General features: G+C 42.1%; 4 protein-coding genes and 2 long non-coding RNA genes across 10 annotated transcripts; 3 read left to right on the forward strand and 3 right to left on the reverse strand.

Moving 5' to 3' along the window:
- The first annotated feature begins 5302 nt into the window (after window positions 1-5302).
- Window positions 5303-17597, forward strand: LOC307122186 (E3 ubiquitin-protein ligase RNF19B-like). Its single transcript, XM_079810147.1, has 4 exons — window positions 5303-5490; window positions 12352-12455; window positions 12814-12963; window positions 15667-17597. Exons 1-4 carry the CDS (start codon window positions 5412-5414, stop codon window positions 16141-16143), a joined length of 810 nt encoding a protein of 269 aa, XP_079666273.1. The 5' UTR covers window positions 5303-5411; the 3' UTR covers window positions 16144-17597.
- Window positions 17598-30604: 13007 nt separating this feature from the next.
- Window positions 30605-227200, reverse strand: LOC307122289 (uncharacterized protein). 5 transcript variants are annotated; one of them, XM_079810335.1, is made up of 34 exons: window positions 227045-227200; window positions 225507-225577; window positions 225035-225127; window positions 224223-224319; window positions 224006-224124; window positions 206649-206716; window positions 206445-206564; window positions 206146-206241; window positions 201771-201899; window positions 200548-200697; window positions 186556-186590; window positions 186301-186335; window positions 181830-181872; window positions 179897-179942; window positions 176109-176160; window positions 174178-175799; window positions 173981-174015; window positions 159725-159773; window positions 159564-159615; window positions 157642-159254; window positions 142576-142610; window positions 141815-141849; window positions 141367-141451; window positions 89626-89677; window positions 87721-87754; window positions 84073-85699; window positions 83443-83604; window positions 83169-83342; window positions 82890-83063; window positions 82538-82711; window positions 37907-38080; window positions 34569-34742; window positions 33443-33598; window positions 30605-32827 (listed from the first exon to the last, which is right to left on the reverse strand). In XM_079810335.1, exons 2-34 carry the CDS (start codon window positions 225532-225534, stop codon window positions 32710-32712), a joined length of 7656 nt encoding a protein of 2551 aa, XP_079666461.1. In that variant the 5' UTR covers window positions 225535-225577; window positions 227045-227200; the 3' UTR covers window positions 30605-32709. The 5 variants fall into 5 exon arrangements, with proteins under 5 accessions (XP_079666461.1, XP_079666463.1, XP_079666460.1 ...); XM_079810337.1 differs by lacking the exon at window positions 225507-225577 and having other exon boundaries at window positions 83169-83321; window positions 141367-141445; XM_079810334.1 differs by lacking the exon at window positions 225507-225577 and having other exon boundaries at window positions 141367-141445.
- A 130-nt stretch (window positions 227201-227330) lies between these two features.
- LOC307121604 lies at window positions 227331-228429 on the forward strand. The gene is made up of 3 exons (XR_013815967.1): window positions 227331-227501; window positions 227652-227771; window positions 227857-228429. It is a non-coding gene; the product is annotated as an uncharacterized lncRNA (long non-coding RNA).
- An 11461-nt stretch (window positions 228430-239890) lies between these two features.
- LOC307121893 (uncharacterized protein) lies at window positions 239891-254082 on the reverse strand. Its single transcript, XM_079809674.1, has 14 exons — window positions 253792-254082; window positions 253462-253608; window positions 252729-253322; window positions 251625-251721; window positions 251410-251537; window positions 251227-251297; window positions 246809-246934; window positions 246250-246345; window positions 245849-245977; window positions 245098-245241; window positions 244882-244904; window positions 244620-244663; window positions 241412-241852; window positions 239891-241078 (listed from the first exon to the last, which is right to left on the reverse strand). Exons 1-14 carry the CDS (start codon window positions 253907-253909, stop codon window positions 240597-240599), a joined length of 2640 nt encoding a protein of 879 aa, XP_079665800.1. The 5' UTR covers window positions 253910-254082; the 3' UTR covers window positions 239891-240596.
- A 33-nt stretch (window positions 254083-254115) lies between these two features.
- Window positions 254116-268716, reverse strand: LOC307121894. The gene is made up of 5 exons (XR_013815992.1): window positions 268577-268716; window positions 267921-268042; window positions 267768-267817; window positions 254400-254663; window positions 254116-254237 (listed from the first exon to the last, which is right to left on the reverse strand). It is a non-coding gene; the product is annotated as an uncharacterized lncRNA (long non-coding RNA).
- Window positions 268717-268773: 57 nt separating this feature from the next.
- LOC307121895 (E3 ubiquitin-protein ligase RNF19B-like) lies at window positions 268774-277162 on the forward strand. Its single transcript, XM_079809675.1, has 4 exons — window positions 268774-268934; window positions 275627-275730; window positions 275922-276071; window positions 276151-277162. The coding sequence occupies exons 1-4, from the start codon at window positions 268862-268864 to the stop codon at window positions 276604-276606; spliced, it is 783 nt and encodes a 260-aa protein (XP_079665801.1). The 5' UTR covers window positions 268774-268861; the 3' UTR covers window positions 276607-277162.
- The last annotated feature ends 11196 nt before the right edge of the window (window positions 277163-288358 follow it).

Here is a 288358-nt window from a genome sequence, read left to right on the forward strand (position 1 = left end):
TGCCCCGGCGGTCAGCTGCTGCCTCCACCCCACCGCCCGCGCAGGTGCCTCAGCCTGCTCGCCGCCGAGGACGTCCTCCCGCGGCTTCCTCCGCCTCTGCGCCACCCAAGCAGCAGCCTCCACCCGGGCCGCGCAGAGGCAGCCGCAGGAAGGCGTCCCAGTCCGCTCCAGCCCCGCAGCCCGCGAAGAAACGCCAGGCTAAGCGGCGCTCCTGATGCGGACGGCTCAGGGATGGGCAGTTCTTTCCAGGAGACGGCGGCAGGGCCGCTCCTTCCCCCGGTGGAGGGCCGGGGGAGAATCTTTTGTTCAGCTGCTGGCCCCCGGGTCAGCAGCACCCTAATGTGGTTAAAGAAAGAACTGACAAACCCATCCCTGAGCCCCCAGAGATCGGTGACGGCAGTGCGCGCCACCCTCGGGTCACGCCACTCTCGTCCCTCTCTGTCGCCAGCCCCCTGGCAGAGCAGACCCCCGTGGAACGCGAGTCCTTCCCTGGTCTCCTCTGTCAGGGCGCAGCCGTTAACCGTGCTCCGACCCGGGGACGCCCAACAGCCTCCCCTGTCCGCGCCGGTAACGCTGCCTCGCTGCCCCACCCGGGGTACGCCTACTGTCCGTATGACCCCGTTGGTGCAGTCTCTGGAAGCCTGGCTTCAGCTTCCGGGGCTGTCCCGCTGGGTTGCCCGGACCGTCAGGCTCGGCTACGCGATTCAGTTCGCGCAGGCTCCTCCCCGTTACAGGGGAGTCCGCTATACCGTGACCGGGGCCCATGCCCCCGTCATGCGTGCGGAGATTGCCACTCTACTGGCGAAGGGTGCGATCGAGCCTGTCCCTCCAGCCGAAATGAGGTCGGGGTTCTACAGCCCCTACTTCATTGTACCCAAGAAAACCGGTGGGTTACGGCCAATCCTGGACCTTCGCATCTTGAACCGATCCCTTCACCGGCTTCCGTTCAAGATGTTGACTGCGAAACGCCTTTTCGAATGCGTTCGTCCGGACGATTGGTTTGCAGCGATCGACCTGAAGGACGCCTACTTCCATGTCTCCATCCTTCCTCGACACAGACCGTTCCTACGGTTTGCTTTCGAGGGGCGGGCATACCAGTACGCAGTTCTCCCATTCGGGTTATCTCTGTCCCCTCGCGTCTTCACGAAGATTGCCGAGGCAGCCCTTGCGCCCCTTTGGCAGCACGGGGTCCGCATCCTGAACTACCTCGACGACTGGCTCATACTAGGCCACTCTCGAGAGCAGGTTTGCGGACACAGAGATCTGGTTCTCCACCACTTAACCCGTCTGGGCCTTCGGGTCAACTGGGAGAAGAGCAAACTCTGCCCAGTGCAGAGGATCTCTTTTCTCGGTATGGAGATCGACTCGGTCGCCATGTACGCGCAGCTTTCGAGCGAGCGCGCGCAGTCTCTGCTGACTTGCCTCCGACAAATCGAGAGCAAGAATGCGGTTCCACTGAAACTTTTTCAGAGGCTCCTGGGGCATATGGCATCTGCAGCCGCGGTAACGCCGCTCGGATTGCTTCATATGAGACCGCTTCAGCACTGGCTTCGCGATCGAGTCCCGAGATGGGCATGGCAGTCTGGCACGCTCCGGATCCAAGTGACTCGGGCCTGCTTACAGACGCTCACCCCGTGGTCGAACCTCAGCTTTCTACGGGCCGGTGTGCCCTTAGAACGAGTTTCCAGGCATGTTGTCGTATCGACGGATGCCTCTGCCACGGGCTGGGGTGCCATGTGCAATGGACAAGCAGCCGCGGGCTCCTGGACAGGACCCCAGCGCCTCCTGCATGTCAATTGCCTCGAGTTGCTGGCAGTACGGTTCGCCCTGCACCGCTTCCGAGCGTTGCTGAAGGGTCAACATGTGCTCGTCCGGACAGACAACACGGCCGTAGTAGCGTACATCAACCACCAGGGCGGTCTACGCTCCCGCCGCATGTCTCAACTCGCCCGCCATCTCGTCTTATGGAGTCAGAAGCGCCTGAGGTCCCTTCGTGCTGTCCATATTCCGGGAGTCCTGAACCACGCAGCCGACGAGCTCTCGCGGTTTCAGCCTCTCCCGGGAGAATGGAGACTCCATCCCCGGACGGTTCAGCTGATTTGGGAACAGTTCGGCGACGCACAGGTAGACCTGTTTGCCTCCCACGACTCTTCCCACTGCAGCCTGTATTATTCCCTGACCGAGGGCACGCTCGGCACGGATGCACTGGCGCACAGCTGGCCGCGGGGCCTACGCAAATATGCGTTTCCCCCAGTGAGCCTACTCGCACAGCTTCTGTGCAAGATCAGGGAGGACAAGGAGCAGGTCCTTTTGGTCGCCCCGTACTGGCATGGCCGGACCTGGTTCCCCGAACTCATTCTCCTTGCGACAGCCCCTCCCTGGCCTATTCCTCTGAGACCGGACCTCCTTACTCAGAGACGGGGCACCCATTGGCACCCGCGTCCCGACCTTTGGAACCTCCACGTGTGGCTCCTAGACGGGACCCGGCAGGTTTGAGTGGCCTACCACCTACGGTGGTCGCCACCATCACTTCCGCTAGGGCAGAGTCCACTCGGCATGCCTATGCGTTGAAGTGGAACCTCTTCGTCACCTGGTGCTCTTCCCGCCAAGAAGACCCCTGGAAATGTCCGATCGGGTCCGTGCTTGAGTTTCTCCAAGAGGGGCTGGAGCGAAGGCTGTCTCCCTCCACCCTCAAGGTATATGTGGCCGCAATATCTGCCCACCACGATCTCTTGGAGAACAAAAAGGTAAGTCAGCACGACCTGGTCATCAGGTTCCTGAGGGGAGCTAGGAGACTGAATCCTCCTCGCTCTCCTCTCGTACCCTCTTGGGACCTCGCAGTAGTACTAACTGCTCTGCAGAGACCTCCCTTTGAGCCTTTGCGGTCGGTCGATATTAAGTTTCTGTCTATGAAGACGGCTCTGCTGACCGCATTGGCCTCAGTCAAGAGGGTCGGGGACCTGCAGGCATTTTCGGTTGACGAAGCGTGCCTGGAGTTCGGGCCGGCTAACTCTCACGTGATCCCGAGACCCCGGCCTGGATATGTGCCCAAGGTTCCCACCACTCCGTTCAAGGACCAGGTGGTGAACCTGCAAGCGCTGCCTTTGGAGGAGGCAGACCCAGCCTTGGCATTGCTCTGTCCAGTACGCGCTCTCCGCGCCTACGTAGACATGACGCAGTGTTTCAGGACCTCAGACCAGCTCTTTGTCTGTTATGGTGGAGAGCGGAAGGGAAGTGCTCTCTCAAAGCAAAGGCTGTCTCACTGGATAGTGGACACCATTGCTTTGGCTTACCAGCAGCAAGGCCGACCATGTCCCCTTGGTGTGAGGGCACACTCCACCCGGAGTGTGGCTTCCTCTTGGGCTCTAGCGCATGGCGCCTCGCTAGCAGACATCTGCAGAGCTGCAGGCTGGGCGACACCCAACACATTCGCCAGATTCTACAATCTCCGAGTGGAGCCAGTGTCCGACTATGTACTCGCCCCCCCGAGGGGCCGGTGATGGGCCAGGCTCAGGTGTCTTCGCTTGCTCGCCACTCCACTCCACGGACTGGATACGTGCGATATTCCTCAGGTGAGCTCCCCGAGAGCCCTGAGCTCCTCCAGCACTGTCGACGCCGACATCAGTTCAGTCTGCCCTCTCGAGCCCAGACCCTCATGTCCGGCCAGGTGCCCCATGTGCATGGTTCCCTCCGGCGACCCCCACATGTGTATTTCACCGTAAGTCTCCGCAGTGAGCGGGTTTCTTCCCTTGGCGTGTCCCCGCCACCCCTAGGGTTAAAAATCCACCTTCGGCTGGTACCCTAGAGATCTTCCATATGCAGCCCTCTCAGGGTCATATGTGTCTCTTAAGTCCTCCCCACGGGTAGGCATCTTGGCATTCCCTCACTGGGATATGCTTCCCAGTGTACCTTGGTAATCCTGTGTTAAGTGGGAGTCCTTCGTCCGTACTAGTCTTACGACAGGGAACTCACACTTACGCAGGGCGCTGGAAGACGGCTGAGTGGCGGGATTATATTGGGACCCCCATTCGTTAGTCACTAACGTTACGTCGTAGTGACTGAACGAAAGGGAACGTCTCGGTTACGGATGTAACCCTCGTTCCCTGAGGAGGGAACGGAGACGTAACGTCCCCTTGCCACATCAGCTGTGTTGCCTGGAACGCAGGAGTTCAGTCTTGGCTCCTCAAGCAGGTAACATAATGCGATATTGCCTCGTACTTCCTTATATACTCACGCAGTGAGGCGGAGCTACGTATGCAAATTCCGCATGCCCCATGGCATTGGCACGCCATTGGGCGTTTTCTCAAAACTCGAAGTTGATAGGCTTCTAAGCGAAACCCCCATTCGTTAGTCACTAACGTTACGTCTCCGTTCCCTCCTCAGGGAACGAGGGTTACATCCGTAACCGAGACGTTCGTCTATAGACTGACACCGAGGGGTATGGCCGTGCCTGTGGCGTCTTCAATACGACGCCGGGGTGCGGAGGGAAACGCAGATCGCTTTTGGGTCTTTTCTTCACACAAATCAATCGTTTGGCCTCGGAACAGTTGGAATACTTGACATTTTTCAATAAAGTGTGCATGTTGTCTGTTATATTCTGTGTTTTATATCATATAACGCAAATGGGTAGGTTAAGGGGCGGGGTTTGGGCTACTTTCAAACGTGTCTGAATAGCGTAAATACAAATCAATAAATGTAAATAAAATAATGCTGGCTGATTAAATTGAGAATCATACTCCAACATGTCATAATGGAAACATTATAACCCAATAAATAGTTACATCATGATAACATTCACATGCCCAACACGTCTGTGTATGACGCCAAAGGTGTCTCATTGGAATCACTGCAGTACCCTTAACGTCGAAAAATGCCTTTCAAGGGGTACCCTGTACGTAAAAAAGTGACGACGAGGGGTCCTGACCAAGCGTCAATATGTGACGAGTGGGAGTGAGACTGTGTTGCTTAATGAGACAATAAAAGCCGTCCATACCCTAACCCTACCCAATAAAGGCTTTTATTATTATTAAACATTTCCTTAGGGACTTTATTTCCCCTTTTATAACATTTTCTTAATTTGTATTAAAAGTAAATGCCTTTCCGATGTAAAGTGTGATGGGAAAAGGGAGAACATTCCACAAGATTTGTGCACTGCTCACTACACCACTGCACACGTTGATACATGTGCGTCCTTTTTAATCTTGTGTGGCCCAACCAGACATTGTTGGGTGGAGTTAAAGCAAATGAAGCTTGCCATCAAGGTCTGTAAACTCATATGGAAGTTAAACACGCCCAAGTCTATATCAGTCATGTGATTTCTGGTAAGAGTAAACCGAAAGTATCTTCTGAGTGAGTGAAACAGAAGCGTGAAGAAAACCATTCTAGTTCTATAATAGATTTTCTTAATCAAAATGGCATCTGATGAGAAACGATATGATATATCTGACAGTTACCTCGGCATTAAGCTCGTGAGAAAAAGCAACGATATCGGTGAGTTTGTTCATGATATTTAATGGCAATTAAGTATTTTCTCTCAATTTACCACTACCAGACACATAATGTTAAGCCCTGTATAACGATAAATTATGTAACATATTTGTGCTCAAATTTTTGTTCTTACCTACGCGTTTCAGTACTATATTCACGTTTTATTATTCTAACGACTGACACAACAGTCCAGATAGATTCTGCTTAATATTTCACAAAAGTCTTCCCGTATAGGGACTATATAGGCTATATTTATTTTGTTAAGGAAGTTGTTAATATTTCTTCTTGTTGCTTGAATAAATTGCTACGTCAGTTGTAAAAAGGTTTGACGGTCACATAATGAAACTGAATCAAAATTTGAGACGGAATATTGTTTTAACAAATACAGCTGATTTGACTGCAGTTGTTCTAGATTAAACGCGTTTCCTGCGAACACGGATGTAATAATTCGCTGTTTACGACAGTCTATAGCCTGGAAGTACCCATTTTATGTAGGCTTTATGGAATTTGAGTAATTTTGAGTAATGCTGTCTGTCTTCCTTCCTTCTTTCTTTCGTTTTTAGTTTCTGTTCGTTCTGTTTCTGTTTTGAAATGTTTGGAATTGTTAAATGTTTCAGTTAACTTGTTATTCTTTCTATTCTGCTAATTAAGTTTAAGTTTATTATTTATTTGACAAGGACCATGTGCAAGTACATTAATCTTACAAAAGAAAAGATGCTTTACACCAGATTTAGCTACAGCTAATTTCCATCCGCAGTCCCTGGGCAGATAAAACAATAAAATATATAAAATATCTAAACATCAATATATATAACTCACTATCTATTTACAACCTCATTTACATTTACACTTCAGCCTAAGCTAACCCGGTACATACTGTTTACAATCAACCTTTTAAAATTGCTGCAGTCAATTCTTACTAAACGTTAACATAATCAGTAATTGTGTACACTTTCAGTCTCAGAAAAAAAGGTACAGTGAGAAGAACAATTTTGTTCCTTAACTGTACCTTTACAGTTACACAACTGGTCTTTAGGGTACAACTATACCATTGTTCCCTTTCAAAAGCTACACTCAATGCTGCATAAGCTTATGCAAATGGGAAATGTCTTTGACATAACCAGCTGTGAAAATAGTGTGAAAACACGTCAATGAAATTGACCCGGAGGTATTTATAGCCTCGGCCGGTGACGTCATAGGCGCACCTGCTGCACGAGGCTATAAATAGATGAGCTTCCGCTGGAGCAAACCAGGTCTTTTTGTTTTCAGACCAACTCTGTGTTATGGTGTGTTACAAAGTCTCTGAAAAAAAAAAAAAAAAAAATTCTCTCTCTCTTTCAAGACTCAACTCGAGATCTTTGTTAGGAGTTAGTTTTCAACATGGCAGTGTGCAGATTTCTCTCTCTTTCTCATCTCTGTTACAAAGAAACATAAGTGGAAAGAGTTCTAGTTAAATCTGATCGGTTGGAAACGAGTCAGCAGAGTAAAACGCTGTATATCCATGTTCTCTTTCAAAAAACAGAACTGGATGCACACGTGTATTGCTGTGTGTGTTTGGGGAAGAGCATGCGGTCGCTGCATTGAGTCAGACGAGTGCGAGCATTGCAAGCCTTTACAGTTAGAATGCTTTATGCTCGTCTGGGCTACTTTCAGTCCGCACCAGTTTTCGGAGCTCTCGAATGGGTTTGCTGACGAGCAAGAGACGGGTCCGTCCCTTTCGCTTGCTCGCTCAACAAATGCATGTTTCCCCGCGTGATCCCGAAGCGCAGCGTTTCTTCGGCTCGCGCGGGGAATGATGATGAATCTCTGGGTCCGCGGACCTCGAGCAGCCACCTGCGATCGTTCCTCACATGATGGTGAATCCATACGAGGAATTTATCGAGGTGGTTGTTCGCGCGGTGGCCAGGGCAGTTTGTCTGGTACCGTGAATGAGAGATCCCCGAACGCAGTGAGCTTGAGGTTTCTGTCTAGAAAAAAAAAAAAACATTTACTTCACGTGTTTTTGTACCCTTGACGTCGACATTTTCGACTATCATGGGTGCGAAATCGCGTGGATATGTGAGAATACCCCAGGTGGGAGACGCTCACGAGCTATCTCTCGCCTGGGTCTGCATTTTCATTAAAGAGACATACCTCCCCATAAAGCCATGTATAAAATAAACATCGGCTGTCATGGGCAAAGCTTATATATATGAATTATATATTGTATATTATTTTATATGGAATATATATATATATAATATATTATTTTATATCAATATATATTGTATATGATTTATATAAGAATAATAAATATAAAGGGACAGGCTGGTGCTGCGCTGCACACTATGGCTGTCTTGCAAGCATATCAGGCTGACCTTCTGAAGGATTTGAGTGGTTCATTTGGTGACTCAGTTAACTCTGTAGTGGCCAGATTTAAAGGAGTGGAAGAAACATGAAGTGTTCACTCAGTTTCTTCCTCAATGCACTCAAGGGGAGGGGCTATCAGCCACACAACCTCTCTTCAGTCCTTCAAGATTTAGGGGGGTAATAAGCAGAGTGTGGCGAGTCGCGCTCTCCCTCGTAAAGACTGGAGACCGGCTCGTCATCCTCAACAACCTCCCAGGGCAGACCTCGGGACTGTCATCAATATAAGAAGTCCGGTGGTCTGGTGCCCAGTCTGCCCCCACGGGACAGGGCGTGTCAAACATTTGCTCGCCCCACCCCGTTATCCTCAAAACTACTCCATCCCCGCCGCCTCTGGTGATTCGGGGGGGGCAGTGGTTTCCAGTGAAATGTTAGACGTTCAGTGTTTAAATCCTGCTATCATCCAGGACATAGAACGTCTAACATCCCCTCAACAGGAAGTGTTAAAATTGTCACTCTCAGAGTCTCAGGCAGCGTGTTAACTTCTGCCAGGCGTTTCTGCATTGGTGTTAAGCACAGTAAAAATTAGTAAACTAATTTATTTGTCATCCTCCTTGTTTGAACGGCGTGGTCTCCACTTCCGTGAAGGCGGAGTTGGCGTTCGTACTGTCACAAGTGACAGCAGTTACTTCCTGGTCCCCAGTAGGGTGGGGGGGGGGGTGTCTAATCTCAGATCTTCGAGTCTTAAACCGTGAAGCAGTTAAAGTACTCAAGGTCAAGATGTTACAGTGAAGGCGGTCGTGTCGCATATTCAACATTGTGATTGGATTCGGCACGATTGATCCGAAGGACGCATGTATTCGCATATAAAGTCTGCCACAACACAGGAAGTTCCTGAGGTTCGCTCTTGGGGGCAAAAGCTTACCAATTTCGGGTCTTCCATTTGGCTAGCCTTGTAACCGCACATAAACAAAATGTATGGATGTATTACTGGCTCCATTGGGATTCCGGGACATTCAAATTTTGAATTACAAAGGCGATTGCTAAAATTAGCACAATCACATGAGATGGTGCTTCAACACAGTGTGTTGGCTCATCTAGTTTCTCTAGGGTTGAGACTCAACACCAAGAAAAGTGTTCTTTCTCCTGCCCAGAGAACGACTTATCTAGGGTTTGTTCGGTTTTTGGTCACAAGGTGGGCACAATGGTTTCCCGCTTGAATCAAGACCATTCAGTATTCCCTGAGCAAAGTCAGGCTAGACCAAGATCTTACTGATCATCAGCACCAGAGTGTTAGGTCTAATGGCATCAGCATCCACGGGTTTCCCTTTGGGGTTGTTGCACATAAGACCGTTTCAGTTGTGGCTCAAAGCCAGAGGACTTAGGGCCAATCCTCAGGCAAATAAAGTGGCGCGCCATGTGGCTTCGTACACTAACTATGTGGTTCAGACCCCGGTTTTTGCCTTGGGTCCCACTCTAGGCGTACCTTGTCGTCGCAAGTTGCTAACGACGGACGCTTCCCTGACGGGCTGGGGTGCGGCCTTAAGTGGTCGTCCAGCCCAACGGGAATGGGAGGGTCATCAACTCAGTTGGCACATCAACTGCCTCGAGTTGACGGCTGTATTTCTGGCCCTGAAATACTTTCTCCCCCAATTGAGGGGCTGTCATGTCCTAGTGCGGGTGGACAGTACAGCTAAATATCTTGTATATAATCACCAGGGGGGTCTGTGCTCACGCTATCAGAATAGCGAGACAGATTTTTCTCTGGGCTCAGAACAAGTTCCTGTCACTCGAGCAGTGTACATTCAAGGGCAGGAGCAGATTTACTGTCCAGATAGAGTTACAGATGGGGGGGTGGAAACTCCACCCAGAAGTAGTCAAGCAGATCTGGATCAGATTTTACAGAGCTGACCACAGGGAGTGGACCTCTTCGCCTCTTCTCAGACAGCGCAATGTCCCTGCTTCTCTCTGTCACCCAGCCCCGCTGGGTCTGGGTGTGATGGTTCATACATGGCCCAAAATGTGTCTGTATGCCCTCCTTCCAGTCGCTCTGCTCCTGGGAGTTCTAGCCGGGGTTCGCCAACAAGGGTCTTGCTTCTTATCAATAGCGCTGCGTTGGTCGAACAGGGTTTGGTTCTCGGAGATAGTGTCTCTCCTCAACGGCTCGCCTTGGGCGATTCCGGCGAGGAGGGACCTTCTGTCTCAGGCAGAGAGCACGATATTCCATTCCAGGCCCGACCTGTGGAACCTTCATGTTTGGCCCCTGAAGGGCACCAACTGAGGGACACGGGGCTTTCGCCTGCAGTTATTGAGACCATTCTAAGTGCTAGAGCTTCCTCCACTCGGAAGTTTATGCTAATAAATGGGGTGTCTTTGAAAGGTGGTGTACGACACAATGTAGATTCAGTCAACTGCCAGGTAACTTCAGTTCTGGATTTTCTGCAAGAAAAGTTGTCATCAGGCACCTGCCCCTCCACTCTCAGGGTTCATGTGGCCGCTCTTTCGGCTTGCCACACCTTGGTGGATGGGGTGCCGCTCGGGAGACATCCTCTACTCGCTCGCTTCATTCGTGGGGTAGGCGGTTGAGGCCACCTGTTAGAACCAAGATCCCTTCATGGGACTTAGCTTTAGTCTTCGAGGGTCTGGTTGAGACCCCCTTTGAAACATTAGCTTGCCCCTCCACTCTCAGGGTTCATGTGGTCGCTCTTTTGGCTTGCCACGCCCTGGTGGATGGGGTGCCGCTTGGGAGGCATCTTCTGCCTGCTCACTTTGTTGTGCCAGGCAGTTGTGGCCTCCATTAAGAGCCAAGATCCCTTCATGGGACTTAGTTTTAGCCCTCGAGGGTCTGGTTGAGACCCCCTTTGAACCTCTAGAATCAGCGTATGACGAACTTCTGACTCTAAAGATGGTTTTTCTTATGGCTATAACTTCTCTGAAAAGAATTGGGGACATGCAGGCTCTGTCAATATCGCCATCCTGCTTAGACTTTGCCCCAGGTTTGGTGAAAGTGATTTTGCATCCCCACCCTGACTACCTGCCTAAGGTTCCTTTGTCGACTGTACATCCTGTCACTCTTGAAACCTTCTGCCCTCTGCCGTTCACAACGCCGGATCAGGAGAAACTTCATAGACTGTGTCCAGTCCATGCTCTTCAGGCCTACGTCCACCGCACTAGCCAGTGGCGTAAGTCAGAGCAACTGTTTGTTTGCCATGGGGGCCGTAACAGAGGTTCTGCCACCATCAAACAATGTCACATTGGGTCAGGGATGCTACTGCTCTTGCCTATGAGGTGCGCGGTCATAGGATTAAGGGCTCACTCCACCAGGGGAGTCGCCTCTTCTACTGCGTTAGCAAGGGGTGCTCCCTTACAAAGTGTTTGTGATGCGGCAGGTTGGTCCTCTCCGCACACATTCTTAAGACTTTATAGCTTGGATGCTCATGCCACTCTGGGCTCTCATGTCCTTGAGTCGACATCACAGGCTAATGCCTGAGGCTTCTTGCGTTCTTGTGCACACCTACACAACCGTAAGGGGTCCAGGCACCATCAAGCACGGCGGCGTGGGTATTCTCGTTCCCATTTGCATAAGCTTATGCAGCATTGAGTGTAGCTTTTGAAAGGGAACACTTGGGGTTACTTGACTGTAACCCTGTTCCCTGATAAAGCGGAACGAGATGCTGCATTGCTAGGCCGTGCTGATGATGCTTCAGGACTGGTCTTCAAACAAAGAAGATCTGGTTTGCTCCAGCGGAAGCTCATCTATTTATAGCCTCGTGCAGCAGGTGCGCCTATGACGTCACCGGCCGAGGCTATAAATACCTCCGGGTCAATTTCATTGACGTGTTTTCACACTATTTTCACAGCTGGTTATGTCAAAGACATTTCCCATTTGCATAAGCTTATGCAGCATCTCGTTCCGCTTTATCAGGGAACAGGGTTACAGTCAAGTAACCCCAAGTGTTTTCCTCTACTTAGAGGTACAAAAATGTACCCTTAATGGAACCACCCCAGTTACAGCCACTTGAACATACATTTTTTTTTGTTCTTTTTTTCTTTTTTCTTTTGAGAGTGAGAGTGTAAATGCAAGTGCAGCTTCCTTTATTTTGCTATAACAGAGTTTTTTTTAATAATCTTTACCCTGGCTACTCATTCATTTGTATATAAATCATTAAATAATTTAGCTCCCAGCTACCTGTGTAACTTCATACAAGTCTAAGATATGAGGAGGAAAAACTAAAGAGTAGAGGGGACAGAGCTTTTGCAGTGTCTGGTCTATTTAAAGTAGGCAAAGACCTTCTTTATCTGTTTTCAAATTGAGTCTTAAACCATATTTGCTTGCTACATATTGTACATTGAAATCTGTATTAAAGCATTTAAAAAAATAAAAATAAACAGGTTGTTCTGGAAACCTAAAATGATTAATGGGCACATGCTTCACCATGGTAGTAGCTGAAAAGCAAAAACTGAATGAAGAAGAAAAAAGAACTTTCTGTAATATAATATATATAATTTCCCCTTCAGATCCATGTGATGATGATCCAGGTGTTTTAAGAGCTGAATTATCCTGCGGTCACATCACTAATCCACAGACACTGACTGACTACTGCAGAATACAGCTGACTGATGTAAGTTTAGTTTACTTTTTTAATACAGTATTCATTTTCAAATATTTAAAAAAAAAGAGGATGTTATGGTATTTTTTTGAATGTTTTCGTATTCTCCTGTGTATTTTGTAAAATAAAGTTTACACAAACAAAATTTAACATACACAGAACACATCACATTGTAAGTCGAGTTGACCAAATGTGAAGCACTTTAAAGAAAATTTGAGCAAATGCCTAAATTATCATATCTCTTTTATACTTTTAATGTTATTTTATTACGTCTTTATGAACTTTTTGTATAATTTCAACAACAAGATGGTGTGTAGCTAAATTATGACAGAATAACATTTTTTTTGGTGAACTATCATTTTAATTGCAGGGTAAAGCCGAGCTGAGATGCCCCGAGTGTAAAGATCAATGGTCTTACACTGAAGTGCGTACATTAGCCAAACTCACAACTGAAGAACAGCAATATTTTGAAGAAACTCTTGCCAAGAATGCAACCAGAAAGATCGTAGATATCAAGAATGTGAGTATTTGTTTTTATTTTTTTATTTTTTTTTACTTTATTTAGTTTACTAATACAACATTTGTTTTTACTGAACAAAGGTCCAAAAAGGAAACAATAGCATGATCTACTGAATGCATAAAAATAAAGCAACTCAGAAAAATTTCAACATTTACTAATGCATTATTAAAATCTAGTTAACATTAGTAAATGCACTGTGAACTAACATTAACAAACCATGGACAGCTGTATGTTTAATAACTAATGTTAACAAAGATTAACTAATGCAGAACCTAGCATTTGTTCATAGTTAGTTCATGTTAACTAATGCATTTACTAATGTTAACTAATACAAGCTTATTGTAAATTGTTACCAAATAACTGAGAAAATCCTTGCAAATAGATTGAAGAAGCATATTTGAAATATTATACATACGGATCAGACAGGCTTTATGCCATGTAAACATGTTTTTTGAATTCCTTTTTCAATTTATAGAGGGACAAGACAAGGCTGTCCACTGTCCCCATTTCTTTTTGCAGTCGTGAAAGAGCCCTTGGTTGCATACATTCAGCAACAGGCAGATATCCAACCTATTAGGATAAGTGGCCTCCCACAACATATATCCCTCTATGCAAACGATATACTGTTGTTTATTAAAAAAAAAAACTCCTCACTTCAATTACAAGATTCTGTAATATATCGGGTTTTACCGTTAATTAGGACAATCTGATGATCTGATGACTATTACGCCCAACACTAAATCTTTTGTAAAATTTGATGCTAAACCCATCAGTTCCAGGGGCTTTGTTGTTGAGGGACTCTTTAATTGCATTTTTCACCTTTTCAATGCTTATTTCTGCATTCAGCGCCTTTAAAGCCTCTTCGCTTAATTTTGGCAATTGTAGTCTTTTAAAAAAAGTATCAATATTTTTGTGGTCAGACTTGCCTCTGGAGGAATAGATTCAACATAAAACTTTGAACAATATAGATTTATTGGTAACACTTTACTTACATTTACATTTACATTTATGCATTTGGCAGACGCTTTTATACAAAGCAATATTTTGTATAAAAGCGTCTTCATACTTGAAGGGGTGTGCATAAGACTGACATGACACATGTCATGAATATGAAGGAGTTTGTATGCATGTTTATGACAACTGTCATTAAGTGTCATTCGCTCAATTATGTCATTTTTAATGCAAAGATGACATCATTTGAGATGTCTTTGTTATGACAACTTGACATAAACCAATACATCATAACCTGTCAGTGTCTTTGTCTTGACAACTTGACATTACCAAGACAACATAAATAAATCAAACATAACAAACAAACATAACAAACATAAATCTTTTTTTCAGTGGTACAAGTTGAATTTGTCATTAAAATGTCATTAAGTGTTAATACTCTGTCAAATTATTTTATAACAGTGTCATGAATATTTTTCAGTTCATAATGTTTTTTTAAAAAACTTATCTAAACAGTTTAGTTAGTTAAACATTTATATTTTCCTGATATGCTTTTTTACATCATGGATAAGTCTAGCTAAGACACCATCATAATGGCGTACACCTAACCAGTGGTGCCACTCTATCATTCTGAGCTGAGTTTTCACTGTTATACAATAATTTGACAGAGTATTGACACTTAATGACACTTTAATGGCAAATTCAACTTGTACCACTGTAGTTTAGGTCAAGAAAAATAGTCATGACACTGTTATAAAATAATTTGACAGAGTACAACTTCATTTGGATAATATTTAATACTTGAATACTTAAGTTTGATAATTAATCTGCTATGCCATGTTTATGACAGATTATTTTACCATGGTAATGACAAGTTGTCATGACAAAGACACTGTCAGGTAATGATGTATTGGTTTATGTCAAGTTGTCATAACTAAGACATCTCAAATAATTTCATTTTTGCATTAAAAATGACATAATTGAGCAAATGACACTTAATGACAGTTGTCATGAACATGCATAAAAACTCCTTCATATTCATGACATGTGGCATGTCAGTCTTATGCACACCCCTTAAACTAGTGTGTTACTGATTTATTTCATTTAGATCAGTTATTTTTTCCCTTCTTTGTTCTTAATTTGATATATGGCACTAGAAGCTTGATTTTGTCTTAGTTGCCACGCGAGACGATTATGGGGTTTATCACCCAACTCATGGTATCTTTGTTTAAACTTACATAAGAATTTTAGTACACTGCCAGATAATAAAGAATTGTATTCATATATACTTTAATACAATAATATATTTCAATAACACAGCATTTGGGCTATTTGGATGAGTTTTCTAATCTGAAAAAAGAATGTCTATTTCAGTAATTCTCATCCTAACTTTCTTCCTTTGAGCTACGTCAAATGCTCTTATTTCCCCTCTTACTACAGGCTTCAATGTCTCCCATAAATTTGAATCATGCACATCCACATTACAGTTGATTTCTATGAATTGTACAATATTTTTTCCCCCTGATCTTTATTAAATACTTAATCCTTTAAAAGTGTGTTTCAGTATTTAGCTTCCATCTAAAATTATCTTCTTAAATTATATATTCTAAAGTCAACTGACTCGGGTGCATAATCTGATATTATAATATTGTGACTTCCATACATTTGGTATTACATTTAAATCCAGCTGAAAAAAATCTGTATATTTACATCTTTTAATTTCCATTCATGTGCTCTTTCTGTCTCTTCCAGTGTCCTGGTTGTGACTGGTTGATTGAGAGATCAGATTTGTCTAATCTCAGCGTGCAATGCACCATTTGCTGTACAAAGAATAAAAGAACCTTTGAGTTCTGCTGGCAGTGTTTGAGAGAGTGGAAAGGGCATCAGCCTCGATCTGATCGATGTGACAATGAAGGCTGTACCAATAATGATCTGGATCTGCTGAGAGATTGTGCAAATATTATTTTACCAGATGCTGCAAATATTGAATGTCCAGCTGTTCGTGCTTGTATAACATGTGGCATGCTGATCAACCACAACACAGCAAGATGTAAATCTGTTACATGCCCTAGATGTTATACAGTGTTTTGTTTTGTCTGTCTCAAGCTCAAATCTGTTTGTTGGATCACGACAAAGGATCACTTTAAACCCTGTTCAGATGGTGTGGCTCAACGACAGACTGCAATTCCATTTTGGAGAGATAAACAATCAATTACAAATATGTTTTGAGATCAAGCAGATAATAACTTGTATCATTAGATAATAGATAATTGAATTCACTATATATTAGAAAGTAAAAATGTGTTTCTGATCGTAAATGGGGGGTTTGTGGACACAAATGTAAAGAAACAAAAATGTGAAACGAGGTCACTAAGACCAAATCAGTAAACAATCATAATGATTCATCCATCATCCATAGCAACAAGGTCAACCCCGCCCTTAATCTTAGCTTAAGTCTTCTCTCTATTCCTTAGTACAAGTTGCTCTCAGCAGCTTTGTGAATAGGTTTTAGGAGAACTCTTAACTAAGAACTTTTATTGCCATTAAGGAGAACTCTTAGTGGTAAGATAAATTGTTTTGTGAATACAGCCCCAGATCTCGATTTTAGTTTTTGTCTGTCATTCAATTACATTTCATCAAAAATAAATATATTTTAAATAAATGTATTGCATATTAAATAATAAAACTGTCTTGAGGGTGCATTAGTAACATGCATGTGCTTTCTTGTACGATTGGAGTGATGGTGTAACAAAAACAGACATCTGATTGACAATTAAAATGTGTAAAATCTGGTCATTTATAAGTATTTAAGCAAATTACTTTGTTCAAATTACAAATCTCCTCCCCAAATTTCAAAGGGGTTTTTTTTAAAAAGAAAAAAAAAGAAAAAAAAAGAAGGAGAAACATATACTCTTGTTTTACTCCGTTTTTGAAGGTTTGTGTGATGCCTAATTACTTAAACACATATTCAGCAATCTTGATGACTGGGTCCTGTAAATTATAAAAAAATGTATACCTACTGTTAGGATGTACCAGCAGTCAGAGGTGTAAAATACATGACAGGGGGCAAAAAATGCACAGTCCAGTGTGTTTTTAATTCCCAAAGGTGAAAAATTATAAATATATACAGTAGCAATAATGGGGAAAAAAAAAAATATATATATATATAATACAAGGGAAAATAAATTTGCAATAAACGAATGCAAGCTGGCTATGCCAATGTACAGGCCCAAAATACAAACGCAATTCAATTCCTCCTCACTACCTCCATTTCCCTAAAATGGCTGCCTCTTTTATAGGCTTTGGCTCCTCCTATTTTTGGACCATACCACTTTAGGGGAAAACCTATAAGTTAACAAACAGGTGATGAGCAATAAGCAAACAAAACTTTATGATATAACTCTACAACAACATATATTATTTACAACTGTTAACACATACAGAGCTCAAAACAATAAAGACAAAACATATAAGGAAACACTGACATCCAAGGTTCTTTCCCTCCCCCATGAGGTCAGGACCAGATGCAGTAATCTTTGAACAAATGTAGTTTAAATATGGCCACTTTCCATGTTTACTGGTTTGGCAAGTGAGAGGTGCACCAGAAGGTATGTGTAGCTGTTTGAATGCATTGAATTAAACTGATAACTGAATGTAATGAAATAAACTTCCATGGTGTAAAGTATTTTTGGTGTTCCTTTCTGTGTAATGATATTAGAAAGCATGCATCAGTGAACATTAAACATTTAAACAAATTTCAGCCTTAAACAAACAAAACAATCGAAAAACAATGAAACTAACAACTTGAGACGATTAATGGGATGTTACAACACCAACATCAGGGCTACAAACACACAACTACACAAGGATGGTATATTTGCCGGCATTCAGGTTGTGTATGTGTAATGGTGGAAACAGTTTGTTGTGTGCACATACCCATGTTCAGTCCCTTCAAAATAAAAGTCCAGGGTCACAGTCAGTCTGTGACATTTCCCCCTCCTTCTCCAGACACCTCTTGAGGTGTTCTTGAGAGGAAGTCCGCAGTGCAATTTTGAGTCCCAGCTCTGTAAAGCACTTCAAAATCAAAAGGTTGAATGGCCAGAAACCACCTAGTGATTCGGGCATTGGTGTCTCTCATCTGGCCTAACCAGGCCAGAGCTCGATGATCAGTCTCTAGCCGGAACTTACGTCCAAGTAAGTAATAGCGCAGAGAGTCCAAAGCCCACTTAACAGCAAGACACTCCTTCTCCACTGTGGAGTACTTTGTTTCCCGTGGAAGGAGCTTCCGACTGATATAGGCTACAGGCTTAAGTTGTCCTTGTGCATCTTGCAATAGTACAGCACCAATGCCCTGTTCCGAAGCATCAGTCTGTACCGTAAAAGGTTGTTCAAAGTCAGGACTCTGGAGCACTGGCCCTTTGCATAAAGAGTCCCTCAAGTCTTGGAAGGCTCTTTCGCAGTCTGTTGTCCAATCCACTTTGTTAGGTCGGCTCTTTTTAGTCAAATCAGTCAGGGCAACTGCCCGGGCTGAGAAGTTCGGTATGAAGCGTCGATACCAGCCTATTAGCCCCAGGAAAGACCGGACTTGTTTTTTCGTCTTAGGTCTCTCAGCATTTATAATCGCCTCGACCTTTCCGACTTGCGGCCTGACCACCCCGTGTCCCAGCACAAACCCCAGGTACTGAGTTTCCATCCTGCCCAGGGCACATTTGTCAGGGCGAATTGTCAGTCCAGCAGCCTTAATCCGCTTTAACACCTCCTTAAGATGTCCCAGGTGTTCCTCCCAACTCTGACTGAAGATGATGATATCATCAAGATAAGCTGCAGCAAACGTCTCTGTCCCACCGAGAATCTGGTTCATCATTCTTTGGAATGTGGCTGGAGCCCCATGAAGTCCAAAAGGAAGAACCTGGAACTGATAATGCCCAAAAGGAGTCTTAAAAGCTGTAAGCTCCTTGCATTCTGGTTTAAGAGGAACTTGCCAATACCCCTTGCAGAGGTCTAATGTGCTGAGATACTTAGCTCTTCCCAATCGTTCCACCAGCTCATCCACCCTTGGCATGGGGTACGGATCGAACTTACTGACACTGTTCAGTTTTCGGAAGTCCAGACAAAATCGGAGGGAGCCATCCTTTTTGGGAACCAGCACAATGGGACTACTCCACTCGCTAGTGGATGGCTCTATCACCCCCAGTTCTTGCATGGTGTCTAGCTCCTGCTTCATTACTGACAGTAGCCGTTCTGGTACCCGGTAGACTGGCTGGCGGATGGGTTTAGGGTCTTTTAGGACGATGGAGTGAGAGACCAGGTCTGTCCTACCAGGTGTCTCCATGAAAAGCTGATCAGGTAAGCACTCTGTTAGTTGCCGTCTTTGCTCCTCACTCAGATGTTCTAGGCTCAGTTCACTCTCGCTTTGCCGACCAGGAATGTACTGCTCTTCAACCTCCTCCTCCTCCTCCACTGCTTTCACAAACAGGGCACTGTAAGCCACTGAGTCTGTTGCCTCTCTGCCTGCATTTCAGCTGGTTCTGAGGTCTCCATTAACTTTTCTACCCACTCTCTACGTTGCTGCAGCCTGACTTCCTCAGTAGGTCTAGAGTCTTCTAGCACCTCCTCTGAGCAAAAAGGCATCATCTGCAGAGCTTTAACGGTTTCTGATTGTGGGATAGAGTGTACCGTCTGCTTAGCCTGAGCCCTCGTCACTACACCACACCATGCTGTTTCCTGCACCAACTCGGCCAACACTGGCAAATCTGTGCCTAACAGAACAGGATATGGCAGATTCTGGGCTACTCCAACTTTCATCAGGTAGGGCTGGTTATGCACCTCAATATAGACTTCAGCTGTAGGTAATTCAGTGTTATCACCATGCACACAACAAACCGTCACAGTTTCTTCTTCACTCCAGCTATCTCTGGGTACATATCTGGCTTGTATCAGAGTTCGAGCACATCCTGTGTCAACCAAAGCCGAAAGTGGCTTGCCATTCAATAAAACTGTGATAACTGGCTCTGTGTCATGTGGGGGAAATGATGACTGCACTGGCCTTGGAACATAACAAAGACTAGTTGTCTTAGACTTTTTCAATGGACATTCTGGCCTAGTATGTCCTGGCTCTCCACAATTAAAACACACAACTTGTTGATGAACAGTGGCTTGTGATGTGGCAACAGGTGATGTGGGTTTAGGGTGTGCAGGCTTCAAGATCTTAACATGGCTTTGAGAGCTTGAACTCACCCCAGACCCCTCAGACTTACCCTTCGAAGATGGTAATATGCCATCTAATATGCCTGCGTAACGGAAGTTTCCAGGGCCCCTCCTTGCCGCAATATAGGCCTCTACTAGGTTAGCAGCTTCGGCAGCAGTAGTTGGATTGTGCTCCTTGACCCAAGTCCTAACTTCTGGATACAACACCCTCAGATATTCTTCAAGCACGATAATCTCCATCAGGTGATCTTTACTATTTTGGCCGAACTGGACCCACTTGCAGAACAAGTCCTTAAGCCGTGTATAGAGCTCTCGTGGTGACTCATCTGTTGGGGTGCTCAGATTACGGAACCTTGTCCGGTACGTCTCAGGACTGATCTCATACTTCCTCAGTATGGCTTCCTTAAGCTGGTCATAGTCCTGGGCCTGAGAAGGGTTCATGGCCACAAAAGCACTTCTGGCCTTGCCTGTAAGTAATGGTATGAGCCGAACTGCCCAGTCTCCCCTTGGCCACTGGTAAACAGCTGCCAGTCTTTCAAAAGTGGTTAAGAAATGTTCAATGTCATCAGTGTCCTCAAGCCTAGCCAGACGTGGCTCCTGGTCCCATACCCTTGGCAGTGAACCATCTGAAGCTGGAGTTTTAACTCTGCTACGCTCCATATCCATCTGTAGTTGGGTGACCTGGTGGCTGAGTACCTTATAGTGCTATTCTCGCCGTGCTATCTCTCTTTCCTGACGCTCATCTCGGCAGCATCCCCTTCAGCAGGTGCCACACTCTCTCCAAGGGCCCCTCCTACAGCCCCGGGTCCTCTTCCTGCTCCGTGCCTTCCTCTGGCTGACTCCTTGTTTTAGGTGGCATGTCAGCAAAAAGGGAAGAAAGAAAAAAAAAAACAAAAAAAAAAAAAACAATCCCCACTTGTCACTTGACTGGTACTGGATCCCACTTCTGACACCACTTGTTAGGATGTACCAGCAGTCAGAGGTGTAAAATACATGACAGGGGGCAAAAAATGCACAGTCCAGTGTGTTTTTAATTCCCAAAGGTGAAAAATTATAAATATATACAGTAGCAATAATGGGGGGAAAAATATATATATATATATATATATAATACAAGGGAAAATAAATTTGCAATAAACGAATGCAAGCTGGCTATGCCAATGTACAGGCCCAAAATACAAATGCAATTCAATTCCTCCTCACTACCTCCATTTCCCTAAAATGGCTGCCTCTTTTATAGGCTTTGGCTCCTCCTATTTTTGGACCATACCACTTTAGGGGAAAACCTATAAGTTAACAAACAGGTGATGAGCAATAAGCAAACAAAACTTCATGATATAACTCTACAACAACATATATTATTTACAACTGTTAACACATACAGAGCTCAAAACAATAAAGACAAAACATATAAGGAAACACTGACATCCCAGGTTCTTTCCCTCCCCCATGAGGTCAGGACCAGATGCAGTAATCTTTGAACAAATGTAGTTTAAATATGGCCACTTTCCATGTGTACTGGTTTGGCAAGTGAGAGGTGCACCAGAATGTATGTGTAGCTGTTTGAATGCATTGAATTAAACTGATAACTGAATGTAATTCTGTAATTCTGATCCAAGATGGCGGCGCGAGTAGTTCGCGAGGCTCTGGGTCTCTCCAGATTCTGCAATTTTGCGGTATTTTTCCTGCTCATCTCGGGTCTGTTCGTTCAGAATAGCTGTGCCTTAACATCGTACACCCGTGGTGAGATTTTGGATATTGGTTTGCGAATTTCCGACAGTTTTATGGACAATCTTCGACTCCTTCCTGAGATCGCTAGGACACCCGAGGCTATGCACTCTACCCGGCCGGGCGGAAGTGCTCGCAGGCGGCGCCGAGATCGTAAACAAAGGCGGGGGTTACGTGGAGGACTGAAAGCTAAGCTAAGGCTAAAGCTAAGGCTAACCCCACATCGGCTCTCTTTACCCAGTATTTTCCTTGCCAATGTACGGTCGCTAGTGAACAAAATGGAGGAGATTCGACTCAGCATCACACACAGCAAGAAACTTTTGAACTGTAACATCCTAATCTTCACGGAAACCTGGCTAAACGGCGGAATACCGGACACCGCTATTGAGCTAGCGGGATGCCACACGCTCCGGGCGGATAGAACATTAGATGGCTCCGGTAAGACCAGAGGTGGTGGATTGTGCATTTACATTAACAAAGCTTGGTGCACAAACTCTGCTATTGTTGGGAGTCATTGTTCAGCTAACCTCGAGTTTCTCATGATTAAATGTAGACCGTTTTATCTACCGCGGGAGTTCACTTCCACCATTATAACTGCAGCCTATATTCCCCCGGATGCTGATGCCAAGCTTGCTATGAAAGAACTTCATGCGGCCATCAGTAAACAACAGACTGATCACCCGGAAGCTGCTTTTATTGTTGCAGGTGACTTTAATCACTCAAACTTAAAGTCAGTGCTACCCAAGTTTCACCAGCATGTTTCCTGCCACACCAGAGGAAACAAAACCTTAGACCATGTTTACACAAACATGGCTGGTGCTTACGTTGCGACTCCCCTCCCCCACCTGGGACAGTCAGATCACCTTTCTTTGTTCCTCATCCCCAAATATGCACCCCTCATCAACCGTGTGAAGCCATCAGTGAAGACCATCAAGGTGTGGCCTGTGGGGGTTGATTCCACACTCCAGGAAAGGTTTCTACACACAGACTGGAGTGCGTTTGCTTCTCAAGCCACCAGTGGTGCTCACACGGACATTGACTCCTACACCTCCTCTGTATTGGATCATATCAACACCACCATTGACAGTGTTACAACCCAGAAACAGATCACCACATACCCAAATCAGAAGCCATGGATGAACAGGGAAGTGCGACTCCTGCTGAAGTCACGCAATACTGCCTTCAGATCAGGAGATGCACAAGCCTACAGTACGTCCAGGGCAAACCTGAAGAGGGGCATCAAAAAGGCCAAGCACTGCTACAAGCTAAAGATAGAGGGTCACTTTTCCAACTCTGACCCTCGACGCATGTGGCAGGGCATCCAGGCCATCAGTGACTACAAACCCACCCACTCCACCCCCGCAGCCACTGATGTCAACTTCCTGAACGAGCTAAACCACTTTTATGCTCGCTTTGAAAGAGACAACAAAGAAACTGCCACCAAGCTCAAACCCTCAGCTGACCCACCAATCACACTCTCCACCACAGATGTCTGCAAGGTACTGAGCCGGATCAGCGCGCACAAGGCTGCTGGACCAGACAACATCCCTGGTCATGTTCTCAGGGCATGTGCGGAGCAGCTCGCTGGGGTTTTTACAGACATTTTCAACCTGTCTCTTGCCCAAGCAGCTGTACCTTCATGCTTTAAACGCACTTCCATTGTGCCAGTGCCAAAACACTCTAGCCCGAGGTGCCCTAATGACTACCGCCCTGTAGCACTCACACCCATCGTTATGAAGTGCTTTGAGCGGCTGGTCCTGGAACACCTAAAAGACTCTATACCATCCACATTGGACTCATACCAGTTTGCCTACCGCAGCAATAGGAGCACAGAGGATGCCGTTTCCATGGCACTGCACTCTGTGCTCACTCACCTGGACCATAAGAACACTTACGCACGCATGCTGTTTGTTGACTTCAGCTCAGCATTCAACACTGTAATCCCAACCAAGTTAATAGCCAAACTTGGAGACCTGGGCATCAATACCTCAATGTGCAACTGGATTTTGGACTTCCTAACTGACAGACCCCAGAATGTTCGTTCAGGATTCACCTGCTCCACATCCATCACTCTTAACACTGGTGTACCACAGGGCTGTGTGCTAAGCCCGTTTCTCTACTCCCTCTTCACCGCCGACTGCAAGCCTGTGTATGAATCTAATTCTATCGTCAAGTTTGCGGACGACACAACGGTGATTGGTCTCATCAGCAACAACGATGAGACTGCCTATAGGGAGGAGATCCAGCACCTGGCCACATGGTGCACCGAAAATAACCTGCTCCTCAACACCACCAAAACGAAGGAGCTCATCGTGGACTTCAGGAAGGAGTCAAGAGGCACACACGACACCATCCACATCAATGGAATGGCTGTTGAACGTGTCTCCAGTTTCAAGTTCCTGGGGATCCACATCTCGGCGGACATGTCGTGGACGACCAACACCTCCAGCCTGGTCAAGAAGGCTCACCAGCGCCTCTTCTTTCTGAGGACACTGAGGAAGAATCAGCTCTCCTCGGCTATCCTGGTGAACTTCTACCGCTGCGCAATAGAAAGCATCCTGACCAACTGTGTGGCAGTATGGTATGGGAGCTGCTCTGTTGCGGAGCGCAAGGCACTGCAGCGGGTGGTGAAAATTGCCCAGCGCATCACAGGGACTCCACTACCTGCCATCGAGCACATCCAGAGGAAACGCTGTCTGCATCGAGCTCGCAGCATCCTCAAGGACTCCTCTCACCCAGCCCACAGACTGTTTTCTCTCCTACCCTCCGGCAGGCGTTTCAGGATCCACCGGACCAGGACCAGCAGACTAAAAACAGTTTTTTCCCCAGAGCTGTCTCTTTATTGAACTCAAACCCCCGTTGATCCACTCCCCTCATATACTGATAACTCTCCTACCTCACATCCGCCTTCACTTTGTTATTTGCACTACCGACTGTTTATTAGAGTCACAACTGTTTATTTATGCATTTTGCACTACCATACCATAACTGGATTATGCTCATTTGCACTGCCGACTGTTATTTACAGTACCAACTGTTTACATTTGTATTTTGCACCGTACTTCTAACTGTAATATGCAATCACTTTCCACTGCACTTTTACACTTTTTTTCGGATAGCTTCTGTCCATAATTTATTGCACTACCTTAATCCACTGCCATATTCCTCATTTTAGCCTAACATATCATTGTATACCTCTATCTGTAAAATTCTGTTTATAGTAATAGCCATCTGTATGTTATATTATATTCATAGTACATATCCACCTGTAAATTCTGTTTATAGTATTAACCATCTGTATATTATTCACTGTACATATTCACCTGTAAATTCTGTTTATAGTAATAACCATCTCTCTATTTATAGATATATTTATATATACTCAGTACATATCCATGTCCTGCACTTATGCAAACGTTGTATATCCTGCACTTAATGCTATTGCACTTCTGGTTAGACCTAAACTGCATTTCGTTGCCTTGTACTTGTACTTGTGTAATGACAATAAAGTTGAATCTAATCTAATCTAATCTAATCTAATGAAATAAACTTCCATGGTGTAAAGTATTTCTGGTGTTCCTTTCTGTGTAATGATATTAGAAAGCATGCATCAGTGAACATTAAACATTTAAACAAATTTCAGCCTTAAACAAACAAAACAATGGAAAAACAATGAAACTAACAACTTGAGACGATTAATGGGATGTTACAACACCAACATCAGGGCTACAAACACACAACTACACAAGGATGGTATATTTGCCGGCATTCAGGTTGTGTATGTGTAATGGTGGAAACAGTTTGTTGTGTGCACATACCCATGTTCAGTCCCTTCAAAATAAAAGTCCAGGGTCACAGTCAGTCTGTGACACTCTTCATTCACCAATTGTAATCTTTCAGAAACGGGTTGATTCAACCCCTATAATGCTTAACAAAAGAAAATTATCTTTCCCATTGGATTATTTTTGTGGCAGTAGATAGCTTTTATGCAGAATTGTCATTGTTTAATTGTGAAGAAGGAACACAATTTGTTAACAATTCTTAACCTGTACCAAAGTTATTTGTATGCATATTTTTAGAGTGATTAATAACTTCTTCTAAAAAGTTATGGATTTGAGATCAGTGAATAACGGTGACTTCAGAGATATCACTCTATAAATTCATTAAGCAGTGCTGTTGACACATTGACTGTATATTTCTCAGACATCATGTGCCTCATAAAATAACCAGCTGAATGGCCTCAGATCTCTGCCTTGTAAATGCCACCTAATTAATGTCATTAAGATATAAAAGAGCACCAGTCAACGTTCAAATGCTTTACTTGAAAATGGAGAAGAATTACTTAGATTTCCAAATATCTGCAGTTCTCTGACTCTCTGCCACAAGGAAACATGCGTACGTCTGCGTAGACCCTGATGTAGCGCTACAAGAACTTTTCCACGTTAAAGATTTTACCATATGTTCAAATTGTCTGTATGCACGTTTTATAAATGAGGCCCCATCTTTTTGGAAAACACTGATATGGGCAGTGGCGCCAGGATTTTTTGATAGGGATGGCCAGGCAGGGGCCATCAACCAGTCTGGGATGGCACAGAAAGTATTTCAACACAGAAATGAGTTAAACTGTTGTGAAATAAATTTGTATTAAAATGTTATGCTTTATTTTATAATATGCTTATGGCATATTGTGTTATGATTGCATTATGTGTATTACTTCAATTTGCTTAGAGAGGCAGTAACTGGGAAAAACAGGATGTAGTTTGCCTGAAAAAAAAATCAATATTCACATGATACATGTTGTCACATGCTTCTCTGTTTAACAGAACAGCTCTGTTATATTTGGTTTAATACAGAACAGCTATTAATCTTGAACATGCATGTGAAGGAAAAGAGTTCACTTAAGGTATAGAAAGTGGTAAACATGTTCCAAATTTGGTAAGGAAAACTACAATTGGATTTACAATTGGAAGGTTTGGGCTCTATATGTTAGATAAATAAATGTGGGAGGGAGCCCTCCCTTGTCACTACTCTGTAGGGCAACACTGTGTGTCTGTATGACGGTTGACATTTTCTTGAAATAAACCTCATCAAAAATAATTGGTATATTTCTCTCTTATTCAGAATGTTTTATCGTGTATTTGCCACAACACTGTAAAGTACTGGACTGTTTTAGTGTCTACAACACAACTGAATACAATGCATTTGTACTTAATTGTAATTTAGTAGTTTTTACTCAGAAGTCTATAGTTTCAAATATAATCTTGTAATTATAAATGATGGTTATGTAACACTTTCTAGTGTAAGCGATAAATCCCGTTTGGAATTTGTCCTGGCTATACCGGCCATCATGGCACCATACAGACTTTATAAAAGAATTTGCTGATTTTCTATCAGAGTTAGGCTAGTACTGGCTGCAGACAAAGTCCTAATTGTGGATGATTTTAATATCCATGTTGGGATTGGCATTTGGGATTGGCTTTTGTTGGCATTTGCTAAATTAACGAGAAACAAAGCTTCAACTAATAAATCAACAACATGTAAGCTACTAAAAGAGATGCTGCCAGAGTTTGTAGATCTTGAAAACTTTTAAGTAGGCTATTATTAAACCACTTAGTAAAAAATTGCAACTTGACCCAACAGAATTAGTCAATTACAGGCCAATCTCAAATCTACCATTTCTGCCAAAGATAGTGGAAAAGTACTTCAACAAGCTCTTAACACATTATACTCCATCACGTCTACTGCGCTCTCTAAACTCTGGCCAGTTGATCATACCAAGAATATCCAAATCAACTGCAGGCGCTCGATCCTTTTTCTATTTAGCTCCTAAACTCAGGCAAGGCAAGGCAAGGCAAGGCAAGTTTATTTGTATAGCACATTTCATACACAGTGGTAATTCAAAGTGCTTTACACAGAAATGAAATAAAAATATTTGTAAGTGAATTAAAACAGTTATAATAGGAATGAAAATAAATAAAAAATGTCTTCCACCCCAATCTGGAGAGTCAGTGTTACTTTAAAAATATTTGTCAGGTAGCTGTGCGTTTAGACAGTAAACTTACAAATCTTCTTGGCCTAATTTGAGGGTGTTTTACCCGTCAGAGCAGATCTAAACGGGTCTTCCTCGCACCGGAGGGAGTACTCAACTTTGGGACTTCCCCATATTGGCTGTCTGCTTCTGTGGTTTTTCCCCTCTAGCATCATAAATTCACACTGATTTGTCACAGAGTCAGAATTCCCCTATGGTTTATCCTCCAAAAATTCAGCTGATTTGCTTTGGGACTTCCCCATATTGGCAGTCTATCTCTGTGACTCTTCGTGCGCGCGCTAATAATCTGTCGGACGTCTCCGTTCATATCTGATCAACTTACCCAAGGCCAGCCGTGCGGACGCTCGCAATAGCGCCCTGTAATTACCCTTGCTATGCAACCAAAGGCCTCTGGAAGAGTCTTCCTAGCATTGTTCGGGAAGCAGACACACTCTGTCCGTTTAAATCTAGACTAAAAACACATCTCTTTACTATGGGATACACATAGAACATTATCAATTTATATTATTTAAATTAGTTTAGATTCTCTGCCCAAGACCGAGCCCGAACTTGACCCGCGGGCCATTTGTGTTTTTTAATCATTATTTTATTAGCCTAATTGGGTGGGCAGAAAGCTATGATATATATATATATATATATATATATATATATATATATATATATATATATATATATATATATATATATATATATATATATATATATATATATATATTTATATATATATATATTTATATATATATATATATATATATATATATATATATATATATATATATATATATATATATATATATCAAACTAATACTACAACTAAGAAACAAATGTGTACAAAGTTGCAGGATTAGTCTAGATTAGTCTAAAAATGCATGTTAAACTCAGAGCACATGCAGTGATGAAGCAGCATCTGAACAGAAACGCTCTGAGACGCCAGTCATGAGCTGCTCAGGTGAACACTGCACATTGCTTAACTAGCCTATTTCTTATAGTTTCGAATTGTTTAGTTTAAAAGTGGACATTTCAAGCTTTCTATACACATATTTATCATGTCTGTGAGGCAAGTATCCTGCTGAGTTTCGGTTTATTTATGAGAGGCGCTCCAGTTCATGTGCAATGAAAGTGATCGCTCCCGCACCTTCATGTCACGATTATAGTCTGCTATATAGTCTATTTGCTTCTTATTTATTAAATCCAGGCAATTGGCTGACGAAACCTTGATTAAAATTAAGATACAATTTATACAAACTGAAAGAATGGCATCTACGCTAATGTTAGTCTCTCTGTTTATCCCGAGGTTTACTGCAGTCAGCCGGATCCAGGCCGTATCCAGATCAGATGGTGGACCTGCGCCCAGAGAAGACCAACACATGACCAACACATGACCAACACATGACCAACACATGACTAACACATGACCAACACATGACCCCGAAGTGTCTGCAGAGAGTGTGTCAATTAGACTCCCCACTGTAAATGCCTCCTTCACTTCACTTTCCCTCTGTACAGATGAAAACGTTATTGAAATTATCGGAAACGACTAAAAACACTTTATTATGCAATGCCAGACAAGTAATTTGGCAGTAATTTTGTAAAGAAAACAACACGCCTGCGCACATACTCAAACTCTCTTACCTATAGACTAAACACGTAAAGCTTACATGTGTACCATCACCGCTCTCACAGATTTGCGTTTTCTTGAAGTTTACACAAAGATGATAACGGTTTAGTTTCAAAAGAGTAACCCCTGACGCGATGTACAGGAGCATCTCAAGCTTTGACGCCTCTCACGGATCGGGCTGGGCAACAAACTCAAGCCCATCTTCTCTTATATCGAAATCCTCTGCCATTTCTCTTTAAAAATTCTTGTTTTAGACTTTAATTCATGACCAGTGTTTTGTTTTGCTCTATCCTCTGCGCTTCTGCATTCATCAATACACATGCATCAAAGGTTCAAGGGTCAAGGGTTACTCTTTCACCTTAAGTCGACTTATGTACCACTGACCGCCGGAAGCTAGTTATTTTCGTCTATAAAGTTTTAAATATGGATATTTTTCTTACACAAATGCGCCACTTCACTTCAGGAGGCCTTTATTTACCCCCCGAAGCCATGTGGAGAAGTTATATGATGGATGGATGCTCTTTTATAGACTTCAAAAATGACACAACAATTCACTGCCATTATAAAGCTTGGAAGAGCCAGGACATTTATTAATATAACTCCGATAGTATTCATCTCAAAGAAGAATGTCATACACACCTGACTTGAGGGTGAGTAAATTATGGGGTCATTTTCATTTTTGAGTGAACTATCCCTTTAAACACTCATGTAATTTTTCTGTTTCATTCGAGAGTGAGAGACTCACATAGAATATTTTAATAGTATAATTAAAAATATTGAATAGAAGTATAATATAATGACATATAATATAAAGTGGGTCCGCGATACTGATTCAAAACACGAGTGCCGTGATTGCATGTCAAAGCGCAGTTTGAATGCCAGGCCCCCAGCTAAACTGGAAGTTTTCATTGGTTTGGCACGCGAGTCAGACCTGTCTGTGATTGGCCGAAGCAAGTCAGACCTGTCTGTGATTGGCTGAAGCACAAGGTGAAAGTACCTGTCAAATGCCAGCTCGCCCTGTTTCTCCATCAGCACATTTGTCAAAGTACCTTGTACTTTGTTAAAAAAACAAAAATGGAAAAAATTTAGCAAAGTTAAGTACTTTATTTTTATTCAACTCAAGCAAGACTAAAAGTACCACAATATATTTATACTCAAGAAAGTAGAAAAAAAAAAATTAACTCAAGTACTGTAATGAAAGTATTTGTAATTAGTTACTTTTTACCTCTGCCTAAATCTGGAATGACTCCAATTGGTGGAGATTGGTGGCCAGATTACTGACTGGCACTAGAAAACATGAGCACCTTACTCCTTTTGGTTACATTGTCCTTTTGGTTTTCTTGAATATGTATGTTTTAAGTTTCATATTGGTTGCACAGCACTTTGGTTTCAACAACTGTTGTTTTTAAAAGTACTTTATAAATAAATAAACCAAACTTATCTATTCTGAAAGGTTGCATTATGATTAATAATTATTATTATTTATTTTTTATCATTAATTAACTATACCAATAACACAATTATCGAATTAAGCCCAGGTAAACTATCCATAGCATTGTAGGGATGAGTTTTGGTCAAGTGAGGATTACTCACATCTGTAAACAGAAAATGTAAAAATCTAGTTTGATGTATTGCTTTAATTTTTATTTTTATTATTTTAAAACACGGTGTCCAGGTTCATATTCTAATGAATAATTTAGAAGTGGCTGCCGTGGGTGAGATACATCATCTTTATATACAAGGCAGCTGATTAGATGAGCTGAGGTTTAAATTACACTTAATATTCAGGAATATAATTGATTTAACTGCACTGATTCTATCAGATGATTTAAGATCAAAACTTGAAATGAATTGATCTGAATAATGACAATATTGTCTTCTGTAGAGCTGCTTTATAGCTGAACCAAATTAATTCATAATTGACCAATTTTTACATTTGCATTTGGCAGACGCTTTTATCCAAAGCGACTTACAGTGGCCTTATTACAGGGACAATCCCCCTGGAGCAACATGGAGTAAAGTGCCTTGCTCAAGGACACACTGGTGGAGACCACTGGGATTGAACCAGCAACTTTCTGCATATCAGTTCCATGGTTTAACCCTCTAGACCGCCATACTTAAATTTTTTAACATTTACATTAATTTAAGAGATTACTTACATACATTTTAAATTACAATACACCCACAAACCTTTCCATTCATATGAACATGCGCCAATGTGCCATATAGAACTGTGTGTGGTTCTCATCAATACCATTGAATATTTGAATAAACATAAACTACAATGAGCATGGAAAAAAGCCACCATGAATGAGATACATAAAGTATGATTGAATGCAAATGTAAAATGTGAATGTCTCATAGTTGTAGGCCCCAGTGTAACTATAAGAACTTTTACTGGTATTCATTTCACAGCTTGCATATATGAAGAGTTCAGATGCAAAAGCTGCCACCTCCATCCAAAATTAATAATGATATTGAGCAAATGCTTTCTGCACATAGTATACATTAATCAAATACTTTCTCACCAAATCCCAGCATCAGCCCATTCAGAAATACTGGTTAGTTGGCAGAAACTGCTAAATGCCACTTCCCTTTTCCATTAAAATCCTCCACAGAAACCAATCAGAAGACGCAGATCTTCATCGCAAGATGAAGGATGATGTGCATATGATCTGGCTTTCAATTGCCGAGCTGCAAGTTTTGTCCATTGTTACAGGGGCAATGACAGGATTTAGCAAGAAGCAAGTAAACACGATAATCTTCCTTGTGCTGCTGTATAACTGTGACATAAACAGATGTGGAAGTCACTTAGCACCCCTCACTGTGTGGATCAGTTTCTTCATTGCTACATTTTGAATTCTGCTTTTATCATTTGTAATGTTTCCAGTTGCATCTTTAGTAATTTTGCAACTGTTTACTGTCTTGTTGTCAAAAGAAATGCATGTCTTTTTTGCATGGACTTGCATGGACTTTTTTAGACAGTTACATTTGTTAAATACCAATGAATTGACTAAAGTGACATTTTTGTAAATAAGGCCTTTCAATAACTGACTAATAACAATTTCAATGACATTAAAATGAAATTACTAAACCTAAACATATAGAAGCTTGATAAAAAAATGCTAATTTAAAGGAAAACATGTCAGACGTTTTTCGCATCTGAACTCTTCATATATTTGCTTTATTATTATTATATTTTAATTTTGTTTAATCTGGTCTCCAGTTCATCGGTGTCACACACACTCTGATTTTCTGTTGTATTGTGTGACTTTGGGCAGTCAAAGTGACCATTGTTGACATTTTCCAGCCTGTGAGAGTGAGAAAAAAACAAACAAATTACTACATCATTGATCATCAAAATAATGAACGGACTATCTCATGAATGGCACACAAGCACTGCTGGTAAAAATGAGCAAAATGTACTATTTAAATCACAAATTAAGAAATATATCATCATACAGAGAGAAATAGAGATGGACCACACTTGATATAGAAGCTGGACCTTCTTCTGTTTATGGACATGACAACAAAAAATTATATTAACCTGGAATTTCCATATAGTGAATTGGGCTAAAGCAAGAACAGATTTTTATGATTTCACTCAGTAATGGAATTTCATAAATTTTTCAACCAAATGAGGTTCTGTACTGATTTAAAGCACAATTTTGATGATGATTTTAGATAATTTTACTATTGTAAGATAAACTGTTGGTCAGAGATAAAAAAAAATAAAAAATTATACTTTATTATATAAAAAAATTCTGTAAAATGCTAGTAAAAGAGAGGTTTTAATCCCAGAGCTGATCTAATCACAAACAAGATATACAAATATTCTTAGTCCAAATCTTTATAGTCTATAATATTTTAGTGCGTCTATTGCTAGTTTAACAATAAATGATACACAAAACAATGTAGAAACAAACCCCAGTATATCCAGTTTACACTGCAGATTCAGGAGATCTACTGGAACATCGTCAATGTAATTCCCACTCAGGTCCAGTTCTCTCAGAGACAGGTTTTTTCTCAGAGCTGAATTCAGATCAGCATAACCTCCATCACTGATACGACAAGATCTCAACCTGTGAGTATGAGAGAGAAATAGATGTTAATGTCCTGAGAAAGCTGAAAAATTCACTATTGGAAGAAGTAACTCTAATCTACAGTAATGACAGTCATACACGTTGGTTTATGTTAACCAGAAACTGTTAATCAGTTTTATACCTACAACCTGAATTCCAGAAATGTTGGGACGTTTTTTAAATTTGAATAAAATGAAAACAAAAAGACTTTCAAATCACATGAGCCAATTTTATTCACAATAGAACATAAATAACATAATCAACTCGTAATTGTATATTGTAATAACTCATCGGCGAGTCTCTCTGATTGCGTCTTTGATAATTAACACTGCGTGATTGTCACTCACGTGCACGAGCACCGATTTGCCTATGATTTCGGGCATTTGTCGGCGATTTCGCAAAACCTGTCGGCGAGTCAAAATCAGGGCTAAAATCAGGCAGTCTGAACTAGGCATAAGACATCCCTTTTATAGCTAATCATGTTACAGACCTGATACCAATTAACTTAATTAGTTGCTAGATGTTCTCCCAGCTGAATCTTTTCAAAATGTCTTGCTTTTTTCAGCCATTTATTGCCTCTGTGCCAACTTTTTTGAGACCTGTAGCAGGCATCAAGTTTGAAATGAGCTCATTAAGTGGATAAAAGTGTACAATTTCTCATTATAAACATTTGTTATGCTATCTATGTTCTATTGTGAATAAAATATTGACTCATGTGATTTGAAAGTCTTTTAGTTTTCATTTTATTCAAATTTAAAAAACGTCCCAACATTTCCAGAATTCGAGTTGTAATTCTATTTGGTCTCTGTTGTCATTTTGTTAGGATCTCTTCAACACCATACATAATAATAAATCTGACTAATTCAAGAAAAGGTTTGTCTAAATTCAAATATAAATAAATAAAATTGTTGATTCCATCTAGATCTGACAGGCTAATACGTCCTCATGATTTAACTATTAACACAATCACCTCAGTTTCTCCAGTTTACACTGAGGATGTTTCAGTAGATCTGAAAGCTCCTTCACTGCTGAATCTGTAATGTATTTCCCACTCAAGTCCAGCTCTATCAGATGATATGGGTTTGATCTCAGAGCTGAACTCAGATCAGCATAACCTTCATCACTGATATAACAAGATCTCAACCTGTGAGTATGAGAGAGAAATAGATGTTAATGTCCTGAGAAAGCTGAAAAATTCACTATTGGAAAAAGTAACTCTACTCTACAGTAATGAAAGTCATACACGTTGGTTTATGAATTTAGACTCTCAGCCGAAATGTCTTTTATGGTTATTGTGCTGTATAGACCACCTACAGCAAAATCCATTTTTTTTAACCATTTCACTGAGATACTGAAAAAATGTGACAAAAAAGAAACCATTTTGTTAGGTGATTTTAATATAAATTGGTTGGACAAGAGGAACCGGAAAAATGTAAAACAAATTAGTAATAAGTTTCAGATGGCACAAATTATAAAAAATCCAACACGCATAACAAAATCGTCCCAAACCCTAATAGATTTAATTTTTACTAATCAAGCAGAACGAATTACCAAAACTTATAATTTGATAACAGGCTTGTCCGACCATAACCTCACTTTAATGGTTAGGAAATTATCAAAAATGAGATATAAAAAATTTCATTCAGTTGACCTTAATTCAGTGGCCTCTTATATTCCCAAAAAAGCTATGGAACTGTTTCATAATGAAATACAAAAAATTAAATGGAATCAATTAACATCTGGTAAAAATTGTCAGTCAGCATGTAATGATTTTTTAAAAACATTCCATGAACTCTTATCCAAATACTCTAAACAAACCCATTTAAAGAATAAAACCAAAAAATCTCTGCCTTGGATAAATGAGTCCATATGGAATCTCAAGTCAAGAGATGCAGCACTTAAAAAGTCCTTGAAAACAGGCCACATGACTGATCGACTTTTATATAAGGAGCTTAGAAATAAGGTTATAATGTTGTTGAGAAGGACTAAAGCAAATTTTTATATTAATTTAATTGAACAAGCAAAAGGTAATACTAAAAAACTTTGGCAAGCCATTGATAAAGTCACTGGACGAAAACATTCTAAACGCCAGAAAATGGAAATTAATATAAACGAAAATCTTGAACACGATCCACAAATAGTTGCAAATTATTTTAATAATTATTTTATAGAATCAGTTAAGGAACTTTGCAAACATTCAAATTGCACCAATCAAACATCTGACCCTATTTTTGAGAATAATCCAAGTTTTATGAAGTTCGAAACGACCAATGAATTTAAAATAAACAAAATTTTGGAATCAATGATGAACTCTAAAAGTAAAGACATTTGGGGATTTAATAGTACAATTCTAAAAAGACATAAAGATATTTTTATGACTCCTATTACTCACATGACAAATAAATCAATCGAAGAAAATGTGTTCCCTGCTGCTTTTAAAAAATTCAGCTATCACACCAGTTTTTAAAACCGGCAACAGACATGAAGTATGCAATTATAGACCCATCAGCATACTTCCTGTTGTCTCAAAGGTCATTGAAAAAGTGATTGCAGAACAGTTATTAGAACACCTTAATAAAAATAATCTACTGCATCCCATGCAATTTGGATATAGGAAAAACCACTCCACTGAAACTGCATGCTGCCATTTTATAGAAGGGGTAAAAGCTAAATTGGACAAGGGAGGGGTCTTGGGCACTGTGTTTTTAGACCTACGCAAAGCATTTGACACGGTCAACCACTCAGTGCTGCTGAAGAAATTGACAAACTACAAACTGTCTCACAGTGCACTGCAGTGGATAAAATCATATCTTAGTGACCGTGTACAGTGTGTGCGAGTCAATAATATGCTGTCTACATCAAAGGCTTGTGACACAGGTGTCCCCCAGGGCTCTGTTCTTGGGCCACTGCTGTTTACACTCTATATTAATGATCTCCCTTCAGTGTGTGGTGAGGTGGATGTTCAAATGTATGCGGATGATACAATTATTTATGCACATGGAAATGATGCCACTAGTGTGGCTAATAAATTAACTGAGGTCATGAATAACATTGCAGATTGGCTCACTTCTGCTTCTCTTACACTTAACGTAAATAAAACGGTGTCAATGTATTTCACTAAAATTAGAAAACCAATGACTTTTCCATGTGTTTTTGTAAAAGGAAAAAAGATTAAAGTAGTAGATGAATTCAAATACTTAGGGGTCATTTTAGAACCAACATTCACTTTTAAAAAACATATTAAAAAATTGTCTAATATTTTAAAATACAATATCTCAGTTTTTAAACATATTCGAAATATGCTCACTTATGATGCAGCAAAAATATATCTGGATGCAATGATTATTTCTCATGTTAACTATTGTATCTCCTGTTGGTCTCAAACAAGTCAAATAACATTAAAACCATTAAAATCACTTTATAATCAGGCTGTAAAAGTATTAGATAAAAAAACATTAAGAAATCACCATTGCCAAATTTGTAGGCGGTTAAATATATTAAATTTTGAAAATCTAATTATATACTCAAATGTTAGGTCAATTTTTAAGATTCTTAATAATAATGCACCTCCACCACTGTGGCGATTTGTACAGCTCTGCTCAGAACACACTACCAGGACATCTAGGTCCACAAGTCGAAATGACTGTAGATTACCTTAAAGATGCTCTGCCTTTGCACAGACAGCCTTCTCATTCAAAGCTGTTAAAGAATGGAACAAGCTTCCAGATAGTCTAAAATTAACCTCTGACCTGAGGGACTTCTCTCAAAATGTTAAAAAGGTATTATTAGAAAACCAACTATGTCAGCACTGATTATGTTAATGTTTAGTAATAATTGACTATAGCAATTTTAAAAGGTTGATTGTAAACAGTATGTACAGGGTTAGCTTAGGCTGAAGTGTAAATGTAAATGAGGTTGTAAATAGATAGTGAGTTATTGATGTTTAGATGTATATATTTTATTGTTTTATCTGCCCAGGGACTGCGGATGGAAATTAGCTGTGGCTAAATCTGGTGTAAAGCATATTTTCTTTTGTAAGATTAATGTACTTGCACATGGTCCCTGTCAAATAAATAATAAACTTAAACTTAAACTTATGTTAACCAGAAACTGTTAATCAGTTTTATACCTAATTCGATGTGGTCTTTGTTGTCTTTTTATTGGGATCTCTTCAACACCATACATATTAATAAATCTGACTGTAATTCAAGATAAGGTTTGTCTAAATTCAAATAGAAAATAAAATTGTTGATTCCATCTAGATCTGACAGGCTCATATGTCCTCATGATTTAACTATTAACACTCACCCCAGTTTCTCCAGTTTACACTGACGATGTTCCAGTAGAGTTGAAAGCTGCTTCACTCCTGAATCTCCAATGTAATTCCCACTCAGGTCCAGCTCTCTCAGATGATATGGGTTTGATCTCAGAGCTGAATTCAGATCAGCAGAACCTTTTTCACTGATATTACAATAGCTCAACCTGTGAGAGAAAGACATGTTATCTGTTTGCAGTCACAATGCTGTGAGAATCAGACAGATCATCTATTCACAAAGAGACATGCAGATACAGTGATTGTTGTGGTCTTAGCAACACTAATGACAGATCAGATGAAGAGTGTTCTAACAAATCTGATTTCAATAGCTATATTTGCATTCAAAGTTGTGAATTTTGAACTTGTGCTCAAAATGGGAATATTACATAAAAAATTTGCTATTAAACCAGTGTTTCCATATAATTACTTCCTGATACACTGGCACTAAATACCACTAGGGAAAATAGCAGTCACTTTATATAAAAATTTGCGTATATATTAAATTACTTGCGCCTCAAAGCGCAGATGAAAATGACGAAATGCAATAAACGCAGATGGCTGCTGTTTGGGAAAGCAGCCATGCAAGACAGTTCTGGGAGATCATTAAACTGAACCACTTTGCCGACAAACTTTGTTAAAGGATAGGTTCACTTTTAAATAAACTTTTGCTGATAGTTTACTAACCGCCATGTCATCCAAGATGTCCATGTCTTTCTTTCTCCAGTCGAAAAGAAATTAAGGTTTTGGATGTAAACATTCCAGGGGTTTCCTCCATATAATGCACTTCAATGGGCCCCAAACGGTTCAAGGTCCAAATTACAGTTTCAGTACAGTACAGTTTCGTATTTGACCTCACTTGGTGGAAGTTATGGCTGAGTTCAGAGATGATCACGTTCGTCTGAAAAGAGGTAAAATAATAGCATAAATACTGCTCGGTTTCTCGCAGAAACTGATCGTTTGGCTAGATAAGACCCTTATTCATCGTCTGGTATCGTTTAAAGCCCTTTGAAGCTGCACTGAAACTGTCATTTGGACCTTGAACCGTTTGGAGCCCATTGAAGTGCATTGTATGGAGGACACCCCTGGAATGTTTTCATCCAAAACCTTAATTTCTTTTCGAAATTACAGAAAGAAAGACATGGAGATCTTGGATGACATGGGGGTGAGTAAATTATCAGCAAAAGTTTATTTAAAAGTGAACTAATCCTTTAAGATATTTCAGAATGACCAAAACAGCATTGCAGATGCTGTGCAAAAGGATTGGTTCGCTGGTTAGTCCAGTTATGCCGTCCCATCACAAAGTCACATGATTTTTTTGATGCGCATCAAGGAATATATATGGTAAATGTGTTTCCATCATAATTTATGCACATTTTCTTATCAGATACAAATTGGAATGATGATGCGGGCCATCCTTTCACTCACTCGTATTGCTGCTATCCTCACAGTTTTAAAAGAGATACAGCTAGGCCAGTCAGTCACTGTGAAACAGTTTCAGAGACTGTTAGGTCTGATGGCAGCAGTGTCCAACATGACACATATGGCCTACTGTACATAAGACCCTTGCAGTGGTGGCTCAGCACAAAAGGTTTTTCCCTGAGGGTGGTAATGGAAGGCCGCTCAGCTCTGGGTCTGTGGAGTAGTCATAATCTTTTATTGCACATAAACTGCCTGGAGATGATGGTGGTCTTCATGGCTTTGAAGCCCTTCCTCCCTAAGAGGCACAGACAATTCATCAGTGCTCTCTTACATAAATCATCAGGCAGTCTGCATTCACATCACTTGAGGCTAAGGCCTGCAACTCCCAGACTGGGGCCTGGCTATCGTGCTGGAAGGTTTATCTGTGCTAAACAAAAATACCCAAACACCATGCCTGCAAATGCCTGTCTGTGTGAAAATGAAGCACTACTATAGCCGCGTTTCCACCACAGAAACTTTCCCCAGGAACTAGGAACTTTGGGGTGGTACTCGTAGTGTTTCGACCGCAGGAAACAGCATCTAAATGAAGTCCCGGGTAAATATTTCCCCCTCCAAATGGCCCTGCTCCAGAGGTAGTACTTTTTCAAAGTTCCGGAACTTTCGGGGATGGGACTTGGGCGCTGAACATGCTGATTGGTTGAGCTCACGCAGCATTATATTTTAACCAGCATTTTTAAGAGTCTTTTGCGAGGTTCGTTCTGCATTCAGTAAACAGTCTTGCTCTTTCGGTCTGATGGCGCGCGTTCATTTCAGCCATCTCACAGTCAATGTCCGTAATAGCTGATAATAACATACGTTGTCTTATTTTAAATCTAGCTTTACGAGCTTTCAGAATACGCTTTAGTATCAGTGCTCGTCTCTTTTCCGCCGTTTTGTTAATGACCTCTTTAGTAAACCAAAACATAACCAGCAAAAGCAGCACAGCTTGAATCTCCTCCACTTCAGATTAGATTAGATTAGATTCAACTTTATTGTCATTACACAAGTACAAGTACAAGGCAACGAAATGCAGTTTAGGTCTAACCAGAAGTGCAATAGCAGCAAGTGCAGGATATACAATGGTTGCATAAGTGCAGGACATGGATATGTACTGAATATATATAAATATATCTATAAATAGAGAGATGGTTATTACTATACACAGAACTGAATTTACAGGTGAATATGTACAGTGAATAAATATACAGATGGCTATTACTATAAACAGAATTTACAGGTGAATATGTACTATGAATATAATATACAGATGGCTATTACTATAAACAGAATTTTACAGATAGAGGTATACAATGATATGTTAGGCTAAGATGAGGAATATAGCATTGGATTAAGGTAGTGCAATAAATAATAGACAGAAGCTATCCGAAAAAAGTGTAAAAGTGCAGTGGAAAGTGGTTGCATATTACAGTTAACCCTTTAGGCGCCAGAGGTTTTTTCCTAAAACGTTAGATTTTTACATCTTAATTTCAAAAGGCTATATCTTAAAAGTGATGAAAGATAGAGACTTTCTGTGAATTAGAGAAATATTAAGGATGACCCAAAGTTTATGTAGGGATTACATTTTCCCATCTAATTTGCATATTATGACGTCATATGGTGGTGGTCACCTTGGATTATGGAATTTTCATGAAAAGTCACATATTTAAATGATAAAATGCAGCACTTCTTTCCCCCCAAAATGTCCCTCACCTTCTGTATGTGATATTGCACAATACTGAATGCTCAGGTAAATTGTAAATAGTAAACAAACTGTGTAAATCGTTACTAATAAATGGTAGAAACAAACCGAATGCATGTAACGGTTGGCCTTTAGCTGTAGAGACTTTCCATTTATACAGTAGGCACTCTGATTCCAGGTATGGAATCCACATGTATATTATTCATATGAAACACAAACACAAGTAGACAAGACCTGTTTAGTTCAAAAGATCACTCACCATGGCAAGGCAGAGATCATGAGTGAGATGACGAGACAAGATGAGAGACAGACGCGCGCGTGCCCCCCGAGTGTGCATAGTTCGGACTACTGTCATTGCGACTCCCCAGCCTGCCTCCACATTGCCCCTAACTGTATTTGCAATACACGATTCGTGGTTCAGCTGCGCGAGACAAACCCTGCCAGTGTGAATGCACAACGCGCGGCTCCCGCTCTCCATACATACGCACCACTCCGGTGTGAAGCCGGCGTAACACGCCTTCTAACTTCGCGATGAACAATAATACTAAACAGTCGGTAGTGCAAATAAAAAAGTGAAGGCAGATGTGAGGTAGGAGAGTTATCAGTATATGAGGGGAGTGGATCAACGGGGGTTTGAGTTCAGTAAAGAGACAGCTCTGGGGAAAAAACTGTTCTTTAGTCTGCTGGTCCTGGTCCGGAGGATCCTGAAACGCCTGCCGGAGGGCAGGAGAGAAAACAGTCTGTGGGCTGGGTGAGAGGAGTCCTTGAGGATGCTGCGAGCTCGATGCAGACAGCGTTTCCTCTGGATGTGCTCGATGGCAGGCAGTGGAGTCCCTGTGATGCGCTGGGCAGTTTTCACCACCCGCTGCAGTGCCTTGCGCTCCGCAACAGAGCAGCTCCCATACCATACTGCCACACATAGAAGTTCACCAGGATAGCCGAGGAGAGCTGATTCTTCCTCAGTGTCCTCAGGAAGAAGAGGCGCTGGTGAGCCTTCTTGACGAGGCTGGAGGTGTTGGTTGTCCACGACATGTCCGCCGAGATGTGGATCCCCAGGAACTTGAAACTGGAGACACGTTCAACAGCCATTCCATTGATGTGGATGGTGTCGTGTGTGCCTCTTGACTCCTTCCTGAAGTCCACGATTAGCTCCTTCGTTTTGGTGGTGTTGAGGAGCAGGTTATTTTCAGTGCACCATGTGGCCAGGTGCTGGATCTCCTCCCTATAGGCAGTCTCATCGTTGTTGCTGATGAGACCAATCACCGTAGTGTCGTCCGCAAACTTCACGATGGAATTAGATCCATACACAGGCTTGCAGTCGGCGGTGAAGAGGGAGTAGAGAAACGGGCTTAGCACACAGCCCTGTGGTACACCAGTGTTGAGTGTGATGGACGTGGAGCAGGTGAGTCCTGATCGAACATTTAGGGGTCTGTCAGTTAGCAAGTCCAAAATCCAGTTACACATTGAAGTGTTGATGCCCAGGTCTTCAAGTTTGGCTATTAACTTGGTTGGGATGACAGTGTTGAATGCTGAGCTGAAGTCAACAAACAGCATGCGTGCATAAGTGTTCTTATTGTCCAGGTGAGTGAGCACAGAGTGCAGTGCCATGGAAACGGCATCCTCTGTGCTCCTATTGCTGCGGTAGGCAAACTGGTGTGAGTCCAATGTGGATGGTAGAGAGTCTTTTAGGTGTTCCAGGACCAGCTGCTCAAAGCACTTCATAACGATGGGTGTGAGTGCTACAGGGCGGTAGTCATTAGGGCACCTCGGGCTAGAGTGTTTTGGCACTGGCACAATGGAAGTGCGTTTAAAGCATGATGGTACAGCTGCTTGGGCAAGAGACAGGTTGAAAATGTCTGTAAAAACCCCAGCGAGCTGCTCCGCACATGCCCTGAGAACATGACCAGGGATGTTGTCTGGTCCAGCAGCCTTGTGTGTGCTGATCTGGCTCAGTGCCTTGCAGACATCTGTGGTGGAGAGTGTGATTGGTGGGTGGTCATCTGAGGGTTTGAGCTTTCAAAGCGAGCATAAAAGTAATTTAGCTCGTTCAGGAAGTTGACATCAGTGGCTGCGGGGGTGGAGTGGGGGGGGTTTGTAGTCACTGATGGCCTGAATGTCCTGCCACATGCGTCGAGGGTCAGAGTTGGAAAAGTGACCCTCTATCTTTAGCTTGTAGCAGTGCTTGGCCTGTTTGATCCCCCTCTTCAGGTTTGCTCTGGATGTGCTGTAGGCCTGTGCATCTCCTGATCTGAAGGCAGTATTGCGTGACTTCAGCAGGAGTCGCACTTCCCTGTTCATCCATGGCTTCTGATTTGGGAATGTGGTGATCTGTTTATGGGTTGTAACACGGTCAATGGTGGTATTGATATGATCCAATACAGAGGAGGTGTAGGAGTCAATGTCTGTGTGAGCGCCACTGGTGGCTTGAGAAGCAAACACACTCCAGTCTGTGTGTAGAAACCTTTCCTGGAGTGTGGAATCTGCCCCCGCAGGCCACACCTTGATGGTCTTCACTGATGGCTTCACACGGTTGATGAGGGGTGCATATTTGGGGGTGAGGAACAAAGACAGGTGATCTGACTGTCCCAGGTGGGGGAGGGGTGTCGCAATGTAAACGCCTCTGGTGTGGCAGGAAACATGCTGGTGAAACTTGGGTAGCACTGACTTTAAGTTTGAATGATTAAAGTCACCTGCAACAATAAAAGCAGCTTCCGGGTGATCAGTCTGTTGTTTACTGATGGCTGCGTGAAGTTCTTTCATAGCAAGCTTGGCATCAGCATCCGGGGGAATATAGGCTGCAGTTATAATGGTGGAAGTGAACTCCCGCGGTAGATAAAACGGTCTACATTTAACCATGAGAAACTCAAGGTTAGCTGAACAATGACTCCCAACAATAGCAGAGTTTGTACACCAAGCTTTGTTAATGTAAATGCACAGTCCACCACCTCTGGTCTTACCGGAGCCATCTAATGTTCTATCCGCCCGGAGCGTGTGGCATCCCGCTAGCTCAATAGCGGTGTCCGGTATTCCGCTGTTTAACCAGGTTTCCGTGAAGATTAGGACGTTACAGTTCAAAAGTTTCTTGCTGTGTGTGATGCTGAGTCGAATCTCCTCCATTTTGTTCACTAGCGACCGTTATTAGTAGCGACCACACTTGTTATTGTTGCAGACAGTATCGCACAAAAATTATTCCTGGCCGTCTCTGACTAGGAGGAGCAGCCCCGCGCAGTTCTACATCACCGGACTCATCAGCCTAATCTTCACGGTACTTTAGACCGCAGGGGAAACGCAGACAGTAGCAGGTCTGGGGGGAAAAAAGTTCCTGTAAAAAAAGTTCCTGGTACAAATTGTTCCTGGTAATTTCGGTGGAAACAGGGCTTATGGCATAAGCACCTGAAAACCTGAGGGCAGCATCTAGGTCACGCCCCCACATATTAAGCGCTGTTATTTACTCGAGTGCTGCAAATGCATGGGATTGGGAACAAGCATCAAAAGCCAGGTGAAGAAACGGCATTACCTGATTAAACCGCGAGCGCATCCAACAGACTAGAAGCGCGAGAGCAGCTGGATCGTCTCACGCCCAGCGCTCTATTGAAGTGATAACGAGTTATGAGCACCAGGCAGTCGCTTTATCCATTTGAATTTGATACAAGCGCAACATATTGTGTACAGTGTACAGTAAAGGCTCTGTGGAGAAACTAGCTGAACAAGACTGAATAGCTCCGACCATGTAAACTGAAGTGTTGAGGTAAACTATAGGCTGCCTACACGATGGCCGTAGCCAGATATGAGGTCTGGACCTCTGTATTTTTACGAGGTGTACATAATACATAAGTCATTTAGTAGACACTTTTATCCAAAGCGACTTACAAATGAGAGCAATAGAAGCAACTAGAACAGTCAAGGGCAACAAAGTGTTAATATGTAATAAATGTAATAAATGTTGCGAAATAATTGCCTAATAGAGTATTAACACTACTTTAGTGCTGCAAGGATATCTTCTTGGCTGAGCTGCCCTGCCTGTGGTCGGTCACCGTCACCGCTCATCAATGTCAAAATATTTGAGATGACCAATGAAATTAAAGTATGCAGGCTTTATACGCAGAAGCTGCTGTGCGAGTAACACGCTTCAGTAAACGGTGCGAGATACAAGTAGCCAAACTAAACATTTCATATTTGACAGCTGTTTTAATATATAAAATGTTAAACAATGAAAAGACTATCAACCAGAGCTCGGCTTTAGGAGGGGAAGAGACATGGCAACAGAGACAGGGTTTGGGTGTCACTGTCTACATAAACCAAAACTGTAGCTACAACCTGTCCACATACAAAACATGAACAGCAGTTACAACAAACCTTAGACACTTTATTTCGACTTTTCAAATATTTTCCTCATTTTTATTGAAAATAAACGCCTTTACGATCTAAAATGTGAGCGAGTTCGGCAAAAGGCGGATTCGAACCGCAGGTTGAATTGCGTCAAAACATTGTGCCATGCACTTTACCCCTACACTATCACAACTGACAGTCACTTAAGGCGTGTTCCTAGGTTTACAGAATGAACCTGTGCTTGGAATTGAAAAATCTTACCGTTACTTGTGGTCTGATGGATGGGTTCTCTCCCGTGTTTAATGCAAGTTTTTTGCATGGCTGCTGTTTATCTATCACACAACTGCAAATTATAGGCTAAGTGAATAGGTAAACACACTTCATGAACTCACAGGCGCGAGTCGCGACATGCATGAGACAGCCTGACACCTAATTGCCTAACACAGCTGTCAATCAAACTCATCAAGCATTATGCAAAAACCATAGACTGTAAAAAAACACATTTTATTTATTTCAGTATTTGAGATATAATAATTTTGTAATTACGTTAAAATAATTTAAACAACTGCTATTTAACAAATATTATTATATTTGTATAATAAACTGGGGGGGCCTAGTCATCATAGTGACACACGACGCTGGCTACGCCCCTGCCGCTGATAATGCTAGAGGAAATCCTACTGGCTGTAAGTGAAATGCACCAGCAAGTCTTTCTTATGGTATAGAAAATGATACTGAATAAAGATATTTTTTAAATTCCAGTATCATGACCACAAATTCATGTACTTCGTCAATAAGATAAACATCTGTTTCATTGAAAGTAGCTATTTTCTACATAGATCTATGATTTAATTGAATATATATTGGTAATTCATTAAATATCGCCGGCTAAAACGTAACTCTGAGTAGTTTTTGAGAAGAGCACTTTGTACTTTTACCTAAGTACTTTTTTGACGGCAGTACTTTTACTTGTAATTGAGTATTATTTCAGCAATGTAACAGTACTTGTACATGAGAACAACTTTTCAGTACTCTTTCCACCTCTGTTAGGTCGGTTTGGTCATTTTTCAGGATACACATTAAATTTCCGAAAAAAAGTAAATGCTTCCCTATTAATAATTTGGCCTTATTGGATTTTTCTCCAAATGGCTTTAAATATCTTGGCATTCATATGCGCTCCTTTTCTTCTTAGTTTGAAGCCAATTATAAAGCTCAGTTAAAAGGAGTAAAGGCAGTTGGAAAAGTGGCATAGTCTTCCCCTTACTTTAGCTGGAAGAATAAAGTCAGTGAAAATGACAATTTGTTTCAGTCCCTACCGTATATTCTGTTCAATCAATCAATCAATCAATCAATCAATCAATCAATCAATCAATCAATCAAGCAATCAAGCAATCAAGCAATCAATCAATCAATCAAGCAATCAAGCAATCAATAAATCAATAAATCAACCAAGCAAGCAATCAACCAATTAATCTCGATTCACATCCAACCCTGTGGTACTTTCTACTCTCCAGATCTTTAATCAGTTTCTTTTTCACAATAAATTCTTTAAAAACATTAAAACATCTCACTGTTCTCAAAATTTGACTGGTAGTGTGTGTATGTGAGTGTGTGTGTGTGTGTATATATTCAATTATTATTTTTATAAGGAATAAAATAAATTGGCTTACATAAAATATGCTTCACTTAACCACTTAAATAATTAACACATTAACAAAACGAAAGAAAAAACAGTGTAGGCTACACTGACTGAAGTTAAAGGAAATGTTTTACAAATTAAAGCACAATATTTTGTTTTTATTATGAGTGTTCACAAAGAAAAGTAAACCAGCAGTTTTGGGGGTTTTATCACAGTTTTGACTGATATTTAGCGTACCTTAACCATGCAGAAAATGTTTTAAAATTATCCTGAAAAATAACTACAAATTAATCAATTACAAGAATACCCTAGGCTACTTGTTCAAAATAAAACATGTAGCCTGCGTGGTTTTTCAAAATCCTGAATTATTTAGCATTATTTAGCGGGGTCCTGATTCTTTTTTTTGCTGCTCGCCATTCTCAAGTAAAAATGTGGATGTTGAATGGTGCTCTTTCATATGCTAATGATATTAATTAGGGGGCGTTTACAAGGTGGAGATCTGAAACCATTCAGCTGCGCACAATTTCAAGATCATTTGCGATTTATATATTTCACATGCGAAAGAGAGACGTACGCACGTTTTTTTGTGCGTAAGATCGTTTTCCGGAATCACGCATACAGACATTTCAGAAATGATCTTAGATCAAACATAGGACAGTTTCTATGCAACATTCTATAAATGAGGCCCTTGGAGTTAAGCTTTTCTTTGAGGAAAGAACAAAGAACGGAACTGAAGTCATTCTTAAGAAATGAAGATGTGTTCGGAGTTTTGTTTAATCCATCAACTAACGTTAGCTCCGCTTCACCTTCTTCTTTGCTCTGGTTGGTTGTAGTGCTATCCTATTACGTGCAGAGGGAATTTGAAAAATCCCCTCGGATTGAGCCCTGCCAATGGTGAGTTCCCTGCCAAATGTGGGTCTGGCTTGTCAGGCTACTGTAATAGAGGAAGAAGTCTTCTGACACCTTATGTGACGTGTGACCCAAATATCAATATTAATATTATACTAAATATTAATATTTAAGACCTTAAATCACTACAGTACAATTTAACTATTTACTTAGCGATCGATTTGTTGGACAGATCAGCATACAAGCTTGATGACACAAAACTATCAGTTCGGTTGTTGGTGGGGTTCTTTGTGTGGCTGTGAATAACAGATGGGCAACAAACTTTACGTTGATTGCTCAAAACATCTTGAAATCATAGTGGTCTCTTTCCGACCACATTATCTCCCCCGTCAACCAAATAACAGTGATACTGGTGTATGTCCCGAGTTTGTTTTTGAGTTAGCTCTTGAACGCATTGTTGACACTTTTAACAATATTGTAAACAGAGTTGGAGATCAGCCGGTGTTTCTGCTTGGAGATTTTAATCACTGTGATGTTACTACACTTCTGCCAAATTTGGAGCAATATGTCATGTCTGTCACTAGGTTGGACAAAACATTTTACTTGTGCTATGGAAACATACCAAAAGCCTACATCTCCAAAGTACGCCCTCCTCTTGATCGATCTGATCATAATGATGATGTTCTGGAAATTAAAGTTAAAAACTGAGAAAGTGCAAACTAGGACTATCCAGGTATGGGACTTTGATTCCACTGAAAAACGAAAAGGTTTTGAAGTTACAGATTGGAATGTAGTTTTTAAGGACTGTGAAAATTATGTAGACATGCTCAATGCTTCCATATCTGGGTATGTTGATTTTTGTGTAGAATGTGTCATTACTGTAAAACGTGTGAGGTGTTATCCTAACAATGAGCCCAGTGTAATAATTTTACTTCCCTTTCGTTCAGTCACTACGACGTACGTTAGTGACTAACGAATGGGGGTTTCGCTTAGAAGCCAATCATCTTCATCGTATTCAACAGCGCCCAATGGCAGTGCCAATGCCATGGGCATGCGGAATTTGCATGCGTAACTCCGCCCCACCTCGTGGGTATATAAGGAAGTACGCTGCCAACATCGCATTATGTTTCTGCTTTGGAGCCAAGAGGATCTCTTCACTCCTACAAGCCTGATCTGAGTCATCGACAGCTTTCGAGACGAGCAGCTTTCCAGAGGCGTTGGTGTTACGGCGCGTTCCAGTGATCATCATACTTCCTGCTTGCTGATCTGTGCAGTGGTCTGCTGACAGCTGGTGTGTGGTCCCTGGGTGCTTCGGCGTTCTCTGCGAGGCTTTCCTCTCATAAAAGAGCTTACACGTGACGCGTCCTTTTCAGGATGTCTCGTCCGTGTACTTCTGGGTGTGGTCGGTTGCTTTCCTCCTCTGATGGGCACGAGCACTGTCTGGTATGTTTGGGCTTTCAGCATGCTCAGACAGCGTTCGTGGATGCGTCATGTTCTCACTGCGGGAACATGACCATCGCAGTGTTGCGGTCAAGACTCCATGACCTTCGTACTGAAGTGAGAGTCCCCTCTACCACACCCCGATCTACTGAGTCCCAGAGGCCCAGTACTTCGGCTGGTGGTCAGGGTGACTTGACGGTTACGGTGTGGAACAAAGCCCCGACGCTCATGCCTCGGGCCACACCCCCGTCTTGCACATTGCAACCCGCGAGCGTTCAGACGCAGATCGCGGGGCTGGCTCCGGCCCCCCCGCGCATCTCGTTTGGCGCTCCGGAGGAGGATGCGATGTCGATCACCACATCACAAGGTGGGCTCGAGTCCTCTGGAGATGATGACTCGGCTGTGCTGCCGCCCTCGGGCGTGCCAGCATTGCCCGAGTCAGATCCAGAGCTGACAGCCATGTTGTCTCAGGCAGCCGCGAGTTTAGGGATCGAGTGGAACCCTCCACCCTGTCCCGAACGCTCAAGGCTCGACGATTGGTTTTTGGGGGCTCGCGCTGACACCCGTCAGTCCTTGCCCTCAATACCTTTCTTTCCCGAGCTGCATGAGGAACTCACGCGGTCCTGGAAGTCCCCGTTGTCTTCCCGTGACCGTTCACTGACTTCCTCCGCCTTCTCCGTCCTTGATGGGGCGGCAGCTAAAGGGTACACTGGGGTCCCTCCAGTTGAACGTTCTGTTGCGATGCAACTGTGTCCTCAGAGCGCTTCAACCTGGCGTGGTGATCCTAAGCACCCCTCCAAAGCCTGTCGATTCACATCAACCTTGGTGTCGAAATCGCACAGAGCCGCGGGGCAGGCTGCCGCTTCGCTGCATGCCATGGCGATCCTCCAGGTCTACCAGGCCAGGATCCTCAAGGACATGCACGAGGGTGGAGTTGATCCGGGGCTCTTAAATGAGCTGCGTGCCGCCACCGACCTCGCTCTCCGGGCGACGAAGGTGACCGCACGCTCCCTGGGTCAAGTGATGTCCACAAATGTGGTCCAGGAGCGTCACTTATGGCTGAACCTGGCCGATATGCGGGACACCGAGCGAACCCGGTTCCTCGATGCCCCCATATCCCAGGCCGGCCTCTTCGGCGGGGCGGTTGAGGACTTTGCCCAACAGTTCTCAATCGCCCAGAAGCAGACTGAGGCTATCAAACATGTACTGCCCCGGCGGCCAGCTGCTGCCTCCACCCAGCCGCCGGCACAGTCGCCTCAGTCTGCTCCACGCCGAGGACGCCCTCCTAAGGCTCCCGCCCCTCCCACCCGGTCCAAGCAGCAGCCTTCACCCTGGCCGGGTCGCGGAGGAAGCCGTAGGAAGGCGTCCAAGTCCCCTCAGGCCGCCCCGCGCCCCGCTAAACGCCAGGCCAAGCGGCGCTCCTGAGACGGACGGCTCAGGGATGGGAAATTCTTTCAAGGAGATGGTAGCAGGACCACTCCTTCCCCCGGTGGAGGGCCGGGGGAGAATCCTTTGTTCAGCTGCTGGCCCCCGGGTCAGCAGCACCCTATGTTGGTCAAAGAAAGAATTAACACTCCCATCCCTGAGCCCACAGAGTCCGGTGATGACGGTGCGCGCCACCCACGGGTCCCGCCACTCGCATCCCACTCTGTCGCCAGCCTCCTGGCAGAGCAGACCCCAGTGGAACGTGCGTCCTTCCCTGGTCTCCTCTGTCAGGACGCAGCTGTCAACCGTGCCCCCGCACCGGGACGCCCCACAGCCTCCCATGTCCGGGCCGGTGACGCTGCAGCGCTGCAAGCCCACACCGGGTACGTCTGTACACCGTATGACCCCGCTGGTGCAGTTTCTGGATGTCTGGCTTCAGCTTCCAGGGCTGTCCCGCTGGGTCGAGCGGACCGTCAGGCGCGGCTACGCGATTCAGTTCGCGCAGGTTCCTCCCTGCTTCCGGGGAGTCCGTTCCACCATGATCGGGGCCAACGCCCCCGTCATGCGAGCGGAGATTGCCACCCTACTGGCGAAGGGTGCGATCGAACCTGTCCCTCCAGCCGAGATGAATTACGGGTTCTACAGCCCGTACTTCATTGTACCCAAAAAGACCGGTGGGCTACGGCCAATCCTGGACCTGCGCGTCTTGAACCGTTACCTTCACCGGTTTCCGTTCAAGATGTTGACAGCGAAACGCCTTTTCGAATGCGTTCGTCCAGACGATTGGTTTGCAGCGATCGACCTGAAGGACGCCTACTTCCATGTCTCCATTTTGCCTCGATACAGACCGTTCCTACGGTTTGCTTTCGAGGGGCGGGCATATCAGTACGCAGTTCTACCATTCGGGCTATCTCTGTCCCCTCGCGTCTTTACGAAGATTGCCGAGGCAGCCCTTGCGCCCCTTCGGCAGCACGGGGTCCGCATCCTGAACTACCTCGACGACTGGCTCATACTGGGTCCCTCTCGAGAGCAGGTTTGCGGACACAGAGATCTGGTGCTCCATCACCTAGCCCGTCTGGGCCTTCGGGTCAACTGGGAGAAGAGCAAACTTTGCCCCGCGCAGAGGATCTCTTTTCTCGGTATGGATATCGACTCGGTCGCCATGTGCGCGCAGCTTTCGAGCGAGCGCGCGCAGTCTCTGCTGACTTCCCTTCGACAACTCGAGGGCAAGAGTGCGGTTCCACTGAAATGGTTTCAGAGGCTCCTGGGGCATATGGCATCTGCAGCCGCGGTAACGCCGCTCGGATTGCTTCATATGAGACCGCTTCAGCACTGGCTACGCGATCGAGTCCCGAGATGGGCATGGCGGTCTGGCACGCTCCGGGTCCCAGTGACCCGGGCCTGCTTACAGACACTCACCCCGTGGTCGAACCTCAGTTTTCTACGGACCGGAGTTTCCTTAGAACGAGCTTCCCGGCATGTTGTTGTGACAACAGATGCATCATCCACGGGCTGGGGTGCCATGTGCAATGGACAAGCAGCCGCGGGCTCCTGGACAGGACCCCAGCGCCTTCTGCATGTCAATTGCCTCGAGTTACTGGCTGTACGGTTCGCCCTGCACCGCTTCCGAGCGTTGCTGAAGGGTCAACATGTGCTAGTCAGGACAGACAACACGGCCGTAGTAGCGTACATCAACCACCAGGGCGGTCTACGCTCCCACCGTATGTCTCAACTCGCCCGCCATCTCGTTTTGTGGAGTCAGAAGCGCCTGAGGTCCCTTCGTGCTGTCCACATCCCCGGAGACCTGAACTGTGCAGCCGACGAGCTCTCACGGTTTCAGCCTCTCCCCGTAGAGTGGAGACACCCCCAGACGATCCAGCTGATATGGGAACGGTTCGGCGACGCACAGGTAGATCTGTTTGCCTCCCAGGACTCTTCCCATTGCTCCCTGTATTATTCCCTGACCGAGGGCACCCTCGGCACGGATGCACTGGCGCACAGCTGGCCGTCCGGGCTACGCAAGTATGCGTTTCCCCCAGTGAGCCTTCTTGCACGGGTACTGTGCAAGATCAGGGAGGACAAGGAGCAGGTCACTTTGGTCGCCCCGCTTTGGCACGGCCAGACCTGGTTCCCAGAACTCTTACTCCTTGCGACAGCCCCTCCCTGGCCTATTCCTCTGAGACCGGACCTCCTTACTCAGAGACGGGGCACCTTTTGGCACCCGCGTCCAGCGTTCTGGAAGCTCCACGTGTGGCTTCTGGACGGGACACGGTAGGTTTGAGTAGCCTTCCACCTGCGGTGGTCGCTACCATCACTTCCGCTAGAGCTGAGTCTACACGACGTCTCTATGCGTTGAAGTGGAACCTCTTCGTCACATGGTGCTCTTCCCGCCAAGAAGACCCCTGGAAATGCCCGATCGGGTCCGTGCTATCGTTTCTCCAGGAGGGGGTGGAGCGAAGGCTGTCTCCCTCCACCCTTAAAGTATATGTGGCCGCAATATCTGCCTACCACGATCTCCTGGGAGACAAAAAGGTAAGTCAGCACGACCTGATCATCAGGTTCCTGAGGGGGGCGAGGAGACTGAATCCTCCTCGCTCTCCTCTCGTTCTCTCTTGGGACCTCTCAGTAGTCTTAAGTGCTCTGCAGAGGCCTCCCTTTGAGCCTTTGCGGTCGGCCGAGATTAAGTTCTTGTCTATGAAGACGGCTCTGCTGACCGCATTGGCCTCGCTTAAGAGGGTCGGGGACCTGCAAGCATTTTCGGTTGACGAAGCGTGCCTTGAGTTGAGTGCCCGGATATGTGCCCAAGGTTCCTACCACTCCGTTCCGAGATCAGGTGGTGAACCTGCAAGCGCTGCCTTTGGAGGAGGCAGACCCAGCCTTGGCATTGCTCTGTCCAGTACGCGCTCTCCGCGCCTACGTAGACATGACGCAGTGTTTCAGGACCTCAGACCAGCTCTTTGTCTGTTATGGTGGAGAGCGGAAGGGAAGTGCTCTCTCAAAGCAGAGGTTGTCTCACTGGATAGTGGACACCATTGTTTTGGCTTACCAGCAGCAAGGCCGACCATGTCCCCTTGGTGTGAGGGCACACTCCACCCGGAGTGTGGCCTCCTCTTGGGCTCTAGCGCATGGCGCCTCGCTAACAGACATCTGCAGAGCTGCAGGCTGGGCGACACCCAACACATTCGCCAGATTCTACAATCTCCGAGTGGAGCCAGTGTCCGACTATGTACTCGCCCCTACGGGTGGCCGGTAATGGGCCAGGCTCAGGTGTCTTCGCTTGCTCGCCATTCCACTCCCAGGACTGGATACGTGCGATATTTTCCTCAGGTGAGCTCCCCGAGAGCCCTGAGCTCCTCCAGCACTGCTTACGCCGACATCAGTTCAGTCTGCCCTTTCGAGCCCAGATCCTCATGTCCGGCCAGGTGCTCCGCGTGCATGGTTCCCCTCCGGCGACCCCCACACGAGTATTCCCACCGTAAGCCTCCTCAGCGAGCAGGTGTCTTTCCCTTGGCAAGTCCCTGCCACCCCTAGGGTTAAAAATCCACCTTCGGCTGGTACCCTAGTGATCTTCCATATGCAGCCCTCAGCGGGTCATATGTGTATTCTCTAAGTCCTCCCTACGGTAGGCATCTTGGCATTCCCTCACTGGGATATGCTTCCCAGTGTACCTTGGTAATCCTGTGTTAAGTGGGAGTCCTAGGGCCTTAAGTGGCGGGATCTCACACTTACGCAGGGCACTGGATGACAGCTGAGTGGCGTTGTTGTATAGGATCCCCCATTCGTTAGTCACTAACGTACGTCGTAGTGACTGAACGAAAGGGAACGTCTCGGTTACGTATGTAACCCTCGTTCCCTGAGGAGGGAACGGAGACGTACGTTTCCTTAGCCACGTCAGCTGTGCTGCCTGGAACGCGGAGTTCAGTCTTGGCTCCTGCAGCAGTAACATAATGCGATGTTGGCAGCGTACTTCCTTATATACCCACGAGGTGGGGCGGAGTTACGCATGCAAATTCCGCATGCCCATGGCATTGGCACTGCCATTGGGCGCTGTTGAATACGATGAAGATGATTGGCTTCTAAGCGAAACCCCCATTCGTTAGTCACTAACGTACATCTCCGTTCCCTCCTCAGGGAACGAGGGTTACATACGTAACCGAGACGTTTTGGGCCCACCCAGGGATGCCAATTATGTAATAATTTCACTTTTGTGCCCACCCAGGGACGCCAATTATGTAATAATTTCACTTTTGGGCCCAAACAAGGGCCCAAATCACTTTTACCAAGCCTGGGGCAAAGTCTACGCAGGATAGCGATATTGACAGAGCCTGCATGTCCCCAGTTGTTTTTAAATAAGTTATAGCCATGAGAAAAAACATATTTAGGGTCAGAAGTTTATCAGACGCTGACTCTAGAGGTTCAAAGGGGGTCTTGACCAGGCCCTCGAGGACTATAACTAAGTCCCATGAAGGGATCATAAAAAAATAAACAAAATTTGATTTGATATTAACTAGCATCAGTTAAATTACCTCTAATGTAAATTAGAAACTCATATACTGATAATATACAACAATGCCAAGGTTTCTAGAAAGAGGTTTGGTTAAGTGATATTTACGTTCCACTTGGTTGAGTAAGCAGTCCGATGGAGGTGACTTCTTCCACTGGTTGTGCTGGGTGACAATGCAGTGGGAAAGGAGCTGGAATCCGTTTCAACAGTCTTGAACACGAAGATCTGTGGGATGCTGATCTCCTGGAGCACCAAAGGGTCCTAAAATCTGGAACACGCAGATGAGGCCCTGAAGTAGGTGCAGAAGGTCCTTAATCTGGAACACGCGGACGAAAGAACCTCAAAGTGAAGGTTTGCTCTCCTGAGCTTAACCTTGTTGCAAATGTCTCTTTGTGTCTTCTGACTCTGTGGGTCAGACACTCAGGACTTGGTCAATTCTCTTTGGTCTCTCTGGCATGGAGACTCGGGACGTGCTGTAGTCTCGCCGGACTAAAACTCTGAACATAGTGGTTGTTAATGTCTCTTTCCTCACAGGCTGGAGGCTCAGAACGTGGTCATATCTGTTGCTGCCTCACAAGCTGTAGATTCAGATCCTCAGATCTTTTGTTGTTTCTCTGGATGAACCAGATGCTCAGAACTTGGTTGCTCTGTCACAGTCTCATCCTCGCCGGACAGACTCAGAACTTGTTGAACTGTCACAGTCTCATCCTTGCTGGGGAGACTCAGAACGAGGTGTGTCTGTTGAAAGGGTACCTTTATCCTTTTCCGAATAGGAGGAGATTGCAATTTGGCGCTTCTCCATTCCAGTGTTGCGATTGGCTGCTGGCATCAGAGGGGGCCCACAGTGAGACTCACCCTCCTTTCTCATGTGGAACTCATTTGCATACTGTACACAGTTAGAAGTCTTTAAAGTGTCTTTAAAGTTTACCAATGCATTTCTCACTTTCCAAACCACCATCAGAATACCCTTGGCAATATTCTAAACAAATAGAAACCAAACATGATGGGAAAAGATTGAACTGTTCATTCATTTGTTCATTAACAGCTGATTCTGTGTAAGATGCTGCATTACAAATAGCTGTCACTGAGAATACTTATTTCTCTTAATAAGTATTAAATGGATGCGAGTAGTTTACATCAGTTGTAAGGTTTCCAAACATAGTTATGAATGGATTTAGATTAATCATTGTGGTCTTTGTTTCACCCACTGCTGCTAAGGTCCTGTGGAATTTGTATGGCAGTCATAGACCAGGACACTAGGAATTTGGGTGAAGGGCAGAAACTGCATGTGGACCAATGAGATGTCTTGTCCTTCCTGGGCTTGGTACAAGAGTTCTTCTTATTGCCCTCTAAAAGGTGTCTGGCTGTTGTCCAGCCCCCCCCCGAACCCCCCCAATTTTTAAAAAAAAAAATGGTAATGAATAAAGGAATGAACTTTTACATAAAGATTTTAAGCAAAAAATCAAGGAGGCCAAACAGCAATATAATCGTAAGGTCGAAGAAAAATTTACAATGGGTAATGCGCGGATGGCCTGATAGGGCTTAAAAACTATGATGGGAAGAAATCAGAAGCAACACAAATCCAGTGACCAATTTTAATGCTCGTTTAAATAATAGCTTTTCAGGTGAGCACTGGACTCTTACAGAGCATTATGACTTCCCCCCCTATTTGAGGAACAGACAGTGGAAAATATCTTAATGCAAGTCAAACCCCAAACAAACACCGGGGCCTGATGGAATAAAGTGCTTAATGAAACTTAATGGTGTGTTGACACAACTTTTCCAGCTGTCTCTTGATTTTAACATTGTACCACAGGCCTGGAAGGAAAGTACCATCATTCCATTACTAAAAAGGCACATGCTAAGCAGCTTGTGTTTTACAGAGCAGTGGCTTTGACATCTGTGGTCTGCAAGTGAACGGAGAGAGTTGTTTGTCAGCAAATCTCCCAGGCAATGGCTGGTAAACTCTGCTGGACAGGGCTGCAAAGCATTCTTGTGTTAGGATTTTATTCATGGACTTTTCCTCTGCTTTTAATACTGTGAATATAAATACACTTTTGAGGCGGCTAGAACAGCTATAGGTGCACAACATTTTATGGATTAATAATCATGGTTAATTAATTATGGTTTTATGGATTAATAATCATTTACAGGACTGGCCACAACATGTGCTGACAAATGGCAAAAAGTCAGAAAATTTGATTTTAAAAACTGGCCTCCCACAGGATGTGTTTTATCCCCAATTATTTTTTCTATTTACACAAATGAGATAACTTGTAATAATGAGAATTTGATGCTTGTAAAGTATGCAGATGAAATGGCACTGGTGGGATGTGTGAAGGATATCCAATCACTGGACATTTATTTCAATTTTGCTCATTTTCTCACAGTCTGGACAGTAGAGAGTTCTTTGCAGCTTAATATAAACAAAACCAAAGAAATGTGTTGTGGGGCTAAAAATGCACACCATTTTTAAGCCCTTGTTACTTAATGGAGAGAAAGTTGAGCAGGTGGGGTCTTTTAAATACCTGGGTACAGATATTGAACAATAGCATCCCTGACCCAATGTGACATAGTCTGTTTGGTGGAGGCAGAACCTCTGTTACGGCCCCATGAGAAACAAACAGTTGCTCTGACTTACACCACTGGCTAATGCTGTGGCCTGAAGAGCACAAACTGGACACAGTCTATGAAGTTTCTCCTGATCCAGCGTAATTGTTGTTTCAAGAGTGACATGATGTACAGACGAGAAAGGAACCTTAGGCAGGTAGTCAGGATGAGGATGCAAAATCACTTTCACCAAGCCTGGGGCAAAGTCTAGGCAGGATAGTGATATTGAAAGAGCCTGCATGTCCCCAGTTGTTTTTAAATAAGTTATAGCCATGAGAAAAAACATATTTAGGGTCAGAAGTTTATCAGACGCTGACTCTAGAGGTTCAAAGGGGGTCTTGACCAGGCCCTCGAGGACTATAACTAAGTCCCATGAAGGGATCTTGGTTCTTACAGGGGGCCTCAGTTGTCTGGCCCCATGAATGAAGCGAGCGAGCAGACACACATTAACCCTGAGAGTGGTGGGGCAAGTGCCTGCTGACAATTTGTCCTGCAGAAAATCCAGAAATGAAGAAACCTGGCAATTGACTCAGTCTGCATTATGTGTCGTACACCACCTTTCAAAGACATGCCATTTATTGGCATACATTTTCCTGGTGGATGGAGCACTTAGAATAATCTCAATAACATCAGGCGAAAGCCCAGTGTCCCTCAGTTGATGCCCATCAGGGGCCAAACATGAAGGTTACACAGGTTGGGCCAGGGATTAAATATCGTACCCCCCGCCTGAGATAGAAGGTCCCTCCTCTCTGGAATCACCCACGGCGAGCCATTGAGGAGAAACATTATCTCCGAGAACCACACTCTGTTCGGCCAACGCAGTGCTATCAGTAAGAGACAAGACCCTTGTTGGCGAACCCTGGCTAGAACTCCCGGGAGCAGGGAAACTGGAGGAAACGCATACAGGCGCATTTTGGGCCATATATGTGCCATCGCATCCAGACCCAGCGGGAGACTGAGAGAGAAATAGAGGGGGCATTGCACTGTCTGATACGAGGCGAAGAGGTCCACTTCTGCTCTGTAAAATCTGGTCCAGATCTGCTTGACTACTTCTGGGTGGAGTTTCCATTCCCCCATCTGTAATTTATGTCTGGACCGTAAATCTGACAAGGCTAGGTGAATGGAAGAACCCAAAATTTGTAAGCTTTGCCTCCTGAAATCGAACCTCAGGAACTTTCTGTGTTGTGGCATGTGAAAATGTGCGTCCTTCAGATCGATCGTGACGAACCAATCGCAATGTTGAATTTGTGACACAACCATCTTTACGGTTAACCCTTATGTATCCCTGGGGATGTTTTAATCCACTATGGGGTGTTTTTGAGTCTTAATTTGGCCATAACTTTCTGTGTTTCAGCAAATGGAATGAATTTTGGCAACAAATCTTGTATTTTTACACATATTTTGGGGAAATGCTTTGAAAATTTTCGCAAACTCTACGATATACTGTGGGCAAATTCACTAGCCTTGTTTTACCCTCGTGGATGAAAACAGCCACTAAATTAAACTGCTGTAAAGATTTATCATATATATATATATATATATATATATATATATATATATATATATATATATATATATATATATATATATATATATTTTTTTTTTTTTTTTTTTTTTATTGCCTAAATCTATTAATCAACCTCACTCCTGATCAACAAGTTCAACAATATCAACAAGACTCAAAATGACTTATTTTCAATATAAAATGTGATTATTCACTGGAATTTTTTTTTAACCTTTTATCACAGTCTTGGACATGTCAAAGATCAGAAACAACATTGGCTTTGATGTATTGTTGTAATGTTTTGTCCTGTTTTGTTCCTTGATTTTACCACTAGATGGTGTTATTTTTACCCAGATTATTTATCCTTGATTAAATGATTGTAATGCTCTCACCTGTGTTGAATCACACCTAATGATAAACCCTATTTAAAGCCTCACTGCCTTTTTTCTTGTTCAGTCCTGATGTTTGCCAAGCGAGTTTTTACATTTACACATTTACATTTATGCATTTAGCAGATGCTTTTATCCAAAGCGACTTACAACTTGGGAGTACAGGAAGCGATTGTTCATGAAGAGTCGAGTAAGCGCAACAAGTGCCTGAAATACTGAGACCGCGTACATTGCTCAGTGTAGCACAGGCTAGAGTAGGGAGGGAAAAAAGGGATTTTTTATTTATTTATGAGGTAAAGTGGTCACAGAAGAGCTGAGTTTTTAGTTGACTTTTGAATGTTGTCAATGATTCTGTGTTTCGAATGGCGTTGGGAAGATCGTTCCACTAGCTGGGAATGTTGAATGAAAATGTTCTGGAAAGGGATTTTTTTGCCTCTCTGTGATGGTACCAGAAGCCGTCGCTCCTTAGCTGAGCGAAGGCTTCTGGTGGGGGTGTGGATTTGTAGAATGGAGTCAAAGTCTGCAGGAGCTGAGCTCGTGGTGGCTCTGTAGGCAAGCGTCAGCGCCTTAAACTTGATGCGAGCAGCGAGTGGTAGCCAGTGCAGAGAGATGAAGAGTGGTGTGACGTGGGTCCTTTTGGGCTCGTTGAAGACCAGACGTGCCGCTGCATTCTGGATCATTCGAAGTGTTTGGATCACACAAGAGGGGAGTCCAGCCAGAAGCGCATTGCAGTAGGCAAGTCTGGAAATAACTAGGACCTGGACAAGAAGCTGTGTTGCGTGTTCTGTTAGGAACAGTCTGATCTTCCTGATGTTGTAGAGCGCAAACCTGCAAGAGCGAGCTGTCTTAGCAATGTGATCTCTGAAGGACAACTGGTCATCAAATGTAACTCCAAGATTTCTGACTGATTTTGAAGGGGAGATCAGGGATGTACCTAACTGGATGGTGAAGTCATGTTGTATAGTGGGACTGGCGGGGAAGATGAGAAACTCAGTCTTTGCCAGGTTGAGCTGCAGGTGATGTTTTGTCATCCATGCAGAGATGTCAGTCAGACAGCTGGAGATTCGTGCAGCTACTGTGGGGTCGTCTGGTTGAAATGAAAGGTAGAGCTGAGTGTCATCAGCATAGCAGTGGTATGAGAAGCCATGTGCCTGTATGATGGGTCCCAGTGAAGTAGTTTAGATGGAGAAGAGGAGAGGTCCAAGCACTGAGCCCTGTGGTCAGTTGATGTGCTTAGGATTCCTCTCCTCTCCTAGGCAACCTTGAAAGACCTACCTGTGAGATAAGACTCAAACCAATGGAGTGGAGTCCCTGTGATGCCCAGTGATGAGAGGCTGGACAGAAGAATCTGATGATTGACCGTGTCAAAGGCCGCAGATAGATCAAGGAGGACGAGGACTGATGATTTGGACTCAGCTTTAGCTATCCGCAGGGCTTCAGTGACCGACAGTAGTGCAGTCTCTGTGGAGTGGCCCCTTTTGAAACCGGATTGGTTAACGTCCAGCTGATTATTCTGTGAGAGGAAAGATGAAACCTGGTTGAAAACAACTCGTTCAAGAGTTTTCACTATGAATGGTATGAGAGAAACAGGTCTGTAGTTATCTAAGAGGGATGAGAAGAATTGGGCAAAGGTTTTTGGGTTTGAGATTTTTCCCTGCCTTCTGTTTTTGTTTTTGGATTGTTTTTGTTACCATTTTGTGGATTTGTGGATTTATCTTTCTGGACTAATATTTAAGAAAACCCTTTTTTGTATTACCTCTCAAGGAGAGTTGTTTGAGTTTGCCTGTAGCACATTCACCATTCAACCTCCTCCAGTGGTGGAGTGGTTAGCATCAAAGACACACACACTGGAGACCCGACTTCGATCCACAGCTGGATCATAACACATTGTTAGTTTTTGTGCAGCATCAGATTCCCCCCCCCCCCTCATTTACTCCTTGTGGCTGTTTTTGCCCCATTGACTTCCATTATAACCACATTTTTTTATTGCAAAGCCATGACACCATATACTCATGCATTTTTGATTGTTGATGGTTTTCCCTGTTTAAATCATCTGTGCTCACTTTCAATTTCGTATCCTGGTTCAACTCTCTGTCTGTTAAAAACAAAAACAGACTATTGGGGATTATAAATATGGCTGGTAAAATTATTGGTGAGAATCAAGTACCTCTGTCTGATCTCTAAGCTCGGCAGCAAAAAGGAAAGCTTCTGTTATTGTGGCAGATTCTTCCCATTCCCTATATACTTCATTTCAGGTACTTGTAGACGATACAAAGTACCTTTGGTGAAAAAAGACCAGTATAAGAACCTTTATTCCAGCTGCAATTGATATTTTAAACAGGTTTTTTTTTTTTTATTGTTGTTGTTGTGTGGTTAATATTTGTATCGTTTCTCGGGCCTTCTGTCAATTTTCTACCCCTGTGGGGATAAACTAATAAAGATTTTGAATTGAATTGAATTGAACTATTGTACCGATTGGAATCCGATGTGTGATCTTGTTGGCTGATGAGTTGATTAGGGAGTGATGAGGGAGAGTATCGGCCAAAGGCCTGTATTGGTGTGGAAGCAGTGCTGTCTCACAGCTTTGCTAGGATGGCAGGGGAGATGTGGATGGTATGGATTATAGCGAACAAGAGGGGAATGGCAGTGATGAGAGGAGGGAGAGTGATTGGGAAGATATGGGGAGTGGGTGTAGAGCTAAAGGCCTGGATATACTTCATTTTCTGCATTCCACGTGCACACGTCCGCATCTAGTGGATTTTGTTTTCAAGTGACTTGAATATGCGCTGTAACCGTTCCCCACGGTCACAAAAATTGGGCTGCACATGGACGGCATGTGTGGACGTTTATGGACCCTCCTGATGACGAAAAGGATGTCACATGGAGGGCCGAAGTATACTGTTGGCTTAAGTATTCGTAAGAGAAAGACAAAAATGGAGCTAGATCAACTGGAATGGAAAGTGATGGAAGAGAAGATGAAGGGGAAGATCCTAAAGCAAGATCGTTTAATGTTGTGGTATTATTTGAGGGAGAGGAAGGAGTTAAAATAATTGATCTGCTAAAATTAATCAAAATAATTAGAGGACAAGTATGAGAAGTGAAATAGGCATGAATTTTGGGAGAAGGAAATTTACTTATAGGCTGTAGTAATGAAGTGCAGATAAAAAAAAGTAAAAGAAGACAAGTTAAAGTCACTAAGTTAATGGTGAACTAATCATTTACAAAACATGACTATATGGTCATCAGTGGTTAAAGTGGGCCGGAACAGTCCGGAAACTGCATTCCGGCACCTCAGATAAAGGAATAAATCCATCGATCCAGCAGTCGCAGCACGCGAGTAGCCGGATCGTCTCACGCACAGCGCTGACAAACTCATTCGGCGCTTTCGCCGCTCTATTGAAGTGATAACGACGAGCGCCAGGCAGTCGCTTCATCCGTTTGAATACAAGTGCAACATCATGTGTACAGTAAAGGTTCTGTGGCGAAACTAGCTGAACCAGACTGAATAGTCTAAAAAAAGTTAAGTAAATGTAAAGTGAAGTGTTGAGGTAAACTATAGGCTGCCTACATGACTGTAATCATGGCCGTAGCCCAGCTATAAGGTAACCATATACTGTGAAAAAATATGGACGTAGTGTCTGTGACATCACCCATCGGATTCTGATGAGCAGTTTTGAAGAGTAAAGTATGGTCGAGCTGGTCGTTGCCATCTTGGCAGCGTGTCATCGTGCGTCACTCCCGGATAATCGAAAATGGGCAAAGAGGCGGGACGTGGGCGGAGCTGAAGTTACGCGATGACTAACAGACAGCAGATAAATGGCTATCCACCTCAAGATTCAAGATTCAAGAGTTTTATTTGTCACATACACAGTTATATACACAATATACAACTGGCAGTGAAATGTAAACAGGTCCGCTCCATGGACAGTGCAAATAACAGTTACAAGAAATTAAATAGAAATAGAATAAAGTTAGAATAAAAAGTATTAACATAAGTAGAATTATAAATAAATCAAGTAAAAGATAAAAATAGGAAATAAGATAAAAATAAAAATATAAAAAATATGTGGATGATAAGTGAGATAAACTGTAGACTTAAAAATAAGTGGTTAACATAAAATATATAATATGTATATATAAAGAAGTATAATGTGCAAGGTTTATTACAGGTTGTTACGCAGTAACAATAGGAAAGTAAAGTGCAGTGCAATTGCAGTATGTGGATGTTAATGTTGAAAGACCGTATGTTTATGCGTGTGCGGGGGTGAAGTGAGTCACGTGACTGAGTTCAGGAGTCTGATGGCCTGGGGGAAGAAACTCCTCCTGAGTCTTTCAGTCTTTGCCATCAGGCTACGGAAGCGCTTACCAGATGGCAGCAGGGTGAAGTGAGAGTTTGCAGGGTGATTAATGTCTCTGATGATTTTAGTAGCTCTACCTCTGCAGCGTTTGGTGTAGATGTCCTGCAGAGACGGGAGAGCTGAGCCTGAGATGCGCTCGGATAAGCGCACCACTCTTTGCAGGGCTTTGCAGTCGTGACTGGTGCTGTTCCCGTACCACGCTGTGATGCACTGAGTCAGGACACTTTCTATCGCCCCTCGATAGAAAGTTTTCAGGATGGCTGGTGAAACCCTGAATTTCCTCAGCTGGCGCAGGTGGTACAGTCTTTGCCTGGCTTTTTTCACCTGTGTCTGGATGTGTGTAGTCCAGGTCAGATCCTCGGAGATGTTCACACCCAGGTATTTGAAGCTGCTCACTCTCTCTACCGGTGTCCCGCTGATCATGAGAGGGGAGTATGACCGATGCTGTCTCTTCCTGAAGTCCACAATCAGTTCTTTGGTCTTGTTAACATTCAGAGAGAGACAGTTGTCCTGGCACCATGATGTCAGTTGCTCCACTTCGTCCAAGTATGCCGTCTCATTGTTGTTGGAGATGAGACCCAGGACAACAGTATCATCAGCAAACTTGATGATCGAGGTGGAGCTGTGTGTGGACAAACAGTCATGGGTGTAGAGAGAGTAGAGCAGGGGACTCAGCACACAGCCCTGTGGAGCTCCAACACTCAGGGTGATGGAGGTGGAGGTGAACTGGCCTACTCTCACCGCCTGGGGTCTGCCAGTGAGGAAATCTTCAATCCAGAGGCAGAGAGAAGAATTCAGGCCTAGATCCAGGAGTTTGTGTGTTAGCTTAATGGGAACTATGGTGTTAAAGGCTGAGCTATAGTCAATAAATAGCAGCCTGACATAGTTCCCACTTTTGCTGTCGATGTGAGTGAGGCAGGAGTGAAGGACGTGAGAAATGGCATCTTCAGTCGATCTATTGGGACGATAGGCAAACTGAAGAGGGTCCAAAGTGTCAGGAATGGAGGAGCAAATGTTGTTTTTAATGAGTCTCTCAAAGACCTTCATGACTAAAGATGTGAGAGCCACTGGACGATAGTCATTTAGGCAAGAGGGTTTACTGATCTTAGGTACAGGGATGATGGAGGATCGTTTGAAGGAGGTGGGGACAACAGATGTAGCAAGGGACTCGTTGAATATGGATGTAAAGAGCCCTGCGAGCTGATCAGCACAGGACCGCAGAACACGACCTGAAATACCATCCGGCCCAGCAGTTTTCCTGACATCCACACGTTTGAGTGCCCTCCGAACCTCGTCCTCCGAGACAGAGATCACGTGACCGTTGCTGCTCTGAGGGACTCTCTCTGACGCATCACTCGCCGGAGTCGCGCTGCCGCGATTACCATCAAAGCGAGCGTAGAAAGAGTTTAACTCGTTCACCAGTAACGGATCAGCTCTCACCTCTGCAGAGGATTTAGTTCCAAAAGCACAGATGGTTCTCAGTCCCTGCCACATCCGCCGGGAGTCGTTGAGTTGGAAATGAGATTCCACTCGGTCTTTATAGCGGAGTTTTGCGGCTTTAACGGCGCGCCGGAGAGCGTAACATGAAGCTTTGTACTCCCTCATATCCCCCGTTAGGAGACCGGCATTGTAAGCGGTGGTGCGCGAGTTTACTGCAGTGCGAATTGAACTGTCCACCCACGGTTTCTGATTAGGGAAGGACGTTATAGTTAATGTTTGTGTGGCTTGCTCTGTCAGTGTGTTAATAAAGCAGAGCGCCACTTCTGTGAACTCACTGACGTCTTCAGAACTCGCGCGGAACATGTCCCAGTCGACGTCATCAAGAGCTGCCTGTAGCGTGATCTCTGAATGGGATGACCAGCGTTTGACTTCCCTCCTCACCGGGGGCTCTTGAACGAGCCTTTGTTTATATTCCGGTGTGAGGAAAATGGCGGCATGGTCCGATTTGCCAAAAGCTGGCTGTGAACGAGCTTTGTAGGCGTTCTTAAACGGAGAGTAGCAATGATCCAGTGTGTTTGCTCCTCGTGTGGGACAGGAGACATGCTGGTGAAAGTTTGGCAATACTTTCTTTAGGTTTGCTTTGTTAAAATCACCCGCGACGATGAAAGCAGCGTCGGGGTGTTTGTTTATGAAGCCGCTGGTCACATCATGGAGGGCAGATAAAGCCAGCCCCGTGTCTGCTTGTGGTGGAATATAAACGGCAGTGGTGATGACCGAGGAAAACTCCCTCGGCAGGTAGAAAGGCCGGCACATGAGAGTTAAATGTTCCAAGTGAGGCGAGCAGGATCGCGAAAGAATGGAGATGTTCCTAGGATCGCACCATTTCTTGTTTATCATGAAACACACTCCACCGCCTTTAGATTTCCCGGCCTCGGCTGTTCTGTCCATCCGAAAAACAGAGAAGTTCTCGGACGGCGTCACGGCTGTATCCGGGACCGCTGGCGTGAGCCATGTTTCGGACAGACAATAGATGTTGCAGTCTCTCATGTCCCGTTGAAAACTTATCCTGGCTCTAAGATCGTCCATCTTATTCTCCAAGGATTGGACATTTGCGAGCAAAATGCTCGGGAGAGGAGGACTGAATGCTCTTTTTCTCAGTCTGTTGCGGATCCCAGCGCGTTTCCCGCGGTGTTTTTTGAATCTTCGCCGTCGACTCGAGTGGCCATTGTTCAACTCGGCGTCCCGGCGAATCTCAGATGGAAGATTGGAGAAAGTGTCCTGAAACAGGTCAGTGTAGCGGTAACCAATTTCCAGAAGTGTTTTGCTGTCGTAACAGATCAAAGCAGATGATCCGTTGGAAAAAATAGAGAGTAAAAGAGAGTAGAATAATAAATAAAAGCAAAGTCTTAGCGGAGCGACCTGAACGGCGACCGAGCACGGCGGCGCCATCTTTGGAGTGATGGACCTGTCACTCAAAGTGGCCACGCCCTTAATTATGCAGAACTTTAATGCTTTATATAATGCAAACAAATGAGTTATAAAATAATTCACCCCCTCACAGTCGTCATGAAGGGCAAAATTAGCCATATAGAACAAAACCACAATTTGTACCATGTTTTATTCTGCTGTAAAGTTGGGCATTTTAACATGAGCTCAATGAGATTCTGCTCCTTCTGGAGCCTGTCCCTAGCGGCCAGTCGATGAATTGCAGTTTATGCCACTTCCGTATTGGGTTCATGAGAAATTGCGGGAGGTTGCCGCTTGGAGGTAACCGAGGTCCAGACCTCAGTATTTTGACGAGGTGTATAGCTATAATAAATGTAAAATAAAAATAAAATAATGAATGTGTGAGTGTGTGTGTGTGTGTGTGTGTGTGTGTGTGTGTGTAAATATTGTGAATTAATTTATTAAACGTATTTATAGCATTCATATCCTTCAGTGAATTAACTTCTAAGAAAATGCTTAATAAATTATAGGCTAAATATCAGTTAACCCTGTGTTTACTTTCTTCACTGACACAGACGAAAATGAGAAGAGTATCAGCCAGATCTTAGCTTTATGCTGCGTTCACACCAAACACGAATAGAGCGCCAAAATCGTGTCTACCGCGTCTAGTTTGACGCATGAACATTTTTTTTTATTTGGCCCATCGAGTGTCAGCTTTAATTGATTCTGGGGCAGAGGGTGATTTTATGGATATTGAACTGGCTGAGCACTTGGGCATTTCGCGCTCTCTTTTGGCCGAGCCGATTTCAGCCAGAACACTTTGTGGCACATCCCTCACAAGAATCACTCACTCCACAAGACTGTTAGCCTCACCATCTCTGGGAATCATTCTGAAGAAATTCAATTCCTATTGATTCCTTCTCCTTCTGCTCCAGTGGTTTTGGGGCACACTTAGTTGACTAAGCACAACCCTCACATTGACTGGGCTCAAGATTCTGTATTATCGTGGAGCCAATTCTGTTTGTCTCAGTGTTTGGCGTCTGCTTCTTCCCCATTACTGTCCGTTTCTGTGTTACAGGAGCCTGGCGGGTGTACCAGAGGCTTACCATGATTTGAGAGCGGTGTTCAGTAAGTCCTGAGCTTCATCTCTTCCTCCTCACCGCCCGTACGACTATGCGATAGAATTATTACCTGGCACTTCTCCACCAAAGGGGCGCCTTTATTCGCTCTCCGGTCCTCAGAGGGAGGCCATGGAGAGATACATCAACGATTCTCTATTAGCCGGTAAAATACGTCCTTCTTCCTCTCCGGCCGGGACGGGGTTCTTCTTTGTGGGGAAGAAAGATGCTTCTTTGCATCCCTGCATACAACCCCAAATCAGAAAAAGTTGGGACAGTATGTAAAACGCAAAAAAAAAAGAAGTGATTTCTAAATTTACTTTGACTTGTATTTCATTGCAGACAATATGAACACAAACTATTTCATGTTTTGTCTGGTCAACTTCATGTCATTTGTAAATATGCATCCTTTCCTGTCATTCAGACCTGCAACACATTTCAAAAAAAGTTGGGACAGTAAAGCTGTTACGGTTTGTGTCTGGTGTTTTCTTCTCCTTGTAATGACATCATGACTCTGTGTGTTTTTCTGTGTCTGAGTTCATTATTAGGTCCGCACCTGTGTGTCATTATACACCTGCACCTCATTGGAGTCGTTTTGGATCCACTTTAATAAAGACACTGAAGCGGAGCATGGCAGGAGAGAGGAGAACCAGCAAACAAGCTTTTCGTTTTCTTTTGATTTAGTTAAATTACTTTGCTGTTCATCACCAGCAAACAAGCTTTTCGTTTTCTTTTGATTTAGTTAAATTACTTTGCTGTTCATCTTGTTAATATTTGTTACCTTCATATTATTTGAAGTGAAGTATGTTTCTGTGTCTGTGATACGTGTTTCGTGAGTTTCTATATGTTCGTGAGTATAATAAATGTTAATGCAGTGTACTCATGTTTCACATGTCCTTCTTTATGTTGTGAAACCCTTACGTAGCCACTTTTAACAAAAGGGTTCGTAACATAAATTGGGGGCTTGTCCGGGATGTCAGATTACGGTAATTGTGTTTGATGAGCAGATAAAGTTAGTGGGGTTGGGCGATCTCCGGGTAGTTAGAGTAAACCAGGGGGGCCGTGCTTAGCGCCGGTTCTCACTACGGTTTGCTATTTATTGTTTTCTTTATTGTTTTAGTTTGTTGTTTTTGGAGGTATTCCGGGGGAGAGGCTTGCCTCTTAACTGGTACCCTCTGAAGACTAGAGAGGTCTTAGTTAGGTCTCGGTTAGGTAGGTTTAGGTCCGGAGTCGTTCGTAGCCTACTGATTTATTATGTTTGTTTTTTGCTCATTAATTTATTTTGGCGACGTTTGATTTAAATGAGTTTGTAAATCAACCTAGTATTGCAGTGTTGGAAACATGTAGAAAGGACGATTTGTTCCTTATTGCTCGACACTTTGAAATACCTGTTTCTAAAACATTGCTTAAGAAAGACTTGAAAGCTTGTTTGTTAACTGGGTTAATTAATGTTGGGGTGTTGTCTTTAGTGGAGGATGTTCCTGAATCAGCAGAAGCAGTTGCAGCTGTTCTGGATGAGGAGCAACTCCCACTGCATTCTTCTACCTCACTGCGTTCTCTCGTTGGCAATCCAGTTACGCTGGGTCCCGGTGAGGGGGCGAAGGTAGGACTACCACCTCTTTCTTTGCCTAAATTTGAGCCTTTATCCCTCTCTACTGATGAATCGCCTGTACATCAGGGAGATTTGCGTTTAAAAGTACGATTAGCTCGTTTACAGCTTGAGGCGCAAGACCGAGCTCAAGCACGGAAGGTTGAGTTGCAGCATCAGCTTGAAATGCACCGTATTGATGCGGAGATGAAAATTAAAGGTCCCGTTTTTCGTGTTTTTTTGAAGCTTTGATTGTGTTTCAAGAGTTTTATTTGTCACATACACAGTTATATACACAATATACAACTGGCAGTGAAATGTAAACAGGTCCGCTCCATGGACAGTGCAAATAACAGTTACAAGAAATTAAAATAGAAATAGAATAAAATTAGAATAAAAAGTATTAACATAAGTAGAATTATAAATAAATCAAGTAAAAGATAAAAATAGGAAATAAGATAAAAATAAAAATATAAAAATTAAAATATAAAAAATATAAAAAAATAAGTGGATATGATAAGTGAGATAAACTGTAGACTTAGAAATAAGTGGTTAACATAAATATATATATGTATATATAAAGAAGTATAATGTGCAAGGTTTATTACAGGTTGTTACACAGTAACAATAGGAACGTAAAGTGCAGTGCAGTGGCAGTATGTGGATGTTAATGTATAAACTGGATGTTTATGTGTGTGCGGGGGTGAAGTGAAGTCACGTGACTGAGTTCAGGAGTCTGATGGCCTGGGGGAAGAAACTCCTCCTGAGTCTTTCAGTCTTTGCCATCAGGCTACGGAAGCGCTTACCAGATGGCAGCAGGGTGAAGTGAGAGTTTGCAGGGTGATTAATGTCTCTGATGATTTTAGTAGCTCTACCTCTGCAGCGTTTGGTGTAGATGTCCTGCAGAGACGGGAGAGCTGAGCCTGAGATGCGCTCGGATAAGCGCACCACTCTTTGCAGGGCTTTGGAATCGTGACTGGTGCTGTTCCCGTACCACGCTGTGATGCACTGAGTCAGGACACTTTCTATCGCCCCTCGATAGAAAGTTTTCAGGATGGCTGGTGAAACCCTGAATTTCCTCAGCTGGCGCAGGTGGTACAGTCTTTGCCTGGCTTTTTTCACCTGTGTCTGGATGTGTGTAGTCCAGGTCAGATCCTCGGAGATGTTCACACCCAGGTATTTGAAGCTGCTCACTCTCTCTACCGGTGTCCCGCTGATCATGAGAGGGGAGTATGACCGATGCTGTCTCTTCCTGAAGTCCACAATCAGTTCTTTGGTCTTGTTAACATTCAGAGAGAGACAGTTGTCCTGGCACCATGATGTCAGTTGCTCCACTTCGTCCAAGTATGCCGTCTCATTGTTGTTGGAGATGAGACCCAGGACAACAGTATCATCAGCAAACTTGATGATCGAGGTGGAGCTGTGTGTGGACAAACAGTCATGGGTGTAGAGAGAGTAGAGCAGGGGACTCAGCACACAGCCCTGTGTTTACAGTGTGCAATATAACATGTGTTCATGTTTCATGTGTAAAAAAACAGTATTTTTCACACAATTTACTTATCTGTATACTGCTGTTTTCACTGTCCTCAAAACGGCCTGAGAATTTCCTCGTTCTATGAAGTCCCTCCTTCAGAAATACGTAACGAGTTCTGATTGTGCCAGCGGTTCCCGTGTTGTGATTCGACAGCAGCTTAGGGCACGCTGCCCGGGAAGGTCACGACTCTTACCATAACGGGGAGATGAACGCGCTCAAACTACAGCCCCTGAAGGCCAAACAAAGGTGATTTGACTCCGGGATGAAAATAACAGCGTCTGAACGACATGGCGACAAACGCAACCGAACCGAACCGAACCGAACCGAACGCAACACTTCCTCTTCTCCACAAGGGAGCAACGAGACCACGCCCCCTTTTTCGCATATTCTTGTGGGCGGAGGTTAGTCAACAAACTGTTCTACTGACGTAATTAAAGCAGGATGTACATGGATGTAGTCCAAACCGGCCGTTCGCTGTAGGCTTTGAAAGGGAACTTCTGTCAAATAAAATATCTCGCTTGGCATTGAACTTTGAGCTTTATAATTTTACAGGTATTATTTATGCTCTAACAGCAACATTACACACTAACTTAAGTTTGAAAAATGGGATCACGAAGAACAGGACCTTTAAAATGCGCCAGTTAGAGTTAGAGTCTGGTCGAGATGATGCAGAAAGATCTAAAAAAATTGCTTGCGAAGATAGACCTAGTTCTGAGGTTGAAGCTGCTGCATTAGTGCCAAATATTCCTGCAATACCTATAGTTAGCTCTTTACCTGTGTTAACGGATTCTTTTGATCATTCGACTTCGTTTAATGTAGCGAAAAATATTGTAATTGTTCCACCTTTTCGGGAGAAAGAGGTTGAAGCTTATTTTCAGGCATTTGAAAGAATAGCATCTGCTTTGAAATGGCCAACAGAGGTCTGGTCATTAATGTTACAATGTAAGTTAACAGGGAAAGCGCAAGAAGTTTGTGCCTCTCTTCCGTTGGAGGAAAGTGTTCAATATGAGACCGTAAAAAATGCGATTCTCTGTGCATATGAGTTAGTACCTGAACATTACCGACAACGTTTTTGCTCAACGAAAAAATCCGCTTCTCAGACGTATGCCGAATTTGCCCGTGAGAAGGGTATACTTTTTGATCGATGGATAAAGTCGCGGATTATCAATCTTTGTGTGAACTTTTGCTCATTGAAGAGTTTAAGAATTGCGTTCCATAGCGTACTGCTTTATATGTAAACGAACAAAAGGTTACTACTGTGCAGCAAGCAGCTGTCTTAGCAGACGAGTATGCACTCATTCATAAACCTGTGTTTGTAAAGCGTGCGAGTGATTTAGGATACACTTCACAAAGAGAGAATGAAGTTAATTCTTCTAACTTTAAAGACAGGCCTAGTCCATCTAGCCCGAATATGCGTAAAGAGTGTGGCTATTGTCACAAGGTCGGACATATTATTGCTGAGTGTCGAATTTTAAAACGAAAGCATGAACGTCAGGATTTTTCAGCTCAACCTCGCGGTTCAGTTTTAGTAAAAAGTGTGTCTCCACAGACCATGATGTCAATAGTTCCTGATGAGTGTTTTCAGCCTTTCGTGTTTGACGGTTATGTATCATTGACTGGTTGTGTTAAGGATCAGAAAGCTGTGAAGATCTTGCGTGATACGGGAGGATCTCAGTCTTTTATATTGTCTGACACTTTGCCTTTTTGTGCAAGCTCCGAATGTGATACTAGCACTATTGTGCAGGGTATAGAAATGGGCTTCATCACTGTCCCTCTTCATCGCGTCTGGGTGACGTCTGAATTAGTTTCTGGATGTTTTAATGTAGCAGCCCGTTCTTCCCTACCTGTGAAAGGTATCAATTTTATTATGGGAAATTATCTTGCTGGAGGAAAAGTGATGCCAGTTGTGCATGTTACCAAAATCCCAGTTACTGATCAACAATCAGATGCGCTCGCACAACCTTTCCCAAATGTTTTTGCTTTTAGTGTAGTTACGACACGCGCTCAGGCGAAAAATCTCGGTTAAGAGAATGAAGTGAATTTAGGTGAGTCTATCTTTGCAGAGATTTTTGAGAAAAATGCTGTGGCAGAGCATGTGGATGTTAATTCGATCCAAAAATCTGTTCGTCCCGATCCTGACGTATTTTTGCCTGTTTCGTGCGATGTTCTTACTGCAGCACAGAAAAGTGATCATACGTTAGAGAAATGTCGTTTAAGTGCTGACACAAAGTCACCTGCATTTAATCATCAGTTCTATTGGAACAACACTGTGTTAATGCGTAGCTGGAATGCTCGAGTATCGAATGATGAGAATTCGGATGATTGGAACGTGGTCCATCAGATTGTGGTACCCTCGAAATTTCGACAGCATATTTTAAGCTTGGCACATGATCATCCTTGGTCTGGACACCTTGGTATAAATAAGACTTACCATCGGGTGCTCCAGCATTTCTTTTGGCCTGAGACTGAGAAACCTAATGTGCTTGATTTCGTTTCTCGTACCCGTGAACGATTGCAAAATGCTTGTGCTGTCGCGAAAGAAGCTCTTGCTCTTTCGCAGAAGAAAATGAAGTGTCATTTTGACAAGATCGCGGTTGTGCGTAATTTCACACCTGGAGAACAAGTACTAGTGTTGCTTCCTTTAACTGGTTCTGCTTTGGCTGCGCGATTTGCAGGTCCTTATGTAATTAAGAGTAAGCTGAGTGACACTTATTATATAGTCCTCACCACAGAACGACGACGGAAGACACGTTTGTGTCATGTAAATATGCTGAAACGATATGTAGCTCGAACTGGGAAGACTGATGAGGGGACTGATTTGTCCCAGAGTCAGGTACAGCCGGTGTTAAATGTGGAACGTTGTGGAACGCAAAGTATCTTTGCTGTCCAGTACCAGGGGTGCTGAAGATGTAGATGATGGGTTGAAAATGTCAACGGAGATGTTCAGTGGTGGTCCTCTAAATAATTCAGAGATTTTAAAAGTTTTATCATCTCATTTGTCTTATTTATCTAGCGACCAGCGTCAGGATGTGATTGACTTAATAGAAGATTATCCTAACTTGTTCGGTGATGTTCCGACTGGTACCTCTGTCATCGAACATGATATTGAGGTAGGTAACGCACTCCCCATAAAACAGCATGCGTATCGTTCTCCAGTAGGTAAACGGGAGATCATGAAATGTGAAGTGAACTATCTGGTTACAAAAGGTTTCGCCAAGAAGAGTAATAGCCCGTGGAGTTCACCGTGCATTTTAGTACCCAAAGCTGACGGTTCATTCCGTTTCTGTACTGATTTTCGCAAGGTGAATTCTGTCACTCTGCCGGATGCATTTCCGTTGCCTCAAATAGAGGATTGTATTGACAATCTTGGCACTGCCCGGTACATTACGAAATTAGATCTTTTGAAAGGCTATTGGCAGGTGCCATTAACTGAACGTGCTTCTAAGATCTCCGCATTTGTGACTCCCGATTCTTTCTTTCAGTATACGCGTATGGCGTTCAGGCTTCGAAACGCGCCCGCTACCTTTCAAAGGTTGATGTCTACAGTTTTGGGTGATGTTCCAAACTGTAATATTTATCTTGATGATGTCGTTATTTATTCTTCTACGTGGACTGAGCACATCTCTACCTTGCACAATGTTTTTGGCCGATTAACAGCCGCCTCTTTAACTTTAAATTTGACTAAATGCGATTTTGCGAAAGCCTCCGTTACCTACTTGGGGAAACAGGTTGGAAACGGTCAAGTACGTCCGGTCGACGCAAAAGTGACCACTATTCTTGCATATCCTGTGCCCACTACGAGGAGAGAGTTGCGACGATTTTTAGGTATGGCTGGCTATTACAGGTGTTTTTGTAGAAATTTTTCTACTGTAGTCGCTCCCTTAACGAAGATGTGCAGCTCTAAAATAGTTTTTAATTGGACTAATGAATGTCAAAGTGCCTTTGAGTGTGCGAAGTCTCTCATTTGCAGTGCTCCGGTGTTGTCTGCTCCTGACCTAGCTTGTCCGTTCAAGCTTGAGGTAAATGCCAGCGCGACCGGAGTCGGAGCCGTTCTCCTTCAGAGAGGTGCTGATGGAATCCCCCATCCTTATTTTTCAGCTAAATTCAACCATCACCAGTTGAACTATTCTACTATCGAAAAAGAGACTCTAGCTATGTTGCTTGCTTTGCAGCATTTCGAGGTATACGTTGGATACAGCTCTACTCCTGTCATCGTCTACATGGACCATAATCCGTTGGTTTTTTTAAATAAAATGTACAATCATAACCAACGTTTGATGCGCTGGGCGCTAATGGCTCAATGTTATAATCTGGAGATCCACCACAAGAAGGGAACTGATAACATCATGGCAGATGCCCTTTCTCGGGGCTAGGGTAAATGTATAATTTTATACGTAGGTGTGTAAGTTTGTATTATTGTAACTATGTTCTTGGTTGCTTTTACTGTTCGCTCCATCCAGAACCTGTCTAAAAAAGAGGACTGGTTCTTTCTTTAAGTGGGGGAGTGTTACGGTTTGTGTCTCGTGTTTTCTTCTCCTTGTAATGACGTCATGACTCTGTGTGTTTTTCTCTGTGTCTGAGTTCATTATTAGGTCCGCACCTGTGTGTCATTATACACCTGCACCTCGTTGGAGTCGTTTTGGATCCACTATAATAAAGACACTGAAGCGGAGCATGGCAGGAGAGAGGAGAACCAGCAAACAAGCTTTTCGTTTTCTTTTGATTTAGTTAAATTACTTTGCTGTTCATCACCAGCAAACAAGCTTTTCGTTTTCTTTTGATTTAGTTAAAATACTTTGCTGTTCGTCTTGTTAATATTTGTTACCTTCATATTATTTGAAGTGAAGTATGTTTCTGTGTCTGTGATACGTGTTTCGTGAGTTTCTATATGTTTGTGAGTATAATAAATGTTAATGCAGTGTACTCATGTTTCACGTGTCCTTCTTTATGTTGTGAAACCCTTACGTAGCCACTTTTAACAAAAGGGTTCGTAACAAAAGCATTTACCACTTTGTAATGTTGCCATTCCTTTTCACAACACTTAAAAGACGTTAAGGGACTGAAGACACCAAGTGATGAAGTGTTTCAGGTGTAATTTTGTCCCATTCTTCCTGCAAACAAGTCTTAAGGTGGGCAACAGTACGGGGTCGTCGTTGTCACATTTTGCGCTTCAAAATGCGCCACACATTCTCTATTGGAGACAGGTCGGGACTGCAGGCAGGCCAGTCAAGTACCCGTACCCTCTTCCTCCGCAGCCAGGACTTTGTAATGTGTGCAGAATGTGGTTTTGCATTGTCTTGTTGAAATATGCATGGACGTCCCTGGAAAAGATGTCTCCTTGAAGGCAGCATATTATGCTCCAAAATCTCTATGTACTTTTCAGCATTAATGGTGCCTTCACAGAAGTGCAAGTTACCTTTGCCAAGGGCACTGACACAACCCCATACCATGACAGACCCTGGCTTTTGGACTTGTTGCTGGTAACAGTCTGGATGATCCTTTTCTTCTTTAGTCCGGAGCACACGGCGTCCATTCCTCCCAAAAAATACCTCAAATACTGATTCATCTGACCCCAGTACACGTTTCCATTGTGTGATGGTCCATCCCAGATGCCTCCGAGCCCAGAGAAGTCGACGACGCTTCTGGACACTGTTAACATAGGGCTTCCTTTTGGCACAGTACAGTTTTAACTGGCATTTGTGGATGTAACTACGTATTGTGGTACTTGACAAAGGTTTGCCAAAGTAGTCCTGAGCCCATGTGGTGATATGGCTTCTAGATGATGACGATTCTTGATGCAGTGCTGCCTGAGGGATCGGAGATCACAGTTGTTCAGCTTAGGCTTGCGCCCTTGTCCTTTACGCACTGAAATTCCTCCAGATTCCTTGAATCTTTTAATTATGTTATGCACTGTTGAATGTGAAATATCCAAATCTCTTCCTATCTTTCTTTGAGGAACATTGTTTTTAAACATTTCAATAATTTTCCCACGTATTTGTTGGCAAACTGGCAATCCTCTGCCCATCTTTGCTCCTAAAGGATTAGACCTTTCTTGGATGCTGCTTTTGTACCAAATCATAATTACAATCACCTGTTGACATCACCTGTCACCATTTTACCTCATTACTAGCCCTAAATTGCTCCTGTCCCAACTTTTTTTGAAATGTGTTGCAGGTCTGAATGACAGGAAAGGATGCATATTTACAAATGACATGAAGTTGACCAGACAAAACATGAAATATTTTGTGTTCATATTGTCTGCAATGAAATACAAGTCAAAGTAAATTTAGAAATCACTTCTTTTTTTATTTATTTGCGTTTTCCATACTGTCCCAACTTTTTCTGATTTGGGGTTGTAGATTATTGAGGGCTGAATGACATCATGGAAAAGAATAGCCACTCTTTGCCGTTGATGTCCTCAGTGTTCGAACTCTTGCAGGGAGTAACCATATTTACGAAGTTGGACCTGCGCAATGCTTACCACCTGGTTCGGACTAGGCAGGGGGACGAGTGGAAGACCGCTTTTAATGCCATGACAGGTCACTTTGAATATTTGGTCATGCCCTTTGGACTCTCAAACTCCCCAGCGGTTTTCCAGGCACTCGTTAACGATGTGCTCAGAGACATGGTTGACCGGTTTGTATTTGTTTATCTCGATGACATCCTGATCTTCTCCCAGAACGAGCACGACCATGTTCAGCACGTCAGACGAGTGTTAAAGCGGCTACTCGAGAATCGTTTATTCGCTAAAGTGGTGAAGTGCGAGTTTCATGCACGGTCGGTTCCGTTCCTGGGTCTCATTTTGTCGCCTGAAGGCATCCGAGTGGATCCGGGGAAGGTAAAGGCAGTTGCTGATTGGCCCACTCCAGAGAATCGCAAGGTGGTCCAGCGATTTTTGGGGTTTGCCAATTTTTACTGATGATTCATTCGGAACTTTAGCCAGGTCGCCCTACCACTGACGAGTCTGAGCTCCACACAAATTCGGTTCTGTTGGTCAACGCAGGCTCAGGACGACATCGGGAATAGAGAGTTACTGGCTGTTAAGTTGGCATTGGAGGAGTGGCGTCACTGGTTAGAGGGCGCGGGGGCTCCATTCTTATTTTGGACCGACCACAAGAACTCAGAATATATTCGGTCCGCAAAGAGACTAAATTCTCGGCAGGCTCGCTGGGCATTATTTTTCGGCCGGTTTGTGTTTGAGATTTCCTATCGCCCCGGTAGTAAGAATGGTAAGCCTGATGCGCTCTCACAGATTTTTGAGGCTGAGGCAAGTCCCACTCCCCCTGCAACCATCGTGGCCCCCAGCCCAGGGTCCATGGTCTGTGAAGCGTTACGCAGCGTCACTATCCCCGCGGGGTGCCCAGTGTGTCCGAACTGACGTTCTTCATTGGGGTCACTCATCCGGTATGCCACCTGGGAGCGGCTCGAACGTGTGCGTTGATCAGGCAACGGTTCTGGTGGCCTTCGCTGGTGCAGGATACTCTGGAGTTCATGTCAGCCTGTCCAGCGTGTGCGGTGGGTAAGGGCTCTAATCGACCCTCGGCAGGGCTACTCCGACAGCTGTCAATCCATTCGAGACCCTCATCACACATAGCCATGGACTTTGTCACGGGCCTATCCCCGTCTAGTGGCAATACCGTGGTTCTTACTGTGGTGGACAGGTTCTCGAAGGCGGTTCATTTTATCCCCCTCCCCAAACTACCTTCAGCGAGGGAGACAGCGGTCATTGTCTTAAACATTGACATTCATGGCCTCCCGGTGGACGTGGTTTCTGACAGGGGTCCCCAGTTCGTGTCTAGATTTTGGACAGAATTTTGACGACGGCGAGCCTATCCTCCGGTTATCACCCACAGACAAACGGTCAGGCTGAGCGAGCCAACCAAGACTTAGAGAGAGTCCTGCGCTGTGTGGCGTCGGCAGAGCTGTCGACTTGGATTTCCAGGTTAACCATGGTCGAGTACGCACATAACTCACTCCCAGTCTTGTCTACGGGGTTATCACCCTTCCAGTGCTGTTTAGGCTTCCAGCCCCCATTATTTCCCTCCCAAGAATCCGACGCCATTGTTCCATCTGCGCACTCATTTATTCAGAGATGCCTTCATACGTGGAGGCTCGCCAGAGAAGCCCTTTCCCGGACTGGCGAAAGGAACAAGGAGTCGGCGGACTGTCACCATTCTAAGCCCCCACTTTAAGTGTGTGGTCAAAAGGTTTGGTTGTCAGCCCAGGACATTCCCCTCAAACTTCCCGCAGATAAACTGGGACCCAAATTCATTGGACCGTATATTATTACTAAGGCGCTTAATCCGGTGACGGTTCGTCTCAAATTACCCCCACATTTTAAAAGAATTCATCTGGTGTTTCATGTTTCCAAGATCAAGCCCATTATTTGCACCCCACTTCAGCCCCAGACCTCTGCCCCGTCGCCCCACCAGACTCATCGAGGGGTTGCCTGCATACACGGTACAGTGACTTCTGGATGTTCTGCCACAGGTTCAGGGTGTGACACCGGCTCTTCCTGTTGTTTGTCCTGTCCTGTCCTGTCATTTTTCTACAGCTCGTGATTGGAGTATTAGCTTGATCACAAGCTGATCTCCCGCACCTGTCACCCGTTCCCTCTACCCTTTATATACCCAGCTGTGTCTATCTCTTGTTGTCAGTGGATCACTTCATGTCACGTGGTTGTTTTGTGTCTGCTCTGTTGTCTTACCTGTTTTTGACTTTGCACTCAGGACCCTTAGACGAGGAGTTTAAGCGATAATTATTCCCTTGCTGGACTCGGGCTCGTCAACTGCTGGGTCATACCTGCTTCCTGTGTTTCTCGGTGGTCACTCCAGCCTGTGTGTCTGCTGTTGTATGCGCAGACTGCTCTCCAGTCCTTGTTTTGTTTTCATTTTTGATGCCTCAGGTAGATCCTGAATAAAATAGTTTCTTTTCCCGCAACTTGAGTCCTCCCTTCTTCCACCTCACGACAAAATTGGCTACATGGGGGCCCTTGGGTTTGTTATAGCCCCAGGGCCCTATCCGTGTTCTTAATTTGGGTTTTAATAATTTCCCATTTTTATGTTTGAATTTACATTGTGAAAAACAAGGTTGTGTCGCACATTATTTTAACATAGTATCATCATCATATCAGTGTAGATGTAGATGGACTAAAATAAAACCATTAAAATGTCAAGTAAATAAGTATTGTGATACTTGGTGCCACAGTGACACTCTTGTCCCAAAAAGTATTGCTATACCACGATACTCAATATGTTGTCCCACGGTGAGTCATTTTTCCCTGTTGCACCTACACAAAATTTGAGGGTTCCCCCACCTGCCAAATTCCACTTTAACCACTGATGGTCATATATTAATAAGTGGTATGCTAACAATTTATTAATGTGTTGTAAGTTATCTTAAACCATAAATCAAACAGGTCATTAGTAGATGGTTAATAAGTAATTAGTTGATACATTATTTATAATTCATAAATCATTGACATATTCAATATCAAAATAGTTTTAATATAATTATCTCAATAAACTATGCCTAAACTATGTAATAAACTCAATAAACTATGCATATTACTAGGATATAGTCTGATTATTAGTACTTATAGTTATAAACCACATATTGATGCCTTATTCTGCATCACCATGTTCTGCATCCTATAATCCACCCAATTCCTAAATTTAAAAATTAACAACTACCTTACTAACTATTAATAAGCAGTCATTAGGAGTTTATTGAGTTAATAGTTAATTAATAGTGAGAATTGGACCCTAAACTAAAGTGTGACTGGAAAGTGAGAGAGTACAAAAGTTTGTTTATATATTGTATTGGAAACTGATAGGCCTAGTTTCATGCAGTGTAAATAATTGTCTGACTCGGCGCCCCACTGACAAAATATTTTAAAAACAAAAAGTGCATAAAACTTCAAGTGTATTCAAAACTTCAAACTCTATCCTTTAAATACAATGGTATTTTTCAATACAATTTCCCCCTGAAATTGCATCGTCAACACGGCATCCTCAATAAACCCGTCTCCGGCGTGATGACTCCGATTGTTTGAATATTACAATTTAATAATACTTAAATCAATATGTCATCCTCAATAAACCCGTCTCCGGCGTGTTGCCTCCAATCCTTCGAATATTCCGATCTATTATGACCTCTGACCTGTAAAGTTTCCAGAATAATAATCATACGCTGTTTGTTAATTGGCCAGAGGAGAACTGCCCCCCCGACTGAGCCTGGTTTCTCCAAGGTTTATTTTTCTCCATTAGGTCACCTGATGGGGTTTTGGTTTCCTTGCCACTGTTGCCTCTGGCTTGGCGTGCTCAGTTGGGGACACTAAATTTGTCTACATTTTTCAACTAAATATCAAAATAAATCTAATTATTAAACTAAATAAACCATATAAACTAAATTACTGATCTAATTACTGATCTAAAGCCCACACTGTCACTGTATAATAATTGAAATGAACTGATGACATCACCGTTTTCTCCAGAATGGCTAGACGGCTGAATAAAATTATGCTGCATTATTTTCCTGTTTAACACTGTAAAGCTGCTTTGAAACAATCTGCATTGTTAAAAGTGCTATATAAATAAAGTTGACTTGACTTGACTATTTTTCATTATATTGGGAAGACCATGTAAATGGTTATCATTAGGCTACCATCTGTCTGTGCACAACACCAACAGCACACCTGTGCGCAGCAGAGTTTTTACAGTGGCATTGGACTTATTCAACTGGCCAATGGACTGGTCGATCACAGTCTTTCTGTGTCTGTCATTATACCATTATGTTGCTCTGCTTAGACTGAGTCAAATGCGCATCATTGATCATTATTCGCATGAAAATGTTTTCTCAGAACATGAATTCTGTTATTTAGAACACAATTTAAAGCAGAATTATCATGCGCCAAGCAATCTAGTTAAAACACAGCATGCCACAGGAAAAGTGTTCAAAAGCAGCACATCCACTACAAATATTTCTTCTTAAGCTAATATAAAAAGATTTGTAACTGTTATAATTTTTTCATGAAGTTTCAGTGCTGAACTTCATTAATGAGAATGCTGTATTTAATCTAAATTTGCATATCAGATGTAAAACAGAGTATCCGTACAGTGCGCACATATTTACACCTAGTTTATTTTTTATTATAGATCCCAATATATCCGTGGTAAATGCGTACGCACATTTCAAAGCCTTTTTGTGGATACGCAATGTTTATACATCAGGCCCCTGTAATGCATGCCTTTGGATTGTGGTGGAAACAGGAGAACAATAAAAACACCACTCACCTCAGTTTCACCAGTTTACACTGAGAATGTTTCAGTAGATCTGAAAGCTGCTTTATTCCCAATTGTCCAATGTCATTCTCACTCAGGTCCAGCTCTCTCAGATGATACGGGTTTGATCTCAGAGCTGAACTCAGAGCAGCACAACCTCCATCACTCATCCAACAATATCTCAACCTGTGAATGATTATTTAAAATGCATAATATATAATCTGATTCATGTTTATATATGGGAAAAATCTTTTAAAGTCACAAGAGGGAAAAACATAACTACATATAACAATAAAAATAACTATAAAAGGTACTTTCAGTTTTTACTCAAACAAATATATGAAACAAAGCGAAAGACACTCACCCCATTTTCTCCAGTTTACACTGAGGATCTTCCAGTAGAGCTGAAAGCTCCTTCACTCCTAAATCTGTAATGTTATTCCCACTCAGGTCCAGCTCTCTCAGATGAGACGGGTTGGATCTCAGAGCTGAGCTCAGATCAGCATAACCTCTGTTACTGATATAACAAGATCTCAACCTGTGAGTGTGAAGAAAACACATTAAATACTGATGTCTAGAAAAGTTAAAAAAAAACTTTAACTTAACTAAAACAAATATATGAAACAAAGCCAGAGACACTCACTCCAGTTTCTCCAGTTTACACGGAGGATGTTTCAGTAGATCTGAAAGCTCCTTCACTCCTGAATCTGTAATGTTATTCTCACTCAGGTCCAGCTCTCTCAGATGAGACGGGTTTGATCTCAGAGCTGAGCTCAGATCAGCATAACCTCTGTTACTGATATAACAAGATCTCAAACTGTGAGTGTGAAGAAAAAAATATTAAATACTGATGTCTAGAAAAGTACAGGGAAACAAACTTTAACTTAAATAAAACAAATAAAGTCAGTGACACACACCCCAGTTTCTCCAGTTTACACTTAGGATGTTCCAGTAGATCTGAAAGTATCTTCACTCCTGAATATCCAATGTTATTCCCACTCAGGTCCAGATCTCTCAGATGATATGGGTTTGATCTCAGTTCAGCACATCTTGTGACTCCAATTCCACTCTGAGACACCCTACATTTAATTATAAGAATTTTTTCCCACTCCAAATCAGAAAATATTGTTCATAACATAAAATACAAGTATGTACATACATGTTGCTCACATATTATGGTATCCCAGTTTGTGCTGAATACAGTGTAATTACACTTTTGCCATTAATGTGTTTATAAGCAACTGAAAAAAACACAAATGTAAGAGCATGTCAAAACTTCTAAAGGGCCCCAAAACAGCTCAGACTCCTAGGGGTTAAGGTGTCCGTGTCACAGTGTAATTATACATTTAAGTACTGAGTAATAATAACTACCTACATGCACTTACTATAGGGTTAGGATTAGGGTGTTAGGGTTTAGCTTAGTTGCATATAATTATGCACAATTTATAGCAATCACTATAGTAACTACATGTAACACGTGTAACAAAGACACTGCAAAATAAAATGTTACCTTTATTTTCATGCATAACACAGATTTAATTACTCACTCATGTTCTCCAGATGATTTGACCACTGGTCGAAGCTTCAGTTCTTCTGATTGAGGAGATTTGATCTGATCCAGCTGCTGTTCTGGGTTCAGAAGCATAAACACCAGAGCTGAAAACTCAGCAGGAGAGAGTCTAGGTCCAGATTTCAGATGTGTTTTTATCTGATGGATTAGATAACGGTCATCCAGCTCTCTCAAAGCATCAAACAGGAGACTGATTTCGACTGCATTTTCTGAACAGGAATTCATGATCAGGGTTTTGATGTGTTGAACTGCATCTTGACTGGATGAAGATCTGCTTCTTCTCTTTGTCTGGAGGTCTTTTAAAGCTCTCTGACTGGACTCCAGTGTCAAACCCAGTAAGAAGCAGAAGAAGAGATCCATCGGTTTCTGTAGAGCGATGTTCAGCACTTTCTGGAGCGAGTTGTAGTCTGTGAAGCTCTGCTCTCCAAATTCAAGATTCAAGCTGGAGAGATCTCTGAGATGGACTATATTTCCTCCATTAATGATCTCAGTCACATATAAAGCTGCCAGAAACTCATGTGTTCTGTGATTCATGAAACAGAAGGACTTGCTTTGTTCATCCATCACTTTTATGATCAATGAGTTTGTCAGATCACTTTCGTCTCTAAATCCACATGTCTTCAAATCTTCATCACTGAAGAGAGAGCTGCCGTTTTCCAGCAGGTCAAACGCTATTTTCCCCAGAGCTATGATGGTCTCTCTTCTCTCTCGATTCGGTTCGGTCTGAGCTAACAGAAATCTGCTGTACATCTGAGTGAGAGTCTTGGGGAAATGTGCACGGCCTGTTCTGATCATTTCCTCTGGAAACGCTGCGATGATTCTACAGTAATCTGGTGAATAACACATGCTGTTGATGCGTGATGATGATATCTGGATGTGACTGAGGACTTCTCTACACATTCTCTGATCATTGATGTTCTTTCCGAAATATTCCTTCTTCTGTTCATCATTAAAGCCCTGGATCTCTGTCACACGATCAATATATTCAGCAGGAATCTGATTGGCTGCTGCTGGTCTGCTGGTGATCCAGATCTTAGCATTTGGAAGCAGATTTCCCATGATGAGGTTTGTCAGTAGATCAGAGACTGAGGCTTGTCTGTTTATATCAGTAATCTTCTTTGTGTTTTCCAGAGGGAGTTTAAACTCATGTAGTCCATCAAAGATCAGCATGATCCTGTCAGAGTCAGTGGGCTTCAGATGTTCAGTGTTTTTAAAGCATCGCTGCAGAAGCTCCATGAAGGTACACTCCTTCACCATCTCTCTGATAATGTTCAGCTTCTGGAAAGGGATCAGTAATACATATTCAATCTCAGGGTTTGACTTCTCTTCAGCCCAGTCCAGGATGAACTTCTGCACAGTCAAAGTTTTTCCAATGCCAGCTTCACCCTTCATCAAAACTCTCCTGATATTCTGGCCTTCAAAGATGTCTTTACACTTGATCTGTGTTTTATCCCTGATTTGAGAATCCTGTTCCTCTGTGATGTGGGGCTCAATGAAGACATCGTTCAGTAGTCGTCTTCTCTCTCCAGGTGATTTTTCTTCCTTCAGATACTGAAACTCCTCCTTCAGTCTCAGTTTGAACATCTTTGATAAGGACTCTGATACTACACAGACACAAACACAGTTCAGATACTTTCACATCACATGCTTCTCCTTTATACTGTAAGCCCAGTCATCCCAACGACAGCTTCCGATAAGCGGGAGAAGGTTTCCTGCGTGTTCGGTCTCTTCAACATAGCACATTTTTTTTAGCTCCATTTAAACTTTTATCTGACTACATTTTATCATGACCTTGAATTTAGGTTAGAATGCCAAAAGTAATCGTAACTAATGCCAATGTGTCAGTCGGAGCTCCCCTCCGCTTCAATCTGAGTTCTTGTCCATTACTAACCTAAGCATAGTTTTGTGGTGTTATGGACTTAGTTCAAATACAATTTACTATGACAGTATAAATTATAAATAAGTGCAAAATCCAAATTAATCCTACAACCCCAAATCAGAAAAAGTTGGGACAGTATGGAAAACACAAAAAAAAAAAAAAAGAAGTGATTTCTAAATTTACTTTCATTGCAGACAACATGAACACAAAATATTTCATGTTTTGTCTGGTCAACTTCATGTCATTTGTAAATATGCATCCTTTCCTGTCATTCAGACCTGCAACACATTTCAAAAAAAGTTGGGACAGGAGCAATTTAGGGCTAGTAATGAGGTAAAATGGTTAAATAATGATGTGATTTGAAACAGGTGATGTCAACAGGTGATTGTAATTATGATTTGATACAAAAGCAGCATCCAAGAAAGGTCTAATCCTTTAGGAGCAAAGATGGGCCGAGGATCGCCAGTTTGCCAACAAATATGTGAGAAAATTATTGAAATGTTTAAAAACAATGTTCCTCAAAGAAAGATAGGAAGAGATTTGGATATTTCACATTCAACAGTGCATAACATAATTAAAAGATTCAAGGAATCTGGAGGAATTTCAGTGCGTAAAGGACAAGAGCGCAAGCCTAAGCTGAACAACCGTGATCTCCGATCCCTCAGGCGGCACTGCATCAAGAATCGTCATCATCTAGAAGCCATATCACCACATGGGCTCAGGACTACTTTGGAAAACCTTTGTGAAGTACCACAATACGTAGTTACATCCACAAATGCCAGTTAAAACTGTACTGTGCCAAATGGAAGCCCTATGTTAACAGTGTCCAGAAGCGCCGTCGACTTCTCTGGGCTCGGAGGCATCTGGGATGGACCATCACACAGTGGAAACGTGTACTGTGGTCAGATCAATCAGTATTTGAGGTATTTTTGGGGAGGAATGGACGCCGTGTGCTCCGGACCAAAGAAGAAAAGGATCATCCAGACTGTTACCAGCAACAAGTCCAAAAGCCAGGGTCTGTCATGGTATGGGGTTGTGTCAGTGCCCTTGGCAAAGGTAACTTGCACTTCTGTGAAGCCACCATTAATGCTGAAAAGTACATAGAGATTTTGGAGCATAATATGCTGCCTTCAAGAAGACATCTTTTCCAGGGACGTCCATTCATATTTCAACAAGACAATGCAAAACCACATTCTGCACACATTCTGCAGTCCTGGCTGCGGAGGAAGAGGGTACGGGTACTTGATTGGCCTGCCTGCAGTCCCGACCTGTCTCCAATAGAGAATGTGTGGCGCATTTTGAAGCGTAAAATGCGACAACGAAGACCCCGTACTGTTGCCCACCTTAAGACTTGTTTGCAGGAAGAATGGGACAAAATTACACCTGAAACACTTCATCACTTGGTGTCTTCAGTCCCTAAACGTCTTTTAAGTGTTGTGAAAAGGAATGGCAACATTACAAAGTGGTAAATGCTTTACTGTCCCAACTTTTTTTTTAAATGTGTTGCAGGTCTGAATGACAGGAAAGGATGCATATTTACAAATGACATGAAGTTGACCAGACAAAACATGAAATATTTTTTGTTCATATTGTCTGCAATGAAATACAAGTCAAAGTAAATTTAGAAATCACTTCTTTTTTTTTTTTTTGCGTTTTCCATACTGTCCCAACTTTTTCTGATTTGAGGTTGTATTACTAGCAAGTAATACTCAAAAAACAGAACTGAGTATTCCCAAAAACACTTACGCGCTCCCGCTGTTTCACTGTCCAGGTGCTTCTCCTATAATATAACAGAAAGGGACATGGCACAGGTTAGGGTTTTCACTGAAGGTGCAATTCACTGAAAAAATGTAACATAGATTTAGGTGGAAGAGAATCACGAGCACTGGAGATGTACCAGAAACTTTAAAGGGAAAGTTCACTTTAAAATGAAAATGATCCAATGATTTACTCCCCCTCAAGTCATCCTAGGTGTATATGACATTCTTCTTTCAGACAAACACAATCAGAGTTATATTAAAAGTTTTATAATTACAGTGAATAGCTGTTTCTGTTTAGAAGTCCATATAAGTGCATCTATGCATCATAAAAGTGAATCTATCCATAATAAAAGTGCATCTATCATCATAAAAGTGCCTCTATCCATCATAAAAGTGCATCCATCCATCATAAAAGTGCATCTATCCATCATAAAAGTGCATCAATCCATCATAAAAGTGCATCTATCCATCATAAAAGTGCATCATTAAAGTGCATCTATGCATCATAAAAGTCATAAAATTGCATCATAAAATTGCATGCATCATAAAAGTGCATCAATCCATCATAAAAGTGCATCAATCCATCATAAAAGTGCCTCTATCCATCATAAAAGTGCATCCATCCATCATAAAAGTGCATCCGTCCATCATAAAAGTGCATCCATCCATCATAAAAGTGCATCTATCCATCATAAAAGTGCATCCATCCATCATAAAAGTGCATCCATCCATCATAAAAGTGCATCCGTCCATCATAAAAGTGCATCCATCCATCATAAAAGTGCATCTATCCATCATAAAAGTGCATCCGTCCATCATAAAAGTGCATCCATCCATCATAAAAGTGCATCCGTCCATCATAAAAGTGCATCCATCCATCATAAAAGTGCATCCATCCATCATAAAAGTGCATCCGTCCATCATAAAAGTGCATCCATCCATCATAAAAGTGCATCCATCCATCATAAAAGTGCATCCATGCATCTTAAAAGTGCATCCATACGGCTCCAGTGGGGTTAATAAAGGCCTTCTGAAGCAAAGCGATGTGTTTGTGTAAGAAAAATATCCATATTTAAAACTTTACAAACTAAAATAACTAGCTTCTGCAAACTGTCGTACATGTGTTCACAAGAGACTGGTGTAGGACGCAGGCATAGCATAATTCCGGTGACCAACGCGGAAGTGCAGAGGATCGAGCGAAACAAAACATGGTTCTCGCAAGAACTAGCATATTCTCACCAGAGCATCTACGTCATATGCTGGAACGCGCGTACGACAGTTAGCGGAAGTTAAAGATTACAGTTTGTAAAGTTTTAAATATGGATATTTTTATTACACAAATGCCTTGCTTCGCTTCAGAAGGCCTTTATTAACCCCCCAGAGCCATGTGGAGCACTTTTATGACATAATTATGGGCTAATTTTCATTTTTGGGTGAACTATCCCTTTAAGAAATAAATATTCAAAGGTTAAAGTCACATGAAAGCCAATAGTCTTGATTGGAATGCTGCTGCGGTAAACAGCAGCCGAGCCACCACCCCTAGATGTCAAACGAGGTTTGGCCAGGTAGCTGAGTGAGGAGATGTAGGTGGAGATTAGGAGCTTGCCATGTTTCAGTGAGTAGCAGGGAGTCAAGGTTTTTTCTCAGTTAGTAAGGCGCAAAGCACAAAGCAATTGCAAGATGAAACGCGTAGTCATTGCGCATATGTAGATTAGTCAGAGACGGATGACAGGAAACAGCAATTAATGAAGTCAGATTTTGTCCACAGTGAGTAGACAGCAGCATAGAATAGAATATTCAATGTGATATCCAAGCAATTAGACTAGATAGATGGAATGGCTGAGGATAACATGCAGCACGGTTTGAGCTCATATTCATGAACATACAATACCTTGTTGCTGGTAACATCTCGATCTGGATTCCCTGGTTGTAGATTGCTCCTTCTACAGGAAAAAAAATATATATATTTTTTCACTTTTCAGAAAATGAATGTCTCATTATGAAAGTCAACTTGTGCTGTGACTATTTAACTTAAACGCTAGAAATAAAGGGTATAACATTTAGTAGGTGTAGTGTCAAACACACCAGGAGACCGTTTTAATAAGGAGGTTCAATCAACTCTGATTTAAAATTTGAACTCTGAGTTGACTCAGAACAGCTGAATTAAGTTAGTTCAATCTAGTAGACTGACTCTGAGACTATAAAAAGCCATTGTAGGATTTGCGGGCTCACCAGACACATATTAATCTTCCATATGATTTTTTCAAACATAATTCCACACAAAACTCAACTCAACAAATCAACAATCTATGGCTGTAAAAGAAGTGGTCTCCGTTCAGTCTGTGTCAAGCTACCAAAACCCCTGGCTAAGTACTTTATGGCCTTGCAAACTTTGGGCCACACCAAGATAACGGCAGAGTTTGTTTGATCCCCAAGACAAAGAGCCAAAAGAGATCCCCTTCTTCTCAAAAACCTTTAAATGAACTCTGAGTGACACGGTTAAAATCCACAGGAACATCCATAGCGATGTCACATATAAAAGGCTGCATTCAAACAGCCTTCTACTGCATAATTCTACATCATGTCTATAGCCAATACACGTGACCATTATGCATATATATATTACTTACAATCAGTGGTTAAATTGGCTTTTGTAGGGAGGGGGAGCCCTTATTTACGGTGAATGGTCATTCAAAATCGCGCCGGAAAAAGACTTAATGTGTTTTTACACCAAAGGAGCTCTTTTTCCAGTATTACTGTGTAAGGTTGGGTTGAGTAGTTATTCAAAAAAAGAGAAATACTTTACAGTTCACTTAGGGCCATAGGCAGGGTTTTTAAAATCAGTGAGGTCCCAAATTTGAGGTAGTAAGGGGGGTTCGGGGAAATGCTCCCCCGAGAAAATTTTTATTTCTCTGATCTACATATGTGCATTTTTAATAAGTTTGAAGGCCAAAAAATGTATAATAAATAGCTTTCAAAACCATGTCAGTGGGCAGTAGATTATTTGACAATACCCCCCTAAAGCTGAGCTTTGACTGTAGTCTTTAATTTCCGTCTGTGTCCCTGAAAAGTGTTGGGAACTTTTGACCAAAGAGCCATTTTTTTCATTTTTGGTAAATGCATTTTTCCAAAAGAGCCACAGTAAAAAAAAAAAAAAAAAAAATATTAAAAAGCATTTTTTTTTTCAATAAAATGTCAACAGTAGTAATTATTAGGTCCATAACTAAAAACAAACAATTATGCAGCAAACAATAAATAAATAAGTTGCAATATGGAATTAATTGTGCAGGGCTTTCACTGTGAGGTTGACCAACTGATGAGTGTAAATCCTCTTAGTGTGTGTGAACGCCCACAGTGCTTACATCTACTGTGTTTATGTGAATACTCGACTGGGCATTTTGATATATTTCTGTGTTTATTTGGCCGTTTAGGCGCGCAACCGAAGACAAAGGCTAGTATGCTTGTCCGTTTGTCCGTGTTGCGAGCGCGTGCACAGCTTCCTGTCACGCCGCATTCACACGGGGCGTCTGCGTCAATGCTTCTCGTTTACTTTGAATGGGTGACGTCATGCGTTGCCGAACTGAATTGTGGGTTCCGTCACGTCGCTTCACTCGCGTTGCAAGCGGCAAAAGTTGAAGATTTCTCAACTTTTCAAGCGCCAACGCAGGCGTCATCCAATAAGATCCCCCTATGCAAATATACTAGAGCAGACGCTAGCCAATTGTGTTTGTTTAAAACACCGGTGAATGAAGAGTGAAGAACGATCTAAAATGGAGGAAAAGCTAAATTGCGGCGTCAGTAATTCAGTCGTCTTTCGTGACTTATCATGCTTTTATTATTTATTTTATCGTGACACTCACGCACAGCACTGAACACACAACTTGAATATTATTATCATAAACTTGTCATTAACCTCGGTAGGCTGTACAACAAGGGAATTGTAATTGGCTGCTTTTTTCTGCAGAGAACGGATCTCTGTTGATGTGTGTCTAATCTTTTTATCGATCATGTTAGTAAATGTTAGATATGTTGGTAAAGTGTGAGAGAGGTTCCCGACCGCTGCTCTAGCCGTTCGCGGATCTCCATGGTAACTCACTGTTAGAATTGTGACGGTTTTACCTTGATGGCTGTGGCCGCGGTGCTGAACCAGAGAACGCAGCGATTAATGCATTATGATGTCTGATAATTCCATGTAGCCTGTTTTTGCCAGGAGACGATCAATAATTAAAGTCTAATAACAATATTTCGTGCTGAAGGAGATGGAGCTGAGCTCCAGCAGGGTGTGTTGTGGACCTGAGGAGGCGGAGCTGCGCTCCGGTGCGCTCCGGCCCAATTTAACCTCTGCTCACAATTCATGTAATTGTTATAACTATGGAATGGTTGATTCAAAGTGTGCCTTGCTTGGTATCAGTGTAATTGTATGCTCATAATTCAGAAGATGGCTTGATTGAAATCTGTGTAAAATGTATCATGTTCTTATAATAAGAAATCATGTCTAAATCCACTCTCTGCTTAGAGCGGGAAGTTAGGAGACAACAGATAACAGGTAATTAATGGTGAGGGGCGGGGAAGTAGTCACCTCTGAACCAAAGATGATGCCTAATAACGAGCTACAAACCCAAGTAATACCTCCAGATTCTAAACTGAACTGGTGCAGTGATATCAAATTTATTAACGGCACCTAAGAAACGATAGGAGGGTTAAATGAATGATTGATGGTTCGTTCAGGTCATTTGGGATTTCATAATTTCTCTCTCTTAACCCCCTCGAGTCGGCCGTCACGCCAGCGCGACCGACTCTCTTTTTTTCTTATCAGTGCCAAAGAGGCTCAAATAACTCAAGTATTATACATCATTATAATCTGTTAAGTTTCTATTTTTATTTGTGTACAGTCGCAATAAAAACGAAATGTTGTACTTTTTGCAAAATAAAGAAAACAAACATGATGCGCGATCTGCAGCCTCTCTCTCAAAGACGTTCATTCAGATAGTCTTCAGAAAATGGCCTGTAGTTTAGAGAATATTTAGCACACAAACATAAGACATATGTCTAAAGAAACATTAAAATGTCAGGTTTTAAATAATATAAACCAAATCAAAAACAAATATTCTGTGTTTATGTAATCTGTTTGAAAAGAGAGAGATGTCAGTCGTTCCAGAACCTCTTCATTATCCGCTAATGCGGCCACTCCCACGCCCACGGAGCACGTGCTCTTTTGAGATTCAAATACTGATGATCCAGAGTCGACGCCCACATCAACTCAAACAAACACATCAAGTGAATCGCTATATTTCAGCTACATCGTTTTGAGACGCGTTGAGGAATAATTCTGAAATAATTCTCCTCATGGAAAGCTGTTCATGTTCTGTTCAGACATGGTGGAGGGTTCCACACGAGCCCAACTCTCTCGGAGGCCATCATTTCCGGATCAGTATCGGGCACAGCGGGTCTTCCCAAAGGAGCCCCCTGTGGCGACACGTCATCTCCAGAGAAATCTGACCCTCCCTCCGATGCAGCAATGGACATCTGGTCCTCGAGAGGAGCCCCGAAGGATACGGGCGGCTCACTGTAACCCTCAAATCGCCCGAGCTACTGCCTGAAGTAACCCTCTGTGGAGGGTTAGATCGAGGCAGAGGCACGGGGACTCCACCCCTTGCGAGATGGAGTCTCGACCGCAAGTCCGAGATGGTCATGTTCCTGCAGTGAGAACAAGTCATCCACCAGGTGACCATCCCTTGGTGTAATCAATAAAGTTTCATTTGTGCTTACGAATTTAATGTCTTAAACTGCTGATCTAAGTTACCTGGTTCTTAAATAGTGTTTCACTATTTTGTGGCTATTAATATCTGCTGCAGAGTTGATAGTTATGGCCCGTTCAAAGGTACATGCGGATGAGTCATTTGCTTGGTTGTAAAATAAGTGATTCTTTCAAATTCCCTATGAATGAATTAATAGTTTAATTTGAGCTAAATAGACCTGTTTCCCTTTTACACATCTTACATCATGATCAATGGAGCTCCGAAATTATGATTCACCATGGCAACAGCACCCGGACAAAAAAAAAAAGTCAATTTGTAAGGTTAATTCTTAATCACTGTAATAATATCAGAGGTGAAAACTGGCAGAATGGTGAGTTAGTGAACTAATATTCATTTTCATGGTACCTCACGGGCAAAAAAAAGAAAAGAAAAAATAACGTGAAAAGCAATTAAAAATTAACTATGAAAACATTCAATCAGGTAAAGGTAAAGGTTCATAGGTGTAGGTTTCATGAATTTACTAACATTTGACATATTAAAGGTGCAGTGTGTAGTATTTATGAAGATCTATTGGCATAACTATGTTTTCAGTGAAGTATAAAGACCTTACATTATGTTTTTATTACCTTAGAATGAGCCATTTCTTTCTCCATACACCACGGGTCCCCTTACAGTGAAATCGCCATTTTGCGCCACCATGTTTCTACAGTAGCCCTAAAGGGACAAACTTTTCTACAGAGCGCTAGTTACTCTCTGCTGTCTTAGACGACAACATTTTTGTCCTGTGTCAGCCACCGTATCTTCTCTATGTGCTTCAGAAGGGGTGAGCGTTAGGGGATGCAATTCACAACCTCACGACTAGATGCCGCTACAATTTACACACTGCACATTTAAATAAATATCATTCAGTGTCTATTTCAATGTGCAGCAGCTTTTTCCACATAGTCTAATGCTCTTTTCACATAATTAAATGTTTTCTAATCCAATCTGTTACATGTCTTAATTAGGGTAATGACATTAACATTTGACTTCTATTCAGGCAACAGCAAGAAGGCAGAGGCTCACAAAATGATGGGAGGACCTGCACCAGCACCACTGACAGAAGAAGAGGAGATGGAGGAAGAATATTAAAATCCAAAACGAAAAATAATTACTGTTGCTTTTGTATTTGTAGAAAATAAAGATGACCAAATAAATTGTGAATAATTTGTTTATTTAACAGCTGTGGTGGTGGTTATGGCATATAATATCCCAGACTACCCTTCCATTCCATACAGTAATCTGTTTAATTTTTAGAAGGTGTGATGATGGGAATATGTGTGTCATCAAGGCATCCAACCACATTAGAAATCCTAAAGGAAATTCAAATTATTAGGTTACTTGCAGAGGTCGCAGCAAGATGTTATCAAGTGAACGTCATTTAGCAGATTAGCCTCATTTAAACCGATTTCTACACCACAAACCTGCAATATTTGTATTTAAAGATTACTTGCGCTTTAAAAAGCGGGAGGAGACCGGAAGAAAATTTACTGAAGAAAACCAGCTCTCGACTGGGTTAGATTCACATTTACCATGGTAAATGACTCTGAATATAAGTTACCTCGCTTTCAGAAACAGGTTTGACTTACCCTGCTTTCTCAGGTTTGACATATCACCCAGTCATTTCAGTGTTAACAAACTCTCTTTTCACTTAACCTCCTTTCTGAAACAGGCCCTAGGTGCACACTTTTATAATAGAGCATCCACGTTTATTACACTAATCCGTATACATTCATATCAGCCTCCCTGTTCTCTAGCTCCCACTAATTGTCACTATCCTAGAATAGGGATTCTAGAGACATGTCCCTATCAATATCCAGCAACCACTAAATATTCCCTAGCAATAAATCCATAACATTTCAAATATATTTATATGTAACCACTGTTGTAATCACATTTACAAGAGCTACACAGATATTGAGGTATTTTGACTATATCTTTCCTGCATTAAAGTTGCACAGACCATATTTTGTTAACATTCCTTTAAATTGTTTTACATAAACAATGAGGCTGTCACAATCCTCAGTCACCACATAACTACACTTCCCAGCATCCCTTCTGGTCCCCACCTGCATTCAGTCAGCCATCATCACACCTGCCACGGATAATCACTCATCACCACCTGCACTCAATCACAGTTACTATAGATAACATCACACCTCAATTCACTTTTGTTCGTTCAACACTGAACTACTACCTGACCACTTTCCTTCAGATTACCTACCTGAGAATCCCAGTTTCAAACTGTCTTGTCCTCAGTCTTCAGTGTGTCATCATCTGCCCTTCTTCAGTCACCAAGTCACCTCTCATCTCAGCTCTCAACAAGATAAGACCTGTCACTTTCAAGCCATAATGATCTGCTATCCAGAGACTCATCTGCTAACATCCTGTGTGTTGTTCAATAAACTCTATTGAGACTTTTCCTGTGTTTGCATTCTTCTGGGGGGGGGGGGGGGTACTCCAGAAAGCAGGTTATGTGACATACCTGGGTATGTTTAAGAGTAAGTAAGCGGATAACCTCAACTTTCGGTTCCAAAAACTGAAGTAATTTTCATGGTATGTAAGTACATTTACATATTTGGCAGACGCTTTTATCCAAATTAAGCGACTTACAGTGGCTTTATTACAGGGACAATCCCCCTGGAGCAACATGGAGTAAAGTGCCTTGCTCAAGGACACACTGGTGGTGACCGCTGGGATCGAACCAGCAACCTTCTGTGTATCAGTTCCATGGTTTAACCCACTGGACCACCAACTCCACGTAGCCATAGCAACTCACTTTCTGAACATAACCTGTTCCGGACCAGGGGCCCCTTTCAGAAAGGAGGTTAAGTGGAAACTCTGAGTATGTTAACCCTGAAATGAGGGGAACTCTGAGTTTTCTGTTTCAGAATGGGAGGTATGTTAAACCAGAGAAAGCAGGGTAAGTCGAGCCAGTTTCTGAAAGAGAGGTAACTTATGCTCATTTACCAGGGTGACTTACTCTGTGAACCTAAACTGGTCTGAAGCAGGTTTTCTTCGGTAAACCCAGAGTTTATTTTGGTCTCCTCCCCCTTTTTAAAGCGCCAGTGGTGTTTAAATCATTCCTTCATTCATGCTGCACAAATTCTTTTCATACTGAGTATTTGTTCTTACCCTATTGGCAGATAATTTGCAAAATAAGAAAAAATCATTTAAATTAGCTTTTTTTTTGTCCCCCAGGAAACAAGACTAATTACTTGTGTAATTTTTCTTATGTAGAAAATGCACATTGATTTAAGAATCTTTAGATATTTTGACTGGAATTAACAAGACAAAAGAAAAGCATATTTTGCAGTGCAGGTACATTCATTCACTGCAAATATTTTCATCAAGAGGACACAGTCAAAATGACAAAAATAGCATCCTGTAGATGAGGAGGCTGCAGTCATTTGTAGGGAGTTACAATCATTTCAGGAGAGGATTGTTTTGCTTGCTATATCCACATTCATATTTATTAGAGCAGTACCATGTTTTAATGATAGTTTTCTAAATAATATCAGGGATGCAGAATGCATAGAGGTAAGGAAAGGACACTCTTTCTGAATATGTTTGTGTTGTTTCCTGGGCACAAACCCATGAGAGCATCAGACGAGTTTCACAGGATTGCAGGTCAGTGGTGTAGAAATCAGGTTAAAGGGATAGTTCACCCAAAAATGAAAATTTGACATTTATCTGCTTACCCCCAGGCCATCCAAGGTGTAGGTGTCTTTGTTTCTTCAGTAGAACACAAATGGAGATTTTTAACTTCAACCGTTGCTGTGTGTCACCAGAAGTGCTCTCGCGCTCGTATACGTCACTCATTGTTTACTGTATACGAGCGCGAGAGCACTTCTGGCGTTTGCGTAAACTACGCCACATCATGTAAACTTTCCAGAAGTGCTGCGCTCTCGGGGCTGTTGGACATGGTGTTGTATTTGAGGTAAAAAAATTATATAAATAATGTTCGGTTTATCGCACAAACCGATCGTTTCGTGTCTTAAGACATTAATGTGTCGTCGAGAGCCGCATGGTTTAATTTGAAGTTGTCTGTGCATGTTTTTTTTACCCTAATAGATTTAATCACCATTGACAAGCATTTTATGAGTGACACACAGCAACGGTTGAAGTTAAAAATCTCCATTTGTGTTCTACTGAAGAAACAAAGACACCTACACCTTGGATGGCCTGGGGGTAAGCAGATAAATGTCAAATTGTCATTTTTGGGTGAACTATCCCTTTAAATGATGTTCACTTGATATCGTGTTGCAACCTCTGCAAGTAACCTAATAATTTGAATTTCCTTTATCATTTCAAGTGTGGTTGGATGCATTGATGACACACATATTCCCATCATCGCACCTTCTAAAAATGAAACGGATTACTATATAGAAGGGAAGAATACCAGATGGAAGGGTAGTCTGAAATATATGCCATACACCACATGTGTTAAATAAACACAAATGATTCACAATTTATTTGGTCATCTTTATTTCCTAAATACGAAAGCAACATTTCTTTTTTTTCTTGTTGGATTTTTTTCCTCCATCTCCTCTTCTTCTGTCAGTGGTGCTGGTGCAGGTCCTCCCATCATTTTGTGAGCCTCTGCCTTCTTGCTGTTGCCTGAGCAGAAGTAAAATGTTAATTTCATTACCCTAATTCAGAAATGTAACAGATTGGACTGTCAAATGTTTGTAAAGTCATGAAACCTAAACCCATGAACCTTTATGTCTTCACACAAGCGCGATTCATCCACACAGTGTGTGAAACCGCATATAAACACTCCGCAAAATAAGCCTCAAAAGTTATCAAAGGTATGCAACAGCGTTCATATATATATTTTCGATGCAGAGAACAAATTGCGAATGGCTGTGCATTTAATTGTCCGTTGAATTATAGGCGTCACATATATGTAGCCTATTTGTGTAATAGTGAGCTTACAAAACCATGTGTATATTGTGTTGCGTGTTACTTAATGGTAATTTGCAGCATGCATTTGTGGGAAGCTTTGATGCTTTTAATGAGAGCGAAATAAAATTGTCTGAATCAGAAACCATTGATGTGCTGTCAGTCTCCCCTCGTCCCCCTCCAATCCGCCGCTAAACCACGCCCACTTTTATAGCATTTTTCAAAACTGTGGTGAGACTGCTGCTGAAACAGGGGATATATTATATTTTTATACTTCATTTTTAGCTGCTACCACATTCTTTTTTCTTATTTTTTCGCCCATAGGATACCATGAAAAAGAATATTAGTTCAATAACTTGCTCTTCCGTCCGTTTTCACCTCTGATATTATAACAATGATTAAGAATTAAACTTACATTTGACCCGGAAGTATGCGTCTTTTTGTTGGGTGCTGTTGCCATGGTGAATCAAAATTTCTGAGCTCCATTGACCGTGGATTTTCATAGTTGGGGTGCACAAGCTTAACTCAGAGTCAGTCTACTCAGAGTTGATTGAACTAGCTCAATTCAGCTGTTCTGAAACCCAAAACTCAGAGTTTCCCATCTCAGGGTAAGTCAACTCAGAGTTGGTTGAACCTCCTTATTGAAACAGGCCCCAGGTTATGTTCCAGGGTTAATTTGATTAAGAGGTATTCAGATGCGTGTCATATAATTAATATAGTTATATTAATATAACCACATTTGTTATATAGTTACAGTTATATTATATATAATATTACATATTAATTCTAAAGCACTATTATAACAAGGTAATGTTTAAATGTTAATGCAATTCAAATATATTTATTATTTATTTTGTCATCTCACACATGGATCTGCATTCAATTAATTAGCATCAAACAAACAATATAATCATTATTCTCAGTGAATAAAGAATACTTATTAAACGAAAAGTTTGAAAAAATGATTGCATAACACCCAGATAGGTGGCGATGTGCACTAAGTAGGTTATGTAACTCGCCATTAAACAAAAGAAGAACAGGAAGTAGAACGGCGCGCTCTTTCTTAGCATCTGTTTCCATGGTGAATCATTGTTTCGCCGCTCTGTTGAGAATGTCTTGTGTGTTAACCAGGAACATACTAGGAGTTGTCTGAACTTACTCACAGACTTGTTTTTGGAACCAGCATACCTCGAGTAAGCAAGGTTTGGGTAAACCAACTGAGAGTACAAGGTATATGTGACGGTAAATTAACCTTGCTTTCTGGAATACCCCCCTGTTCTATGACAGATGTATACAAAAGTTGGCTGATGTATACTCCAGTTATGAGAGACAGACTTCTGATTCTTGGGGATTTTAATATTCATGTTTCTCTGGCAAAAGACTTTTTAAATCTTATTGACTCATTTAATCTCGTTTAGTCAGTAACAGGTCCAACATATGAAAATGTCACACCCTGGATCTATCCCATGTTTTGCTGCAATGTTTTTTCTGATCACAAGTCTGTTGTGTTTGAAATTTCTCTCCCTTGTCTTGCCATGTGTGCCTGCCTGCAGTCTTCATACAGTGAATTCTGCAACTATTAATGACTTTTGTACGGCCTATAATAATATTGTTTTTCCCCTTACTTTAGATCATGTAGACTGTTCTAAAGAGGTACTCTTGGTTTAACTCTACGTGTACCTGTATTCTAGATTCTGTTGCTCCTTTAAAGCTTAAGCGTACTGAACCTAAATCTGAACCATGGTTAAATGAATCCACTCGTGCCCTGCGACAGGTTTGTAGATGAGTGGAGCGCAAGTGAAAGAAGGACAAGCTTCAAGTTTCTTAAGAGATCTTTAGGGATTGTTTGTCTAATTATCAGAAAATGCTCAAAGTTATTTTTCTGATGTTATTGAAAAAGATTGCTACAAACCTAGAGTCTTATTTAATACGTCAAATTCTGTTATTAATCCTCCTGTTTCTGACTGTCTTGATGCGTCTTTGAAAACATGTGAACATTTTCCTAGACATTTTATTGAGAAGATCTATAATACTCGATCTTAGGGTGCTTTCACACCTGCCTCATTTAGTTTGGTTGAATCGTACTAGAGTTCGTTTTCCCCTTTGGTGCCGTTCGTTTGGTCAGGTGTGAAAGCAGCAATCGCACTCGGGTGCACACCAAAAGCGGACCAAACAAGTGTCCCGAGAGCTCCTTGAAGAGGTGGTCTCGGTACACTTTCAACCAAACTCTGGAGAGGCTCGTTTGTGGTGAGAATGTGATCCGACCTTGAACAGAGGCAACTGCAAAAAGTACTGATCATTTTTGGACTAAACCAGCTACCGTAGTCAGCTGCGCTGTGCATTATGGGATGAGGAAGTGTTTGTTGACAGTCTGCTTCATTATAGAAATGTATTGTTTGTATATTGTGGTGTATACAAACAATGTAATCGATTATGGCCAGGGACTAAACCAGCCCGCGCAGTCGTCTCTCCATAGTTGTGTTGTCTCCCTGTTGTTTGCAGGCTTTTCCTCTTCTGTTGGAATTTCCCCGAATGTAAGTTCTGACCAATCGAAAAGCAGTTTAGGAAATACGCCATGGCCAGTGAGTGATGTGGATGTTGTCATGTGACTGCATTTTGGTTTGTTTCAACTGGTTCGACCAAAGCAATCAGTGTGGTGTGAAAAGAAACCAAAAAAGCTGAAAAATGCTACAACATATAATTGTTTGCCCTTGGTTCGGACCAAATGAACCGAACTAGAGATGTGAAAGCACCCTTAATCAACCACCTGATTATGATCCATCAGTCCCATCTACATGCTCTGCTATCTTTAATCAGTTTGAGCCTGTTTCTTTTATGGTGCGTTCACACCGGACGCGAATGACGCGATTTGCGCAAGTGATTTACATGTTAAGTCAATGCAGAGACGCGAATAGGCATTCTGCAGCGCGATTCGCGCTAATTCGCGTTAACCAATCAGGAGCTTGCTCTAGTAGTGACAACAATGAGGAGAAAATCTGTATATTACTATCTGGTTCAGACAATATGATTATCACTGTGATAACATTAAAGGTCCTGTTCTTCGTGATCCCATTTTTCAAACTTTAGTTAGTGTGTAATGTTGCTATTAGAGCATAAATAATACCTGTAAAATTATAAAGCTCAAAGTTCAATGCCAAGCGAGATATTTTATTTAACAGATATTCCCTTTCAAAGCCTACAGCGAACGGCCGGTTTGGACTACATCCCTCTACTTCCTGCTTTAATGACGTCAGTAGAACAGTTTGTTGACTAACCTCCGCCCACAAGAATATGCAAAAAAGGGGGCGTGGTCTTGTTGCTCCCACGTGAAGAAGAGGAAGTGTTGCGTTTGTATAGTGTGTTTGTCGCCATGTCGTCGAGACGCTGTTATTTTCATCCCGGAGTCAAATCACCTTTGTTTGGCTTTCCCAGGGACGCTGTACTTAGAGATCATTGAGCGCATGCATCTCCGTTATGGTAAGAGTCGTGACCTTTCCGGGCAACGTGCGCTAAGCTGCTGTCGAATCACAACACGGGAACCGCTGGCACAATCAGAACTCGTTACGTATTTCTGAAGGAGGGACTTCATAGAATGAGGAAATTCTCAGGCCGTTTTGAGGACAGTGAAAACAGCGGTATACAGATGAGTAAATTGTGTGAAAAATACTGAGTTTTTTTACACGCGAAACATGAACACGTTATATTGCACACTGTAAACACAATCAAAGCTTCAAAAAACCCCACAAAAAACGGGACCTTTAAATGACATGAAACACAACCCAGTCTCTTTTTGTTAAAAGCAAGTTTATGTTTGATTAATAATACAAAAGTATAAGTAAAAGGTATAATAAGCTATACATGAAATAAAGCAAACAATTCAGTCAAACATTCAAAGTCAGTGTTAGTAGGCTACAACTGTAACTTAAAGTTATCGCCTAAAAATAAACAAGTAATGAAACTTCACTTTGCCCTCAGCCTAAACGATTTGCCAGGGAACAAATTATAGATCCATGAGACCAAAGACCAGCCGTTACATCTACACAAGACGAATTATAGCTCGAGACGCCACAGAGACATCAGAGCCAGTGACAGACGGCAGAAGGAGTGGCCGAGGAAAGGCTGCTCTCACCGGGGTTTATGAGCGCTGAGAGCCGCTTATCCACTGGAGCTCACAACTCCGAAAACGCCAGATAAAATGTTCAAATAGGCACTCTTTATATAAATAAACCACAGATTTGAGCTTTAACTACATTATCGCCTGAAAAAGTCTTAAAACTATATTTTGTCACACATTAACAGTAGATTTTAACCAAAAAGACGTGTAAACTCAGCCATTTCTCAACGAGACAAGCCGCTGGCAGAAGCTCCGCCCATGACGCGAATTTGCGTCTGTTGTGAAGTGAATGTCACGGGCGAATGAAGTGAATTTCACGAGTGAATGAAGCGAGTAAACTCAAAATGTTCAAGCAATTATTTGCGTCATTCGCGTCTGGTGTGAATGCCATATTACAACTCTGGCGGAGATTATTGAACATTTGAAGCCTACAGCCTGAAGATATTATTCCTACTGGCATTTTTAAACAGGCTTTTAATGTTATTGGTTAAATTTTAAAGTAAAGAAGAGCAGACCCAAAACAACGACAACAAAAACAACGAACCTGCTAATCTCCATTTTCCAAAATGCTCTTCCATTTGCGTATAATATTACGTATAATAATTTCTTGAAGCTTTCCAACTTGGTTCCGTGGAATTATGGTACCATGAAGATCATGTTTTGGAGCAGATTAGACGACCATCTTTATCACTAGATACCAGCATCAGCTACCACTTGTTCCCTTGAGAGCTATATTGATTATGTGCTGTGGCTAAGTGGTCCTTCCCTCACTGTTGGCGAGGTTGAAGAAGACTTAAGAGTCAAGAGTCCCTTCCTGCAAAGACGTCCGCTTAAAGGTTCCCTTTACGAAGTCTAGGAAAGCTGTTTCTAACTATGCGGACCTGATGGCAAATCTAGCAGACCCACCTATCATAGCCGTTAAGACAGCTCTTAAGAAGATTTCCCATCTTCGGGCCTCATGTCCAGAATCTATTCCAGTGAGAAACTCCCCAGTCTGTCTCAGTGAGATAAATTCCTGAGTCTGTTCTCATGAGTGAAATTCCTTAGTTTGTTCAAGTGAGAGAATTTCCAGAGCCTGTTCAAGCCCCAGAGTCCAGTCACAAGACCATTCCAACCTCTGAGTTCAATCTCGAACCTGCTCCAGCTCTGGCGTTCAGTTATAAATCCATTCCAGCTTCAGAATCTGCTCCAACCTATGAACCAGCTCCAGAGTCTGAGCCAAGTCCAAGGACTACTAAAGCCTCATTTAACCTGAAGAGAAGCAATCAAACTTCAGGGAGAACAACTAGTCTGTGAGTACTGTTTTAATTTTCTCATTTGATCTGTAGTTCAGCTGTTATTTAGAACGTTGTCTGTGTGGTGTAGTTGGCTGTTTGTTGGTAGTCTCGTTAGTTAATCACGCTGATCACGTGACCTCGCGCGAGCTCAAGTGTTTCACTGTGCGTGGCCGTAAGCCAGCGTGATATAAGAGCGTTCATTGTTTACATTTGAGTTAGAGAGAAGCAATCGAACTTCAGGGAGAACAACTAGTCTGTGAGTACTGTTTCCATTTTCTCATTTGATCTGTAGTTCAGCTGTTATTTAGAACGTTGTCTGTCTGGTGTAGTTGGCTGTTTGTTTGTTGGTAGTCTCGTTTGTTAATCACGTGACCTCGCGTGAGCCCAAGCGTTTCACTGGGAGTAGCCAGCTGTATTCAATAACAACACTTAACGAGAGTATAAATTGAGTGGTACTCCGCGGCAGCGGAAGCGGCAGCCCTTGTGTGAAGCCCTCCTCGTGTGAAGCCCGAAGAGTGTAAAGACCATTCGACTCTACTCTGTGCGACTCCACTCGAGCAAGGACACCGACAAGGCACTTGAGTATAGCTTTCCTTCTACTTTGTCCACTTCTGTGTTTTGCTTGTTTTTATCTGTTTATTTCTCTGACCCGTATTCAATATGTGCTTCCAAATCGCTACTATTACCACATACACCCATAAATCACGCTCATTATATTCTAGACGCCGTAATCCTAATAATCTGCGTAGTGTACCTATTTCCTCTGCTACACTAATGTCCATTCCAATTGGTCTCTGGAACTGCCAGTCTGCTGTACACAAAGCAGACTTTATTTCATCTATTTCCACTCATTCACATCTCAGTCTCATGGCTCTAACTGAAACCTGGATCAAACCAGAAGACACTGCCACTCCTCTCTCAAATAATTTCTCTTTTTCACACACCCCTCGCCCGATTGGGAGGGGTGGAGGTACTGGTTTGCTCATCTCAAATGATTGGAAATTCGAGCCCATTCCATCTCTATCTGGCAACCACTCATTTGAATCACACTAAATCACTATCACTCATCCTGCTAAAATCCATGTTGTAGTTATTTGCTATGACAATTGCCATCACAATCAAAATCCAAGATGGCGGCGCCGGTGTTTTCTCGTCTGTCTATGTAGTTTATCTGTGTCTGTATCTGTGTTTTATAAGCGTAACGGGTTACCTGAATCGGAATAAACTTTCATCCTGTGTCTCAGAACTGTACAAGCAACTTGGTAAACAGTAAATAACAACCCGATAACAACAAAACGAGCTGGTCTGGCTGCATTGATAACATGAGGCTACCGGTTTACCTGCTGCTCGCTTATGTGCTGAGCTCACCAACTGTGGACGCTCTCGGATCTGGATCATTTGCATCTTCCCGGATTATTCTCCCAAATTCTGTGACTATGCTGTTTTCTGATGCCGGATTTACATCAATCCACATGGCTTCATCTGACTTTTCTGACTGTTCTACTAAGACCTTGCACAAGTACGGACTTCTCAGTTGGACAGAAATTCGGCAGTTCCAGTCCATCTCCTGCAAGCGTGACTATGGAATCATCAACGCACGCCCGACAAGATCAACAGGTTTTTGGATTATTCTACTCCTGTTCCTATCAGGTAACATCCATCCTAACCCAGGCCCAGATTTGATTGAGCTTTTGAGTCCTAACGATTTGAAAGATAGCAGTGGCTTGCGTTTTATTCACGTCAACGTGCGCAGCCTGATTAATAAAATCAATGCTATTCGACTGTGGGCTAAACTGACAGAAAGTGACATAATCGTCTTGTCAGAGACGTGGCTCAAACCATCAATTACAAACAATATGATTCATATCGAAGGGTATAATCTCTTTAGGACGGATCGTGTGGGTAAAGGAGGGGGAGTAGCCATATATGCTAAGGCTTCGTTGGAATGTTGTTCCATTGAAACAATAACAAAGCCAAAATTCTTCGAACTATGTGCCATCAAATTAAATCTCCCCAATGGCGCTTCTCTGACTGTGGTAGGATGCTACCGCCCACCTTCGGCTGCAGCTGGTGCAACTGCCCTGCTGTCTGACTTTTTGCATAAACTGCCTAACGAGTACATTGTCCTAGGAGACCTGAATTGGGACTGGCTATCGACTCCATCAGCGTTAAGAGACTTATGTGATGCGTTACATTTGACCCAATTAGTACAGTCACCTACACGCTTAAATCCAAAACGAATGGACAAATCTACATTAATTGACGTCATTCTGACCAATGCTCCACATAAGTACTCAGCTACTGGAGTTTTTTGTAATGATGTCAGTGATCATTGTATGGTTGTCTGTGTTAGAAATTGCAAACTGACTAAAACCAAGCCACGGTTTATTTTTAAACGAAATTATAAACGTTTTAATGAACAAGCTTTCCTTCATGAAATCTATCAGAGTGATTTAAACTTAGTTTGTGATATGGATGATGTTGAGCTGGCCTGGAATTATTTTAAAAATACCTTTTTAGCCATAGTTGACAAACATGCTCCTATTAGAAGATATAGAGTGAGGGGTAGAGATAATCCTTGGTTTAATGACTCTATTGCAACAGCTATTAGAGAACGGAATGAAGCATGGATCAAAGCAAAAAGAAATAATAATGATAAATGTTGGTTAAATTATAGGGTATTAAGAAATAAATGCACAAGACTAATAAAAAGTACAAAAAGTGAACATTATCTGAATTTAATAAATGAAAACCTAAATGACCCCAAACATTTTTGGAAAGCAATTAAATCTTCTTCGGGTGACGTGCCACCCCCCACTATCCCTGAAGTTATAATGGCAAGCCATGGTGAAGTAAGGGGTAAACAAAATATAGTAGATACTTTTAACAAGCACGTTATTAATGCAGGAATAGCTACTCAGTCGGCACTCCAAACCAACTCTACAGATAGTGTAACCTCTATCACAGACTTGTCTAGTGTAGGTTTAAATAATTTTAACTTTACTCCTATATCTGTCTCTGAGGTACGAGAGGCACTGTCAGGCTTGGACTGTAAAAAGTCGGCTGGCCCAGACCAGATTGAGCCATATTTCCTCAAAACTGCTGCAAACTTGATTGCTGATCCTATTTCCTCCCTTTTTAATCTTAGTTTATACAGTGGTTCTATCCCCAAGTCATGGAAATCTGCATTTGTCCTCCCACTATTAAAAAGTGGAGACCCGTCAGCCTTAGACAATTATCGGCCAATCTCCAGGCTATCTGTCTTGGCTAAATTGTTTGAGTCTCTTATAAATGAGCAACTAAAACATTTTTTAGCTGACAACTGTATTTTAAGTCCCACTCAGTCTGGTTTCCGGCAAGGACACAGTACAATTACGGCTGTAACCTCTGTTATCAATGATATTGTTAATGCTTTAGATGATAAAAATTCTTGTGCTGCTTTATTTATTGATTTGTCTAAAGCATTCGACACTGTTGACCATCATCTTCTTCTGCAAAGATTGCAAAACATAGGTTTTAGTAACACTGTGCTAAATTGGTTTTCGAATTATCTGAGTGGTAGAACTCAGTGTGTGGCATTAGATAATTGTACTTCATCCTTGCTAGAAGTAAAAATGGGTGTCCCCCAAGGATCAATTTTGGGTCCTATTTTATTTTCTATTTATATAAATAATTTAGGTTTGAATCTGAATCAAGCAAAGGCTCACTTGTACGCAGATGATACTATTTTGTATACCTCGGCTATGTCATTGAAGGAAGCAATTCATAACTTACAGTCTGCCTTTAGTCAGGTACAAAAATCACTGGTAGGATTAAAGTTGGTATTAAATGCTAAAAAAATTAAAAAATTAATGGTTTTTACACGTTCACATTCACTTATCGATTTCCCAATTTTAACACAAAGTGGTACTCCAATAGAGAGAGTGACTTCCTACAAATACCTAGGTATTTGTTTGGATGATAAATTGTCTTTTGGGGTCCATATTGAGAGCCTTTTAAAAAAACTCAGACCCAAGTTAGGTTTTTATTTTAGATTAAAGAAGTGCTTTCCATATTCAGCAAGGAAAAGGTTGGTGCAGAGCACATTCTTATCAGTTTTGGACTATGGTGACCTAATTTATATGCACTCTTCTTCATTTTTATTAAAAAAACTAGATGTACTATACCACTCAGCTTTGCGTTTCATTACAGGTGCAGCAGCTAGGACTCACCACTGCACTCTGTATGAAACTGTACAATGGTCCTCCCTCTCCCTCAGAAGGAAATTCCATTTATTGATTTTTATTGCGAAAGCACTAATGGGTAAATTACCCATCTATATTTCAAATTTGCTTATTTACCAAAATAGTGTTTATAGGACAAGGTCGTCAAAGAAAATACTACTAATTATTCCATCAACAAGAACAGCCCTTGGTAAAAAAGCGTTCTCATCATATGCACCAAATGTCTGGAATGAACTCCAAAACACCTTAAATCTAGTGTCACTTCCATCTATCAATACTTTTAAAAACCTTCTAAAGTCAACTCTGACTGAACTGTGCAGCTGTTTTTAACTAGGTGCCTTTTACAATTGTATGTTTGTATCTGCTAATGTCAAGTATAATGATTTGTTTGTTTTCTAGTATGTATAGTGTATGTATAGAGATTTGTGGTGTATTATGTAATTTATGTTCTGTCTTTTATGTATTGAAACTTTTGGCTGCCAGTCTTGGCCAGGACTCCCTGGGAGAAGAGTTACTGTAACTCAATGGGACTTTTCCTGGTTAAATAAAGGTTAAATAAAAAAAATAAAAAAAATATTTATCGCCCTCCAGGTCAACTGGGTAACTTCTTGGAGGTATTGGATATTTTACTTTCTCACTTCCCTGAGGATGGCACTCCTCTGGTACTGCTTGGTGACTTCAACATCCACCTTGATAAACCCCAGGCTGCTGACTTCACCACTCTTCTGACCTCATTTGACCTAAAGCGAGTATCTACTACAGCTACTCACAAATCAGGTAACCATCTGGACCTTATCTACACACGCTACTGCTCCACAGACAACACTTTAATTACTCCACTGCACACCTCAGATCACTTTCTCATCACTCTTAACCTCATACTGACTCCAGACACAACACGCACTCCTCCGCAGATCACCTTTCGGCGTAATCTACGCTCGCTCTCTCCCTCTCGTCTATCCACTATGGTTTCATCCTCATTCCCTCCACCTCCACTGCTCAGTTCTCAGCACTAGACACTAACAGGGCTACTGACACTCTTTGCTCCACTCTAACATCTTGCTTAGACAACTTCTGTCCCGTTTCATCCAGGCCAGCCCGCACCACCCCCTCTGCCCCCTGGCTGTCTGATGTTCTCCGCGAACATCGCTCTGGACTCCGGGCGGCAGAGAGGAAGTGGCGCAAAACAAAAAACGCTACTGACCTAACCCTGTATCAGTCTCTTCTAGCTTCTTTCTCTACTAATGTCTCCACTGCTAAAACTACATACTACCACAACAAAATCAACAACTGCTCTGACTCCCGTGCACTTTTCAAAACATTCTCTTCGCTCCTTTGCCCCCCCCCCCCCTCCTTCATCAACTCTTACTGCTGATGACTTTGCATCATTTTTCACAAACAAAACCTCCTCCATCAGCAGCCAATTCTCCACACCACAAACCGACACGCACATCTCAACAACCATCACACACGCTCCCCTCCTTCTCTCTGCTCTCCGAAGCAGATGTCTCCAAACTCATTCTTTCCAGTCATCCCACTACCTGTCCACTTGATCCTATCCCCACCCACCTCCTTCAGGCCATTTCGTCTTCTGTTACTCCTGCACTCACTCACATTGTCAACACCTCTCTTCACACCGGGACCTTCCCCACAGCATTTAAGCAGGCTCGGGTAACCCCACTGCTTAAGAAACCCTCTCTGAACCCAGCACTTTTAGAAAACTACAGACCGGTATCCCTTCTGCCTTTCATTGCAAAGACACTTGAGCGAGTGGTGTTTAACCAGCTCTCTACGTTTCTTGAACAGAACAACCTCCTGGACATCAACCAATCCAGCTTCAGAAGCGGCCACTCAACTGAGACTGCCCTGCTCTCGGTTACGGAGGCACTGAGCCACAGTACTTATCTTACTGGATTTGTCTGCTGCTTTTGACACAGTTAACCACTAGATCCTCCTGTCAACTCATGAACTGCTCTCCAGTGGTTCAAGTCTTACCTCTCAGGTAGGTCCTTCAGGGTGTCATGGAGAGGTGAAGTGTCTAAGTCACATCATCTAGCCACTGGAGTTCCCCAGGGCTCAGTGCTTGGACCACTTCTCTTCTCCATCTACATGTCATCACTGGGATCTGTCATTCAGAAACATGGCTTTTGCTATCACTGCTATGCCGACGACACTCAACTCTACTTCTCATTTCAACCAGATGATCCATCGGTTGGTGTGCGTATCGCTGCCTGCCTAACAGACATTTCTGCCTGGATGAAGGAACATCACCTGCAACTCAACCTTGCAAAGAAATAACTGCTTGTGGTCTCAGCCAACCCAGCACAATCTCTCCATTCAGCTAGGTTCATCAACCATAACTCTGTCCAGGACAGCCAGGAACCTTGGAGTTGTGATTGATGATCAGCTAAAATTCACTGACCACATCACTGCAACAACCCGGTCCTGCAGATTTGCATTATACAACATAAAGAAGATTAGACCCTTCCTATCAGAGCAGGCCACACAAATCCTGGTCCAAGCTCTTGTTCTCTCCAGACTACTGTAATGCTCTTCTAGTGGGCCTTCCGGCATGCACTATCAAACCCTTGCAACTGATCCAGAATGCAGCGGCGAGGGTGGTCTTTAATGAGCCGAAGAGAGCACACGTCACGCCTCTCTTCATCAGTCTGCACTGGCTGCCAATAGCTGCTCGCATCAAATTCAAGGCCCTGGTGCTCGCCTTCAAAGCAACCACTGGCTCTGCACCAATATACCTAAACTCGCTCGTTCAGACACACCCACCAGGAGCTTAAGTTCTGCCAGTGAACGACGCCTTGTGGTGCCATACCAAAGAGGCATGAAATCGCTCTCACAGACCTTTTCCTGGACCATTCCCACCTGGTGGAATGACCTGCCTATCTCAATTCGTGCGGCCGAGTCTGTAGCCATTTTCAAAAAACACCTAAAGACACATCTCTTCCAGCAGCACCTGACCAATCAAGAATAGCACTTATCATTCTATTCATTTTCTGTCTGTCTAATTTATTTATTAAAAAAATAATAATAATTATGTCCTGTCTGTTCTGTGCTAGATTAACTGAGACTTGTTACACCACTTGCATACTGTTGCCCTTGACTGTTCTAGTTGCTTCTATTGCTCTCATTTGTAAGTCGCTTTGGATAAAAGCGTCTGCTAAATGACTAAATGTAAATGTAACCTCAACTCAAAGGAGAAGTCAGAGGAAGAAGAAATGGCCCTCTGCCAGTCCAGCCCCTGACCACTGCCCAGTGTTGGCTCCAGCCCCTGAGCACCACACAGAGATGGCTCCAGTCCGAGTTCAGCCTCATCCCAGATTTCAGTCCCGAGTCCACTCCAGCCCCAAAATTCTAATTCCCAAACTAGTACGCTCCAGCTCCAGAATTGAGTGATGATTCTGCTCCAGTCTCAGAGTTCTGTATCGAGCCCATTCCAACCACATAATCTACAATGGAGTCCACTCTAACCCCTGAATCAGCATCAGAGCCCACTCGTACCTCTAAATTTACCTCCAGTCCTTGAGTCTGTATGAGAATTCCCAGACCAAGAGTACAGTCCAGTGAAGGCTCCAGGCCCTGACCAGTGTTCAGTGAAGGCTCCAGCCCCTGACCAAAGTGAAGTGCCTGCTCTTGTCCCAGAGCTCAGCCCCATGCCCACTCTCATTCCAAAGCTCAGCCCTGTGTCCGCTCTCATCCCAAAGCTCAGCCCTGTGCCCGCTCTCATCACACAGCTCAGCCCTGTGCCTGCTGTACTATCAAAATCCACAGCCAACATGGCCATCATGCCAGAACCCAGCCAGATACTTCTAAACCCAGAGGATTCAAAGACCCCTCTACCAATGATTGTTCTCCCTGTTAAGGCAGTGGCCATAATGTGTGTTTGGGCCACACACTGCCCTCCCACTCATATCGAAGTGGAGGTTATTCGTCCCAGAATTTCTTGTTTGCCCAGAGATGACCAGGGAGGTTGTTTCCCACTCTTCTGTCTGTCTAGATACGACCATAGAGGTAGTTCCCGAGTTCCCAGATATGACCAAGAGGGTCGTCCCCGACTTTTCTGTCGGTCATAATGCGACTAAGATGGTCATTCTCGAAATTCCTGTTTGCCCTCGTGTCAAGACCATGGAGGCCAATCCTTCATGGCTCACTGAGCTACCTGCACAACCATGGTCCCCTGAGCTAGAGATTCTCGCTCTTGCGAAAATATACATTACCTTCTCCTGCCCCTGTCCGCAAAAGCCTTCATAAAAGTATAAATAGACTTTTTTCTGTACGTCCATGAAACTTTCAAGTAATTTAACATAAAAGCAAGCGCATGCATGGTTTGACGTGACAGAATGCACACAAAGGGCGCTCCCTTAATAATACCTAAAAGGTATCATCTCAGTTCATCACAATCTCACAAAGCTCCGTTATCAATGAAGCTGACAGCACAATGAATCGTCCATAATGTCTACACAGTTTGTTATATCTGAGGTTTGCCAGCATGCAGAATTCAGCACTGAACAAAAACTCAGTTCAGACATTTTTAGTCGTGAGTGGATTCTATCTTAAATGCATCTGATTGGCCATTGCATTCCAGAAATCCACACATATGTCTGTGATTGGGGGGGGGGGGGGGGGGTCACCAGTCTATCACATCAGCACAATCTTACGTCACCCCAGAACTACACTTCCCAGCATCCCTTCTGGTCCCCACCTGCATTCAGTTAGCCATCAATTTACCTTCAAATTACTTACCTGAGAATCCCAGTCTCGAACTGTCTTGTCCTCAGTCTTCTGTGTGTCATCATCTGCCCGTCTTCAGTCACCAAGTCACCTCTCATCTCAGCTCTCAACAAGATAAGACCTGTCACTTTCAAGCCATAATGATCTGCTATCCAGAGACTCATCTGCTAACATCCTGTGTTTTGTTCAATAAACTCTATTCAGACTTTTCCTGTGTTAGCATTCTTCTGTTCCCTCAAAGTCACGGTCTGTATGTTTAGTTTCTTTTCATGGGCTTTTAGTTGGTTTGTCTTCAGTCACATGTTTCCTTTGTTCTAGTTTCCTGCCATTAATCTGTTGCCATTGACTGATTTAATGATCACACCTGCTTGACATTTAGTTTATCTTGTGTAAAAATGCTCTGTTTTCAGTTCCTCATTGTCTGGTATTTTTGTCTTGCTACACGTGGCATGTTACCTGCTTCTCATATTGGATTATTTGAGTTTGTTTTGAAAATAAATAATTTGTATTGGAACCTTTTTCATCCTTCTCGTCATCATCTGAACCTACATGTGACGGAGGCCATTTCCCAACTGCAGAACACCAATTTCCTCCACCATTTAAAGCCACCAAAAAGAGTGAAGCACCCTATATTTATTTTTTTTTAGCAGAAAAGTAAAATCACCCTCCTTTCATTATCCTTCACCCGTGTCAACATGTCATGAACAGTCCTTTGTCTAGTGTCAGACCTGTGAATTATTGTCACATTGTCAGACGATTAAAACATGAACACAAAGCTCTCGGGGTTACTTGACAGTAACCCCCGATAAAGCAGAACGAGATGCTGCACGAAGTGCATATGGGAAAGTGTCTTATCACGACCCGCTGTGAAAAAGTTTAAACACGTCAATGAGATTGACCTGGAGGTATTATAGCCTCGGTCAGTCATGTCATCAGTGCACCTGCTACACAAGGCTATAAATAGATGAGCTCCAGCTGTAAGCCTTCAGGTCTTTTTTGTTTAAAGACCAGTCCTGGGACATCATCAGCGCGGCACTTTGTGCAGCATTTTGTTCCGCTTTATCAGGAATAGGGTTACAGTCAAGTAACCCTGATAGTTCCCTTTAAAAAGCTACACTCAATGCTGCACGAAGTGCATATGTGAACGAGAGTACCCACACCGCCGTGCTTGATAGTGTATGGACCCCTTACAGTTGTGTAGGTGTGCTCTAGGGCTGTCACGATATTAGAATTTTCACACCACGGATATTGTGGCCAAAAAAATTCACGATAACGATATATCGCGATATCTATAGAAACCTTGGGGGAGAAAGTTATCAAATGAATTGGTAACACTTTACAATAAGGTTGTATTAGTTAACATTAGTAGTTAATGCATTAGTTAACAAACTAACCATGAACAATACCTCTGTTCAGCATTAGTTAATCTTCTTTGTTAATGTTAGTTAATATAGAGCTGTTCATGGTTTGTTCATGTTAGTTCACAGTGCATTTTTAGCAAGATTTTAATAATGCATTAGTAAATGTTGAAATTAACATTAACAAAGATTAATAAGTGCAGTTAATTATTAGTTCATGTTAACTAATGTAACTAATGTTAATTAAGGAACCTTATTGTAAAGTGTTACCAATAAATTTTTACTTAGTTTATTTAGTTTTATTTTTTACCCAACAAACATAATTGGATAATGATAAACACAGGGTAATACTCTGTTACTGATTAATTGTCTTTGAAGCTCCCTATGAAATAACAAGAGAGAAAATACTGTCAAGTTCAACAGTATGATGATCAATAAATATTAACATAAATGTTATTGGCCATGACTAGATTGCAAATACAAATACACAAATAGACATTATTTATTCATTAAAAGAAACTATTAGACCGTGACCGTCGACTGGCTCTGATTGGTGACTCTGACCGGCGCGTTCCTTCAGCGCAGCTGCAAGAGTTATGGCCTTTTTACACCTGCTCACTTAATTCGTTTTCTCTGATCATATATCTATCATATTGTGAAGAGATCAGGAGTAAATGTCTTCCGAAATTCTTTCGAGGCAGATTTAAATCCGATCACTCAGATGATCCACCGCTCCCACAACGCGCTGTGCGCGAGTGCTGAGGGGCCACTGCAAGATGCAAGAAAAGACGCAAACGGCCGCCAGTGAAACTGAAAGTAGCCCAAGGCTCAGAATCAGATGTTCAAAAGCACAATCATCTTCATTAAAACGAATGAGACTAAATGCTCTTCCAGTTCTTAGGTCGTTCGTTCTCCTATTACGGCCTTTGAACTTGAAATAAGCCGATAAATAATATAGGCTACAACTCATATCTGTTGCTTTCGTTGTCGTGAACTGAATTTGCATAGCCTATAGAGTGGAAATTGAAGATTGGATTTATATTCATTTTGCGGAGAGGTATAAGGTAAGACAATGCATGTTTTTATTTTTATAGTTTAGATTGTGTTGCCCGTTTCGTTTGCCTGCCTCAGCTTGTCAAAAATGCGTTTTTACTGTGGTGATGATAGTAAACATATAAACTTACATTGTGATATGCATGAAGTGTTTTGTATAAATGGATTTTATTATAGGCAGGACAAGTCAAGTGTTGCTTTGAGAGGATAAATTGTTCAAACATGCGGTTAACTCATGCGGTTAACCGCTGGCCGCTTGGTCATTATGAAAAAACAAAAACTTTAATTTAACCAACAGAAATTGCCCCAAAGATTTTTTCTAAATTAACTTAATAAAGAAACGAAACAAAATATTACAAATTTGACATTACAAAGAAAGCTGAACCATTTTTATGGCTGCAACACTGTGTAATAGAGAGGGAGGAAAAAACACGGCTACAGTCAGACTCAGGACACCGGAGTATTTACGCATCATGTTATCATACCAGTCCTGTTCATTTTAAATATTGTGGTTATCGCCAATAACGGTATATTGCCACACCCTAAATTAACACAATGTCGATATTTCGTGCTTTGAATATCACGGTTATCGTCAATACCGGTATATTGCGACACCCCTATTGTGCACAAGGACACAAGAAGCCTCAGAAATTAGCTTGCGATGTTCACTCAAAGACATGAGAGCTCAGAGTGGCATGAGCATCCAAGCTATAAAATCGTATGAATGTGTGCGGAGAGGACCAACCTGCCGCATCACAAACACTTTGTAAGGGAGCACCCCCTGCTAACGGAGTAGAAGAGGCGACTCCCCTGGTGGAGTGAGCCCTTAATCCTATAGGCGAAGCTTGACTGCGCACCTCATATGCAAGAGCAATAGCATCCCTGACCCAATGTGACATTGTTTGTTTGGTGGCGGCAGAACCTCTGTTACAGCCCCCATGGCAACAAACAATTGCTCCGACTTATGCCACTGGCTAGTGCGGTGGACGTTGGCCTGACGAGCACGGACTGGACACAGTCTATGAAGTCTCTCTTGATCCGGCGTTGTGAACGGCGGAGGGCAGAAGGTTTCAAGAGGGATGTAGTTAAGTGATGTACAGCCGAGAAAGGAACCTTAGGCAGGTAGTCAGGATGAGGATGCAAAATCACTTTCACCATTCCTGGGGCAAAGTCTAAGCAGGATGGTGATATTGACAGAGCCTGCATGTCCCCAGTTCTTTTCAGAGAAGTTATAACCATAAGAAAAACCGTCTTTAGAGTCAGACGTTAGTCAGAAGCTGACTCTAGAGGTTCAAAGGGGGTCTCAACCAGCTAAGTCCCATGAAGGGATCTTGGTTCTTACAAGAGGCCTCAACCGCCTGGCTCCAAGAATGAAGCTAGCGAGCAGAGGATGCCTCCCAAGTGGCACCCCATCCGCCAGGGCGTGGCAAGCCGATAGAGCGGCCACATAAACCCTGAGAGAGGTGGGGCAAGTGACTGTTGACAATTTTTCTTGCAGAAAGTCCAGAACTGAAGCAACCTGGCAGTTAACTGGATCTGCATTATGTGTTGTACACCACCTTTCAAAGACACCCCATTTATTAGCATAAACTCTCAGAGTGGAGGAAGCCCTAGCACTTAGAATAGTCTCAATAACTGCAGGCGAAAGCCCAGTGTCCCTCAGTTGGTGCCCTTCAGGGGCCAAACATGAAGGTTCCACAGGTGGGGCCTGAGATGAAACCGTACCCCCCGCCTGAGACAGAAGGTCCCTCCTCGCCGGAATCCCCCACGGCGAGCCATTGAGGAGAGACATTATCTCTGAGAACCAAACTCTGTTCGACCAACACAGCGCTATCGATAACAGGCAAGACCCTTGTTGGCGAACCCTGGCTAGAACTCCTGGGAGCAGAGCGACTGGAGGGAAGGCATACAGGCACATTTTGGGCCATGTATGAGCCATCGCATCCAGACCCAGCGGGGCTGGTTGACAGAGAGAAGTATAGGGGACATTGCGCTGTCTGAAAAAAGGCGAGACTCTGAAAAGAGGTCCACTTTTGCTCTGTAAAATCTGGTCCAGATCTGTTTGACTCCTTCTGGTTGGAGTTTCCATTCCACCGTCTGTATTCTGTCTGGACAGTAAATCTGCTCCCACATTCAACCGCCCCTGAATGTACACTGCTCTGAGTGACAGGAACTTGTCCTGGGCCCAGAGAATAATCTGTCTCGCTATTCTGTTCTGTTTTATTTGCCTTAAGGATTAGCCCTAAAATCCTCTAGCTTCAAGCCACAACTGAAACGGTCTTCTGTGCAACAACCCCAAAGGGAAACCCGAGGACGCTGATGCCATGCGACCTAACACTCTTAGGTGCTGATGATCAGTAAGATCTTGGTCTAGCCAGGAAGTAACTGCTGTAATAGCCCAACTCACTCACATGTTCTATGGCCTCTTTATTGAGTATAGTTTGTAGCTCTTGTGACAGTACGAGCGCCAACTCTGGCTTCACGGAAGTGAAGATCATGCCGTTAAAACTAAAACTAGGATGATAGCAGGATTTAAACAAAGAACGTCTAACATTTCACTGGAAATATATATAATCCTTCAGGAGCTTAGCCTGCAAGACAGCCATAGCTGACCTCTTTTTATTGATTTATTTTTACATGCTGCACATGAAATGCTGCACTGCAGTGCCGCACTGATGATGTCCCAGGACTGGTCTTCAAACAAACAAGACTTGAAGGCTTACAGCTGCAGCTCATCTATTTATAGCCTCGTGTAGCAAGTGCGCTAATTACGTCACCTACCAAGGCTATAATACCTCTAGGTCAATCTCAATGACGTGTTTAAACACACTTTTCACAGCGGGTGGTGATAAGACACTTTCCCATATCCACTTCGCGCAGCATTGAGTGTAGCTTTTGAAAGGGAACTGTTTCTCTTTATGCTCTCAATACTTGTTCTTCTTCTTATCGTAAATGATTCATGGATAGTATTTTTTCTAAAGCAGGGGTTTCCAGTACTGTTCCTGGAGGGTCATTGACTTGCATTGTTTAGCTCCAACCCAAATTAAAATCACCAGCTAATCAAGCTCTTCAGACTCACTAAAAACTTGTGTTGGAGCAAGTTGGGGACAATGGCCCTCCAAGAACTGAACTGAACACCCCTGTTCTAAAGAGATAAAATGTTTGCCTTTGTAATCTTTCATCATAATACTCTTTTTTTTTTATTAAAGAAAAACTTTTGACCACCCAATCAATACCTTGTGCAGTAAATCAAGTATTTTTTAGTCTTTTAAACAGCATAAATTCCTGTTTAATCGTAATATTCCAAACAAAGCTTGACTCCAATGATAAAATTAGAAACTCTGGTGACTGCTTTAATAAACAAAAAGCGGAATATTTCAACCGACTAGCATCCCACTGCCTTCAGCTTACATTCCGGAGAAGGAAAAACACAGCTACCTACATTCAAAAGGATAATAAAATGCCTCTTGTAGAATCTACTTGCTGCACAAACTGCCACAGACTTTTACAAAGGATTGCAGTTCTTGAAACAAAGTTATTTGCGGAACCATCCAACCAGACGAATCACACAGCAGAGCTTCATCATGAATGCCGTCTGCACACTGCCGGTGAGTCCCATAAATGTAGTGCTACGCAACATGAAGAGAAACAAGTAACTGATCAACACACTAATCGATGGCACAAACAGGGAGCAAGACCAAAAGGCACTCGAGACATCAGATTGTCACGAGCATCACATATTGCCGCAGTAGCATGCTCTACCCCAGACACAAGGATTGCAAACACTAGTTTCCTACCACCAAATATACATCTTGAAAACAGATTTGAAGTATTAATGAATGTGGGTGAGGAATCCCCAAACGTGATGAATGTGACCGAACACAGATTGAATCAGCCCGCAGCTAACACTAATGCTAACAGGCGCTCAAGGTCGAGCAGACAGCGGCCCTCAGCTCAGAGCGCAGCCGAGCCCAGGACTCTGATAGTGGGTGACTCAACAATCAGAAACATTAGCAGCAGGGATACAACTACATGCTGCCTTCCACAAGCAACAGTTTCTGATGTAAACAGGGAACTTAAGAACATGCTGATGAAACATAAGACTGCAAATCGACTTATCATTCATGTGGGAAAGAACGATATTCAGAGAGAGGAGTCAGAACTCCTTAAGAGGGATTTCAATGAACTTTTTGAAACACTTAGAAAACTGAAAGTTCAGCCGTTCATCAGTGGACCACTTCCAGCAAGTGGAACAAATAGGTTCTCACGGCTACTTGGGCTTAATACATGGCTGCAAAAAACCTGCAACATGAAGGGAGTGAACTTTATCGACAATTTTAATCTCTTCTGGAGTCAGAGACAACTGTTTACATCAAATGGCCTCCACTCAAACAAACTCGGTGCAAGAGTGCTAAAGGACAATATTTATTTTTCCCTTCATCATCCTTCAGCTGTGTGTGCCAACCCACTCAACCTGGATGGCACACACACACCAGTACAGAGTATGGACGATCACAGGACTTCATTTCAGCATCTGAATGGACATGCGGTTGATACACCCAACAAGGACAATGATAACACCACGCAGCCACAACAACCACTTCTCATGGACACACTCCCAGCTGAGCCCCGCCCTCAGAGCTCACCACAGACACACTGTGACGGATTACAGGGTTTTTCCTGGGTCAAAAATGGTCTTCGGTGGTGGCTGACAGACATGGTCATCCATACACACACACACACACGCACGCACAGTAAAAAAGTACCCTACCCACGTGATCTGCAAGCACAATACTGACAATACATTTGAAATAAAATCAAAGAAAGTTTGTAACTTTTGCTTATCTTATTACAATACCTTGATGTTTGTTTTTGTTCCTAATTTTTACACTATTTACTGATAATTGTTTTGGAATAATCATATCAATATTAAAAAGTAGTATTAAAAAAATGAACAAATAGCCTAATTTTCTGCCATATACAATTTCATAAAATGATCAGCTAGCTAACAACAACTTTGTTCTGGGTTCACCTCACTCCAGTCTAAACTAAATGATTTTAGGCTATTTATTTTACTACACATTGTCCACATAAATAAGCTGAAAGACTGTGAATGATTAAAGCTAATTCTTACTATCCACTCTTGCTAAAGTGGGTAAGCACACTTGTGTTCTCATTTAAGGTGTTCTGAGTAAATTATTAAACTGATTGGTGAGTTCAGTGTTGGACAGATCAGTTGTTCTAACCAGTCGTTAAAATGATTCGGTTCAAAGGAGTCATTAGGTGGCGAATCCGACATTAGCAGACGCGTTGTGTGTGAATCCCGTCTGTTAGAACATTGCGAAAGATTTGTCAACATACAGAAAACACTTCATAACCGGATAGAATTTGTTTCCCGTTTATTGAAAGTATGGTTTATGTCAGCTGGTCAGAGAATCAGTCAATGTTTTTTGAGCGCAATTCACACCCAGCGGTAATTAAAGGAAAACATCGTCTGTTAGCGCCACGTGCAACATGGATTCGGTCATCCGACCTTTTGATTTTGATTAACGTAATATGTGAAATATTAGAAAGCTAAGAATGCTTATTTTGAAGACAGAGAGCGTGCGAGCGGGGGAGGAGCTCTGATCGTTCTCTCTGTCACTCAGTTAACGCAAGCGCAGCAGTCATCTACTACATCATTCATAAATCACAATAACTGATCAAATAAGGCTTTGGCGGGACAAAAATTTGTTTTGGCAGCTGCCAAAAAATTTTCAATGTAGGAAAAACCCTGGGATTAGAACTGCTCCAAGTGACACAGATCGAGGCACTAAACAGTAGCATCTCAGCACAGACTGTGGAGGCACTGGTAAAAATGGGGACCATCGGGGGTCAGACTAGAGAACTTTTACGCCTTATGGCTGGTCTGAACATGAAGCTGGATGAAATGTCTAAGTCACTCCATGAACCGGACGATCACATATTGCAGCTTCCGGTAACACCAGAGCAACAGCCCCCCTCACCAGACATGTTATTCCTCTCTACAGCATCCCCGCTTCTGAGCTTCACAGAGAAAATGGATTTTGTTTATACTGGAACCAGACAATCATACTCGATCGCTGCGAGCCCCCAGATATCAACCAAAGAGCGTCGAGCCCCACAACCACCAAAGACTGTGGGCCCAGCTCGCTCTGCCCCTCCTCCTGTGAGATTTCTTCGGTCACAACGCCAGGGCACACACCCTCCTCCATCTGCACCAAAAACAACTGATACCAGCTCTCAGTGACGTGTTCTGGGTCCTCGCAAAGTCAACAGCAACCTTATCAAATGTTTACAAAACAAGCGTAAACCCAGTGCACCTGTTTCTTTCTCTATTTCTGTTCTGTTACATGATAGAAAGTCCAAGGCTTTCTCAGGCCGTATGGCAAACCCATCTAATCTGCTGCCTGTTAATTGTCAAACTAAGATTACTGTGGGGGAAAAAATTAAAATTAATACTGTTAAGTTAGCACTTTTAAACATCCGTTTACTTAAAAACAAATCATTTCTAGTCAACGACTTAATAACCACAAACAACCTAGATTTTTTGCTTCTAAATGAAACGTGGCTAGAAGACAGCTACAGTGCAACAGTCCTCAATGAAACAGCCCCCCCTAACTTTACTTTTATGAGTGTCTGCAGACCAGTCAGAAGGGGCGGGGGGGTCGCAGCACTATTTAAAGATGTTTATCAATGTAAGCAAGTATCGTTTGGTGACTATTTGTCTCTAGAATATCTGGGCATTGTGCTAAAAGGTGCACCACGCATCCTGCTTATCATTATTTACAGGCCTCCAAAATATTGCCCAGCCTTTATTGATGACTTTACAGAGCTGTTATCAGCAATCTCATCTGAGTATGACTGTTTTGTTATTGCTGGGGATTTTAACACTCACATTGACAATGCTGAATCCAGTACAACAAAAGATCTCATGACTGTTCTTAACACTTTTGATTTGACACAACATGTTCACGGACCCACACATGATCGTGGACACACTCTAGATTTACTTATCAGTAAGGGTCTAAACATTTCATCGATAGTTATTAAGGATGTAGCGCTGTCTGATCATTTCTGTATTTTCTTTGATATATCAATCTCTCCTGCCATTGAAACTAGATCTGTCTCTGTCAAAAAGAGATGCTTAAATGAGAACACTAGTGTGCTGTTTATGAAGGCTATCTCTAACACCAAGCATATCTGCAGACTCTGTTGATTTTCTCCTTGACTCTTTTAACTCAAACGTTAAGAGTGTAATTCATGATATTGCTCCTGTGAAAGTCAGAAAAAAGAGTGGCAAACAAAAAGAAGAACAGAAACTCAACAGCAGTGCAATTAATGAAAAGACAATGCAGGGAATCTGAACGCATGTGGCGAAAGACAAAACTTGTAGTCCATTTCAACATCTATAAAAACAGTCTTCGTGCTTTCAATGTGGAACTAGGCAAAGCTTGACAGACTAGAAGTCTTCACGGAGCCCCCGAGACCCTTGGACCCGGGACCCTTACGGGTTCGGGTCTATATTTTAAATGATCAGCCGGGTCCGTGCCGGGTCCTAATCTATTACTACGGGTCCCGGGTCTGTTTAACATTGTGTGTAATACCCGAGTCGATCCGGACTCGGTGAACACCTGCCCGTGATCAGAGTCAGTCAGCACTGCTTGTGTGTTTTTTGTAACTTGCAACTTGTAAAATTAGTATAAGAAAAGTGTGAGCCGGGAAATAAGGTTAAAAAAAAGAAAAAAGAAAAACACAAGCAATCTCTCTCTCTCTCTCTCTCTCTCTCTCGCTCGCGCTCGCTCTCAGCCGTTGCAAGTGCACGGTAATAATGGATACCTTCATGAGTGATGTGCGAAAAAAGCTAAAAAACAACAAATATAAAGAAGTTAAACCCACGGGCACCTCTTCTGTCTGGGCATCCTTCATGCATATGTGACCCGTTATGGCAACCAGGGACACAAGTCGGCAGCACAAGTTTCGAGCAAAATGAGAATGAAGCGGGTTTTTTTCAAAATTGGTGATTTTCGCTTTTTTGCCGAATCTGTTAGTTGAGATCATGAAGAAGCCTCTCCATGTTTGAGATAGCAGTATTGGTATATTTAAAAGCATACACTTTGAGGTTGAAATCGCCTTGTTTTTAGGAGATTCTAGCATGCAGCAGAGGCGTATTTCTCTTTTGTTATTGTCCCGCCCTCTAAGGGAAGCGTGGCTCAGTGTTGCCAAGTCCGCTGTTTTTCATGTCCGCGGGTTGAAGCGACCCCAATTATGTGATATTTAGCCCCGGGAATGTGAATTTTAGTAGGCAACCATGCCTAAAAAACACATATTTTACCCCCTGAAATGCGAATTTTTACCGGAGAAGCCCCCCTGAAACGCGATTGGGCTTGTTTTGGGCTAGTTTTGAGTAGCAATTGTGCGGGTTTTGTTGTGAAAACCTGGCAACCCTGGTGGCTGATACCCGAGCAACGAGCAGCTGATACGAAGTGCAAACCTCCCAGATAACACAATGTCTGAAGCAGTAAAGAACCAACACGATCATCTTTCCCTTGTGCAGAAAGAGAGGGCTGAGTACAACGACATGACTGAAAATAAACATACATACAGGTCCTTGAAAGTTTTCTAGAAGAAATTCCATATTATTCTCTCCGGTCCGATGTGTTATTTCGCCAACACTTCGTGGACTATGCTTGATTTACGTTTGTTACTTGCATTTATGCATTACATTAAGTGTTTCCCGCGTGAGGTACTTTGTGTTGTACATTGCCATGATGTTCACGCACGCACAAAACCACTACGGTACCTCAGCGTTTCATAGACACACCGTGAAATATTGCAAAAATAGACTGGTTACATGAGCCTAAGCTCTTTTCAATAAAATCCATGCAAAAGTTAATATCAGATCATTTTAGAATACAGTATAGGATGTACCGAATATTCTTCAGTTTTATGCAAAACAGAAATATGACAAATAGAATATCAGACCTCTGTCATATGGCCAAAAGTAAAGTCCTTGAAAGGTTCTTGAATTTGAAGTTAACCAAGCTGTGGGAACGCTGTATTAACAACTATCCAAACTGTTTTAGACCTAAAAGAGCCTTTGTAGGCCTATGTTACCCTTAAATGTCAGAGAAAAGAACAGAATCAGAGATTTTTTTTTTTCTTATAGAAAATTGTACTTTGCATATTATACTATAAAAACACATAATTATAGTTGATTTTAGTTTATCATAGTTGATCATGACGGTTATCACAGAATCCTGTTAAAAAGTCCCAATGCTACACAATGAAATCAATTCACCAAGTTTTATGTAGAAAACCAGCAAATAACAAATAAAAAGGTTTTATAAAAAGATAAAACTCACATATTTCAGCCTCTAAATCATTTTTAGTCAAAAAAGATCAATTAATGACATTTACAATGCACATTATCCTTTATTATTAATAGTATGCGGTCCGATTGTAACCATGCAGCTTTAAAGGGGGAGCTTTACAGGGGGTATGGCTTATCTAAATGAGATGTAAATGAGCCCTATTGTCACTCCCAGCAGGTGAGAACAAAATCTTTAGAGGCAAATTTCTCCCTGTTAAGCTTTTTTGAGTGCCTACTTTCAAATGGCCACAACTTCTCCAAATATTATCAGATTTCCATGTGTTACACATCACTGGAAAGCTTGGAGACTACACTTTCAGGATCTGTAAATAACTCAAAATCCTCCAGAACCGACTTGAGTCCCTACCTTCCGTGACTGGTCACATATTGTGGACAAACATGAGAAAAAAGTAAGTGCTGTCAAGTGTATTAGCCTACGTGTGACGCACAGTTGAGGTTTGATTTGAACTTATATTTAAATAATATATTTCAAATCAGCAACACAATCTCAGGTGAACTGTCACATAAATGTTTTCTATGACGTTCAAATTGCGTAAAAAAGCTCATATTTCAGGTTGCTCCAGCTAACGCGCATGTGCAGTCTCAAGCGCGTGTCATGTTTCTATGGCAACCCGAGCTTCCTCTGTGATTGACTTTAATAATAATATGAATGAACCGTCTTATTTAATCTTAAAGTTTTGGTGGTCAGACTCGGCTCACAGAGATGATAGCAAATAAATAATGCTGACGTCAGCGGCCACCGAACGAGCAATCGTTATTATAATTCAAAAAGGCAACCAGTCAAAGTTATTATGCGAGTTAACTAGAGTCGAAATGCAAACCTGCAAAGACGCATTTGTCATCCGTCACCGTGACATAAAGTGGACTTTAAAACCTGAAATGATGAGTGAATTAAGCATGCTTGGAATAACAAGAGAGGAATAACATGGATTTAACTTTTTGGCAAGGATGTAATTGCATAACAATCAAGTAATGTTACAAGGAAGGGAGACGACGGCTATAGGTAAGACAAAAGGTTATATTTTTCGCAACTTGTTTATTTACTTGTTAATATCAGTTTATTATAGAATATGTGACAATCGGGTCCAGTTGGGTCTGTGTCTTCACGCCGGGTTTGGTTCCAGCTTTTAAATAATAGACGGGTCCAGGTCGGTTCCGGGTACTACATTTTTGGCATTTCTCGGATCTGCACGGGTCCGGGTCCAGCTTTTGAAATAATAGACGGGTCCGGGTCGGTTCCGTTTAGCACATTACGGGTCTCTTCGGGTTCGGGTACTAATTTTTGGACCCGTGAAGACCTCTAAGACAGACCTTCTTTTCAAATATTATAAACAGAAACATAAACAACACGCGCACTCTCTTTGCTGCTGTAGAGAGACTAACAAACCCTCCGAGTCACATTCCCAGTGAAATGTAGTGAGTTTGCTTCCTTCTTCTCCGAGAAAATCAATAATATCAGAAATGCGATCAGCACATTCTTGAGTTGCTCTGGGGTGAGTCAGATCAGACCACAACCTCAGAAAGATACTATGACTGATTTCGAAGCAATTGATGGTAACATTTTAGAAGAAACGGTACAGCACCTTAAAACATCAACCTGCGCCCTTGGCACACTCCCCACTTCTTTTTTCAAAAGTGTGTTTAACTGTTTAGAAGCAGATCTCTTAGAAGTGGTAAACGCCTCACTTCTTTCTGGGACTTTTCCAAACTCCCTTAAAACCGCAGTAGTTAAGCCTCTCCTGAAAAAGAGAAATCTGGATAACTCCATACTGAGCAACTACAGACCAATCTCAAATCTCCCCTTCATAGGCAAGATCATTGAAAAAGTTGTTTTCAGTCAGCTGAACAAATTATTGAACTCAAACCGATACTTTGACAATTTTCAATCTGGTTTCCGACCGCATCACAGCACAGAGACGGCCCTCATTAAGATTATAAATGATATTCGCCTCAATACAGATACAGGCAAAACATCAATTCTGGTGCTACTCGACCTCAGTGCTGCATTCGACACTGTTGACCACAACATACTTCTTGGCAGGTTAGAAAATTGGGTTGGGCTTTTTGGAATGGTCCTCAAATGGTTCAGGTCATACTTAGAAGAGAGAGGTTATTATGTGAGTATAGGTGACCATAAGTCTGAGTGGACATCCATGACATGCGGAGTCCCACAAGGGTCAATTCTTGCACCACTCCTATTCAACCTGTACATGCTGCCACTCAGCCAAATAATGAAAAATAACAAAATGGCTGACCAGAGCTATGCTGACGACACCCAGATCTACTTAGCCCTATCACCTAATGACTACAGCCCCATTGACTCTCTATGTAAATGCAGTGAAGAAGTTAACAACTGGATGTGCCAAAACGCATAACGCATATTGACGCTAAAGGTCTAAAATAAAAAAAATCAGACGTGAGTTTCAGTCGTCATGTCAAAGCAATAACTAAATCAGCTTACTATCATCTGAAAAATATTGCAAGAATTAGATGCTTTGTTTCCAGGCAAGACTTAGAGAAACTCATTCATGCTTTTATTACCAGTAGGGTGGACTATTGTAATGGTCTCCTCACCAGCCTTCCCAAAAAGACCATTAGAAAGCTGCAGCTCATACAGAACGCTGAGCAGAACCAGAACATTATGACCATATCACACCAGTCCTCAGGTCTTTACACTGGCTTCCAGTTACATTTAGGATAGATTTTAAAGTGCTATTACTTGTATATAAATCACTCAATGACCTAGGACCTCAATGCATTGCAGATATGCTGATAAAGTACAAACCCAACAGATCACTCAGATCATCAGGATCAAGTCAGTTAGAAATACCAAGGGTTCACTCAAAGCAAGGAGAGTCTGCTTTTAGCTATTATGCCAGCCGTAGCTGAACCAGCTTCCTGAACAGATCAGATGTGCTCCAACAGTAGCCACTTTCAAATCCAGACTAAAAACACATCTGTTTAGCTGTGCATTTACTGAATGAGCTGTGCCACTGTAGGTCCGACTGATTGCACCTTATCTTATGTTTCTACTGAATGAGCTGCTCGCACTTTAATTATGCGTTTCAATTTAACCCGGTTTTTATTTTTATTTTTAATTACACTTTTTATTTATATATTTTTTCTTAATTTTTTCTATTAAAAATTATAAGTGTTATACTATATATATTTTTATTTTTATTTTATTCACTCTGTGTAAAGCACTTTGAATTGCCACTGTGTATGAAATGTGCTATACAAATAAACTTGCCTTGCCTTGCCTATTCCATTTAACTGATAAATATATAACATTATGGATCATCATTTAATGCTGACTTTAAAATACCATGAAATCAGAAGCAAAAAGAGTAATTTTGCCTTTATTTCATGTCTGTTGCTTTGACCTCATCTATATGCTAGTGAACTGCTAAATAAAAGTGGAATCTGCTGCACATTTTTGTCCAATCAAATACAATTGATGAAAATTTCCCTCCCCTACATTTATAAATATCAGTTGGATCTCTGCATTATTATAAATATTAAAACTGATAGCAAGTAGCAAATTATTGTCACTTGTGTGATGACTAATTGAAAAATAGGAGGAGCCCTTAGATGTCTGAGCACACTTAGTACATAGTAGCCTAGAAATCTAGATGCACCCTAGCGGCTGAACATTTATTTTGCCGTGAGGGTAGTGTAGCAACTCTCGGTAGACCTGAGAGCTGGAAAAAACAAACTCTGGTCAGGCCAATCACAGCGTGTATAGAGTCGGTGGGCGGGCTTAACATAATGACGAAATGAGTTGCCGAGGTTCTTGGTGCTACAGGAAAACTAAGAAGCTGACAATCAGCGTCTTTCAAATTGGTTTTGGGCGCTACTCTGGAAGACTTGGAGTTAAGCTTTTCTTTGAGGAAAGAACAAAGAACGGCACTGAAGTCATTCGTAAGAAAGGAAGATGTATTCGGAGTTTAATCTATCAACTAACGACAGCTCCGCCTCGGTTGGTTGAGGCACTATCCAATTGCGTGCAGAGGGAATTTGACAGACAACCGTTTATCCCGCCCCTCGGATTGAGCCCTGTCAATGGGGAGTTTCCAGACCAAACATCTTGATGTGGGTCTGGCTTGTCAGTCTAAGTACATAGTACATTTCATACACTATGGTAGTTCAAAGTGCTTTACATAGAAAAGAAATTAAAATGATCATAAAATAACAATATAATTAAAGTAAAAATATAATTTAATATTATATATAATATAATATTAAATAAAAGTTTTAAAAAATTATTAAAAGAATAAAAAAGATACATGGATAAGATAAAGTGCAATCAGTTGGATGTACGGTGGCCCTAACTGCCTGAATCACTAAGTTTGGCACTTCCCTGTCTGAATGGTCCATGAGACACACTTGTAGAAACTTCCCGGCTTACTAATGACCTCCTACCCTTCAATAGGGAGGAGTTATTCCAACACCTTCTGCCTCTGATGGCTTCAAGTCTCCCTCCAACCCCTTAATGGAGTGGATTGGAGATGGAGCATTGAATGATGGATAATAAAACATTGTGGTCAAGTTGAAAATAATTATGTCTGCTCTGATAGCCTTGTGTGCAGCTGGTGTGAGCAGAGTTCGAGTTTTGGCTTGTGGATCTTCCCAATCCCCTTCTCTCTTCCACTTCCCGTCTACTATCAAAATAAAAAAGCAAAACGCAAAAAAAAAAAAAACTTATTTGACATGCTGTCCGAGGTTGTTCGAGGACTCAAGCTCTGAATTTAGCCCAAACTCAAGCTCTGAGTAAAATCTTTATTTGAATATGGCAACATTTTTATTTTAAAATCTTTATTTTAATATTGCAACATGATGCCTCATTCTAAAATATTTATATGATTAAATAACTGACTGAGACTCCTCTCCCATCATCCAATCACTGTGTAGCTACATCAGGGGTCTCCAAACTCCGTCCTGGAGGGCCGCTGTCCTGAGGAGTTTAGCTCCAACCCCAATCATTCACACCTGAAAATGCTAATCAGTGTCTAACTAGGACCTTGTGAGACACTGATTAACTGGTTCAGGTGTGTTTAATTGAGGTTAACTCTGCAGGACAGCGGCCCACCAGGACCGAGTTTGGAGACCCCTGATGTACATAGTTAGTTTTCATATCAACAAGGTCAACCCTGCCCTTTCTCTCAGCTCAAGACTTCTCTCTATTCCTAAGTAAAAGTTGGTTGCAGCAGTTTTGTGAATAGGTTTTACGAGAAAACTCTTTTAGACCAAGAACTTTTACTGCTATTTAGAAAACTATTAGTGGTAAGATACAATTGTAATCCAGTCTAATAATTTAAAAGGTTTATTTTTTTGTATACATTTATTGTATGTGCATGTTATAATGTATATGATTGTGAATAAGTACTATGTTTGTCATGCTAATGGAGAATTTTTTATTTTTTTGTATATTTGTGTTTTGACATTTCCATTGTTCAACCAATTGTGTTCACTTGGCCATGTTGGGTGTCCAATCAGTGCTCTAGATTAAGGTGAAGGGGGCGGGAAGACTGGAGAGAAAAGTTGAACTAGGAAGGAGGAGGGGAGCATGCGAGGTAAGAGCGATCCCCTGGTGTCGTTGTTTCACGAAAAATAAAGTTTAAAAAATGATGTAATGTGTTACAATAGCTTCTGTAGATAATGTGTTGTCAAAATGAGAACCGAGTCAGCACGAGGATTCGTGGCAGTTTCAGACAACAGTGATTTCAGATAGACTTCTGAGAAGACGGGAGTGCTCGGAAGTCCTTTTTCCCTGGGGAAATCACCGCGATCGTAGGTTTGACAAATTCTAACACCAGGAGGTTAAACACGCTCTTCTTACTGGATATTTTAAGGTATTTTTTTATTGTTTGCTCAGTGAATCTTTTATTTATTTTTGACCACAACTTGAACAGGCCTGCAACATGAAAATTAAGACTTTTATGTTGATTTAATTGAAGGTTGAGGTTGAAGACTCATTTGAGTCTTTTTGAGTTTTGAGAAAAAGTTTGGGGACTCAAATTTAAAGGTATATTACCTAATAAGAGTGAAAAGATAATTATTTACAATTTACAACTATTTACAAAGAATATGTGAAATGTGTAACTAATCGTTTTTGGACTTCTGTGAATTTGTGAAATTCCTATTGATTATTTGCATTAGCGTTATTTTATTTTCCATTTTCAAAAACCTTTAGATTTGACCCTTTTACATGTATTTCAGTAAATTGTTAATTTACAGTATACTTTACAGGGTATTCGTTGGAGTAAAAATGGGATATATATATGTCGCATTTCATGCCCCGGCTCAACTCTCAGCCAAAGCCTACTATACTATATATTTATTTTTTTTAATTTTTATATCACACACACACACACACACAAAGTACCATCCCCATTTACTTAACATACACATTGATTGTAATGTAACTAGTTTTTGTTAGTAAAATAAAGTTGGTTGAAGCAACCACAGTCATTTAATAATATACAATATAGCACAAAGTGAAAAAAGGAAACAACAGTAACTATGGTGAATACACAATACGAACATGAACTGTTAATAAAGTATGGAAACTTTACTTTACTTTACTTTACTTTACTTTATTTTATAAAAGGACCATGTACAATTTTTAACATAAATGTTTCCATTTCATGTATTGTACCGGATTTAGCTCAAAGCTAATTTTCACCCGCAGTCCTTTGGCAGTTCAACATAAACAATAAAATAACATACCCAATACATATATACACAAATACACAAAACAAACAATTAAACAGCAACCATGTCAATGTTTACAAAGCTGATTACATTCTAAAAAAGATTTTAACTGCATTTTAAAAATTCCAATAGATTTACACCCTTTTATATCTTCTGGCAAAGCATTCCAGTTATTCGTCGCTTTCACAGCAAAAGACGATTGTCCAAAAGCAGAACGACGAAAAGGAACAGCACAATTTCTCATAGATGATCTAGTAGATCTTTCAGAAATATTAGGACGGAAACCAACAAAATCATTGAGTACCGAAGGAGCCAAACCATTTACAATTTTATAAACCATACACAAATTTTTAAAAAGCACATAATTTTCAAAACTCAATAATTTGTATTTCTTCAAAATGCTACAATGATGAAAATGTTTAGGTTTTTTATCGAGAGTTTTTAAAGTTTGTTTATATAGGGATTTTAAAGGCTTAACCACATTTCCACCAGCTTGACCCCAACATGTGAGACAATACGAAATATGAGACAGAATTGTGGCATGCATAAAAGTGTTGGCTACATCAACAGAAAGACAATTTCTAATTTGTCTGAAATTTGCTAAATTATATTTAATATTCCTCACCATTTTCTTTACATGTTTTTTAAAGCTAAGATTTGAATCCAATATTACACCAAGATAATTGAACTCATTGACTAATTCTATCTTTTCACCATTTATACAAATATCCACTGGTGTTTGAACTTTTGTTTTTGAAAAAAACATTCCTTTAGTTTTACCAATATTCAAGGTCAAACATGAATTCTCCAGCCAATGTGTAATTCGTTCCATGGCAACATGTAGCTTTTCAGCTGCTAGCTCTGCGGTTTTTGCATGCGTAAAAATAACAGTGTCATCAGCATACATTTGCACTTGTATCCCATCACACTGAAGCGGGAGATCATTTACATAAAGACTGAATAATAAGGGGCCTAACACTGATCCTTGGGGTACACCCATTGTATAATGCAAATTACTAGACTTAACCCCTTTAATTTTTACACATTGTCCTCTGTTTGATAGATACGAGGATATCCATGCTAGGGCATCAGATGAAAAGTGGAAATTAGATAATTTCAAAAGTAGAATTTCATGATTAACGGTATCAAAGGCTTTACGCAGATCTAAAAATATGGCACCAACTAATCCCCCTTTGTCAACTTTAGATTTTATTTGCTCTATTAAATGTAATGTAGCTGTTTCAGCAGAGTAATTAGCTCTAAAACCAAACTGCATACAGTGTAACCCAGATTTCACTGTTTTCAAATAGGATGTCAGTTGTTCAAAAACAATTTTTTCTGCTACCTTTGAGAGTACTGGTAATATACTTATCGGTCTATAATTACTAACTTCATGATGATCTCCAGATTTAAAAATAGGAGTAACAACAGCTTGTTTCCATGTATTGGGAAAAACACTATGTTCAAATGACAAATTAATTAAATGAGTAATAATAGGAGTTAAAATATCTTTATGAGTTTTTACAAACATAGTATCCAATTGATGAACATCTTTACATTTTGAATTTTTTAATGAACTAATAATTGTGTTAACTTGCATTTCATTAGTCTTAATGATATCAAAACTTGGACTCCCAACATCATTCGGAAACATATTTATTTCCCCCTTTACAAATTTTTCTCCTAATTCACTAACAGAATTAATAAAAAAGCTATTAAAAATAGTAGCAATTGCATAATTATCTTCAACGGTCTTTCCCTTAACTCGTAGCTTAAAATCTTCTTTAAAAGTTGGCTCCCTCCGGCAAAGCGTGTTTACATTTTTCCAAATTAGCTTACTATTACCTTTTGCCTCACTCATTAAATGAAGATAATAATTAGATTTAGCTACTCTCATTTCTCGGATAACTTTATTTCGCAAACCTTTATAACAAAGCCTATCTATATATCTTCCAGACTTAATAGCTTTCTTTAAAGCTGAATCTCTATGTTTCATCAGCTTCCATAATGTCTCATTAAACCATGGTAAATTATTTGTATGCTTTAATTTTTTCTTAACTCCAATAGTAAATTTCTCTCTTACAGAATTAATTTTATTTAAAAAAGTATTGCAACCATAATCTATATCCCTAGAAGCTAATATGTCGTTCCACTTTAAACCCGCTATTTCCTCATTAAATGCTATTAATTTTCCTTTAGGTATACAATGAAAAACATTGGAAGAAGTTACTATAGAATTTTTAAACCTATTTTTTGTTAATTTCCGTGCAACCAAGGTTAAATTATGATCAGATAACCCAGTGATCAAATTATAACTCTTAATTATCCTTTCGGGTCTGTTGGTAAATATTAAATCTAACTGTGTCTTAGAGGTTTTAGCAATTCTTGTTGGCCCTTTAATTAATTGACTTAAGTTAAATTTATCTGCAATATTTTTTATTTTTTTCCTTTTTAATTTGTCTTCCCAGTTCAAATTAAGATCACCCATAATAATTATTTCTTTACCACGATCACATTCTTTTAAAATTCCTGTAAGTTGATCATAGAAGGTATCTTTTGCTGAGGGAGGTCTATATACACATAAAACTATGAATGACATTTGAGGTGATAGAACAATTTTCAAACCCACCAGTTCTAGATCATTAACGTAGTTAAACATAAGACGTTCACACTTAATGCCATCTTTAACGTATATTAATACTCCTCCTCCCCTTCCCGAAGATCTATCCCGTCTAAAACATTGATATCCTGGAATTATAAATACACTAGAAGAAGATGACTGTTGCAACCACGTCTCCGAAATACAGAGAAAGTCCAAATTTGAGTTCGATAATAAATGAGACAATTGTTCACTCTTTGAAACCATACTTCTGATATTTAGATGTCCACCGAAGAGTCCTCTTGGTTTTACTTTCGGGTCCCACAGGACCTTTGCATGATTAACAGTCTGAAAGATCTTACATAGCCTCTGCTTTCTTATCGCAGGATTTCGACACAGAGAAGTAGTAGCATTACACGTTGGTACCTCAATAGATCTTCTTGTAGAATCTCTGGAAAGTAGAGTAGAAGTATCATACCTTGGAGCGTTGTGTACGTTGTTAATTAAGCTCACTTCGTTGTTTGGGAGGCCAGGCAGATCTACAGAAAATCCCCAGGCACCCTCCTCATTGTGAGGCGCCACCATGGTTGTTGCCAGATGATACTCAGCGCCAGAAACCTGTTGTATCCCCGAGCAAACCGGTCCCGGATTTAATTGAACGTCCCCGGAGAGCAAAAGCAAGATGAGCAAAAAACCATGAGTCTTTCGATTGGACGCAACAGACACCCGCTGTCTAGCGGTCTGTTTGCAAATCACCGCGTGTCCATAATCCAGAACAGATGAGTAAATTGTATAATAGCCGAGAAGATTTTGATGAAAACTCCCTGCATGGGTAGTTGGCAGCAGAAAACCAAAGTATAGACAGTTCCTTCCTTGCTCAGCATAACAGCTGCTTGAATTCCTGAAGCATATCTGATCCGCGTAGAGAATTCCAACGCGTGCCGGTAGTGCGATGATGGAAAAAAGTAGTAGCGTGAAATACACACCACAAAACGCAGATTTGATTTTTTCATAATTGCAACGATTAGCACTACTCATAAGATTTGATACAGCCTCTGACATGTATACACTAACACAAAGAAGACGGCCAATTATTTGTAAAAACAGTGAAATCGCAGCACCTGCCAAGGTGCGACAACACACAGCCGCCATCTTCATGTCATTAAATCATATCATATACATATCCTATATTTTTTTTTTATAACTGCTCCTGATGAATAGAATGAACATGAATGAACAAGGGCCTCGGGTTTCAAATGCTCAAAAAATCCTGGGATTCAGAGAATATGGTTAAAGGACGATGCTTAAGGTGGTGCAGACGCTTGCAAGCAAGTTTTGAGGCCAGCCTATCCCTCCAAAGGATGGAGTATTGTGTCCAATTTTTGATCTGCACCATTTAAATGTAAATTTCAGAATGTTAACTTCAATCGTGACAAATCATGAGTCAAATCAGATCAGAGGACTTCAAAGATGCGTACTTCCATATATCATCATTCAAAATCACAGGAAGACCCTTAGGTTTGCTTTCAGGGGTGAAGCGTACTAGTATCAGGTTCTTCCTTTCAGCCTAGCATTGTCACCTCGCACTTTCATCAAATGCATGGATGCTGCACTGGCTCCGCTGCATTTTCAGGGCATTTGTATATTAAATTACTATTGGTTGATATTAGTTCACTCAGAGCACTTGGCAGTTCGAAATCAAGATGTTGTTCTCGCTCACATGAAAGAGCTGAGGTTGAGGCTGAACGCCAAAAAGATGGTGCTTTCTCTAGCACAGAGAAATGGGAGCTGTAGCATAGTACTGCTAGGAAGACTCAAATGTCACATCATTCACTATTTATCTATCTAGCCAATCATTATTTGTCATCTGTAGTATATAAGTTCCGTTCCCACCCATTACTATGTTCGCAGATATTGATGCCGGCGTTCTGTACTGTTGAGTTTGATGGCAGCAGTAGCCAACGTGATACATTTTGCCGTGAAGTACATGAGACCTTTGCAGTGTTGGCTCAATACCAGGGGGTTTTCCCTTAGGGCCAACCCATTCCACACAATCAAGGTTGCAAGCAGATATCTTCCTCCCATGGCGATGTGGAAGAAGGCTTGTTCTGGTTCCAAGGCCAAATGCTGGGAGCTCCTTGTCATTGCGTGATGCTTACGATGGATGCTTCTCTCACAAGTTGGGGAGCGGTCCTAGAGGGTCGCTTGACTCAAGGTCTGTGGAAGTGCCATCATCTCTCATGGCATATAAATTGTGGTTGCGGCCACTTTACAAACTGGCACACCAGATCCTCCAGTGGGCTCAGGGAAAGCTACTCTTACTGAAGGCAGCTTATATTCATGGATGCCTAAATCAGGGAGAAGACCTCCTCTCCCCCTTTTACTAGTGGCTCCTCTCTGGCCAACCCAAATTTGGTTCTCGGATTTGATATCCCTCCTCGACAGCTCTGGTCATGAGGGACCATCTATCTCAGGTGGGGTGCTCAATTTTCCACCTCCACCCAGAGTTATAGGGTGTGGCCCCCTACTCATTGAGGCTGGTCTCTCAACTGAGGTTGATGAAACCATTCTTCACCCCAGAGCTCCCTTCACAAGGAAATGTTATGCCTTGAAGTGGAGAATATTCACTTCATGATGTGAGAATCGTCAGCTGGACCCAGTTAACTGCCTGTTAGGTACAGTGCTGGAAAGGTTTTCTGCAGGGTTATCCCCCTCCTCCACTTTATAGCGGTACAGTGCGGCATAGCTTCTTACCACACTTGTTTGGGTGGCATGTCTTTGGGTAGAGACCTATTGGTATCTCATTTCCTCTGTGGTACTTTGAGGCTAAGGCCTGCAGCTCACACAAGGGTTCTGATAAATTTGATATATTTATTAGATAATGTACCCCATTTCTGCTCAGCCCATCTTAATTCTACACCCTTTTAACAACTACACTGATCAAACAAAATATTCACAACCCTCACCCAGGCAGACTCTAAATTGGTATTTTAAACAGGGTGGGATGATGGCTAATGTCAGTGAAAGGTTAAAGATCTTTGTAAACACCCCACCAAGCTGGTTGGCACAGGCCTGGAGTACTTTGCCAGATACTCCATCTGGGCCAGCAGCCTTCCTTGTGTTCACTGTTTTGAGCACTCGTCTCACCTCGTGTTCCTGTAGGGTAAGATGGCAGGTGCCAGAGGTTGGCGGAAGTGCTGGAAATGTGATGAGTTTCTTAACCTCAAAGCGGGCAAATAAATGGTTAAGTTCCTCTGCCAGTGAAGCATCAGCATTGAAAGTGCTGTGATATTTGTTCTTATAGTTGAATCCATTGCCAAACTTTAATTAAAAAAATAATAAAATAAACGTTTCTTTGTATTGTTCCAGGTCCTGATGTTCAAATACCTCCCAGTCTGTTTGCTCAAAGCAGTCCAGTAATTGTGCAAGGGCACCCTCAGGTCAAGTTTTTATTATCTTTGTGGTCAGCTTGGTTTTCCTCCTAAGTGGGGTATATGCAGGGTAAAGCAACAGTGAAGAGTGATCTGATTTTCCTGAGTGGGGGAGAGGAACAGCCCTGTATGTATTCTTAAGGTTGCTCGGAGGCGGTGGTTTAAACAGTTGTTTACGTAGCCCACTAAGTAGGCCTGCCCGGGATCCTCAATTCTGTTTCCTCTCCTTCCGCTGCCTGCGTCATCTGCTGGGTCCAACAACAATCCACGGAGATCCCGGTGTCCTTGCTATGTCCTCCTGTATGTTGTGAGCAGGGCTTAAAAACGAAAAAAAATATTAATCGGTTCACTCCGAGCAGAATCGATATTATAGCGTTTCCGTTTTTGCGTTCCTCATTAAAAATTACTGTTCCGAAAACGGTTTGATTTGAAAAAATACCGGTTAATAACGTTATTTTAATTTAGCCTATACTTTAAACAAATATGTATAATAGACTTATTTTCACTCAATAATAATATAACGCATGGTAATTAAACTTGAATATTTATTTCATAACATTTTTAAAACACAACAGAAATACATGCATTAATTACAAAGCATAAACAGCGGACCTGTTTTGGAGCGTTAGACAATCGAAAGTGGCCTCTTATGCCTAATTCTTTTCAGAAGAGTGATAACATTCTTTGTAACGTTACATAACTTTTTTTCAACACGACTTGTTTTAAAAAATTTATAAATAAAGAATAAATAAACTGGATAACCATTAATGCACCGTCAACTGGTAATTTCAAAGCAAACACTGCGCAACACGTCCTTGCATCACATAATCAAATTCAGTCAGCTAATAAAGGTTGATCATTTAATGCAATATAACATACCATTTAATACGAAGCATCAGCCGTCTATATAGAAAACATTGACCTGTATTGGCAATCTGAAAGACTATAGGAAAAATGTTTGATAGATGCTAGTAACCTACTTGGATAGGCTTAAACGAAATCCACAAACTAGCCTAAATCCGACTATTTGAGCTTAAAGTCCGTACTGCTTATTTAAACGTTCGAAAAGAATGTCCTCCAATACCTGCACATTCATTGTAGACCTCAGCGGGGAAAGAAATGTACTTGAGGCATGAAAATGCGCGCTCTGAGTCTGCACTGACGGTAGATTCATAGATGACTGATGCGTGGGCATTTCACTCACGCTTGATCCGTCAACGCCACACGCTGTAGCTACTCTATTCATGATTGGTCACTGCCAAATAAAAATATTAAAGAGAACGATAAAATAACGTTATTAACCGGTTAATGGTCATTTCAAATTAACGTTTCTGTTCAGAACGATTCAAATTGATTTTGATTTCGTTTTCGTTTTTGTTCCTCTTAAAATTTCGTTCGTTTCCTGTTTTCGTTTTTGTTCCTTGAACCGGTTCAGAGCCCTGGTTGTGAGTCTGCTGAAAATCCTTTGTAACAGTTTGCTTGCACTTAAATCTGCACTCGATTGAATCCTGACGTCCATAGTCACTATTTGTGTTGCATGTCTCAACTAATAAATACAAAAACAAACATAAAACCACCAAAACAAAACACCAAACAGGAAAGCAAAGAGCCGCTGCATCCATGCGCGCCACCATCTTGGAATGTTTGCTACATGCTAGAAAGAGTTATTTTTCTGTGGCCACTGAAAATTTCCTTTCTGAAGAGTTGTAAGACAATCAATACAGTGTGTTCGCTGGACGAAAAGATTAATTGATTGTGATATTAATTAAATTACATGAAGTTAATTCAAATAACTGATCCAAATATTTATGATTAATTATAACGAGTTATGATTGATCATTAATATTTCCCTTTTGAGCTAATTTGCTACACTCTGTATATAATCACTTAAGACATGTACAATTATGTATCCAATTTCCCTATGTAATCATACATTCTTTTGCCTATGTATTAATCCTTGAATCAATGTTTTAGTATTGGTTGATTAATCAAGATTGCACATATACCATGTTTGTTTTTTTATGAATTTGTATTTTAATTATCTGAACAACCTCAACACATCAAGCTACGTAGTAACTTTCCTCTCTTCCAACAAAAAAAAAAAAAAAAAAAAAAAAAAGTCAGGTCAACACCACTGGAGTTCATCTTCACTTAACCCTGAAGATTTTAAACTTCACCACCATTGAACCATCAAGACTTTTGTCTGAGACTGCATCTCCTGATGCTCATTCAAAGGCTAAGGCATTGCAAGAATATCATACATTTAACAGAGGTTTGGTATAAGCTGTAGACCCCTTGTTAACAAGGTGCTTTGAACTGGTGATTCTGCTCAGATGGTAAGTGACTCTTTCTATGGCTCCACTTTTAAGAAGACTCAAACGGCATTCAATTATTCACAAAAGAAACTGAAAGTAAAAACTAACCACACTTATGGCATCTGATGCTGCATTAATGGTACATGTTCTCTTAGAAACTAATCTAGAGATTAATCTAATTTATTTTCTTAAAGGGGTCATGAACTGAGAAATCAACTTTCCCTTGAGCTTTTGATATATAAAAGGTCATATAAGAATATCCTGTCTCGTGCCACTAACATAACAGCTAAGAGCAGCATAGAGCTAAACCGCATCGCATTTCTAAGCAGTAAACATACCACATAAGCTTTTCGGATTCTTATTTTTAAGCTTTCAGATTCCAATATTATGAATGCATGTATGAACTTTATTTTTAATGAATATCCAGCTCACGTGGGGAAGACATGTATGTTAATTTAACCACAGAGTCGTTTGTAAACAAGAGACTGGATTTGAAGACAGGATGAGATTACATGAACGAATGAAGCAACACACTAATGTGAGTAAAACGTGTTTTTAAATGTGATAGTATTGCATTGTTACAGATCGTTTGATATCTATGGATTATGTGTACGTGTCTAACAGAACATACCTCAGCATGCTGTCACAGGCTGGAGAATCCTTTATTTGTGGTGTTCTTGGTTCATTACGGTCTTGATGTGCGTTGTTCAGTCTCTTGACTCGATATTTGAAGGGCGCGCGTGCACGTGTGTGTACGGTTTGCGGTTATATTCATCGATCGCCAGGCCAAGTAGGCCAGACGTTAATACAAAAATAAAATTCCAATCAATCGCGGGTGGATGAGAGATGAATCATTGTGTTTGTTTGATAAAGACATTTTGCGAACCCTGGCTGTGAGCTGGGCGATTCATTCCGGTTGCCGTTTGTCACACTCTGTCACTGAAGGGGGAGATGAAGCTCATTAAATATACAAACCTTATCCAATCCTAGCCGTGGGCGTTTACTTCCAAGTCTTCAGTGCGGCACGCCCATCAAAACTGAGCGTGTCTTGAGAGAGCCTCAAAACCAGGTCAGAAAATAGCCTATTACTGATTCATTATGATGTTTTTGAATGTAAAAACCACACAAACGCAATAAGTTGACCTCAGACAACAGTATAAAAAAATAAAAAAAGGCAGTTTATGACCCCTTTAATATTTCACTATTTTTTTTTCATGAATCGAGACGTATTTTGTGTTTAACAAGTTGTTTTTTAAATTAGGAGTAAGCTAATCTACCTAATCTTTATATTCTCACAGTGCATCGGTTATGTGTTGATGTGCTCTGAAATTTTGTGGGGCAAATTAATTGTAATATTAATTTAATAACAAAAGTAGCCTAATAATGATAATAGTTTAATATCCCTTGCGTGCCCGTCCGCTACTCCACTGTGAAGGGCTAAACGGCATCCACAGGCAAGACATTAAACCAACTGTTCTATCCAAATCCACATGAGTTCAACATTCAGTAGCTTACTGCAATGTCTGAGAGCCTCTCCTGTCTCATGGTGTTTCTAGTCGTGTGTTTTCAGTCGGCACAAGCAAGAAAAACTTGACTACGTGACTAGCTCCATGACTACAATAAATAGGCTCCGCTCCCCTCCCCTCCCCTCCCCTTAATGTCGCCCATAATAACCAGACTCTCCTACCTTATGTCTTCACTGGTGTGTGCTTGTGATCTTGCTGGATCTTTTGTCCCTTCAGCATGTCCTGAAGCAGCAGCATCTTCTGTTACTTGCAAATAGATTTGACAGTTATTTTTATTATTTATTATTTGGAAATTATATATACTACATAAAGTTTTGTTTGGCAAGTATGGTATTGGTATGGTATTGGATTTTAATATAATTTAAGATAGTTTGTCTTTGAGCTCAGCTTATATGTAGTCAGAGATATTTCTAGGCTTAGTTAGGCCTAGTTTTTTTTTTTATAAGCAGACATATGCAAAAAAAAGCAAAATATTAAAAAGTTGCTTCTTATCTTTTATTATATTTCCAAAAAGCATTGTTGATCAAATGAATTGATTGTCTTCACACATCAACCTCTATATAGTGTATGTTTACAAGTTTGGTTTTAGCAATAAATAAAATAACTCACCTTTTCTGTACACCAGTGTGTACGTAGAATTAGAGCTGTGAAAAAGAAATATTTTATGAAAAGTTAAGAAATTACTTTATACATAAAGAGTCCATAAGTCCAAACATATTGCATTTACTGCCAGAGATTCTGCAAACCTTTTCATTAATCTTCTGCTCAGAAAACGACTAAGTTTTATTATTAGACATTATGACGCCATAATGAGATGAAAGTCTGCCTCTGCAGAAGAAAATCAATGCCTACTTCTACATCACTTCCTGTTTTGCCCCACACACTGATTCATGCATGTCATACACTAGTAAATACGAGAGAGACGTGCTTGCAGATCGTTTGATATGTACGAGTATTATACTCTAGCACCACAGCCAATCACTGTACTCCTGAATAAAAGCTTCAGTGAGTGAGATCTTCTATTTTGTCATCAGTAAGACAACACATTTCATTTTATTTAAAACATGACACTACAAATGACAACGAAGTTTTTCACAATCGAAAAGACGAACATTGAATAGCCTATAAGAATGGCAGCGTGACAAATTATGGTACATTTATTCATAATTCCGTTTACATGAAACAGTGGTTGCACTTTGTCAAATATAATTGTGGTACCTCTAAATAAGTTTATTTGCCACCAAGACGCATCAATGTTTCACATTGTTGGCAAATGTATGATACAAACTTTGTAAAGAGATATTTCTCAACACTGGAATAAAAAAAAAGAAAAAGTTGAACATTTGTGATATATAATTCAAGAATATTACCAGTCAGTGTTCCGTTGACAGTCTGGATTATGATTCTAGAAAGAAAAAAAATAACATTGACAAATTAGTAAATCCTGTGATAGAAGGTCTGAAACATATAATACCTTTTTTTTCTTTAAAGAATTGTTTTCCTTGCTCTCCTGTACTAAAATATTCTGGGTCAGAACATTATGGGATGAATTTAGTCTCAAAATGATTAACACATGCATGCACAATTATCCATGAAGATTTAGATGTGTTTTACTATCCAAAACCAAATGCATTTTAACTTGTGTGCAAAATTCAATAGTAAATGAATGTGTAGCAATTTGTACAAATAGAAAATTTTTTGTGAATACAAATGTTTTATTTTGTATTAGTTTATCATAATTTACGTGAGCAACAAAGAAGATGTGCATTAGTGGATCAGGTTACATTCATTGACGTCTTTTCTGAGTCGATCTCATTTGATTAATTTGGATTTTGCAATGTTTTTTTGCGGTTTTCAAGAATTTCACAACCCACACACAAATACCAATGGATCTGATCTGAGCTGATTTTCCAGACGGTCCGTTTTCACTGTTGTACAGCGGTTTCCTGAGCCGTTTGGGTTTCTTGCTCCGTATAGCCTTGTTTTAATCTATATTCTCTATCTTTCTTTGTTTGCTGTTTATATTTCTCAATATAATTTAATCATTGCAATAAATCTGATATTATCGGTCATATTAATCTAACATTGTTTTAATCTAAATCATTATCGCTCGCACAATGCGCTAGCATTTCGCTAGCCTGTTAGCCTCCTAGCCGTGCTTGCAATCTTTATTCTCTTGCGAGCTCGCACTTTTACGAGTCCATCAAACAACTGTGGTAAGTTAGATCCATACCACCACACCTGTCCCTAACTTTACCCGTATCCCACTTCAATATCAGCAAAGGTGTTTTGTAATACAATATTAACACAATAAGTACATTGTATCCAGATAGCATTGTGACATTGAGTCAATGTTGAAATTCCATCAGAATCATCAATTTGGTTGAGGTTGAAATGCCAATGCTAGGTAATATTGGATCAATGTTGAAAATTCAATGCTAAAAAATAGTGGACCAATGTTGAAAATTCAATGCTAAATAATATTGGATCAATGTTGATAATTCCATGCTTTTCAGAGTTGAAAAGACAAACATTGAATCAATGTTGATTTTTGGTCAGCTTAATTCTCCACTGGTGAGGCTTACTATCAATCTATCTGTCCCATTATTCAACATGTTAAAGCAAATCCAAATCAATTGGGTACATTTCTGTGAAATGTGAGCACATTCATTATTCTCAAAGGATGAATCTCCACCAACGAGTGTGTGGATTAACAAAGAACTACTACCATAAATTGAACTCAATGGGACGAACCAGTTGATTATTACAAGTAAGCATATTGTTAATATATAGTTTTAATTTTTGTTTTAAAATCTCCTCCATCATGGAAAACATCTCCTATCCTCTAGTGTTTTCGGCTACAGCACATGCAGAGATATATATAATGACTGTCACAGAGTCCTTAGTTCTTGTGGTCATCCAGTTATATAAATCATAGCCTGTTTATTTATATAATGTAGGCTATTATTATTATTTAAAAAATCATGTATAATTTACATACATTTAATTATTTATCTAAAGAATACAGGGTTAATAAAACATTTTTTATATTTCCCCTACCGATCAAATGCGCCACAATCCAATCCAGTAGGTGGCGGTAATGCACCTTCAGATCAAAGCGCAGTTTAACAGACTTCAAGCGTGGAAGAGACAGAGACAGGACAGCAGCAGTGTTTTTTTAGAGGTAAGTACACAAAGATTAATACAATTCATCTCAATTTTCATTTTGTGTTTTTATTTATCTTTATTTCTTACATCTTGTGAGCTTCTCCTGGGCGAGTCAGAGTCAACTGCGAGTCGTGAATGCCCTCCGTGCACAACCAACAGCCAGGATATTCTTTAATACATTGCATTTCAGTTTGTTTTTCACCAAACCCTATCATATTTTTATTTAACTTTATTTCTTAAGCTGGGTATACCAGTGCGATTTTCGTCCGATTTCGAGCCGAATTCAGACTTGTGCAACTCTTCTTTGGGTCGGGCCGATTTTCAGTTTTGTCATGCGTCGTTTGTTGTGAGGTGTTTGTCTATGAGAGGATTTTTGTATCAAAATGATTAATCTGTGTGTGCAAAGAGTAAGATGTGCATTTGTGGATCCAGTGCCGCACATGCATTCATTGACTCGTTTGTGAGTCAATCCTATTTGATTCATTTGGATTGAGACAATAGGATCGACTCACAAACGAGTCAATGAATGCATGCGCGGCACTGGATCCACAAATGCACATCTTAATCGCTGCACGCACAGATTCTGACCAACACTAATACAAAATCGCATTCACAATTATGTCTCTATTTGTACAAAATGCTGCACATTCATGTTATTCTGTATTTAGCACACACGAGTTGAAAGGAAATTGTTTGTGGATAATTGTGCATGTAATTATTCATAATTTTATTAGTAAAATCATCCCATATTCGTCCAGTGTACAGGGAGAAACGAGAGGCGATCGGACGGTCGGATGAATTTCTGGGGTGTCAGTTCTTCTGGTCGCCCCTCGTGCAGGTATCGCACAGCTGAAGCAGATCTAGAACTGATTGCCCTGTTGGCGGTGAGGGGAAATAGGACAATCAGTTCGTAGCTCTGCTTCAGCTGTGCCTGTGTGATTAGCTCACGAGGGCCGGCCACAAATACAGAATTCCAATTTAATCTTTAATGCAGCAAGAAAGAAAACTAAAGAAGAGTGAGATCTTTAAGTTTCTTTAGGCAGCTAATGTTATATCAAACTGCAGAAATTTAGCAAACTGCTGCGCCTCCAGTTCGTGTTGTAAAATGGATAATCTCTTCCAAACCACAGTGTGGCCAATCCAGCTCCTCTTTTATTAATTTAGCTATTTGATTATTCATTTACTTGTTTCACTTTCACACTTTATTTGTTTATTTACTATTATTTACTATTAAATACAGTATTAATATTAGATAAAATAAGATAGATATTTGAAGATATTTTCACCTTTTCCATTCATTCCTCCTGTGTGTCTGCAGGTGCTTTAAAGGGAAAAGTTTATACTAAAATTCATTAAATAGTCTTGAATTTAAATTCAGCGTGTTTTAACTGGAATGTAAAGATTCTATCACATTTCAAGTTTAATTTCATTTTGTAGTACATTTGTAATGTATAATTAGTCACATTTCCAAATATTTACTAACATCTTGTTGTTTTGGGTGCATTACAAGTGAATGCTGATAAAAAGGAGGCATCTGAGTGTATCTTTGCTGGGACGGTGCAAAAATGGCTCCGTTACGCCCCTGAAAGGCTTGGGGACACTGGTCGTGGTGGAAACCCCTGAGTTTAGAGTATTTCATTCTTTCTTCTACATTTTTTCTTTCAGTGGTACTGTCCCATTTCTGTCTTTATTGGCGAGTTTCCATTTGTATTTACTTCCATTTTGCAGATGCAGGTTGTCATGTTTTTCACTTGTTATAAATTCTGATGTAATTGTTTTAAGTCAATGTGAGATTTCCTGTTGAAACTGTGGGGGCATAAATAAATACATTTGCATGTAAACTGAAGGATGTTGTTTACTTTGAGTGACTTTTTGATACAAAATCATATAAATTGCAGCCATACATGAAAATGAACTGGTATAGAATCCTGCTTTACATAAAGCAAGATTGATTTTAGTGTGATCATAGTGTTTCTATGTTGATTCAGTGTTAAATAAGTGATTTAATTAAAGTTGAAAAAATAAAAATGTTATGGCCATCTTGATCTATTTTTCATTGTTTAAGTAACATTATTTCAAGGTGCAAACCTGATGAAAAATCAATGTTAAATATCAACATTGTTTCAATGATAATTTGATTAATGCATTCACATTGATTCAATGTTGATTCAGTGTTAAATAAGTGATTTAATTGTAGTTGAAAAAAATATTGATTTTAAGCCCATCTTCAGCTATATTTCATCATTGAAATAACATTATTTCAGGGTGCAAACCTGACGAAAAATCAATGTTAAATTTCAACATTGATTCAATGATATTTTAGTTGATGCATTACCATTGATTCAACGATGCTTGTTGGTCTGCTATCTGGGTACTTATTTTTGATCAAGTCAAGTCAAATCACCTTCATTTATATCGCACTTTTTACAACACAGATTGCTTCAAAGCAGCTTTACAGTGATAATAGGAAATACATTTTGCTTTAGAAGAAAAGCTAAAGTATGTTTTTGATTGATTAATTTCTGTTGTAAAAACTGATTAGTTATTTAATTTGGCGCCACTTAAACAACACTATCCTCAACTGAAACAGAAAACCCCCAATGTGTTCTGGATGCCCATCCGCACAGCAACAGCTTCTGAAGAATGTCAACCATGAAATAGGTATTGAAATAGTTTTTAAACAATACCACCACCATCCCCACGCAAATCCCCAAAAAGGCAAATAATTATAATTATACAACCATCTATACAACCAGTATCACATCAGACGTGCATTGTTGTGTTACTGAGGAAAATTACACTCATTCACTGCTATATGAGAAGAAGAATTGACTGAACTCGTTAAATCATCAAAATCAACATGTATGCTCGACCCTGTACCGACTAGGCTATTAAAAGAGATGCTACCAGAGGTCATAGATCCTCTTCTTAATATCATTAATTCATCTTTATCATTAGGATATGTACCAAAAACTTTTAAGTTGGCTATTATTAAACCACTTATTAAAAAAACGCAACTTGATCCGACAGAATTAGTCAATTACAGGCCAATCTCAAATCTACCCTTTCTATCAAAAATACTTGAAAAGGCAGTGTCTTACAAGGCCCTAGTTAGACACCGATTAGCTGGTTCAGGTGTGTTTATTTGGGGTTGGAGCTAAACTCAGCAGGACAGCGGCCCTCCAGGACCGAGTTTGGAGACCCCTGGTTTAAATCATACCTATGTGACCGTTATCAGTTTGTAGTAGTAAATGAAGAGATGTCACACCGATCACAAGTTCAGTATGGAGTACCACAAGGCTCAGTGCTAGGACCGCTTCTCTTCACCCTGTACATGCTACCACTGGGAGATATCATTAGGAAGCATGGCGTTAGTTTTCATTGTTATGCTGACGATACTCAGCTCTATATTTCTTCACGCCCTGAAGAAACTTACCAATTCACAAGATTAACGGAATGCATAGCTGATATAAAACATTGGATGACTAGTAATTTCCTGCAACTCAATTCAGAAAAAAAAATTTTTTCTAAAAAAACTGAATATCTAATTATTGGACAAAAAAGCTCCACAAGTAGTAACCAAGAATACTGTCTAACTCTTGATGGCTGCTCTGTCCAGTCTTCGTGGTCAGTGAGGAACCTGGGTGTGCTCTTTGATACCAATCTTTCGTTTGAAAGCCACGTTCTCTTTCATAGGTTCACTCAATGCCGTGTAGCTTATGACGCAGTGGGAACGCCCTCTGGGTGTGCCGATTGTCTGAAGCCCTTATAGAATCACACCAATTCATTGGCTGATGGCGCGGGCGCCGCTCCGACGCTCTTACGCCGCCACACTATACTGGCGTGCGCGCCATCTGCTCCTCAGATTTCTCTGCCTTCACAAAGTGGCCATTTCTAGCCCTTCGGTTTTGGTTTTTCTGGCCCAAATATCTTTGATTTCATTCGACTTTTATCACCAGCACTTCAGCGACTGCGGATAGTGGAACATTGTTCTCCTTGCGGTGAAGTGTCATGGAGTTTTATCGCGAGTGACGACCCTCACAGTAAGTGTGTAAAATGCTTGGGGTTTTCACACGAGCGCGTAGCGCTTCAGGGATCTTCAAAATGTAAATTCTGTGATAATCTCCTTCTCAAAACCCTCCGCTCGAGGCTCGCGGTTTTTGAGAGGGAGTCATCCGTTTTCCCCGTCGCCCTCCCGAAGCCACACAGGCCTCTCTTGGATCCACAAACTGGGGTTCAGACATAGAGCTCGAGGATGTGCAGTGCGAGCAGACGGGCCTCGCCCTTTCTCTCCCTCTCTCCCCCTAGCAAGTGCACAGGGTTCCGCCGGTTGAGTTTTCTCATGAATACGTATGTCCTAGCCCGGAAGCACGCGAGTCGGTTTCTTTCGGGCTACATGACGTCGTGTTCACTGCAGCGTCCAACTCTGAGGATTTCGGGCCTGCTTTAATCGGCGACGCTCTCCCGCCTAGCGGCCAGAAAGTGCGGCCTTCGGCGGCCTACGCTGAGCTTGTTGACGTGCTTTCGCGCGCTACTGAAAGGCTCGCTATCGAGTGGCCAGACGAGCCCCACGAGGAACAATTTTCTCGACAAGACGAGAGATTTTTAAGTGGTCCTGTGAAGGCTAAGGCCACACATATATATGTAGGTTATATATTTATTGGGAATTGTTATTGATTGACCTTTTTCCCCTCTTTATTTTCATATGTTGTATTTATTTTTTGTATATTTGGTAGTACATTATTGTTGTGTTGGTTTTGTAAGATTGTTTTTGTTTTATTTATTCTTATGTATGGTTGTGTTAAAATTCTAACCAAACGGTTGTACTAGGGGTGTGCGCATTTAACATCCAAAAAGGAGATAGCGCCAATTCATTACTAGAGTGCACGCTAGAGAATGAATAAATTCCACTAGACAAATTTATGAGTTTAATATATTCATTTTATTGTTTGAGTTGTTTTCTTACCCGTGGTTCCGCTGAAGGCCCATGACTACAGCATGGAGCGAAGATCGGACTAAACGGATGTATTATTTCTGGAGATCTTTTATTATTATTTTGGGGAATTATGGGAAATGTAGGGTTTGGTTTAACATGTTTTTGGATCATTTGTTGGGGGGGGGGGTGATTTTGGTCATTTGAATGCATATACCTGTGTGTATAATATTTTGTGTATATTTATTTGTATTATTACTTTATGGTGCATGTGAGTTTTCATATGTTTCTGGAGTTTATTTGTGTGAATATTTTTTTTCTTTAAAATGTGAACCATGAGATGAGACATTTGTTAGACCCCTGGGTAATGCAATGGTTTGGTCTAATTTCTTAAAAATGAGTTTGGTTGTGATGGCGAGGCAGTTCTGGGGAGGGATCCCGGTCATAGAACATCAGAGACTCAGAGCTCACGTTGGTTTTCCCTTGCATTTAGTTATTTATTTATTTTGATGTGACCCTTGTATAAGTTATTTGTTTTCCCCCTCTTGAATAAATCAAGATTTTGTTGACTTGATGACTGCCTCCTGAAAAGTTTTTTTGGAAGAACCCGACAAGATGGTGGCAACGGTGGTTTTCTGTCCAGGAGGAGGCTGGTCATAGCAAGTCAAGTGTCGAATAAATGGCGCCTAAGAGAGCAGTGCGTGCTGTTGTCCCTCCGGCGGATGTCGAGGTCGTACCAGATGAGGGAGGAGTCTTGATGGAGGAGGCGACAGGTACGGTTGAGCAAGGGGCCGAAGAGGAGGCTGAGGGAGATGTACTGGAGCTTAAGCGTATGTTTCAACGGTTTATGAGTGATCAGCAAGACAGAGATGCTCGTCGGGCACAAGAGACAGCTCGACAAGAGACGCGATGGAAGTTGCTTCAGCATCAGTTCCATCAACTGCAAGGTGAAGTCAGCCGTCGAAGTGCATATGCGCTACATATGCGCTGAACGAACCAAAGATGCAACAGTTGTGTGACTCGGATGATATCGAGCATTACTTGACCACGTTCAAACGGATTGCGGGGGCGTTCAGGTGGCCGAGGGGAGACTGGGCCATTAAACTTGTCCCGTTGCTGACGGGCAAAGCGCGCAGTGCGTACGTGGCCATGGATGTTGCGGACGCAGGTGAATACGCGCAGTTGAAGGAGGCTATCTTAAAGAAATATTTCATTAACCACGAAACATACCGGCAGAGATTCCGTGAGATGGGAGTGCTGGAAGAAGAGGCCCCTAAAGAGCTGTATGTTCGACTAAAAGATCTGTATCAGAAATGGGTGAGACCAGCGGAGAGAACGAAGCAGGAGATTGGAGAGATCATTGTCCTTGAACAATTTCTCCGGATGCTTAGCCCAGATCTGCAGACGTGGATCAAAGAACACGGCCCGTCTACAGCTGAGGAAGTGGCACATCTGGCTGACGTCTTCGTGGCAGCGCGACGTAGAACTGAGCCTTGGAGTTTTGTGCGCTGGAAGACAGCGCAGGACAGATCTTTCCGGCGACCGAGCTCAACATCTGAAAGTAACAGGTCTTCAACTGGGGCAAGTGTAAATCGAATTGAGAACTCTGGTGCTTCTGTTTTAGAGACTATTAAGTGTTACAAATGTGGTCAGTTGGGTCACAAAAAGCCAATGTGCCCACAGTGGACAAGAACACTGACTAATATGTGTTATGTTCCTAGAGAAAGCATACCTGAATCTGTTAACGCTGTTGTCCTAAAACAGGTAACAAGAAAGGTGGAGGTGAATGGAAAGAAAGTCACTGCCTTGGTAGATACAGGCTGCACGCAAACTTTAGTTGAATCTGATCTAGTACCATTATGGGCTAGTAGCGATGCTCCAGTCATAGTGAGATGTGTTCACGGGGAGGAGCGGCAGTATTCTGTTACTGATGTGTATATGGGAATAGAGGGGCAAACCTATTTGATGAGGGTAGGGCTTGCACAAAATTTACCATATCCAGTAATTCTGGGTCATGATTTCCCTGCTCTGATGGATTTGTTACCTGCTCGAGATTCTTGTAATATAGTACTGACGCGTTCTCAAAGCAAACAGCGTGAATGTGACGAAGAGGAAAATACCTTGTCGTCTTTACCCTTTTTTGATTCGGAATTAGCTGTGAGTCAGCTTAAGATAAGGAAGTCCAGAAGGGAAAGAAGGCAGGATAAAATTAAGAATGCTGTAGTGCAGTCTAGGGAAATAAAAACCCCTGATAAACTGTTGAATGCTGATCAACTTCCAATACCTGACGATGTGAGGCAGGTCCAGAAAGAGGACCGTGAAATTGCAAAATTGCGTTCACAGGTGGAAGAGGCAATACTGAAAGGGCGGAATGAAGTAGTCTGTCAAGGAAAATATTTCTGTGTGATTAATGACCTGCTGTATCGTAAAACAGGAGATAAATTACAAGTGGTATTACCTGTGGGTGTACGGAGCACCGTGATGAGTTCCATTCCGTGGGCAGGACATTTGGGGAGGCGAAAGACACAGTCGAGAATTGGTAAGCATTTTTACTGGCTGGGTATGTCTAAGGATATTGCGGAATTTTGTAAAGCTTGCCCTGAGTGTCAGTACAGCGGAATTCGCAAGCCCCATAAAGTACCGTTAATTCCCTTACCAGTTATTGATGTTCCGTTTCAGCGGCTGGGAATGGACATTGTAGGTCCGCTGGAACGGAGTAAGACCGGGTATAAGTATATGCTAGTCATTTGTGATTATGCGACGCGGTTTCCCGAGGTGTTTCCGTTAAAAAATATCAAAGCTAAGGCTGTCGCGTCCTGTTTGGTACAGTTCTTCTCACGAGTAGGTATTCCGAAGGAAATATTGACCGATAGAGGTACGAATTTTACGTCTCAATTGCTGCAGCAGGTGTATCAGTTGTTGGGGATAAAAGGGTTAAAAACAACTCCCTACCATCCTGAGACGGATGGGCTCGTAGAGAGATTTAATCAAACGCTAGTGCAAATGCTGCGTAAATTCGTTAATGAGGTGGGAACGGACTGGGATCAGTGGCTACCATATCTTATGTTTGCGTATAGGGAGGTTCCACAGGCATCAACTGGGTTTTCGCCTTTCCAGTTGATGTATGGGCACGAAGTGCAGGGACCTTTGTCCCTTGTGAGAGAACTTTGGGAGGGGAATTCGGAGACGTCAACTAAAACTAACGTTATTGACTATGTGTTAGCCATGAGACAAAAATTGCAACAGATGACCGAATTTGCTTCTGCCCATTTGAAGGAGGCCCAGAAAAGACAAAAAACGTGGTATGATCGAAAGACAAAGTCGCGGTCTTTTGAGCCAGGTCAAAAAGTTCTTGTAATGCTTCCTACCTCCGAGAATAAATTGTTGGGTAAATGGCAGGGGCCGTTTGAAGTGACTAGAAAAATAGGAACAACTACGTATGAGATAGCGACCCCAGGAGAGTCACGATCACATCGAGTACTGCATATTAATTTGTTGAAAAACTGGTACCCACAGGACGAGAGAGCGGTCGTTAATTTGATTAGACTAGTGGAGGATGAGGAGGAGACGGAAGAACAGTACTTACCCGGTAGCCAACATTTGCCGTCGGTGGATCTTAGCCATCTTTCCGTGGAGCTTCGAGCTCAAATTCAACATTTTGTGTGAACCGGAGTTGTTCAAAAGTCAGCCAGGCTACACCCCGCTTATAAAGCATAGAATAGTGCTTAATGAAAATGCTTGTCCGAAACGAATGAGTTACCGCATCCCTTAAAGGTTGCTGACATCTTTTGAAAATGAGGTAACATTGATGCAGCAAATGGGTATAATAGAACCGTCAAAAAGTGAATGGTGTAATCCGGTTGTATTGGTGCCAAAAAAAGATAATACCCTTAGGTTCTGTATCGATTTCCGTTATTTTAATTCCGTCTCAAAATTCGATTAATATCCTATGCCTCGTATTGAGGAGGTAACTGAAAAACTCGGCAAGGCTAAATTTATCAGTACCATCGATTTAAGTAAAGAGTACTGGCAGGTGCCTTTGGACGCAGAGTCGCGAGAGTTGACCGCGTTCCGTACACCGAGGGGGCTAATGCATTTTCGAGTTTTACCGTTTGGGCTACACGGAGCACCTCCAACTTTTCAAAGATTGATGGATTCGGTATTGGATAAGGTAGGAGAATGTGCAGCGGCTTTTTAGTAATTTTTAGTACCTCTTGGGAGAGTCATCTTGAACATCTGCGTATAGTTTTTCAACAAATTAAAAACGCCGGTTTAACCATTAATCCTGCTAAATGTTCATTAGTGAAAACCGAGACTGAGTACCTAGGGTACGTATTAGGAAATGGGATAATTAAGCCACAAGCAGGGCTCTGAACTGGTTCAAGGAACGAAAACGAAAACCGGAAACGAACGAAATTTTAAGAGGAACAAAAACGGAAACGAAATCAAAATCAATATGAACAGTACTTTTCTCTTTAATATTTTAATTTGGCAGTGACCAATCATGAATTGAGTAGTACAGCATGTGACGTTGCCGGATCAAGCGTGAGTGAAATGTCCGCGCACCAGTCATCTATGAATCTACCGGTACGCAAGTCAGTATGAGCGCGCATTTTCATGCCTCAAGTACATTTCTTTCCCCGCTGAGGTCTACAATGAATGTGCAGGTATTGGAGGACATTATTTTCGAACGTTTAAATAAGCAGTACGGACTTTAAGCTCAAATAGACTGATTTAGGCTAGTTTATGGATTCCAAGCAGGCTACTAGCATCTATCAAACATTTTTCCTATAGTCTTTCAGATTGCCAATACAGGACAGGTCAATGTTTTCTATATAGACGGTTGATGCTTCGTATTAAATGGTATGTTATATTGTATTAAATGATCAAGCTTTATTAGCTGACTGAATTTGATTATGTGATGCAAGGACGTGTTGCGCAGTGTTTGCTTTGAAATTAGCAGTTGACAGTGCATTAAAAGAGCAATGGTTATCCAGTTTATTTATTCTTTATTCATGCAATTTTTAAAACAAGTCGTGTTGAAAAAAAGTTATGTACAAAGAATGTTATCACTCTTCTGAAAATAATTCGGCATAAGAGGCCACTTTAGATTGTCTAACGCTCCATTAAAACAGGTCCGCTGTTTATGCTTTGTAATTAATGCATGTATTTCTGGTTTTAAAAATGTTATGAAATAAATATTCAAGTTTAATTACCATGCGTTATATTATTATTGAGTGAAAATAAGTCTATTTATACATATTTGTTTAAAGTATATGCTAAATTAAAATAACGTTATTAACCGGTATTTTTTCAAACAAACCGTTTTCGGAACAGTAATGTTTATTGAGGAACGCAAAAACGCAAACGCTATAATATCGATTCTGCTCGGAGTGAACCGATTGATATTTTTTTCAGTTTTTAAGCCCTGGCCACAAGTGCAGAAAATAAGGGCCATTCGATCATGTCCTCCTCCAGCTACAAAAAAACAAATTCGATCCTTTCTGGGTTTAGTCGGTTGGTATCGGAAATTTATTCCCCATTTTTCAACCATTGCGGCACCGTTAACTGACTTGATTAAAAAGACAAAGCCTAATAAAGTGCAGTGGACTGTAGCCGCTGAAGAAGCGTTCGGGGAATTAAAGCGCGTGCTGAGCAAGGAACCCATATTGCGTAGTCCCGATTTTGAGAAATCGTTCGTCCTGCAAACGGATGCGTCGGATGTAGGGTTAGGAGCGGTCCTGATGCAGGAAGAAATCGAAGGGAGACATCCGGTTGTGTATTTGAGTCGGAAGTTGTTTCCTAGAGAGACTAGATACTCCGTGATGGAGAAAGAATGTCTAGCTTTGAAATGGGCTCTTGACTCATTGAAATATTATTTGTTCGGCCGGGATTTCGTTATTGAAACGGATCATAAAGCTTTGAAATGGTTGAGTCGAATGAAGGATGCAAATTCTCGATTGACGCGATGGTTTCTCTCTATGCAACCTTTTCGCTTTACAGTGAAGCGTCGTCCGGGGGTCAAAAATATAGCCGCCGATTTTCTTTCTCGCTCTCCGTGCGAGAATGCTTAGGTGGGGGGAAATGTGAAGGCTAAGGCCACACATATATATGTAGGTTATATATTTATTGGGAATTGTTATTGATTGACCTTTTTCCCCTCTTTATTTTCATATGTTGTATTTATTTTTTGTATATTTGGTAGTACATTATTGTTGTGTTGGTTTTGTAAGATTGTTTTTGTTTTATTTATTCTTATGTATGGTTGTGTTAAAATTCTAACCAAACGGTTGTACTAGGGGTGTGCGCATTTAACATCCAAAAAGGAGATAGCGCCAATTCATTACTAGAGTGCACGCTAGAGAATGAATAAATTCCACTAGACAAATTTATGAGTTTAATATATTCATTTTATTGTTTGAGTTGTTTTCTTACCCGTGGTTCCGCTGAAGGCCCATGACTGCAGCATGGAGCGAAGATCGGACTAAACGGATGTATTATTTCCGGAGATCTTTTATTATTATTTTGGGGAATTATGGGAAATGTAGGGTTTGGTTTAACATGTGTTTGGATCATTTGTTGGGGGGGGGGCTGATTTTGTTCATTTGAATGGATATACCTGTGTGTATAATATTTTGTGTATATTTATTTTTATTATTACTTTATGGTGCATGTGAGTTTTCATATGTTTCTGGAGTTTATTTGTGTGAATATTTTTTTTCTTTAAAATGTGAACCATGAGATGAGACATTTGTGAGACCCCTGGGTAATGCAATGGTTTGGTCTAATTTCTTAAAAATGAGTTTGGTTGTGATGGCGAGGCAGTTCTGGGGAGGGATCCCGGTCATAGAACATCAGAGACTCAGAGCTCACGTTGGTTTTCCCTTGCATTTAGTTATTTATTTATTTTGATGTGACCCTTGTATAAGTTATTTGTTTTCCCCCTCTTGAATAAATCAAGATTTTGTTGACTTGATGACTGCCTCCTGAAATGTTTTTTTGGAAGAACCCGACAGGTCCTAATTCCAGGCCAGCACGGAGAAAGCTCCCAACCCCTCCCCCTTTAAGTCCAGAGTCCAGAGAACGTCCTTTTCACAGGAGGGAATTCCCTGGTAGGAGAGCGACCAGGGTCATCCCCCACCCACCACGATCTGGGGAGCTTGTGGTCACCAATTTCCTCGACAATGGCCTCACAGGCGCATTGACCCGAAGTGGCCCAGCAAACCTTCTCACGCTGCTGACAGACATTCCTTTTCGGCAGAGAAATCTGTACCAGTATAGTATGGCGACGTAAGAGTGTCGTGGCGGCGCCCGCGCCATCAGCCAGTGAATTGGCGTGACAGACTTCAGACCGATTGGCTTCAGACAATCGTCACACCCAGAGGGTGTTCCCATTGCGTCATAAGCTACGCAGCGTCTCATTCCCTATTCAGAGAACATAGGTTTCACCAGTAACCTGAGACGTTTCTAGCATCTGTAAAACTGCTTTCTACCATCTTAAAAATATATCTAAATTACAGCACATGCTCTCAATGCCAAATGCTGAACAGTGAGTTGAGTCGTTCATGAGCTGTAGATTATTGTAATGCTCTACTGGGTGGTTGCCCTGCTCGCTTAATAAATAAACTCCAGCTGGTCCAAAACGCAGCAGCTCCAGTTCTTACTAGAACCAGGAAGTGTGGCCATATTAGCCGGTTCTGTCAACACTGCACTGGCTGCCTATTAAACATTGCATGCATTTTAAAATCTTGCTTATTACTTACAAAGCACAAAGGGACAGATTTACTAACAGCTTCTGCCAGCGCAAATCCTCTTTTGGCGTTAAAACTACTGTCAGGATTTACTAAAGACACGCAGTGATGAATTAATATTACTTTCTTATGCCACGTCAGCCTTAGCAGCTACTGCCATCTACTTGTAGCAAGTCGTCTTAGACAGCTGTGGATTTTACAAGGCTAAATCAGCAGAATGAAAGTCTCAAAATCTAAATGAATCAAATAGGATCGACTCAGAAACGAGTCAATGAATGCACACGTGTCACCGGATCCACTAATGCACATCTTCTTTGTTTCTTGAGCAAATTATGATACACTAATACAAAATAAAACATTCGTATTCTCAAAAATGTCTCTATTTGTAAAAATTGCTACGCATTAATTTAATTCTGAATTTTGCTCACATAAGTTGAAAGGCATTTGGTTGTGGATAGTAAAACATGTCTGCAACATTTATCAAGTTCATGGATACTTATGCATGCATGTATTAATCATTTTGAGACTAAATTCATCCCATAGAACATGAAGTGAAATTAAATTAATAATTGTTTCTACACTACCTGGACTACACATGAGTCTTTCAACCCTTGATTCCCCTTCACCTTCAGGTCTTCTGATTGAGGAGATTTGATCTGATCCAGCTGCTGTTCTGGGTTCAGAAGCACAATCATCAGAGCTGAAAACTCAGCAGGAGAGAGTCTGAGTCCAGATTTCAGAAGTGTTTTTATCTCCTGGATTAGATAACGGTCATTCAGCTCTCTCAAAGCATCAAACAGGAGACTGCTTTCAACTGCATTTTCTGAAGAGGAATTCATGATCAGGGTTTTGATGTGTTGAACTGCATCTTGACTGGATGAAGATCTGCTTCTTCTTCTCTGTGTCAGGAGGTCTTTTAAAGCTCTCTGACTGGACTCCAGTGTCAAACCCAGTAAGAAGCAGAAGAAGAGATCCATCTGTTTCTGTAGAGTGATGTTCAGCACTTTCTGGAGCGAGTTGTAGTCTGTGAAGCTCCGCTCTCCAAATTCAAGATTCAGGCTGGAGAGATGTTTAAGATAGAGTGTGTTTCCTCCATTAATGACCTCAGTCACATATAGAGCTGCCAGAAACTCCTGTGTTCTGTGATTCAAGAAACAGAAGGACTTTTTTTGTTCATCTATCACTTTTATGATTGATGAGCTTGCTTTAACACGTTCAGCACTGAGTCCATAAGGTTCATCACTGAAGAGAGAGCTGCCGTTTACCAACAGGTCAAACGCTATTTCACCCAGAGTGATGATGGTCTTCTTTCCCTCTCGATTCGGTTCGGTCTGAGCTAACAGAAATCTGCTGTACATCTGAGTGAGAGTCTTGGGGAAATCTGAACCTGTACTGATCATTTCCTCTGGAATCGCTGCGATGATTCTGCAGTAATCTGGTGAATAACACATGCTGTTGATGCGTGGTGATGTCCTGATGTGACTGAGGACTTTATGGGCTATAATCTGATCACTGATGCTCTTTCTGAAATATTCCTCCTTCTGTTTATCATTAAAGCCCTGGATCTCTGTCACACGATCAATATATTCAGCAGGAATCTGATTGGCTGCTGCTGGTCTGCTGGTGATCCAGATCTGAGCGTTTGGAAGCAGATTTCCCATGATGAGGTTTGTCAGTAGATCAGAGACTGAGGCTGGTCTGTTTATATCAGTAATCTTCTTTGTGTTTTCCAGAGGGAGTTTAAACTCATGTAGTCCATCAAAGATCAGCATGATCCTGTCAGAGTCAGTGGGCTTCAGATGTTCAGTGTTTTTAAAGCATCGCTGCAGAAGCTCCATGAAGCTACACTCCTTCACCGTCTCTTTGATAATGTTCAGCTTCTGGAAAGGGATCAGTAATACATATTCAATCTCAGGGTTTGACTTCTCTTCAGCCCAGTCCAGGATGAACTTCTGCACAGTCACAGTTTTTCCAATGCCAGCTTCACCCTTCATCAAAACTCTCCTGATATTCTGGCCTTCAAAGATGTTGATCAGTGTTTTATCACTGATGTGAGAATCATGTTCCTCTGTGATGTGGGGCTCAATGAAGACATGGTTCAGTAGTCGTCTTCTCTCTCCAGGTGATTTATCCTCCTTCAGATACTGAAATTCCTCCTTCAGTCTCAGTTTAAATGTCTTTGAATAGTCCTTTGATTCTACATAGACACAAACACAGTTCAGATACTTTCACATCACAAGCTTCTCCTTTATACTTACATCAGTAACATTTATTTTGCACACATACTGAGTCTGTATTAAGGGTTTTCTAGTATTTAGGGAATTTAAAACACACTCAACATTCTATGCTATAAGTCTTTGAATAAATAACTGCAACATCAATGAGACACATGTGTTTTACAAAGTGGCTGATTATGACAAGAAATCAAATGTTCTCATTCATTACAATGGACTGGACCTGAATCTCCAACTATGTAAATCGAATTGCACATGTTGTTATTGGTTACCTGAGGAGTGACTCTGTGTGCTGCTCCCTGGGTTGATCATGGACTGCTCATTCTGTTACAGTGCAAAAAACAAAAACAGACATAGAAATTCCACTATGAGCGACTAAATGACCCAGTCAAATATCTTATTATGATCTCATATTGATGTACAAATACTATACCTTCACACTGGTATGATGTTGGTCAGGGTTCTTTGATTTTGCATTTCTCCTTTAACAAGCAAAAATATACATTTTAGTTGAGTATCATTACAGATATTGACCATAGTATTGACCATAACCATACTTTGTTAAGATTCCTTTTAACTTTCCCTGCCATTGACAGAATTGTCCTGCTTTCTGTGTTTTCACTGTTATATGCATAGGTACCGATCTCGGGGGCTCAAGCACCCAGAGAGAAAAAAAAAAACATGAGATATTCTCCATTAATGTTAACATCTATTGAACTTCGGGAACCTCTCTGATTGGTGGACCTTGCTGGACGTAATATCTGCCTTATATGAGTGTGCGACCTTTTACAGTGGTGGTGGGTGTGGTTATCAAACCGTTATATTAAGGTCAGTTTTCGATTCTCGATTATATCGATTCTCATGAGCTGAATTTAAAGGAATTTAAAGGAATTTTTACATCACAAAATGTCATAATTTAGAAATACAGTGGGGCAAAAAAGTATTTAGTCAGCCACCAATTGTGCAAGTTCTCCCACTTAAAAAGATGAGACAGGCCTGTAATTGTCATCATAGGTACACTTCAACTATGAGAGACAGAATGAGAGAAAAAATCCAGAAAATCACATTGTCTGATTTTTAAAGAATTTATTTGCAAATTATATTGGAAAATAAGTATTTGGTCACCTACAAAAAAGCAAGATTTCTGGCTCTCACAGACCTGTAACTTCTTATTTAAGAGGCTCCTCTGTATTCCACTTGTTACCTGTATTAATGGCCCATGTTTGAACTGGTTATCAGTATAAAAGACACCTGTCCACAGCCGAACAGTCAGACTCCAAACTCCACTATAGCCAAGACCAAAGAGCTGTCAAAGGACACCAGAAGACATACAAGACCACTGATAATCTCCCTCGATCTGGGGCTCCACACAATATCTCACCCCGTGGTGATATATCTCACAAGAACGGTGAGCAAAAATCCCAGAACCACACGGGGGGACCTAGTGAATGACCTGCAGAGAGCTGGGACCACAGTAACAAAGGCTACGATCAGTAACACACTACGCCAACATGGACTCAAATCCTGCAGTGCCAGACGTGTCCCCCTACTTAAGCCAGGACATGTCTGTGCTCGTCTGAAGTTTGCTAGAGAGCATTTGGATGATCCAGAAGAGGATTGGGAGAATGTCATATGGTCAGATGAAACCAAAATAGAACCTTTTGGTAAAACTTGTCGTGTTTGGAGGAGAAAGAATGCAGAGTTGCATCCAAATAACACCATACCCACTGTGAAGCATGGGGGTGGAAACATCATGCTTTGGGGCTGTTTTTCTGCAAAGGGACCAGGACGACTGATCCGTGTAAAGGAAAGAATGAATGGGGCCTTGAGTAAAAACCTCCTTCCATCAGCAAGAGCATTGAAGATGAAACGTGGCTGGGTCTTTCAGCATGAAAATGATCCCTAACACACCGCCCAGGCAACGAAGGAGAGGCTCCGTAAGAAGCATTTCAAGGTCCTGGAGTGGCCTAGCCAGTCTCCAGGTCTCAACCCCATAGAAAATCTTTGGAGGGAGTTGAAAATCCATGTTGCCCAGCGACAGCCCCAAAACATCACTGCTCTAGAGGAGATCTGCATGAGGAATGGGTCAAACATCACTGCTCTAGAGGAGATCTGCATGAGGAATGGGTCAAACATCACCGCTCTAGAGGAGATCTGCATGAGGAATGGGTCAAACATCACTGCTCTAGAGGAGATCTGCATGAGGAATGGGTCAAACATCACTGCTCTAGAGGAGATCTGCATGAGGAATGGGTCAAACATCACCGCTCTAGAGGAGATCTGCATGAGGAATGGGTCAAACATCACTGCTCTAGAGGAGATCTGCATGAGGAATGGGTCAAACATCACTGCTCTAGAGGAGATCTGCATGAGGAATGGGCCAAACATCACTGCTCTAGAGGAGATCTGCATGAGGAATGGGTCAAACATCACTGCTCTAGAGGAGATCTGCATGAGGAATGGGCCAAACATCACTGCTCTAGAGGAGATCTGCATGAGGAATGGGCCAAACATCACTGCTCTAGAGGAGATCTGCATGAGGAATGGGTCAAACATCACTGCTCTAGAGGAGATCTGCATGAGGAATGGGCCAAACATCACTGCTCTAGAGGAGATCTGCATGAGGAATGGGTCAAACATCACTGCTCTAGAGGAGATCTGCATGAGGAATGGGTCAAACATCACTGCTCTAGAGGAGATCTGCATGAGGAATGGGCCAAACTACCAGCAACAGTGTGTAAAAACCTTGTGGAGACTTACAGAAAACGTTTGACCTCTGTCATTGCCAACAAAGGGTATATAAAAAAGTATTGAGATCAATTTTAGTTATTGACCAAATACTTATTTTCCACCATAATTTGCAAATAAATTCTTTAAAAATCAGACAATGTGCTTTTCTGGATTTGTTTTCTCATTCTGTCTCTCATAGATGAAGTGTACTTATGATGAAAATTATAGGCCTCTCTCATATTTTTAAGTGGGAGAACTTTTTGAACATAATTGGTGGCTGACTAAATACTTTTTTGCCCCACTGATATTAGCCCTCTGGCTTGAATGCTCTGTTTGAAGGGGCGTGTCTGCTGTGAGACTTCAGTGAAAATGCCCACTGTTGTGATTGGCTGACATCTTTGCATTTGAAAGGAGTATTGCATTTTGTGGCGGAGAGGGCGTGGTCTGCACGAAGAGAGAAAGGCTGAATATGAAATCACCCCCTAAACCCTCATTATCTCTTCCCTACATTAGTCCACTAGCATATATTTCACTTGATGGAGTAAATGAAAATGAGAGAGTGAATTTGGACAGCCGTTGTGTGTACATCGGCTATACACTCGTTATTGCGGTGCATTATGGGATAGAATGAGTTTATTTTGTTTGTATCTGAGAGTTCTGAATAAACAGTCCCTGCCGACCCTGTCTTCTTCCTCCTTATTCTACGAGCTTTGTAACATGTGGAACCCCTCTCGAATACTTTTACTACATTTATTTTACCATTACAGCTGTGGAGATGAACGAATGGTGAAAGTGTTGATTATAGCATTATTTTTAGACCTCTTCCCATCACATGAAAATCTGCAGTGATGAGCATTGAGTACATGCAGTCTGTTGATCAGTGAATGCTGTGATCTCGACATGAATACAGTAAGAACAAATCTTCGAAAACACGTAGTATGCATAATATTTTTTTCTTGAAAATAAAGCTGTTACAGAAACATTTTTACAATACATATTCTGATTTAACTTTGATCTTAAAAGTATTAAATATCTGAGCTATTTATGACACAAATAATTCTTAATTTCTGATAATAATGCAAAATAAATCGGTAGTTATGGATATTTTGTCACATTATAATGTAAAAGTGTGATGAAAGACTGCTTTTGCAGAAGAAAATCCTGTTTAGCCCCACCCACTAATTTGTGCATTTTATGTAGCAGTAAATATGAGAAAGACGCAAACACATGATTACTCCAACAACAAAACTGTAGAGACGCCTCTAAGGGTTACACAATGTTTTAACGTGCTGAGTTGTGGAAAAACAGTATTTGTATTCTCATCCTTGTGATTAAGAAAGCATGGATGAAATCAAGCATAGCGTTAGCTCTGGCAAGTCATGTCAGTCCAGCTTGCATCAGCTGACTGTCAGCTGATCCACATCTACCTACAGGAATACAACGCCTATCACAGCATCCATACATAAGCTCGATTAGTATTATCAACAGCTATCGCGTTGCTCAGGAGCTAATTACCCTCCTCCATCCCTAGCTCCTCCTATACTGTATCTGACAGAAATACGCAACACACAAGTGTGAGTAACAGTGTTTTTACCATGTGTCACTATTGCTTTGTCTGTTACAGTTCATTTGACATGTACTTAGTTAACCCTCTTGAGTCTGCGGTCGCGCCGCCACGATCAGCTCGCTTTTTTTCCTATCAGTGCCAAAGAGACTCAAATAACTTGTTTTTTATCATTCAGGCAAGTGTTATACATCATTATAATCTGTTAAGTTTCTTTTTTTTGTGTACAGTCGCAATAAAAACAAATAGTTGTGCTTTTTGCAAAATAAAGAAAATGAACATGATGCGCGATCTGCAGCCTCTCTCTCAAAGACGTTCATTCAGATAGTCTTCAGAAAATGACCTCTAGCTTAGTGAATACTTGTCTCACAAACATGAGACATATTTCTAAAGAAACGCTGAAATGTCAGGTTTTAAACGTTGTAAACCAAATCAATAACAAATATTCTGTGTTTATGTAATCCGTTTGAAAGCAGAGAGATGTTAGTCGTTCCTGAGCGGCTCATTATACACTAATGCGACCACGCCCACGAAGCACGAACTCTATTGAGATTCAAATACTGAGGCTCCGGAGTCAACGACGCCCACACACACATCATCTCAAACAAACACATCAAGTACTGCATTCCTACTTCAACTACATCATTTTGAGACGCGTTTAATAATCCTGGAATAATTCTCCATGACAAGCTGTTCATTTCTGAAAGAAACGATCCACCGCTGTGTGTAAGTAGGCTAAGTTTACTCTGTATGCATCTGTGAATATTAAACGCAAAAACCTGCGCGAGGACGCACTGACGCTTTCTTTGTTTAAATTAGCTCAAAATTACTGTCATATGTAAGTAATTAACTTGACAAACTATACATCATTTAAAATATCTAAGACTCAAGCTTCCATTTTTGACCTCTGTTTTATTCTCCAAGTCATATAGTGACCGTAATTTGTTAATATGTGTCAGGAGTTATGAATATGAAAACCGCGTCTGTACCTTTGATTGTAATACGAGCATCAGCTGATCTCATTCATAAAAAACTCCTCTATTCTCCTCATGAAGACTCACGACAAAACAACATTCCTCAGGGCTTTTAGTTCAAAAGTGTGCAGATGAGGTAAAATATTGGGTAACACTTTACTTGAAGGGGTGTGCATAAGACTGACATGACACCTTCATAATCATGACATGCCACTTGTCATGAATATGAAGGAGTTTTTATGCATGTTCATGACAACTGTCATTATGTGTCATTCGCTCAATTATGTCATTTTTAATGCAAAGATGACATTATTTGAGATGTCTTAGTAATGACAACTTGACATAAACCAATACATCATAACCTTTTAGTGTCTTTGTCATGACAACTTGACATTACCAAGACAACATAACCTGTCATAAACATGACATAGCAGATTAATTATCAAACTTAAGTATTAAAGTGAAAGAATATTTTCCTTGACCTAAACTACAGTGGTACAAGTTGAATTTGTCATTAAAATGTCATTAAGTGTCAATACTCTGTCAAATTATTTTATAACAGTGTCATAAATATTTTCCTTGACCTAAACTACAGTGGTACAAGTTGAATTTTGTCATTAAAATGTCATTAAGTGTCAATACTCAAATGTCAAATTATTGTATAACAGTGAAAACTCACCTCAAAATGATAGCATGGCACCACTGGTTAGGTGTACGCCATTATGATGGTGTCTTAGCTAGACTTATAAAAAAGCATTTCAAGAAAATATAAATGTGTGGGATGCTGTAATTAACTATTTAGGAAACTTTTTTTAAAAAACATTATGAACTGAAAAATATTCACAACGCTGTTATAAAATAATTTGACAGAGTATTAACACTTAATGACATTTTAAATGACAAATTTAACTTGTACCACTGAAAAAAGATTTATGACAAGTTATGTTGTCTTGGTTTATCTCAAGTTGTCATAACAAAAACATCTCAAATAATGTCATCTTTGCATTAAAAATGACATAATTGAGCGAATGACACTTAATGACAGTTGTCATAAACATGCATAAAACTCCTTCATATTCATGACAAGTATCATGTCATGATAATGAAGGTGACATGTCAGTCTTATGCACACCCCTTCAAGTAAAGTGTTACCAAATATTGATAAATTCTCATATGTCAGTGTCAAATGTCTATACAGAGAAGTATTATTTATTCAATCACAGATGTTATCATTATGAGCGCTGGATTCTCTGTGTTCGGTTTTTCAGTTCATACTGGCAGCAGGAGGGCGCTCCGTGCACACGTAGTCCATATACGGTAGATGAAGAAGATATCATGTGACATTCTCTCTGACGTAAACAGCTTCCAGAAATCACTATAACATGCAGATAGACACGTTTGAAGATAATAAACACACAATTGCGACAATATATGGCTTATCTGTGTTATTTATACCATGTTGGGTGTTTTCATAATAGATTATATTTATAATGCAATGCTATTTGAGCTTTTATAATTATGCAGAATATTGTAAAATGATATTTCCCTTTCAGTCGGTCACGTTCGACGTACGTCGGAACTGACCGACGAATTGGGATCTGTCTTCAGAGACCAGTCTACTTCGAGTGTATTAGAAACGAGCCAATTGTATTGGCATGCGGTCCACGCACCGCCCCGCACCGCGGGTATAAACACGGAAGTGGAGTACCGCATATTGCTTTTTTAACTTCGGAGCCGAACGGTTTGCTGTATCAAGCTGTTTCTGCGAAGAGTGTTTAAACGAGTCTCGAGGAGGATCGCTCTCTTACCTGGGTGCTGGTGTGACGGCGCGAGTCAGCGAGCGGCCGCTGCAACATACACTTGTTCCTGTGTTGGTTGGCTGGGCGTTTCCGTTCTTGAGTGCTCACATGCAGGCTTGCAATCGGACTGCTGTGAGCCGCGGTCATCTCCCTGAGCGCTTCAGCACTTCTAAAAGAGCATTTCCTTCTAAAAAGAGCAACACGGTTTGACCCTGCGTCTTTTTCAAGATGTCATTCAAACCGTGTGTTTCTGGATGCGGTTGTTTCCTGTCCTCATTTGACGGCCACGATCTCTCTCGCATATAAACATTTGAGATTGCGTTCGTGGGTGATCCGCGTTCTCCCAGGAGAACGTGGTCACGTCGGCGCGTTGTTCGGGCTCGAGCGTTCAGCGCGCCGTGTGCCGTCTGGCGCCGGCTGACAGCGGGGGTTGCCACGGCAACCCAGCGCGTCACTCGGTCCTCTGGTGCGCGGTCGAGACTATGATACCTCAAACGGGGTTGAGTCCCATTGCTTATTCCCCGATCTAGTTCCTTTTCTGGTGCACCAGAAAAGGTCTACTTTGGCTAATAAGTCTTGGTGGCCTGAGGATTATAGTGGGGCTTCCCCGCCGGGTACATTCCCCGTGGGCCCCCACTCCTCTATAGCATCACAAGCATGCTGAGACTTTGTTTGTGGGTGGTTCATGTTCCCTTATGAGAACATGACCACGTCGGCGCGTTGTTCACCGTGCCTCTTTCTTGGAGGCTTGAGTGTTCAGCGCGCCGTGTGCCGTCAAGTCGGACGGCCACGCTCATTGTCTCACATGCCTGCTGGTAGCTTACGGATGGGATTGCTGGTCCTTTTTTGAAAAAAGGGGGGATCTAGCGTTTCATTTGGGGCTCTGGCGGAGGACAGATGTCAATTGCTGCATCGGAGAGAGGGCTGTTATGCGCTGGAAATGATGATGCTGAGTTTTCCACTATAATAGTGTGCTCATGCTGAATCAGATTCAGAGTTGACAGCCATGCTTTCTGGGGTGGCTGCCCGGATGTGCATTGGAAAAACTTAGCAGTGTGGAACTATTTGGTGCCAAAATATGGAACGCCAAAAGGGCCATAATGTTTAAGTTTTTTCCCTCTCTCACTGCCCTCTGTCCTGCATGCACGAGGGTAGTCCCGACCCAGGGGTTATGCAGGAACTGCGTGTTGTGATGGACCTCGCCCTCCGGGTGACGGAAGTCACTGCACGCTCCCTGGGTCAGGCGATGTCCACACTAGTGGTCCAGAAAGCTGGGGCTAACCTGGCAGATATGCGTGAGCCCGACAAAGTTCGGTTCCTCAACGCCCCTGTCTGTCAGGCTGGCCTCTTCGGCGACGTCATCAAGAACTGTGCCCAGCAGTTCTTGGTGGCCCAGAAGCAGATGGAGGTAAAAAATAATAATAAAAAAAAAACAAATAAATAAATAAATAAATAAAAAACTTCCTGCCACGACGACCAGCTGCTGCCTCCACCCAGTCGTCGTCCGCAGCACCTCCATCTGCTTGTCGCCGAGGGTGTCTCCCTGCGTCCGCCTCCGCCCCTGCTAAGCCAAGCAGTAGCCTCCACCCAGGCAGCAGGTGGCCGGGCGCAAGGGAGGCGCCCAACCCGTCCAGGGTCCCGCAAAGTCCGCTGGCAAGCACAAGGGCAAGCGGCCCTGAAACGGGCAGCCCAGCAAGAGGGGAACTGCTCAGGGAGTCGGTGTCCGCACCCCTCCCTCCCCCGGAGGAGGACCGGGGGGAGAATATATTTTTCGGTTTCGGTCCTGCCGCTGGCTCTCCGGAGTCCAGCGGTACCCACGTTCTCAGAGCAGTTTCCTTTGTCCCTGGGCCCAGAGAGGCTCAAGCCGGCTGTGTGCGACGCCCCCGGGCCTTGCCACTCCTGGCTTCCCCTCTCTTCTTCGCCAGGGGGTGGTGTGAGGCTAGAGGACGCCCCCGGGCCTTCTCTCCCACACACTGCCCCACCCTGGAACGATCAGACCCACTCCGGGTCGCCTCCGGGCCGTCCGGGTTGGGTCTGAGCGTTCCACCTCGCTGCCCCACCCCGGGTACGTCTGTGGTGCCATTGGTCCCGCTTGCACGGCTTCTGGGGGCCTGGCTAAGAGAGCCCCCAGACCGTCTCGCTGGCTCATCCGTACTATCAGACTCGGCTACGCGACTCAGTTCGCGTACCGGCCTCCCAAGCACAAGGGCATCCTCTTCACCTCCGTGCGGAGCAGTGATGCCCATGTCTTGCGGTCAGAGATCGATGTCCTACTGGCGAAGGACGCGGTCGAGCCGGTTCCTCCAGCCGATATGAAGTCGGGGTTCTACAGCCCCTACTTCATTGTACCCAAGAAAGGCGGTGGGTTACGGCCAATCTTGGACCTGCGTGTTCTGAAACGGGCCCTGCACAAGCTTCCGTTCAGAATGCAAACGCAGAAATGCATTTTCGAATGCATCCGTCCCCAAGATTGGTTTGCAGCGATCGACCTGAAGGACGCGTACTTTCATGTCTCTATTCTCCCTCGACACAGACCGTTCTTATGCTTTGCGTTCGAGGGGAAGGCATATCAGTACAAAGTCTTGCCCTTCGGGCCGTCCCTGTCGCCCCGCGTCTTTAAGAAAGTCGTGGAGGCAGCCATTGTTCCGCTCAGAGAACGCGGCGTTCGCATTCTCAACTATCTCGACGACTGGCTTATACTCGCCCAGTCTCGGGAGCAGTTGTGCGAACACAGGGACCTGGTGCTCCGTCACCTCAGCCTGTTGGGCCTTCGGGTCAACCGAGAGAAGAGCAAACTCTGTCCCACGGAGAGGATCTCTTATCTCGGCATAGAGCTGGATTCGGTCAATCGGACTGCGCGCCTCACAGAGGAACGAGTCCAGTCAGTGTTGAACTGCTTGAATACATTCAAGAGCAGGACGGTGGTCCCACTGAAATTCTTTCAGAGGCTCCTGGGGCATATGGCATCTGCAGCCGCGGTAACGCCGCTCGGATTGCTTCATATGAGACCGCTTCAGCGCTGGCTACACGACCGAGTTCCGAGGTGGGCGTGGCAGAGCGGCCAGTATCGGGTCCCAGTTACCCCGTACTGTCGCCAAACCTTCAACCCTTGGTCGGACCCCTCGTTCTTACGGGCCGGAGTGCCCTTGAGACAGGTGTCCAGGCATGTTGTGGTATTCACAGATGCCTCAGCCACGGGTTGGGGGGCCACGTACAACGGGCATGCAGTCTCGGGTCTGTGGACGGGGCCCCAGCTGCATTGGCATATCAATTGCCTGGAGTTAATGGCGGTACATCTTGCGCTAAGTCGCTTCAAGAAGCTGCTTCAGCACAAACACGTACTGGTCCGCACGGACAGCACTGCGGCCGTTGTGTACATCAACCGTCAGGGTGGTCTGCGCTCCCGTCGCATGCTCCAACTCGCCCGCCACCTCCTCCTGTGGAGTCAGAAGCATCTGAGGTCGCTTCGTGCCATTCACATCCCTGGTGCGCTGAACCAGACAGCCGACAAGCTCTCTCGTCAGTGTCCACTTCCGGGAGAGTGGCGTCTCCACCCCCGGAGCGTCCAGCTGATATGGGACCTTTTCGGAGCCGCACAGGTAGACCTGTTTGCCACTCCGGACTCGTCCCATTGCCAGTGGTACTATTCCCTGAACGGGGGTACCCTCGGCACAGATGCACTGGCGCACAGCTGGCCCCGGGACCTACGCAAATATGCGTTTTCCCCAGTGAGCCTTCTAGCACAGACTCTGTGCAAGGTCAGGGAGGACGAGGAGCAGGTCTTGCTAGTTGCGCCCTACTGGCCCAACCGGACCTGGTTCCCCGATTTTACACTCCTCGCGACAGCCCCACCCTGGCCGATTCCCCTGAGGAAGGACCTTCTTTCTCAGGGAGGGGGCACTCTATGGCACCTGCGTCTAGACCTCTGGAAACTCCATGTCTGGTCCCTGGACGGGACGCGGAGGTTCTTGGTGGCCTGCCACAGGCAGTGGTAGACACCATCACTTCAGCTAGAGCCCCCTCTACGAGGCGCCTCTATGCCCTGAAGTGGAACCTGTTCGTTGAGTGGTGTTCTTCTCGCCAGAAGACCCCCTGAAGTGTTCGATTAATGTTGTGCTTTCTTTCCTACAAGATGGGTTGGAGCGAAGGCTGTCTCCCTCCACCCTGAAAGTGTACGTCGCAGCAATAGCGGCGTATCACGATGTAGTTGAAGGTAAAACCTTAGGGAAGCACGACTTAATCGTCAGGTTCCTCTGAGATGCGAGGAGACTAAATCCTCCTTGTTCTATCTCGCTACCCTCTTGGGACTTAGCCCTGGTGCTCAGAGCACTTCAGGGCCCTCCTTTTGAGCCTTTGCAGTCCGTTGAGTTAAAAATCCTGTCTATGAAGACGGTACTCCTGACTGCATTGACCTCAATCAAGAGGGTGGGGGACCTGCATGCGCTTCGGTCTACGAATCGTGCCTAGAATTCGGTCCCGGTAACTCTCACGTCATCCTGAGACCCCGGCCCGGATACGTGCCCAAGGTTCCTACCACTCCCTTTCGGGACCAGGTGATGAACCTGCAAGCGCTGCCCTCGGAGGAGGCAGACCCAGCCCTGGCTTTATGTCCCGTCCGCGACTTCGCGCTTACGTTGACTGGACACAAAGCTTTAGGACCTCAGAGCAGCTCTTCGTCTGTTATGGAGGCAGCAGAAGGGAAAGGCTGTCTCCAAGCAGAGGTTAGCCCACTGGATAGTGGATGCTATCGTCTTTAGCGTACCAATCGCAAGACGTGCCTTGCCCGTTCGGGTTGCGAGCGCACTCCACAAGGAGTGTTGCCTCCTCCTGGGCGCTGGCTCAAGGCGCCTCGCTGACAGACATCTGTAGAGCTGCGGGCTGGGCGACACCTAACACGTTCGCTAGATTCTATAGCCTCCGTGTGGAGCCGGTTTCTTCCCGTGTACTCGCCTCCAACGGCCGGTAGACGTGAAGTGCCCGTTCCTGTGTCGGCTTGCTACGCCACTCCCGCCTATGGCCGGATTCGTGCGTTTATCTTCTCCAGTTGTGTTCCCCAGAAATGGTGAACCCTGTCGAGCTCCTCCGTCACCCCTTCGGTGTCAGACGTTGCGGCCGTCTGACGCCAGGCCTGCACCCGTATGCTTGTGGAACGTGTGTGTAGGCTGGGTTCCATATGTGTTGGTCCCCTCACGGCGACCCCATATGTGTATTTCCACGGTACCTGCTACCCTACTCGGCTAGCCCCGTGTCTTTCCCTTAACAGAGCCCCGCTCTGTCGTCTCTGGGTGTGTTCTTTCCCCCCTGGGACCAGGTTGGATCCACCCCAGAGACTGCCATATGTTGCACTACCCTGATAGGTTAGTCCTTATGAGTATTCCACCTCTCCTCCCTTGGAGGATGTGGCTCCGCAGCGTTCCATCTCCCTGAGACTGGCACGCTTCCCAGCGTTATCCAGTAGTCACGCAGAGTGGGTCTTGCAGGAACAGCAGTGACTGACCTTCCCTGCCGGGAGCCCTGACTCCCACTCCAACATAGGAGTGGTCCAGCGAGCTCAGGCAGGGCGCTGGAAGGGCCAGCATCTCTGGCGTGTTGGTAGGGATCCCAATTCGTCGGTCAGTTCCGACGTACGTCGAACGTGACCGACTGAAAGGGAACGTCTCGGTTACGTATGTAACCCTCGTTCCCTGAAGGAGGGAACGGAGATGTACGTCCCGTCGCCAGGTGCTGTGCTTCCGCTGAAGGGCCGAGTCACTTATTCGGCTCCTCAGTTGGAAAAGCAATATGCGGTACTCCACTTCCGTGTTTATACCCGCGGTGCGGGGCGGTGCGTGGACCGCATGCCAATACAATTGGCTCGTTTCTAATACACTCGAAGTAGACTGGTCTCTGAAGACAGATCCCAATTCGTCGGTCAGTTCCGACGTACGTCTCCGTTCCCTCCTTCAGGGAACGAGGGTTACATACGTAACCGAGACGATTTTCTGTCTAATTTTTTGACCCAAAGCCAAATGAGATAACATAAGGTTATTTAAAACATTTGACTTGTGATATAAAGTAAGTTTGGAGTAAAAACATGGTTTTAATCTCATTAATTGTTTTGTTTTAATAAATTGGTGTAATAAATCATAAATTATGGTTTAATAAATCATAAATTGTTGTGGCAGATAATAAAGATCGTTTTAAGCAAAAACTCAATTTTGATTTTAAAATATAATAGGCCTTTGTTGACTACATTCCAAATAAAATAAACTACAAAAAATATATATTTCCTTTGCTCTGTTGCTCTCTGTCACAGGCCTACCTGAAGCTCAATCAGTATGCAGCTCATTATATGGGCTATTATGTTCTTTTGTCCTCTCAGCATTATTCATTATTCATATGTCCTCCAGCATTATTCATTAGCTATCACGCCTCCTCGCATATTGGCTTTGTGAAGAAAAACGGTCTAACAAATTTTAAATCAGTGTATTGTTTTATGTGAATGAGTAGGCTCAATGATTCTCACATCAGTATAAAGAAAAAACTCTAGGCAAATACACGCTGGAGTCAAAAGTCTTGTGAACACATTTCTATTGTATGTTTTGAAGTTCAAAACTTCTAAAGGGCCCCAAAAGAGCTCAGACTCCAGAGGGTTAATGCGCTGGATTATTATCACATACAGAAGAAAGCTCGTAGAGAACGCTGCTTTTGTTATTGTTTTGGTCGAAGTCATTCACTGTAATCCTGAATAAAAGCTTCAGTGAGCTACACCCTAAAAAAAAAGGTTCTATATGGCACCAAAAATGATTCTTGGCTCGTAATCATAGGGGAACCGTTTTAAGTGCTATATAGCACCAATTTTGGTGCTTCAGAGGTTCTTCACCGGTTCTTCAGAGGTTCTTCACCGGTTCTTTGATTAAGGTGCTATATAGCAGGGGTTTTCAAACTTTTTGTGTGTGTGGGCCACTATTTGTAATCAAAAAATTTTGCGGACCACCTCATAACACACATAATAAAATATGTCTACACACAGTCCTACCTGAATTATTCCGCACCTCTAAATAGGCTTACTAGCACTAAAACTATAACTAGTCATCACATCAGTACAACAGGCTTGTTAAAAGAAAGTTTACTGCACACAACATATTTAATTTATTTATTCTGGCTCATAGATGCATCCGACTCACTGTCAATCTCTTCATTTTTTGTAACTTCTGCCTCTGTCTCTTTTCTCTTCAAAGAACCTGTTGTTATCCACCGATCCATAACGGCACTGAACTTGAACGCCACTAGCCTATTTTAGTAATCGCACAATAACTTGACAATTTAATACAAATGTTATATCAATATAGGCCTACATCTTCTTTTTACTTTTTATTTTTTTATGGGAATTTCCTGGTAAAATTATGGTAAAAAAATATTATTTTATTTTATTTTATTTTGCCTTTCCACGGACCACCTGCAGTACCCTCATGGACCACAAGTGGTCCGCGGACCACAGTTTGGGAATGACTGCTATATAGCACTGCTACCATATACAGAACATGTTAAGATATTATGTTAACTATGTAAAAAGATATTTCATGAGATCACGTGTAATGGGGCCCATTGAAAATTTGTGATTTATAATGTAAGAATATTACCAGTCAGTGTTCAGTTGACAGTCTGGATTTTGAATCTAGAGGAAAGATGCCTTGATAAATTAGTAAATCATGCAATGGAAAGGTCTGAAACATATTATATATTTTATTATTTAAACAATAGTTGCAATTGCCCTCCTTTACTAAAATATTCCAGATATCAAAGCATGAAATTAAATTAATAATTGTTTCTACATTACCTGGACAACACATGAGTCTTTCAACCCTTGATTCCCCTTCACCTTCAGGTCTTCTGATTGAGGAGATTTGATCTGATCCAGCTGCTGTTCTGGGTTCAGAAGCACAATCATCAGAGCTGAAAACTCAGCAGGAGAGAGTCTGAGTCCAGATTTCAGAAGTGTTTTTATCTCCTGGATTAGATAACGGTCATCCAGCTCTCTCAAAGCATCAAACAGGAGACTGCTTTCAACTGCATTTTCTGAAGAGGAATTCATGATCAGGGTTTTGATGTGTTGAACTGCATCTTGACTGGATGAAGATCTGCTTCTTCTTCTCTGTGTCAGGAGGTCTTTTAAAGCTCTCTGACTGGACTCCAGTGTCAAACCCAGTAAGAAGCAGAAGAAGAGATCCATCTGTTTCTGTAGAGTGATGTTCAGCACTTTCTGGAGCGAGTTGTAGTCTGTGAAGCTCTGCTCTCCAAATTCAAGATTCAGGCTGGAGAGATCTCTGAGATGGACTATATTTCCTCCATTAATGATCTCAGTCACATATAAAGCTGCCAGAAACTCCTGTGTTCTGTGATTCATGAAACAGAATGATTTACGCTTGCTTTGTTCATCTATCACTTTTATGATTGATGAGCTTGCTTTAACACGTTCAGCACTGAGTCCATAAGGTTCATCACTGAAGAGAGAGCTGCCGTTTTCCAGCAGGTCAAACGCTATTTTCCCCAGAGCTATGATGGTCTCTTTTCTCTCTCGATTCGGTTCGGTCTGAGCTAACAGAAATCTGCTGTACATCTGAGTGAGAGTCTCGGGGAAATCATCTTTGCCTCTTTTGAACATTTCCTCTGGAATCGCTGCGATGATTCTGCAGTAATCTGGTGAATAACACATGCTGTTGATGCGTGGTGATGTCCTGATGTGACTGATTACTTCTCTACACATTCTCTGATCGCTGATGCTCTTTCTGAAATATTCCTCCTTCTGTTTATCATTAAAGCCCTGGATCTCTGTCACACGATCAATATATTCAGCAGGAATCTGATTGGCTGCTGCTGGTCTGCTGGTGATCCAGATCTGAGCGTTTGGAAGCAGATTTCCCATGATGAGGTTTGTCAGTAGATCAGAGACTGAGGCTGGTCTGTTTATATCAGTAATCTTCTTTGTGTTTTCCAGAGGGAGTTTAAACTCATGTAGTCCATCAAAGATCAGCATGATCCTGTCAGAGTCAGTGGGCTTCAGATGTTCAGTGTTTTTAAAGCATCGCTGCAGAAGCTCCATGAAGCTACACTCCTTCACCGTCTCTTTGATAATGTTCAGCTTCTGGAAAGGGATCAGTAATACATATTCAATCTCAGGGTTTGACTTCTCTTCAGCCCAGTCCAGGATGAACTTCTGCACAGTCACAGTTTTTCCAATGCCAGCTTCACCCTTCATCAAAACTCTCCTGATATTCTGGCCTTCAAAGATGTTGATCAGTGTTTTATCACTGATGTGAGAATCATGTTCCTCTGTGATGTGGGGCTCAATGAAGACATGGTTCAGTAGTCGTCTTCTCTCTCCAGGTGATTTATCCTCCTTCAGATACTGAAATTCCTCCTTCAGTCTCAGTTTAAATGTCTTTGAATAGTCCTTTGATTCTACATAGACACAAACACAGTTCAGATACTTTCACATCACAAGCTTCTCCTTTATACTTACATCAGTAACATTTATTTTGCACACATACTGAGTCTGTATTAAGGGTTTTCTAGTATTTAGGGAATTTAAAACACACTCAACATTCTATGCTATAAGTCTTTGAATAAATAACTGCAACATCAATGAGACACATGTGTTTTACAAAGTGGCTGATTATGACAAGAAATCAAATGTTCTCATTCATTACAATGGACTGGACCTGAATCTCCAACTATGTAAATCGAATTGCACATGTTGTTATTGGTTACCTGAGGAGTGACTCTGTGTGCTGCTCCCTGGGTTGATCATGGACTGCTCATTCTGTTACAGTGCAAAAAACAAAAACAGACATAGAAATTCCACTATGAGCGACTAAATGACCCAGTCAAATATCTTATTATAAGGTTTAAACAAGGAACAGACTTTAAACTACAATTATTAAACTCAAAGACTTACAAGCACACACACACACACTCTGCTTCGTCCCTGGTTTACGATCCTGTTCTGTCTGCCTCTTGTTAACTGTTTGCCTGGATACTGGACTCTGATTGTTTACCACCTGCCCTGACCTTCTGCCTGTTATGACCATTCTCTCTGCCTTGCCTCTGACACTGCTGTTCTCCCTGGTGATTCGACTAAAGCCTGCTTGTACTTTGACATTGTTTTACTTAAATAAACTGCACATGGATCCCAACCTGCCTGCGTCCCTGTTACAGAAGACTTTGCGATATACAGATCCAGCGGTTTCATGCACTTCTCCAATGAACTGTCAAGGATATTCACATCTGAGAGGAGAATATCCAACCCAGCCGTCACATCCATCTTGTAGGGTGAGTTTATTGATTTCAGCCACTTCCAACAACAACTGCTTTGATCTACCAGTCAGCGTAAACTATGAGTCAAGAACACTCACATCCAAGGCATTGATAGACTCTGGGGCCGCATGCATTTTACTTATGAGGAATTGGTGCAGCAACACAACATTCCACTAATCCCATGCAACTCTCCTTTTGGCAGTGGCAGCGCTAGACGGCGCCCTCTGGGGAACGGTCATGTACGACACACCACCATCGACCTGTGTCTCCAAGTGGGCATCCTACATACAGATAGGCCTGTCACGATTGGTCGATACAATCGACTGCGTCGACGCTGTTAATTTGTCGACGTCAATATTTTTAGTCGACTGGGTAAGTTGGGTACGACATGAAATTGTATTAGTACTGGTACTTTAAAAATGACAGCACTCTAATAAGAGCAGTATTTCTTCATTTGCGTCGATGTGTGACAGCAGGAGTGAGGACGTGTGTGAGCTCTGCTTCGACCGTTCACTAAACAATGGAAGCTGAACAGTCAAATATATACGCGCAGCTCAGGGAAAAGAAAGCAACAGAAAAGTGTGGTGCGGCCAGACTCTGACCTGAAGCATGCGCAGCCGTCTTTCACTCAGACAGATCGCGACGCCAGTTTCGCGGATTATTGGGTTTGAATGGTAAAAAATATGTAAAAATGCTCGTCCTGGCGAGTATTCGGGTAAGCGCAGTCGGATATGTCTTTAGTGAACGTATACAGAGTTGAATGAGAAATCGGGTGTTACAATGAATTTGGTCCATGCAGCTCTTAAAGGGCCGGGCCTAATGTTCTGTGTGAAGCAGGGCAGGGTAGGAACATGTCGGCCAAGTGAGTTTTTAGGGGTTTTTTAACCCTAAAACAATGATAAAACAATGAATAGTTAGTTCTTTCATATTATTCAATTACTTTTACTGTTTTTTGCCATGGTATGGATTCAGTATCGGTATTGAGGTATTTTAGTGTGGTATCGTATCGAAGTCAAAATTTTGGTATCGTGACAACACTATTTTATATAAAAAGTATTAGCTGATATTCTCTTTTTTTTGTTATGTTGGTTTATACTTTTTTATAGTACACTACTGAAGGTCAATGTTGCAAGTTAAATTAAAGGTTTTTAAGTAAAATTGTTGAAAATTATTGTTATAAATTAGTCGATAGATTAATCGATATAAAAATAGTCGTTAGTGGCAGCCCCACATACAGAAATCATCTGTTTTTACGTCATTCACTCTCCACATAATCCCATCATCCTGGGCTTTCCTGGCTATGAGAACAAACCGATCATCCGATGGAGTCCTGCCGGTCAATCCAAGTGTCTGAGTTTCGCCGATATCACACCCATCAGAACCACTGTCATATCCAACACTTCTAACCGCACGCTGTGGGTACTGAATACTCTGATCTCCAAGAGGCCTTCAGCAAAGCGGAAGCATCACAACTTCCACCAGACCGTGCCAATGACTGTGCCATCGATCTGCTGCCAGGTACCACACCACCCAGAGGCCGCACCTTTCCACTCTTTGAATCTGAGGATCAAGCTATGAAAGCCTACTTCAAAGAGGAACTGGATACAGGATTCATTCAACCATCCACTTCTCCCGCAGCAGCAGGTTTCTTCTTCGTGGGTAAGAAGGATGGTGGGCTTTATCCATGCATTGACTATCGTGGGTTAACCCCCTAGAGTCGGCGGTTGCGCCGGTGCGATCGGCTCTCTTTTTTTCTTATCAGTGCCAAAGATACTCAAATACCTCTGTCGTTTTTTATCATTCAGGCAAGTGTTATACATCATTATAATCTGTTAAGTTTCTTTTTTTTTGTGTACAGTCACAATAAAAACAAAATGTTTTGCTTTTTGCAAAATAAAGAAAATAAACATGATGCGCGATCTGCAGCCTCTCTGTCAAAGACGTTCATTCAGATAGTCTTCAGAAAAGGAACTCTAGCTTAGTGAATACTTGTCTCACAAACATGAGATATATGTCTAAAGAAACGCTGAAATGTCAGGTTTTAAACAATGTAAACCAAATCGAAAACAAATATTCTGTGTTTATGTAATCTGGTTGAAAAGTGATAGATGTCAGTCACCCGCGAGCCACTTCATTACCCGCTAATGCGGCCACGCCCACGGATCGCGCGCTCTTTCAAATTGAAATACTGACGATCCAGAGTAGACGCCCACACATCAACTCATACAAACACATCTAGTGAAGCGCTGTAAATTTACTTCAGCTACAACGTTTTGAGACGCGTTGAGCATTAATTCACCTCATGAAAAGCTATTCATTTCTTAAAGCAACGGATTATCTTTTGCCAACATATATCTATTGTGTGTTTTGAGGCCTTAATTAAAAAAAAAAAAAATGTTTTCTCAAAAATCATGCATAAACATTTTTCTCTCAAAAATACAAGCATGTACATACATGTTGCTTAGATATTATGGTAGCCCAGTTTGTGCTGAATACAGTGTAATTACACTTTTGCCATTAATGTGTTTATAAGCAACTGAAAAAAACACAAATGTCAGAGCATGTCAAAACTTCTAAAGGGCCCCAAAACAGCTCAGACTTCTAGGGGTTAAAAGACATAACAGTGAAATTCAGGTATCCATTACCCTTGGTTCCTGCTGCTTTAGAACAGTTAAGAACTGCCAAGGTCTTCACCAAGCTGGATCTTTGCTCTGCCTCCAACCTAATTCGCATTCGAGAAAGGGATGAATGGAAGACTGCCTTTTCCACAAGCAACGGGCACTATGAATATCTTGTTCTGACTCTGCTTCGTCCCTGGTTTACGATCCTGTTCTGTCTGCCTCTTGTTAACTGTTTGCCTGGATACTGGACTCTGATTGTTTACCACCTGCCCTGACCTTCTGCCTGTTATGACCATTCTCTCTGCCTTGCCTCTGACACTGCTGTTCTCCCTGGTGATTCGACTAAAGCCTGCTTGTACTTTGACATTGTTTTACTTAAACTGCAAATGGATCCGAACCTGCACACACACACACACACACACACACACACACACACACACACACACACACACACACACACACACACACACACACACACACACACACACACACACACACACACACACACACACACACACACACACACACACACACACACACACACACACACACACACACACACACACACACACACACACACCTCTCTAACACTTGAGCTCATATTGATGTACAATACTGTACCTTCACTCTGGGATGTTGTTCAGGATTTGTTGGTTTTGCATTGCTCCTTTAACAGGCAAAAATATTCATTTTAGTTGAGTATCAAAACAGATATCCTAGTATTGACCATATTACCATACATTGTTAAGGTTAATTTTAATTATTTCCCTGCCATTGACAGAATTGTCCTGCTTTCCATGTTTTCACTGTTATATGGTAGGGGGCGCTATTACACATCTTACTGAAAGAGTGATTTATTGTGCCATAACCTTTATATCTCTATGAAGAAGAAATTACTCCATGACCAATGCAGAGAAGCAAAATTGAATGAAGAGGCTGCAGCGCGAATAGTAGTGATGGCCGTTCATTAATGATTCGTCACTCTGTCAGCGTTCGTCAGAGTTTTAAATTGCGGACTATAATGGTTGCTACGCACTTGATTATACATAAAATAAGCTCCCTTTATTCAAGCTGTGTTGTGTGTAACTTCACCCATACACAGCAGTGATAGATCAGATCATTGACTTTTGAAGTCTTTGAATGAATAATTGGTCACTCAGAAATTATATCTTCAAGTCATTTCATTCATTTGAGCGGCCTTAAAATATAATTTTTCAATAGCTAATTTCTCCAACCATGTCCTCAAACGCAATCTTAGTCATATTCTGAATTAAGAAGCCATTATAGTGTAGCCACAGATAAATTATGACCAACACAATGAACAAATCACTGTCACAAAGACAGTGTTTCACGTTTCTCAATTTCTTTTATGTTTAACAGAAGAAAGTCATATTTGGAATGACATGGGGTAGGGATGCAATGATTATAGATCATGTTGGTACAATTATAGTCTGAGAAATAATCACAGTTTCACGATTATTATTTATTCATTAATTTCACAACAGTGTAAAAAATCATATGAACACTCTTTAGATTTTAAAGTGTTATTTATTGCTGCCTTTTGGAACAGAAATAACACAGTATCCAAATAATACAGCACAAAATAATAATAAAGACAAAAGTCCATCTCTCCCTTTGGAATTAAAGAAAGCTGACCTCTGCTCTGTAAACAGCCATGTCAGTGTGAGGGGAATAAACTGAACTGTTACTGTAACCAACTATCATCCATACGTATTAATTTTAATAATCTTTTTAATAATTGATCTAATTTTACATGTGGCCTGAGAAAGTCATGTTTATTATTTTGGTTTGTTTTCTATTATGTGAAGTTTAAGTAAAAACCATAGAAAGAAATTGAGAACATGTTAACATTAACAGGGTCCACGATTTGTTCCCCCTTTACCCCTGAAATGCGATGGATTTTAACCCAGTGACATAAGATCACAATATTCTAATTAAAAAAAGGCTTTGAAGCTTTCGAGTTTTCAGTTTCGCTGAGCCAGTCAGTTTCATGCTGACTTTAAAAATACCATAAAATCAGAATGAAAATGTGTAATTTTGGCTTTTATTTCATGCCTGTAGCTTCGCACTCATTTATATACTAGTGTACTACTAGATAAAAATGGAACCTGCTACAAATTGTTGTCCAATAAAATAGATGATAACCTAAAATAGGTAGCAAATTATTGTTGGGTCTGTTGTGAATAATTGAAAATTGTAGCCCTTAGATACATCTGACCAAACTGTGTTTAAAAGTATATCAACACAGGAAGGAAAAGATAATCTGTCAAGATATTTCATAGGGCCTTATTTTGTGTTTCACGGAAGAAAGCAAGTCATGCAAGTTTGAATGATGTGAGAGTGTAAATGATGACAGAATGATGTTTCTAATGTGTCACAAAGGAAGGGGTTAAATTGTTAATAGGTATGTTTGTTTCAGGACACACATTTCTGTTTACATGAACATATAATTGAACTCTAAACCACTCTGTTATGTCTCTGTTTATAATCTGCACTAAAGCACACTTAACTTTGCATAACAAGACTCTCCTACCGTATGCCTTCATCTTGTCCTGAAGCAGCAGCCTCTTTTTTCACTTTTATACAGATGAGAAAAAAACAAATGTATTATTTGGAAATTGTATAGTTTGATAGCATATAACGTTCCCTTTAGAGTGGAACTCGATACAGCTTATGATGTTTAGGCTATGGGGACGCTTCTGCATGAGCCAGTGTTTGAAGCATGTGTGGAAAACAAGCCAATCATATTAGCCGAAGAATGGTCAGGTGTTTTATTATGGAGTGAATTTTGTGCCATAATTAAACAAACAAATCCAGCATTTTGCAAACAAACACGATCTGCTTTGTAAAGGAAAAACTCAACTTGCAAATGAACAGAAAGCGATTTGCAAATACAAAGGTCAGTTTGAGCGAAAACGCAGAGGAGTAACAAATATATGTACTGTGCTTTGCAAATAATAAATGAGTGAGTAAATTACATCATATTTCACAAATAAATACAAACGATCCTACAAATTGCATGTAACCTTTGAACAAATACCAAATCTAGTCCATAAAAATACCTGTCAATTACAATCTCTCAGCTTAATTTTCTCACAAATGCAGTTTGCACAGATTTTCTCACAAATGCAGTTTGTGCAGATTTTCTCACAAATGCAGTTCGCGCAGATTTTCTCACAAATGCAGTTTGTGCAGATTTTCTCAAAATTGAGTTTGATACACAATAGTGATCTTGCAATACAGTACAATACACCCTCAATACTTTGAACAAATCCAAAATAGTTCAAATGGTAAGCTATAGTTTTTAATTATTACTTTTAACACAGTTCATTTAAGTGCTAAATTTGATATTGCATCAGATGTGAACTTATAGGCTGGGCTTGGTCCTTCTCCCCCGGGAAATGGTGACAATAGAAAATAAATATTCATAATTCTGCTTATAATATAGCCTACTCTGCTTAAAATATATTTTATTTTTCCATCCATCCATCCATCTTCTTCCACTTTATCCAGGGCCGGGTCGCGGGGGCAGCAGTCTAAGCAGAGATGCCCAGACTTCTATTTTATTTTTAATTTATTAAAAATATTTAATAAAAAATGAAAGCTCAAATGTGTGCCCTTCAGCATTTACCATATTTGATGTGACATTAAAATATCTCATACAAAACTAATCTGTCTAAACTTTAATCCACTATACATTGTTGCATTTTAGTATTGCAATATATTGTGATACGATACACCCTTACATCATTTTGAATGTTCTTGAATGTTTGAATCATATGTACAAATTACATAAAAGTAAATTATTTTTTATATCCCGTTACACTACAGTGGATAAATGGTATGGAGGATGGATGCATTTTTAATGAGAAAAAACTAGCCCTAGCTAATTTACTATGTAACTAATTTTGCACTGATACCATATTACATATAAACAATATTATCTTTAAATTATTATGATTTTTTTTTTTTTATTATTGAAATAGGGTTGGCATAGTGAAAATCTCAAATAATAGATACAGTAAGACAGAAACTCAGCTGTTCACCGCTCATTTTCGTCAGCTGAAAACATGTTTCAGGGCTTCTTGGGCTAGTGTAAATTGACCCAAAGCGCCATCTGCTGTTTTGCAAGAGGAAGTTACTCAACTGCATTTGTGAGAAAATCTGTGCAAACTGCATTTGTGAGAAAATCTGCACGATCTGTATTTGTGAGAAAATCTGCGCAAACTGCATTTGTGAGAAAATCTGCATGAACTGCATTTGTGAGAAAATCTGCACATACTGCATTTGTGAGAAAATCTGCATGAACTGCATTTGTGAGAAAATCTGCGCAAACTGCATTTGTGAGAAAATCTGCGCAAACTGCATTTGTGAGAAAATCTGCGCGAACTGCATTTGTGAGAAAATCTGCGCGAACTGCATTTGTGAGAAAATCTGTGCAAACTGCATTTGTGAGAAAATCTGTGCAAACTGCATTTGTGAGAAAATCTGCATGAACTGCATTTGTGAGAAAATCTGCGCAAACTGCATTTGTGAGAAAATCTGCGCGAACTGCATTTGTGAGAAAATTAAGCTGAGAGATTGTAGTTGACAGGTATTTGTATAGACTAGATTTGGTATTTGTTCAATGGTTACATGGAATTTGGATGGTTTCTATTTATTTGTGAAATATGATGTACACTCACTCATTTATTATTTGCAAAACACAGTACATATATTTGTTACACCATATTTTATCAGCTTCTTTGTCTTTAGTAGTGGTGTGCAGCAGAGCCAATATCTTTATCTGTATCTGTAACAATCTCCAAATTATTTGTATCTGAATCTGTATTTTGATAAAACCAAAAGTGGTGTGGCTTTAACCGTAAGTTCGTACAATTACTCAAGAAGATCCTATGGTTTTAAATGTATATCTGTTTCCTGCTTGGTTATCATTGACAGACCTGCAAACTCCTCAGAGTAAAAAAGGTGACAGTGTCGCGGGGGCAAAAAAATCTAATTTTTTTGTGATTCTAATGTGCAAATGACACATTTCTGAGCGCGACTTAAAGAGAATGACACATTTAATATTTTAAAAATGATTTTATATACAACATGGAAATGCCTGGAACTCAAGGAAGTGTTGTGACGCATGACACAAAAAATGAAAGACTAACAGTAGGGGTGTAACAGTACACAAAACTGATGGTTCGGTACGTACTTCGGTTTTGAAATCACGGTTCGGTACAGCAGTTTTACAAAATTGCTTTTTATTTATTTTTTATATTTAACAGTGGTTTACTGAAAAAGAAAAAAAGTGTCTGTCCTTGAATTAATTAAATTATATCTAAATTCAGTTGCTATTTATTTTTAGATATAATAATCAACACTCAAATAACACATTGTATGCAAACATGTAAACTTCACATAAGGCAGTTTTTGCATTAACTTCTAAATCTAATTATAAAATAGTTTTTTTTTCTCCAATTCGTTGTTGAAATATAATAACTTATACACAGTGTCTGTCATTTTCATGACAGGTTTATTTAACATGCATGAAATAATCAAGACATCCCTAACAGGTTAAGTAGAATATAATGAATATAAATGCTAATATAGTGCATATATTTAGTGAAAGAGTTGATTTCTCTAGTGAATAAAATTCTGTGGACACTGAATGACTGCCTGAGGTAAATGTGATGCTAACGTTACATGACATTATTTAGTTTACAAGCAGTTATATTGACGTCTTTCCGCCGTCGAAACACTGATTTAGCAATTACACCACATATATACATGACAGTAAGTTGTAATGTATCCTCAGCATACCTTCAGATGGTCATTCATGTTTATTATTTAGTAAGAGATGTTTGATCGCCTTCACAGATGATCGCGTGCGCGTCGCGCGGCTGCTTGAGCTGTGATCAGTGACGAGTCACGCCACATACAGCGTCAAAACGGCATTTATCATTTGAATTTCGTGATAAAATGGACTGAATACTTAATACGTTTGTGTGGGAACTCGGATTGAAGTGTGTTCCGCGCTTAAAACAAGCCGACTGTGAACTGTTAAAGATTGCACTCGGAAACCGTTCGGTAACGTGACACGCGTGCACCAAAACCTACCCCCCCCCCCCCAACCCAAAACAAAAACTCTCTGGTTCTGCACGATTCACGTAAATGACCCAATTGATGTGCATTGAACAAACATGTCTTGTGTTACTCATAAAATACTTATTTTGTATTAGGATTATAGTATTTATTTAGCCAACATTTATGGAGCCAATAGCCTCATAGATTTTAGATTTTATGACTTTTTTTTGTCAATGTGTTTGAAAGATAACTTGTGAATACATGAGAAGTATTCATTTATATTCTTGCTTATAGTTCGCAAGTTTTTTATTAATGCGATATATGGTGTTATCTTGCTGTATTAATGTTTTCTGTTTTGCCATAAACATGAAGATAGTTAGTGTTTCCCTCCCTATAAAACATAACTATAACCAGTGCTTATTTGAGGTCTGGTTATACTTCATACAATTAGAATCTTTCGGCAATGTATTTATGGTCTTCATGATGTACTGACATCCTGTCACCTGACCATTCTTCGGTCAATGTGATTGGGTTGTATTCTACATATGCTTCAGACCCCAGCTCATACAGAAGCGATCCCATAGTGTAAAGCCATAACGCAGCATCGCAATCCCTCTCAGGGAACCAGGTTACATCCATAACCTGAGACATTTTGTTTGCAAGTATGATGATTGTATTGCATTTAAATTTAATGTAATTAAATATAAATTATTTATCTCAGGATTCATGTAGTCAGAGATATATAGGCCCAATTTTCACTCTTGAGAAGACATTATATGTCAAATGCAAAAGCAATCAAGTTGCTTCCTGAAATTCAGTATCTCTTTTATATTTCCAGGAGGCATTGTTAATAAAATGAACTGAATACACACAGAAACCTCTTTATAGTGTATGTTTACAAGTTTGGGTGCAGCACTAAATAAAATACTCACCTTTTCTGTACATCAGTAAGTATGCAGACATAGAGCTGTAAGAAAATATTCCAAATAAGTCCAAAATTACAACATTTACTCCCAGAGATGCTGCAAAATTACATTTTAAAATGTGGTAAAATTTTTAGTGGAGGACAAATTGTATGTATGTATCCATCTACACAATGATTTACTGTCATGAGCAAATATTTTTACTAAAATTCTTAAAATTAATTGAAAAGGCATGCTTTGTGATTTATAAAGTAAGAATGTTACCAGTCAGTGATCCATTGATAGTCTATATCAGGCCTCTAGAGGAAAAAGTACTTGATGAATTAGTAAATTATGTGACAGAAAGGTTTAAAATATACATTATTTATTTGTTTAAACAACAGACATTTCTATTCAACTTCCCGTAAATAATTTTTCCAGATATCAGGGCTGCATTTCCCGATAGCGTTGTCTCTTAGTGCGCTACGATGACTCTAAAGGTATAACTTAACTAAAGGTATTCCATTTCTAGGCGTGTTCTCCGAACTATATACTAGGAGGTTTCTTAAGGTGTGCCTTCTTAAGTGTGATGTTAGCAAGTTCTGTCCGTGCTGAAATGGTTAATCAATGGCTCAAGAATCGATTATTGACTCTATCAGGGTCTGTTTAACTGCATTGTGTGAGAAAGGGATGATCTTTATAATAGAAGCACTTCAGAAATAGTTTTTCAAGACGGCTCGCCCGTGCACTTCCGGGTGCGATCGATTTTCCGCTGCTGTCTGTGGACGCATTCACTGCTCGGGCGTGTTTGGGCTTCAGCACGCACGGGCAGTGTTTGCGGATGTGTCACGTTTCCATTGCGGGGGCGTGACCATCGCGATGTCACGGTCGAGACTCAATGATCTCCGTGAGGAGAGAGAGTCCCCTCTGCCACACCCCAATCTACCGTCCCCGAGTGAGATGGTACTTTGGCTGGTGGCCAGGGTGACCTGAGGGCGGTGCTGTGGTATTAAGAACCCCGACGTTCATTCCTCGGGCCACACCCCCCTCTTATACGTCGCTTCCGCGAGTGTTGGATTGAATCTACGGCCCGTCTCTGACGCCCCGTTCGTTCAGTTCACGCTCCGGATAGCAGTGAGATGTCGATCGCCGCATCCCAAGGTGGGCTGGAGTCCTTTGGGGATGACGATTAGGTTGTGCTCCGCCTCCGGGTGTGTCAGCACTGCCTGATCTGACCTAAAGTTGACAGCCATGTTATCTCGGGCAGCCGCGAGTCTCGCGCTGGTGTGGAACTCCGCCCAGTCGCGGGTGCTCGTGGTTGCGCGATTGGTTTTGGGGGCGGCACCCGACAGCTGTTGGGCCCCGCCCCCAATGCCTTTCGCTCCCGGGGTGCATGAGGAGATCACGCGGTCCCGGAAGTCCCCGTGCTTCTCGCGACCGTTTGGTGGCCTCCTCCGCCTTCTCTGCCCTTGATGGGGCCGCGGCCTAGGGTACACTGGGGCCCCCTCCCCCCCCACTGTTGAACTCTCTGTTGCGCACTACGGTGTCCACAGAGGGCTTTGACGTGGCGTGGTGTGGCTGTCCTAAGCACCCCCCCCAAAGCCTGTGGGCTCGTCTACTTCGGTGGCGTGGTCCCGCAGTGCTACGGGCAGGCCGCCGCCCCTTTGAACATGCACAAGGGTGGAGCCGACCCAGGGCTCTTCATTGAGCTGCGTGCCGCAACTGACCCCGCCCCCGGGCGGTGAAGGTGGCCACACGCTCCCTGGGTCGGGCGATGTCCACAGCTGTGGTCCGGGAGAACACCAGGCCTTACCTGGTGATGTGGAGGACGTTGAGCGGGCCCGCCTCCTCAACTCACCCATATCCCAGGCTGGCCTCTTCGGCGGCGCGGCTGAGAACTGCGCCCAACAGTTCTCGGCCGCCCCAGAGCAGACTGAGGCTGCAACACGTACTGCCTCGGCGGCCAGCTGCTGCACCAGCCGCCGGCCCAGTCGCCTCAGTCCGCTCGCCGCCGAGGGCGCCCTCCCTCTTCCCGCCCGGCCCCAGCAGCAGCCTTCACCTGGGCCGCGCCGTGGAGGTGGTTGAGGATGTCGCCCAGTCCGCTCCCCAGACTGGTTAAACGCCAGGATGGAGGTGGACAACTCAGAGATGGGTTCCAGTTCTTCCCAGGGGATGGTAGCAGGGCCTCTCCTTCCCCCGGTGGAGGGCCGGGGGAAAATCCTTCCGCTGCTGGCCCCCGGGCTAGCAGCGCTTGGGAAGAACTCATGTTCCTGTCTCTGAGCACCCAGAGACCGGTGATGACAGTGCGCGCCACCCTCGGGTCTCGCCACTCGCATCCCTCTCTGTCGCCAGCCCCCTGGCAGAGCAGACCCCAGTGGAACGCGAGTCCTTCCCTGGGCTCCTCTGTCAGGGCGCAGCCGTTAACCGTGCTCCGACCCGGGGACGCCCAACAGCCTCCCCTGTCCGCGCCGGTAACGCTGCCTCGCTGCCCCACCCAGGGTACGTCTGTCGTCCGGATGACCCCGTTGGTGCAGTCTCTGGAAGCCTGGCTTCAGCTTCCGGGGCTGTCCCGCTGGGCTGCCCGGACCATCAGGCTCGGCTACGCGATTCAGTTCGCGCAGGCTCCTCCCCGTTACAGGGGAGTCCGCTATACCATGACCGGGGCCCATGCCCCCGTCATGCGTGCGGAGATTGCCACTCTACTGGCGAAGGGTGCAATCGAGCCTGTCCCTCCAGCCGAAATGAGGTCGGGGTTCTACAGCCCCTACTTCATTGTACCCAAGAAAACCGGTGGGTTACGGCCAATCCTGGACCTTCGCATCTTGAACCGATCCCTTCACCGGCTTCCGTTCGAGATGTTGACTGCGAAACGCCTTTTCGAATGCGTTCGTCCGTACGATTGGTTTGCAGCGATTGACCTGAAGGACGCCTACTTCCATGTCTCCATCCTTCCTCGACACAGACCGTTCCTACGGTTTGCTTTCGAGGGGCGGGCATACCAGTACGCAGTTCTCCCATTCGGGTTATCTCTGTCCCCTCGCGTCTTCACGAAGATCGCCGAGGCAGCCCTTGCGCCCCTTTGGCAGCACGGGGTCCGCATCCTGAACTACCTCGACGACTGGCTCATACTAGGCCACTCTCGAGAGCAGGGTTGCGGACACAGAGATCTGGTTCTCCACCACTTAACCCGTCTGGGCCTTCGGGTCAACTGGGAGAAGAGCAAACTTTGCCCCGTGCAGAGGATCTCTTTTCTCGGTATGGAGATCGACTCGGTCGCCATGTACGCGCAGCTTTCGAGTGAGCGCGCGCAGTCTCTGCTGACTTGCCTCCGACAAATCGAGAGCAAGAATGCGGTTCCACTTAAACTTTTTCAGAGGCTCCTGGGGCATATGGCATCTGCAGCCGCGGTAACGCCGCTCGGATTGCTTCATATGAGACCGCTTCAGCACTGGCTTCGCGATCGAGTCCCGAGATGGGCATGGCAGTCTGGCACGCTCCGGGTCCAAGTGACTCGGGCCTGCTTACAGACACTCACCCCGTGGTCGAACCTCAGCTTTCTACGGGCCGGTGTGCCCTTAGAACGAGTTTCCAGGCATGTTGTCGTATCGACGGATGCCTCTGCCACGGGCTGGGGTGCCATGTGCAATGGACAAGCAGCCGCGGGCTCCTGGACAGGACCCCAGCGTCTCCTGCATGTCAATTGCCTCGAGTTGCTGGCAGTACGGTTCGCCCTGCACCGCTTCCGAGCGTTGCTGAAGGGTCAACATGTGCTTGTCCGGACAGACAACACGGCCGTAGTAGCGTACATCAACCACCAGGGCGGTCTACGCTCCCGCCGCATGTCTCAACTCGCCCGCCATCTCGTCTTATGGAGTCAGAAGCGCCTGAGGTCCCTTCGTGCTGTCCATATTCCGGGAGTCCTGAACCACGCAGCCGACGAGCTCTCGCGGTTTCAGCCTCTCCCGGGAGAATGGAGACTCCATCCCCGGACGGTTCAGCTGATTTGGGAACAGCTCGGCGACGCACAGGTAGACCTGTTTGCCTCCCACGACTCTTCCCACTGCAGCCTGTATTATTCCCTGACCGAGGGCACGCTCGGCACGGATGCACTGGCGCACAGCTGGCCGCGGGGCCTACGCAAATATGCGTTCCCCCAGTGAGCCTACTCGCACAGCTTCTGTGCAAGATCAGGGAGGACAAGGAGCAGGTCCTTTTGGTCGCCCCGTACTGGCACGGCCGGACCTGGTTCCCCGAACTCATTCTCCTTGCGACAGCCCCTCCCTGGCCTATTCCTCTGAGACCGGACCTCCTTACTCAGAGACGGGGCACCCATTGGCACCCGCGTCCCGACCTTTGGAACCTCCACGTGTGGCTCCTAGACGGGACCCGGCAGGTTTGAGTGGCCTACCACCTACGGTGGTCGCCACCATCACTTCCGCTAGGGCAGAGTCCACTCGGCATGCCTATGCGTTGAAGTGGAACCTCTTCGTCACCTGGTGCTCTTCCCGCCAAGAAGACCCCTGGAAATGTCCGATCGGGTCCGTGCTTCAGTTTCTCCAAGAGGGGCTGGAGCGAAGGCTGTCTCCCTCCACCCTCAAGGTATATGTGGCCGCAATATCTGCCCACCACGATCTCTTGGAGAACAAAAAGGTAAGTCAGCACGACCTGGTCATCAGGTTCCTGAGGGGAGCTAGGAGACTGAATCCTCCTCGCTCTCCTCTTGTACCCTCTTGGGACCTCGCAGTAGTGTTAACTGCTCTGCAGAGACCTCCCTTTGAGCCTTTGCGGTCGGTCGATATTAAGTTTCTGTCTATGAAGACGGCTCTGCTGACCGCATTGGCCTCAGTCAAGAGGGTCGGGGACCTGCAGGCATTTTCGGTTGACGAAGCGTGCCTGGAGTTCGGGCCGGCTAACTCTCACGTGATCCTGAGACCCCGGCCTGGATATGTGCCCAAGGTTCCCACCACTCCGTTCAAGGACCAGGTGGTGAACCTGCAAGCGACTGCCTTTGGAGGAGGCAGACCCAGCCTTGGCATTGCTCTGTCCAGTACGCGCTCTCCGCGCCTACGTAGACATGACGCAGTGTTTCAGGACCTCAGACCAGCTCTTTGTCTGTTATGGTGGAGAGCGGAAGGGAAGTGCTCTCTCAAAGCAAAGGCTGTCTCACTGGATAGTGGACACCATTGCTTTGGCTTACCAGCAGCAAGGCCGACCATGTCCCCTTGGTGTGAGGGCACACTCCACCCGGAGTGTGGCCTCCTCTCGGGCTCTAGCGCATGGCGCCTCGCTAGCAGACATCTGCAGAGCTGCAGGCTGGGCGACACCCAACACATTCGCCAGATTCTACAATCTCCGAGTGGAGCCAGTGTCCGACTATGTACTCGCCCCCCCGAGGGGCCGGTGATGGGCCAGGCTCAGGTGTCTTCGCTTGCTCGCCACTCCACTCCACGGACTGGATACGTGCGATATTTTCCTCAGGTGAGCTCCCCGAGAGCCCTGAGCTCCTCCAGCACTGTCGACGCCGACATCAGTTCAGTCTGCCCTTTCGAGCCCAGACCCTCATGTCCGGCCAGGTGCCCCATGTGCATGGTTCCCTCCGGCGACCCCCACATGTGTATTTCACCGTAAGTCTCCGCAGTGAGCGGGTTTCTTCCCTTGGCGTGTCCCCGCCACCCCTAGGGTTAAAAATCCACCTTTGGCTGGTACCCTAGAGATCTTCCATATGCAACCCTCTCCGGGTCATATGTGTCTCTTAAGTCCTCCCCACGGGTAGGCATCTTTGGCATTCCCTCACTGGGATATGCTTCCCAGTGTACCTTGGTATTCCTGTGTTAAGTGGGAGTCCTTCGTCCGTACTAGTCTTACGACAGGGTACTCACACTTACGCAGGGCACTGGAAGACAGCTGAGTGGCGGGATTATATTGGGACCCCCATTCGTTAGTCACTAACGTTACGTCGTAGTGACTGAACGAAAGGGAACGTCTCGGTTACGGATGTAACCCTCGTTCCCTGAGGAGGGAACGGAGACGTAACGTCCCCTTGCCACATCGAGCTGTGTTGCCTGGAACGCAGGAGTTCAGTCTTGGCTCCTCAAGCAGGTAACATAATGCGATATTGCCTCGTACTTCCTTATATACTCACGCAGTGAGGCGGAGCTACGTATGCAAATTCCGCATGCCCCATGGCATTGGCACGCCATTGGGCGTTTTCTCAAAACTCGAAGTTGATAGGCTTCTAAGCGAAACCCCCATTCGTTAGTCACTAACGTTACGTCTCCGTTCCCTCCTCAGGGAACGAGGGTTACATCCGTAACCGAGACGTTCCCTGAATAAGGAACGAGACGCTGCGTCACCGCTTTGGGAACGCCCCTGCGGGATTGCGTCGTGAAGCACGTATGTCATCAGTCCAATAGAGAGACGGGACGTCATAGGCGGGTGACGTCATAGACCCGGAAACTATAAAGCACACCGGCAAACACACGCCGTTAGCTTCTGAAGAAGGCCTGAAACAAGACGCTTGCGGGCATGCAAGGAGTATGGCAGGGTGACGCAGCGTCTCGTTCCCTATTCAGGGAACTAAGGTTACAGTCGTAACCGAGACGTTCCCTTTTAAGGGAACTCGCGCTGCGTCACCGCTTTGGGAACAAGAATACCCACATCCCCATGCGAGTCTGGATGCCCACCTGTGGCATGAGCTAAGAGGCGAGCACCCGAGACCCTGGAGTAGCATTGACATCAAGTTCATAGAATCTGATGAACATATGTGGCGAGGACCACCCCGCCGCATCACATACTTCCTGCAGGGAGGCCCCTGCTAAAAGAGCTTGAGAGGCAGCCATACTCCTAGTGGAGTGGGACTGAACAGCTAAAGGGGAGGGCTGTCCGGCCGCCACATAAGCAAGTGAGATAGCCTCAACCACCCACTTGCTCATTCTCTGCTTTGAAACTGGACCCCCTCTCGAGGGAGGTCCGTAACAGACAAACAATTGATCAGTTTTCCTCCACAGGGCAGCTCTGTGGACATAGGCGTCTAGTGCGCGAACGGGACAAAGCAGATTTAAGTTTTCCTGGTCTGACGTCGTAAAAGGAGGAGGACAGAAGGCCTGGAGAACAATAGGTCTCACCGGGTTAGTGCGGACCTATTGTTCTCCAGGCCTTCTGTCCTCCTTTAAACAAATAAAGCTTGAGGACGAATGCGCCCTCAATCCGGTTAAGAGGTTAGGAATATACCCAGGCCTCGGAGAGAGAAAGGCCTTAGCCATACCCGGGGAAAATTCCAAGCACAAGGGTGCAACAGAGAGGGCTTGCAGGTCCCCTATTCTTTTAAGGGAAGATATGGCAAGGAGAAATATAGTTTTCAAAGTGAGAAACTTCTCAGAGACTTCCTCAAGCGACTCGAAGGGAGCCTCGGAAAGGCCTTGAAGGACGATGGATAAGTCCCAGGCCGGCACCCTGGTGCGTGTCACAGGTCTCAGCCTCAAGGTTCCACGGAGGAAACGGGTTACTAGAGGGTGTCGCCCTAAAGAAACTCCACTCAAAGGAGTTTGGTAAGCTGCTATGGCCGCCACATACACCTTCAGTGTGGAGGGGGCTAACCCAGCAGAGAATCTCTCCTGCACCACGCTCGCAGGGCAGTTAACTGGATCCCGCAGGCGATCTCGACACCATAAGGTGAAGAGTCTCCACTTTAGGTAGTAAAGTTTCCTCGTGGAGGGAGCTCTGGAGTGTAGAATGGTCTCAACAACCTCAGTTGAGAGACCGGAACTTATGAGCTGGGCCCCCTCAGAGGCCAAGCCCACAGTTTCCACAACTCCGGGCGGGGGTGAACGAAGACTTCTGAAAGATGTTGTGCTCGAGCTACCCAGGTGACAACACAAGGACTATTAATTAGCATCACACGCACAATAACCGGAATTTAAAACTGTGAAGAAACAAATAATCAGTGAATGTTTGGACCGATATAGGCTACATAGTAGACTAGGATTTGTGCGCTCAACGCTCATCTTCTCTTTATGCCGTGAACTTTTCAATGTGCACTCGAGCTGCACTGCACACTCTGATTCCATGTTGCTTTAAGCGCATCATTCTGCACACGGGATGCGCATAAGCGCTTTGTTGCCGCTCTGTTTTGAAGCGTTTCATATATTTTCATAGTTTTGTGCACTTAAAGATTATTAAAAAATATATTGTTCTCACGTATCGATCATATAATTGTTGTCCCTTTACAGAGCTGCACATCAGGTTTACAATAAACTATAAATCTTGTAATTTTATATTATTTGTGTAGGCCCATATAATTATTTATATTCATATATAAATATAAATTAAAAAATTAAATATAAATTGTTTTTCATAAATGTATTTAATAAGAACACAAAGTAATGTGTACCTTTTCATTAACATGTTTAGATTTTATAAAATTAGTCAAAATATTTTTTTGGAGATACAATTTCAGGAGATACATTGTTGACGTTACTATTAAAAATGCACTTCCAATAAAGTGTTGGCAAAAACGGTTGTCATTTCTATGTTGAGGCTGCAGAGGTGTTGTCGGCAACTGATGAATGTAATTAATAAAGTAACTTGTAATCTAACTTAGTTACTTTTAAAATCAAGTAATCTGTAAAGTAACTTAGTTACTTTTAAAATCAAGTAATCTGTAAAGTAACTAAGTTACTTTTTCAAAGTAACTGTGGCAACACTGGTGGCGAACAGGTCCACTTGAGCCCTGCCGAACTTCTCCCAAAGGAGCTCCACCACCTCGGTGTGAAGCCTCCACTCACCGGGCCTCGGCCCCTGCCTCGACAGGATGTCTGCTTCCACATTCAACCACCCTGGAATGTACATTGCCCTGACTGACAGCAATTTTCCCTGGGCCCAGAGGAGGATAAGACGCGCCAACTTGTATAAGCGACGGGACCTCAAACCCCCCTGATCGTTGATGTAGGAGACCACCGATGTGCTGTCTGTGCGTACAAGCACATGATGGCCCCTGAGATGTGGAAGGAAGTGTTTCAGGGCCTGAAACACCGCCAACATTTCCAGGCAATTTATGTGCCACGAACGCTGGTGTTCCTGCCACAGACCCTGGGCCGAGCGACCACTCATGGTCGCCCCACAGCCCGTCAGGGAGGCATCCGTGGTCAGAGACGCACGGATCGACCCTATGCGAGGCTCTGACAGACGGGCCTGCATAGAGACCGAATCCCAACTCACACCGAGATAAGTGATCTTTAGTACAGGAGAAAGAACACTCTTCTTGGAGTTGAGCCTCAGCCCCAACCTCCTCATATGCGCGAGAACAACATCTCGAATGCTGTCAAGACACGATCTGTTTGAGTGTAAGCATCCTGAACTTGAATTTTGCCATGGCTCGGTTCATGACGCGAAGAACCAAGATGGGATGCAGCCCTCCATCCTTCTTTGGCACTATGAAGTACCGGCTGTAAAAGGGGGGGGGGGGGGCTCTCTATAGCCCCCTTTTGCAGCAGAGTCTGTACTTCCTGAATCATCACCAGAGCCTGCACGGGGTCCACCACAGTGGAGAGGATCCCGTTGAAGCTGGGGGGACGGCATCTGAACTGGATAGCGTACCCCAATCTTATACATCGCAGGACCCAACGAGATATGTGAGGCAGATACTCCCACTCTGACACAAAATCTACTAAGGGTACCAGCCTCTCGAGGCTGGCCTCTGATGTACTCTGCACCGCGAGTGCAGTGCCCTGAAGCGGCGAACCTGCAGGGAATGACTGACTTGACGGCATAGTTTCCCTCTGAAGAGGGTGCGGGCCATCCTCGGGTGACCCGTGGAGCTCCTACGCGCCCTGGCACTCGGGCGGGGTTGGCGGATTGACCCCGTGAGGGCACCGTGGGCACACAGGTACCGTATACAGCGGTGAGCACCGTGCGCCCGCAGAGGGGATCACCCTCACTGTCCTGGGCCCAGAGACGTCAGGACTTCTTAGACGCAGCCTTCCTCGCCACAATGACTGTCCTCAGATCAGCCCTGGGTTTAGAAGGCTGCGCCTGTGAGCGCCGCGCACCCGACGACCCTTTCTGAGGGGGTGTACGAGTGGCGACACTGACTTTTTGCTGCGCCCTATGGAAGGAGCTCGTACTCTGGGTCTGCTGCTCCCGCCCAGCAGCAGACGAGACCTGGGGCTTACGGGGAAGGAACTGCTTGAGCGCCGCCGCCTGTTTCTTTGCCTCCAGGAACCTGTCGGTAACAGTGGTGACAGCGTCACCGAACAGGCCTCCCGGAGACAGCGGCGCATCAAGCAAAAAGCATTTGTCCCGTTCCTTAAAGGTCCCATGGCATGAAATTTTCATTTTATGAGGTATTTCAACATTAATATGAGTTCCCCTAGCCTGAATATTGTCCCCAAGTGGATAGAAATGTTGATCTGTGTAAAACCGAGGTCTGGCTGTCTTTCTCTGCCTTTGAGAAAATGACAGGCCAGACTAGCCAATCCTGAAGTCTCCTGGTCTGACGTCCAAGCAGGAACGGTTTCCTCCCTTTCCTCCGCCCAGAGAATCTGCCACGCCCATGCAAACGCTCCAGAGATCATGGCTTGTGAATGAGTGAACGCTGGCAGTTTCTCAGTGTTTGGATGTACAAATGAAAACAGAAGTCTTTTTTTAGTTCCTTCTGATCTATGATCAGTGATTTCTTATGTGTAGCAAATTATTTATTATTCGTGCACACACTGCGGCTTCTCTCTCTCCCGACAGAACAGTGTTTTCGTGTTTTCTATCTTGTGAGTCAGTGTTTTTGTACGTCCTCGTCGCGTTTATCTGTTCTACAATGTGCATACAGTCATGAGTTTCTGCTCAAAATCGGCAGACTCACATCTCTTTAGAGATAAACCTCACGCACGCCCAGTACTGCATCTGGCCCACAGCGGAGGCACCAAACGCGGAAGATTAAGCAGAAGGGGGGTAAGCGTGAGCGTATCCGGGCTAGCCAGCTTTCCCCACAATAAACTGGATTACATTCGATTACTGCTGTTGTGTCTTTGTTTGCGCTGTGTACTCAATGCACTGACGCTTTTCATATGATTGGAACATATCTAAAAATAATGCTATAATCAACACTTACTCGTAACTCGTTCATCTCGCTGTAATGGTACATTGCATGTGTTACAAAGTTGGTAGAATAATGATGAAGACGGACTCGGCGTGACTGGGACTCGTGTTTATTCAGAACTCTCAGATACAAACACAATAAACTCGCGCTGACAGCGCTCTCACAACTCAGTAGTTACTATAAATAACTTTGTTAGCAATCGCTCCGTCTCTGTGATGTCCGGTTCGCGAACGAATCATTCTTTTGAATCGGTTCTTTTTAGTGAACCGAACCAGTTCACCAAATCGGACTGAATCGTTCTAAACGTTTCGTGTCTCAAGTCAGCGCTGATCCATAATTAACTAAAGTTACTAACTTTCTGACATGAGTGACAGCCCCTCCGACTAGAAATAAACTAATAACCTGAAGTATATTCTAGTAACTACAACAGTTCACTGAACTGAGACGTGCTGAGAACTGATGTGAAGTGAACTCGGATCCATCCGTCTCTCTGGCAGCAGCTCGTGCGTCGTAGACCTCGTTAAACCACGCCCCCTCCGCTCATTTCAAATGCAAAGATGTCAGCCAATCACAACAGTGGGCGTTTTTACTGAAGTTTTTACAGCAGACACGCCTCTTGAAGCAGGGCATTCAGCCACAGGGCAAACAGCAGTATAGAAAAAATGCCTTTTATTTCTAAATTATGACATTTTATGATGTAAAAATCATACTAACAATATAAGTAAACCTCAGGAAACATTATAAAATAATAGAAAAATGCCATGCCATGGGACCTTTAATCTCCGTAAGATTGAGCCACAAGTGTCTCTCCGTGGCCACCAGGGCTGCCATAGAACGGCCGACGCATCGGGCCGTCTCCTTGGTGGCACGGAGAGATCAGAGTTTGTTGATGGTGTCAACTCCGATCTCATGGCTCTCACCCAGGTCTCGCAGCAGATCAGCCTGGTATGGTTGCACGATGCACATCACATCAGTGTGCAGACACGCGGCGACCTGACCTGCTGCCGAGTACGCTTTGCTCACAAGAGATGATGTCACTTTTAGCGGTTTTGTGGGCAAAGTCGGAGCCTTTATGGCAGACGCAGACTCGGGTGAGAGATGGTTCGCAACCGTCTGCTCAACCCGGGGCATCTGACCATAACCGTGTCTTTTCAACCCCGCAATGTTGTCGGAGTGTGCGGAGTGAAAATACGTGCAGACACGGGCCGCTTCCAACACCTCGACACCTCGGTGTGGAGGTCCAGAAAAACGGCAGACTCCTACGTGGAGGCTGAACAGAGCGCGCGGGGAGAAAGCGCTCGTCGAGTCTGCTTTTTACGACAGCTCGTTCATGTTGTTCTTGTGGCCAGTCAATATGTAATCTGGCCACAGCTCTGCTCAGCACATCCATGAGCTCTTCACCAGCAGGGGAATGAATTGGCGAGTCCTCACCCCCTGCGTCGATGCTACAGATATCAATCTCCTCGGAGGAAGATATCTGTAACACCGCGGCCGCTCCCCGGGCGGGAGAATCCGCAGAGCGGGCTCCCGAACCCAGAGAGGCGGCGCTGGATCTGCTGGGTGAAGGATGAGATAGGGCGGGCCCGTCTCAATCCCCTCCGACAGATCCTTTTGCGAACCCCACGACATAAGTCGCCGCTGAGCCTCAGCAGCAGCGGGACCCATGCCATGGGGAGCGCGAACCGGGACGCCCTACTCGAAGAGCGCCCAGCGGGATCGCAGCACGCGAAAAGGCAGCGCCTCACAATGCTCGCAGCCGACACCCTCGAGTGCCGACTGCGCGTGCTGCTCACCCAGACAAACAACACACATCAAGTGTGTATCCCCGCTCGTGATGTAGTGTGAGCAGGGAGGAACACACTGTCTGTAGCTTTGTTCGCTCGCCATAGTTTTTCTCTCTCTTATAATGTGAGTGTGAGTGCGACTTGAAAACAAAAAAGGCTGAACTCAGACACAACACAGAATGACAAAGGACAGAATGACACAGAGCGCTTGTTGAAGGCAACAGAAGCTAACGGCGTGTGTTTGCCGGTGTGCTTTCTAGTTTCCGGGTCTATGACTACACCCGCCTATGACGTTCCGTCTCTCTATTGGACTGATGACATACGTGCTTCACGACGCAATCACACTGGGGCGTTCCCAAAGCGGTGACGCAGCGCGAGTTCCCTTGAAAGGGAATTGCATTTATCAGGACTCGTGAGATCTTATAAATATAATCAAAATTGCAATGGATATCTGATATGATTTTGAAATGATTGTGTGAACCCGTAACCTCTCATGCCCAAACGTATCATGCATCAACTCACTACACTGGCAGTATAACATTTATATTATCATCATATATTTGCCATGGTCTTCATTTACTCCACAAGCAGGGTAGATCACCCGCATCACATTATTGGTGTAAATCACTAATTTCTGTTATTGGATGACCTACTCAATAAAAGCGAAACACATAATCAACAGCTACTATAGCGGAGAAAAGAGACAGAAAGAGAAGAGCAGCAGCAGCTGAATTTCAGGGCTGAGCTCTGTTGGGTTTGTCTTGATGAAGTCGGACCAACAAGATCTAAAAGCTGCTGAATTTGCTGTCGTGGCACGCAAAATGTTTTTTGAATCGCAGTTTCTGACATGGTAGCCAGGGGACTAAAGTTTTCACGGATGAAATAGTGCACATAGAAATGGCTCCGCGCTGTCTTTGATTTACCATTCGCTGAATCGCTGCCATAGTTTGACCAAACTCCACAACCATTCCCTTTACTGCAGACTCCATTATGGTTTGCCAGCTGATGTACCTCTGGATAAAAGCTAACAAACATCAGTGTAATGACAATTGTATTCTTTGCATGAAAACACTTGAGTTAGCAGAATTATATTGGTATAGACTGAGATGTAAAGAAATAGTGGTGGCCACTATCGAAATGAACTGTCAGCAGTGACTTAAAGAAGGTGTACATAACTAAGATCGTTTCAGGAAACGCGTATTAACATTAAGGTACAGCTTAAGATATAATGTAAGAACGACGTAGTCTTAACAAGGCTTCGGGAAATCCAGCCCAGAACATGAAATGAACACTTGTTTCTACACCACTGGGAATAGACATGAGACCCTCTACAACACTTGATTCTCCTCAATCACCCACAATGTCCTGTAAATCTGTACATGTATATTAAACATGAAAACCCACCTTTATAACTCTGTCATCATTAAAAATATACCAGTTTCCACTCTGATGTTTAACAAGTGTGACGTAATGACCACTAATGAATGAGCCATCATGATAAATGACGGCATACAGCTCATACTCCGCAGAAGACTCACACGTTACTGAATGAACCTGTTGACAAGAGAGAATATTGTGCTTAACATCTTCATTAGCTTCTAGTCTGTATCTGGAAAGCCTTGTTAAACGAGTAGTTTATGGTGCAAAGATGTGCTTTATATAATTTTTACATTTTTTCATTTAGTAGATGCTTTTATGTAAAGTGAGAAACATCATATGTATGTGTTCATACACACATCAACAACATTTGTAGCACTGATCAAGATTCAACAGTAAACTATAGTACAGACGCTAGAGCAGAAAAAAAAGTATAGAATTAGGGTTTTGTGTGTTTGTAGAAAGTGTTGTAATTTTAATTCTGATTTGTGTGCTGGGAGTTTCTTCAGCTGTTTTTTGAAGATAGTAGTTGTTTCAGAAGTTTCAGTGGATTTTAGTTGTTTATTGCACCACTGAAGAGTAGAAAGTGAAGGTTTTGAAGAATTTAGTAGGGACTTTAAGCAACAGATGCTGATGAAACAGAAACTGGAAATAAACTGTTAACTGCCATAACCGAGATGCGCAACAATAGAAAAGATGGCAGAATGGAGCATTAAATCATTTATTACACAAAACACAAAAGTTGTCATTTTAAAAAGCAAGAAAAGGGTTGATTTTGGCATTAATAACTTACTGTGTGACCAAACCTTATACCATTACCTTATACCGTTACCTATATCAGCTATTCACCCATAGTAGACAGTTACAATACATTACAGAGTAACATTTAAAGTCACGCATGTGCAATCGTTTTTCTTTATAGCAGAACACTGTTTCCATTCTATTAAAAACTCTTGGTTAAAGTCCCTAGTGCCTTTTTGAGGTCAGATACCAGATTACAAATAATTTGATGTTACAAAATTTGAAACAAATTGAATTGTTAAAAATCTGTTTGTTTTTTTTTTCATTGTTCTTTTAATTCTCTGTGTTAACTGAATCTTCAACACTTATCTCAAAACACTTTCTTCTATCAGTGTGTTTCCACATACGGTAAAGCAAAGGTTTTGTTTGAAAAAAAAAAAATATATATATATATATATATATATATATATATAATTGTAAACACAATTGTTTATTTTATCATTTCATACCTGAAGTTTTGGAGGAATATTAACTTTGCATTCATTTTTCCAGTAGTAAAGTTTATTTCCGACGAATTCCATCTCAAATCTCTTCAGCTGGAGAGTCAAAATGTCCGGCCACTTTTTAATGTCACTTATCTGATGGGAAAATATAAAGGTCATTCTTTCAAATGACATATGCTTGAATTATTATGAATCTTAAGTATATTTCCACTGCCATAGAACAAAAGCTGTAATGATACAGAAAACCTATATTTTATCAATTTACAAATTCAATGGTCTTCTTTATGTAACTTCTCAAAAACACCATGTACAATTTTACCTGTATACTCTATAAATATAAATGTATATGTATAAATGTTTAAAGGTTTAAAAAAAATATGTTATAGTAAGTTAAATGTGCTGTATCAAAGGCTATTTACACTAACTCGAGCCAGACTAGTTATAAAAGAAACTGACTTGATCAGCAGTAGAGTGATAAGTGGAGTAAGAATAGTGGATTGAGCTTTTGACATGCCACACCTAAATTCAGACGATCCCATTCTTCTACATATATAAGCTCGTAGAGGTGTTTTTATATATATATATATATATATATATATATATATATATATATATATATATATATATATATATATATATATATATATATATATATATATATATATATATATATATATATATATATATATCCGAAATAAAGTACCTAACAGTTATTTAATAGATCTATAATTTAAAATGTGTTAGGGTGCATGCAGGAATATAGACTTTTAATATATACACTTAGTGCAAATAGCCTCTGCCATTTAAATTTAAGTGGCTAATCCTCAGCACTTTTAAACCTTTATCAGCACTAGGATTTATGTATTTAATCCATCCAGTGTATTTCCTGACAAAATGTTTTGGTAATTGTATATGTATAATGGTAAAACTTTACAATAAGGTCTCATTTGTTAACATTAGCTAATGTATTAACTAACATTAATATACAATGAGTAATAAATTTACTATAGTATTTATTAATCTTTGTTAATATTTGTTAATAAAAATACAGTCGTTCAATACTTCTTCATGTTAGTCAGTCAGTCACGTTCAACGTTATGTCAGAACAGACTGATGAATTGGGATCTCACCTGAGAGCCCAATCACCTTTGAGTGGTAACAAAATAACCCAATGGACATTTGTGAGTGATGTTTGTATTGCAAGCCACACCCCATCCATACAGGCATATAAGGCAGATTGCAGTCATCACTCATGTTAGTACGAGAGGGAAGAAGTTCTGGAGAGTGTTGTTGTGATGGTGTGTTCAGCGATGGTTGCCTTCTGAAAAAGCAAACACACACATTGTGCAGTGACCTGTTCCCCTCTGCGCTTCAGCACTTAAAAGACCATTTCCCTGAAAGAGCAAACACGTGTGTGATGTTATGTCTTTTTCAGGATGTCATTCATTCCAATGGTGTGTTTCTGAACATGGTCGTTTCCTGGCGCTGTCTGACAGCCACAATCTCTGCCTCACGTGTCTGGACCATAAGCATTCTGAGGTAGCGTCCCATGATGAGAAATTTCTCACTGCCTTGAGAAAAAGGAGTCCTCTCTGCTATTCCCCGATCTGGTCTTTCTGACACCTGGCTTGGGCACCCTGCAGCCTCTACCTCCACTCCCTTGTGGCCCTTGTGCAGCACACTTCCGCAATGTCAAGCTGCAATGTCAAGCTGCCCGCATGAAGGCGACTCAGTCCATCCCTGCCCACACCAGGTCCTTTAAGCGCTTGGCGAAGCGTCATCCCTGAGATAGGCGACCCAGAGAAGGAGGGAGATGCTCTACACGAGACAGTGAAGGCACCGCTCTGTCCCTGAAAGAGGGCCGGGGGCGGATAATCTTTGGTTTGTTCAAAGAGCTTTTTCTGTTCTGCCGTGGTACCCAACATTTCAACAAAAGAGCAGTTTCCTCAATCTCTAGGTCCCAAGAGGGACGGGTTGACAGTGTGCAATGCTGTGCTTCACCGCTCTCATCCCCCTCTTTTATTGACATCAAGCAGGAGTCCGTGGTTCGAGGACGCAACGCCTCCTCACGTGTCTCCTGCCACTCCCTCACGGGAACCATGGAGTGTTACACCGCACACTCGGTCCTCACTCCAAGAATCTGTGTCTTCCAAACAGATGTTTGCCAACTGGATAGTGGATGCCATCTTCTTGACGTACCAGTCCAGTGGATAGAGTTCCTCCAGCACCCTCCAGCAGTTGGACATGGTGGAGGTTTCTGACGCCAGGTCTAGCACTTTTGTGTATGCCCAGTCGATCATCCGCTGTACTAGATTACGTGCCCATATGTTGTGATTCCCTCTTGGTGATCCCATATGTGTATTCTTCAATGGTACGGATCCCAATTCATCAGTCTGTTCTGAGAACGGGGATTACATTATTAACCTAGACGTTCACAGTGTTTTATTAAACGATTATTATTAAACAATGCATTCTACTGCAGGTTTGAAAAGCCCAGTCTCACACCACACACCCACTCTGATATGTACTTTGCCCGTTCACCATCACCTCCTGCTCCCCCTCTCCTCCCCCCTCCTGCCATCCAACCTGAGCTTAAGGTTTGTGTGGAGGATGTGAGCCGAGTCTTCAAAAAACAGAAGACTAGGAATGCTTCAGACCCAGACGGCATCTCATCTGCTTGTTTGAAAGCCTGCGCTGACCAACTGGCCCCAGTCTTCACGCAGATCTTCAACAGATCATTGGAGCAGTGTGAAGTTCCCTGTTGCTTCAAATGCTCCACTATCATTCCCTTCCCCAAAAATCCCAAAATCACTGGACTTAATGACTACAGACCTGTCGCTCTCACGTCTGTGGTCATGAAGTCGTTTGAAAGACTGGTGTTGACCCACCTGAAGGACATCACTGGACCCTTGCTGGATCCTCTTCAGTTTGCCTACAGAGCAAACAGGTCTGTGGATGATGCAGTCAACATGGGACTGCATTATATCCTGCAACATCTCCACAGACCTGGGACTTATGCAAGAATCTTATTTGTGGACTTCAGTTCGGCCTTCAATACCATAATGCCTGATCTTCTCTCAGCTAAACTGACCCAGCTCTCCATGCCATCCTCAATCTGTCAGTGGATCTCCAGCTTCCTGACAGACCGAACACAGCTTGTGAGACTGGGGAAACTCACATCCAGGACTCTCACTACCAGCACTGGCGCCCCCTAGGGGTGTGTTCTCTCCCCACTGCTCTTCTCCCTGTACACCAATGACTGCACTTCTAAAGACCCCTCTGTCAAGCTCCTGAGATCTGCAGACGACACCACTGTCATCGGCCTCATCCAAAATGGTGACGAGTCTGCTTACAGACTGGAGGTTGAACAGCTGGCTGTCTGGTGCAGTTATAACAACCTTGAGCTCAACACGCTCAAAACGGTGGAGATGATAGTGGACTTCAGGAGGAACAGCCCATCATGAACAGCACTGTGGTAGCAGTGGAGTCATTCAGGTTCCTGGGCACTACCATCTCTCAGGACCTGAAGTGGGACGATCACATTGACTCCATTGTGAAAAAGGCCCAGCAGAGACTGTACTTCCTTCGTCAGCTGAGGAAGTTCAACCTCACACAGGAGCTGCTGATTCAGTTCTACTCAGCTGTCATTGAGTCTGTTTTATGCACTTCCATCACTGTCTGGTTTGGTTCAGCTACCAAATCTGACATCAAAAGACTACGACGCACAATCCGGACTGCAGAAAGGATTATTGGTGTCTTCCTGCCAACCCTCCAGGACCTGAACTCTTCCAGAGTGAGGAAGAGAGCAGGGAAAATCATCACAGACTCCGCTCACCCTGGACACCGCCTGTTTGACCTGTTACCATCAGAACGGCGACTCTGATCACTGGCCACTAGAACATCTGGGCACAGGAACAGTTTCTTCCCTCAGGCCATTTCCCTCTTGAACAGCTAAATACCCCCCACCCCCCCCAAAGGCATATGCCTGTAAGTGCAATACTCCCACTGTTTAGTGCAATATCTTCTAAACTCAGGAGATTATTTATATTTATTCATACCATTCAATACTGTAAATATGTTCATAATCTGTAAATGTCTATTCTGACTAAACGTAACTGTGACCTAATATTTTTTTTATAATATTTTTCATATTTTTATTCTTAGAATTTGTATTACTATGTTCTTGTTGTGTTTGTATTGTATATGTGCACTGGAAGCTTCAGCACCAAGAAAAATTATTTGTGTGTGCAAGCACACTTGGCAATAAAGCTCTTTCTGATTCTAAAAAAAAAAATGCTGAACTAAAGTAATTAGTTAACTAATGTTAACTAATGAAACCTTATTGTAAAGTGCTATTGATATAAAACCAAATAATACTTGCCGTTTCCATGTCTTTCAATGAATCACATTTAACACAGTACAGCCGATCATCTCCGCTCATGTCATGGATTCCTGTATACTCCATCAAAGCACATTCCTAAAAGGATCAATTAAATTAAACAATTTTAAATCGTTTCAACAGTTATCATTTAGGTCAAATAAAACTTTCTTAACACTGAACAATTTCTTGGACCATCATTGTTTCTCTGTAATGCATCACCGTACTTGCTCAGGTTTAAAACGCACCAGCTCAATTTGCTTTATTTCCACTAGTTATGAGTCAAAGTCAGTTTCTCTTACCACATCACATGTTCCTCTGTCATTAATAGACAGCGGTATTGATAAAAAATCAGTCTCCTCTTCACAGGTGCGTTTGCAGTCAGAACACTCTGTGGATGTCACCATGATTCCTCTGAAGATCTAGTGTTAAACAGATTTCCACAGTTAAGAGTGATTATATTGACACTGTATTCAGATCTGTAATAGATGAGAGTCTGAAAGTACCTCTGATGGCTTGGGTACTCTGTGTAATATCATCTGCAGATATTCTGCTGCATCCTGCTGCTCATGAACTGATTGAGGAAAACAAAAATAAATACTGTGAAGTACAAGTAACTCAGCAGTGAAAATAAAATGATCTCTGCTTTTAAATAGAACCAACATCTGAGAAAAATTACAGAAAAATCAACAATCTCAACAACACATAAGATTTTTAGGATTTCAGTCTCAAGGCAGTTCAGCCCCTTACTTGAAAATAAACTGATGTGTTGTAGAGAAATATTTATTCATGTGAGGAAAACTACAATACATTTCTCAGAAGTAAAATAGGTAAACATACATTTGGCTATCTGTAGAAATACCACAGCAAACATTAACAATCATTGTCAATGCTGGCTAGTGATCGTACCATTTGTGGGATAATCCATGGTGTATTAACAGATTGTAATCGCTTTGTGTGCTTTGTGTAAGGTGGTTCTTCACCTCCATGTTGTATATAAAAATCAGGGCTATTGATTTAACACACTAATTAGGTGCAATTAATTTTGAAAACAAAAAGTGTTACAATTAACGCATTAAACCCACACCCCGCCAAGACCTGTACATCAATTTATAGTGCATATAGTTTCTGATGAACATGATGCAGGACAACTGACTGATGAAGCATATTACAATGAAGATTGACATGTTATTGTTTAATGTTATTTTTCTGTATTTTAGTGTATTTTTCAGTATTTTTTGTACAATGTAAAGTCAGGCTGTGTCTGTACATTTGTCCCAAGGAGAGACATGGGCTATATGTGTTACAGGAATGTGCATACAAGTAGCACGTTTCCACTGGTGCATACAGTAGCATACGTTTCTTCTGATGTATTTGTTCCGTGATGTATCATGTTGTATCCGTGACTGCAGTACAGTATTCTTTATAAAGAAAGTGGATTGTGCAACACATGTAAGCATGAAGTATACACTCTATTTTAAACATAGGATGCATGTTTCTCTACCTTCTAAGGAAATCTCTTCCTACTGAGTTCCTCTATATAACATCCAAATTGAGTGTACTGCGTCAGAGACGAGAAGAAGAAGGGATGAGATCAGTAGAAGATGACAAGAAAAGAAGACAGCAGATAGGCAGTTAGAGGGAGAGGGACAGAGGGAGGGAGGATGGAGGTGGGAGAGGGCAGAGGAACGGAGGAACGGAGGAATGGAGAAGCGCATATAGCTGGCATGAGACAATAACTGTTATCTCTACTATGTCTGACATAAAAATAATAAATAAGAGATCTCTTGGCAAATAACTGGTATCCGGTTCTGTGATTCAACCATAATGGGGACAAAGCATAATTTCAGATCAAAAATGTAATTATATGCCCCTAAAATTCAAGATAAGAGGGCAATAAATGCTGCTTTATGAGTTTTGTTATGCTGGGGTTGCAAAAGAAATTGAAATAAAAGAGCTGGATCTAATTGCAGCAGCATTTTCTTTAAACCAGATAAACTTAAAAAATACATTTTAGTGACCTGTTGCATGAAGCCGGTGTCAGTTGCTACCCAGGTAAGTTTGAGTTTAGTTTGAACAAACTCAGTTTTTTTGTGGGTCAAGAAGGTGGGTTGGTTTTTAGCGAGTTTCCTCGCATGGTAACTCACTACACGGCTGAGGTGTGTGATGGTTTTTTTTTATATGATGTCATTAAAAAATACACACTGCACCTTTAAGCGAGGTACAAAGAATGGACCCCATACCAATAACACCTGAAACACAGAGTGTATGTATACTAGAAACAAACAAAGGAAATTAAATGAAGACCAGGGGCCCGTTCTTCGTACGTGGCTAACTCAGTTAGCTGGATTTGATTGTTGAGGATTTGGCATGATCTTGGATTGTTTGGTTCTTCGAAGCTCATCCTGGACTTGCTGTCATAGTAACAGGTCCGTAAGCTTAAACCTGCTCATGAGCGGCTTATTTCATGTAAACAGGATTAGATTGCATCTTGAGGTGATACTTAAAATCTGTCCCAGCCACTGCTACTTTATTACAAGAGTTCATTGAACCAGGGGCAATAATAATCATTTTAAATAATAATATAAAAATGTTATATTGTATATGTATATGAGAATGTATAATACTATAGACACAGCCATTTGATTGAGCGATTTATTTGTGATGGAATAATTACTTTATATAATTTTGTTTTTATTGGTTTACACACATGTTGTACAGTTAATCTGAGCCGTGCATTAAGTGATGACTGATATTATGGGAGTGGCTTGATGCAGCGCAAGAGAGGATAATTTTATCTTGACTGTCACGTTACAAATCTGCTTCAAATTGAATTAAAAATTAAATTACAACATTGAAATAAAAATGTAAAGGGTGTACAAATACTGTATAAAATCGTGAATATAAATAATTGGTAATCATGTTAAAAAAATTAAAAAAAAACATTTATCATTTATCTATTATAACTTTTATGTTGGTTTGGTGGTTTGGCTGTTTCCTTATAAAGGTTCAGAAATTCGTGGGGGTTTTTTGTGTAATTTGTCAAGTTTTTTGCCAGGTGGCTTTTTAATTATATGATGTCATTACGTTGCTGTCTTGACGCCAGCCAATCGCTGCACTGCTGATCGTGGTTTCGAGTATCGATGCATCTGCCCTCTTCAGGGGAAAAAAGAACGCGCAGTGATCTTAGATCATTTAATCCAGATATTTTAATCCAATCCGCAAATTCGTTTGAAGAACCAAATAAGCCAGAGATCAGTTATCACGATTAAAAGATCTGGGATCTGTCAAATCATCTTAGATGTATTAAGCGAGGTACGAAGAACGGGCCTCAGGTGGACATAAACAATCAACTAGAAACCATAGAAACAAACTAGTTCTAGGAAAAAACACAGGGAAAAAAAACATACCAACTTAAAAGTGCAACTTAAGCAAACACAGACCAGTTTTTGTCTTATATTTAAATCAAATGATGTAATTTAACAATATCACTGTGTGCTGTGTGCCCCCCCCCCCCCCCCCCCGCATGAATATCTGCATGGTTGCAAATGTGATTTTATACAACAGTTCAATATACAAAGTTAATATTGTGTTACATTTTAGACAACTTTGTCAGTATTGTTTTTCTCAATTTCGCAAACAAAAATGTGCCTCTCCTGCAATTTAGACAAGAATATGCAACTAGGGAGGAATGAAAAAAGCAATCAAGACTATATAGTAAAGGGGCTCTCAAACTTTTTGAGGCAAGGGAACTGTGGCGGAGGGGCGTGGTTTTGCGAGATCTGTAGCGGCAGAGAGAGAATGGAGCCGAGTGGTGAGTAAGTAGGTCAAGTGCAGATCATGAACACCTGTGTCTGATTGCAGTAATTTGCGGGGAGAGAGGAGAGAGAGAGAGACCTGGACTGGGACTGCACGTGTCTGCCTGCTGAGCCTGAAGAAACGAAGCTGAATCTGAGTGAAAGTTTGACCACAGTGTTTTGAGTGTTTTGTGAGCTGAACGTCATTTATGTTTGAACCAGTTCTGAGTAATAAAAGTCGCAAGTCCCAGTCACGCTGACCCCGTCTTCTTCCTTCCAACCCACACTGACACGAACCCAACTACAGGAACCCTTACAGGGGAGATTTTTTTTTCAAGGACTACCCAAAATTGTAAACGTGATTAACCCAGATAGCAAAAAATATCGGCACGGCTTCTTTTTGCCGCCGGCCCTAAGCTGTCGGCTATAGGTGCGTCCCGCTGGCGGTGATGAAACGTTTGCCGCCGAATACGTCACTCTCATTTCTTGCGAGATGCCGCGGCCGACTAGCCGGCGGGCCGCCGGCTTCATTTTCTCTGGCGGTTGCCTCCGCCTAATGGACCGCGGCCGACTAGCCTTCATTCGGCGGGCCGCCGGCTTCATTTTCTCTGGCGGTTGCCTCCGCCTAATGGACCGCGGCCGACTAGCCTTCATTCGGCGGGCCGCCGGCTTCATTTTCTCTGGCGGTTGCCTCCGCCTAATGGACCGCGGCCGGCTAGCCTTCATTCGGCGGGCCGCCGGCTTCATTTTCTCTGGCGGTTGCCTCCGCCTAATGGACCGCGGCCGACTAGCCTTCATTCGGCGGGCCGCCGGCTTCATTTTCTCTGGCGGTTGCCTCCGCCTAATGGACCGCGGCCGGCTAGCCTTCATTCGGCGGGCCGCCGGCTTCATTTTCTCTGGCGGTTGCCTCCGCCTAATGGACCGCGGCCGACTAGCCTTCATTCGGCGGGCCGCCGGCTTCATTTTCTCTGGCGGTTGCCTCCGCCTAATGGACCACGGCCGACTAGCCTTCATTCGGCGGGCCGCCGGCTTCATTTTCTCTGGCGGTTGCCTCCGCCTAATGGACCGCGGCCGACTAGCCTTCATTCGGCGGGCCGCCGGCTTCATTTTCTCTGGCGGTTGCCTCCGCCTAATGGACCGCGGCCGACTAGCCTTCATTCGGCGGGCCACCGGCTTCATTTTCTCTGGCGGTTGCCTCCGCCTAATGGACCGCGGCCGGCTAGCCTTCATTCGGCGGGCCGCCGGCTTCATTTTCTCTGGCGGTTGCCTCCGCCTAATGGACCGCGGCCGGCTAGCCTTCATTCGGCGGGCCGCCGGCTTCATTTTCTCTGGCGGTTGCCTCCGCCTAATGGACCGCGGCCGACTAGCCTTCATTCGGCGGGCCGCCGGCTTCATTTTCTCTGGCGGTTGCCTCCGCCTAATGGACCGCGGCCGACTAGCCTTCATTCGGCGGGCCGCCGGCTTCATTTTCTCTGGCGGTTGCCTCCGCCTAATGGACCGCGGCCGACTAGCCTTCATTCGGCGGGCCGCCGGCTTCATTTTCTCTGGCGGTTGCCTCCGCCTAATGGACCGCGGCCGACTAGCCTTCATTCGGCGGGCCACCGGCTTCATTTTCTCTGGCGGTTGCCTCCGCCTAATGGACCGCGGCCGACTAGCCTTCATTCGGCGGGCCGCCGGCTTCATTTTCTCTGGCGGTTGCCTCCGCCTAATGGACCGCGGCCGACTAGCCTTCATTCGGCGGGCCGCCGGCTTCATTTTCTCTGGCGGTTGCCTCCGCCTAATGGGCCGCGGCCGACTAGCCTTCATTCGGCGGGCCGCCGGCTTCATTTTCTCTGGCGGTTGCCTCCGCCTAATGGACCGCGGCCGACTAGCCTTCATTCGGCGGGCCGCCGGCTTCATTTTCTCTGGCGGTTGCCTCCGCCTAATGGACCGCGGCCGGCTAGCCTTCATTCGGCGGGCCACCGGCTTCATTTTCTCTGGCGGTTGCCTCCGCCTAATGGACCGCGGCCGGCTAGCCTTCATTCGGCGGGCCGCCGGCTTCATTTTCTCTGGCGGTTGCCTCCGCCTAATGGACCGCGGCCGACTAGCCTTCATTCGGCGGGCCGCCGGCTTCATTTTCTCTGGCGGTTGCCTCCGCCTAATGGACCGCGGCCGGCTAGCCTTCATTCGGCGGGCCACCGGCTTCATTTTCTCTGGCGGTTGCCTCCGCCTAATGGACCGCGGCCGACTAGCCTTCATTCGGCGGGCCGCCGGCTTCATTTTCTCTGGCGGTTGCCTCCGCCTAATGGACCGCGGCCGACTAGCCTTCATTCGGCGGGCCGCCGGCTTCATTTTCTCTGGCGGTTGCCTCCGCCTAATGGACCGCGGCCGACTAGCCTTCATTCGGCGGGCCACCGGCTTCATTTTCTCTGGCGGTTGCCTCCGCCTAATGGACCGCGGCCGACTAGCCTTCATTCGGCGGGCCACCGGCTTCATTTTCTCTGGCGGTTGCCTCCGCCTAATGGACCGCGGCCGACTAGCCTTCATTCGGCGGGCCGCCGGCTTCATTTTCTCTGGCGGTTGCCTCCGCCTAATGGACCGCGGCCGACTAGCCTTCATTCGGCGGGCCACCGGCTTCATTTTCTCTGGCGGTTGCCTCCGCCTAATGGACCGCGGCCGACTAGCCTTCATTCGGCGGGCCGCCGGCTTCATTTTCTCTGGCGGTTGCCTCCGCCTAATGGACCGCGGCCGACTAGCCTTCATTCGGCGGGCCGCCGGCTTCATTTTCTCTGGCGGTTGCCTCCGCCTAATGGACCGCGGCCGACTAGCCTTCATTCGGCGGGCCGCCGGCTTCATTTTCTCTGGCGGTTGCCTCCGCCTAATGGACCGCGGCCGACTAGCCTTCATTCGGCGGGCCGCCGGCTTCATTTTCTCTGGCGGTTGCCTCCGCCTAATGGACCGCGGCCGGCTGGCGGCAAGCCGCTTTGAAATACAAGGATTTCTACTCTCAAATTCGACCAGCCACGTTGGCTATGTTTGGCTTGTTGGGAAATAGAGTGGAACTGACAGCATTTTAACTAGTTCTCACATTTGAAGCGATTATAAAATCATAATAGCCTATATGTGAATTATATCAAATATTAGTTTTTTTTTGCTCCAAAGCCATTAGGGTTTATAACAGATTCTTGACTCTTGATTCCATGATAAGGTTAGGTTTAGGAAATTACATTTAAATTTTCACTTGATTATTTGCATGTCGAGTGTGTTTAAACAGTGTTGGTCAATTTGACCCATAATGGATGTAATACTTTTTTTTTTTAGCATAATAGGAGGGTTAAGAAAGTTTGAAAGTTCATTTTAGGATAACACTTATTTTTGTATTGCCCTTTTTCTATTTCTTTTTGGACTGACTTTAAAATAGACATGACAAAAAATTTGAACTAACTTCATGACATTTTACTTTGTTTTCAAAACCCATATTTTTTTGAAAAACAAAAATATATTATTAATTATTTAGGAAAAATTCTACATTCATAAGACAAGAATAACTCAAAAGAAGCCCTCTAATATTACCTTTTATAAAGCTGATTTTTACAATATACTTTGAAACCCTTTCAAACATGAGGTCGCAAAACAAAAAGCTTACAAAAACAGAAAACCTGAAAGCTTTTCAATTTCATGTGACTGCCTTAATATTATAAAGTATTTTCTATCTCAGAATTCTTATTTTTCTTATTTATTTTATATACATTGTTACATTTGTTGTTATTCTTTGTTCTACATATTCGGAACTGTACCACAATGCTTTATTATTTTTATTTTTCTCTCATTGTACTTTTTGTATTGTTCTTGTCTATGCATGTACTAATTTAAATAAAAATAAAATAAAACCAAACAGAGAAGTACCTCCACCGGCCGAGAGGGGCAGTATACCTAAAAAAGACGGAAGACAAACCGGAAAAACATATGAAACAGATTTACCAACAGCGGCCGCTCATCACACGGTTTTAGTATTTGAAGAGAGGAGATCAGAAAATATCCTCGACTACGAGCGTTTAAGTAAGTACATGTTTCCTTTTTGTGTAACACAATATTATGTTCATTTTTGATGTATATACCGGTAGTGATGGGCAGACCGAGGCTTCGTGAAGCACTGAAGCAGTTGAAGCAAATGTGTCATATTGTTTCGAAGCTTCGAATCAATCTGACACCCGTCTCTACGGCGCCATCTAGTGGTCATTTCCATGTGTTGATCTGAAATACCTTGACAATGATCCATGTAAAAAAAATTGTTTTTAACATCTGTCTGACAACTACATGATCTTGGTTTTGTAACCTGTAGCCTCGTCATTGTAAAGAACTATATATATTTTGTTTGTTATACAAAATGAACATTAATAAAATAAATAAAGCCACAATGTGTCACATTTGTCACAAAACATTTTTATTCAAAAATATGAATTGCTCTGCTGTTGAAGGACTCAGCTGACTTCTTTTTTTACATATAATTTCTCCAGCCTTTGAAAAAATCCTCTCACAAGGGACACTTGTTGCTGGCATGCACAAATATTTTTGGATGATGTAAATACATGGATGATGTATTGTTGCAGAAGGCTAGCTGCCTATCACAATACACACATCTCACTTTATTTGGTGCTTCCAAATGGAAATGCTCCCACACCACAGATGTACGGCATCTCTTGCGTGCAGCCTCCATTTTTATATATTCTATTAATATATCTATCTATATATCACCTATGAATCTATATCTATATAATTCTATATATCTAACTTATGCTGTGCTATCTATCTGTCACTATCTAACTTAGCCTATATGAATGTGTCACTATATCTATCCTAACTATATGTCACTGTCTATACCTATCAGTCAATAGCCTATATCTAATTTAAATCTAGCCTAAATATAACTAACCAAAGCGCACTATAAATCTCACTGCTATCACAAAATCACCGCTATCACAAAATCACTCTCCTCTCACAAAAACCCACGAGGTGAAGATGGATTTACTTCACTTTTAAACTGTGGTGAATTAGGTTTATACAGATGTGTGACTGTGTGGTTTGTTCCCGCCCCCTTTAATCAACGCAGTTTCGGCAGGCGCCACCTGATGAAACATTTTGAAGCTTCATTTAGCCATAGTCACGTGACATGGGTGTTTCGAATCACAGTTCGGAGCAGTGTTTCGAAACATCTGCGCTTCGGGATCTCGGCAAAGCCCCGAAACGTCTGTTTCGCGTCTGCCATCCCTATATACCGGTAGGTTGTTTTAATTAGTTTGTTCCGACACGCACGCTGATATAGTGCACAATGCACAGTGTTAGCTAACACGTGCTGTTTCGCCTTTTTTACACACTGAGTTCAAGCATGTTCTACATGTTAAAATGTATCTAGCTACTGTAGGTAAGTTAGCCAAAGCTTTACATCTAGAAAGACTTAAGTTTAACTTTTGGTGTTTTTTAACAAACAGAATGATGTATATAGGTTATTTAAATTATTTTGTTAGTCAGAACAAGCATGCTGCTAGGTCAGTTTTAGCAAGTGTTAGCTAACATGTGCTGTGTTGCTACTGTTCTTCTAGCATTTAAGGTGATTTATGAGTTATTTCTCTGAACTGCTGTACTTTTTATGTTTGAGGACAATGCAGTTTACTTGAATTACTACACTGAATGAATACATTTTACTGTTCCACATTTGGCTGACCAGTTTCCCCCCCCACAGCATAGCTACTGTATATTCTGTATATAACGTTAACAATGCGGTTTTGTTCACATTTTCTTGCAGATACCTTGACCAGAGCACAATCGGTTATCTTCATCCAAGAGACCTACTGTTGGACAATCGTTTCGGCTTTCAAGGTAAATAAATTGTTAGTCACAATGTCTAGTTACTGGGCTATAAGGAGAAGAATATTGAAAGGAGTTGAGATGGACAAACAGGAAATTGCAGCTGTTGGAAACTTTAACAGTATGGAAAATTGTGCCTGTAGTTGTTGTTTTATTTATATATATATATATATATATAATATAACATATAATTAAAATAAAATATTTTTTATGTAGATTTCCAGAATGAGAACCAAGCCCTGAGGGAAAGCAATGCACGAGCAGGTGAGAACATGCACTCTTTCTTAAATTTAACTTTTTTGACTGTGATGTAGGTCCAAAATTACCAAATGCCTTTCATTTTGTAGCTTCGGATGGCAGCGGCTCACTTCATGAGCAGGTGAAGCAAGTTGGGACAATGTTGACGACGTTTGCTCGTACTGGGCAATCAGGTACAACTTGCAAACAACACCTGTGGTTGTTGGTTTAATTCCCACTGGGGCCACCTGTACATGTTGTAGACCTAGTTGTAAATGCCATAGTTTAGTAGTTGAGGGACCAGGACTGACTGCTTTATTCTTTTATTCTGTGAACCCCTGTAGGTGCAGATCAGACACTAATGCTGCGACGTCTTGGAGAGTTTGGCGATATTGTGCGTAGCATGGACAACAAAATGGACACTATGCGGCAACATTTCAGTGCCAATGTGTCTTTTGGAGAGTTATCCCTGCCAGGGGGTCTGTTACTCCCCCTAGACAACCCATTTGGCGTTGCTTGACAACAGTTTGAGGCAGGATAAAGAGCTCCAGTAAGTGTGCTGATTTTGTTTATAATGCTGTAGGGTAATCTAAAAAGTAAAATTTAAGATTGTACACTGCATATTCTACAGTCTGAATCCACAGCCTGTCACAGTTTTATATTTATGTATGAGAAGCTTCAGAGATATGTAATTTGTAACACTTTTTTGTATTTTCAGCTTCGGTTTTTGGCAATCAAATGTGGGAGGGACCTAAAAACAACCGTGTGGCGAATACTTCAGAGTATCTTCTCTAATCACCTTTCCATTAATACAACATGGACGGGTGTAGGGGATAAAGCATGTTTTAGAGACATGTTCCTGAAGACCATTGTTCAAAGTAATATATATAAATATATAAATTTGTTATATATTTAAGTAGATGTGTGTGGCCTTATGCCATTCAAATGGAATGACAGATCTGTATTTTCTACAGGAGCCATCCGGAAGAACCCGGCAACCCAGGATGCCACTGATGAGGCGGTCCAGGTTAACGTTATGCGTTACCTGAAAGGAACATCTGATCGTGAAGGCGGAAAAAGACGCGCACAGCTGAGAGGGACCCACAGCCGACCTCTTACACCTAGGCTGACTACTGACACCTGGAACCCTTTCTTTATCCTGCAGTCAGTAACATCAAGACCCCTAAAGAAGCCAGAAGTTTCAGGCTACACTCACCCAATCCACACTGTTCACTGTGGAAATTACTTTTTTTTTATTCCCTGTGACCCTGCCTTGAAGGCAGCTCCTTGGATAGATATGGGATGGCGAGGTTGTTTGTCCTTTATATAGGCGCACAAGAAATCACTGAAGATAAGCCAATTTGCGCTGCCTCATTCTGGAGGTCAGGGGAAACCGGAGAACCCATAGTCAGGCTTGTTATAATGGTCTGTTCTACTACTGTTCTATTCTTCTCCAGAGCTTTACTCTAAATTATTACCATTTATCCTATTGTTAGAAATGGCTTGTTAAATGTGATGTTATACCTCGATTTATTTGGTATCCTGCACATTCTTTGGTACCAAATATCCTCATTATTTGATATAATATTTAATGGTAATTCTTTTCATCCCAGAGCTGACCTCTTTGTTATTAACAAATATTGTAAGTGTTATAATTTGCTTGTAAGGCTGTTTTTTTTTTTTTTTTAAACAAAATTTAATTGGAAACATGCAGGTTCTTTAGTAAAAATGTTTGTTATTTATAGGCCTATTTAAGCTTATTTATTGTCTGTTATTTATATTTCATTTATATTATCTTGTATCATTGACAGTTAATGTACTTTGAAATGTGGAATAAAAATGCCAAATGGGAATTTATCTGGTTTGTTCAATTATTATCCATCATAAACTGCATGTTACAAATATATGAATAATAAATAAATAAATATATATATTATTTATTACACAATAAGCGGAGGCAGATCGCTCGAAAATAGCGTTTGCCTCCGACGGGCCGCCTTTTTGTATAAAGGCGGCGGAACGGCGGTTTGCCTGCGGAACGAAGGCGGTAGGAAGCCGGCTGCCGCTTTTAAAAAGCGGCTGCCGCCGGCGGTGCGCCGTCAAACGTGTTTGCGATTACGCAATTCTGACGCTTCTACAGCCGCCGGATCACCGCCGGTGGTCCGCCGACTCATTGCTATCTGGGAAGGTCTGTTGTATAGGACTAGATGTTGATATCCCTCAATAAATGCGTACTTGAGGCACAGATGAGACTCCGTTGGATGGTCAAATGAGGGATGGCACCCTTCGGGTTATCAAGTGGGTGCCCTCCTTCCTCCTCCTTTTCAGCAGCCCTGGAGAGGTCTTTGACTGCCTGCCGATGGGCCTTCCCTCTCACTCTCCTTGAGTAGCCTAGATGTTGAGGTGGCTACAAACCCTCTGTCGCTTACTTCCACTGGCCATCCCACCAAGATATGCTTCAGTGTTGCTGAGCTTGGACATTGAGGGCACAGGGGGTCTTTGGCATACCACTTGCTTAGGTTTGCAGGGAAAGGCAGGACATCGTAGGCAGCCCTGATGGTAAAACTTGGCCTGAATGCCTCCATCTCCCACAACTCATTCCAGGAGATTTTCCTCTTCTCCACTCCTTTCCATGCCATCCACTGCCCTTGCTTTGCCTGCGCCACAGCTTGGGTGCACCTTCCTGCTTCCTCCTCCCGGCGTACCTCCTGGACCACCAGCTTGCGTCTCTGAGATGTTGAGGTCTTGCTCCATGCTGGTGTACTGGCCCCAAGGCCAAGACCACTCCTCGTCTCCTGCACTCGGCCCACAATGTCCTTGTGTCTGAGTGCTGCCTCTGCCTGCTCAGTTGCTCAGGAGGCATGGAAGTAGTCCATACTGCATGCACCAGAGCTTCAGCTTGCCAGGAAGCATGTCGTTGTTCTCCAGGCCACTAGCTACCTCCTTCCTGAGCTGCTCTACTTGCTCTCTGTCTTTGAGGGAGGCATTATACCAATGACCTAGGTTCTTCACTGGCTTCTCGGAAACCATTGGAATAAGTTCCTCGCCAATGTAGAAGCGGTGATCTGAGAGCTTCCCCTTGATAATGAAGATGTTTCTAGATTTTCTCGGCTTGATCTTCATGTGAGCCCGCTCAATGTTTTCCTGGAGCTTTCTTAGTAGCCGCACGGTGCAAACCTTAGTCATGGTGAGAACTGTGAGGTCATCCATGTAGGCTCTGAGCTGTGGCACCCTCAGCCCTGGTTTTATTCGCTGTCCGCTAACCATCCATCGAGAGGCCGGATGATGACCTCCATGGCCAGGGTGAAGGCCAACAGGGAGAGGGTGCAGCCGACCATGATTCCAACTTCCAGATGTTTCCATGCTGTTGTATACTTTGCTGTCAAGCAGAGTTGGACATCCTTGAAGTAAGCCTTGACAAGGGTTGTGAGAGCTGCTGGGACCCTGAAGTAGTCAAAGGCTATCCACAAGCGGTTGTGAGGGACTGAGCCAAAGGTGTTCGCAAGATTGAGGAACACTACATGAAAATCTATTCCCTCCTTTTTGGCGACCTGGATCTGATGCCAGATGACACTAGCGTGTTCTACACAACCGGAGAAGCCCAAGAGGCAATCAGATTGTTGCTTTGCAGGTATCCTGCCAACCTGTGAGCAACCACACTGAAGAAGATTTTTCCCTCGACATTTAGAAGGCTGATCTGGCAAAATTGCACAATCTCTGATGAGTCCTTTTCCTCTGGGATTAGGATCCCTCTGGCTCTCCGCCAGGAAATGTCCTTCTTTGTCCCACACAACTCTCATCAGCTTCTAGAAGAATCGCAGGACATCTGGTGCGTTTTTGTAGAGCCTGTATGGAACCTGTATGGCCTGTTGGGACCTGGAGATGATGCGGCCCTTGCTCTACGCACGGTTTGTTCTACCTCACACCACCTGGCCTTCTCCCCTGGATCTTCTTCTCTGCTGTTGGTTGTGATGGTTGGGTTCAGGTTGCTCTCCTGTGCCTTGTTCTTCTTCCTCTGGTGCAGGGATGACACCCTTTCTTGCCCTGGTGTATCTTCAGGCCTTGGTTGGAAGTAACCTTTGTCCAACCACAAATGCAGTGCTGGAGCTTATGTCCTGCTGCAGCTGTCGGAGCCTCGTGTACACTGATCATCAATCTCATAGTCTGATCCGTTCTTGTGTCCATTACCGGGTTATCTTCCGCCCCCGCCCTCGCTGGCTCAGGGGGTGTTTTTTTCCTTTGGACTTTTTGTAGCAATATATGTGGGTGGGACCCATAAACCACACATGCTGGTTCCCGCCGCCACAGGTAACTAAACCATGATGGCCCCGTTGGGGTCTGTTCTCTCAAGCCAGCAGTCTTTCCATGCTGTCGCAAAGACTTCCTCTTGTTGTCAGATGCCCTTTCACAGCAGTCACATGTCTGTTGTATAGGACTAGATGTTGATATCCCTCAATAAATGCGTACTTGAGGCACAGATGAGACTCCGTGGGATAGTCAAATGAGGGATGACACCCTTCGGGCTATCAAGTGGGAATACAATTTGCCATTGGTACCTTCATTTTGTAGCAATCAAAAACAAAAAAAAATACACGTTTACAGCACCTTTGACTTCCATAACAGAAAAGGAAGATGATAATTGAAGAGGGTGGCATGAATGTAATTTATTTATTTTTGTGATTAACTAAAATTGAAGTGGCTAAATTCCTTTGTTAGTCATAATGGCTGTTTCTGGCTTGGTATCCCTAATGCAATACTTAAATGGGTGAAAAATATTTTTTTTTTATTGTGCTGTCATTTATGACACAATCTGTATGTGAAATGATCAGATTTACTCCAGCAGGCTCTTTGATACTGGAATCTTCTCTTTCAGAAAATTATGTTCTTCTTTTTTCAAAACAATGGTTTTGATTGTGGAGATATGCCATTAAGGTTTGTACTTGAATTTTGTTAAATAAAGGTGTGGCGAGGGGGGCGTGGTTTAGGGAGGTCTGTGATGGGAGAGAGAGTCGGAGGACGAGAGGCACGTAAGTGAATCAGGAGCAAGCGATGAACACCTGTCTCTTCTTGCAGTAATTGGCGTGGAGAGACAGGTTATAAGCCACCCAGGAATGAGGACCGGGGAGAGAGAAGCTGGAGACACACCACGCTGGGACTCGAGCAGGGAACGTTGCAGAGAGGAACTGCTTAAAGAAACTGCTTAACCCTCAGAGCCCGACGGCATCGCCCACGACGTCATACGGCACCTCCGATAAATATCTATATTATTTCATGAAACTTTTATCGATTTTCTTACCGTTTTTTCCAGCAGAAAGCTAACGAGCTAGCCATCACGGGGGTGTCTTTGGTGTCTTTGTAGCCTTTACAGAAGGTTTTCTATCCAGCCTGGAACATGTGCATCTTTTTGGAGTTGTTCAGCAATAAATCAAAACGCTTACATCCAAGATATATCCACTTGATGTCCATAATTTATAAATTTTCCGTCATTTTTGCCGCTAGCGCGATGCTAGCTGCCATTTTGGATGAGGGTTTGACCAATGACAGGCTGATCCGTCATCCACGTTGGTGTGCGTCATTACGCGAACCACAGCTCTGTTATTGTGGAGAGATAGACGCATGGCTAGTGTTGAGGAGAGAGAGAGAGAGAGAGACGCGCTGCAGTTTTGTGGAGAAAGTTTGAGGAAAAAGTTTGAGGAGAAAGTTTGAGGAGAAGTTCCTGATAGGAACTGTTTTGAGGCTTGGCACCAGTAAATATCCAAAATCCAAAGAGGCCAAAAGCGCCTGGACTTTTTTTGGAAAAATGTAAATAGTTTTGGTTCTGTATAAGTTATCATGTTTATTCCTGAGTTCCAGGACTCCAAAGACTTGAACAAACTGTTTTCCAGAGGAAATATGCTTAGCTTTTATTTATTTGTGTGTGTTTTCAATAAATATTTGAGTGATTCAATTTCCGTTTTATGTTTTCATTTGTCTTTATGGTCCCATAACTTATTTTACATTCAGGTGACATCAATGCAACACAAATATACTGACAGTGCAGCTTGTCTTGAAAAAAAAGAGGTGTGTCAATTGTCTGTGCACAACAGGGTTGATGTTTTACAAGCTTTTTTAGTAAATAACACCAGGCGGAAAATTAATTGTAAAAATACCCTTAGGTCTCTGAGGGTTAAGGAAACTGGAGAAATATTGGAGACACTGAGTTTTGTTTTTGTTTGGTGCGACGTGCACCTTGGCTTACTACCTGAGTTATTGAGAAATAAACTGTCTCGAGTTCCAGCCAGCCGACCCCTTTGTCTTCTTCCTCACCCACACACACAAACTTTATCACAAAAGGAAATACAAATCTATGAGATCGCAGGTGAGGATTTCTTACAACACTGGCACAAATTATTTAAAAATAAAATCCCTGGATGCACCGGGACAGATTTCTAATCAGTTCTAGGCAGATTTTATTCATCTCAGATGAGCCTAATGACTGGATGACTTGCTCATTAAGACAGTGATTTGCTACCCTCCACTGGCGGTTATAGTTTCATATTTAGAGTACAATTCATTTCTTCTATTTAAAAAAAGATATAATATTTCACTATTCCATTTTTTTTAAACCCATTAATCGTATATCATTATTTGTTCAATTCTAACTGCAGTGTAAATTCTTAAGCTGCTATTTTGTAATGTATATTCAATGCTTTTCTTATTAAACACAATCATGACATTATATTATTATGTTTATATTATTTCTATAATGTTCTAGAACAATATTTAAGAAGTTTGTAGTGTAATAAAGTCTGTTAATCCTCATTAGAGCGCCACCCTCAGGCTGAGTAACCCAATAACATCAGAATTCTGCCCAAAGTGAGTGTGTACAGCGATCAGAATATAAAGCTTACACAATTGTAACAATGTAAAAAAAAATCAGGTCTCCAATTGAAAATTTTCAATTGAGCGATCACATCTAAAATTTTCAGTTGACCAAATTGAATTTCATGAATTTTAATTGAATTAAATTGCATCAATTCACAGAAATTCAGTTTGGCCAACTGAAAAATTTAGATGTGATCGGTCACTAGAAAATTTTCAATTGGAGACCTGATTTTTTTTTTTACAGTGAATGATAAACTAGCTCTAAGACCCAGAATCTGCCCTACCTAAATTTACAGCCAAGAGCCGCTACTGTCCCTTACTAAATCAATGGTTCATCACTAATAATTTCTTAAATACTAGCAAGTTCAACTTGACAAATAAAACTGACTTGACCATGGCTCTTCGGTCATTTCTAAACGGAAAAAAATCTTCATCGGAATGATATGAAACTTGGTGACTTTGTTGGCATTAGGTATGTAAACACAAAAAAAAACTGAGGTCATGATTCGAGCATGCTAATTTGTCATAAAAAAAAGTTTACCTTTCACTATTTTCGGTCACAAATGACCGATCATAGGAAATGAATGGGAAATCGGTAAAAATACAAAAATTCACAGAATATTTATGTGCACAATCTACAAATCGGCCACAATGCTGAAAAAAGTACACAGCAGTAAAGGGGTGACACTCTAAAACATCAAGAGTGTGATATTGACTCACACACGCACACTTCAACACACACACACACACACACACACCAGTGGTTACACCCATGGTTGCATGAATTCTTAAATAATTCCAAAAGAGGGCGCTAATCTGCCTTCAAAAATAATTATTTGGAAGGCCTAGACTTTATTTTAACCTGAAATACTGTTTAAAAATCCAAAAGAAAATTGAAAAAAAAAATATATATTATTGAAGAAAAATAAATTAGAAAAGTTTAATTTCTAGGTCTCCAGTCACTTATGACCGGGAAGATAACCAAAGGAACCCCCAAACGAAGAGCACCAGAGGGTTAAACAACTCATCCATCCATTAGTATTTCAAACATTTTGTCTTTAGTACGATCACAGAGGTTTAAAGAGCTAACAGCATAAACACAAAGATTTAGAATGACTAACCATTAGTGATGTTTAGAGCTTTTGTGAGCCCTTCAGTGGAAACCGCTTTCTGTTCCTGCAGTAAACTCCAGAATAAATCAGCCAGTGCCCTTTCTTCTGGGGATTCACTGGAGGTTAAGCTAAACATAAAGTTCAATGATCAGTAGAATAAGTTAGTTAGAGTGGACACAAGACTATGATATTCACTGAATTATAAAGCATGAAGTATGTTTCCCACCTCAGCACAGGTTTCCTAAATTCATCTGTCATGAAGAGCGTCTGCAGAACTGCATTCAAGTAGCAGGTCATTCCCTGATTGATCAACCCACGGGGAACTGGAAAGAGAGGTTTCACATTTAGAATTTGTTGAAGAAAATAAATTAGATTAATTTGGTGCAAGATCAGCTGTACTCATAATCATGATTGTGAATCACTCTGCAGCCTTATAATACATAATTATTTAACGGAATAGAAGCAATGATCAGTCACAGTGTGATCCTGTCAATCTTTTTTTTTTTTAAATGTTCGGATGATTATGGCTTTCAGTGGTCAGATGTGCACTGTAAACTGATGGCAATGATCAGTGCATAACATGATCAAATATCAGAGGGAAAATGTCTAGTGTCTTAAAGTTCACTCCAACCTGTGCACTCTGCTTAGTTTCAATACACAGTTCATAGTCATTTATTCATCGATGTATGCAGAATCAAACACTACTGTATAATTTAAACAAGCTTCCACTGAGCACAATACTATACAAACAGGATATAAAAAACACACTCAAGAAGATGATTGGTAAACCTTTTAAAATATCTGAATATCTGCATTACTCATAAAGTGTCGTCTGATCTTCAGTCACAATTATACACTAACACAATCTGACTTAACTAATAACACAAACACGTTTCTAAAGAGAGCTGTGCTATCAAGACAACCCAGATATATTGAGGTGAAGGGTGGTCCAAAAAGCCTTATAAGCAACTACAGAAACTGTTTGGTGGATTTTTTGCTACTGATCTCCAAGTTACTAAAAGCACAAGAACTGCATACCTTCTTGCACCGCATGCTCATCCCTGCTTGCATTTTTTCCTTTGGACTTCTGGGGATCCTGCATAGATCTTTCTTGGTCACGAGTTGCACGACCTTGAAAAACATGATAGAGATATTTAGATTACATGAGTATAAATCTTTCTACTATCAGATATAGAGGGTATGCACGGTGAGATCACGCCCCCTGAGCGGCACAAAGACAGCATTGGTGTATAGTGTGAATGCTGCAAAAAATATGATTGACTGTACAAACAGATTTGACAAGAAATCTGAGGTATATTTTTACAGACTGATGAAAGCTACAGAAAACAGAAGCAAATGGATCACCGCAATTCACAGAAATAACTGGACTCCAGGCAGCCAAACTGGGATTTGCAGTCATTTTGTCTTGATATGTTGAATTTTGGGGTAACATCATATTATATATATATTGCATTGTTAAATATAGTATTAAAAAACTCGTTTGTTTTACTTGTGTTTTTCTTTATTAGCTCAGTCATGCTGCAGCTCTTCTGCCACTCAGTCTGGCTGAGGGCGTGTGTTCTGGGGGGAAAGTGAGGTCAATGCATACCTTCTATTGTTATTATGCTATTATCCATCTGTTTTGTAATTATATACACACACAAAAATCCTTAGAAGGAAAACAAATGTTGTATTTAAATTAAATAATTTTGGTATGTATTATTCCAATGAAAGTAATCATAATAATTTTACTTTTATTGTAAAAAAATTATTATTTTGGGAAAATGTCATATAGGCTACATAAGAAGAAATAGTCAGGATCCAAGCCAAAGTTTCTCCATTTTCAAAACAAAAGTCCTTTGTGCAAATTGAAAGATTTATTTTCTTTTTTTTTTTTCTTTTTTTTTGAGGAATGGATCAAGGGTTTATACACTCTGCCATTGTTTTTCTTTTTGTATCAATATGTACATTTATGTATTCTATTCTGTATTAAACTAAGTTTATCTGGCTAATAAAAAAGAGAGTCTACAAATAAATAGCCCCACCTGGGGGTTCTCTAAAGAATAGCAGTCAATGCCATTACATCACATCAGAGTTAATATGAAACACATCAAGGCATTTTACAAAGCATACGCATAAAAGTACATCAAAACCAATAAACCAAATAACACATGGCTCAAGACTAACATATAAGGGCAAGTGTAGTTAAGTAAAGTTTATTTAAACAGCCCCTTAGCTGTTCTAACTTATTAGGGACTTTAAGCAACAGCTGCTGGTGGAACTGCCTTAGCCAAATAACGCACAAATCACTAGGCAAATCAACAGGAGGCCAGTGTAACTGATTATTTAATAATAAAATAATAATAATTAATTAATTAATACATAAATAATAATAATAATAATAATAATAATAATAATAATAATAATAATAATAATGATTTAAAGACCCAGATAAGTGTCATTTAGAGATGGGAACATTTGGTATTAAATAGAATTAAAATGACACACATAACCATAAAATACAACATTTACTTGTCTAATCTATCACCTGTTAGCGACTATGGCAAATCAGATGTTCTCCCGTTACAGTAGAACGTCACGAAGTAGGCTAGCAGTTAAAGTCCCGCATGCGCAATAGAACTCGAGAACGCCGCTGCCGTTCCGTTCCGTTCACTTTCACTTTCACCCTAAACCACGGCTCCACGGGGCTTTATTGCTTTATTACACCACAGAATGCTTGTATATACGTAATGCTATTGTGGTGCAAATATTCGTTTAATTAATAAAAAAAAAAAAAAGACAACGTAGGCTACATTAGCCTAACTGTTAGTAGGCTATAGACAAACTACAACTATCAGCTAATATCTCATTCATTTGTTTCTGTCTATTACAGGTTTAAACACGTCTGATCTCATCACAGTTAGCTTTCACCAGAGAAGTAAATTCATTAAACAGGCAAAAAATAAACGAAAGAAAAACAGTAGCATACAGTACAATAAGCGTTGCAATACTTGTTAAGATTTGAGTGCCATCTGTCTTATATTTTACCTGATGCCATTATCGTCGAAAAGAAATTTGTAAATATCGACATTTAAGTTCCCCGTTCACCCGCTGGCATTATGCTGATAAATCCGACGTCCTTGTTAAAATGTCACGACTTAAAATCCACCTGAGACGGGCGTTATTTAATGCCAGACCCCGAGTGACAGTAAAATCGAAAGTGAGCAGATTTATATCCCGTGCTCTTTCCCTGAAGCTCCTCCTTCCACACGAGAGTTTCGTCTGTGTGTGGCACTGCAGTTTATAAGAATTGCTGCAGCGCTTTCATTTCCTCAGAGTGAGCCTTCAAACCTCTGCTGTGTGAAGATGATCTATCAGGTGCTTATTAATTTCAACGATAAAAAGAATAAACCGATAGAAGTGGCAGACGATGAGGTCAAATTTAATAAAACCACCATTTTGGAACTGAAGAAGAAATTTAAAGAAAAGATCCCCGGAGCACCGGGTAAGTTATTTTATAGGCTACTATGAGTTTAAATTAAAAGCAACATCTAAAACATGACATGACAACTTTTGAAATGCTTAGTTATAATGTTTTACCATGTTTATACAAGATATTATTAAATGAACTATTTTCATAATTTCATTTATATAGATCCAAACGATGTCAGGGTCATCTTTGGAAAAGACCCTCTGGAGGACCACCTGACACTCATGTTTTACAAAATTAAGCATTTATCTGTACTCTTAATTGTCATGAAGATGCCCGGTGGAGGTATGACTTCTTACAACACATATAACCTTTTTTTTTTTTTTTTTTTTTTTTTTTTTACATAATCTTCTGTTTGTCTCTCTCCTAGATGTGTGTTGATGCAAACATGGATCCTAAAAACACTCTGGAGTCTGGACTGAGATGTTGCAAAACGCAAAATCCAATCTGGCTTTAGATCTATTGGTTATACTTAGTTTTGTGTGTGTGTGTGTGTGTGTGTGTGTATGTGTGTGTGTGTGTGTGTGTGTGTGTGTGTGTGTGTGTGTGTGTGTGTGTGTGTGTGTGTGTGTGTGTGTGTGTGTGTGTGTGTGTGTGTGTGTGTGTGTGTGTGTGTGTGTGATTTACTACTGATTTGGGATTTAAATTGAAAGGAATTAATACTTTAGACGGATATTTCAAAATGTAAAAAATGCACCAAAACAGCTCTTGATTTTGAAAATCAGCACTTTGTACACATGTGAACTGTAGCACTCATTATTTAAGAACATTGTAAGATATTAGTGAACATGGAACATAAATAAATGTCTGTTTTTGTAGAGGGGGATGCCTTTGAGAAGCATGCAGCACGAATGAGCTTTAGCCATGACCAAATTATCTTGAAAAAACATGTCTGAAAAGTTTGTATGATGAACACAACAATAAACATTTACTCCAAGGGAAATTTTATTCAGTCGTTTGTTTCAGTTTCTGAGAAAGGAAAGTATTCATGGTAATGGCTGCTTTTTAAACACTAAACCTGCAGATCCTGCAGAGATAAACCATCAGCGTTCTGGAGATTATCTTTGATTCGTTTTCATTTTAATTCAAGAGGCTCTTCTTGTAAATAATGTGATTCTCAGACTGGCTCTCATTTTGTCATGTCATAGCCTTACTGTAATACGATTAGTGGGACATCTTGAGTGGAGCTTGTCAGCTATTGTTGACGTTCTTTGGATTAGTTACTCAACATGATGTTTTCTTAAAATGTTCATGTATTATACCCCAAGGAAGGCTCTTAAGCCTCTTTTTTTTAGAATCTACTGTAGTCTGAAATTATTTGATTAAAAAAAATCCATCCTGTTGGATTATACTTCATATAATTTAATAATATTGTGTGCAGGTTCATGTTAATAATCCACATGAACTGTTTTATTTTCTAAAAGGAAGGCACCAGCAGAAATAGATAAAAAATAAATCACATATCACAATGACACGTATCATCGAAACTCAAAGCACAAGTGATACTTGAACTCAAACATGGGATCAGGACAAAGGCTTAGTTCCTGGAAAAACAAATTAATCAACATTCAGTACATTGTTGTAGGGCAGACACACCCTGAACAAAATCCTGTTTATTCAGATTTTAAAAAGTTTCATTTTCTCCAATAAGGTACTCTTTTTGAAATATGTTTCAGGCAAAACCAGCTTCCCATAAAATAAAATACTAAAATAAAACTTCCATAATGTGTATGTTGCATGTGAGCTTGTGCAGCTTTTATACTGAGGCATATAGACTGAGCTGTGACCAACTCTTCCTGATGGCCTGTAAAAGTAATGCAAAAAGCCTTAACAATAATGTTGCAAAAAAAAAATACAACAATATTATTTCCTCTCTTCAATAATGTTTTTTCATCTGAGATTTTTCTCAAAAGAAGTTTTTGTTTTTTTTCGTTTTGGAAAAATATGCAGGCATTTTCAGCAATTTTGTCTTATAATAAGGAATAATTACACTGAGTCTGAAACACGCACACACACACTCACACACATGCAGTGGTGACATTGCATTTCTATTGTTCTGTTCATATATATATATACAGCTTGTTATAAACTGAGGACAAAAAAGTTTACCGTTTTATCTGGTTTATAAGTCACTAATTCTGTTTGCACAGGGGTGATGTTCACAGACTGTACGGTACTTTACACATCTTACTCTGGGGATTTAGGGGAAATCTTTTTTGTTTCAGTTTCTATTGGTCAGAAGAGAAAGCATTTATGATAATCACTGCTCAGTAACACCACACCTGACACGTATCTTCAAAACTCAAAGTACACGTGATACTTGAACTCAAACAAAAAGGACAAAAGGCTTAGTTCATGGAAAAACAAATGAATCAACATTCAGTACATTGATGTAGGGCAGACACACCCTGTACAAAATCCTGTAGTCAAAATATTGCCAAAAAATAGCTTGTTGGTCTAGCTTAATAAAATTATGACACCTATTTCCAACCCAAGCACATCTCTACACTTCACCACAATGGTAACCCCCCCAAAACAATAACATAACACAAACATGAGATGCACCTAAAAAAAAAAAAAAAAAAATGATATATATATATATATATATATATATATATATATATATATATATATATATATATATATATATATATATATATATATATATATATATATATATATATATATATCATTTTTTTTATTTATTTTTTAGTGTAAGCCAGAAATGGCACTAAATGAAAAGCCATTTGAGAGCTGAAAAGAGTCAGCTCTAATGGCTCCCAGATTTCCCAGAAATAACCAGAATTCCTGACTATAACAGGAAAAGTACAAAGAAATGAACCACTTGATATGACCACTTTGTCACGTCATGTGATCAGTTTGTCAGTTTGTTGAAATGAAAGGTGCATCTCATGTCTGTGACCATCACAACACCTTTAGTGTTTACCGAGCTTTAACCACAGATGATCCAAAAATGTCACAAAACAACTCTGCACCCCACTGCCGTTCACCCTGTACACTTTTACAACATAGTTCAGTCCTAGTCCTTATCAGGATTGTCAGCATAATTATGATCTTTGTTTTATTGCTAAATGATAAGAGATAACACTGGGATTGAGTTAAACAGGCCTTACAGCACTCTAGCACACACCCTGTACAAAAAGACTTTCATTTTCTACAAAAAGAAACTCTTCTTGTAAATCATGTGATTCTGAATGCAAATCAGCAGTAGCCTACGTCTGCTAAGAGAACAGGAAATGAACATGGTGTAAATGGCCTGTGAACCGTCTATTATCCTAGAGTTTAGGCCTGGGTGATAAAAGTCTCTCAGTATTTATCGAAGGTATACCTTTATCGATAATGATTAAAAAATGTTTGATATAGACATTATGTCCCTTTTCAGTGCTACACTTGTTGATTTCCACAGCATGAAGGTAAGATACAGACTTATAAAAGAACCTCTTGTTTTAAAATCTTCCCGACAGCAATGCCATAGAAATATACAGAGCTACCACAAAAATAGAATTTTAAAGACAAAATTATAAAGGTGGTTGTACTCTCAAATGTAAATATAGATGAAACCACATAACAAGTTTGGTTGCATGAACAACCCTCAAGCATGTGCCTGTGTTACGAGATGTTCGGTTTCTGAGAACTAAAACTGAAACTAAAAGTTTGCCCCATGTGGATTAATAAAGCTCTGAACTAAATAACAAAACATCAAAAAAAAAAAGTCTGGTTTAACTTGAAGAAATTATGACAGAAATATATCACTATTGTACACTAAAGCTGGGCATACACTGTGCGATTTCTGTGCGATTTCAGCAAGGTTATCTACTCACACTGATCGCATGCGATGTAAAGCCAAAGCTCACGATTTATGTGCTCACACTGTGCGGTCCGATCGTTGAGCGCGACTTGTCACTGTACGAGTGAAATATGCACAAAAAAAACCTATAATAGAGAGAGAGCCTATCAAATGCATCAGCTATCGATATCAAGAGGATTTAGCATTTACAATTGATGTAAGTAAATGAACATTATTATTAGGGTAGGCCTACTTTTATTATTAAATTGATATTACATTTAATTTGCCCCCGCGCTAATTTTATAACATCAATGCATAACCGATACTCTGCATAATAAAATAATAGATAGAGTAGCTTACTCATTAACTACTAAATACATTTTGTCCAATTAAACAAGGAATTATAGGCCTATAATTAAGATTATCAGTCTATAATATGTCAGAACACTGCAATAATATCAGTATTATTATCATCATCAGAAAGTAAGAGCAGCTTTATTTAAAAAACAACTTGTTTAACATGAAATGGGCCTAGACTTCTCTTCTAATTTGTTTCACAATATGGGCCACAAGAGAAATTTTAAAGGGTTAGTTCAGCCAAAACTGTAAAATGTGTCATTAATGACTGAGCCTCATGTGGTTGGACACCCGTCAGACCTCCGTTCATCTTCAGACACAAATGAAGATATTTTAGTGTAAATCTGATGCTCTGAAAGGCCTCCATTGGCTCAACTTTACACTCTCAAGACCCTTAAAAGGCACTAAAGACGTCGTTACATTATCTTCATTTCTGTTCCGAAGATGAACGGAGGTCTGACGGGTGTCGAACGACATGAGGGTAAGTAATTAATGACAGAATTTTCATTTTTGGGTGAACTAACCCTTTAAGAATATAAATTAAGACAGTTTTAGGCATATCAGCATATTTTAAAGAAGATGTATCTCTTGTCTCTGTGAGAATATGCGCCGAAAGCTTGTCAGATTTCACTTTCACCGACTTTCGCACACATTGCGTTTTTGCGTGATCCACTGACTCACCTTCATTATTTAAAAAGAAAATAAAAAAATCTATATTGCGCTGACATTTTGTCATTCTTTTCTTTTGTCAAATGATTTTGTCACATTTTTCCCATGATAATAAAATTAAGTAAATATTAAATAATAGTAAATAAAATAATTAGTGAAAGTAAAACAAGAACATTAATGTTCAAAGTTAAATTAATAAAAGAGGCACTGAGGCTAAACACGGTGGTTTGAACATCTTAGATTATCCACAACATGAACTGGAGGCAAGCAACAGTTTTACTAAATTGCTGCTATTTGATAACTGCCTACAGAACTTAAAGATCTCCCTCTTTTCGTTTTCTTTCTTGCTGCATTAAAGATGAAATGGTTAAACTTCTGCTTTGGCGCAGGAGCAGTGATGAGAAATAGAGCAATCAGTTCGTAGCTCTGCTTCAGCTGTGCGATAACCTCACGAGGAGCGACCAGAATTACTGACATGCCAGAAACTGACGACCATCCGATTGCCGATCGGGAGAGGTTTATCACGTCTCGTTTCCCCCTGTACACTGCACCAACACCTCCCGACCAACGACACACGATAAAGCTGAAAATCGGCCCGACCCCAAAAAAAGTTGCACAAGTCAGAATTTAGCTCGAAATTGGATGAAAATCGCACAGTTTATGCCCAGCTTATGCCCAGCTTAAAACATAATGAGATTACGTTATATATACACTCACCTAAAGGATTATTAGGAACACACACTAATACTGTGTTTGACTCCCTTTCGCCTTCAGAACTGCCTTAATTCTACGTGGCATTGACTCAACAAGCTGCTGAAAGCATTCTTTAGAAATGTTGGCCCATATTGATAGGAGAGCATCTGCAGTTGATGGAGATTTGTGGGATGCACATCCAGGGCACGAAGCTCCCGTTCCACCACATCCCAAAGATGCTCTATTGGGTTGAGATCTGGTGACTGTGGGGCCATTTTAGTCCAGTGAACTCATTGTCATGTTCAAGAAACCAGTTTGAAATGATTGGAGCTTTGTGACGGTGCATTATCCTGCTGGAAGTAGCCATCAGAGGATGGGGACATGGTGCTCATAAAGGGATGGACATGGGCAGAAACAATGCTCAGGTAGGCCGTGGCATTTAAACCATGCCCAATTGGCACTAAGGGGCCTAAAGTGTGCCAAGAAAACATCCCCCACACCATTACACCACCACCACCAGCCTGCACAGTGGGAACAAGGCATGATGGATCCATGTTCTCATTCTGTTTATGCCAAATTCTGCCTCTACCATCTGAATGTCTCAACAGAAATCCAGACTCATCAGACCAGGCAACATTTTTCCAGTCTTCAACTGTCCAATTTTGGTGAGCTGGTGCAAATTGTAGCCTCTTTTTCCTATTTGTAGTGGAGATGAGTGGTACCCGGTGGGGTCTTCTGCTGTTGTAGCCCATCCGCCTCAAGGTTGTGTGTGTTGTGGCTTCACAAATGCTTTGCTGCAGACCTCGGTTGTAACGAGTGGTTATTTCAGTCAAAGTTGCTCTTCTATCAGCTTGAATCAGTCGGCCCATTCTCCTCTGACCTCTAGCATCAACAAGGCATTTTCTCCCACAGGACTGCCGCATACTGGATGTTTCACTGCATGAAAAGTGGGATTTTCGACCCCATAAACGCCTGTATACTCCTGGAAATCTCCCTAATTTTCGGCAGTTTTCGACAATTTAGAGGCAGCGAACGTCGCGTTCGTCTGTGCCACAAATTGTCGTAAACGAACCATGACGTAGGTGGAGAGCCCCCGTTGAGAGACCGCGCGGAGGTGCGACGCCTGTAATTAGCATATGAATAGCAGCGAAACCAGAGAGTCAACGGCCAGACTTGAATTTACTCACTCACTATTGGCTGAAGCCACTACATTTAAACAAGAAAAATCCCTCGTGATTGGTTGGCAGATCACTGCAAACCAATCATTATTGGTCCCCCTGGCTCATTATAAATGTAAACCCCAATAATAATAATAAATATAAAATTTATGTTGTAATAATTTATGTTTTATATTAATGTTAGTGCTATGAAGTACACTATTCATACCATCAAGGAATATATGGGACAATTATACGGACCATGCCGTTTATTCAAAGAAAGAGCTTCATTTATAAACACACAGCTGTTCATTCAAAGAAAGGGCTTTATTGTCAAATACAACTAGTACAGTGCAGCAGTATCTTATGTTGTCCTCCAAAAACGTCAAAAAGAAGCGCCCAACACATTAGGGGAACACAGGCGTATATGGTGAGTCGCCCTGTACTTCGGTGTCGCCTCTAATCTGGATTGCAAAGTGTTACAGAGTTCAGAGAGCTCCAGGCTGCGAGAGGGCGGTGGCCGCACAATCCATCCAGACACAATGCCGTCTTCCTCGTCAGATATGAGTTCAATGGTCGCGGACTTCCAAATGTCCACCTCATCCAGCACACTCTCGCTTCCAGCAACTGTAATACAATCCATAAAGACAATAAGCAACCTGAAAAATACTCACATTGACAAAAAACGGATCTAATATAATAAATCTTACCCTTTTTCTTCTTGATCGACTCCGAGCTAAACTTCGCAGTTTCCGCCTGCGATGTAAGTTCAGGTTGTTTGTATCTGAAGCTCCGGCGTGTCGATTCATAAAACGTCTTACAGGCAGCTGGAAAACAATTACATGAGACTGGTATTAATAAAAACAGTCACGGTAAAATTAAACAAGGAATGAGAAAAACATTAACTTAGACGTTATACTTACACACAATGTCGTCATGTTCAGCGGTTAAATCTGGACTCGCGGAAATCTCTCCAAGCAGATAAGAGCTCACGGCTTCGTTATGAGGCGAGGATAGTCTGTGTAAACAAAATGTGCAGTTTTAAGCTTGGATCTATTAACGCATCCATTTCCTTATACAGCTGAATAAAAGCATATTCTTTAAATCGTAACGTTACATTACCCATGCTCTGGTTCATAGCGCCTGCAGTTTGCCTCAGAGTTGTGAAGACGAAGACAGCTGAAAATTAGTCGAAAAAGTTAGCCGCGTCCATGAGTCCAAGGGTCCGTCCACACGTATACGTATACATTTTTTTATCGTATTGGCGTTTCGTCCATACGGATCCGGCGTTTTGGGAGACTGAAAGCGCTATTTTTTGAAACCGGGTCCTAAAGTGGATACATCTGAAAACGACACCCTTGTGGTTTCGTGTATACGGCCAATCCGTCTATTTTGTGAAACGATGATGTCATCACACCACGTCCTGCGCAGGGAAGACTTAAAGGGGTTACAACTACAGCACTGGGCATGCGCACATCAATACTGCGTTGTTTAATTACTGTATTTGCATTATTATAAGGGTATGTTTAGGGTTGGGGTAGGTGTATGTGTTAATAAAACACATCTGGTAAGTAGCAAATGTATTTATTGTTATTTTATTGTGAGATTTTACCTCACCTCCGACTGTTGCCGTACCCCTTCTAGCCACAACTCTTCTTCTCCGTTTTTAGTGAATATCTGTGGCAGAATTACAGTGCCACATACTGGCCTGGCATGTGTACTACATCGTTTTGAGCCGTTTTCATGCTCTCGTGTGTATGCTGATATTTCTTGAAATAAGGAAAAAAAAAAGATCGGATTGGTTAAAGTTCTGGCTTCGTGTGGACATGGCCCAAAACACATCTGTTTAAAGCTCGTCTTCAAGTTTTGTACGCGTCATGGCCATGACCTCGCACGTGAAGTATTGTCAAGTATCGTCAAGAAATGTATTAAATTAACAAGAAAATGAAACAAAGAATGTTAAGAGGGGAATAAAATAATTTTTTTTGATGTATTTTGGCTGTGTGTGCGCGTGTGTGTGTGTGTGTGTCTGCCTGCACAGATTTGTGTGTGTGTGTGTGTGTGTGTGTGAGAGTGTGTGTGTGTGTGTGTGTGTGTGTGTGTGTGTGTGTGTGTGTGTGTGTGTGTGTGTGTGTGTGTGTGTGTGTGTGTGTGTGTGTGTGTGTGTGAGAGTGTGTGTGTGTGTGTGTGTGTGTGTGTGTGTGTGTGTGTGTGTGTGTGTGTGAAATCAGTCCACAGAGGGGCTTAATTTATCCCTATATTCTTCAACCTCATTGAGGTTTCAGACCACCAAGGAGCTCCAGAAAAACCTATTATATTTATTTTCACTTTATTTAAGTTAATGGGTGTGGCAAAAGTGCTTCAATTACATATAGGCATAACACCGTAACTTTTTATTTTGTGTGTATTTTTTTTTTTACATAACATTGGTTATTGCTAATGACATACAGAGTAATTAATCTACTCTGTTTGCCTGGACAAGTTGAATCTACTTAAAAAATTGGAGCAAACTGGTTGCCCTAAAAATTTAGTAATGTGAACTAAAACGAGTACATTTAACTTAAAATGTTGTAGTTTAAAAAATTCAGAACCTAGATAAAACTCCCCCTGCTGCTAGTCTGATTTGCCTTTGTGTAGCTCACAGCATCTTCATTTACATGATAAAGCCTCCCCTAGAATTAAGGGGAGGGGGGGTCATGGGGGGAAAACTGCCAAGCAAGGCCCACGTCAATTTACGACAATTTATGGCAGTTTTCGGTGTTGCCTGCAAATTGCCGTGCACAGTCGTAAACCTGAAGTTTCACGGCAATCTACAGTGTCACATACTGACGAAAATCCCACTTTTCATGCAGTGTTTTTCCCTTTTCACACCATTCTTTGTAAACCCTAGAAATGGTTGTGTGTGAAAATCCCAGTAACTGAGCAGATTGTGAAATACTCAGACCGGCCCGTCTGGCACCAACAACCATGCCACGCTCAAACTTGCTTTAATCTCCTTTCTTTCCCATTCTAACATTTAGTGTGGAGTTCAGGAGATTGTCTTGACCAGGACCACACCCCTAAATGCATTGAAGCAACTGACATGTGATTGGTTGATTAGATAATTGCATTAATGAGAAATTGAACAGGTGTTCCTAATAATCCTTTAGGTGAGTGTGTGTACAGGGAGTGCAGAATTATTAGGCACGTTGATTTTCTGATCATATTTTTTTTCCAGGCACATTTGACCAATTCTAAATCACAGTAATCCTAATAACTACTATTGATTTAGTATTTAATAATGTATAAGTGATATATAATTTTTCATGAAGGCTGGAAATGAAAATCACCTTATATTCAGGTGTGCAGAATTATTAGGCATGTTTTCTTTTACAGATAAATTGAGCCAAAAAAGAGATTTAACTCAGACTGAAAAGTCAAAAAGTATTAAATGCCCATGAGAAGGATGCAATGCTAATGCAATACTAGACATTGCAGTTAAGGCATGACCATTGGACAGTGAAATGCTCGTTGGGTCAGCAGGATCTGACAAAAACATGTGGTGAAGAAAAGACACCTGTTAACTGCAAAATAATGAAGAATTAAGGTGAAGAATTAAGGGTGAAACCATCAGGAACCCTTTAGTCTCCAGCGCCACCATTTTCCAGAGCTGAACCTACCTGGAGTCTCCAGAAGTGAAGGTGTCAGGATCTCAGAGACTTCAGTTAGGTAAAGAATCCTAAAAAATGACCCCACTAGATAAGAATCACAAGCTGAAGTGTTGTAAAATACATGAAGAAAGTTTTTTTTATAGGCTTTATGGACAGATAGGTTGAGAGTGACTCTTGAAGGACCAGCACCACATCCTCTAGTACCACTGTTTGAAGAATTCATCTTCCAGAATCTGGCAGTACGTTTTGGGAGTTCTTTTTTAGTCCATCTCTGCAAAACGGACTTCAGGATGGACTAAAATGAACTCCCAAAACGTACTGCCAGATTCTGGAAGATGAATTCTTCAAACAGTGGTACTAGAGGATGTGGTGCTGGTCCTTCAAGAGTCATTCTCAGGTCCATAAAGCCTATAAAAAAACCTTCTTCGTGTATTTTACAACACTTCAGCTTGTGATTCTTATCTAGTGGGGGTAATTTTTTAGGATTCTTTACCTAACTGAAGTCTCTGAGATCCTGACACCTTCACTTCTGGAGACTCCAGGTCGGTTCAGCTCTGGAAAATGGTGGCGCTGGAGACTAAAGGGTTCCTGATGGTTTCACCCTTAATTCTTCACCTTAATTCTTCATTCTTTTGCAGTTAACAGGTGTCTTTTCTCCGCCACCTGTTTTTGTCAGATCCTGCTGACCCAACGAGCATTTCACTGTCCAATGGCCATGCCTTAACTGCAATGTCTAGTATTACATTAGTATTGCATCCTTCTCATGGGCATTTAATACTTTTTGACTTTTCAGTCTGAGTTAAATCTCTTTTTTGGCTCAATTTATCTGTAAAAGAAAACATGCCTAATAATTCTGCACACCTGAATATAAGGTGATTTTCATTTCCAGCCTTCATGAACAATTATATATCACTTTATACATTATTAAATACTAAATCAATAGTAGTTATTAGGATTACTGTGGTTTGGAATTGGTCAAATGTGCCTGGAAAAAAAATATGATCAGAAAATCAACGTGCCTAATAATTCTGCACTCCCTATATATATATATATATATATATATATATATATATATATATATATATATATATATATATATATATATATATATATATATATATATATATATATATATATATATATATATATATATATATATATATCAATCTTACAACTAAGACTTTTTATTTATTTATACCGTTTTGTTGTGCATCATATTTAAAAACATTTGTTTTAAATTATTGGTTATATTTTCTTTGATTGAGTTATCATAAAACTTTATGGAATCCAGAAACACAGAATTTAGCCGAAAATAAAAACGGATTTCATGGGGCCCTAAAGTAAAACGTAGATTGTTACATGTTTGGTCTGTTTTTGCTTTTGTCACATGTTCCTTTGTTCTGTTTCCCATCACCTGTTTGTTTCCATGGTCACCGTCATTATGAGTTCATCTGTTCAGCTGTGTCTTGTTAATTAGTTATACCATTCACCCTGTATTCCTCAGTTGCCCTGTGTATTTAGTCCTCAGTTCTCCCTCAGGGTTTGTCTGTCGTCTATGTAAATGGTGTTTTTTCTGCATGAATCTATAGACTATAGTTAAAGTTCCTGTTCCAAGTTCTCCTTGGCCTCCATGAGTTGTGATCTACACTAGTTTGTGACAGATTCATTGTAAACAAAGACATTCATTCTTAAGGTCTATAAATATGTGGGGAAAAGTCCTTGGTAAATGAATATCTGATAACTATTGGTACTGACTGATATGAAAAAGAAAAATGAAAGTTTTGGCCATACTGTCCAGCCCTACTATAGTTCATATAATGTAATAAAGTTCTGGCTCAGGCTTATGTATTAATCCACATTTCATTTTCTAAAAGGATAATTGGAAGGCAGCATCAGTGGCTTGACATCTAAAATACAATAATTTATCATATCTCATTAATGGTTTGCTCATATGAATGACCTGTTAGCTATTATGACTTTGAGCAGAAAACCTTTATTTCAGGCTTCTCCAGGAACACAATAGGCTACTACATTAAATGCATTGCAGATGAAACTAAGATACTCAAACTTCAAGAACGTAAGACTCAAGACTTTTATTACATTGTTTTCATGTATTTTCATTCTTTTCACATTTAGGTTAAAATGTAGGCTACATGAATAAGACCAGTTTTATCCTCAGCTGACACTTTACACATTTTATTATTGGTCCTTTCACAATGACTTTTTTTTAAATGTACAAACCGTATTTTGAATGAAATATGAAAAGATTGGCTTTAAATAAAAGTTTTTTTTGTTGTTGAAAAAAAAAAAATCATTTTATTTCCTCAGATTATTGAACATTAGGTATTATCTTAATTAAAATGAATTAAATCTTTAATGTGATCAACAACACAATATATTCAAATCTGTTCAGTTTTAATGGGAAATTGAGTCATTTAAATCTCTTGAAATCATTTTAATAGCATCCTTTGAGAAAAGGTATCATGTTGATCTGTATATTTTAAGAAATTAACAGAAATAAAATCATGCTTCATGGTAAATACATGGCCATTTTTTTAGCAGATTATCCACATTACATCTGACAATCAACATCAAATCTGATAATTCTACCAGACATTCAAAGACATGGATGGGGAAACCAAAGAGTTTACTTCTAAACTACTTGCTTCATTTTTCGGTCTATCTATTCTAAATGAAATAACCCCAGAAAAAGATTTAATTGTATTTTCACTGGTATAGTTGCTTTTTGCTTATCTGAATATCGACAGGAGTGAGACTATAACTGAAAAACCAAGAGAAAAATGAATGTAAGTATAAGAATAGATACAAATACAATGAAGTAAATTGAAAAGGAATTCAAAGGTTGACATTTTCTTCTTCTTCCTTGTTTTCTTCTGACAGTTGTTTCATTTGCTGTTGTTTCTTGCAGTCGTCTCATTTCTTGTGCTCCTGCCTCATCATTATCTAAATCTGAATCATTGTGTGTAGTTTCATGGAGCTCAATGTCAGTCGTTTGGTTTGGTTTGGACTGATTATCTCCATCAGTGCACTGATGTGACAGAAGGGCATATTCTTCAGGCTTCAGCAACATCTGAATGCTGGTTCTGTCATTCTGAGGACTTTTGCATTCAGTGTATTTTATTTCTTTCAGAGACTTTACATAATCCTCTTTTGACCGAGTGTTTGATCTATGTATTGATGGCTCTGGACTTTCTGAGTGACTGACCTCCAAGAAAGTCCTCCTTGTAATTCCTAAATCTGAAAAAAAAAAAGAATAACAATAAAGGCATTTTAACTGTCCACAGATCATACAACATATGCAATGCTCTTGATGATTTATGCATGATGTTTGTGTTGAGAAGTGTGTTGAAGCTCTGATACGAGTGATGGGAAAATGTCGAAATTGGTACTTAAGTACTTAAATAATAAACAAGTATTTGTATATTATTTAAGATTAAATATTTTTTTATTGTGAGTTCAGATGAAGCAAGTACAAGAAGGAGAAATGAGAAGAAAAGAGGAGTGATATCACTCATAGTTGTTACTGGAGATGCTGTTCTTCATCATGTAAAGATCTGTGTGAAAACAAACCTTGTTGTTTTTCTGGGGACGGCTGATGATCCTCTTCAGGCTGCTTCATTAATGGGTCAGTGTCATGTGTTTCCCTCTCTGAGTTAAGATCAGACGTTCCTGACTGGTTATTGGCTTCTGCTGTGCTAGGGGAAGTCTCTGGTGTTGACTGATCAGCATCACTTGGCTTCATTTCTATATCTCGTGTCTCAGTTTGTGGTGCTGCGGTGTTTTTGGTGTCAGAATCACTGGTGTTCAGAGGAGCTGGCGGTTCTTGCTCATTGCGGACCGTAGAGTCAGTGTTATCAATGATAATGCTGACATGATCAGAGGGCTGATGGGGCGGAATGACAGGGTCTTCAGGGTTACTGGTCCTGTTTTTCTGAGGTCTTTCAGATTTGTTTGATCTCATGACCGTCTTTCCTTGCTGAGCATCTGCTTCATGTGCTTGTTGTTTTGGAGCTGGAAAAAAAGGGAATATAAAAAGAACATATCGCATTAATTATCACGGACGTAGTAAATGCCGCTCCATCTGAAAGCAGGTGATGGCGATTTACTACTAATCAAGGAACCGGCTTTACTGACTAGATGCGCTTAACAATGTCATGCAATATATCGCCCAGCCCTACCTAAGGGTGTCGGACCTGATATCTCTCTTGGAAGGCTCTCTTATGGAGATTCCAACCAGGAGACCTTCTTTCTCAAGACCAGGGCACTGTGTTTCATCCTCAGATGGAAATATGGAAGCCATGTGTCTGGCACCTGAGGAGGACCAGCTCAAATGTCGGGATCTCAACTGAGGTTTTTGAGGCCATTTTAAACACTAGATCTTCTATCAGAAAACGTTACACCCTGAAGGCGTGTCTTTTTGAATATTGGTGTGCATACCAAATTGACCCGGTTCACTGTCCGATTGCTCAGTGCTGGAGATTTTGCAAAAGCTCCTTTTGGCAGGGTTGTCACCTGCTATGCTTAAAGTGTGGCAGCTTTATCTGCTTGCCACAGTCATATTAATGGAGCCTCTGTGGGGCAGAATCCCCTTGTGTCTTGTTTACTCTGCAGTGCCAGACAGCTGAGGCCAATCTGCAGGTCACAGATTCCTTCCTGGGATCATGAGAGGCTGCTTTTCATCCTTTGGAGTCAGCCTCAGAGAAGAGCCTTAAGATGGCTCTGTTTCTGGCTCTAACATTACTAAAAATCCCTTTTTAGTCAATAATTGTACCAAATAACATATCTAAATGTTTTTTCATGTGAAAAAAAATCTTCATGCCTTAAAACAGCTTGAATGTAACTACACCCTTGCTTTATTTTGTATACACGTATCAAGGAGCAAGAAAGCCTGCATCTTGTGTGTCCAGTCAGGGCCTTTAGGATTTATCTGCTTTGGATAACTCCTTTTTTTACCTGCTTTAGAGGTCAGGGCAGGGTCTGTTTCCAAACAGATACTATCTCACTTGATCGTGGACGGTATTTCGCAGGCTGGCTTTGACCCTAGATGTCAGAGCCCACTACAAACGGGGTGTGGCCTCCTCAATTTAGTCAAATGTGCTCCTTTACAGAATGTTTGCTGTGGTAGGATGGTCCTCTCCGCACACACATGCATACGGTTTTATAGTCTGGGGGTGGATTCTACCGCAGGGTCTCAGGTCCTTTTAGGTTAGTTCAATCTTCCGGCCACTACGCCTAGAAATCTTTCTGACAAAATATGCTTCACATCTGAGTAACTGATGTCTCTGATTTGTGTGAATTTATTTTCTATGCTTGTGTATGTGGCGGGCTAGACCTTTCCACATTTCATGTATATTGCTGTAATTAGGATTAACCCCAGACTTGACATTTTTGGATTAATCCGTCCCTTAGGCCAGGACTGCCCCTGCCGGCAGTCGTGGCCTAATGGTTAGAGCGTCGGACTTGTAACCGGAAGGTTTCAGGTTTGAGTCTCAGGTCCGGCAGGAATTGTTGGTGGGGGAAGTGAATAACCAGCGCCCTCCTCCACCCTCAATACCACGACTGAGGTGAGACCCTTGAGCAAGGCACCAAACCCCCGACTGCTCCCCGGGCACCGCAGCAATACTGCTCCGAGTGTGTGTTCACGGTGTGTGTGTGTTCACTACTGTGTGTGTGCACTTGGATGGGTTAAATGCAGAGCACAAATTCCAAGTATGGGTCACCATACTTGGCCACACGTCACTTCACTTCAGGACTTTATGCATACTTCATATTTACATTTACATTTCTGCATTTGGCCAACGCTTTTATCCAAAGTGACTTACAGTGCCCTTATTACAGGGACAATCCCCCTGGAGCAACATGGAGTAAAGGGCCTTGCTCAAGGACACACTGGTGGTGACCGCTGGGATCAAACCAGCAACCTTTTGTGTATCAGTTCCATGGTTTAACCCACTGGACCATCTCACTTCACATACCTTGGTCATGCATTCTCTCAGTATGACAACAGGGGTATTAACATTCCCATTGCATTAATGTCACAACACAGCGTTGTGTTCTACTCAAAAGGAAATGTCTCAGGTTATACATTTAACTGATGACACGTTTTTTGGCCATCTATTTATGGTCTTTGTGACAAACTCACGTTACTTCACCTGACTGCTCTCTCAATGAGATTGGCTTGTTTTCCACACGTGCTTCCAGCTCCAGCTACTACGTTATAATGCAGCATCTCGTTACCAATCAGGGAACCGGGTTACATGTGTAACCTGAGATGTTTTCAATCTTGTTCCTGGGGACCCACTGCACATTTTCTGTGTCTCTCCTATCTGACAGCTAATAATCTGGTGATCTAAATTAGTTGTTTTAAAGAAAGGAAGACACAGTGTTGTGGGTCCCCAGGACCAGGATTTAAAAAAAAATCAATCAACTTCACATCAAGGTTCAAGGTTCAAAATTGATTATAAACCCAACGGCAGATTTTTGGTGCAGCAAGTTGCAATGCAATAGCAGTGGGGCTACCAAGCAAGTTTTCAAAGCCACAGAGCCATAAAATGCATTAGTTTACAAATCATGCGCTTTACTATAAGAGTTTTGAGGCCATATAAATAAATAACTATAGGTAGAGACATGTTTTCCAGATGAGTCTGGGTTGATATTTTCCCAGTATAATAGTTACCTTGATACTAGTTTTCATAGACAAAGCTAAACCTCAAAAACAATTATCGTATATATAAATACATGTGAGCAGATATTATATAATATTGTAAAGTATTCTTACATTTTCTGAAGAAAACCAAGCATGCCGTGTCAGAGGTGATGTGTCTGTTGAAAAAAGCAAGATTTAAAGGCACTACAGTGATGATACCACAGTGCATTTTATATAGCGCTTTTCACAATACATATTTTCATTTTTTTTTTTTACATTACAATTAAGATTGGCAGAAATGTGCAGTTCTTTGATTATACAAATTGTGCACTAAAACACTAGTACAAATGTTAAAGTAGTTTGTTTTATTAAGTGACATCACAAAGTTTCATACCTGACATCATACTTTTTCTGAATCTGTAAGAACATAATGGCAAATTAAAAATTGGTACCCAAATAAATCAAGTACTCAGAAGTCTAAATTGAGAAATATATTTGCATACTTGAGGTTTGACAATGCGACTTACTGCATGTCCACACAAAATGAGCTTTTGGACATGTAGCTGTGAATCTGTTTATTGAGTATATCAATAGAGGAAGAAAAACTCACCCTGTACACCGTGGAGTCATTAAATTGATACCACTGTTGGTTCTTAAATGATTTGATGTCAGCATAGTAGTGACCACCACTGAGGGAACCAGTGTGATGGACTAAAGCGTACAGGTCATACTTATGAAGACCCTTGTTCTCTTCCTGAAAGAGGCATAGATAATCAATTTAATTTAAATATTGTGTGCTGTTAAAGTACTGTGTGCATTTATGCTTACACCTATGAAGGTCTGACTGATAAAATGTCTATACTCCATAGCAGGGGGGTCCAAACCTGTTCCTGGAAAGCCACAGTCCTGCAGACTTCAGTTCCAACCTTGCTCCAACACACCTGTCTGTAATTATCAAGTGACTCAGGTGAAACAGGTGTGCTGGATTAGGGTTGGAGCTGAAATCTGCAGGATGTTGGCCCTCCAGGAGCAAAATTGGAGATCCCTGCTCTATATAAATCTGTCCTGCAATCCGCTGTCCTACCGAGTTGCACCAACCTCCAATTCACCTGAACAAGCTAATCAAGGTCTTCAGGATAACTAGAAAGACATGGGAAGGTGAGAAAGTGGCCCTCTAGGACCGATGTTGCCCCAATTAATATTTAGCTGGTTATGAATACAGTTACACACACATAAACCAATAAAAGTAAATCAATGGAGCACATTCACAGAAGCTGTATGGTATAAATGAAGTGTCAGAATCAGACATTAAAAAGTTGTAGCTTTAAAAAAGAGTGGTGTAAAGGACAACGTAGTCAAACCTGCACTGATAACTGGAGAGGAATTTCAGCAGGACGGTTGTTCTTCCTGTAAATCATGTAGCTGTAATCCAAGTAAAACCTCTGCAGATGTAGAGTCAGCACTTCTGGCAGCTCAGGAATGGTGCATTTCTGAAAGAAATATAATCTCATTTAGAATAAAGTCAGCATGTATTCAATTGTATATGTTATATATACTATTTACGGTATATTGCCAATATTATTCTCCTTTGTTTCATGTGTCAGATAGGGTTTTTCAGATAACAATATCTCCCACAGAATACATGTTTTTAAATCTCAAGTGCTCATCTTTCCATTAACACTTAAGAGATTTGGTATTGAAGACTATTGAAGTTCTACATTAAAAAACAAAAACAAATATGTAAGTAAAATATGAAGCTCACCATTTCCATGTCCATCAAAGTGTTGCATTTTTCACAGAACAACTGATCCTCTCCATCCATGAGCATTACTTCAAACTGTGTATTCAAACTCTTTTGCTGAAAAACAGTTTTAAAAATAAGAAATCATGGCAAACAATACAACTGACTCGTGTTAGACTCTGGATTTATGGTCTCATGTTGGACTTATACTAATGTGTACAAATTTACATGGTGACAAAATCATAAGAATTAATTTGTATGGATTTTATGCCCAAAACAAACAAACAACCCCAATTCCTGCCTGGATTACAATTTTTTTTTCTAACTGTAAAATTAAACTTCAAAGCATTTTCTGACGATTTTAATTAGATAAATATTTTATTGCTTAGAGGTTTTTTCGTTCAAGCTCAAGCAATGCTAGCTTGTCTCAGATGTTTCTCCTTCATCCAAACTATGACTTAACTTTAACTTATAGTTTATTATTGTATACTTATTATAAAGTGTCACCAATATTTTTAAATACTACTTTGATATGGTTCAGATGGTAAAATGACTTCATTTATTATCTCATAATACTTACTACATTAATTTTATATTGATCAGAGTCCATAGCAATGGCCAAAGAAAAAAATGAATTTATTTCCTCAACGGGTTCGTGGTTCCCATGTTTGCAGGTGGTCGAGTGTTTCTTCTTTCCCTGGAATATCTGTAAAATATTTCAAAATTACACCAAAACGTGAATCACTTAAGAATCGGATTAAGCCCATGATATTTGACTAGTTTTAATGGTATATATTTTATAGGGCCAGATTTACTAACTTTTTTGGCATTTAAAAGCGTTTATACCTTTTATACTACAGTTAAATCGGATCAAAAGCATTAATATTCTGAACAGCAGCTATGCTAATTATTTCCCATCTGCTTCTCTGTTGTTATCTCGGGACACTAGTCCCGAGGTAACTAGTTCGTCAGCTCCAGTTTGTATCCAGCCTCTCATGGAGACTTCAGGGCCCGTATTCATAAAGATTCTTAGAGTCCTCTCAGAAAACTCCTAATTTAGCTTAAAAACTTTTACATAGGAGTTTTAGCTTAAGAGCTATTCGGGACCGATCTGAGAGCAACTCTGAGCAAGGAAAATACAAAAACTTTTATCTTAGTGAAGAGGCAGGGCTGACCCCGTTGCTACGTATGACACAGTCTTTTGAAGACTGTGATTGGTTGGTTGTCCAAAAAGGGGAAAAAAGGAGCGCTTTTAATTATAGGGTCTATTCTAAGCCTTCACTTTGAAATTTCAAGTGCAAATTGTCCTATTTTACCGTTCTCTCTCACTCACACACACACACACACACACACACACACATTATATATATGTACACTGAAAAAAATGATTATGGCCCAATTAAATTAAGCATAATTAATTTGTGCTCGTTTAAATAATTTACATTTAGTTTTTTGATTTTACTTTGAAAAAATGAATTAGTTTTATGGGAATTGCATGTGTTTTTGTTTAAATTGAGATCAAATAAATTGATTGCGACCACTTACGATAACATTTTTTAGTAAATTCAACAAATATTTTTTTTCAGTGTATATAAATCCTTTTATTATTTACCATGCTGTTAATTTCCTATAAGGTATTTGATTGGCTTAGAACTATAAACATTGTTCCACTCTTTCCAATTACACTGATTGCTGGCATGTCTATTTAATTGGTGGTTTGAAAGTTGGATTTAATGCAACAAACATGATCCCTGCACGATCTAATCTATAGCGTCTTATTAAGTCACTGTCATCCATTGTCTGCAACACATTTCTTCTCCCTCTTTGTCTTTCTGCCATTTTCTCCACTGCTAAAGAAACTCTTAAGCCTCTTAAAAGTCCTCGTCCGTGCTCCTAACAAATTTGACCTTAAGACCTCTTTTAAGGGTTAAGATGCTTTCTGAATTACTTTTTTCTTTACTAAGATTTTTTAGTTAATTTTAAGAGTAAACGCCCACATTTCTAAGAATTTTCTTAGAATTTTGTCACTAGGAGCTACTCTTTGCATTAAGATTCTTTATGAATACGGGCCCAGATGCCCTTGTGATGAGACGACTCGATGCCTGTGAAGAGACGACTCAACGCCAGCGTTGTTATAGCCTAAATTAATACATGATTGATTAACTTATTCTAACACTTTTCTTTAACATTCTCTTTCTAACATTTTTCAATGTACATTTATGAAATGCACTTTCTGTAAAGCTGCTTTGAAACAATGTGTATTGTGAAAAGCGCTATACAAATACAATTGAATTGAATTGAATTGAATTGAATTGAATTAAAAGCGACTGTCAGGTTTACTAAAGATACACAGTGAGAAATTAGCAATGAAAACCTCTGGACACAGATATTTTCAACTGACCTTGTTGCCTGTGCATTTCTAGGAGTTTTACTTTTAGAGACTCAACATTTATGAGAGGGGAGTATTTAAATGATTTACTAAGGTTTGTGATGGTCAGTTTACTTGTATTGGTGCCATTATTTAATGGCCAAAAAAGCATGACTTAGCTGATTTAGCGCTTGGTATACTGAGATAGTTGCTGCTATAGGAAGTGCAGCAGAGAATGTCTCGATTACGTATGTAACACTCATTCCCTTAAGGAGGAAAACACAAAAAGTCACGTTGGAACGTACCGACGAATTGGAATCTCAATTCTCCTGTACGTTCCGATGTGACCAACTGAAAGGGAACAGAGACGCACAGTTTTTGGGCAGTTTCTCCCGTTCTTCTGTGCAGGACTTCTCAAGCTCCATCAGGTTGGATGGGGAGAGCCGGTTACAGCCGTTCTCAGATCTCTCCAGAGATGGTCAATCGGGTTCAGGTCTGGGCTCCGGCTGGGCCACTCAAGGATGTTCACAGAGTCGTCCCGGAGCCACTCCTGTGTTATCTTGGCTGTGTGCTCAGGGTTGTTGTCCTGTTGGAAGATGAACCTTCACCCCAGTCTAAGGTCCAGAGCGCTCTGGAGGAGGTCTTCATCAAGGATTCATCTTTCCCTGGATCCTGACTAGTCTCCCAGTTCCAGCGGCTGAAGAACATCCCCACATCATGATGCTGCCCCCCAACGATCACTGTAGGGATGGGATTGACCAGGAGATGAGCAGTGCCTGGGTTCTTCCATTCAGCCCAAAGAGTTCAATCTTTGTTTCATCAGACCAGAGAATTGTGTTCCTCATGGTCTGAGAGTCCTTTGGGAGCCTTTGGGAAACTCCAGATGGGCTGTCATTTACCTTTTCCTGAGGAGTGTCCTCCGTCTGGCCCCGCCCCCACACAGGCCTGATTGGTGGAGAGCTGCAGAGATGGCTGTTCTTCTGGAAGGTTCTCCTCTCTCCACAGAGAAACGCTGGAGCTCTGTCAGAGTGTCCATCGTGTTCTTGACCTCCCTGACTAAGGCCCTTCTCCTCCGATCGCTCAGCTCTAGGAAGAGTCCTGGTGCTCCCAAACTTCTTCATATACGGATGATGGAGGCCACTGAGCTCATTGGGACCTTCAGCTGCAAAAATGTTTCTGTACCCTTCCCCAGATCTGAGCCTCCATACAGTCCTGTCTCTGAGTCTACAGACGATCCCTTGGACTTCATAGCTTGTTTTGTGCTCATGCACTGTTAACTGTGGGACCTTATATAGACAGGTGTGTGCCATATGGGGTATGGTTCAAATACATTTTGGAATAAGGCTGTAACATAACAAACTATGGAAAAAAAATACTTTACGGGTGCACTGTAAAAAAAAAAAAAGAAGTCTTGTTTCTTTGACTAAACACTCCACGACCCACCGTTTGAGAAACTAGGAGCTTTATACAGATAGATCTTATTCAGAGCTGCGACATGGAAGACGTGTTTTCAATGGCATATGCTTTAAAAATCCTCTGGCTTGCCTAGTTGTGAACACTTAATATTCATCATTATCTGATCTGAATGCATTGACACCATTACATGAGAACTAAACTGAGCTGGACGATGACATCACTGTTTTCTCCAGAGCAGCTGTACAGATTAAATTAACTAATTTATTTAAACATCACAAAATGTATCATCAACTAGAGATACAGATGTGCTAAGAAATAACAAAGATTGTTAGTAGATCGACCGCAGAACTCCACACTCCCATCAGTGCTTTTATAGGTTTATACTGCTCTCACGCTAAGTTGCCTCATTTAGTAAATCTGGCTCGTTGTGTCTTTTAAGACTTAAAGGGATAGTTCACCCAAAAATTTAAATGACCCCATGATTTACTCTCGCTCAAGTCATCTTAGGTGTGTATGTCATTCTTCTTTCAGACGAACACAATCAGATTTCTTGGCTCTTATAGCCTGGCTCTAAGATTTATAAAGGCAGTGAATGGCAGCCCAAAATTTGAAGCTCAAAAAGTACATCCATCCATTATAGCCGCCTTCCCTATTCAACTTACGCAGAAAGTATAATGCCTCTTGCAGTTAAAAATGCTAACACCACGACGCACCGATGCGCTAAAAGGCAACTTTTCCATTTTTGTCCTAACGTGCCGCGATGGGTACACGTGATGATTCTATTTTAGAAACAGTTTCAATATTTCTGTGATGTCGCAGCTGGAACACCAACACAAAACATAATCTCAGGTAATGCTCATGTGCTTTATCTCTGGTACGCTTGTCGCGAGAGCCCGCCCACACACTGTTCTGATTGGCTGTGGTTTTTGATTGATTTGTCGCATCTCATAGTTGTATTACGTCTGGTGTGGACAGACAAGTTGCTCATCACTGGAATTTCATTCAAACCTTGGATGAGCTGAGGGAGAGTAAATCATGGGCTAATTTCCATTTTTGGGTGAACTAACGTTAACTTAGACAACTTTTTCAGCATCTTATTTCATGGCTTATCAGATAATGTTTTGTTTTTAATAGAAAACAGTTTCTCTTTAGACAAAAACATTTCCTGTTTTACTCAATCACACATAGCACCTTATCATGTGTTCAGATCATACCTTGGCTGGTTCTGGTTTAACCTCACTCAGTATCTTCTGATAGTATTCTGCTGCGTCCTGCTGCTCACACACTGAAATAAAACAACAGCTTAGAACTTCTGTGGATTCAAACTCATTCAAAATCAAAGTGATTTCAGGAAAACTTGAGTGGGGATGTTTTTTTCCACATAATCATCAACTTACCATTTCCAATGTCTAGAGCATTTGTGACTCCATTTGTTTGGCCACTTCCAGTTTTGGACTTTAAATGCCTGAATAACTTCTGAAGTTGAAAAGAAACACTTTTATCTTTTCTCTTCTTTATGTTTAACCTGTGGAGCAACACAGCATTTGTTATCATTACTATGATAGTGTAATAAAAGGTCATAATCTTGCAAGCAAGTCAAAGACAAACTCACTTCATGACAGCTTCTCTGAAGTCCTCAGTCATGAAGAGTGTTTGCAGAACTGAGTTCAGATAACACGTGGCTCCTTGATTCCTCAATCCACAATAGCCTTCAGAATGAAAGGACACTTTAAACAATATTTCCTCTAACCAATACGCCTATATCGACAACAGGACACTTTCATTTTAATGCTTTGTTTCCTTTTATTTGCGTCACAGTTTTGCGCAGCTCAATTGATAGTCACCATGTAATCATGCAATCGTGGGTTGGATCCCAGGGAACGCATGTGCTCAAAGTGTATATGCACTATAAATCACTGGGTAGGTTTAGGGGAGGGGTGGGTGTAGTTGTTAATACAAAATTATTTTTGTTAAACGAAAATATACAAATGGTAGTAAAAAGTGCACACATTGTATTTAAATGAACACGCATTTTGATTGGCAATGACAGTCATATGTCAAATGACGACAGACGTTAACATGACACTGTCATTATTATATAAAGGTCGTAATAAGGTGCTTGAAAAACAACCTACACTCTAAAAAAAAAAAAGGTTCTATATTGCACCAAAAATGGTTCTTGGCTCGGAATCATAGGGGAACCTTTTTTAGTGCTATATAGCACCAATTTTGGTGCTTCAGTGGTTCTTCAGCGGTTCTTCACTGGTTCTTTGACTAAGGTGCTATATAGCACCTCTGAAGAACCGCTGAAGAACCACTGAAGCACCAAAATTGGTGCTATATAGCACTAAAAAAGGTTCCCCTATGATTACGAGCCTTTTTTTTTAGAGTATATAGAGTCGTGTTTTTGGAGGAGAGTCTGATACAGATTCATAATTAATCTGAATAATGCATAATATATAATTAATTCGAAAGGTAAGGTCATAGTAACCCATTAGTAATGACTCAAGTAGATCATTCTAAAGGAATTACTCATTATTTGGATCAGTATTCGCATTAAAACAGATTGGAAGTGATTACGTTTTTTTTTTTTTACGTATGTTCAGATGAAGAAAGTACAAGAAGGAGAAATGAGAAGAAAAGATGAGCGATATCACTCATAGTTGTTACTGGAGATGCTGTTCTTCATCATGTAAAGATCTGTGTGAAAACAAACCTTGTCGTTTTTCTGGAGACGGCTGATGATCCTCTTCAGGCTGCTTCATTAATGGTTCAGTGTCAGGTGTTTGACTCTCTGAGTTAAGATCAGATGTTCCTGACTGGTTATTGGCTTCTGCTGTGCTAGAGGAAGCCTCTGGTGTTGAATGATCAGCATCAGTTGGCTTCATTTCTACATCTGCTGTGTTTTTGGTGTCAGGTGTTTGACTCTCTGAGTTAAGATCAGACGTTCCTGACTGGTTATCGGCTTCTGCTGTGCTAGAGGAAACCTCTGGTGTTGAATGATCAGCATCAGTTGGCTTCATTTCTATAGCTGCTGTGTTTTTGGTGTCAGGTGTTTCCCTCTCTAAGTTAGGATCAGATGTTCCTGACTGGTTATTGGCTTCTGCTGTGCTAGGGGAAGTCTCTGGTGTTGAATTATCAGCATCAGTTGGCTTCATTTCTTTATCTCGTGTCTCAGTTTGTTGTTCTGCGTTGTTTTTGGAGTCAGAATCACTGGTGTTCAGAGGAGCCGGCAGTTCTTGCTCATTGCTGACCATAGAGTCAGTGTTTTCAATGTTAATACTGACATGATCAGTGGGCTGATGTGAGTCTACAGGGTTTATCCAGAGTAGATAAAAACATGCAAACAATTAATAGAGAAAAACATTGAGAAATCAATGTTAAGTGGTCTCTTTTTTTCAGAGTTATTCAGATATAAAACACTTTCATGTCACTTCATTACAACTTACTTTTAATTATTGAAACTTCATTCTCCACATAAAACATGTCTTTATTATGGTCTATGTTGTGCTGTGTGTCGTTTTCAGCTTTGTTTTCAAAACCGGAGAAAACATTGTCCTTTTTAACAGCATTGTCCAAAGATGTAGAAGTGTCTGCTATTTCAAACATAAAAAAAGAAAAATAACAGTTTTGCAATGCTTTACAATATATATATATATCAGTTAGTATAGTGTTGTACTGTCTTACTGTCCATCAGTTACAATTCTGTTTTCAAGATTGTCTTTTTGAATTACGGTTCTCAAATGTGTGTTACATGTTATTACTGTGTGAACACGTACTCTCAGATGCTGAAGGTGTGGTGGTGGCCTCCATCTCACCCATAACTGTAGAATAAAATATTGTAGATATAAATAAGCATTTAAATAAAAAAATTATAACATTACCATTAGTAAACATCAATGAATATTAAAGAGAAATAAAGAGAATGTTAATGCATTATAATACATTTTGTATGCCTGCAGTAATAAAAGCTTTGTGAAAACAGCTAAGCTGGGTTAAGCAACTACAAGAACAGTGCAACAAACTGCTAAGTGATAATAAGGACAAAATCATTTACAGCTCATATTATTATTATTATTATTATTATTATTATTATTATAAATCTGCTGGATTTAATGCATATTTTTAAGACAAATACGGGGTAAATGCTTTCTGGTAAAGTTACAAAGAAAATTATCAGTCCCTTTCATCCTTTTTGGTGGTGCCTCCAATGTATCAGGTTGACCTGCAGCAACAACAACAACAAATAGAATAAGTTGGTTCATTTTAAAAATACATTCACATTTTAACTATATTTAAATGTAATTTAAATTTAGTTAAAATGTAGACATTCATTTTAACTATATTTGTAGACATTTACACATTTAAAAAAACCCAGAACTGTTACCTCCAGATGGTGATGCATGTTCTTCCCTGTCATTATCTACTAGACCTTTGTGAGGAGTCTCTTGATACTGAAACTCAAAGTTCCTATTCGTGTCTTCTTTTCCTCGCTTTCTCTGAGGACTTGACTGATATTCGCCTGAATTATTCATCTTGATATTCTTGCTGTCTATGTTGCTGATATATCTAGGCAAAATAATGACTGGCGAATGTTGAATTTTGAGTGAAATGAAGAAGGGAAGACTTTTCAGCTCTGAGACATTAAAATCTAAAAAAAAAGGGGGAAAAAAAAAACATATGAGGGGAAGACATCCAAAATTGTATTGCATTGCATTTACATTGTTTTGTTCTAAAACATTGATGTTTGCTTTTATAACTGTTTTATACGTTTTTGATTGTCAATAATTGTTAGTCACATTTTTCGGCACTGGAGTCATTTTTGCTTGGACAGTTTTCTCTTGGGCAGAGAATATACCGCAATCCCAGACGGAGTAAGGAAAGTCTTGGTTACGTATGGTAACCCTCGTTCCCTAAAGGACGGAACGGACACGTACGTCGGACGTAACCGACGAATTGGGATCACTTCAGGGAGCCCCTATCAGCTTCGAGATATAGAGAACAGGCCAATGGGCCATTGGCGTGTGAGATTTGCATCTCGCGCTCCGCCCCGCACCACGGGTATAAACAGGAAGCGAGAGCAGCGCACTGACGTTTTTCACTGAGGAGCCGAACTAGAGACTCGGCCATGCAGTGATGGTAAGGAACTGTGGCGACGGGACGAACGTCTCCATTCCCTCCTTCAGGGAACGAGGGTTACCATACGTAACCAAGACGTTCCCTTTCAGTCGGTCACTACGACGTACGTCGGACGTAACCGACGAATTGGGATCCCTTTGGAAAACACCATAGTTACTACCACTTCCAGCGCCCAGCGATGAGCCCCTCAGACCCCGTCTGTACATGGCGGGAAAACTCAGGCAGGGAGAGTCACACTGCTGTTCTGCAAGACCCACTCAGCAGACTGTTATTGGATAACGCTGGGAAAGCGTGCCCGGTGGAACGCTGCGGAAGCCACATCATGCCCGGAGGGAGTTACCATGTGGAGAATACACGTATGGACTGGCCTTGGGCAGTGCAACATACGGCAGTCCCAGGGGTGGCCCCGGCCGATTACGGCGGGGGAACAACACCGTACTGAGACGGCAGAAGAACTCTGCCGAGGAAAAGACACAAGCTCGCCGTAGGGAGCTGTACTGTGGAGAATACACATATGGGACCGCCGTGGGGGTCACAACATATGGAACCCAGCCTGACACAAGTTCCACCAATGCATACGAGTGTTAGACCTGCCGTCGGATGCTCCGCCACATCCGACTGCCGTGGGTTGCGGAGGACTCGACAGGGTTCGCCGTTCTGGGGAACTCGACTGGAGCAGATAAGCGCACGTATCCGTTCCATGGGGAAGGGAGTGGCGCAGCAAGCCGACATTTAGAATGGGCACTCTGGTGTTACTGACTATGGGAAGTGAGTACACAGGAAGATACAGACTCTACACGGAGGCTATAGAATCTAGCGAACGTGTTAGGTGTCGCCCAGCCCGCAGCTCTACAAATATCTGTCAGCGAGGCGCCACGAGCCAGCGCCCAGGAAGAAGCAACACCCCTTGTGGAGTGGGCTCTAACCCGAGCGAGCAGGGCACGTCTTGGGACTGATAAGCCAAGACGATGGCATCCACTATCCAGTGGGCCATCCTCTGCTTGGAGACAGCCTTTCCCTTCTGCTGTCCTCCGTAACAGACAAAGAGCTGCTCTGAGGTCCTGAAGCTTTGTGTTCTGTCAACATAGGTCCGCAGGGCGTGAACTGGACAGAGAAAAGCCAGGGCTGGGTCTGCTTCCTCCGAAGGCAGCGCTTGCAGGCTCACCACTTGGTCCCGAAAGGGAGTGATGGGAACCTTGGGCACATATCCAGGCCGGGGTCTCATGATCACATGAGAGTTACCAGGCCCGAACTCCAGGCACGATTCGTCGACCAAAAATGCCTGTAGGTCCCCTACCCTCTTGATAGAGGCCAATGCAGTCAGGAGTACTGTCTTTAGAGACAGGATTTTCAACTCTGCCGACTGCAAGGCTCAAAGGGCGCTCTCTGTAGAGTGGTTAGCACCAGAGTTAAGTTCCAAGAGGGTATAGAGGAAGGGCGAGGCGGATTTAGTCTCCTCGCCCCCCTCAGGAACCTGACGATCAGATCGTGCTTCCCAACAGACTAACCATCTACCATGTCATGGTTTGCGGCAACATAAACTTTGAGGGTGGAGGGAGACAGCCTTCGTTCCAACCCATCTTGTAGGAAGGAAAGCACTGAACCGATCGAGCATCTCCGGGGGTCTTCACGGCGAGAAGAACACCAATCGACAAAGAGGTTCCACTTCAACGCATAGAGGTGCCTCGTAGAGGGAGCTCTAGTGGAAGTGATGGTGTCTACCACATTCTGTGGCAGGCCACCTAGAACCTCCGCGTCCCGTCCAGGAACCAGACATGGTGCCATAGGGTGCCCCGTCTCTGAGTCAGGAGGTCCTGCCTCAGAGGAATGGGCCAAGGAGGTGCTGTCGCGAGGAGCACTAGTTCCGGGAACCAAGTCCGGTTGGGCCAATACAGGGCAACCAACAGGATTTGCTCCTCGTCCTCCCTGACGTTGCACAGTGTCTGTGCAAGAAGGCTCACTGGGGAAAACGCAAATTTGCGTAGGCCCCGGGGCCAGCTGTGTGCCAGAGCATCCGAGCCGAGGGTCCCCTCGGTCAGGGAATAAAACAACTGGCAGTGGGTCATGTCCGGGCGGCAAACAGGTCTACCTGTGCGGTCCTGAAGCGACTCCAAATCAGCTGGACCACCTGGGGGTGGAGTCTCCATTCTCCCGGGAGCACTGGCTGACGTGAGAGCTCGTCGGCTGCACGATTGAGCGGGCCCGGAATGTGGATGGCACAAAGGGACCTCAGATGCTTCAGACTCCACAGGAGGAGATGGCGGGCGAGTTGTGACATGCGGCGGGAGCGTAGACCACCCTGTTTTCTTTGACCTACGCAGCGGCCGCAGTGCTGTCCATACGGACCAGAACGTGCTTGCCTCTGAGCGGTACTTTGAAGCGGCTGAGTGCAAGACGAACTGCTAACAACTCATTGCAATTGATATGCCATTGCAGTTGAGGCCCCGTCCACAGACCCGAAACTGCTTTGGGTGCTCGAGCCCCTGCCCTTTTTCAAAATGAATCAAAGTGCCCCTCTCAGAAACATATCAAGGATAATATCGTGGTCAATAAAACTAAATAAATGTGATTATTATAACATGACAATGTATACAATAGTAACGAACTGCTCAAAAGTCGGACAGTTTCTGTTGAGGCGTGGCCATAACGTGTTGCTATGGTTGCGTTGATTAACTGCTGATTTTCCACTGTTCGGAAACGGCTCTCGAGCCAAATATGGTCCTTTCAGAGTGTGTGGCCTTACGGGAAAAAAGTAAACCAATATTTTTTTTAATCCATAATCAGAGCTAATGTGTTGATTTAATTACAAATCTATATATTATATATTTTAAAGTATTACACAATTCACCAATGCCCGTTTGTCATGTATATACACCAACCAATCGTGATCTAGCAAAGCAAGTTCAAATTCCATTGGGCGATGTGAATTGGAGCGGTAATTTTCTGTTCTTATTCATAAATCGGTTGAAAATTACATGGACAGACAATCTAACGTTTGTGGAACGATTTCCTGCGGTTTGTGTCATTTTTTAAATTGCATCACTGACAAAATGGATTTTAACTGACAACAAACAAATCCCTGCACAAAACCATTGAGCAGCAAACGTCGCATTAATGGTAAGTATTGTTAAATTCACTTGTATTTATGATACACCGTTTACTATTTCATGAAACTATCAAAGTTAGCAAACCCAAGTGCCAGCGGCACCTACAGGCCTATTATGTGAAGTGTAGGCTGGCGAAATGGTGACGTGAAAGGACTTTATTATATTAACGTTACCATTTTTGAATATTGTGCAGCATTATCAAAGAAGTCTCTTATGTTCTTCAAGCCTGCATTTATTTGATAAAAAACAGCAATATTGTGAAATATTATTAAAATAATGGTTTTCTATTTTAAAATAATTTAAAATATAATTTATTCCTGTGATCACAGCTGGATTTTCAGCATCATTACTCCACTCTTCAGTGTCACATGATCATTCAGAAATTATTCTAATATGAGGATTTAATGTCAATGATGGAAACTGTGATACTCTTTTTAAGATTGTTGGATTAATAAAAAGTTAAAAAGAACATAATGTATATAATAATATTTCACAATATTAGGCTACTGTTTTTTCTGTATTTTTGATTAAATAAATGCAGGCTTGATGAGCATAAGGATATATATATTGCCCCTTTTTTACATTTGAGCCCCTGCCCCTGAAGAACTCTCTGCATGGCCCTGAGCCCGTTGTACGTGGCACCCCAGCAGGATGAGGCATCCGTGGAGACAACAGAATGCCTGGACACTTGTTCTAGAGGCACTCTTGCCCGTAAAAACGAAGGGTCTGTCCACGGGCTGAAGGTTTGGCGGTATATCGGTATCACTTGGACACGAAGGGTTCCGCTGTGCCACGCCCATCTCGGGACTCGGCCGAGTAGCCAGCATTGAAGCGGTCTCATATGAAGCAGCCCTAGCGGCGTTACTGCAGCTGCTGCTGCCATATGCCCCAGGAGCCTCTGAAATTGTTTCAGTGGTACCGCTGTCCTGCGTTTGAACGAGTTCAAGCAGTTCAACACAGACTGGATGCGCTCCTGGGTGAGGCGCGCTGTCAGACCGACCGAGTCCAGCTCCGTACAGAGAAAAGAGATCCTCTGCTTGGGGCAGAGTTTGCTCTTTTCTCCCTTGACCTGAAATCCCAACCGGCTGAGGTGCCCCATGCTCTCTCATGGGAGCAATGACCGCCTCCGCGACTTTCGTGAAGACACGGGGCGACAGGGACAGCCCGAAGGGTAAGACTCTGTACTGATGTGCCCGTCCCTCGAACGCAACGCGTAGGAACGGTCTGCGTCGAGGGAAAACCAAGACATGAAAGTACATGTCCTTCAGGTCGATCGCTGCCAACCAATCTTGGGGACGGATGCACCTGAAGATGCGTTTCTGCGTTTAGCATTCTGAACGGCATTTCTTTAAGGGACCGATTCAAGAATTTGCAGATCCAAGATCGGCCATAACCCGCCGCTTTCCTGGGTACAATGAAGTACGGGCTGTAGAACCAGGACTTCATATCGGCTGGAGGGACCGGCTCTATCGCGATCTCTGCCTGGAGCACAGGGGCGTCCTCCTTCGACACGAAGGTGAAGTGAATGCCCCTAAGCTTGGGGGAGCGCCAGGCGAACTGAATCGCACAGCCGAGTCTGATGGTACAGACGAGCCGGCGAGACAAGCTTGGAAGCACTAGCCAGGCTCCCAGTGACCGTGCAAGCTGACCAACAGCACCACAGATGTACCCGCAGCGTGGCAGCGTAGCGGCGTGCAGGGACCCGACTCAGGCGGCATGATAGCGGCCCAAAGTGGGGTCTGAGTGTGCTGTGCAACACTACCTGCTTCCGCTGAGGGGGTGTACGAGTGTGGGAAGGCCGCTTATGTGCATCCCCACAGCCAGCACCCCCTGCTGGTGATTTGGAGAGGCACCAGGGGGTGATAACGCATGGGAGCGTCGTACACCAGCAAGTGCACTCTCTGATTGAAGGAGGGGCTGAGCGTGACAAGTCTTTGCGGTGTCGCAGACGGCCTGCCTCACCTCCTTCCTCAGCGGGGAACAAGAGCGGCGAGGCATAGCGTCGCACACTGTCGTCCTCGCACCGCTGAGAAGAGGGGAATGGGAGTGGCGAGGCTTTGTAGCGTCACACACTGCCATTCCCAAACTCCCGAGACCCAGAGGTATTGGAACTGCTCTTAAGAATTTGGGTATCACTGGCTGTTTTTAACACCAGTGGCAGAACAGAATTACCAATGATTTTCCACCCAGCCCTCCTCCGGGGGCAGAGCAGCTCCTGACCAAATCCAGGTCAATGGTGTTTCTGGACCAGGGTGGACATCGTCTGGCCAAGGGCCAGCCCTGTGCGCAGCTCAACCTCGGCTCAGAACTACCCTCGTGCACTAAGCAGGGCGGAGGTGGCCTGCCAGTGGCACTGACACCCCACCGATGAGGGTAGTGAGAGAGAGGAAAACTTTATACAGATTATGGCCCTTTTGGTGTTCCATATTTTGGCACCAAATAGTCCCACAATGCCAAAGCCTTCCAATGCACATCCGGGAAAGACAAGGGGCGGGCAAGGCAATTTACGTGTTGTACTACGCCTCAGCCACCCGGGAAAGCATGGCTGTCAAGTATGAATCTGATTCAGCAAGAGCGCCCACTATTATAGTGGGAATCTCAGCATCACCATTTCCAACATATAACAGCCCTATCTCCGATGCAGCGATTGACATCTGTCCTCTGCTAGAGCCCCAAATGAAACGCTAGATCCTTTTTTTTTTTTTTTTAAGGACCAGCAATCCCATCTGTAAGCTACCAGCAGGCATGTGAGACAGTGAGCGTGGTGGTGAGACGGCACACGGTGCGCTGAACACTCAAGCCCTTATGAAAAAGGCAAGGCGAACAACGCGCAGACGTGGCTATGCTCTCATGAGAGAGCATAGACCACCCACGAACACAGTCTCAACATGCTTGTGATGCGATAGAGGAGTGAGGGGCCCACAGAGATGTATGCGGCGGGGAAGCCTCACTGTAATCCTCAGGTCACCCAGGCTTATCAGCCAAAATAGTCCCCCCTCTGGTGCACCAGAAAAGAGACTAGATCGGGGTATAAGCGAAGGGACTCAACCCCGTTTGAGGTTTCATAGTCTCGACCACGCATCTGCAGCTGTCACCCGGCAGCTAGACGGCACACGGCGCGCTGAACACTCAAACACTCAACCCTCACGCAGAAGGTGAGATGACCAGCGCGTCGACGTGATCCCGTTCCCCTGAGAGAACACGGATCACCCACGAACACAGTCTCAACATGTTTATGCGAGAGGGATCGTGGCCGTCAGGACAGGAAACAACCGCATCCAGAAACGCACGGGTGGAATGACGTCTTGAAAAAGACGCAGTGTCACACCCGTGTTGCTCTTTTGTGAGGAAAAGCTCTTTAAACAGTGCTGAAGCACCCAGGGGAAGACACACAAGAGATAGTGCAGTCCTGTGTCTGCACTCACTGAGACAAACGCCCTCACTGAACCGACAGTTGCTGTGAGAACAGCAGTTTGTTATGCTGATGCAGCGGTGAGCGCGCGATCGCGCTGATTGTGCCTTTTCGCCAACACAAAGCGTCCTTCTCGTTCTCTAGAGAGAACGTTGTACGTTGAACGTCACCGACTGAAAGGGAACAACTCTTTTGGAGTGTATTTTAGTGCATTTTATTTTAATGAAGGAAAAAACTTTACGAGGCCGGATTAGATCTCAGAAACTCTGACACGAATAACAAAAGTTCTACCACGAGAAAATTAGGGAATCTAGACAGTGAATGCAGATCTTATTCAGGACTAACAATATATTGTATTATAGTAGATGTAAGAATGAAATCACAATAAACATCAGTTCTATGTCAATACCTAAAACTCAATGTATTATTGAAATTGATTTCTAGACATGTTTTATGTTTTTCTACAATTGTTATTGTACATATCGTCTAAGGTTACGTATGTAACCTCTGTTCCCTGAGAACAGGGAACGAGCGCTGCGTCTAGCTGACGCTATGGGGGAACGCCCTCGGCGTGACTGGTGTCTGAAGCTACTATCGAATCACGGCAAAGTCTTTGACCGACGTCAGCCCATGACGTCATCAACGTGCGACCCGGAAGTATAAAAGGGCGCCGTGCCAACACATACACATCTTCTCGTCTGAAGGGACTGTATGGCAGATAGGCCCTGAAGCATGGCAACGCGACGCAGCGCTCGTTCCCTGTTCTCAGGGAACAGAGGTTACATACGTAACCTTAGACGTTCCCTTTCGAAAGGGAACTCTCGCTGCGTCTAGCTGACGCTATGGGGAACGATATACCAACGCCGCCATGCTGAGGGGAGTGTCTGCCATTGGCAGTGACAACTGTCAACTCAAGTAATTCATAGAAAAACCTGAGCGATTCCCCCTGAGGTCCTGGGCTGACAGTGACAGCACTCCCTACGGTCATAGCCCAAGCTATACAACTAAACGGAACCCTAACGCACTGCGTGGAGTTCCATCTAGACAGCTCGAAGGCCCGGGACCACTACTTCCAAAGAAGGGGTCCCTTCAAGGGAATGTGGCTAGGGGACCCGAAGGAACCCCAGCCAGTCACTACTCGGGAAATGTTCTCCCGAGTGCCACCAGGGAGGCCTGACCTGGTGCCCTAAGTGTTATGGACACTTCGGTTTAGCCAACCCTGTCTGTTCAAACAGAGCCTCTGGATGGTGCCCAAGGGGCGTCCAAGCTAAGGGACTGAAACACAGGCAGTCTTACTTAGCCCGGAACTCAGAGACGGGTTATCCAAGAGAGCAACACTCAGCGTAGTGCTTTTCAACCCTTGCTATCGAGGGGAGTCTGCCTGCTCAAATCAAGGATCTACCAGGTGCTTGTGTTTCAAAGCAGTAGGGAGGCCGAAAGGGCCTTAATGACTGATCTAACAGGGAGGCCTCATGAGAGGCCTACGACCGTCTGACCAGGCTCAGGCGGCTGAGCACTCATAGACGACCCTCATTGAGGGGAGCAGCTGAGCCTGCCTGGCGAGTAACCTCCAGCTGTAGGCCCAACTACCACAAGTTCTCACAGAGAACTGGTAATCAAAGTGCCTAGCTCAGGAACTTCAACTTCAAGGAGGCCCTGTGGGCCTACTACTTGATAGCGGGTATTCCAGGGAGGCCTATAGAGGCCTACTACCTAACCGCAAGCCATGCTGGAAACCCAAGCATCCAGGCTCGGGACTCCGTCCTCAGGGAGGCCTTAGTGAGGCCTACTACCTGACAGCAATACCGCCTGCTGAGGTTACCCTTGTTTTCTCAAGGAGGCCTAATGGAGGCCTACTACTTGACAGTCAAGCTACGCAGGCTAGTCGGGCATCCTGTTTAAGGAACCCGTCCTCAAGGGAGGCCTATTAAGGCCTACTACCTGATAACCAGCCTTTAGGGAGGCCTGGAGAGGCCTACTACCTGATTGCAATACGTGCCAAATGACTGGGTCCCAGGAACACCTCAGGGAGGCCTGATGGGGCCTACTACCTCGTTCGAGTGACCACCATCTGGGACTCGACAGTCAAGCTACGCAGGCTTTTCGAGCATCCTGATTTAAGGAACTCGCCCTCAAGGGAGGCCTATTAAGGCCTACTACCTGATAAGCAGCCTTCAGGGAGGCCTGGAGAGGCCTGCTACCTGTATGCAATGCGTGCTAACTGTTTTCAGATGACTGGACCCCAGGAACACCTTAGGGAGGCCTGATGGGGCCTACTACCTTGTTCGAGTCAGGGAGGCCTATTAAGGCCTAGAATTAACAGCAGGCTCTCAGGGAGGCCTGATGAGGCCTACAACCTGCCTCTGAGAGTGACCACAATCCGGGAACTCAACCTCAGGAAAGCCTAGTAAGGTCTTAGAGTTAACAGCAGGCCTTTCAGGGAGGCCTGATGAGGCCTACAACCTGCTTCTGGTAGTGATCACAACCTGAGAGCTCACCCTCAAGGAGGCCTAGTAAGGCCTTACACCTACCAGCGGGCCTTCGGGGAGGCCTGATGAGGCCTACAACCTGATAGCCTCCAGGCTAGCTGTCCTGATGCGCACATCGGTACATACCTCCAGTGAGGCCTGTTTGAGGCCTTCCAACTGATAATGCGCCTTGTTCAAGAGGCCTACTGAGGCCTACAATTGAAAGCCGACCTTCAGGAGAGCGTATTCACCCCTATTTAACCTGATAGCCAGCTAGGCTAGTAGTACCTTGATGCTTAAGCATTGTCACCTGCCTTACTAGAGGCCTGATAAGGCCTACCACTATCACCGTTATTCTTGAGAACGGTGCAATCCTTCCTGCTAACTGGGACAGCCATGTTTGAAAAATGTGGGTTGTAGTAATATTAGACCCAACGGCTCGTTTTCATGGAGGCCTGCTGAGGCCTAACACATGATAGCTACCCATTACAATGGGGACCCGTTCCAGGGAGGCTTGTAGAAGCCTACAAGCTGTACGAGTTTCGCAAAAACGAGAAATAACTGCCAGACAAACAAACTGACTGCTATTAAACCCAACGACTCTCAATGAGAGGAGGCCTCTGATCTAAGTACAACAAAAAAGGTGACGGTGCCTCAGCAACGCGCCTCCTTTACCCACATACCAACTGACGCCGTAGCGCTCAGTCGTAACAGAGACAAACTAATCCAACCTGCAGTGGCTTAGGGGACCGAAGACACATAATAACCCTAGGCGGTAGACAACCACTACATTCTAACAGAAAAGTGTGCTACCGCCTAGTAATCCGCAAACATTTCAAAGAAAAGAGCGGCGGCCTAACAATACTCTCAAATGAGAGGAGGCCCATCTTCTGATAACCATAAGCGGTGGCCTATCTGGCGCCATCTTGACCAACCAGGGAAAGCCAACACACGCTCACACACATAGCCCAGATAATGGTGCTGTGTTCAAGCCTAACTAAGCAGGGGAAAGACAGTTCTCTCTGATGAATACCCAACTCTATACAGGAACCTGGGGTCTGTAAGAAATACATATTTTTAGTATAACATACAAAAAAGACCACTCTCACCTGCGGCATGCTGAGCGAAGACTCATTGTGCAGTTCTCACCACCATGTTCTACCGCCCATGAATGCCTGAAAGGGGCGTTCTCACTTTCCGGGCGGGCCATCAGAACATAGTACTACTCATCATAGGCCCGCCTCAGGCCTGATGTAAGAAGCGCCTGGGTAAAAAGTCATAAAAAGACATAGAAAGGAAAAAGGAGAGGGCTATGATGTAACCGCCCTCAAGGGAAGTGACCCATTACCAACGCCTCCGTTGGGAACGTTTGTCCTGGATCACCTCCCTTAAATCCTTTTTCCCCCCGCGGGAGTCCCGTCTCCTCTGTGCCCTGCTCCTCCAAGGAGGGGGGGCACGAGAGGAGACGCTAGCCCTCTGGTCCTGCCTACGGTCCTCAGACCGTGAAGGACCAGGTCCCGCCTGCCTGGGTGGGGGCGCGGATCTCAGCGGTATGCATGTTTTAAATGCCGCTGAGCGCGCCTTCGCCTCCCTGAACTTTCCAACCACCGCCTCCACGGAGGTGCCGAAAAGCTCAGTAGGCGAAACCGGTGAATCGAGGAGAAAACCCTTTTCTTTCTCCCCGATATCAGCCAGGCCCAACCACAGATGCCTCTCCGTAACCACCATAGCCGCCATAGAGCGGCCGATAGCAGCAGCAGTCTGCTTGGTGGCCCGGAGAGACAGATCTGTGGTGCGGCGCAGCTCAGCAACCGCCTCAGGGGACAGCCCGGCCCCCTGGTCGAGATCCTCCAGCAGGTCCGCCTGGTACGCCTGCAACACCGCCATCGTGTGCAGGGTCGCACCAGCCTGACCTGCTGCCGCGTATGCCCTGCCATTCAACCGCGAGGTAGTTTTCAGCGGTTTGGATGGCAGAGATGGAGCTCTCAGTGTCGACACCTGCCCAGAGACGAGATAGTTCGCAAACGTCTCGTCTATGGGAGGCATCGACACATACCCGTGCTTACCCACTCCCTCGACATCAGCAAAGCTTGCCCGCTGATGTCGGTGAATGCGGGCAGAGAACGGGTTCTTCCATGCCGCCTGGACCTCAGTATGGAGGTCCGGTAGGAATGGAAGGCTCATCTGAGGTGCTGGTGTATGACCGGGGAGAAATCGATCGTCGAGCCGTCCACGAGCGACCTCTCCCCCAGCGCGCCGCCAGGGCAGCCTCAGCCTGTCCGTGGCGCGCTCCATAGCATCCAGCAACTCGGCATACGCGGGACAGGGTGGCTGAGAGGGTCCAGGCAGGTCCTGGTCGCTCTCATCATCCTCCTCAGCCATCTCCTGCCCGTCCCGAAGAGCACCCGCTGCAGGTCTCGGCGGAGAACCATCGTTCTCCACATCGACCTGCAGGTCGCTCTCGTCAGCCGTTTGATCGTCCGAGAGTACCACACCTCTCTCCAGACGATCAGCGAGCTCCATCTGGGAACCCCATGAAGTGCGCCGCCGCTCCGCCTCAGCGCGAGCGGAACTCACATCAGCAGCCCCAGATGTTGCACCCTCTTCCCTCGAGAAGAGGGCCAGACGAGAACGGAGCGTTCTAACTGGAAATTGCTCACAGTTTGCACAGGCAGCTCCCTCGAGAACTGCCTGTGCATGCTCTTCGCCCAGGCAATAAACGCACAGAGAATGTGTGTCTCCCGGTGTCAGAAATCTCTGACACGGGTCAACACACTTCCTAAAGCTCTGCCTCTTCTCTGTGCGTTTCATCCTTTTCCTAGTTTAGTAATACTTTACCAGATCTGCAGATACCGCTTCAAACAAACAGTCCCTGAAGACGAAAAAGATGTGTATGTGTTGGCACGGCGCCCTTTTATACTTCCGGGTCGCACGTTGATGACGTCATGGGCTGACGTCGGTCAAAGACTTTGCCGTGATTCGATAGTAGCTTCAGACACCAGTCACGCCGAGGGCGTTCCCCCATAGCGTCAGCTAGACGCAGCGAGAGTTCCCTTTCGAAAGGGAACTGATATAGCATTGTATTAGCATCATGTCCATGTGCTATCAGGATTGCGTGTGCATCCAGAGATGGTCTTTTGTTGCACTATTATGTTGTAATGTGAGAAAAAAAAACAGTTGTTCGGGCAGCTTGGTTTCAATAAAAGCTGTTATTGGACTAATAAGGAAGTTTTGAGTTCTGAAACTCACAGGATATTTTTAGTACAATGACATCCTATATGTCAAAAAATCAAGGAAAATCAATGAAAACTTATTATATACTTCTTAACCTTTATTTTTAAGACAATTTCCATGGATCCGGCCCAAACGTGAAATACCTCACATACATGATAATATCTAGGGTATATATGCAAGTAAACATTAAAAAGCAACATTAGTGTTAAGTGTGCCACTTAACTTCTACAAAGTTTACCAGATAACAAGAAAGAGAGATTTTGATTACTATTTGAAATGCTGAAATTAGGATTGGGTAAGGTGTATAATTGTGTATTGCAATTATTTATATGCTGTAATTGCTTGATCTCATTGCTTTAAAGAATTAAAAAAAGTTGTGACATATGAGAACTTACCATGCAGCACAACATGTTTACATATGTTTGGATTTGGAACATATTTGAACCTGCATTCCAGTCAATAAACAAAAGAAAATCACGTTAGTAATCCAATTAAGTGGACGCAGTACATGGCATTATAGAAGCTGTTGTTGCTGAAATAGCACCTACTGGGTTTGGTTTACTTTTCCAGCCTCCTGGAATATACGGGTACAGAACAAGTACCTGGTTTTGATTGCAGGTCGATGTACACGTGGCTGTAAATGTTCTCGGATCACAGTACAAATCATTTCCTTATAGAGAGACACACAAACCAACAAAGACACAGGCACATTTATTTGAATACACAATATGGCAAATCCCCAACTAACCAGTTCCACGGGAGGTTTTGCTCTTGCTCACAGATCACAAACAGAAACTGAACCAAGCAGCTGTGAGTCACTATCAATGGCAGACTAATTTACATCATTACATTAACTTTCTTTATCTATACAATATGAATACAATTTGAGTATATATGTTAAGTGGTTGGCATTTGTTGAAAACTGTGGAGAAAAAGAATGTAATGTAAGAGAAAAATCAATACAGTGCAACAATAGGGCATCTTGTAAAACATCTAAATAACTGAGCCACTAAACAACACAATCAAATAATAATGTAAAATACAAGTGATAATGAATCACAGACTTTTTTTCTGCCACCCAAAAAAACGGCAAAGACTCGAGGAGGAGAGGAACATATTTTAAAGCATTGCTTTTTAAACAGAATACTCCATGTACTTCCACTTTTCTCGTTTTTTTATTTCACTAAATAAAATAAAAACTCACATTAGTGAAAGGCTCTTCAGTTCATCTTTTTTACAATAGCCTTGCCTCGAGCAGGTTCTGGCTTCAGCGCTGTCATCTTAACACCCTTCATGTGTCAAATGTTGTGCGTAGAGCCGCAGTCATTCTTGATAGTGTTGTACAAATGAAGACTGAAGAAGCGCTCCACCCTGAATGAAACTCAATCACGTGATTTCCAGGATCTGAAAGGAAAGAGAAACTGTCGAGCGACACTTAAACGGCCGGTGCGCGCCTGAAAAGCGAGCAATTTGAGAAATTCACTTCAACATGTACAATGCCGAGAAGCAATATGATGGATCTGAGAAGGATATTGTATTCGTGAGAAACTGCAGTGATATTGGTAAGTTCATTACAACCTTCCATTGGTCTAAAATAAAAAATAAAAAGCCTAGCTAAGTAGAAAGTGGTGACGATGCTTACACATGTTATTGTTCTAAACCAAACAAATACAAAAAGGAACTGGTCTCAAATTTGGGTCTGGAGCAGTGTGATAACTTAATGCTGGTTTATTTCTGCATCAAACCTTCTCGGATCTACCTTGCGTTTATAGTTCTGCGTTTTACAATGACAAACCTTTACGTAATGTTTACATTTGCGACTGGAGAAAAGCTTTTCGGAACTGAATCAATTGAACCATTTGCTTCGCAAAATGATTCACTTTCGAAGCGCTCGAAACGCCACACGCTGGCGACTGGTTATAACAGTGATATGCAACAAATACTCGGGTCAAAAAAACCCTTTTACAAACCATTCCAAATTAGAAGTGTAATCAATTAATTGTAATTAACAAATCGGTAACATTTTATTAATACCGTCATTAATAGGTAACAGGAAGTTGGCTAATGCAGGAGTCTAATACTAGACATTAACACTTCTACTATTAAGTCTGGAAACAAGTTTAACTAATTAGTAAGTAATTTCAAATTTAGGTAATCAATAATTACTGAATGGGATTGGACTAATATGTAACTATGACAAATTTTTTTTCTCCAAAAAACCCAAAACGAATTGGATACTAATCACAACACTGTGTCTGAGATGATGTGGGCAATAATATTTTTTTACTCTGACTATAGTCATAAAACGAATTACTCAAGTACTAGTCACTCTTCAAGGAATAAGTAGCCTACACTGTACAAAAACATGAATCATGGGTCTTGTAATTTTCACAAAATAAATTAAGGTGATAATTAAAAATAGTGTGTAGGCTATATTTTCTTAAGAAAATGGGGGTTCAGTGTTGTATATAAAACATTGAGAACCAGGCACGTGCAGAGGGGGGGGCTTTGGGTGCTCGAGCCCCTGCCCTTTTTCAAAATTAATCAAAAGTGCCCCTCTCAGACAAATATCAATGATAATATCGTGGTCAATAAAACTAAATAAATGTGATTATTATAACATGACATTGATGACAATGTATACAATAGTAATGAACGGCTCAAAAGTCGGACATTTCTGTTGAGGCGTTGCCATAACGCGTTGCTATGGGTTGCGTGCGTTTTGATTGACTGCTGATTTTCCTCTGTTCGGAAGCGGCTCTCGAGCCAAATATGGTCCTTTCAGAGAGTGTGTGGCCTTACGGGAAAAAAAGTAAACCAATATTTTTTTTCATCCATAATCAGAGCTAATGTGTTGATTTAATTACAAATCTATATATTATATATTTTAAAGTATTACACAATTCACCAATGCCCGTTTGTCATGTATATACACCAACCAATCGTGATCTGGCAAAGCAAGTTCAAATTCCATTGGGCATGTGAAGTGGAGCGGTAATTTTCTGTTCTTATTCATAAATCGGTTGAAAACTACATAGACAGACGACCTAACGTTTCGGGCTTTCGGTATGGTGCGCGCGTGTACAAAACGGTTATGAATGTAATCTATAACAGTTAACAGTCGGCTTGTTTAAAGCGCGGAACACACTTCAATCCGAGTTCCCACACGAACATATTAAGTATTCAGTCCATTTTATCACGAAATTCAAACGATAAATGCCGTTTTAACGCTCTATTATGTGACGTGACTGATAGACGCGTATCTGTTCAACTTCAAGCGGCAGCGCGCGGCGCAGGAGTGAACGCGATCATCTCAAAAGGTATGTTGAGGATACATTACAACTTACTGAAACGTATCATATGTTGTGCAATCGCTCCATCGGTGTTTCAACCGCGGAAAGACAATAAAACAGCTTGTAAACAAACAATGTCATGTAGAATCACATTTACCTCAGAAGTCATTCAGTGTCCACAGCTGTGAGTTCACTAGAGATTAACTCTTTCACTGAATACATGCACTAGATATATTCATTATATTAGCCTATATATATTCATTATATACCACTTAGCCTGTTAGTGATGTCTTGTTTATTTAATGTATGTTTAAATAAACCTGTCATGAAAATTACAGCCACTAAATGATTATATTTCAACAAATAAATCAAAAAATAATAATAATTCGATTTAGAAGTTACTGCAAAAACTGCCTTATGTGAAGCTTATGAGTGTTGATTATTATATCTAAAAATAAATAGCAACTGAATTTAGGCTAATAGTTTGGGCTCTGTTGTTAATCTTTAATAGCAATATGTAAGTAAGGGCTCCCTATATAGTTTACAGCATTATCTTTAAGAAACTTTTAGTTATAATTGAATTCATTTAAGGACAGACACAATTTTTTTTTATTAAACCACTGTTGAATAAAAATTAATAAAACCCAATTTTGTAAAACTGCTGTACCGAATCCGTACCGAACCGTGACTTCAAAACCGAGGTACGTACCGAACCGTCAGTTTTGTGTACCGTTACACCCCTAATATATATATATTTACATATTGCCCCTTTTTTACATTTGAGCCCCTGCCTCTGAAGAACTCTCTGCACGGCCCTGTTGAGAACATTTCACTAATAAAACCAAGAGATACATTTTCCCATTTTTTAAAGGAAATTTAAAAAATGTTGAGGCTTGGATTGAGGAACCGATTAAACTGATGAAATTAAGGGGAAAAGGCTACCTATTTATTTTAAGAGAATTAGTTTAATTGTGCAGTTTTATTTAGAGACACCATTGTTAGTTCCCAGCATGCTTTGCCTATCGCTGGAAAGGAGAGTTAATATTGAAATGAAGTGTTATTTTATGTGTTTTTGAGTGAAGGGAAACATCTGTTATCAGTTATGTTTGAGATTTGATAGAGTTTCTGTTATGTTGAAGTTTTGTTCATTGTGTAGATCTTATGGTTGGGTTGTATTAATATTATAAAGCATGTTGCTTTGTTCAATGAGGAATAACTTTGCTAATGCTAGTGCATACAGTCTATTAACTGTACATCATGACTTAGGGTTTTTTCATTCACTTTAATGTATACCCTTTTTTTAAAAGTCAACTTAAAATAAATAGGCTATGCACATTTCACTAAAAATGTTTTTTTTTCTTCCATAGACTAAATAATTTAGGTAATTTTATATGATTTATTCCGGTAGATTGCATTAAAGAAACCAAGCCTTAAAACTACTCAAACATATGTGTGATAATGTTACCATTTTTTTAGAAAGTAAATAGCACATAACATTTTTCACAGTGTAGTGATCTGGGTTTCCCAAAAGCATCGTAAGCGTAAGTTGATCGTAGAACAATTGCCACCAATGGTATATGATCAGTTGGGAAACGCAGGCCATTATTTTAAAGTGGAAGTGATGTTAAATAATGGTCCAGATCACTGTGTAGTTCCTGCATAGTGACTAGTCTAGAAGTAATTATTAATGATACTTAAAGGGTTAGTTCACCCAAAAATGTAAATTGTGTCATTAATTACTCACCCTCATGTCGTTTGACACCCGTCAGACCTCCATTCATCTTCAGACACAGATGAAGATATTTTAGTGTAAAGCTGATGCTGAGAAAGGCTTCAGATAGGCCTCCATTGGCATTCAGTACATTTACACTCACAAGACCCATAAAAGGCACTAAAAACGTCGTTACAAAGTCCATCTCACCACAGTGACTCTACAATAATTTAAAGAAGCGACGACAATAGTTTTTGTGTGCAAAAAAAAATCGAAATAACACCTTTATCCAGCTTGTTCTTGTCTTCCGTGTGTGTCTCCACGACGCATGCGTGAGAATATGACGCAGATCCGGCGTTCGGACACATGACCCAGAAGAGATTTGTTTACTAGCAGAGGAAGACGCGAGTATCTCAGCTATTGAATTCTACACTGATCGTGCTTTAGGTCTCGGCGTAGTGCTCAAAATGGAGCTAAAGTGAGCATTTCATGAATTCCTGAACGCCGGATCTGCTCATATTCTCACGCATGCGTCGTGGAGACACACACGGAAGACAAAAACAAGCTGGATAAAGGCGTTATTTTGATTTTTTTTTGCGCACAAAAACTACTGTCGTCGCATCGTAAGATTATTGTAGAGTCACTGTGGTGAGATGGACTTTGTAACGACGTTTTAAGTGACTTTTATGGGTCTTGTGAGTGTAAATGTACTGAATGCCAATGGAGGCCTATCTGAAGCCTTTCTCAGCATCAGCTTTACACTAAAATATCTTCATTTGTGTCTGAAGATGAACGGAGGTCTGACGGGTGTCCAACCACATGAGGGTGAGGAATTAATGACAGAATTTACATTTTAGGGGGAACTAACCCTTTAATTATTGAGTAAGGAACTATCTCCTAAATTGTATATTATTTACTGATTAGTTAAGCTTGTTTGCATATTAGTTAGCTAATGCGACAACAATCACATAATTAGGAGATCGCACTGTCAGAGAAGTACAGGGAATATACACACATAACATAAAAACATGATAACAGAGTTTTAAAATCAAACTTTTTAAAAAAGAACAATCCATCACTTATGTTTAAAGAGCTTGGTTAATCAGACCGTGAGACTAATAGCTACTCGTCCATTTTACTATACAATTGTATAATTATAATGTATACCAATGAGAGCGCAGTAGACATGATGGAGTATAATATGTTAAGAGCTCGCTCAAGTACTGGAGATAAACCATTTAGTGCTTTGTAAGTAATAAGCAAGATTTTAAAATGTATGCGATGTTTAATAAGCAGCCAGTGCAGTGTTGACAGAACTGGGCTAATATGGTCATACTTCCTGGTTCTAGTAAGAACTGGAGCTGCTGCGTTTTGGACCAGCTGGAGTTTATTTATTAAGCGAGCAGGGCAACCACCCAGTAGAGCATTACAATAATCTAACCTTGAGGTCATCAACGCATGAACTAACTGTTCAGCATTTTGCATTGAGAGCATGAGCCGTAATTTAGATATATTTTTAAGATGGTAGAATGCAGTTTTACAGATGCTAGAAACGTGGCTTTCAAACGAAAGATTGGTATCAAAGAGCACACCCAGGTTCCTCACTGACGACGAGGACTTGACAGAACAGCCATCAAGTGTTAGACAGTATTCTAGGCTACTACTTGTGGAGCTTTTTTGTCCAATAATTGAAAATTCAGTTTTTTCTGAATTGAGTTGCAGGAAATTACCGGTCATCCAATGTTTTATATCAGCTCTGCATTCCGTTAATCTTGTGGATTGGTAAGTTTCTTCAGGGCGCGAAGAAATATAGAGCTGAGTATCGTCAGCATAACAATGAAAACTAACGCCATGCTTCCTAATGATATCTCCCAGTGGTAGCATGTACAGGGTGAAGAGTAGCGGTCCTAGCACTGAGCCTTGTGGTACTCCATACTGAACTTGTGCTCGCTGTGACATCTCTTCATTTACTGCTACAAACTGATAACGGTCACATAGGTGTGATTTAAGCCATGATAATGCAATGAGTCTATTCAAAAGAATGTTGTGGTCAATAGTATCGAATGCAGCGCTAAGATCGAGTAACACTAATAGACAGTGGTGGGCTGTAAGGGCCATCAGGGCCTTCTCTGCTGGCCCTGTCAAAATCAAAAATATAAAAAAAATGTAATAATTAAATCAATTTGTCTGAACATCTCTAAATTCAATTACTGACTATTTCAGTATGTTAAAATTATATTTCCAGAAAGAATGTGGTTATTTTTTGTGAGGCTGAGCTGTATTTTCATCATCTAAATGCATCAGAGCTCCGTGGACCAGCACTAATACTATAGCTAGCCTTCAGTTGAAGCTGCCATTTTCCATTGGATCATAACTTTGACTGACGTGTGTCATCAGCCAATCAGATTTTGATGTGTAGTGATAGAACGCCCCAGAGGCCCAGCGATGTGTCTGCATCGGCATCGGCATTGGCATCGGCTGATGTCATCAGCAGTTTGAACTGTTTGCGGGTTGTGAGCGATCTATGTGAAATAAGCTATGGCCGCTGCGGATGACGGCTGCGCGAGCTTTGTGTACATCCTGATGTCAAGCCTGTAACGTTAGCTGACAAGCTGTGTTTATCTGTGTCTCTTGATGTTCTTGTTGGTCTGTGTTTTTTGTTTGTTTCTGAGTATTTGTGTCAGTGAGTTGATTTTGATTAATTTCACCAGTTGCCTAAACGGTGACACTTGAGTGCAGTGGTATCAATAAATAGTTAAATAGCCTTTTATTCTCGCGTGTCCTTTTATGTTGTTTGCCCCCTTCCCAACGAGCACTTTGAAAGCGGGGGTCGTAACAGTAATGCATACAGTGCATGCTTGTATTTTGTATGTATCGGTGTGTGTGGTGTTGTTAAGGCAACGGCGTGGGGTGTGTTGATGGTTAGTGAAGGCCCTGACTAAAACTCCACGGTACGCTACTGCTAATAGAGAGATACAGCCATGATGGGATGATAAGAGTAAATCATGTGTAACTCTGATGAGAGCAGTCTCAGTGCTATGATACGGTCTAAATCCTGACTGGAAATCCTCACAGATACCATTTCTTTCGAAAAAGGAGCATTCAGAAATGTTTTTAGAATAGTACAAACTAGAGCAGGGAGAGATTAAGGAATAATGAGAGCATAGAGGAAGTTTTTGCAGGATGCAGTGCTGATGGACAAGATGAGATTTCAGAGTGTCTTTTTTAAGATGTATGATTTCCCCATCAGATCCATGTGATGATGATCCAGATGTTTTAAGAGCTGAATTATCCTGCGGTCACATCACTGGTCCACAGACACTGACGGACTACTGCAGAGTACAGCTGACTGATGTAAGTGTAGTTTTTAAATCATAAGCAGTTTTTCATTTTTTAATGCAGTTTTCCTTTACATTTTAATTTTTTTTATAATTATTATTATTTTATCCTATTGTCCAATGTACTGTGTGTAATTTTGAGATGTGAGTACTGAAATATCAGTACAATATCTTGATAATATTATTTATCAAAATGTTTAATTGCAGGGTAAAGCCGAGCTGAGATGTCCTATGTGTAGCGGTCAATGGTCTTACACTGAAGTGCGTAAACTAGCCAAACTCACAACTGAAGAACAGCAGTACTTTGAGGAAACTCTTGCCAACAACGCAACCAGAAAGATCGTAGACATCAAGAATGTGAGTATATTTCCTACAGCTTTTCTTTCTTACAAACATCAGTATGGTTAAGCTCATGTGCTCTTTCTGTCTCTTCCAGTGTCCTGGTTGTGACTGGTTGATTGAGAGATCAGATTTGTCTAATCTCAGCGTGCAATGCACCATTTGCTCTACAAAATATAAAAGAACCTTTGAGTTCTGCTGGCAGTGTTTGAGAGAGTGGAAAGGGCATCAGCCTCGATCTGATCGATGTGACAATGAAGGCTGTAGCAATAAAGAGCTGGATCTGCTCAGAGATTGTGCAAATATTATTTTACCAGATGCTGGAAACATTGAATGTCCAGCTGTTCGTGCTTGTCCAACATGTGGCATGCTGATCAACCACAACACAGAGCAATGTAAAAATATTGTGTGCTCTAGGTGTACTAAAGAGTTTTGTTTTGTCTGTCTCAAGCTCACACCTGACTGTCTGGAGTCTAGTGATTACTATATTCACTGTTCAGATGGTGTGGCTCCACGACAGACTTCATTTCCATTTTGGAAAATTAACCAATAAATTACAAATGCAGTTGCAGTTATGTGGTAGAATACTATTTAGAAAGCATGTGTAGTATAATATTATTATATAAAAGCCTATAATCAAAACGTTCACATTCAGTTGAGACCATCACAGCCTTCAAGAAACAGCTGAAGACACACCTCCTCTGCAAGCATGTTCCTCATTTGTAGGTCACTGTAAATAGAACTATATGCTAAATGAAAAAAAAAGCAATAATGCTAAAACTGCTCAGTGTAACATATTGTAAAGGCATAAGGCATGAAAATGGGTATTTGGGACAGGGTTAGGGTAAAATGCATGTCCTGGAATAGTTTTAGACTTTATAACAAAAGCATGAAGACATATTCCATCCTGCTGGCTATCTGTGTAATTCAAGACTACTATTGTGCATAAAAAGTGTCATGTATAATTTTCATTTTTTATTGTGCAATGACAGAAACTGTATGTCTGAATATTAAAGGGATTGTAGATATGTATGAGTATGCAGTCCTTAACTTCAAGTGTCTTTCAACAATAAAAAAAAAAAAAAAACTGTATTCAATCATTTAAACTGAATATTTCTTGAAAACCTAAATTATTACATTATATTTTCTTTATTTAATGTTTTACTCATTTTGGAAGGTTTGATACAAGCCAAGCCTATAAAGTGATTTTATTTTATTTAGATGTTTTCTTTAGAACTTGTTTCCATACTGACACAGTTCTAATCAAACAGACTCTGTTTAATGAATGAATTGGCTTTACAAGGAACATTGTCTACTTAGTGTATAGAATATTTGCTTCTTATTAAATTCAGGCAATTGGCTGATGAAACATTGATTAAAATTAAGATACAATTTATACAAAACAAAATTCACTTTAAAGAAAGGCTTTCAACAAAACAAAACTTAATGAAGTTGTCAACATCATTTCTGACCTTATGTCTTCTGACATATTGCACATCTTTTCACTTTTCATAATCATAGCCTAGATGAAATTTAAAAATAGCATTATAATATTTAAGCATAAACAGGAACTTCCTGTAAATGCTCTGAAAGTCTGAAACATACAGAAAATGCTTTCACGTTAGAAACGAACCGAACCTTTGTTTAGTTTGATCCAGACCGAGACTACCTCTTTTTGTTGACTGTGGTCCAGGGGAGGTTTCACACCTGTAATTTTGATTCGGACCAAACTGAAAAGCCAGAAAACAGGACCAAACAAGGTAGGTGTGATAGGACCCTTAAAGAGTATGTTTTGAAGTTGTTGCATGAAAAATTCTGTTTCTTCCAGACATCAATTGAATACTTAGGGCATATTGTCTCGAAGGATGGGGTACAGGCTGACCCGTCTGAGATTGAAGCTCTAAAAACTTGGCCAAGGCTGACAAATTTGAAAGAGCTGAGAGCTTTCTTAAGCTTTGCGGGGTAATACATGAGGTTCGTGCATGACTATTCAAAGATAGTCAGACCTCTCACAGGTCTCCGTGGATCGAAAGAACCAGGTCCAGGTTCTTTTGGTCCTAAATGTCACAGACAGTGGAAAAAAGTCAAAACTTCTGAACGCTGTGTGTGCAGAAAAACGCCTGCAGACAGAGCAACTCCTTTGGTTACCATTCAAACCAGTAGGCCTTTGGAGTTCATCTGCATGGACTTTTTGTCATTCGAACTAGATCAACACCAAAAATATATAGGTTATCACAGACCATTTCACAAAGTACGACATTGCAATACTTACTCAAAATCAAACAGCTTGAACAGACGCTAAATGTCTGTGGGAAAACTTCTTGGTGCACTATGGGTTTTCTGAGAAACTACATAGTGACCAAGGGCCTGATCCCGAATTCCACATGATTAAGGAGTTGTGTCATGTCGCAGGTATCCACAAAATCAGTACCATGTCATCATACCAACCCAGAGATAACCCAGTAGAGTGTTTTAACCTGACACTTCTCAAGATCTTGGGGATGTTGGAGAACCAGAAAAAGTCCAGATGGAACGAGTTTGTAAAACCATTGGTACATGCCTACAATTCGTCACCTTGGAATTAAAAGGTTCTATCTGACATATTTGCTAAGTTACTTAGTTATTCACATATTCTTCTTCTGTGATTGACATATATACATTTTGTGATGTTTTAAGTTATGTACTTTTTTTTTTTTTTAAGTTTCTATCTACAAACCCAATTCCAAAAAAGTTGGGACACTGTACAAATTGTGATTAAAAACAAAATGCAATGATGCTGAAGTTTCAAATTTAAATATTTTATTCAAAATACAACATAGATGCAATATCAAATATTACAACTGAGAAAATGTATCATTTTAAGGGAAAAATAAGTTGATTTTAAATTTCATGGCATCAGCACATCTCAAAAAAGTTGGGACATGGCCATGTTTACCACTGTGTGGCATCCCCTCTTCTTTTTATAACAGTCTGCAAACGTCTGGGGACTGAGGAGACAAGTTGCTCAAGTTTAGGAATAGGAATGTTGTCCCGTTCTTGTCTAATACAGGCTTCTAATTGCTCAACTGTCTTAGGTCTTCTTTGTCGCATCTTCCTCTTTATGATGCTGCAAATGTTTTCTATGGGTGAAAGATCTGGACTGCAGGCTGGCCATTTCAGTGCCCGTATCCTTCTTCTACACAGTCATGATGTTGTAATTGATGCAGTATGTGGTCTGGCATTGTCATGTTGGAAAATGCAAGGTCTTCCCTGAAAGAGACGACGTCTGGATGGAAGCATATGTTGTTCTAGAACTTGGATAGACCTTTCAGCATTGATGGTGCCTTTCCAGATGTGTAAGCTGCCCATGCCACACACACTCATACCATCAGAGATGCAGTCTTCTGAACTGAGCGCTGATAACAACTTGGGTTGTCCTTGTTCTCTTTAGTCCGGATGACATGGCGTCCCAGTTTTCCAAAAAGAACTTCAAATTTTGATTCATCTGACCACAGAACAGTTTTCCACTTTGCCACGGTCCATTTTAAATGAGCCTTGGCCCAGAGAAAACGCCTGCGCTTCTGGATCATGTTTAGATATGGCTTCTTTTTTGACCTATAGAGTTTTAGCCGGCAACGGCGAATGGCACGGTGGATTGTGTGTTTTCTGGAAGTATTCCTGAGCCCATGTTGTGATTTCCATTACAGTAGCTCCTGTATGTGATGCAGTGCCGTCTAAGGGCCCGGAGATCACGGGCATCCAGTATTGTTTTCCGGCCTTGACCCTTACACACAGAGATTGTTCCAGATTCTCTGAATCTTTGGATGATATTATGCACTGTAGATGATGATAACTTCAAACTCTTTGCAATTCTTCTCTGAGAAACTCCTTTCTGATATTGCTCCACTATATTTCGCCGCAGCATTGGGGGAATTACTGATCCTCTGCCCATCTTGACCTCTGAGAGACACTGCCACTCTGAGAGGCTCTTTTTATACCCAATCATGTTGCCAATTGACCTAATACCTTGCAAATTGGTCCTCCAGCTGTTCCTTATAGTATGTACATTTAACTTTTCCAGCCTCTTATTGCTACCTGTCCCAAGGGGGCAGGGAATGTTTTTTTTGGAATTTGTAGCTCTCATGAAATCCAAAATGAGCCAATATTTGGCATGACATTTCAAAATGTCTCGCTTTCAACATTTGATATGTTATCTATATTCTATTGTGAATAAAATATAAGTTTATGAGATTTGTAAATTATTGCATTCCTTTTTATTCACAATTTGTACAGTGTCCCAACTTTTTTGGAATCGGGTTAGTACAAAGTCAAATGGAATGCAAAAACTTTGAAGCTCAATAATTCCAAGGTGGCGAATTGTACTCATAACGACACAACCGGGTACACTCCTTACGAGCTTATGTTTGGATGACAACCCCACTTGGATTTGGCTTTCAGGATGCCAGTAGACTCACTCCCAGTATGTGAAAGACTTGAAGGACTGGTTGCAAGAGGGCTATGACATAGCTACGAGGAATGCTGCTAAACTAGCAAAGCGTAACAAGAGATGGTTCAATGAATGCATCATTCGTGGGGGAGAGTAAAAGAGTTCTCGTGTGCAATGTTAGGTTGCACTTGTCTGTTGCTGGGCTACCAGTTTTGCTATAGTTGGCTCTATTTGAGTGATGTAAACTTTTTAAAATGAATAATAAAATTATCAAAAAAGAAAAAATTCATAAAAAAGATTTATCCGTTCATCTTTCATAACGCGTACGCCATATACTGTATATCACCATTGTTGAGATTCATATGCTAATTCTTGATATCTGTGTGCTAAACTCTAAAAATCAGAATTCAGAATGTCTGATCTGTGGCAAGAATGTATTGTTGGTGAATATTATTTATTAATATTTTTAGTCAGTGATGAGTTTAGTCAAACAATTTTAGTTTATGGCTTCTTTTGATTTGAACAGATTATGTTTTTTGGTAACAAAAAGTCACACAAAAGCCAAGAGTGAAACTGCCCAACTAAAGGAAACACTGATCACCATAATGGTGACCATAACACCTCTGTTGATTCTCAATTAGAGTTTCTGTAGATGTCTTTCAGGGTTGGAGCCAAACTCTTTAGGACACCGGCTCTCTAGGACTGAACTTCTGCTCTAAGTAGAGGAACACAATGGTTTAATTGTACCCTAAGGACCAATTGTGTACCTTTAAAGGTACAGTTATACATTTTGCTGCCCAAGGAACAAAATTGTACCTCCACTGTACCTTTTTTTTAGAGAGAGTGTGTTGGGATGTTAGGTGATTGAAAACACACTGGGAATCTGAATGAATAGCCGCATTTCCACCGTCGGGCTAAACTTTTGTCTTTGATTAATTGTTCCATTCTGATATACAGATCTTTTTAATTTATTTTTCTTATACTATGTTGATATGAAGTAGGGGAGATCAGGGCACAACCGAACACTTTTTGACTGTCTCAGTTTGTGTAAATTCACTTTGGGTTCAGAGTATTTATTGTTTCCCACATTAATGTCACACATATCTAGTACAATTATGTGGTTTTGTTTCATTAATGCAGTGTATACTTTTTTCTTGATTTACCCTGAAAGAATGGAAGTGAAATGTGAGTTTCACATGAATACATGGTCACATGGGAGTCACATATAAAATATGACAGATTAACATTATCTGACATAATCAAAGACAAACTAAAATATTTTTGCCAATAAAATACAATTATTAACTTTTTAAAATAAAATAATGGCATTTTTTTATAATTTTAATCTCTATTTTGAGTTTGACAATAAACACACCTCAAAATACAACTATACAGCATAATTAAACCTGTTAGGAAACAGGCAAGGGTGTGGCCAGAGGGAGCATCTTCTGCTCTTCAAGACTGCTTTGAAAAAACAGATTGGGGAATGTTTAAAGAAGCAGCCACCTACAACAACCAGACAGACATTGAGGAATATACAGACACTGTGACCTCCTACATCACCAAGTGTATCGATGATGTGATCCACACAAAAAACATCATCACTCGGGCTAACCAAAAGCCATGGCTGACAGGCGATGTCCTCGGGCTGCTGAGAGCTAGAAACATAGCCTTCAGAGCCGGGGATGAATCTGGACTGAAAACAGCGAGAGCCAACCTGTCCCGTGGCATCAGGAAAGCAAAACAGGATTACAAACACAAGATAACCACCCATTTCAGAGACAGCAGAGACGCACGGAGCCTCTGGCAGGGCATTCAGGCGATCACGGACTACAGGCCTGCGTCACTGCGAGAGCAACCCATCTCTGCTCAACAGCCTAAACAGTTTCTTTGCACGCTTTGAAGAACAAAACAACACAAGGCCACAGAAGACCCCATGGACTGCCCCTGTGCCTCTCCACCGCCAGCGTGAAGAGGACACTCGTCACTATCAACTCCCGCAAAGCAACAGGTCCAGACAACATTCCTGGTCGCGTACTGAAGGACTGCGCAGAGGAGCTGAAGGAGGTCTTCACAGATATCTTCAACACTTCCCTGAAGCAAGCCACAGTCCCATCAAAGCCGCCACCATCATAACTGTACCAAAGAAACCTGCACCATCCTGCTTCAATGACTACCGCCCTGTGGCACTGACACCCATCATCATGAAGTGCTTCGAACGGCTTGTCATGTCACACATCAAATCCATCCTCCCCCCACCCTGGACCCCAACCAGTTTGCATACCGAGCCAAACTATCTACAGAGGATGCAATCTGCTCTGCCTTTCATCCAGCCCTTACCCACCTGGACAAAAAATACACATATGTGAGAATGCTATTCATAGACTTCAGTTCAGCATTCAACACAATAATTCCACAACAACTCATCTGCAAACTTGACAAACTAGGACTAAATATTTCACTCTGCAACTGGCTATTGGACTTCCTCAGTCAGAGGCCTCAAGTAGTGCTTGTTGGCAAAAACACCTCAAACAGGGGCACAGGGGCTGCATGCTCAGCATGGGCATCACTAGGCCCTTTTTAGGGGGGCTTCAGCTTCAGAACTTCTAAACTTCTTCCTTTCAAACATATGAAACTGGCGGGAGGCGTTCTTCAATCCGCTGTGGCGGCGAATAGAGCGCACATCAGAAGCAGAGGTGTGTGTGTTGATCTGAGCTCTCATTGGTCTGTCATCGCTCGCCAATGTCAAAATATTTGAGAAAACCAATCAAATCAGAGTAGGCGGGCTTTATGTACGCACAGATGCTGCTGAGGTGAATTTTAGCAGCAGGACTCGACGTCAAGTGAGAGATATGTAAGTAGCTTAACTAAACATTTAATATTTGACAGCTGCTTCTTTAAGCAAAAAATGTTAAACAAATGACAAAAATATTCAGGCAAATTAATAAACTTTTGTCTAATTTTGCCATTTTGATTTGAAATAGGCCTATGTAATGTAATTTATGATTTGATTAACAAACAAGAAATATTAACAAAGTAATATTAGTAATAAATGTGTGCATACTGTAAATGTAATAATTCCATGTGTAGCCCTCAGTAAATAATAAAGCTCAGCTTTGTTCAACCTGTATTGGGCATAAGATTAGTAATGAATGTGTGCATATTGTGAATTTATTTAATACATTTAGTTAGGCTACCTAGCTTTCCTGTTAGCCTTCAGTAAATTAGCATGTCTACAAAAATGATTCATAAAACTTATAAATATCAGTTAAACATATGTTTACTTTCTTCACTGAAAAAAATGGAAAAACTTTATTAGTCATATCTGCCCACTGATATGGTTTTCAAGCTATTGTTATCAAATTTTTTGGCGTTCTCGAGGGGCAATGCCCCCAAACCCCCCTAACCTCACATTTGAGATCTGATTGATTATAAACCTGCCTACATCGTATGATTAAGGGATGTAAAATATGGTCATGCAGATTGAAGCATTAATATTTGCTTTATAGATATAAGTAATAATAAACAGCCAATATCCTAATATGCATACTAATAAGCTACTAGTTAATAGTAAGAATTGCTAAAGTCTTACCAATTTTTTTTCTTTTTCTCATATCCTCGCTGGGGGCAGAGCTCCCCTAAAGTGAAAATCCTAGAAACGCCCCTGGTGCTCAGTTCGCCGCTCTTCACGCTTCAGAACAACTCAAAACACTAATCACATTATCAAGTTTGCAGACGACACAACTCTGGTGGGTCTCATCACCAAGGGATACAAGACTCACTACAGGAACGAGGTAGACCTTCTGACCACATGGTGCCGAAACAACAACCTCCTGCTGAATACAACAGGAAAGCTCTTCAGCGCATAGTTAACACAGCCGGAAAGATCATTGGTGCCACACTCCCCTCCCTGAAAGACATATACTGCACCCGCCTCATCTGCAAAGCGACCACAATTGAGAGCGATACAAGTCATCCAACTCACAATCTGTTCAGCCTCCTGCCATCTGGGAAGAGGTACAGCTTCATCCACCAGGCTGTTAGGATGCTGAACTCTCTCCCCTCAGTCACCAGGCCGTCAAGAAGATGACCCCCCGACTGTCCTTGCACTATCAGGCCATTTGCACATTTGCACATTTTTTACTGTCCCTGCACTATCATGTCACTTGCACACTTTTTATGCTGTTATGACTGAACTATCTTTGCACTACAATGCCATTTTCATACTTCAGATGCTGCTTTGACGAACTGTCTTTGCACTACATGCCACTTGCAGACTTAATTTTAATTGAAATGTCTATTTATTGATGCCTATATATAGTGATTTGTCTTCTTAGTTTTTTTTAAACACCAGTCTAGTTTAAACTACATGTCTTGTCTTCACCGTGGGATGGAGGGAAACGTAATTTCGATTGCTTTGTATGTCTGGAACATGTGAAGAATCGACAATAAAGCTGACTTTGACTTTTGACTTTTTGACTTTTAAACACATAATAGTAATACATAATAATACTGAATAACATCTGAACATTGACTCTCAGTCTTTATCTTATGGTTTTCTCGACAGAATTCATAAAGTATAGAATATAATATATTTCTAATAGGGGCTCAGTGTGACAAAATCTCAACTCTTAAATAACAGATAGAAGATCACAACAATAGCAGATTTGTCTAGTTTTAATAAACACAAAAACAGAGATGAAAAATACAGTTAAGTAAGAAATATTACTTTTGCTGTGGTTAAATAAATGTTGAGTGATATCTTCCAGAGATATTTCAGTTTTGGCGCATTTTTTAAAGACCAGAAAAACAATAATTTTAGTGCCATTGTGAGTAGGCTACTACTGTGTTTTATTCCGTGCATTACAATGAAGGTTTTGTGAAACTGCACAGCTCTTCCAGTTCATATAGATTTGATTATAGACTGTCCTACACATACTACGAACACATTTTCTATTAGCTATGTATGTCTATGAAAGACGATCGAGCCAATGAGAGTAGGTAAGACACATGTAGCCACGCCCCGTTCTGCAGGCTGGAGTTAATCACATGTTTTCCAGTCTCCGAAACAGAAACCGTCTAGAAGCGACACTAAGAGTAGGTTCATTGTGCACATGGAACTTTGAGAAAGTCATGTTCAGTGAGAAGCGATATGATGGATCTGAGAAAGGCATTACATTAGTGAAAAAGTGCAGCGATATTGGTAAGTTTGTTATATCTATTTATTTTCTAAAGAAAGGCATTTTCATTCACATTTTAGGCAATTATTATTTATGTTCAGCTTTCTCAGAGTTAGAATAGACAACAGCTATTTTATGAACTGCTGAATTTTTTTATACAATAGGCTAAGTCAAATATATATATAAAAACTTTAAAAGGTCTATGCCCATTCATAGCTAATCTTTATAAACAAACAACATTGCCAAACCACAGTTGTGTTTACGTCACAAACCTGACGAAAGACTAAATGTTGGTAATGTTTAAGTTTTAGAATTTCCCCCAGAGGCGGACTGAAGCATTAGGCAAAGGTAGGCGAAGGCCTTGGGCCCCCGAAAGCCAAGGGTCCCCTAAAATACACAGATACGCGTTCAGCGCGGAAGCACAAGCGGTTGCTGTGGTGTTCATTACCAGGACAACCGTCTGCGCGTCCGCGTTGAATGTGGCAGGCCCTGTGATTTACGCGATTCAGAAAACGCGGACAGGATCGCGGAATCCATTCATAAAAACTGAACTGTGTAACGCGGAATGTCACGGAATGAATGGTTGTGTTGCTGAAGCACGCGCGGCTGCACAATTCATTCAGAGACACACAACATGCTGGATTTATAGGGGAGATCAGGGCACAACCCAACGCTTTTTGACTTTCTCAGTTTGTGTAAATCCACTTGGGGTTCAGAGTATTTATTGTTTCCCACATTAATGTCACACATATCTAGAACAATTATGTGGTTTTGTTTCATTAATACAGTGTTTACTTTTTTCTTGATTTACCCCGAAAGAATAGAAGTGAAATGTGACAACATGCCCCAAAGGTGGAGTACATTATAACATGACCAAATAACAGCTTAAAATGTTACCTGATATAATCAAAAAAATATACAAGACAAACTAAACTATTTTGTCAACAAAATACAATTATTACATTTTTAAAATTAAATAATGGTATTTTTTAATCATTAAAAATATAAGCATTTTTGAGTTTGACTACAAACACATCGCTAAATACAGCTATAGGCCTACAGCATAGTTTAAAACATAATAATAATTCATAATATCTGAACATTAACTCTCAGTCATTATTCACCCTTTTCTCATGGTTTCTCAAAATAATTCATAAAAGTATAGAATATAATGGCATATTTCTAATAGGGGCTCATTGTAGCGCATTAAAGAACATCTCAACTGTTAAATAACAGATATAAGATTAAAATAATATAGAATTGGTCTTATTTTAAATAAACACAAAAAAAACAGAGATGAAAAATTAACTTAAGTAAGACATTTACTTTTGCTATGGTTAAATACATGTTCAGTAATATCTTCCAGATATTTTTTTAATTTTGGCGCTATTTTTCCTCTAAATAATGTTGATATGGCCACTAGTAAATACACTGAGTTTCGTCATTCTGGCATGTGTGGAAAGGGTTAAAACATGTAACCCCGCGTTAGGTTGTGCCCCTACTATTGAATAGTATTCTGTGTTTTAATATTCACATACACCAGTCCATCAATTTGATTTACGTGTAGCCTACTGACTTGCATTTGATTTATTCTTCCAAAATTTGACAAATTCTGTGACATTCCGCTTTAAATTAAAACAATAATAATTTTTATGAACGGATTCCAGATTTTTTTTTAAAAAATGTATTACATGAACATGATCTAAAAATTGGACTGCTATGGGGCAGGGTCGTGCAGCAGCAGCATCACAGCATCACAACAGTGAAAGGACCCTCAAGTTTGTAAATGTGTGCAATTGTTTACAGGGCCCCATTCCTGTACTTTGCATGGGGCCCTCAAATCACTAAATCTGCCCCTGATTTCCCCATCAGATCCGTATGAGGATGATCCAGGTGTTTTAAGAGCTGAATTATCCTGTGGTCACATCACTGGTCCACAGACACTGACTGACTACTGCAGAATACAGCTGGATCAGGTAAGAGGAGTTTATCAAGAACTACAGGATTCTGGATGATTATATGATTATATGATGCTTGAGTTTTGGTGCTAAAACAAAGGCTAAGTAGGCTACATGATTTTTATCATTAATATAAGTCGTGTTAGGATCTCGGCTTAGCCTATATCAGACTTAATGAGCTGGTGTTAAGCCTTGCTCCAGTATCTGGATAAGGTTAGTAACAGTATCATTTAGAAAAATAAACCTGTGTTGGTGGCATTTGACCTATAGCAAGTATGGGCCAGAACAGAACTGAATGCAACTGTTAAATAACCACGAATCCGTGAATTTGAGTTTAATGTGGGTCTATTATTATCAGTAATAAAGTGATCACTAAATAATGTGTAATAATAAGAAATTAAAAAAAAAGTCAATTATTTGAAGGCCATACTACTAATGTTGTCCACTAGAGGGAGTCACAGGATAGCAAATCCTTTAAGAGCAGTTTAAAGACTGTAGAGACAACACTATAATGGCATGTGGCTAACAGCAGAACCAGAAAGAGTTTCATTTATAGTGACATTAATACAGCATTTTCTCCTAAAATCACTATTTTTTAAAATCAATTGCATGCTACAATGTTTCTTAACACAAGTCAATTAGCTTTTAATATGATATTCTAAAATTGATCTAGATTATTGCAGGGTGCAACAAGTGTCTCATAGCAGCCATGGAGCGAACGCACAGTTACGTGATCAGGGC

This window comes from Gobio gobio (genome assembly GCF_949357685.1).
Source record: "Gobio gobio genome assembly, chromosome: 25".
Classification (NCBI taxonomy): Eukaryota; Metazoa; Chordata; class Actinopteri; order Cypriniformes; family Gobionidae; genus Gobio; species Gobio gobio.

Bases quoted from the DNA above. Each gene is read 5' to 3' on its own strand.
- LOC307121893 (XM_079809674.1), bottom strand. From the start codon at position 253,909: ATGTTTACTAATGGTAATGTTATAATTTTTTTATTTAAATGCTTATTT. The intron at 246,935-251,226 runs GTATGATCTGAA...AATATTTTACAG, and splicing joins TTAAACCAGAACCAGCCAAG to ATATTCCAGGGAAAGAAGAA. The intron at 244,905-245,097 runs GTGAGTTTTTCT...ATGTTCTTACAG, and splicing joins ATGACTCCACGGTGTACAGG to ATTCAGAAAAAGTATGATGT.
- LOC307121895 (XM_079809675.1), top strand. From the start codon at position 268,862: ATGTACAATGCCGAGAAGCAATATGATGGATCTGAGAAGGATATTGTA. The intron at 275,731-275,921 runs GTAAGTGTAGTT...GTTTAATTGCAG, and splicing joins GCAGAGTACAGCTGACTGAT to GGTAAAGCCGAGCTGAGATG. The intron at 276,072-276,150 runs GTGAGTATATTT...TGTCTCTTCCAG, and splicing joins AGATCGTAGACATCAAGAAT to TGTCCTGGTTGTGACTGGTT.
- LOC307122289 (XM_079810333.1), bottom strand. From the start codon at position 227,087: ATGTCGATATTTACAAATTTCTTTTCGACGATAATGGCATCAG. The intron at 224,320-225,034 runs GTATGCAGTTCT...CTCTCTTTCCAG, and splicing joins TGAGCATGCGGTGCAAGAAG to TTCCCCGTGGGTTGATCAAT. The intron at 201,900-206,145 runs GCAAGTATTATT...TTTTCCCATCAG, and splicing joins CATTGAAAGACATGGAAACG to ATAAGTGACATTAAAAAGTG.
- LOC307122186 (XM_079810147.1), top strand. From the start codon at position 5,412: ATGGCATCTGATGAGAAACGATATGATATATCTGACAGTTACCTCGGC. The intron at 5,491-12,351 runs GTGAGTTTGTTC...TTTCCCCTTCAG, and splicing joins GAGAAAAAGCAACGATATCG to ATCCATGTGATGATGATCCA. The intron at 12,964-15,666 runs GTGAGTATTTGT...TGTCTCTTCCAG, and splicing joins AGATCGTAGATATCAAGAAT to TGTCCTGGTTGTGACTGGTT.